Genomic DNA, 288,358 nt, shown 5'->3' with positions numbered 1-288,358 from the left:
CTCACACCCAGTCAACAGATCTGGGTTTGATCCATCACCGTTCTTTAGCCCACTCTGCCACCCCAGTTCAGACATGGCCATATGCAAATCAGTCTGACCCTGTGCCTCATGGGAACAGTCCAGCCCGAACTGCCAAGCCATGCCTTCCCTGGACCGGAAACAAGCTTCCTAGGACCGGTTTCTGGCATTTCAGCCGTCTTCAGCCAGGCTTGCTTGAATCCAGTGGCAAAGTGAGCAAGGGACTCACGTCTGAGCATACCCTGCTTGGCAGGCAGTTCGGGCTGGACTGTTCCCATGAGGCACAGGGTCAGACTGATTTGCATATGGCCATGTCTGAACTGGGGTGGCAGAGTGGGCTAAAGAACGGTGATGGATTAAACCCAGATCAGTTGACTGGGGGTGAGTGCTTGCAATGTTCAACACTCCGTCCATCATTTCCTTTGGTTTTGCTTTGTTCGCCATAAGTTGGCAGGGTATGCTCAGACGTGAGTCCCTTGCTCACTTTGCCACTGGATTCAAGCAAGCCTGGCTGAAGACGGCTGAAATGCCAGAAACCGGTCCTAGGAAGCTTGTTTCCGGTCCAGGGAAGACATGGCTTGGCAGTTCGGGCTGGACTGTTCCCATGAGGCACAGGGTCAGACTGATTTGCATATGGCCATGTCTGAACTGGGGTGGCAGAGTGGGCTAAAGAACGGTGATGGATTAAACCCAGATCAGTTGACTGGGGGTGAGTGCTTGCAATGTTCAACACTCCGTCCATCATTTCCTTTGGTTTTGCTTTGTTCGCCATAAGTTGGCAGGGTATGCTCAGACGTGAGTCCCTTGCTCACTTTGCCACTGGATTCAAGCAAGCCTGGCTGAAGACGGCTGAAATGCCAGAAACCGGTCCTAGGAAGCTTGTTTCCGGTCCAGGGAAGACATGGCTTGGCAGTTCGGGCTGGACTGTTCCCATGAGGCACAGGGTCAGACTGATTTGCATATGGCCATGTCTGAACTGGGGTGGCAGAGTGGGCTAAAGAACGGTGATGGATTAAACCCAGATCAGTTGACTGGGGGTGAGTGCTTGCAATGTTCAACACTCCGTCCATCATTTCCTTTGGTTTTGCTTTGTTCGCCATAAGTTGGCAGGGTATGCTCAGACGTGAGTCCCTTGCTCACTTTGCCACTGGATTCAAGCAAGCCTGGCTGAAGACGGCTGAAATGCCAGAAACCGGTCCTAGGAAGCTTGTTTCCGGTCCAGGGAAGACATGGCTTGGCAGTTCGGGCTGGACTGTTCCCATGAGGCACAGGGTCAGACTGATTTGCATATGGCCATGTCTGAACTGGGGTGGCAGAGTGGGCTAAAGAACGGTGATGGATTAAACCCAGATCAGTTGACTGGGGGTGAGTGCTTGCAATGTTCAACACTCCGTCCATCATTTCCTTTGGTTTTGCTTTGTTCGCCATAAGTTGGCAGGGTATGCTCAGACGTGAGTCCCTTGCTCACTTTGCCACTGGATTCAAGCAAGCCTGGCTGAAGACGGCTGAAATGCCAGAAACCGGTCCTAGGAAGCTTGTTTCCGGTCCAGGGAAGACATGGCTTGGCAGTTCGGGCTGGACTGTTCCCATGAGGCACAGGGTCAGACTGATTTGCATATGGCCATGTCTGAACTGGGGTGGCAGAGTGGGCTAAAGAACGGTGATGGATTAAACCCAGATCAGTTGACTGGGGGTGAGTGCTTGCAATGTTCAACACTCCGTCCATCATTTCCTTTGGTTTTGCTTTGTTCGCCATAAGTTGGCAGGGTATGCTCAGACGTGAGTCCCTTGCTCACTTTGCCACTGGATTCAAGCAAGCCTGGCTGAAGACGGCTGAAATGCCAGAAACCGGTCCTAGGAAGCTTGTTTCCGGTCCAGGGAAGACATGGCTTGGCAGTTCGGGCTGGACTGTTCCCATGAGGCACAGGGTCAGACTGATTTGCATATGGCCATGTCTGAACTGGGGTGGCAGAGTGGGCTAAAGAACGGTGATGGATTAAACCCAGATCAGTTGACTGGGGGTGAGTGCTTTCAATGTTCAACACTCCGTCCATCATTTCCTTTGGTTTTGCTTTGTTCGCCATAAGTTGGCAGGGTATGCTCAGACGTGAGTCCCTTGCTCACTTTGCCACTGGATTCAAGCAAGCCTGGCTGAAGACGGCTGAAATGCCAGAAACCGGTCCTAGGAAGCTTGTTTCCGGTCCAGGGAAGACATGGCTTGGCAGTTCGGGCTGGACTGTTCCCATGAGGCACAGGGTCAGACTGATTTGCATATGGCCATGTCTGAACTGGGGTGGCAGAGTGGGCTAAAGAACGGTGATGGATTAAACCCAGATCAGTTGACTGGGGGTGAGTGCTTGCAATGTTCAACACTCCGTCCATCATTTCCTTTGGTTTTGCTTTGTTCGCCATAAGTTGGCAGGGTATGCTCAGACGTGAGTCCCTTGCTCACTTTGCCACTGGATTCAAGCAAGCCTGGCTGAAGACGGCTGAAATGCCAGAAACCGGTCCTAGGAAGCTTGTTTCCGGTCCAGGGAAGACATGGCTTGGCAGTTCGGGCTGGACTGTTCCCATGAGGCACAGGGTCAGACTGATTTGCATATGGCCATGTCTGAACTGGGGTGGCAGAGTGGGCTAAAGAACGGTGATGGATTAAACCCAGATCAGTTGACTGGGGGTGAGTGCTTGCAATGTTCAACACTCCGTCCATCATTTCCTTTGGTTTTGCTTTGTTCGCCATAAGTTGGCAGGGTATGCTCAGACGTGAGTCCCTTGCTCACTTTGCCACTGGATTCAAGCAAGCCTGGCTGAAGACGGCTGAAATGCCAGAAACCGGTCCTAGGAAGCTTGTTTCCGGTCCAGGGAAGACATGGCTTGGCAGTTCGGGCTGGACTGTTCCCATGAGGCACAGGGTCAGACTGATTTGCATATGGCCATGTCTGAACTGGGGTGGCAGAGTGGGCTAAAGAACGGTGATGGATTAAACCCAGATCAGTTGACTGGGGGTGAGTGCTTGCAATGTTCAACACTCCGTCCATCATTTCCTTTGGTTTTGCTTTGTTCGCCATAAGTTGGCAGGGTATGCTCAGACGTGAGTCCCTTGCTCACTTTGCCACTGGATTCAAGCAAGCCTGGCTGAAGACGGCTGAAATGCCAGAAACCGGTCCTAGGAAGCTTGTTTCCGGTCCAGGGAAGACATGGCTTGGCAGTTCGGGCTGGACTGTTCCCATGAGGCACAGGGTCAGACTGATTTGCATATGGCCATGTCTGAACTGGGGTGGCAGAGTGGGCTAAAGAACGGTGATGGATTAAACCCAGATCAGTTGACTGGGGGTGAGTGCTTGCAATGTTCAACACTCCGTCCATCATTTCCTTTGGTTTTGCTTTGTTCGCCATAAGTTGGCAGGGTATGCTCAGACGTGAGTCCCTTGCTCACTTTGCCACTGGATTCAAGCAAGCCTGGCTGAAGACGGCTGAAATGCCAGAAACCGGTCCTAGGAAGCTTGTTTCCGGTCCAGGGAAGACATGGCTTGGCAGTTCGGGCTGGACTGTTCCCATGAGGCACAGGGTCAGACTGATTTGCATATGGCCATGTCTGAACTGGGGTGGCAGAGTGGGCTAAAGAACGGTGATGGATTAAACCCAGATCAGTTGACTGGGGGTGAGTGCTTGCAATGTTCAACACTCCGTCCATCATTTCCTTTGGTTTTGACTATCTGTGAAGGCCATGCATGCTTGTGAGCCCCGCCACAGGAATGTCTTGATAGTGCTGTCCAGCACACAGACCCACATTTGAGGTAAGTGGATCGGCAGGTTTTGAAAGACGTAGAGAAAGCGCGGGAGGATCATCATCTTAAAGAGGGCGATGCAACCCAAAACACTGAGGGGGGAGGGTCCGCCCCTTGGTGAGGTCCGGCCTCGGTTTTTGGACCAAAGGGAGGAGGTTAAGGGCCCAGGTGAGCTCCGGGTGCAGAGCGACCCATATGCCTAGGTATTTAAAACTGAGACGGCAAAGGGTAATGGTCGTCTTGCCAGTCGCAGCAGTCTCTGTATTGCACCAAGGGGACCAACACTGACTTAAAAGGGTTCATCTGTAGGCATAACGCTTCCCTGAAGCATTCCAACAGTTTAAGCCATCTGGGTCCAATCACCGTCAGCCGTGTGAGGTAAAGCTGAACGTCGCCTGTGCAGAGCGCGATACAGACCTCATGCCACCTGTCCCAGGCCCAGCCCTCGTATTGGGGGTCTTCACTTATAAGTTGGGCCAGAAGTTCTATTGCCAAAGTGAAGTGAAGAGAAGGGGAGACAGGGGGTATCCCTGTCTGGCCCCTCACTCTATGGTTAATGTACCAGAGAGGACCCCAAAGCCCCCAATGTTTCTGTCTGGGTCTGTCAAGAGGAGCTTGGCTGCTTGAGAGAGTGTACTCTGATGGCTTCACAGACCAGACTTAACTGCTGAGTGATCTTTGCCTGAGCGCCGGACTCCAGTTGTTGCTCAAGGAGCAATGCCTTGGCTTCTAGTCAGGTGATAAGAGAAGAGCGATTGCGTTCCCGGGCTTTGACATAACTCCTGGGGGCACTGGGTAGGGTCGCTTTACTTTTGGCCCACAGGCTGGCGATTTGTGTAACCCAGCCTTCATTGTTGTGAAAGTAGCCCTGGAGTTCAGACCTGAAGAAGTGGACAAATTCCTTGTCCCCGAGTAGCCAAGCATTTAAACGCCACATGGGGCACTGCCCCAGAGGCGGGTGCCCAAGTTGCAGATGCAAAGGTGAGTGGTCTGAAATTCCACGGTGTAGAATATGGATCTGGGTCAATAATTGCCAGTCCAAGCCAGGAAGAAAAGCAAGGTGTATCTGGGGAATGGTTATGGTGGGCCGCTGATGTATATATGTAGTGTTGCTGCCGGGGATGCCATGATCTCCACGCATCACAGACCCAGAGTCCTGGTCCACTCAGTGAGATGGTGGGCGTTGGACCACCAAGACGCTGATGTAACCCCGGTGCTATCTAAATCTGGGTCTGGCACCATGTTGAAGTCACCCCGTTATGTTCCCGATTTAGGCTCATGTAGCAAAGCAGCTTATTTCTTACATTTTCCTATTTTTCAGCAGTAACCTTTTGCACATATTGGCATGCGGGACAACGTTCGATTAGTTTTCCTGAAACTAAACGTGTTTACACATCTAGCTTCGCACATTATCACAATGCCCTGAACTTCCTGTACAAGGTCTCTTCGCATTATGTACAAATGTTATCTCTATCTTCATCCACGGGGCGACAGGGCTATCTATATATCCATAACATCCCTACTCTATATGCACATCACAAGGCTGTTTTCCATTATATAAGATGAGCATCCCGATAGATTAGCAGAGGAGGCACTCCAGCCTACACCAGAGGTCCTTGCATGCTGAGAATTCACCACGCAGCGGTCTGACATCTCGTGAGGGGTGCCCAGTTCTTGACCAAAACAGGGTCTTTCATTCTTTCCCACCAGGTAATGGGGTTGGAAACGTCCCTTGGGGGGATTATTTGCTCTACACCTACACTCACTCTATGTATACTTAGAGTATGGTATGCATAGTAGGAGTATCTTTTGATTACTGCCTTGTTTTATATGCCAGCCTATATACATTGTCTTATCACCGTGGTAGAATTAGATCTACTATTCATGCTTTTGGTGCTTGTAATCACGTTTATTTGCTTATGTCTATTAATCATTGCAGCACATGTATTCTATACAAGAATAACGGTTCAGTAAATATGTTAAATGTCCCACTGTGTATTTACTGTATATTTCTCTGAGAATAAGTGAGCACGAGTGACTGAGTGAAAGGTTTTGCACTGTTTCCACGATCCCTGTGGGGTCAGTTTTCATTTTCAGTCTTTGCCGGGAAACCATTTGCTTCCTGGTAGGTTAAGGGGGCTTATGGTGGCACTGTGGTCTATAGGCCAACATATCCTACAGGGTGTCTGGAATTAGTCTTGGCACCAAGCCCCTAGTTTGTTGTCCAAACAATGCACAGATCCTACGGATTAGTAGGAACTACACAACACTCCTATGATTGGAAGGCCCTATGGAAGGCCCGAAAGAAGGGACAAGAGGTCCCTAAGTCCAGCATGCAGGGAGATGAGGGGTACATAAGTGCATACCAGGGAGACCACCTGCCCCTCCAGGGCGATTAAGCATCGGTGCAGATCGCACATAACCCACACAACTACCAGGGGAAAAGAGCTGCGCAATAGGATGGCGACTCCCCTCGCCCCCGAGAGTACCTCGACTGAAAGTCGTAGCCTTTATGTGCTAGGAAGGGGCAGTGCTCCCTGAGGAGATGGGTCTCCTGCAGTAACAGAACCTCAGGATGGTGTCGCTGTGGAAAGGTAAAGACCTTGCTTCACTCAGTCCTGCAGGCTGTAACATTCCAAGACAAAATCCGAAAGGTCATGTGTGCAGGAAGTGAATACTAATGTGATGTGCGGGCAAGGAGCCTACCAAGGATGCCCGCTGGGTCCAGTGAGTCAGCGAGTGGTGGTGTATGGGAGAATGCCCCTCCGAAACTGTGCAAAGAACCCCCCCCACTCCCAACCCTCCCCACACTTCTACCTCAGAAGCATCTATTACCCTATCAGAAGAACTTTTGGAAAGAACTGAAGAGCAAAACTTCGAAGTCATCATGTATACGGCAAAGAACAAGAGAGAAGGAGAGAAATGGAAGCAAACCCCATTATTACTGGAGAAATAGATGAATCCTGATAAAATCTAACCTGAGCCGCTGTCATCACGGCTAGTGCAATGCCCCTGGATTGGAACTAACTCAGGAGGTGGAGTGGTGGGCAAGTAAGCCATCGTAAGGAGACAGCAAACAATCCTGCATTATGAATGGAGTTATTAAAGTAGAGCCATGGTCAGTGACGGAGCTGCAGTCATAGGTCCTGCCTCACTCAGATGGCGGGACTGTGGGACAAGTCAGCGTCTGAGTGAGGAATAGACTGACTAGGCAGTGTGGCCAGCTGGCTGTCCCATCCCCGCTGCAGTCCACCTCAGAAGCAGGGTGTGATGACTCTTTGAAGGGGGACTGTGACCACACTCGGACAGACTCTGTGGGCGAGAGTGACCGGTCCAGTCCATGCCCCCTTTGCGACAAGGTGCAACACCGGTGAGGCTTTGGCTGTGTCTGCAACCCCTGAGCCCTAGGTGCCCTATGGTGCTGAGAGGTGATGGAGGCGGGTCCATGGAGCGAATGTTCTTCTGTCAGCCACTGCCAGGCGGAGTCCAGAGTCTCAAAGAAATAAAACTTGTTGAGGTGGATGACACGAAATTGAGCAGGGAATAGCATGCGGTACTCTAGTCCCACTGCCCGCAGCTTTTGTTTAAATTCTGCGTAGGAGTGCCTGAGTAGTTGTAGTCCGGGAAAAGAAGGACTTTGGTGTCTCTGCACCGAAGGTCAGCATACTGCTGGGCCTCGGTGAGAACGGTGTCCCTGTCTCGGTAGTTGGGAATACGAGCTATGATGGTCCGAGGCCCAGGCTGGAGGCCTTGGGGTCAGGGCCTGGTGCGCTCTTTCAATAGCAAACCACAAGGATAGGCGATCGGCTGGCATCCAGGACTTGATCCAGCGCGCCACATACTCTCCCATCTACTGCAGATCAGCCCCCTCTGCTCGCTCCGGGACTCCAATCAGGTGGATGTTGTTGCACTGGGAGCGGTTCTCTGCATCCTCTGTGTGCCTGTGGAGGTCTGCCATTTGATTAAGCAGGGTGGAGACATGGTTTTTAGGTTCGAGATATTATCACGGCTGAGAAGATAAGCCAACATCCATTCTCACCTTGGTCTCTACAGCCACTTGCAAAGCCTGGATGGCCTGCAGAATCACCGTAAAGTCAGTGGTGGAGGAAGCGGACCTAGGCCCACGATACCACCAGACAAGCCAGTTGTATACTGGTCCATTTTCATCTGGGTGTGCATGGTGGGAACAGCTCTATCCTTCCCCCTCCTGACAAAGTAGCGGCAGCAAAGCCGAGAGCACACGGGGGGGATGACCAGCTCGGGCAGGCGGTGACAGAGATGGGACACAAGCAACTGGTGGAGTGTCTAGCTAGGACTGAGGAGGCGCCGACTGGGGGATCACCCCCTGGCCAGACGTGTTGAACTACGGGGCTCAGGTTTAGGTGAGGGATTGCTGCAGCAGGATAACAGCCTGCAGAGCCCCATAGATGCGCCCCCTGGGACCAGTTGAAGCGTGGCCAGCGAGGGTCCCCCTTGAGCCCTGTCGTGACAACACAGCGCGCAACACGTTTCCGGCAGCAAGGCCGCACCGGATACAGGTGTCTTGAAGAGGTGAGGACGCGGCTCCCGCTAATCGCGTGGAAGAGTATAGTTGGTCCGCCGTGTTGCGCCCCGACCCCCAGCGGGGCAGGTAGGGCAGCCGGAGAGGCGTCGCTGTGGTGTCAGCTCCTGTCTCAGTGCCGCCCGGATAAGTTGGAGCCCTCTCCCAGCAGGAATTAATGCTGGAAACGCAGGGGACTACGCCGTGTTGGTCACCATGTCCAAACTAGAGTTGCACTCTAACGGCTGGGCTGGAGCCTTAGGCCACAGATGCGAGACCTCTAGCGGGAAGGTCCCCCCGCAAACAGTGTATGGTGGCAGCACGGTAGGTTCCTTACCTCTCACGGCAGGCGCGCTCCTGGATTGCAGGTGAAGAGGGGGCGGGGTAGAACCCCAGCGGGTGACCAAGCCCCTCTGATTGCGGGCACCCTCGAAGGCTCCTAAAGGCCCGGCTCCTCCTCGAATCCTATGTATGTGGGCCGGGGTGGCGCAACCCGCCCCTTGCGGCGGTGTCAAGGTGGTACGTTCCGCCAGCCCCAAAGTCCACCCAGTCTTTCTCCACAGCTGCCGGGCTGGCGGGACGGTACTGGGGTGCATGGCCGCGGGTGCCCGCAATGCCCGCCAGTAGATGGCGCGAGGCTCTTACTGCCGAAGGCTCGCGGCCGCAGTGCCCAGCGTTGTTGCCGAGTTTTCCTCTCGCCCTCAAGTCTTCTGACTTTTCGATTCGGGCGCCACTCCTGGACACCAACTACTGCATCAGGAGCCGGGGGGGGGGTGGGGGGTGGGGGGGGCCGGGATTGAAGCCCTTTACGCGACGGCAGGGGGCCTGCCCAAGGCCACACGGTGCCACTCGTCCCCGAGACTCACCGAGGCCCCAGAGAAAGCAGGAAAGTAGGCGGTGCAGTGGGAGGTGTCAGATGACTACCGCTAACTCAGGTATGTAACGGATTAAGGGGTTAGCGGCACTAAGGCTCCGACCACCACGTGTACCCGCTTGGCCATGCCCTGGCACTTTGTGATTAATTATCGTGGCGAATGCTGTAAGCACCTCTTTTCACTGGGGTTGAATTACTTTGCATTTGCATTGCATGATTACACCAGGTGGGGGAAATCTGCTCCTACTTGACTGCATTTGGTACAACTTCCAGAGACCAAATCTGCGCATTGTCAGAGAAGTATAGTCTGTGTGCTGTAGGCTCTTGTAATTAATTATGAGGCGTCTACTACAGGAGGAGACCTGGCCCGCCTAGATCGCACAGTGTTCCCCTGTACTAAGGTGACCTCCAAGGTGGAGCAGTATAGGATGGAAATTAGCTGCTTTGTGGATATAGCCATGAGAAGAGTCTTCAATGACCGATAGACTATCCACTGTGCCGCAAAATCAGGAGTGATTGCTCGGAGGGCGTGCCTTAGTCAATAAATGAAAACATGTCCTGGGGGTATGTGGTACAACTCCTGTTAAGTCATCTAACAAAGGGTATTTCCTATTAAAGTATAATTCCTCCTATTTTTCTAGCCCTCTTTGAGATAGTTGAGCTAATGTCTTTGGTTCCTGTGCAGCTGGTATTAGTGGGTGCTGGTGAAGGGGGATGAAGGGGAAATATGGAAGCGCAAGACCTGCTGGTCTATCTAGCTCAGTCAGTGCCCTGAAAGTGCTCATGGCTGTCACCATGTTCAAGGTGTAACATGGAACTGGTGCCACAATCCGTGCTGTCAGTGGCAATGGGACCACCTCTTCTCTTTCGATTGCCATGTGTGGAATATAAGGGCTGAGTGAAACTAGAAGTACGCTTGGACACAGAGAGAATAGGGTTCGGGCCTCAAACCCTCTGAGATGAAATGGCAGCATTAGGTTACTTGTTAACTCAAGCCAATTTTTTTTAACTGAGTGCGAATGTGGGGAAAAAAGTGATTGGGTGAGTGGCAGGCGAATGTTAATAAACAAGTAGAGGTGGTTGGAGAAACATAATGCCCATAGAGCAAGTTAATTTCGTCAGTATAACATAAATCGCAATGACATTCGTAATTCAAGTTCTTGTGAACATCATCATGGTTTAACATGTTATTAATAATCTGCAATGTAACATTGTCACAAAAAGGTTTTTTTGTTAAGGGGTATGGACAAATTATTAGTTATAGGGAGTCTTGTTTACGGTGGAAGCACAATGAGTTATGGGAGATGTAGTTTGTGAAGTGGGAGTAGGCTTAGAAAGGTCAAGTAGCGTTGGGTGGTTAATTAGCACGCATTGAGGGGGAGTGGTTAAGTTTTCATTTTCCTGTTTAAAAGGGAGGAGGTCACATGGGAGAAGGTAACGGAACACTGTCATGGAGGTGATTGAGAACGACGTAGTTGGTTGTTGCGGCGAAAACGGGTTGGAGTTTGTGCAGGTATTGTGAAGATTTGTGGCTGGAGTATGTTGAGCGTGGGTGATGTGAAGTGAATAGTGTGTGGATGCAGGGGGGAATTGGAGAGGTCGGAGGAGTTAGTGGTTTGATTTGGGAAATGTATCATTTGTGGTTGGGGTGGTTTGAAGTACGTTGCGAGTTTGATTTAAAGTGGACAGAGTGAGGCTGCGGGAGAATGGAGTATTTGGATGGGGGAGTGGTTTGATTGGGGGAGCTTGAAATAAGGGTGTGGTGTGTATGTGTAGACAGTTATACGGGATGGATAAATGATCTTGGGGCACAGGAGAGGTGTATATAGATTAGTTAGATATTGAGGGGATGGGTTTTGAGTTTATTAGAAATGGTGGTTGCTTTAAATGATAGAGCACGGACAGGGAATGGGTTTGGTTTGTTTAGCATGGTATTAAGGGTTAATCAGAGTAATAAAGGGAGTGCAGATTATGTAACATGATCATGGAGAACAAATCTGTAATGGTGGTTTTTAATTTACAGTTACCCCTGAAGAAGGGCTTTGAAAGCCCGAAATGCATTGGTTTGGAATGAAACAACCTACTGCCTAGGACGAATGATGCATTTTTCAGCGTGCTCTAGAAAGAGGCCTGGATGGGCACATCTATAGCATTAGAAGATTTGGGAAAGCATTCAACCTTATATGTGGACTAAGAATGAAAAAGCATTAAATGTTTGGAATAAAGTGTCATGAAATGGTTAACAAAGTGGATGATCTTCTTGAACTGGAGCATGGTACATGTGCGACTTTGCTGTGCAACTGGGATTGAGGCGCAATGAAGCCCCACACTGAACGGATTTTCACTGGCGTGCCATTGGGGAAAGGCACACGCCCAGTAAGCACGCATACGTGAATGACGATTTAAGGACAAAGATTTGATTCATCATAAAAATAGGTGTGCATTCCATCATTCTTATTGGACAACCCCTGTTAAGTCATCTAACAACAGGTATTTCTTATTAAAGTATGATTCCCCCTATTTTACTAGCCCTCTTTGAGATAGTTGAGGTATTGTCTTTGGTTTCTGTGCAGCTGGTATCAGTGGGTGCTGGTGAAGGGGGATGGATGGGGAATAGGGCAGCTCTAGACCTGCTTGTCTATCCAGCTCACTCGGTGCCCTGAAAGTGCTCATGGCTGTCACCATGTTCAAGGTGTAACATGGGACTGGTGCCACAATCCGTGCTCTCAGTGGCAATGGGGCCACCTCTTCTCTTTCGATTGCCACGTGTGGAATATAAGGGCTGAGTGAAACTAGAAGTACGCTTGGACACTTAGAGAATTGAAATGGCAGCATTAGGTTACATGTTAGCCCAAGCCAATTTTTTTTACCGGAGTGTGAATGTGGGGAAAAAAGGGATTGGATGAGTGGCAGGCGAATGTTAATAAACAAGTAGAGGTGGTTGGGGAGTAATATCCTCTTTATAAGGCCTATTTTATCTGCCAGTGAGAGCGGGAGAAATATCCAGCTCGATATCTGGTCTGCCATTTTACATATTGTCTGTCCATAGTTTTCTCTCCTTACTGTATTCTTTTCACTGTTCACTCAGATCCCCAAGTATTTCACGGAACCCTCACACCACTCAAGAGGGAAATCCGGGGTACAATAACTTGTGCTTGGTGTCCGAGGTAATATCTGCAACTGGTTCCAGTTGAGTGATTCCCCCACAATGTTCCAAACCACAGATGTTCCCAGAGAGCTTCATTGAAATATACGCTAGGGTTTCTGAGGTAAAGGGTCATATCATCTGCCTAGAGTGATAAAAGTATATGCTGGGTAGTATATATGAGAGTATAGTCTTTGTAGTTTAGCCTGTAGGGGTTCTAGAGCAATGGATAACAAAATTGGGCTAGGGCGCAGCCCTGCCTTGTCCCTCTGGAAATAGCAAGGGGGAAGCCGGCGAGCTGTCATTTGATGCGTCGTCTGGTGGTCGGGTATAGGATACCAACCTAAACCAGTCTAGCAAAGTGCGTGGGATGCCCATCGTAACTAGAATGGTGAATAAATAACCTCATTCTAGGGAGATGAATATCTCGGAGGTATCCAACAAGACTGCCACCGATTCAAGTTCTGGATCTAGGTCTTGTACTAAGGCAAACAGCGTGCGCCGGTTATGAGCTGTAGAACAGTCTGGGACAAACCCAGATTGATCCGGTCATAACAGTTTAGGCAATAGGAGGTTCAGCCGGTTTGCAATTAATTTGACCAGGATTTTATTGTCAGAATTTGAGAAACAATGGACAAAACTTGTTGCAGCATTGTGCCTGTTGTCTCTGTTTTAGTAAAGTCAATGGTTTGACTTCGCTCAGGGTTGGGGGGAGTTTGTGAGAATAGAGATGGGGAGGTACTATATCTTGATATCGCTTTTAAACTTCTGCAGGAAATCCATTTGACCCTAGAGTTTTATGGGTGGGGAGGCTATATAGCACATCTTTAATTTCATCTATAGTGAATGGTTGATCAAAAAACTGGCACTGTGCATCACTTAACCAGCCGAGGACTGTATCCCTTAGGCATTCAGCTATAGCTGTATACAGTTTTATGTAGAGTAGTAAGAGGGAAATGTGTCCAAGTGCTGCGGCATGCCCTGATGTAATGTAGCTTTTTCATCCATAACGCGAGTGTGTTGTTGGCCGACCAAGGACCTTGATCATGTTTGCCAGAATACTTTTAGGGCACTCCCCCCTCCCCATATTGCCGGGCACGTGCATGTTTGCCTCGATATTTGGATTCCCTTTCCGCTATCTCTGAGTATTCAGTAAGTTTATCTATTCATGCACGCTTGCACCTCCAGTTGGATTAGTGGCATGCAGGGACCACTCCAGCGCCTTCAACTCATATTCCAGGCTGGACAGATGCACCCGCAGTGTTTTCAAAATCCCATTGTGTTTAGCAATATATACATTGAGAAAGTATTGGGGAGCTCAAAAGACGACTCCCAGTGTTACTGTGTATCATTTCTATGTTTATGGAAAATCTGTACAAGAATGTAACAGTATTGAACATTTAGATTTTTTTTCTTGATTTTTTTTTTTTTGTGTGTGTATATATGTATATATATATATATATATATATATATACACTGAAAAACCATAGGTTTCACACATGTTATAGTTAGCGGAAATTTTACTGATAAAAAACCAATGAAATTCCCCCGTTATAGTTAGTGCAGGCAACTATAACTCACGCGACCGCAATCCTCTGCTGATGCTAATACTGTATTTAGACACTTATTTGCCCATGTCTTCTTCCATACATTTTTAGCTATACATATATTACAAATATTTTTTTTTCATAAAGACACATATGTCATCAGCAGAAGATTGCGGTCGCGTGAGTTATAGTTGCCTGTACTAACTATAACGGGGGAATTTCATTGGTTTTTTATCAGTAAAATTTCCGCTAACTATAACATGTGTGAAACCTATGGTTTTTTCAGTGAATTTGCAAGGTTTTTTAAATGCTAATTCCTAACTATAACGTGTGTGAAACCTATGGTTTTTTCAGTGAATTTGTACGGTTTTTTAAATGCTAAGTTACTTTACGCCATTCGTGGCGTGCGCGCCCACTTAACGCAGTTCGTTCCGTGCGCGCACGGTGCGCTTCGCGCACCGTGCGCGCACAGTGAGCACGCGGTGCGCTTTGCGCACCGCGCGCCCACTTTACGCAGTTAGTGCCATGCACGCATGGTGGGCACGCGGTGCGATGACAAAGCACGTCAACAAATCTGTTTCTGCTTTCCTCCGTGACTATGGTATGGGTGCCATTTACCACAACAACTTGCGTTATGACATGCAAGACATTTATAGAGGAGATGGTGTGCACTTCAATGATGAAGGGAACAGAGTCTTCCTCTTGAACCTTAGACTCTGCATCGGTACTTACTTGTAGGTACCACTAAAAAATCATTTCATAAACACAACGGCTCTTTTTAGAGCCCCCTAATATCTAAACACTTAAATCTGATTTTCATTTTTTTTTTTTTTTTTTCTACCGTACGCTTACCGTAAGCTTACCGTACGCGTACCCCGTGATTTTTTTTAAAATCAATAAATGTTTTCTTTGTACTTTACAGTCCTTCTTTGACCCCCTCACAAATGTAAGGGGGTCTGTAACTCTCCTCATTGCCCCCTTTTCTTGTTTTCACTCTTTTTTTTCTGAGTGAAATACACAAAATGGCGGCCGCCGCTTCCTGGTTTCTGCCGATTCGAATGTTTACTAAGATCTAAGAGCCAATCAGAATCGCGCTCGCGCACGCCACCGTACGCTTACGGTAAGCGTACGGTAAGCGTACCGTAAGCGGGCTCAGATATATATATTGATTTAAAGGCTATTTTCTCAGAATCTACTGAACAGATTTACACCAAACCTACAAAAGGCACTTCCTTGACCTAGGGACTACCTCTCTGCCAAATTTCGAGTAATTCTGTTCAGCCGTTCGGGCTGTAGCTCGTTCTAAAGGTCCTATGGAAAAATGCATGGGGAAAACGCGTTTTGGGACCCCCCTTTTATCTCAGCCCCCGCTTGACGGATCCCCCCGAGACTTTCAGGGTAGGAGCGGAGCGTAGCGCCCCACCTATTTTGAGAAATTCGCGAGGATTCATCGACCGGCGCCAAAGTTATTCAAAATAGAATGTTGAGGTTTTCCTATGGAAAAGGGGTCCTAACTATAACTACCTACTGGCGACCGCCAGTAGGTAATGTGTGTGTATGTATATGTATATATATATATATATATGTATGTATATATATATATATATATATATATATATATATATATATATACACACACACGTGGGAAAAATATTACTGTTCTTTGGATACTGTGTATGATCACCCTAAACTACAATGTATATCGGTTTTGGTCTTGGTTCTACTCTTGATGTTTTAAATTGCACTTGATTGATGATTTGCACTCACGAATGAGGTATGATCGAGATATATTTGGGGGTTGTCTACATTTTAGTATGCTTAGGGTGGAATCACCTCGAGATAGAAAATCTCCTTTATATACTGTTGATTCTTATTTGTTGTGCTATCAAATCATATATTTAAATAATATGTATATGTGAAGTTTAAAACTAAAATGTGCTAAAAAAGAGACAGAAAATGGAATACATGTTTTCCTGATAAATGTACCTAGTTGATTGGGTTATTGATTGTGATGGCTCAAGTACGATATTTCATACAATGTAAATGTATGGGATGTATACCATTGTAAAATAACAGAGTAGTTGGGTTATTTGTTTTGCTTAGCTTATTTCCCCTGCTTCTGCCGCTCTGTGTTCTATTAGTCAGGGGCCCTCTTATGTTTCTAAGAATATTCCCAGCACATTGCTGTGAGGTATCCCGTATTGGACAGTACAACAGACTGAGGGAGTCCGTATAGGAGTGGCTTGCTTCCTAAGTGTGGTTAACCAATAGATAGGTATTTTCGAAAACAAATACACATGTAACGAGGTAGGTCCGTTCTGTGAGAATATTCAACATTGCTCTAGATAAATAGATGATATTCTCTTTGTTTGGAGTGGAGAAGAACAACTCCATGAGTTTTGCTTATGGGTCAACCTTTGTGAACATAACCTTAAGTTTACTCCAAACTTAAGTAGAGAACAAGTGGCATTCTTCAATGTATAGATACAAGATCAACAACTATAGGTATTGCACTATTCGAAACCTACGTCTAGAAAAACGTTTCTTCATTTCAACAGTTTCCATCCCCATTGTCGGAAGCAAGAGATCCACTTTAGCCAGTTTCTGCAATTACGCAGAACTGTATGAATATTCATGATTTCTTGGAGAATACAGATAACCTCAGTTCAAGAGTTTTTCTTTAAGGATATCCTAGGCACCTTGTGCACAACTCCCTAGACAGAGCAAGATACTATAATTGGGAGAGTATGTTTCAAAACAGAAGGAAAGCGAATGAGGAAAAACGTGTGTGCATTGTATGATACTCGAATCTTGACCAGAAAGTCAGACAAATAGTCAACTTCCAATGGAGTATACTTAATAGCGATACAGAGGAGGGCACGTTATCTAAACCTACTTTTGCGTTTAGGAGAAACTGTAAACTTAGCAACATGCTTGTATGGTCCAACCTGGACAGCAAACTTAATTTCTGTCAGAAATCCATCAAACTACAGAATCCGATAAGTGGCAACCACAGATAGTGGGTCATGCCACGCTGGCGAAAGAGCTGATCACATTTGGGGGAAGGAGAATTACCCTGATGGATATGACTAACTGTAGATCATCTACTATAGTATACCTTATCCTGTGCCCTTGTGGACTGGAGTATATAGGTGAGACAAGTTGTGAATTCAGAGTGAGGTGCAGTGAGCATAAATCTGTCATATGTAACAACAAGAGTTAAGCGCCCCTGGTCCAACATTGGACGCAATTTGGTCATAACAGAAAAAGATCTCACATGGACGATCATTGAGAAAATAAGGTCTATTGAGGAGAAGGATGATAATGAACAGCGTAAAAAGAGATAAGTGTATTAGATTTTTACGTTGAGTACACACAGTAGAGACTTGAACGAAGTTGTCCCTTGGGAGAATGCCATAAACCAACCCCCAGATTCTCTTTGTTTGGATATCAAGCTTTTGCAATAGGTAGTTGTTGGCTGTTTAGAGTATTTGATCCTATGATCTAGACCACAGGTTATTTTTGCCCATGAAAGTCATTTTACTTTGTATTCTTTTAGCCATATGTTGGGTGGTGTTTTTGTCTTGTACCAACGCTATCCCTCTATCTTTTAATAACCATTTAGACCGAGTGAACTTTAGCCGACCTCTCCCGGTAAATTACTAGATCAGATAGCTTACGGTCTGTAATTCCCGAAGTATTTATGGGGCCCCTTACCCTATGATACTTCACATGGGTGCTCATCAGGGGACTGTGTTCTTGTGGCTGCTACATGTTCACCTTGGAGGCTTTATTCTCAGCATTCCTAATAAACCCCCCTAATCTTATAATAATACAGGATTCCTTGAACTTCAAAAAATATTTTGGTTCTTACTACTTTCGTATTTATCCTTAGTTTATTGGGTCAGTGTAGGAGGCTGGCTCTGTATATACTATACCAAAGTAAGGTATAGTGTGCAGAGTCCAGTGGATCCCCAAAGCAAGGCAGAGGTAAAAGTAGATAATACCTTACACTCTATTTGTGGTAGAGTGGGCGAGCAGTAAGGCTTTATCAGAGGGTAGTGCTAAGCATTTATTGTACACACTAAGGCAAGATATGATGTCACACACTCAAAGACTAAACTCGAGCCAATTTGGTTGAATACAAATACTATTTTAGTTATATTTTATTTTCTAGAACCAAGCCAGGCCTGGTACAGGTAAGTTGTAGTACTTTGCAAGAATAATGCAGTTTGAACACAGTTGAAATGCAGTAGAATGCAATGGTTTGGGTACAGAATAATTACTTTGTACTCGTAAATAGTCGTAATTACTTTTCAGTTACTTTTCTAACACAGCCACGTATCTCTGGATACTAGGCTGGTGCATTTCTTAGGAGACGGAAAAAGGAGCAAATGTGTTTTACAATATCAGTACAGTTTTGCAGTAATACTCACGATACACATTTAGTCCTGGGAAAACAGGACTGGGTTTACGGGTCCGTGGGTAGGATTTGGTCAGATGGGCACTCAAGTATCAATCAAGAACAAACCGACTGCCTGCAAGTAATTTATATGTGTGAGTTAGTGAGTATATTTCTGTTGATAGTATGTGTTGGTTATTTGTATGTTTGTTGCGCCTGGGCACCACTTACATGTGCAATCGTTTGTTGATGTGGCATTGTATTCATTGAAGTGTTTATTAAATGAGTATTTTATATTTTGATATATCGAGAATGGGTAAAATAAATTTGAGATGTATGCCCCAAAAACAATGGTTTCATGGCATTAGCTGTGTAGCATTTTATCACCTTTGCTGTTGCACACTGGTTTTTTGCCTCTTGGGGACAGGATTATGTAGTTCCCTTTTTCCTTATCCTAGACATATAGCTTATTTATAAATTTCTTGCAGGCAGTGGGTTTGTTCTTGATTAATACTTGTGTTTTTGCCCTGTTTCCCTGCCTAGGTATCTTTTCAGGGGCCCCCTCTAGTGTGATTGTTCAGATGGGCACTCAAATTGCACCTCCAGCAGCACAGAAGCGACCGGGTGCAGAGTGCAAGGACCACACGTTAGCCAGCGGGCTAATCACATTCGTGGGCTTGGGGACTGCGGCGAGCAGGGCACCAGGTTGGGAAAACAAAAGTTCCTGGGCTCGAGGTCAGCACTGTAGGGCCCAATGGCCAACACAAGAACTACACCACCAGCGGCACAGAGGCGACCGGGTGTAGAATGTTGTCTTGGCTGGTGCTACAGATTTGGTCAAGGATCCGTTGAAGCCGGTCAGCTTCCGGTGAGGCGAATGGGGTCTTTGAGAGTCGTTGTCTTGTGACCGCAAGTGTTTGCAGACGGAGTCGGTTGGACGGTCGACGTTGGTCTTTCTGGACCGCTTCGGTTACAGAGTCGGTCAGGGTGTCGCCTTCGGTCCTGGTTTGGGGGACCTTCACGTTGTTGGCTGCAGGTTTGGTTTAGGAGCTTATGGAGGTTCAGGGGTCAATGGGATCCAGGCTAGGATCGCCGGGAGTACCTCCTTAGGGTATTGTCACTGGGCTCGGGCTCCTAGAGCGAAGTGGTGGAGATTTGCAGAACCGACCAGAGTCAGAGTTGATTGGTTTTGAGGAAGTCCGGTGCTCACCGGGGACAGAGTCTGTTTGGTTGCGAAGGCAGTGCAGGTTCTCAGGGTTTTTGAGGGCTGCTGGTTGCAGGACACACCAAGATTCTGCAGGAGTAGTCTGAGGCCGGGACAGGCTGGTAGGGCTGGGGCCAAGTCAGTGGTTGTCCTCTTCCTTTCTCTGCGTGGCTGTCCTGTCCTCCTTCTTCTGGTTTCTTCTTGTCAGCTCTGGTCTGAGGAGGCAAGGTTCAAGGGTGTCCCATATTAAATTTAGGGGCTTTACAGGTCGGGACCAATGGATCCCTTCCTTGGGGTGGGTACATCCCCTATTATGCCACCATCCAGTGGGAGGGGGCATAAGCCTCACTGTGGCTGGCTTGGTCCACCCATCCGCAAGATGGCGGGGACTGAGAGTTGTGCTTCACCCGCCTCCCTCACCTGAAGGGTGCGGTTGGCAAAGGTGGGCATACCTCTCCTCCTGACTTTGGTTTTCCTGCCGATTCTCCCGCCCCAATTGGGGGGTCGGAGCTAGTGGGGGGCGAATTGCTAGGAGCAGCAAAAGGCTGGTGTAGATCACAAAGGCGGCCCTTCATGGACCTTGCCCATCCTGGGAGAGTAGCCTTGGCACCTCGTCTCAGGATGTGCTTTGTTTCAGGACCCAGAGAGTAGCAGGCTCTCGACCCAGGGGTCCAGAAACCTGTCTGGTGCTGGCAGCTGGCAAGCAGTCACTCGGCCAGGCCACTGAAGTTTGGTTGTTCAGGGGGATCTCTAAGATACCCTCTAAGTGTATTTTTTTCATTAAATCCCACACTGGCATCAATGTGAGTTTAATGTGCTGAGAAGTTTGATACCAAACTTCCCAGTTTTCAGTAAGGCCATTATAGCGCTGTGGAGTTCGTAATGACCAACTCCCATATCATATACTCTTAATGGCATTACTGCACTTATAAAGTCTAAGAATTGACTTAGACATTGCAGTGGTATAGAGCTCATGCACCTATACCCTCACCACTGGTATAGTGCACCCAGCTTAAAGGGGTGCCTTACCTATGCCAGGGCAGTTGGTTGTAGGCATGGCGCACAGGGATGTGTGCCATGTTGACTCTACACTTTGTTCTGCACCAACACACGCTGAGAGAGTGTGTGTGTGTGTGTATATGTGTGTGTGTGTATATATATATATATATCTCCTCTAAGGGAGGCACAATAAGGGCTGCAGCCCTTAGAGGCCTTCCCTGGTCACAGTGCTTGTGGTACCTTTTACAAGGGGCTTACATGTGGCCAGAGAGTTGTCAATTGGGTTTTGCAGCTGTACAGTTTAGGGAAAGAACATAGGCCCTGGGTACCTGGTTGGCAGGTACCCAGGGCACACTCACTGAAAGTACATCAGCATTTGGCAAAAAGTGTGTGTGGGGGGGACCATGCAAAAAGGGGCACTTTCTTACAGTCAGTATGGAATACTTGTTTACATCAACTTCTATCCTGACATATTTTGTGATTAGACACTTTGGTTGCCTAACTTTTCAGTTCTGACTATGTACGTTTCTGTTCTAAAATAGCAGCCGAGTTTGGATATTCTACAGGGAGATTCTTAGTCCTCTGTTTATGGTCGGCGTCTTGTATTTAACCAGGCTCAGGTTTGCCCGACTTGTTCTAGCTGTACTGTGGATTCAAGACTGCTACCGGACGTATTGCCGCTACTTGTCGATCTTTTGAACTTGGGACTGGAGGAGTACTTTGATTCCCACTATTGTTTTTGTTCATGAATTATGACTCCCTCCAAGTCTTAACGTGCCAGTCTACGTACTACCTAGAGAAATCGCCCTGTTTGCATTTTAGCGTTTGTTGCGCCCACGGAATTAGTTTGTATTCTTTACGCATCGGGCTCTTCAGCGTGCTGTCATCTGGGAATTTAGCATGTTGTCATTAAGCAGACCTGTATCTTATTGGCAGTGATGTTGGCGTGCATTTCCTCCAAGCCACGTACCTCTTATACAGCATTGATGGCAGCGTACTTGGTCTGTCTTAAGTGTGGTTTTGTGTCATTGCACTGAATGTTTCTGTTCTTTTCTACTGGGGCACAGGGATAACATTCTAACGGTGTGCACGCACCAGAGAACACTTAGGTGCCTAACGTTAAGCGGTCTTGATTCATACTAAGTCTTTAGGCGTTTAGCTCCCTGTGGCCCTTCTGTTTATGTGCCATACTCGGCACCTGGACTATTTTGTATATGTCAAGGGTAGCTGATCGGCCCAGTAGGATGTTGGGCTTCTAAAACTGGCTACCATATAGGTTTCAGGTTGTCACCTTGATGGACATTTTTTTTTTCTCTTGTAACCTAATCTTTCTGAGAACTGCATTGAGCCCTAACTTTGGAAGGTCTATCTTGTTACCTTTTAATGCTTGCAGCTTCAAACTGCGCATGCCATACATACTGCTAATTTGGTTTTTCATCTGTCCTAGCAGTCCCTCCCTGGATCCAGGGAACCATTTGGTTCACCTGTCCTTTCTTGGACAGCTTGTTAGTTCACCTTTGGTGTTCTATGTTAAGTAGAGCAGGCTGGCTATAGCATGGTTTGGAGATCTGACGCACACTTATCTGTTTTAATGTGACTCTGTTGTCACCTTCTAGTATGACTGATCTGTGTTCACATTGACTTTTATCTTGCACGTCTTAAGTGGATTCTCCTAAATGAGATATACGCTCTTTGTGGTTGACATCTATGGCACATTTATATACCTATGATTAGGGTATGTTGGAAATAATTTTGGTATTAAATGCACATTTATTTCTTGATTGTTTATCTTTTTTCTTCTTCCTGGTCTGAGTAAACCATTCCTATTCAATATTGGTTTATGTCTGTTTTTGCAGTTTGTGCCTTAAAGTCACATTTATTCACCATACAGGAGACTTTTCTCTTGGTGTTCCCCTACCCTTTTTAAGTCTCGCCTAGGCAGCGCATGTGCTGTCTCTTGAGAGATTCTGTATCGACTGTATGGACTTGTAGCACGCCCATACGTTTTCGTTTGTTCCTTCGTGTGCTTTTTGAAATTCCTTAGTTTTTGTCGGTGAATAGTTTAAATTAGTCTCTCCCTTTGCTGTTTTGTTCACACCCCGGAGACTCAGCCTGTTACATGGAGCTTTTCACTATCAGCCATATGTTAGCTGTGGCACACCACTTTTTCTTTTCCCTCAGCTTGTTTGGCTTTCCGAACGTGCTCAGACAAGGAATGTAAATCATGTCCCTATGTTTTCCACTGTATTTGGTTTAACAAGCAATTTTTCAGCCGGAGGCTATGTTGATTTTCATCCTATGACATTTTTGTTTTCATTAGCTTAAGTGTCCAAACCTTAAATAATATACTTACTTAATAAAAGTGTAGTTTAAGAAGACGTCAGACAGTAGGATCAACCAATTTACATTGTGCTTTTGAGAACGTGATTGTTTGGCTGCAATTAAAGACGTAAGCATGCTGGGATTTCTCCGTTTTGTGAAAATGGAAGCAGCTTTAAGTTGGACGCTTTCAACTTTTTATGCCTTTTAGGTTTCAATAGTCGGTGAAATAAAGCCAATATCAATGGATGCCTTCTTGTGCTCTACAAACGTGGCATGTGAGGTTATTCAAAAATATATCCAGCAAGTACAGTACAACACGATCTCAGCACTACTTCAGCACCAGTCATCATCACTTAGTAGCAGCACTGTCGCTTCACCTGAGCACCACCTCAGCATCAGTGCAGCAGCAGCACTATAGCATCACCTGAGCACCACCTCAGCATCCGCGTCGCACCAGTGCAGCACCACCTCGGCACCACCTCGGCACCACCAGTGCAGCACCACCTCGGCACCACCAGTGCAGCACCACCTCGGCACCACCTCGGCACAACCAGTGCAGTACCACCTCGGCACCACCAGTGCGGCACCACCAGTGCAGCACCACCAGTGCAGCACCACCTCGGCACCACCAGTGCAGCACCACCTCGGCACCACCAGTGCAGCACCACCTCGGCATCAGGGCACCAGCGCAGCACAGCATCAATTTAACACGGCACCAGCGCAGCACAACCACCTCCGCATTACTGAGTACCACCACAGCATAACTCGGCAGCACCTCAGCACAGCACCATCTCAACATCAACCACATCAACCACAGCACCACCTCTTCATCAGTGTACCACCAACAGTGCAGCACCGACTCAGCATCAGTGCAGCACCACCAGCGCAACTCAACCAGCACAGCCCCACCACCGCTTCCGCGCAGCACCACCTCCACATCAGCACAGCACCACCTTCTCATCAATGCAATACCAGCTCAGCATCAGGACAGCACCACCACCTCATCAGCGCAGAACCAGAGCAGCAACACCTCAACACCACCTTAACATCAGCACAATGCCATGTCCGCATCAGGACAGCACCACCTCCACATCAGTGCACCACCCCCAGAGCAGCGCCACTTCAGCACAGCACCACCTTAGCATCAGCGCAGCACCATCTCAGCATGAGTGCAGCACTGCGTCAGCACAGCACCACCTCAATATCCGCACACCATCTCCGCATTAGCACCACCACCAGCGCAGGGCCACCTCCGCACCAGCGCAGGGCCACCTTAGGAGCAATCCTGCACCAATGCAGCACCTCTTTAGCACCAACGTAGTACCACTTCAGCATCAGTGGAGCACCACCTCAGCACAGCTCCAACTCAGCATCATCTAAGCTCCACCGCAAGATCACTCACCATCTCAGCATCACTCAGCACCACCGCAGGGTCACTCAGCCCCACCTCAGTCTGCGAACGGAATCTGGCATCTGTTGATTCTCCCCTACTGTCCCCTCCCCACCCCCGCCACCAATAGCAAAAATAAGCTATAGTAAATAAGCATTAGAACAGGCAGGAAGAAGTTGCCAGCATTGCAAGGACAAAAAAAACTAGAAGAAATATATATTTTTTTAATTCTTTTTTTTTAATAGGGTCGTTCAGCTGTATATAATGTCTTCTTAGTTATATATAGGGTAACAAAAATGCTTATAACACTTTTTTATTGTAATTTTTCGACATGCTGCACAGTAGCCACACTGCTCAACAACATAGCTTAAAGACATTGGCAAAGCCAATAGCTATAGTTAAACACTTATAAGGTCCCACAGGCGAGACCTATTGGCTTTGCCAGTGCTTGTTGTTTATTCATTCTCTCTGCACCCTGAAGAAAGTGGTAGACCGTATTTTGGGTTTCACACCTAACTGAATGTGAATAACTTACAGAGATTTGGAGTCTATCCAGGAAGGGCAACACTTGTCTCTTTTTCTGGGGGTTGCTCTAGCCCCTCATACGTTCCATGACAGGCTAACCATTATTGCATTATGTACATCATCCGGTGTGGGCACACCAGGGGAACAAAATAAAGATAATTGCCCATGTTTCATGGTTGTGTAGTATTACTGACTGTGCCACCATTTGGTTGCCTACGTATCAGGTTTGTGTCTACTAAGTTTTCACTCCCATCCTCTTCCCCATATAAATATGAAACCTCTTAATCAACTGACAAAGAGTACTACAAATAAGTTGGGGGATCTGCTAGAACAAGTAGGATAATATCCTTGTGGGGTCGCCACATTAGTAAGCGGGGGTCCCCTGCACACTAAAGTCATGGGTGTCACAAGAGAACTGTCTGTTGCATCTATGACATATCTGACTAAACAACATGTAGAGGGGCAATGCAAGCCCATCCACCACAAGCATATATCTTAAGAGATAACTTAATCCAGCTGGGAGTGAGAACAAACAATCCTATGAGAGTATATGGAGCACTTTTTAACAACCATAGGCGGAACACATGATGGCCATTTTGTTAATCTGAGTCAATCTGCCGTAGTGGTGAGTTGCCACAGTCCTGACTTGCTTGGTCCTGACAAGACCATCAAGGGAGGTTTTTGAGGAAGTTGCCTGTCAGGGAATCTGGAAAAGGTTCTGTCTGCCTTTGTGGGTGACGCTCAAGGGGGCTGAATACAGCATAGCGTACTGCATGTTCGCTTTAAGAAATTGCTGCTTGATGGATAGACATTTCCTTCTGGCCTCTTGTGCCACTATCTTGAAGTCTGGGTGTATATATAGAGATATTATAGTCATCAACAATCACTTCCACTTTTCTCTGGCCAATTGGAGCGTAGTGTCCATGTCACAGAAGTTCAGCAGGTGGGCGATAAAAGGGCGGACAGGGATGCCTGGGCGAGGCCTAGCCGCCAGAGTTCTGTGTGCCCTCTCCAACAAGTTACTTACCTGTACACTGTGGCTCTCCAGTATTGATCTCTTTCATAGATTCACATTCTTGAATCTTCCTCGTGGTCACGGTGGGAGCCCCACGGTATTTAAAACAAGCAGTACCATGTGAGTACATTAAGACATAAAGAAAGCAATTGGCGTTGTTAACCAATTCACATATGTTTTAATAAACCCAAACTTCTGCCTATCAGACAAAAGACCCTGAACGACTCTTTCCCTGCAGAGCCACCATACCTCAGATTTCATGTAGGAGTGTAATGAAATATATCAATGAGGAATAAAAGTGGTGAGCCTAAATGGGGAGGTGGGTGGGTCGCATGTGAATCTATGAAATATATCAATACTGGAGAGCCATAATCTACATGTAAGTAACTTGTTTTTTCTCCAGTAGTGAAACTTTCATAGATTTGCATACTTGAATCAGAGTAGCTAACAGTAAGTAAATAAGCCATGGTGGAGGGTTAGGCGGTACTTAGGGAGTAAGACATGAACCACTGGGAATTAGATCCAATCGGTGGAAAGAGTGATGATACAAGCAATAACAATTCATCCTTATAAATGTATTGTAATGAATGTGTACCTTAAGGAAAGAGGTGACAATAAAATTGCCTGTCCAACAGTGGAGTCTGCTTTTCATGTTGAATCAAAACAGTAGTGATTAGCGAAAGTATGTGCATTTATCCACGTTGGTGCTCTGCAAATGTCTGGAAGTGAAACTCCGGCAAACAAGGCCATGGATGTAGCCATCTTTCTGGTTGAATATGCAGGTACTGTTGTGGACAGTGGTCTTACTGCTTTGTCGTGACTAAATGCAATTGACCCCAAACCCAATGGGCTGTACTACTTCTTGAAAGTGCGTAAACCTTCCTTGGAGGTGCAAAAGAGATGAGAAGCTGATCCAATTTCCTGAAAGATTTTGTTCTGTGAATATAGAATTTCAAGCAAAGTTTGACGTCTAGAGAATGGAGAACCCTCTTCGCAGCATAAGAAGGGTTCTTAAAAGAGGTTGAGAAAACGATAGGTTCATTGAAGTGAAAAGCAGTCGGAACCTTCGGGATGAACTTGGGGTTGGTTCTTAACAACACCTTATCCCCTCTTCGAATTGTAGAAAAGTCTCACTGACTTTAAAGGCTTGAATTCCGCTGACCGTTCTGGCTAACATGAGGGCCAATAGAAGGGCTCTCTTCCATGAGACATACTTCATATCTGCATTATGGATCGGGTCAAACGCCGTTTTCATGATTTGGAAAAGAACCGTATTCAACTGCCAGAATATTGCAGGAGGTTTTATTGGTGGGAAGGCCCTGAATAAGCCCTTCAAGATTTCTTTCACAAGTCTAGTGGATCACAGCGAAATTTCACCTGATTATCTCTAAAATCTGGAAATAGCTGCCAAATGCATTTTTATTGACGAGTGCACCAAGCCTGACTTTCTCAGGTTAAGGAGTTATGGCAATAGCTGTTCTGGTGAAGAATGAAAAGGGCGCTGATCATTTTGATACACCAGTAGCAGAATATCTTCCATTTTGCCACAGAAGACTTATTTGTAGAAAAAGCATGTGACTGTTCAAGGATAGACTTGCATTTTGTTGGTTTACTCCGAGATCCAAACTCATTGTGTGATGTGCCATGCCAACAAATTGAGAAATTTTATTTGAGGATGCAATATCTGGGCGTTGCTCATGGAAACCAGGTACTCTATCGTCTAGAACTGGACGGGTGAACACACAGATAAGACGTGGAGCTCCGTGTACCAATACTGTCTCTGGCATGCAGGAGCTATGAGAATGAGATAGCATGATTTCCTCTTCATCTTGCGTATCACCCAGGGAATGAGAGGAAACGCATAGGTGAACATTCTTGTCCACCGTATCTGAAGAGCATTCCCCAAGACCCTCTCTGAAGGAGCCTGCTTGCAATCATTCAGCATTTTCTGTTAAGCAGAATTGCAAAGAGATCCAGATTTGGGGTACCCCATTTTTTTGAAGATCTGGGACAACTGTTTCTGTTCCATTTCCCATTTTTGGTATTGACTTGTTGTTCTGCATAGAGAGTCCGCCCATTTGTTGACTGTGCCTGGGACATGTTCAACTTTCAGAGATGCTGTGCATCAGTAACCACTTAGATATTTGTTGGGCTTGAGAAGAGAGGCTTTATGATCTCGTTCCCCCTTGCTTGGTGAAATGGAACATGGTGATATTGTCCATTCTGACCGGGACCGAACAATTGCAAATTCGAGACGGGATCAATTGCAGACCCAGGAATAGAACCATCAGTTCTAGAACATTGATGTGCACTTGTGCAGATAATTTTACGTGGATATCCAGCTCCTAACAACAGATTAGAGTTAGGCCTCGGCGGTAAATTCCGTTCCGCTCGCCGAGTGTGGGTAATTTTGCATTCCGCGGAGAGCGCGGATTGCCAAAAATTCCACAGCTTCGCGGATTTTTTTGCTTGTTTGCGCTGTCAAAATGTGTGTTCGCGAGATATTTCCCCCCAAGCACGCAAACAGCATTCGTGAATAGGAAAAAAGCATCGCGAACGGGTAGAACAAGCAATTCCGCGTGTTTGCGGAACTCTGCGTGCTTGCGGAGAATTTTTACCGTTTCGCGGAGTTTTGCGTAGCGCTACTATGCAAATTCCGCCCACCCCTAATTAGAATTTATGAAATGCATGAAGATTGCATCTCCAACATTGAGTTGAACATTCTTTTTCAAGGGAAGAAGCTGTTTCGGAACCCTCTCTGCAGTCAGGTAAGCCTATGAGACTGTGGTGTCCAGAATGGCCCCTAGAAACTCCAACGATTGGGATGGAATCAGGGCAATTTTTCAGCGTTCAATTTCAGCCCCAGAGTCTTGAACAGCTACCGGCAGGTCAAGGTGGATCTTTCTGCAGAGAGGAACTTGGGGCCCCTTGACCAGCCAGTCGTGCGGGTACGGAAATACCTGGTGCATATTAATTTTAAAAAAAGCCACTGGTACAATGCACTTTGTAAAGATCCTAGGAGCCGATCGTAAGCCAAAAGAAAGAACCTTGAACTGGTATTAGCACCCTGCCACCTCGAACCTCAGGAGCCGTTGATGTTCCAAATGAATGTGAAAATATGCATCTAACATATCGAGAGATGTCATGAAAACACCTTTGTTTTTTAAATTTTATTTATTCATTTTTTATAATAACCACAGGATAGTACATACCCCAACATATCACTTTGCATAATAGTACAATTTATATTATCACAAGACCCTTGCAGACATTTCCCAAGAGAATACAATAAATAACAGATATATAACGATATAGGGGTAACGTGGAGCCGTGATCTTATAGATGACTGGTGGGCATGGTCTTTGACGGCAGCATTTTATGTACCGTGGGGGTCCGGCAGCACAATGGGGGTGATCGTGCTTGTGTGCACAGGAGTAGGTGGTCTGGATGTGATCGTGCCTTCTGCTAGAGTGCATAGGTAATCGCGCAGGGGTTGCCAGAAGTCAATGGGACGTGAAGTCGGGGGTTGAAGAGTGGTGTAATCTGCACTGGTGGAGTCACAGTAGGACATGTGTTTTAGCCAAGAGGAGGGTGTTGGAGGTGCCGTCTTTCCCCAATTTACTGCAGTCTCACGTTTAGCCAATAGGAAGGACATGGAGGCTGGTCTGCGCGCTGATCTAGGGAGCTGGGCATTATAGCCTAGGAGTGCCACCGCTGGGTCAGACTGTATATCCACTCTGAGCTTAGTATTAACATGTAAATACACCACAGTCCAGTATGAGGAGATGGAGGTCCATGTGAGGTGTACAAAATCTGCTGCAGGGGCGTGGCATTTGGGGCATTGGTCTGACCTGGTTGCATCATATTTAGCAATGTCTGTCAGTGCAAGTTATGCTTGGTGAAGAAACTTAAAATGAAGTATTTTGTTTATGGCTGAGAGAGACTTTCTGGATTTGTGCACAATAGGCCCACATTGTGTCTGGGATTGGCTTGCCAAGGTCCTGTGCCCAAGCCTTGCGTACCCCGGTAGTGGTGTCGAGTTTTAGCAATAAGCTAGCGCGATACAGTTTGGAAGTCAGATGTGCGCTGTCTGAGCAGTAGATCACCTGCGTGAGCGGGGGAATTCCACCGGGGAAATAGGGTAACAGGGTAATCGGGCACGCTGCATGGCGTTGAGATGCTAGAATAGGAAGCAGTGCTTACGGGACATGTTGAGAAATCGGGGATCCTCCGCAATCTGCAGTACATGGCCATCTAGGAAATGTCGCTGACCGCGGTCCCCGCAGGGGGCCACTCGGCGGTCGGCGCCTTAGTGGCCCCGGGGCCCCGGTCACCCCTCCCCACCCCCTCCCTCCGGGGGGGGGCGGGGACACAGACTGGAGCCCCCCTCCGTTGTCAGGGCCGGAAGTGACGCGCAATGCGTGTCACTTCCTGGCCCAGGTGTGAGGGGGAGGCTATTTAGCCTTCCCCCACCCTCACTGGCGACCTCTTTTGTCGCCCACCTCGCCTTTTCCCTCCCTACCGCTTACCCGGCGTAGGCGTGGTTGGGGGGGGGGGGGGGTTTCTGAGCGTTGTAATGTTTTCCTTTTCGTTGCAGTCGGAGTTACAGGGCGATCTGGAAGCAGGCCGGTACAAAGAGTACCTCTGCGCGGCACCAAGGGGGTGCCTGAGCCAAAACGAGGAGCCTCCAGAGAGGTCCCGGAAGCCGTGTCGGCGCCCCGCTAGTCCTGCGGGCGGTTGTGGGCCTGAACAACCGGGGGCTTGCTATGCGGCGCTCCGCCCCGAGAGGGGGGGCGTGAGTAGGACTACCAACGGCACGTGATCGTAGAAAGAATCACCTGGAGGGCAGCACTTGCGGGCATCGCTCCCGCGCTGCCCGGCTCATCAGGCGGGCAGGCGACCCAGATGGTTGCCTGCCCTTGGATCGCCCGTAAGATAACCCACCGATTACATATCTTGGAATTATGTAATAAACCTGCAGCATTTGTTACCCACTTACAACTGTTTCTTGTGTCATTGGGTAACCTAATTTGGGGGAGGGGGTAAGCGGGGTGCCCCTGGGGGTACTAAGGTCTCCAACAGTGCGAATGTTAGTGTTGCAGCATGCGCTTTATCAAGAGTTCGCTGGTTAATGGCAGTCACGGGTTATCCTGCAAGGGAAGCAGTGGAGAATAAAGATTGCCACTCCCAAGTTTGGGCCGCAATGCACGCCACGCCCAGCATGTCGTCGCAACAGTCATATCAGTGGAATCCAGGGAAATGCCCCTGGACAACAAGGCCGAGTGTGGAGTGTCCTGTAGCGGATCTAGTTCCGACTTTAGATAGCGAATGCAAGCGTCGGGGTGATACCATCTATGTGCATATTGGCACTGAGCTGCCAGGCAATATAACTGGAGGTCTGGCACGGCTAGGCCTCCTCTATCATACTGTATCCCACCTCACTTAAGGCTTGCGACCCGCCCAAATGAGTTGCAGCAGGTAGCTGCGCAACGTTTGGAAAAAGGAGTTTTGGGTGCGGTATTGGGATGTTAAGGAAAAGGTATAAGAACCGAGGGAGTACTATCATTTAAATAATGGCAACTCGGCCAGCCATTGAGTGGCAACTTAATCCACCTCTCAACCGGGATTGCCAGGTTCGCTATTGCCGGGCCGTAGTTCAACTGCAGCACTTGGTGCGTATCCTTGTGCAGCTGTACGCCCAAATATTTAGCATGGCCATCTGTCCATTGGACTGTGTATCCTGTCTGTACTGGATGGGTGGCATCCTGTGAGCGGAAACAAATCAGATTTGGACCAGTTAATCTGCACCCCGACAGCGCACCAACACGCGTTATTTCTTCCACTAAAGGGGAGCGATTGTCTGCAGGGTCTCTGATAATAATAAGTATATCATCTGCCCATAGGGGGAGAAGTAGTGGTCCCTGGTTAAGTTGAAGTCCGCGTTGGCGGTTTCGTGCCTGCATGTGGCGAACCATAGGCTCCATAGCTATAATAAACAATAAGGGGGATAGTTGGCACCCTTGCCTACTTGCCGTAGCAATGGGGAAGACTTCGGATAACGTTCCGTTAATACGTATACAGGCTACTGGCTCAGCATATAGCAGCTGAATCAGGGATATGAAGGGGAGAGGGATCCCAAATTTCCACAATACTGCTGTAAGGAAGGGCCATTCGAGAGAATCAAATGCCTTCTTGGCGTCCTATAGACCCGCAGGCACAGTTGGGAACACCCTAATAAGTACTGCACATATTGTTTGGAGATTAATTGAGGTTGACCTATGAGGGACAAACCCGGACTGCACTGGAGATATAATTCGCTCCATAAGGCGGGCCTGCCTGGTGGGCAAAGCTTTCGTTATTATTTTATCATCTAAGTTGAGCAGCGGAAGGGGTCTGTATGAAGTGCATAAGGTAGGGTCTTTGCCTGGTTTTAGTTATAACGTAAGCACTGCTTCTCCGGAGTAGGTGGCAGCCGGCCAGCGGTTAAAGTCTTGTTGTACAATGTAAGAAGTTGCAGGGCAAGAATCCCTAAATGCCTTGTAGAAGGCACTGGTGAGACCGTCCAGTCCAGGGGCCTTCGAGCCGTCGAGTGAGTCAATGGCTTCTTTAATTTCATGTAGTGTGAGGGGTTCTTGGAGAAATTATTGATGGCTGTCTTCTAGCCAGCATAGGCGCGTTGTGCACGGTTCATATTCATCACACGAGAACGAGGTGAAAAAGAGGGGGAAGGCAGTATGCTTTAGTAAGGTGATTGATTTTGGAGGAAACATTGTGAGAATATAGCGGTTTTAGAACAGAAGTGGGTCAGAGGTTAAAGGTGAGGGATGTGATCAAAGGCAAGTCTAACTTGAATGCGAGTTTACCGGCCGAGCATCGTGTATTTTACAGGCACATTTGAATGTGAGCCATCGTTAGAGTAACGTGCTTGTTTCTAGAATGTCAGCAGGATTAGAATGGTTGTTGGAAGACAATGGTTGTTGCATTTTGAAATAATTGGGGGGCTGTTTGATTTAATTTGAAGTTAGGGAATAGATTCCTTCTAATGTGGCAGTCACATAATTGGGGTGGAGTTAATTGCACTTTCATAAAACATTATGTACATATTTTGAGCTTATACAATAGTTAAATAACAAGTTTGTGTTTTCACTGTTATTTGTAGTGACCCCTGACGAAGGGCTCCGGTAGCCCGAAATGCATTGGGTTTTAATAAACGCTGCTTCTGGATGAACATAAGTGTTTGTACGTGTTTTTGATCTAAGGTCCGGATGGATACATCAATAACATGAGAAACTTTGGAAAATGGCATTACACCGTGCCCGTGGAATTAAATGGATGATGATGATAAGATGGAATAAGTGAATGATTACTTGGTGAAAAATTGAAGAAAATGGTTCGAAATATGCAAGCAATAGCAATGCTGTGCCTTTGAATTGGGGCAAATGTTGCCCCAAAATAACAGTACCGTGTCTTCTAGCCACACCATCGTAATCTCCTCAAAGAAAGCGGAAAGCTCTGGAGTGGCTTCCGGTCTTCGGAAGTGTCCAGGTTTTTAATAGTACTCCAAGAAAGCCTCACCTCTTCAGTGCCAAACGCATGTGCACCATAGGCGGTTTGGACTTCGACAATGTAGTTGGACGCTCGGTTAGGGCGCAGCATCCTGGTCAGCGTTTGGCCCAGTCGCTCACCCTCTTCATATCTACATGCAGTGGCATATTTCCCTAGATATGCAGTTTCCCGGTCGGCCAATGTGTGAACTCGGACAACAAGCACGCCAGAGTATGGAGTCACAGATCACCATACAATATTGCTGCTGCATCGACGGTTTGCAGGTCGGACTTGCTAAACCCCTGAATATAAGCCTTGAAGCCTTCCCTCAGAGCAGCTTGCGTGGCAACTGAACCCATATTTATCAAAAAGTATTCAGTTACAGCCGCTAGCATCTGACTCCATTACACTTGGTCGTGTAGGGTGTCTTGAGGAAAACGCAAACGTCTTTCAGCTTTGCAGCCGTGTGGTATGGCTGAATGAAGGATTACTGGGCTGTGATCAGAGAGGGTGCGTAGGAGGACATGGACTTTTTACTCAATGCAGGATGTTGGCTGAAAGAAACAAGTAGTCCAGTGTAGTCCAGACTGTATGTGGGGGAAGAATAAAAGGTGAAGCCAGGTTCGAGGGGGTCATGAGACAGGCGTCCTTAAGCACGTATGTGTCAATTATGTGATGGAGCAGGGCTCTGGCCCTAGGCTCATCACTAGGGTGTCCACTAGAGAAGTCCAGTCTGGGGGCATTGGATTAGGTTAAAGTCACCTCCCATTATTTGGTCTAAATCTGTTCGGCTCATGAGATTATAGATATCCTGAAAAAGAAATTGTCCTAGGCTGTGGGGCCATATATATATGCACCAGTAAAACCTGTTTGTTGGCATGAAGGATTATGTACCGCCCTGCGGGGTCAGTATGAGATGTATATAAGTCAAACGGAACACTCTTATGAATAGGTATGCAAACACCTCTTGGGTATGTGCTGTAGGAGGAAAAATATTGATGGACTCCCCAGGACTTGGCAAATGTGGGGGCTGAGCTAGGGTATAGAAGTGTTTCCTACAGGTAAGCGATTTTGACACTATACCTGCTTAGGTATGCCAGGATCTGTTTAGCTTTACGCGGATTACTGATGCCACAAATATTCCATGTTACACAGGTTACCCCTAGGGACTTGGCGCCATCATATGTCAGTATACTAGCAAAGCAGGTAATAGCGGGTTCGTTGTCCGTCATACAAACTGGAAGTGGTTGGCTTTGTGGGATAGCATAGCGTGTACGTTAACCAACATTTAAACACCAATTCTCCTGGAACATGGAGAGGTTTCCCTCCTCCCCACCCCCCCATACTAGATTAAAAACCATCCAGCGAGACGCATTTATCAAATACCCTCCCTCCAACATTCAATAAACAATAAAAGGAAGGGAAAATAAAAGGGGAAACCCAAATTTATAGCACTGGTATACACAATGGGGCGGCCCAGCGGCAGCGGCCATATCGTGAAGAAAATAGCTTGTGGATACTGATGGCCAGTGCCGCCCAAAAGTTTAAGAGTGAAAGGTCTGTTAGAGGTCTAGGCAATCTGGTTCCGTCCCAACATCCGAGTCACCTTTGTATGCATGCGTAGCGGAGTCACTGATCAATTAGTGCATGCTGGCAGCCACAGTGGGGCTATCAATCATCCCGCACGGTGGAACTCAGGGGGCAGGGAGAGGAGCTCCTGGATAGAGTATTACAGAAGGTACCAGCCTCTGCAAGATTTTGGACGTCTCATTATGGTCAGTTTTCAGACATGCAGGATACAGCATTGCGTAGCGAATGTTCCGTTTGCAAAGGGTGTTCTTTGCATCGGCGAATTTACGTCTGGCCTCTTGGACCCTGGGGTTAAAAGTCTGGATATATGGTTGTGACGACCCCTGATATTGCAATGCGCCACGCTCGTGGGCCAGGCAGAGAACAGTGTCCCTGTCTCTGTAGTTTAGAAGACGTACTATTAGAAATCGTTGCGGGGTGGCAGTAGGGGGTCGTGGGCCAAGGGTGTGATGAGCTCTCTCCACCGAAAAGGTTGAGGAGAAACTGGATCAATCAAACAGAGCAAGCAGTAACTACTCGATGAATTCATCTGGCTGGCCCATGTTTGTGGATTCCTCAACACTGGAAATGTGAATATTGTTGCGCCTCGATCTTGCCTCCACATCTTCCTTTTTGATAGCTACTTGCTTAAATATGTACTCCGCCTTCTCTAGACATTTTTGGACAGTAGATGCTGTGTCCTCTAAGCTCGATATACGTTCCTCGGCACCATCCAGACGTATCCACTGGCGCTCTGTGCAGTCTCTCATTTTATCCATGCAAGAAGCCAATGCATCAAATCGGGCGTCCATGGCCCGAAAGCATGCCCTGAGTTCCTGCATGATGGCTGCAGTGTCAGTGGTAGGGACTGTCTCGGAGGGGGCCCCAGCCGCATCCTCCATGTCTGAGGCCTGCCCGCTGCCTCTAGTCGGGTCGGCCTGGTCGAACTGTAGTTTGCGCTGCTTTGGGTCTGTCCGACACATATTTATATGTGGTATATCGGTATTCTGCGGAGTACCTTTGTAGCGTTTCGGTTTGCTCCTCTGTCCACTATAAATGTTGCTCCTCTAGTTCATGCAACGGATCACACAGTGTGGCCAAATACGATGTGGGCCCGTCTATCAACTGGGACGGCCCAGTGCACCCCAGGGGGTCTGCCCACGATTAGGAAGAGTAAATGGAGGTCAGGCCAGCTGCCGCAACAGGCATCCAGTGTGAACCCTCGCAGGCCGGTCCACCACAGCTGCCGGCAATGCAATTCCTCAGCAAGGCACGGACAGGGCCACCGCCTCCCCGGCCTCCGCATTGAAGTACCTTGGGCCCGAAATGGGGTGCGCCAGGGAGCGCCGGGCAGAGCCGTGTCCACGTGCAGCAGCCGCGGCCCAGCTGCCTGCACCTGTGACAGTGAGCAGGCCCCCACGGTCTGTCCAGGCGTCTGATAGCCCCTCACAGCGTGCAGTGGCGTCCCGGGGTTGGGAAGACGTCTTCCGGACCGCCCCAAGACGGCACCAACATGACAGAATGGTCTAGGCCTCAGGCTCACCTGCGGCCCCTGTTGCTGCGGGGCCTCCGAGGCAGGCTGGGACGCAACCAAGGCTGACCCGCACACAGGTCCTGGGAGTTCAGCCCGGCCACCGCTCATACGGCTCGAGGCACGGATGATTTCGGGCGTAGAGTTTCCGACCTCATAGCAGAGGATTAGCGGTGGCAACGCCGATTGTAGGTGCGCTGCCGCCAGAGCTCTACCAAGTTGCAGTCATCTTGTTGGCAGTCGCGGCCACGCCCCATAAAAACCCCTTTGTTGACCACCAATAACATTTTTTGCAGAAACAGCATTATGAAAAGTTGTTTCTTTATATACTTGTTCAATTGTCTGAGATCCATGACCTGTCTCTATTTCTCAGACTTTTTCTTGATGCGGAAGAAGTTTGAATAGAAACCATTTCTGTGCTGCTGGAAAAGAACTTCAACAGCTCCCTTTGAGAGAAGCAGAAATATCACTTGTTTTAAGAGAGAGAGGATGATGTGTTTTCTCGGTAGGGGGATGATTTGGGGGGGCGTTTGAACATATTACAGGATGTGATCATGATGTCTAACACCCATTTGTCTGAAGAGATGCTCTCCCAATGATTGTAAAAGGCAGAGAGACAGTGGTTCAAATGTTGATCTTGGGGTTGTGAGGTGACTAGTGCCTGAAAAATGTCACTGTCTTATTCTAGCATCTTAGGATTTTCCCCAAGCCTGGATACGTCTTGGCGCTGGCTGCCTTGAGTACGTAGTGGAGTCCTGTTTGATTGTTGTCCAGTGTATTGGGAATGATACCCTTGGTGTGTATACGGCTGACATCTGTAGGGCTGATAGGAGGGCCTTTGACCAAATTGTCCTCTTACTCTACAAGAGGACTGAAAGTGCCTTTGCTGTACCATTCCTAGTGAATACACCGTTTCAGTATCAGGCTTGATGGCCTGAAGAGCATCATCTGCATGTTTACCAAACAAGTTTTTCCCATCAAAGGGCATATCCAGAATCTTGGCTTGAACCTCAGGATGGAAACAGATGGCTTTTAACCAGCCCTGTCGGCACAGTACTCCTGCACCTGCCTAAAAGCTGTGGAGGGGATGTACATGGCGGTTACTATAATTTCGGAGGATGCCTTAGCACCTTCTGGTTAGATTGTTCTCTCCTCCTTTTTCTTATCTGGAAGAAATCTAAGAAAGCTGCTAGATCTGACAACATTGGGCCGTCATAGCGACTCAGAATGGCCAAAGCATTTGAGACCATGATGAAAGTAGCTGCCAGTGCTGCGAAACACTTGCTGATGTTATCTAGCCTCCTGTGTTGCTTATCTGGTGGTGCTGAACAGGAGGCAGAAGGATTTCTGGAGTGTTGCTGTGCAGCTTGCATAACTACTGGATCTGGGTGAGGATGCCCTATTAAACAGACCGGTGGAGAATATGGTGCCCTATGTTTTTTGTCTATTCAGAAACAACAGCAGTGACCGAAGCTGGCTTCCTCATCAGTTTAAGGCCTTCTTCCCAAATATAGTTGACAAAGGGGGTAGATCTGATGGATTTTCTTGCCAAGTCCTTAAAATAATACATGAAAGCATTCCGTTTGTTTCAGTGGGAGTGGCAGATTAAGACTCTAGGAAGCACGTTCCAGTAATGAAACCCACCTATGTCCTCCTTAGTAGAATTTGCTTGTGAAGGTTATGGTGACGAAGGGGTAAAGTAGTCATCTCACACCTGACCCGATGAAGCTGGGTCTTGAAGTAGTTCCCCTTCCTAAGGTTGATCGTCCGGATTGCTCTAGATGTAATCATCCCTGATGGTGATGGGAGGTAATACTGTCCTGTCCTCTTGTGTATGAACAGGTGCCAGAATCTTAGGCAAAGCTGTTATGCAGGGTGCCTCATGAGGGACCCGAGTGAGAGGTATTGGCACATTTGTTTCTGGAAAGCGCTTGTTGTAGCCATTAAGCCTGTTCCTCAAGTGTGTGACCAAAGAGAGAAGCACTGAGATGGTATGCTCCCTTGAACATTGGTGTTCCTCATAGGTCTGTTCCTAAGAGTAGTACTCTTGGAAAGAGGCATAATGATGGGACACGGCCGAATGGCGAGAAGTGAAAGAATAGTCTCCCTACAGGTAGGTGAAAGCATCTCTGTTAGGGTTTTCTTCTTCATCTGTCTCCTGGCACTTTACCCTTAGTTGAGAAGGGCTGTATACTGAACCGAAAAGTCCTTCCTCTCCTGATTCCTCCATGTCAAGGAGATGAGCTGAAGGCAACGGGAGACCTTACTCTGTGATGTCTTGTCTGGTTGCAGTTGTATGTAAGCCCCTTCAGCAGAGCATGCGGCTTTTTTCAGCCTGGTTGACGGACTCCTCGATGATGGCGCAGATGACGAAGAGGTGATTTTCTTTCAAATGGTCATAGCCAGCAATGTTGGTTTCGATGACGGAGATTTAAAAACCACTGTCGACGAGGTGGTTGTCGTCACCGATTTTGTTGATTTAAGTTTGTCGACTGTGCTAGTGACCGTCATCACTGTGGTGACTGGAGGTGACCAGGAAACTACTGTTGGTAAAGCTCTCGATGACTCAGCTGCCATCCAAGACCAGTTTGTCGACAATCTAATTTTTGTCAATAACTTTTTCTGAGGAATGACAGTCACAGAGGAAGAGGTAGAAGATCTCTTCTGAGTAGAACCTGAAGAAGGGTCCTTAGTGACTGATCTTCCAGACCCAGAGGCTTTATCAGTAACTTTCAGTCTTATTGTGTCTTTGACAAGTGAGGTAGAGCCTCACTTGTCTAAGAACCAGATTTTGACTGGGACTAATACTTCTGGAGCCATACAAATTGGTACACTGGTAGTGATGGTTTTGACAGTCGCACATCAAAATCTAAACATTTCTCAAAAAATTAAGCTATAAATTGACGGTGCCCATCGGGGTGAAAAGGACATCCCACTACCTAAGATGTAGAATGAACAGGGCCTTCAGAAGGAGAGCCTGTTGCCAAACACGTTTTTATTATTAAGAACTACCCCGGCACTCTAACGTTAAAGTTGCAATGTCAACCAGTGTTCTGAAACCATGAATAAACACAACCATAAGTAACTTTCCATATGATTGAAACTGTCCCCTCAATGAGATACCATATGTCATAAGAAGCTTCCTTGAAAAAGCCGAGAAGAACATCAATAAGCAAACATGATTTATGTAATTAATATCCGCACAGTTTAATGTAGTATGAATGGTTATAAGACACAAAAAGTGCAGACAATCAGGTGATAATAAAGGTATTTACAATAAGGTTTCTTATAAATACAGCACACTCTATGTGGTTTCAAACTGATTCTTCAAACACTGTACAAAATTCAGAGACACAATTTCAATATTCAACTGTCTCATTTGTAAAACACAGTATACAGTGTAATGACCCAATGTGGAGAACTGGTCTGAAGTTTTCTCGAGAGAGATTTTTGAGAGAAGACAAGAGAACACAAAAACCTCGGAAGGGGAAAACAATCCAAAGTTGCCACCCCGCCGGGGAAACAATCCAGGACAGCCAAACAATCCAGGACAGCCGACACGTGTTTCGTTACAGTATGTAACTTTATCAAGGCTGTGAATACAACTTCAAAAAAGGAAAAACACAAATTAACAATCATTGAGCATATGGGTCTATGTACAGGTAATTGTGCATCAGGGCAGCATAAATAGTGCCTTAAGTTCCACAAAAAGTAAGTGCTAAGATGTTAGTCAGTGTTACTGTTTCTTTTGAATACCCAGTGAAAGAAGGCAAGAGCTTAGTTATAAAATTACCCAAGAGAGTTCATACGGAAGTGCAAGAGAGGTCCCGGAAATAGTGTGGAGAGACGTAAGACTTGCAGCAGATCATTGAAAACGCAACAAGCGAAAGTGGATAGGATTCCATGTGAAGAAAAGTTATAACATTCTCGATTTAAGTGAGTGTATCAGCCACCAAAATCCCAAAAAGGTAATGAATACCTTAAGTTCCAGATGAAGCGAATTGTAAATATCACATAGTCCAATTAGTTATCCGTCGCCCATAGGTAGACACCAAGTACTTAAACAATCCTGTATATATAAAAGTAAAAACAGACACAAGGTCTGTTTGTGAGAATATTAATCACTGGTGGATCATATTTATCCGTAACATGTGACATCTCATACGTGGTAGTCATAAAGTGTCATAACTTAGCTATTTCACGAAAGGTGACTGGTGAGATTGTATTCCAGTTTAAAAAGTCATCAGCAAAATGTCTGTATGAGACAAAGAAAGACATAGCGGCTGAGGTTAATCTAATGAATGCCCAAGTACTCCATAAACGCTACAGTTCGTTAACGGCATGAAGTAAGTTGGGGGTCCCCCTAGTCAAAGTAGAAGAACCCAGAGTGACAGAATCATTGAAAGATTCTCGATAGATCCGTCATGTGTTGTGTCGACGGTATGAGTACAGGAAAAAGGCGTCAGAACTGAGATTAATCTTATAATTGCCCAAATCCTCAATAAACGCTAGACTATGTTAGATACAAGAGGTGGGTTAGGCATCCTCCTAGTCATGATAAAAGACTCAGGGTAACGAATCATTAACAAGTTATGGAGAAACACGTAATGAGTTGTAACCGCGGTGTAGGTATGGGCAACGCTATAACAATCCAAAGCAAGCACGTGTTGTTCCAGGCAATTCTCCCCTGTGGGAGATTCCCATGAGGATCTAAATCCTCGAGTGAAGTAAACCCAGAAATATATGTAGTAAACGAACTTCCACAATACCTACAAGCAACAGATAATAGAATTCAAGGCGCTGGGAGGGCTATGATAGGTCCCTGTAAGGAAGCAAACAATCAATTACGGAGTCCCTCCCCAGTATGTGCTTCTCCGGTCTGGTGCTATAAACGGTCATTCTAAAAGGTACAATCTAAAACTTACTTCTGAGCCATGAGTGTGGGCAACAATTCGGGCGTCAATCTGTGGGAGCGGCCACGGTCGGCAACTGCAAGTCTTTATACGGTACGGCCATGAACATAGTAAAAGGCCAAAGCACCACGGTGCTCTTCCTGCCACTAAAAGTGAGAAGGAAACTGCAAGCAATCATGTAGTATACATGTCCGCCATGTTGGCGCGGGAGAGGAGAAAACATATTCACTTTGGCAAAACCTTTAGAAAAGCAGATAATCTGAGATGAGATGGGAAAAATGTCTACGTTTTAGAAGAAAACTTCCAAATTAGAATTAAACTCAAATGTATATAACTCCATGTTCTAGTTCGTGATAGGATACATCGCAATTATCACTACCAAATATGTACCTCACTCCGGAAATGTTTACACGAAACCAGTGGTGGTGCCATTAGGAATATATACGAGTCAGGCAATAAAAATGGAGGGTGAGGTTTTCTAGACATTACTCATGGAAAAACCACCTGGGGGAAATACATCGCCCAAAAAAATGTGAGAAGCTAAAAGGGTGCCGTTAGTATCATGAGCCCTATAGTGAATACAGCAAAGTTTGTTAGTATGGTGGAGGATATTGGTTATTGCTTAATAATAAGACAGAGTAGACAGACTTGATGAACCTCCTAGGATACATGTAGAGAAATATGAGTCCCATATTCTATGCACATGTACAAACATCATTCATTTTCTAATGTGGAATAAAGAAAAAAACTTTCAAAAATAAGTATAGATTTCAATGAAGTTGATATAGTACATTTAAGTTTGTCATTTAAACAAAATCTGTCGGCCATCTACCCTATTGGAACTGTTCACTGATATTCAAGCATGATCAGAAAGCTTATCAAGGAGGTAATGGCATCAATCTTTAAGGAACACATGTAGTTCTTTGTCATAATGAATCCCCTGTTCTACCGCCCGAGGGCGTATGATCCATTGGGCTTCCAACTTCCTAAGAGTGGAGATTCGATCCCCACCCCTAGGATCGTTGTATGCTTGGGCTATTCTGTGAAACTTGATATTTAGGAGGGAGCTGTTAGGATGAGCTGTGTTAAAATTGACAGCCAAAGGGTAACTGCTGTCATTTTTATGAATGGCCATTACGTGTTCCTGAATTCTTTCTTTTAGGGCTCGGATGGTACTGCCAATATATATCAAGTCGCAGGAGCATTTTATGCAATACACAATGAATTTGGAGTCACAATTCATAAAATCCCTGATGGTATGTGTGGTTGGAGTGTTATAGCAGAACTCTTTGATACCATTGCTGGCCAGAGGACTCATATTGCAATGGGTACATTTGTAGAATCCTTTGGGTTTAGTTTGTAACCAGGATATAGTCTTAGGTTTATCTGGTAAGTAACTTGTGCAAAGAATGTCCCTTAGGGTTTTGTTTCTCCTGTGTATGATCTTGGTTTTTTATGTCAGATGTTTATCCAATGACTTATCCAATAACAGAAGATGCCAATGTTTAGACATAATTTTGTAGATGACATTACTTTCCACATGATAATCCGTGATAAGACCTAATTTATTAGGACTCTCTTTTTTGCTACTTTCTTTGCACTTATTCTTTAGTAGTGAGTGTCTGGGTATGCGTAAGGTTCGTTTTTTAGCAGGTTCTAACAAGTCAGAGGAATAACCCCTGTTTTTGAAGCGTTCCTGTAGATTATCAAGTTCTACGATGAAAACCTCCTCCTCACTACAGTTTCTGCGTAAACGAGTCATTTCACCCAAAGGAATTGCTCTAATCTGGGCTTTTGGATGGGCACTGGTGGCGTGTAGTACAGCATTACATGCTGTTTCCTTTCTGAAAACTTTGGAGCCATAGTAGTAGTTTGGCTTACCTGTCCTTCAGTGTTTTGGCAGAAAAGGTTCTGCACTGTTTATATTAGTTAAGTTTGTGATGAGTATGTAAACAGTATAGACACTACTTATGGGGATCTTCTGAGAAAAGTATTGGCTTTCCACAAGACTTGCATGGCCTAAAATGCGTTTTCTTAGATGCTTCTGACATGATGATGTAAAAAATACTGAGAAAAACAGTACCTCAGAGCAGTAGCAGTCCAATGTTTCCTTGTTTGAGGGGAGAGTAAGGTCAAAAGTTGACAAATGTGTAACAACTGAGCAGAGCTCAGGGAGACTCCCTCACACATGACGTGCGGTTAGAAATCTGAGGTATGGGTGCTCTGCAGGGGAAGAGTGGTTCAGGGTCTTGTCTCTGATTTTCTGAAGTTGGGGTCTATTAAAACAATGTGAATTGGTTAACAATGTCAATTGTTTTCTCTGTCTTACATGGTACTGCTTGTTTTAAATACCTTGGGGCTCCCAACATGATGATTCAAGCATTTGAATCTATGAAAGATTCAATACAGGAGAAGCATTTGAATCGAAGGACTCCTAGAGCAGTTGCTCTACTTTTTATCCCATCTGGCCCATATTGGCTAATTCCGGGATGCAATGGATGCGGGTGTTACTTTGACGAGACATAGCCTCTGAATCTAAATTTTTGGCAGCTATGATGTTAGAGAACCTTTTCCATGTTTTGTAGTGTCTCCCTTTAATGTGAGTAAGTCCTCCGTCGTCGAGATTCGCCGTTCAAATTCTGGAATATGGTTGTTGTGTTTAGAAAGTTTCCCTCTAATTTAATCAATGCGGGAAGTGAGCACATCCATTTTGGAATCGATGGAGACGAAGCTGCATTGCATTGCTTTTAACTGTGACTTCATGTCCTCCCCAGCTTCCACTGGATTGGTAAGCGCCTCGGGTGCCTCTGCTGCTTGGGACTCCTAAGACGCCAGTGTTGTGCCTCACTTGGGCTGAAAGGCCAGTTTAGACTGCCAATTGTCCACCTTTCCCATTGTAATTAAAGGTCTTTGCTCAGCTTCACGGCTGAAGCCCTGTTATAAGCGCAGCTGCATAGGCCGAAACACCCCATCAGCAGCTGGTGCAGAGCTCACTGAGTGCTCCGGCACTTACACCTGTTGACCAGTGTGGCACCGATCCGCCCCGCCCCCCCCCCCCCCCCAGCTTAATATGAATAAACCCAGCCTAGCAGATGCTGCAATCAGAGGGTTATTAGCCTGGATATAGTCAGTATTCAAACGTCTCTGGGGTAAGGTCGGGGAGAAACTAGGCCAGGTGTCCAGGGCCCTGTATGGGCCTCCTGTTACAGATTCTGTCTTCACCCCCACCATTCCTAAGTCATACTGGGGGAGGATTTGGGCTGTGGGGAGTTAGGCACAAGCAGATCTGGACCACATTTCAATCCACTCGTAGGAGCAGGAAACTCGTGTGTGCAAAATGGAGAAGTGTCAGTTAAGGAGAACCCAACTCACAGTGACTCCGTACAGCTCTTTAGGAGTCTCATAGTTAGGCACTGGTGACCCCCATGCTGTTCCCCATGCGGACCCATCATATTTTGGTCCAAGCCACCATACAACCTCTCTAGGCGATGCATAATAATCCCTGAGCTGCCCCACTGGGCTGGAGAGCTCTGCATTTGTGTCCCCACCTGCACCAAGGCCGCTCCTCTCCAAGTACAGGCAACCACAATCAAATTCACAGCCTCCCAGTTCTCCTGCTGCTGTCCAACATCTTTTCAAGGCTGTATCTCGCTTTACAGAGTCTACAGCAGTGGTGTCCTCCCTTGCTGCAGATTTCTGCCTCTCTCGACTTGCCAGCATGCAGTATGGGTTTCTCACCAAATTGCAGCCACAGTTAGGCCTAATGGTGATACAAATAAGCAGATACTGTTGAATTATGCTACTCGACAGCTGAAGTCTCAAAAGAGAGCAGTCCTCTTGTGCGCCGGCTTCCTGGCACCCCACTGATTTCGTTTTTGACAGGTGGAGTATTGTACATCGGGATGGAGGAGAAAAATGATTTCCACCATTCGGACAGTACACAGTCAGACAAAAGTATAGATGACCGCTGGTCCTACAGTTATCTCGGTACATGAAATGGAACCATCATGATGGTTCCTTCCAATGTACTTAAGGCTTGGTGGACGGCCACTACTGCTTTTGACAGATATTTTATTTTCCTGTCACTCACTATCTGTTTTTTCCTGGCAGTGACGGCCCGAATTTTTTTTAGGTCTCGCCTGACCCAGCGCATGCGCTGGTCTGGCGAGACTTATTGAGAGGGCTCCAAAAAGTGCTACCAGGCCAGCCTAGAGCTACAGTGCATGTGCGCCGGCGCGCGCGCCGCGTTTTACCGCGATTACTTTCACTTTCGGCCACACGCCGCTTTGATGTTTGATCGCGATCACTCTCGCGGCCACATGGCCGCTTTGCATAGCCAATAGGTCTTGCTTTTGGGACCTTTATAAGTATTTAGTTACGCAACTGTTGCATGGCTAAACACTTATAAGGTCCCAAAGGCGAGACCTATTGGCTATGCCAATGCTTGTTTAAAAAAGACATTACAGCACCCACCCTGATAGGATGGTAGATGTAATGTCTTTCCTCTGACTGCCTCTACTCTGTCGGAGGAAGTATTCCAGAGCCAGCGTTGGTCATTTGGCTGAATACCTAAGGCCCGCCATCTCTAAACGAAGTGGGCAGACCGAGGTTTTGCCAGGCAGGCTATTTGTTGTGTTTGCGACCAAGTACCTTGTCTGTCAAACTCTGAATCGGACCTTTAGTCCCTTGACTAAAAAGATACCATGGTAAGAATCATGTTATCTGCTGTACTTGTTGTGGTTGCTCTCTGTTTGTCTATGCAGGCCTCATTGGGGTATGGAAAAAGTCAAGGAACTGATGTCAGGACTCTGTTTGGCTCCTAGTATACTCTGCTATTATCATGTCCAGAGGCCGAGTAGCCATAAGAGTTACCCAGTGTTACTTCCATGGAGAAACTTTGCTGGGAAAATCTTTCTAGGACATTCTGATACCTACAAGGATAATTCTTATGGTGAAGAATCTTGGAGGTTATATACACACACACCAAACAATTGTAACCAAAGGTAAGTTACCTGTTCAGACACGTTTTCTAAGCAGACTTTAACCAGTGGGAAGTCATTGAATGAAAACTGTTTACTGATGGCAACCAGAACCCAACAAATTGGTTAGTAGTTTGGTACAAGCCAAGGTCAGTTTTTTGTCCCTTTCCTGATCACTGTTTACTGTGAATGTTGATAGCCAGGTGCTGAAAGGTCACACCTTTTGTGTTTCTGATCTGGTCTCCAAACGGGAGATGGCCCTACTCTAACGAGTATCAATCTACACAAAGGCAGCATCTGGAAACAGCCAGGAGAGGACACATGCAAGAAAAACCACCGCAGACTGGTTCTGACAGTGAATCGACATCCCCCTCGTTCTTTGACCATATAAAAGTGGGAAACACAAAGATGCTTCCAAACTAACATTTTTCCACTCATCCATTGTAACAAAGCTAAGCGTTATTGTTGAGACTAATGGACAGTATGGACGTAAAATGGTGTCTTGCTTTACACTTCCAAATAAAAGAAATTCAGCACTCCCAAGGAGAGGAGCTCCGTAAAACCAGAAGAAAGCACCTGGAAAGGAGGCTCAACAGTCATAAAATGAGGCACATCAAAAGACGGTTTCAAAATAAAGCGTGGGGTTTTATTAATGGAACACTCTCTAGCAGAAAGACTTTCCCAGATGCCAAATGGTAAAACAACATACAAATGTATGGATATATGTGCACAAGCAAGTTATAATAAAACTCACAAGTATAATAATGCATTATTTACAAGTCAAATAATAATAATGGAGCAAAACATGAAAATAATGGAAGCAGATAATAATGGAGGTCCAATGCAAGAAACAAGCACTGTCAAATGTCAAGAATAAACTCTGTCAAACATAAGACTCAATTATAAAGAGCACACAGTTATAAAGAGCACATCATGAACACATCACTTAGCAATGAAACTCATAGCTCACGCATCACCTTTGAGTTCAGCATTCTGGTCAGCTCGACTGGGAAGCCCTTTCAGTCAGTCACCAAGAAGTCTCATGGGAGCAAAACTTTCTTGTGACGATGCGTTCATCTCACGAGTGAGGTACAGTGTGACCGCCAAACCTTCTGGTCTTTAATACTCTTTCACTAACGGAGAGAGACTACTAGAAACTCATCTGCCCTTCATCTAATGCAAAACCACATCTGACTGCCCGGTATGTTCCAATGTCAAGACGGAAGCCAGCTGAACCTCTGTGTTTTGACTCCGAGACAGAGAAGTACATTCTATACATTTCTCTCTCATGCTTTCAAACTCATATCCCACAAATTCTGTTCCAGGCAAGGCTGTTTTGCTCTGTGCTGAGAAGAAAGTAAACAATCCACTCTGAAGCTGCAAGAAGACACAAAATAAAATTGTGCAAGAACACATAAAATTATGTTGTACATTTAAAATGAAGTAAATTAAAACCCCTTGTCAAAGGTCACCATATTCGCCCAATATATATATATGAGTGCATATAGCACTACAAAGGAGATTAGTTAAAACAGAAGAAGGAAAACCTGGAAGCTCAAGTTGGCTAGCAATATATGCCGCCTTTTAATTTCATGCAGTAGCCAAAATAGATTGTTTATATCTAATTGGAAAAAAAGACGCCGAAACACACAGTAATGGACAATACAAACAAATAAGAAATGGGAATAATGCACAAACAAGGAGTGAGTTAAAAAAAAAAAAAAAGACGTCTGGGGGGCATCGCCGAACAAGATGGTCGAACAGGCATGATCCGTGTAGGCTTTGCTGCAAGGAAAACAAAAATACAAGAGATCCCCATGCATGGTGCCGGAATCTGCCCATTGATACACTGCGCCTGACTTCACAAAGGGATAAAAGTAATGAAGAAGTGGAATCCATACCGTAAAGCTGAAATCTGCAGGCAAAATTACCCCTGAACTGGTATCATGCAACCAAGGTGCACTTAGGCCAATGTCGACAGTGGGGATCGGAGTAAACTTACCTACTGTGAACCCTGTAGGTAAACCTCAAGACGAGAGGAGCACCCCTACGCAACTGGGTACTGGCGAAGCCCGGCAGACACAGATAAATGGGTCTGGGATAAATCGACCTAGGCCGCCAGCTTGGCTGAAACCCGCGGAGCTGAGCAGTGGCCGAGAGGAGACTGGAACACTGCCCCAAACGCAGACCCCCAGCTCCGGCACCAGAGGACAGGCACAGCAGGATGCCTGGTGCAGTAAGGAGGCTGGTGTTGGGAAGCAACTCGTAGCAGAGGGTGGGCCTGGAGGAGCAAACCGGAGTGCCTGACCTTAAAATGGCAGCCTCCTTGGACAATGCCTGGCCTCAATAGTGCAGTGTAAGAGAAGAATAGGCCACATGTTGTGAGGTCTGAGTAGAAGGAGAGGCAATCCATGCACATCTGCTTATGCTGAGTGCCGAGGCGCCTGCGGCAGGCTTAAGTGAATCGACCGAGTGCCAGGCCCTGAAGCAAGGATCTCTTGTGAAAAAGCCTGGCTTTGCTGTTTCTACCCTGTGGGGCCCACCGGGAAAGCTGTAACTAAGAGGAGTGAAGATGGTGACTGGGAGCCCCTCCTTACCTAAACCTTCTGAGATCTACCGCATCAGATGACCCACAGCATGTGACACCCATACCCTCGGGGGGAACTTAGAGAACCCATAGAGGGAGAGTGGCGGCTGCCCCACTCCCAACAGTAGTGCACACTCTGTGGAGGGGCCACTGCCCTTGCTGCCTGCACAGGGAAAAAAGGACACTACCATCTAGGTAGATTAATGGCCACTACCAACTAGAACAACTGAAGGAGGCCAAACAAAACAATATCGACCCTAGCCGCCACCAGGGTAGAAGGCCTCCGTGTCATAGGAGGAGCGAATCTACCAGGAGCACCGGACAAACTACGACACGGAGTGGGAAGCCCCTAGATACCAAACACACGACGATGCCCTAAAGCGGCGGGACAGCGGGTGGGACGGTGGAGGGCACCTTGCTGGCAGCTTGAGGGGACTACTTGCAGCATCTGCATTGGCCGGCTGCCAGCTTTATGCCGCCTAAGAAAACCAGAGCCCCTCAGGAGAGGCGGAGCGCTCCATGGCATTAATTAAAGAAGACCTCTTGACTTCCCTAAAGGACTTCAAAAAACAATAAGGACCGAACTTAAAGCTAGTCTCTAGACATCACTAGAAGCACTCCGCACCGACATACAAGTTAAACTCCCCTCCCTCCAACAGGACGTAGACTCCGTGGGCACCCATGCACTGGACCTAGAAACAAAAATGCAGGAAACTGACCACCGCGCTAATCAGACAGAGGAATCAAGAGACACCGTCAAACTCTACTTCAGAACTCCCTCTTAAAATGAGAGGACCTAGAAAACAGATCTCGGAGAGAGAACATATGGCTGAGGGAGCTGAGGAGTTCGACCTAGAGGCATTTGTGATGGGTCTCTTTGCGGAATTACTAGGTCCAAGGGGAACAAAAGTCAAGATAGACCGGGACAGAACGCCAAAGGGTGGTCAAGAGAAGTCCTGGCCAAACTCCACTCCTTCAAGGAGTCAATACTGCAGGCGGCCCGCAAGGCGGGGGAGGTCGCTTTCCAAGGATTTACATGCAACTTCTACCAGGATATTGCTCCCACCACCCTGGCACGCCGCCAATAGTTCAGACCTATCACCGAGAAACTTCAAAGAGACAACTTCAAATAAAGGTGGACATATCCTTTTGGCTTGGCATTCACCCTCCAAAATAAAAACCACCATGTATCTGAACTCAGCGAAGCAGCAAGGGCAGTGGGCCTGGAAATCCCCAGCCGGAGACCGGCAGAGGAAGATGAGCAAAGCAACCGGGACCACATCAGAGCAGAGAGGAGGGAGAGCATTGGAAAACACAAGCTAGAAATCGCCAACGCCACAAGTAAAGCGAATAGACCAAGGAAGAGCTGACTCTTCCGTGCTGGACCCCGACGACCAAAGATCTATGTACAGGGAACCACGTCACAGAACAGGTGAACCAGAGGCAAGGGACATCTACATGCTACAAGGGCATGCTCTAGAGAGACCCTGACCATCTCCAGGATTTCTGAAGTAGGGGTAAGCAGACCTCTTACATTTTGGGTTCCACCGAAGGATAGTAAGAACGATGGACAGTTCAGGCTATAGTCAGACTCTTTTCTTAAACTAGGTAAATATATCCACCCTGCACTAGTGGACATTGACGTAGATGCCCCCTGCAAAACTTTCTTGTGGCCATAACAAGCTTTTCTGGGGAATCTCTCCCCATTTGTTTATATTTGGGAATTTTTGCTGGGGTATGTGTTTTATGGGGTTTTGGTCCACGGGATGGGATTTATGCTCCGGAGTTCGAGGGAGGTGCGGTGCCCAAAGAATACATCTAGGGAGGCATACATGGAGATGGGGAAACTGGACAATGGCTATGGGCGGACAGTGAAGAAAATGAGAACCAGCTAAGTAACCCCCAATGGTAATCCCTACACTCACATGGAACATTAAGGGGCTCAACTCTCCAGCAGAGCTCCAAAAGCTATGGAAATATCTCTTAAATGCCAGACATGATGTGGTGGCACTTCAAGAGACCTACTTCAAAAGGATGGAAGAACACAGGCTCCGGCACAGAGCATACCCAGTCCTATAAAAGTCTTCGTCCCCTAGCAAGCACAATGAGGTGGCACTTCTCTTTTATTCCTCTCTGGAGTTCCAGCCAGAGGGTAGCAAGATGGACAGAGATGGTTGGTTCGTTATGGTTATGGGAAATCTCCAGGGGCATCAGTACACCTTTGCGTCTATATTCTCTCCCAACATGAACCAGGGTCCATTTCTCTACTCTGTATTAGCGACGCTGTGAGGGTTTGCTGAGGGAGACATCTTCTTGATGGTAGATTTTAATCTCACCTGAGAGGTGGGTCTGGACAGCTTATTCATCCACAGAGCGACCACGTGTTCCTTCACTAAAGCCAGGAAAAAAAGAATTTGGTGCGCTAGGGCTCTTTGATGCATGGCGGGCTCTTCACCCCATTGACCGCGACTACGCTTTCTTTTCGCACTCCCAATGGTTTTATTCTAGAATTGAAAACGTATTTCTTAGCCAGGGCCTAGCACCCGCTCTACAGGCTGCCACGACCCACTAGATTACCATCTCTGATCATGTGCCAGTCTTGCTGACCCTTAGATGGTAACAAGGACCCTCAAGGAGCAGGCGCTGGTTTTTCCCTCATTCATTGATACGAGATAGTAAGATGAGAGATGAACTCAGGATAGCTATGAGGGAGTACTTCTCGGGGCGTGGTCTGCAGGGGCAGCATGGCAGACGCACATTAACATCGCACCGCCATCCATCCCCTTGATCGGACTCCTTTATCCTGCATAGCTACAATCTCTTGGCACAGGGCGATACCTGACGCCCCTGTGACACACCAGGGGGCCGGCGGAGATCGAAATTGTGCCTGGACAACCGGTTTCACAGCCTCGTAGCGGAGCGGGATGGATTAGGTGAAGCGCCTGCGACTGGGCCCCGGTTCCCGGGCTCTGACTCCTCCGAGAGCCGTTCAGGCGGAACAGTAGTCTGTGGACCGATAGGCGAGGGGGGGGCAGGGGGGTTCCCCACCCCGGGATGCCGACAGAGGTGGAGAGCACTGAATGCAAGGCCCAGGTGAGCGCTGTGGGTGTTGGCGGTGCCTGAGATGGGCCTAGCTCACATCGTGCGGAGCAGCGACGGCAGTGAGGCAGCGCCTGATGGCAGAACGGAAGCTGTACACGTAGCAGGAAGGCCCCCGTCGGCCTAAGATAGGCTGCAACAGAGATGACGGAGCGGGGCTGAGACCGTCTGTGACCTGATGAGGCAGGTGGCTGAGGACCGGAATGGTGAGCAATACCTGGCTGCACAGGTACAGGCTGAATCGGTGCACCTAGCTCGCAACGGTATAACTCAGGAAGCATTGTGCGGACTGCAAATTGTCTGAGGCAAGGTGCAGCTAAGGGGGGGGGGGGGGAGTCACGGCTGGGTGCAGTCCTAAGGTGTTGATGCGCAGGAGTGAACTATGCAGAGTCAGCGAAGTGGTGCAGCACTCTGGTACGCCTACAGCTGCAGAGAAGAGTGTGGTTGCTGGACTGCTGAAGACAATGCAAGGCCCAGGAGTGAGGCCTGGTGAGGAGCACCCCTGGGGCAAGTCGGGAGGCCTGGAAAGCTGAGTGGGGGCCCCTCGATACTAGAACTAACACTCGCCCAGCGGATAGCGGAGGGTATACGCTGTATAATTGGCACAGTGTGGACGTTAAGAGGACTCCTTTGTGAGGAAGGGCCACACTTGCTGACTGCTGAGGTGCTCAGCTTACATACAGAGCTGCCTATTGAGAGGAGGAATTTGACGCCAATAGCAGGGCACTGGCCATGCCACTGCATGCCTGTGACACGACAACGGCGGGGATGGCCTCTGGTGCGTCCCAACCCTTCACAAGCCAATGTCGACCTAAACACTTGAGGTGGTGCACTGACCTGCTCCCTTTGCGAATTTGAGGCCCGGGAGGTTCACTCGGTGAAGCCGGGTGGGAGGAGAAGAATGGGGCGCACCAGGGGAGCCGGATCGAGAGCCTCCTCCCAAGCTGCAGGCACTAGTGATGTGGACCTTCCACAACAGGCGGTGAAGCAGAGGGCCTCGGATGACCGTCTGGACACTATCCAGAAAGCTATTGAACGCTCATGTAAGTCAATGGAAGCTAAGTTAGATAAAGTGGCTCTAGACCTTAACTTGCTGAACGCCGACCACCAGAACCTGAAAGATCGGGTCACTACGATAGAGCAGGAGGTAGCCGAATGGAAGCTAGCCATGGAATTTCAAGAAAAACAGCAGAATGCTCATGAGGTCCGGATCAGATACCTGGAGGAGTGGGTGGAGGACGCGGAAGGCCACTCTCAGAGGAACAATATCCAGCTGATTGGGCTGTCGGAAGGACAAGACGCTGTCACCTTCCTATAACATTGGCTTAAGACATTCTTGCCTAATACAGAATTCTCTCCGTTCCTTACCATAGAAAGGGCTTATCGCGTCCCAGGCAGGAAACCAGCTCCGGGGATAGAGCAAGACCGCTCATTTTAAAAATGTTACACTTCAGAGATAGGGATGTGATTCTTCGTGAGATGAGGAAGCTAGACTAAGTTCAATTTGAGAACATCAAGGTGGTGTTTTTTCCGGATTACACAATGAAAGCCCAACGTCAGCGGGGGTCCTTCCTGCCTGTCGAGCATAAACTCCGGCAGTTAAACATCTCTTATTCGCTACTCTTCCCGGCTAGACTCCAAATAGTCTGATGGAAAGTCAAGGTTTTTCGACACTCCTCAGGATGCTTGGGACTGGTTGGAGACATCGGAGCAATACACTGGTCCGCGGCCTACGGGCACTGCTACGGCATGGTCTAAGGTGACCGGAGGAAGGGGGCCACGGAGACTGTAGCTGGGACGACGATTCCCTGAGTTGTCGGCGGCTCCTGGCCCACACCAGATCCGTAGGGAGTGACAGGCGGTGGTCCGCATAACAGAACAGATGGCAGACACAGCAGTCCAAGAGGACAAAGTTGACGTCTTAGTCCATTCCTCAGGGGTGGGGAGGTTCCTCGCTTTTGGACTTGTTGGACAAAACTTCGCTAAGAATGCCAGCCGTTACACCTCAGACGGCGGATGGTATTGTATGCTACGTGGCTGAGCCGGACATTTATTAATAATACTATCTGAACTGCTGTGGGTGATATCACTAAAGATAGTTAATTCCATAAGATTAGGTTAGGAACGGGCTAACGTATTGGGAGTCCCTGGGGGGGGCTGTTTCATGATATACCTTATTGCGATGTGTCATTGGATGATTCTGGGGGATGTAGGATGGGATACTCTGCATGGTTGCACAACTCCATGTTTTCCCTTCTACCGGGTACCAGTAGTACACATGATTGTGCTGCTGTATTTCATGTTTGGGCGACACCTCAAGGTTATGAGGGTTGCTCCTATAAAGGTTTTCCCCTTTATTACAGAAAAATCTCTCGGGGGTGGGGGGGGGCGTTATTGGAGACGTTGCTATGCATGCCCGACCGCTATTTAATAGGACCTGGGAGGGTTGGGCCACTATCATCCTTTTCTGTTAACTTACCTTAGCTCTAGGATGGGTCACGTGATATTTTACTTGGAATGTGCGGGGTCTCCGAACGCCTTCCCGCAGGTATGCTGTATACTCCTATCTTAAACGTCATAATGTGCACATATCACTTTTACAGGAGATACACTTAAATACTGGGAAGATCGCCAAGTTACAACCTAGGTGGAGGGGGAAAATATACGCCACAGACTGCTCCCTATTTGCCGGGGGGGGTCCTCATTTGGATATGTCCTGGGACAGCTTTGGATGAGGTCCTTGTGGATGGGGAGGGCAGATATGTACTCGTAAACGGTAGGCTAGATGGACTGCACATATTGCTGGGAAACGTAAACGCCCCGAATGTGGAGCAGGGTCAATTCTTCAGCCAGTTGTTCATTGTAATGAGTAAATGGTGTGAGATCCCGTGGTTGTTGGGCGGGGACTTCAACAGCGTACTGGACGGATAGATCCTTCCCCCCCCACTTCGGGGTACAGTCGCCACGACTAACTCCGTGGTGCTGAACATATGGGCAGATGGATGGGGTGTAGTGGCTGTCTGAAGACATCGTAACCCCGGGGAGAGGGTCTATTCTTTCTTTTCAGTACCCCATAATCTGCATGTCCGAATAGATTGATTTTCGGATCCCCCTCCCTACTTCCATACGTTTCAGATTCGGAATATTGGGGACGTACGCACTCCGACCACAACCCCCACTATATTACACAGGCCTGGGAAGGTGGCATTCCAGGGGTACCTACCTGGAGGCTGCAGCCGTGATGCTGGAGGATTCTATGTTCCTGGAGGCTATTGGGGAGGCTATAGGGGAGTACCTTGAGCTCAATGCGGGGTAAATTTCCCCAGGCTGTGTGCTGCGTAGGCAGGTGACATCGGACTTGCTAGATATAGAAAAACAGCTGTTGCCTTTGGAGTCCAGAGCGGTTGAAAACAATGAAGAAATGACTTCCCACACATTCAGTATCTGCACATACCAAGGCGGACCGGTCGGGGCCTCTTCCCGCCTGGTTAATCAAACAGGAACAGTCGGGTGGACCCATCACTGCACTCCGATCCCCGGATGGGAGACTCAAATACACGCAGTTAGAAATGCACAGTGAGATATCCACCCATTTTACATGACTTTATAGATCTGCTATAAAGACGCCGAAGGGGACGATACAGGATTTTCCTGACAGACTATCCTTTCTGGCCCTGTCATTGGACCAACAAACACATCTGAATGTCCCGCTTGCACTTGAGGAAGTTAGAGGTACGATGATGGCCCTGCCATCCGGGAAGGTTCCAAGCCCAGATAGATTTCCTCATGAATTCTACAAGTCATATGCCGACCCCTTAAGTCTGCAATTGCTTAAAGTATACACAGAAGCCCTTGACAACCTCTCCCTTCCGACCTCAATGGCCGAGGCTACTTTGATTACACTTCCCAAGCTGGGTAGGGACCCTACTTCTACGGGTGCCTACCGTCCTTTGGCCCTACTGAATAGCGACTATAAGATCCTTATGGTTATCTTGGCAAACAGATTAGCACCTGTGATTCCACAACTGGTCTACCACGACCAGAATGGATTTGTGCCGGCCTGCAATACATCACTTAACATACGACGCTTGTCCCGGGTCATGCTCTGTGCTGCAGTCGACTGGCCCACAGCCGGTTGTGTTGTGTTGGACCTGGAGAAGGCATTTGACACGGCTGAGTGGCCCTTCATGTTTGCGGTACTTCATCGTTTTGGGTTTGGACCATACATCCTAAGTCTTATTAAATTACTATATGGTGCTCCAACGGTCCGGGTGCGGCTGGGGACTCTTTTCTGACCCTATTTCGATATAAAGAGGAACTCGCCAGGGCTGCCCCCTCTCTCCACTGATATTTGCTCTAGTGATAGAACCACTGGCGATGGTACTGTGGAGTGCAGCACCGGAGGGGAGGATACAACTCGGAGATGGCTTACATGCAGTTTCGCTCAATGTGGACGATATCCTATTATACATCAGGGATCTCGAGGCGATCCCCCGAGCCATTCCCGATACACTGAGGACCTTTGCATCCTTATCCGGATTGGGTGTGCACTGGGGTAAACCTTGTTTATTTCCCTTTACCCCTGGTATGGAGGATCCCTGTTGGGACGTGGACGGGACAGTGGTATATTGGCAACTGATAGCGTTCAGATACCTGGGAATACACATTTATCATAATGATCAGGACCTTATGGATAGCAACATTACCAGGGCAGTTACGACGCTGAAATCCCAAGTTGGATTTTGGAAGAGGCTCAATCTCTTGGTCATAGGTAGGGTGGAGTTAATAAAAATGATCATGCTGCCTCATCTTCTTTATTATTTCTCTAACCTCCCACTTTATCTACCTGTGTCCTTCTTTCGCTCTTTGGAAGCGTTATTAGAGATTGTATTTGGAATAATACGCGATGTAGGGTAGCCCTGCCAAAGTTATACCTACGTCGGTCGCAGGGAGGACTGGCCCTCCTCAACCTAGAACACTACTTTCTGGTGTCCCAAATACTGTGAGTTGTAAAATGGGTGGAGGAACTACATCTGTCAGACTGTGGAACATGGCCCTCTGTATTCCCTGGACAGAATCCTCTCCTTATTCCATCCTTGTAACAAATCACACAAAGTGCTCCCCTTATTGCTACAGATTGCGCAGAAATGTTTGTGCAAGGCACTGCGTCTTACTAGGCACATTAAACCGTACGTGCCCTTGCTGGGTATGCCGACAGTGAGCAGATGAGTCCAGAGTACGGACCTTACCGATTGTACGAGAGCAGGCTTAACCACCCTGGGTGATTTGTATGTAGAGGGCACATTACAGCTGTTCCTCACCATCACGGAAGAGGAAGGGATTCTCCTGGGCCTGTTCCTGAATCACGCTTCCTGGATGGCCTTGGTGCGGCGCTGGTGGGGTGACATTACACTGGAACCCCCAACACATCTCCTTCTGCAATATGTACATGTAATGGTCCCGGGGTGTCACCTAGTGAAGTGGTTTGCGGAGTCGAGTCGAGAACACACCCTGGCGGACTTAACGCCGATCTGGAGAGACCATACTCAGGAAAAGAGTGGCCCATAGTCTTAGAGAGCCCCAAGCAGATTCTGAGAAATGCATGGTTTCGATTGATTCAATTCTATATTGTCCACAGGTAATATCTCTCCCCAGATAAGATAAGTACTATCACAGGCTAGACGCATGCAGTCCTCGCTGCAAATTGTTGTCCCTGGATTTATTACATATGCTCTGGTCCTGCCTGACCTACATTTGTACTGGGACGGGGTGATTCGTGCGCTAGCCACCAGCACTGATATGGAGGTGCCTAGTACATGGGAGGCATGCATTACAGGAGTATTCCCAAGAAGCAAAAAACTTTAAGCATCCTCTAGATTTTTGGATTCGGGCCTTGTTGTGGCCAAATGGCTTATAACACGCCGGTGGAAGGCGGAAGAACCCCCTTTGATCAAGGCATGGTTCCACTCAATGTTGAACTGGGTGAAGGCAGAGGTGGTCTCCTTGGTACAAGAAGATGCAGTGGTCCTTCGTAAATTCGCCATCTCCACTGCCTGGAATGCAATATTGTGCATGCTAGAGGGGCTGCTGGAGTCGGATGAATCTCCGGACATTCCTATTATTGATTAATTACTATGTAAAGTGTGCTGAACTAAGGTCCGAACTATAGGCTATTGTACAGATCGTTCCTTGTACCCAGAGTTTCTATGTATATTTTCCAAATAGCCGGGATATACAACTGTATGCTTGTGGGCACTTTATCTTCTCATTCTGATAGAAAGTCACATCCTTACCTACTTACATGGGTCTCCTGCTTCCCTCCGTGTCCCCCTCCCTCCTCCTCCCATTTTCTCTTGATTGTAATGTTTTTGTTAGATGTTATTAAATAAGATTGTTTGATTGAATAAGTACATTAATGTGATATGGTGGAGTGAAGTCATCCGTGAGGTATATATGCAATCAATATATATATGCATAGTGGAGTCATACTAAATAATAACATGGTTAAACAGCCACGATGGAGGAGGTTAGAGTACATTTTTAGACAGGGTATGCCATTTATTACTGATCAGGTACTATTAATGACGAAGATGTTTTTCAAACTGATAGAATGTGATTTATTTATTTTGCCTGGTAGATTGCATACTGGTTCCTTAAGATAAGCTTTATGACTGTCAAATATTTTACTTTCTATACAAACATTTTTCATAAACAGATCAAACAAAAAAAGAGGGTGTACTTCCTGTTTAATGATCCACAACACACAAATCAGACCAATGACTCAGACTTTCAAGGCCACATTACGGGGCAAATGCATCGCACTGATGTCAACAAAGAACCAACTAAAGATAGAATTGCCCTAGAGACTGAACTTCTTCAGGCAGAGCAGGCGCATAAGGCTCACCTGACACTACCTTTGCAGAAAAAGGTCACAGCTCTTCGAAGCAGGCTCTCGGCTATCTACGCTAATAGAGCGGAGTTCACACTTTAAAAACTCAAGCGCACCACATATGAACATGGCAATAAAGTGGAAGCCCACTTGGCCAGGCAACTGCGTGTCAAGAGGGAGAAAGAATACTGTGGCTCTATAAAACTGGATTCATGGAGATTGGTCGCAGAGGACAGGGAGACGGCGCAAGCCTTCGGGGCGTTTTACAAAACGCTATATGCAGCGGAACCTTGCAGCAAGACCGACCAGAGAGCATACTTGGAACGAGTTTCCCTTACACAAGTATCAGCGACCCAAAACAAACTGTTACAACAACCAATTGACAAAGAGGAAGTCCAAGCTGCTAGCACAGCACTTGAAGCTTCATAAGTCCCCAGGGCCGGATCCCCTAACGGCTCATTTCTATAAAACCTAGGGATTGGAACTTATCCCAAACCTAGTCAACCTTTTTAATGTCATCGCAGACTCCGGGGCAGTTAACCTTTCAATGAGTGAGGCATAAATATTGGTAATCCATAAGCAAGGTAAAGACCCACAACAATGTGGCTCTTATAGACCAATAGCTTTACTTCACCTAGACGCCAAACTATGTACGAAAATATTAGCCACTAGAATGGAAACCATCTTGCCGGAATAGATCCACCCAGATCAATCGGATTTTATACCCGGTAGGCAGACCCATGACCATCTCTGCAGAGTTATACACTTAATTGTAAAACCGGTCAAGAAGTCGGTCCCCTCGGTCCTACTCGCGATAGATGCAGAAAAGGCATTTGACTGAGTGGACTGGCAAATCCTCTTCTCTATGTTGCATTGCTTTGGAATTAGCCAGAAATTCATCACTATGCTCAAAGCCAACTATGCGCAACCTTGTGCTCGGGTCCTTATAAACAGCACGAGTTCAGAACTTGTCCGCCTGGAGAGGGGGACACGCCAAGGGTGCCCCCTCTCGCCCTTACTATTTGCTCTTAGCATTGAGCCCTTCCATGAGAATCCTGAGATTCAGGGCATCCCCTTTGGAGCGGATGATCACAAACTCTCACTATTTGCTGACAATGTCCTAATGACACTGATAGCCCCCAGGATCTCCCTAGCCGCAGTACAGTCAGATTTACAGGCTTTTGAGCGAGTATCCGGTTTTTGTACGCCCAGATTTTAACCTCTACTACCAAGCCTCCAAAGTGAGTCATTACAGAATGGTTCGCTCTAGAGTCCGATAAACATTGGCTTCACATGGACCGAGCGATAGAAGGCAGATAAATTTGGGACTTACTCTGTATTAACGTAGTCCTTAGTACACCCACTAGAACTACGGTATGGGATGGAATCCCTACACGATCGGGTTGGACGACCTTTCCCTCCCCCTACACCCTAATATATTTCAAGCCAGCATTTCCCCCTGGCTCTACAGACAGGCCCTTTCGATGCATGGCGACAGGGAGGATGTCTCACGCTCTGACCACTTCCATATTTGGGATCTCAGAACATTTGAGAACGGTCAGACTTTCGCCTGTCGGCAACGGAACGCTACCATTATACCCAACTCCAACACTGGGCCCTTCAATCGAAAATACGAGAGGCTGCGACTAGAAGCTTTCGGCCCATAAAACAATTTGTCCACAAGGGATGCATTTCCTTTCGGTTCTCTCTCCTGCCAACTTTTACCACCCTCACGCACTCATGCTACAAAGCCTTCTGGGAGAATATCATAGAATCCCCAATCACTGACAAACAGCGGGGGGGGGACTCTGGAAAGATATCACGGTTCAAACACTCTATGGGGTTTAGAGAAGCGCACTACAAGATAGCATATGACTGGTATCTTTACCCCACCAAGTTGCAGACGATATTTCCAGAAACTTCAGACTTGTGCTGGCGGGGCTCTGGACTGCAGATAGATTTCAGGCACATTTGGTGGGAATGTCCAGTGACACGCCCGTTCTGGGAGGACATACCCGGTTATCCCTTACTGATCACAATACGGTTCACATTAGTGGGCATCAGGGATGACTCTCTTAAATACCAAAGTCCTGGAGATCAATCTATACTATGGCTCTGTCTTGGGGCGGCAAAAATGGCAATAGTGCAGGCCTGGAAAAAGAAAGATGCCCCATCAGTACTTCAATGGCTTGCTAGATTGTGGCAGGCATTCACAATGGAGAGAATGGCAAGCATTTTTATAGATAACTATATGAATTTCGAAAATACTTGGGGGCCACTAGTGGCCTACCTCTCCAAAGGCCTGTGTTATAAAGATGAAATAATGTACAGACTTCAAAGCTGGTGAGTCCACGTATCTTTATTCCTGATCATCCACTCTCCATCTCACAGGATGATACACCAACATTCTAACGTGAGCTCCCTGGGAGGGACTAACAACAGGGGACTGGCAGGGGGAGCGGGGCGAACCATTACCTAGATAATACATATGACATTCTAACCACATGCCTGTAACTTAAACAATTATTATTAATTACAACACATCTCCCTATGTAGGGGAGGAATGCCTGAGCCCTTTACCATGAGTAACCTTACTGCAAAAGTGGTCACATAGCTTCATACCCTTCCAGATCAGGTCGCGTTTACCACTCTATCTTTACTCCATGTCTGCCCATTTTACAGACGAACTACATTCTTACCCGACTTGTCCACAGGTGTGGAAGCCCCATACTTGCTCGCCCCTGGTGGGACATGTGTTGGTTTCTTGACCCTTACCAGCGTGCCTTGCTCAAACTCCACATTCTTAACCCTGTGTTTAACATCATACCAGGCTTTGTACTTCTGTTGATGACTCTCCACTTTCTTTCTGCTCTGGTCTAGATCATGACAGACACTTTTCCCACTTCCCAACCACCTGGGATACATCTTGGTACCGGGCTCTCTCCCCCTTAGGAACACAAAAGGAGACACTCCTGTAACAACATTGGGAGTGGTGTGGTATGCCCACATCCACTCTCTTAACGAGTCTTCCACATTGAACCCATTGGTGATTGCCAGTTGAATGTGTTCCTTCACTATTCTATTCACCCTCTCAACTAAGCCATTGGCTTTCGGACAATAGAGTGCAGTCTTCTCATGCCTTATATTAAGTTCCTCCAAAAACTCCTTCATTGTCTCAGAGACAAACTGCACCCCATTGTCTGTGACAAGGGTGCTCGGAATACCTTCATATACGAAGATGTTTTTCAAAAACGAGATGAGACTGTTGGTCGTTGTAGATGCTGTAAACTTGAAATTGACCCAATGGGAGGTGTAATCCACCAGCACAAACATGAAGCGCTTCTGTGGGCCTAACATCTCCATGAGCCCTATGATATCCATGGCCAACTTTGTCCACGGGGTCATAGGAACACTGACTGGAGCCAACGGAGTTCTGTGAGGGATCTTGCTTTTATCACTCCTGGCACAGCTGACACACTCCTTGACTTTTACCTCAATCATGGAATCCATTCTAGGAAACCAATAACCGCTCCTAACCTTGTTCTTCGTGAGACTTCTGCCCAGATGCCCCTCATTGGCTAAATCAATTATATTACTCCTCATACCAATGGGCGGAATGATTTTCTCCCCACGGTGTATGCGACCCACAAGGAGAAATAACTCCAGTCTTACTTCCCAGAAGTCTCTGATAATATCAGGAACTTCCGAGATTTTTTCTGGCCATCCTTTGATGATGAATTCCTTTAATGTCTCCATGGCTATATCCTCCTTCATTCCCTTCTTCCACTCAACATTGGTTATCGACGTGAGATGGATGGGAAATATGGGCACATCTAGCCCCTCTTCACTGTGACTGCCACTTAAGGGTGACCTAGATAGATAGTCCGCTATTACATTTTCTGGACCTGGTAAATACTCCACCTTAAAACAGTAATTTTCCAACCCTAGAACCCATTTATTTATCCGTGGAGACACGCTTTGAGCTTGTTTGGGTGAAAACATGAAGGTGAGAGGTTTGTGGTCTGTGTGTATTACAAACTTTGTACCCCACAGAAAAAATTTAAAGTGGTGCACCGCCCAAAAACACGCCAATGCCTCCCTCTCAATGACTGAGTAATTGCGCTCAGAAGAGGTCAACGTGCGGGATGCAAACGCAATGACCGTTTCTTCTCCGTCACCTTTCTGAGACAACATGGCCCCCAACCCTTTGTTGGATGCATCCGTAGTAAGTATGGTTTTCTTTTGTGGGTCAAAAGTGCCAAGGGCCAGAGACCCAACAATTTGTCGTTTTATCCTTTCAAACATCTCCTCATGCCTTTCCTCCCACACAAACACTGCATTCTTCTTGAGGAGCTCTTGTAAACCCTCACACAGATCAGAAAAATTCCTCACAAACTTTGACATATACTCCACTAACCCCAAGAACGATTTGAGCTCGTCTTTGTTCGATGGGTGTGGAGCATCCTCCACCGCTTGAATTAGGCTGTATTTAGGTCTAAAACCCTCTTTGGATATAGTATGGCCTAAATAGTCAACCGAAGTGACCTTAATCTTGCACTTATCCAATCGCACTGTTAACCCTGCTTCTGAGAGTTTGACACACCATGTTGAGTGTCTTATCATGCTCTTCCTCAGTAGCCCCATACATCAGTATGTCATCCTGGAAACAGAGTGTATTATTGACCCCATGCAGTACTTGTTGCATTATTCTTTTTTAAATGGAGGCCGCCGAGGCGAGCCCAAACGGCATTCTCCTGAACATATATGCCCCAAACGGAGAACTGAAAGCAGTTAGAGGTCTTAATTCAGGGTGCAGTTCAACCTGGTGATAGGCCATGGACAAATCAATAACTGAGAAGTAACAGGCCTTCCCCATCGTACTCAACACCTCGTTTATATTGGGAAGGGCAAACCTCTCCACCCATATATTGGCATTGAGTGAGCGGAGATCCACCCACAGGCGGATGCCTTGCCCATTTTCTTTGGATGCAAGAACCAAAGGTGCAAGCCATTCTGTGGCCTCTATGGGTTGGATGACCCCCATCTCACTAAGTTTGTCCAATTCCGCTTTGAGCATCTCTCTAAGGCGGATGGGGACCGGACGTGTTTTGTGCACCACGGGTTTAGCCCCTTGCCTGACCTTAATCTTGTGTTGAAAATCCCGTAACTTGCCTAGGCTCTCTCCGTGAACAACTTTGGGAATGCCTCTTAAAGGTGCTCATTGCTGACAGGAACGTTGACTAGCAGTACTTGATTCTTGTCATTTGGATCCAGAATGATCCCTAGTTCATTCTGATGTTGCCATCCTAACAAGTTGGCCCCACACTCTACCACATACACCTTGCCCACCGTGGACCTCCCCTTAAAATTTATGTGGCTGTTTGCCATACCCACCAAAGGAATGGGCTCTTTCGTGTAACCTTCCGGCGATATGTCCGGCGTACTAAACATCGTTTTACAACCTCTTAGAGACCCCTCAAAATCTTTGACATTTATCAACGTGAAAGGTGAGCATGAATCAGCATACATTTCCAGAGGTTTGTTATCAAATAGTACAACACATTTGGGATAGTTAGGCTTAGCCTCTGTATCACGATCTGTCACCTGGAACACAAATTTTGCCTGCGGTTCTTTTTGAGAACTAATTACACTAACCGTGTTACTCACACCCTCTCTGCACACCCGTGCCAAATGCCCCCTCCTGTTGCACTTCTTGCACAAGACACTGCGTGCAGTACACACTGGATTGTTTGCAAGGTGGTTGCTGCTACCACATCTAAAACATTTCAAGGCATGCCCCTCCGTACTATGCTTTACCGTAGCATTTTCTTTATTGCCCCGCTTGTCCAAGATCTTATGTACAGTATTGTCACAGGCCTCCGCTTGTACTACGGAGACTACCTCCTCCTTAACTTTCATCTCCCTTACACATTTAGCAGTGTGTTCGATAGATTGTGCAATCGATATAGCCTCCCTAAGCATGGGATTTTTTGCTAGTAGTTTCTCCTGAACCCTGCTATTGTTCGTGCACCTGACAAGCTGATCACGAATTAGCGAGTCACTTAAATCCCCAAACTCACATAACTGGGTGAGACCCCTCAAGGCTGCAATATAATTGTTGATGGACTCATTTTTCCCTTGCACTCTGCTAAAGAATTTATTTCGTTCTAGGACCACATTAACCTTGTCCCCAAAGTGTGTCTCTAATTTTAGTAATGTAACATCGTAAATATCATAATCATCCTCACTATCCACATCCGGTTCTGGTAGAGTTTCGTACACCTTCCGTCCATGCACCCCCAAATTATGCAATAACGTGTTGTTTCCGGAGTGCCGAGAATTTCTCCCCACCCATTGCAATCAGGTAGGATTCAAATAATTTTGTCCAATCCTTCCAATGGATCTCAGGATCCCCACATTCATTAAGAAAAGACGGTGGCTGGTTGATACCTGGAGTGCCCATGATGGGTATGGTACTGCTCCCACCACTGTAACTATGGGAAAGATGGACCCCCCTTTATGGGTACCCCCCACCTTTGAACCTGGCTGCCTGACCTCACACGGAGGTTATGTACGTAATAGGTAGGAAGGATAGAGTTCACCAGCAGTCCTACTCGATATAAGCAGGTTCCTTATAAAGTGCCACACTGACACAGCTGACTTCCGTTCCTCACTTACTCCACGCTCCCAAAACCTTCATGCACTGGGGCCTTCGAATAGTTATACACTTCCCAGTCATTCCCTGCAGTGGGTAAACGCACGAGCGCTAAAATCTCCGGCTGACACCCACTCTGCGCTCCTCCCACTCAGTCTTACTTGTGAGGATTACCATAGCAACCACGTTTGGACAATGTGCGAGGGCAGCACCTCCCCCTGCACCACGTGGATATCTTGGCCAGTAACAAGATGCGCCTTTTTCCCTTGTCGCCGAACCGCTGCTGACACGAATAAATGCCTATTTCCTCAGCACAGCTCTCGAGTGGTTGGGGCGCCGGAGCTTTGAAGACCTAGGAAGCACTCTGCGGTGTGAGGCACTCCCCCTCAGAACTGTGGCGCGCTGATGAAACTCTGCGTCTCACGGCCCTCTAGTGGCTGAGGTGCCGGACGGAAACTGACAGGAAAACACCCCCGGCCCTCAGGGGGTGGAGCGCAACCACTGAGGAGAGCTTCCTTTCCTTTCCGCCGCTCGCCGCACTCTGAGGGTACGAGAGGCAACCAGCACAGCCGCTCTTGGGCGAGCACCTGAAGGAATTACTGTGGAGACAGTCGTCGCACACCCTCCTCAGCAACGGCAATCGGACGACACCCCTGAGCCAATGCAACGCTGCCTCAGGGACCGGACGTCCTCAAACGCGCTCCGGCACTGCTTGACACCCAGGCAACCAGTACAGCGGCTCTTGGACGAGCACCTAAAGGAATTAATGTGGAGACAGTCGTCGCACAACCTCCTCAGCAACGGCAATCGGACGACACCCCTGAGCCAATGCAGCGCTGCCTCAGGAACCAGACGCCCTCAAATGCGCTCCGGCACTGCTTGACACCCAGCTCCCATAAGCAGGCAAAGGCCACGATACTGATGTCGACCCACGGAACAGACGCCTCAGATGGGACCACGACCCAGAAGCTTATCCAGCTGAGCCAACACGTCGTTCCGTTCCACCTGACGGTTCCTCGGGGCACTCTCCGCTTCACTGGCCCCACTGGACCAGCCGTAGCACACACCCAACAGCATGGGACCGGGTAAATACTTGTGAGCTATTTTCTCCCCCGAAGTCCCGGTCGGATGATTACTGTGCACCCAGACCAGCAGTCATCGCCTTGTACTTAAGCCAAGCAGCATCAAAATTGCGTTGATGGAGAGAACACAAAGGGGAGATGATCAGCTGCCCCCTCCGCAGCTCGTCGCCAGTGTTCTAAAGAAGAAATAATGTACAGACTTCAAAGCTGGTGAGTCCACGTATCTTTATTCCTGATCATCCACTCTCCATCTCACAGGATGGTACACCAACATTCTAACGCGAGCTCCCTGGGAGGGACTAACAACAGGGGACTGGCAGGGGGAGCGGGGCGAACCATTACCTAGATAATACATATGACATTCTAACCACATGCCTGTAACTTAAACAATTATTATTAATTACAACAGCCTGCCTCTCATGGCATTCCCCACTCGCACAAGAGCGCTCCACCTCTTCCAATACCCAAGAGCTTTCCCATAGAGACACCCTAGGCCTCGTGAAGCTGGTAGTCTTTACACTATATGACCCCGCCTAGCCTAGGTCCCCACACCGCACCACTTTAACTTGATACGTGCAACTTGTCCATCCCGCACACCAACTGGTTAGGGTTTTGTTTGATGTTTTTTTGGGAAGAGGGTAGGGGGAGGGAAATTAGACGACATACAGATGTATAGATCACAGTTGCAACATTGTGAAATACAGGAATGGCCACCGAAACCCGTAGAACCTGTATCTGAAAAATTTCTGATTGTACCATATGAAGGGGGTGATATTTGACTGTGACAATATATCTATGAAAAACTAATAAAAACAAGTGTGACAAAAAAAAAGATGTCTGCCATCTAGACCGTAATCTCCTACTGCAACTAGCTAACAATATTACACAAATGGGAGTGGTCAGATGCTATAGTTCTACTAAGAATTGTCAACATTTTGGTCTCTCAAAACTGTATGTTCTTGGGACCATACTCCGGACAAAAGGACATTCTTATTCAGTATTCCATTAAATATCTAATTTGGAAAGTTCACTAGGTCTAGCCAGCCAACCTGTATGCAAAAAATAGGCCAAAATTCTGTGCCCTGAGGTCCACCACATAATATCGGTGTCCACAAATTGGAATAGTGTCCCACGTCATCCAATTTAGAACATCAAAGCACAAAATTGCAAAAACATAATAAACACTTTCAGAGAAAGCACAAAAGTTCACTAGTTCAGAGGTTAACATCAGCATTTGTGTTGACCACGCTGTATATTAAAGAAAGGCAAGCCGATTAGACCATTGCATGGAGGTAAGAGACACTATATTGAAGGCACGCTTACGTTAGAAAAACACCAGTCGTACTAATTGGCCAGTCCGTGCAGTCAGACAACCGGCTCCTTGACACATGTTCTTCCATGTTGTCCATTAGTCTCAACAATAGCATATGGTTTTGTTGCAATGTATGTGTGGGAAAATTTTCTTTTGTAAGCATGTTTGTCTTTTCTTGATACTTTGCCCCAGTTTTCCTGGTATAATTGGTCTGCACCTTTGTTAAACAAACTGGACTATTAAGAGTAGCTCAGTTCGCAAACTCTAGACAGGAAGTGGGGAGGAGTAGCATTGCACTTGTGTCTGATACCTACACCTGCCCTCTAACAAACATGAAACCAGGAATAGGGGAGATAGTAGGTAGAAGAGGGCAAGGGGGAAATTATCAAGTGAAATGCTTGTATCCATGTGTTCTAGTCAGGTGTAGTATTACGTTTTCTACGTGTAGTCCACTACTTTCTTTTTTAACAAAGACAATCTCTGGGTTGGACATCCACATTATTGCACTGCTGGATGACTGTTGAGTCCTGAGCTTGAAACACTCCCACACTACCTCCCTGAGAAGCCTGTGACTGCTCACCATCACTACCACTGAGAGTCAAGTACTGAAGGGGTTGTACTTGGCTCAGGATGTAAAGCTATAGTAGGGCAGATTGTGGGACCATGCATGGACACTGAAGGTTACCAACCTCCTAAGGGATGAGTCCAGTTCACTCACTACCATACCCAACTTTTCATGCCAATAGCTACAAAATCAGCTTAAATTTAACGCCTTCTGATTCTTCTGTGTTGACTGTCCTTTTGACACTCCGCTCTGGGAATTTCTGTTTAGTGCAGAAGACTGACTTGTTTGCATGTAATACAGCAATAATCATAAAACCACTAATATGGAAGACAAAAAGGACGTCTCATATGGAGTCCTTTCATGGTATTGATGCAAACACTCTTTGGGGCAATAAACCACAACATATCTAGAGGAACAGGACTTCTCTGACAGTCCTTTAATTTTTTTGTTTACCTAAACACGGTTACGAAAGTGTACACAGAAGCTCCACTATAGAAGGAAGAGCCTATATCTGCTAGGCCTACAGTGTCTGATGTCATTAGGCTCTTCATTTAATTTGATATGGCTTCAAAAGCTTCATACTTCCCAATATTTAACATTTAACTGAGCTGGATTTTGTTTAATTACATTAGTAACACACAGACAAGTGATAGGAAAAAGACATAGAGGGCTGCACAGCAAGATTCAGAGGATGTAAAGGATATTCAGAACCTCATTCTGTGATAGAGACTACTGCATAAAAAATATCCTGAAACCAGATATTTCCACTGTTTGTACATGAGGGCTAGAGCCATGCCGTATTTCCAGGAGATTTGTATGGGATAAATGCATGTAGAGTGAAGAGAATGAAACATTTTCTAGCTATCGTAATGGAAAGTTTCAGTTCTATTAATGACACGAAGGTAAGGAATCTGCTATAGTTTCTTCAATTTATTCTCCATTACAGCCATTTTAAACAATAACAATAATAACTAAATTTCCAATGAACCATTGGGAAAAGAAAAGGTTCAGTCCAGCCAATCAGCTGTCCAGATCCTTCCTCATATTTCTCTGTGTACTCTCCTGCCTCCTCTTTCTTCCTGCGATAAAAGCTGGAAATTATGTGGCTTAATCCTGTGTAGACAACCCTGCCCCTACAAGATAACAGATCTCAGTTTATGATCGCGAATATTCGAAGAAACAAAATGCGTAGAAGAAGCAATTCTCATAAGATGAAAATAGCTCAACTACCAATGTCTGAGCATTACAGGTAACACAGCATGGGTCACTGAAAAAGTATAATCATCAAATACCTATTTTGAACAATCTAAAGTCCTGTCTTGTCCCGTGTGTGGTAAATGATACGTAAGCTTTGGGTGGGCTAATCCTCGCCTCCGTGTCCTTAAGAAAAATTGAAACTTTCTGTTACGATAACTAGGGCATTTTTCATTCTATGTCAGGACCGGAGGTGAGGATTATGTTAGTTCAAAGCTTGTCAACCACCAGAGCAGCAATTGAGGAGACTGGTTTGAAATAGAATTTATTAAAAGTCGAGTCTGATGACCAGTCTGTGGCGTGAATAATATCTTCTAGGCGCACCCCAAGGGCGAATGCCTTGGAGGCCATGGCCCCTCTGGTTTAATGTACCCCCAAGGTCTTGGTATCGATGCCAGCTTCCTGCATGGCCCATCTCATCCATCTTGCAATTGTAGGAGAAGATCCCAACTTATGTGGCTTTGTGATGGTGATGAGTAACTATTGTTCGCCTGGCGACCGGACGTCCTCTGTCTTAGCTTCCTATACCTTAATGCAATGGACCACACATAACATGGGGGAATCTGAGAAAGCAGGATATAAAATGATGCGTGAGTTGCACTTGGTGCACCAGGATATGTGGAAGGTAACCCAATCAGGAGCAAAAGTTCTCCCCTTTATGTCCAAGGGCCGATGTCAGAAACCTGCCTGCAAGACACCAGACATAACGGAGTAGCCATTTTTGCTGATATCTTCCCTAGAGAGATAACAATTACTAGGTCAAAATAAGAAGAGATTTAACACCTTATTACATCCCAAAGAATTGAGTACCTCGGCCTGGGGTAAGGGACAGCCTCTGAGCAATTTTGCTCCCACACCAGTTGACCATCAATGTGTGAATCCACCGACTATATTGCAGAATGGAATGTACTGACCGATCTGTAGGCCATGCCTTCTGAGGCAAGGGAGACAAATAAATTCAGGATACGGACAACAACGGTCCCCACGGGATCCAGACGTCTCTGCTGACCCCAACCCAGCCAACGAGACCATGCCGACCGATATCGTTTGATTGTGTTATCAGCCCAGGATCTGTGGATGAGGTCCGCAGCATTTTTGTGAAAGGCCCAGGACCTGCCATCATGCCCTGCAGTATTCTACGCCATAAATTGTAGAGTTCCCTCAAGAACCAGATGGTCAGAGTTCCCGCAGGGAGCTCTAGGGAGACCTGGAAAACAGGGGTAGATGGTTTGGAAAAAGTCCAAGAAAGTTCCATCAGAACTGGAAGCCAAATTTGAGACCTTCAAATCAGGGTCATCACCACTAGGTTCCCCAGTTGTCTTCAAACGAAGGCTGCGAGCCTAGTTATCATAGAAAAGGGGGAAGAGGCATAGTCTTTCTCCGCTATCCACTCTTGTAGGATGGCATTGGTACCTGGGAAGGTGGTGATCTAGACAAGACGCAGAGACCCACAGGAATATGCCCTTTTGGCTCAATATGGTCTGAAACACTGTTGGATCCAGTTTCCAAAGACTTGCATCTCTCGGGTAGAGTGACTGCCAGTCGACCACTTGCTTGGCCTTGCTCGGAAGATGTTCTGCCACCACCGGGATGTGGTTTTTGAGGCACTACTCCCTGAAGTTCTGGGCTAAACCCGAGCGGGCTCTGGATTTGGTGCCATCCAGATAATTGATATACCACACTTCCGCTACGTTGTCCATCTTTAAAAGGACACAACATTGTGCCTTGTCCTTAGTTCAACATCTCATCACGTAGGAGCCTAGCATCAAATTGAGGCAACTGATGTGTAATGATTGTTCTGCAGCGGACCATCTGCCTCAGGTGAAAAAATACCTATATCGTGCTCCAGAGCTGGTGCCGCTGGCATCTAACTCTATCATTATTTATCTGGGTGAGAGCTCAAAATAGCACGTCCATTCCAGGCTTCCATGTTGGTAAGCCACCAAAGAAGTTCACCTTTAGCTTCGTCTGAGAGGAACCCTCTGAGAGTATGCAAGGCCTTTGCAGAGATGAGACACCTTCAGCCATTGGAGGGCCCAATAATGTTGGGGGCAAGGAAATATGGCCTGTATGGAGGAGGACAGAAGACCCATAATCCCAGTGATCTGCCTGACAGATGAGGACAGTTTGGGGAGAGTTCTGCGGAGTTTGTTTTTGATTTTGGAGATCTTGTTGGAAGGAAGGATCAGGGTAGACTCGACAGAGTCCACCACAAAACCCAGGAATGTGAAGGACTGAGTCACAGTTAGGATGGATTCTACCTTGGTAATTACAAACCCCAAGATAGACTTCTGTTTGCATGTGGATCGACAATGTCCTCTGGCATTGATCCATGAGCAGAATGTCATCTAGATATACGATCATGCAGACATCTTTGCCCCTGAGGTGTTCCACCACCAGTTTCAGCACCTTGGCGAAACATCAAAGTGTGAAGGATAGACCAAACAAGAGGGTTGTGAATTTGAAAGTTTGGAGTCTCCATCAGAACGGGAAGAACCTACGATGAGGCGATCTTGGGATCGTGAAGTAAGCATCCTTGAAATCCAGACTTACCATTGATTTGTTGGGTCTCAGGAGGTCATGTAATAGATTGATCCCCTCCATTTTTAAGTGACTGAAGACCAACCACTCATTAAACTCCTGTAGGTTGATTACTGGGCATTGGCCCAGTTCTGCTTTTCCACCAGGAATAAATTGCTGAGGAACCCCATGGGATGGACCGTCGTGGGGATAATGGCCCCTTTTGAGGGAAGGTTTCCTACCTTCAAAACGATGAGGGCAGCTTCTGTGTCGGAGAAGAATAGTGGGACTTCAGATTCAGAAGTAATGGTCACTTACATAATGTAACCGTGTCCCTACAAGCAGTAAATAGATGAGAGTGCTGGGCATCTCAAAAAATGTTAAGGACTGTCCTCGCACACCACCAGGTTTCATAGGCAGTCCTCGCTGTCTAAAAACCAGGTTTGATAAGAGAGCGTGCCTACACCTGAAAACAGGTAGGCACTTCTAAATATATAAGTGGAGGCCCGTGCAGAATGTGATTTAAAAACAAATGTATTACCCCAAATAAATTTAATCATAGGGTATTACTTGGCATTAAAAACAGGAATGTGGGGATTAGGGGAACTATTACCCCATCACCACTCTTATCGTCAACATGATTCTGCTGTTGGCTCAAGTAAGTTCATGGCATTTATCAGGATGAGACTCTGGCTCCTATTTTACCAATTTTGATACAGAGGTTGCCACTATGTTAGGGTGACCTATGTCGACCTCTAACCTAAAACTGGTGTTCTCAGACACCTGTAAAATAAAAAATACTTTCATTCAGATTGATGTGCTTTTTCAAAAGGTAAGGAATTGGTAACATCAAACACACCATGCATATGCAAAATTGCATGTGTGTGGGATCATGTGACACTGCAAACGTGAAAACATCATATAAAAAACATTAATTTTTATTAAGTTGTGAGACCAGCTCATAATCTTACCCCAGTGTAGGATCCTAAATGCCCTATGGGAGAAGGGTATAGGGACCCCTGTAGTCACACTCTGAGGGAAAAAAAAAGATGTAATATTTTGCTAGACATGATAAAGAACTATTTTTAAAAACGTTTTGAAAAGGATGAATCATAAAATGTGCATTTAATGACAGAAGCGACGTTTTTTATGCATACTCCCACTCATACTCTTACTGCCTCAAGGTGCTAAATGCTAAAATACTCAACATTGCACAATGTAGGGCTTGCCTCTCTTTCTAATTGCTAGTGCTGTTATTACTCCTGGATAAGCCCCTATGCATCATATAGAGCATGTGCCTGAAGGATTGTGAATAGGATGGTGGATTGACTAAAATAGAATTTGCACAAGAACAGATGGATAGGGAACCGCATCATGGCCAGTGAAATATAAAACAAAGTTACTGAAACGATCTCATTAAGTGGATATACAAATAATATAAAAATGTGTACTACACCAATAAGAACCTGATCATAAGGAATCTATATAAAATACAAAAATTAGGGGGTGATCTGGAAGCTAAAAAAGGTCCAGTGTCCATGCTCCCTAAACTGAATATGTATCACCAGGAGGAAAAAGTTCCTACGGGCAGGTGCAAAAAGTCACCCGAGCCCTAAAAAAGAAAAATAGAGAGTGAAAGGAATCCTAGTTTGAAGACCCACTCAGGTAAATGGAAGACCACTCTATGTCCTCTGTTGCCCTCACACACCCCGAAGATCTTTTAAGAACCGCCGGATGGTGCATGTGGGGAGTGGGTTCTATGTAAAGGGTAAAAAGGGTGCTTGTAAGTTAGTAAAAGCATGGAGGGTCATCATGCAGCAAATTATATAGATGTACCCTGAGCAGAATTAGACTGCTAAAAAAATGGTAACCCTGAAGGCACTCTATGCCCAGGGATCATTAATCAAAGGCCAACATGTTTCGTGCCTCTTTCGCCTAAAAGGTCGGTGGCGCTTCGTCAGGACCAAATTCTAATCTAATTCTGCTCAGGGTACATCTATATAATTTGCTGCATGATGACCCTCCATGCTTTTACTAACTTGCACCCTTTTTACCCTCTACATAGAACCCACTCCCCACACACCCACATGCACTATCCGGCGGTTCTTAAAAGATCTCCGTCAAAGTGACCCCTCGGGGGACCGTAGGGAATTGCAGCGCTGGCCCTACGAGGAGCAACCGCCCAATGATGAAGCATGACACCCTTTGGGGTGTGTGAGGACAACAGAGGACATAGAGTGGTCTTCCATTTACCTGAGTGGGTCTTCAAACTAAAATTCCTTTCACTCTCTAATTTTCTTTTTTAGGGCTCGGGTGACTTTTTGCACCTGCCCGTAGGAACTTTGTCCTCCTGCTGATACATAAGGAATCTATCACTGAAGGCAGAGACTTGTACACACATAAACACGCGTGCACGCGCACACTCTCTCTACTCTCTAGCTCTCATTCTCTTTGCCAAACTTGAGGATCTAACCTAAGTATTGTAGCAAACTCTTCAGTTTCTTGGACTCTTTTAATATGAGCTTTGAAACACTGAAAAGAAAGGAGAAACTGCTCTTTTGAATAAAAGTTTATTTGACAAATAGACATTATAATTGTAGTAAATTTGCTTTATTAGATATATTTTTGAACCAGTAATAAAGGATTTTTTCATATACCTGTGAGTCAAAGTTTAGTATGAACTTGTCCTAAACGCACACATATATATAATATCTCCCAGTAGTGCTTGCCACTTTGTAGTTCTAGTAAGGAATAAATGTTTGTAGTAAAAGCTTTTATTGTTTTCCAAATACCTTTGGCACTCTGACAAATCTTCACAAAACTTCCCCCCAAAAAAGGTTCTTCCTCCTCAGCTCCTTCCTGCAAAGATTAGGGGCGGTCTGTCGAGCATGGCCCAGGGAAACAGGGGTGGGGAGGTATCCCAAAACGCATTTTCCCCATTCAATTTTCTAAAGGAACTTTACTCACAGCTACACCGTTGAACGGATTCACACCAATTTTGACAGAAAAATAGCTCTTGATCCTGAAAGAATATTTTTTGTGATTTAAAGTAAATCCATTCAGTTTTTTTTAGCAATTATTGCTCAAATACTTTCTATATATCACACCGCAGAGGATGTGCTGACCCGAAAAATCTCAAGATGAGATCTCATGGGCTGCCGCCACATCAACAGCGTTGTGGCTGCAGCCATCTAATGATATGAGACTCAGCCCCTAGTCCTAAGAAAAATAAAAAAAATAAAAGCCCTTAGGGGCCTTGACCTCCTAGGCCCTGGTGGTGGGGTCCACAATAAAATGAAAAATCTCGTCAGATTAAAAAAAGAAGACCTCCAAGCTGGACCAAAGTCTCGGGGGAGGTGCGTTGCCCTAAGGTAACTAACTCATGCCCTGCATGCACCGCTAATTATCACACATACTACATCACTAATGACATCTTCTGTGACATCATTAATAATATCACTACAACATTTGCCATTAAATTATTGATAAGAAAACCGCATAGCGGGGGCACGTTATAGTTACCTTAGGGACCAGTTATAGTTACCAGAGAGGACTATAACAGTTACATTTCAGTGTTTTTTTTTACATTTAAAACGTATGTTGTCACTGAAATTCTCACCTAACAATGTTATTTTAACCTTTGTTTTTTATATACATACACACACACTCTCATCCTAGTCGCACCTCTGTAATTAAGGATGAGACCTTACTTCATAGACAATACCATTCTTTCACCCTTAATTCCTTTGTGAACCCCAACTTATCTGCGGCAGAGGACAAATAGTTCAGTAGGGCTTCTGAGGACATGCAAAATGGGATTTCCCATATTTGATATTTCTGTGCAATTAACTCGAAGACACACTTTTATGCCACAGCAGCCTTTGTCATACGGTACCTTTCTTGCTTTCGTGAAAATCCGTTCAGATGTTCTGAAGATGTAGGCGAAATTGGAAGTGCGCAGGGCACACATCAAAGTGTGCATGTTTTTCCAGTAGTTCAGAAACTAACAGATCGTGGCCAAACCGGAACACAATGGCCCTGTACAAAACACTCTGCCAATGCACACTAGACACAGAGAGGACGTTTTCACTCTTAATGTTCGCAAGCAGTGAGTGGAAAAAGGAAAAAAAGAAGGTAAGGGAAACAACAAATCAGCATGGCAAGACGATCAACACATAGTCGAAGTCTTTTTTTTCTTTTTACTAAATGTATTTTTTTAATGTTTCATACACAGTGGCCATCATGAGGCTGGTAACATCATTGTGGCAAGGGAGACACACAATGGTCTTGATGCAGGAATTGGGCCACATTAAGTAGCTCCAATGGGCATCAGCACATCAGACCTTGTGCCTTGCCACGATTTGCAGGTAGGAATCTCCAACAGTTGTGCTTCTGCATGGGAAAGAGAAAATACACCCTTCCAATGCTTCTACTGAACATAATCAAATTCTGTAGCGCTTTGATGTTTAAATTACTTTAATATACATAAATGTCTAATTTCCTCATATCTTGCATTATGATAACCAAACAAGAAGTTGCCCACGATCAAAGGAACATTATGATTAGATGTATGCTGAGATGTCCTACTCAGTCATATTTCTCTATTTATACTGTGGTGAGAGCGGTGGCACCAGGTGAGCAGCACATACACTCAGCATCTTGTCAATGTCAACCTGGGTCGACTTGTCCAGCTCCGGCTTCACCTGCCTTCCAAAGGACAGGCTCTTCATCATTTTCAGATTGTCTTCCTTTACCCCTGTTGGTTGAACATTGCATATTATTATCACATAAAACATGTATTAAATGTCTGAATGCTTTCATTGCATTAAATGTACTGGCATAAAAATCCATATTTCAAAGTGAAGTGTGAAAACTAGACAATGTTTCTCGGGTACTGGAGAAATATGGGTTTTTCATCATCATGACGACCCAACCACTCTGCAACCTTTATGTACAAAGAAATATCACATTCTGAAGCACTGTGAACTAGACACAATATTTCTTGCTGAATTCTGCAACAAATTATGCGAAAATCACGTGGCAGGTGCACTAAATCCATACTTATGCAGTAAACACCACAGATATACAATAGACAATTCCACCACCCTTAACCATTGTCCATTGATTTACCAGCCATCTATTAATATAAAGGAAAATAAAATCTATACATTCTAATACCACGCAATGAGCATTGTTAGCGTAATATGGTTGCCTGTGGCCATCTTGCGGTTGTGGTGATCTATGAAGGCCTAAGGCCTTATGTTTTATGATGTTCCCAGAACTTCTCAATGACAATACTGGACCATATCACCTGGTTACCCTTTCAGGATTTTCTAGATATATTTGTGTGTTTCATAATTTCACAGAAAAATTAATCACTCTGGGGTTTGATATAAGATTAAAGAGATCTTTAACATTCCACTTTAGTTTGTGTCAGTAAAATTAGAAATAAGTTAGAATTACCTGCAAAATTTGATCAGTGGGAATGGCTTTGCATTTTGGATACCTCAAGTTTTATTAATCTCCCCCGGATAACAGTGAGACCTTCGCAAAGGAACTAGAACTAGTAGGCAATCCAAGGGTGCAGAAAGAAAGGCAGAGGGTTGCTACCTGTGAGCTGGTTATAAATGTTGTTGCGTCTTTGGTTGTTTAGTTTGGCTGTTGGCACAGTCTGCCAATTTTGGTTACACAGATGAAGAAGATTGCTTAGATTGTTTTGACTTTGTACTTGAATTATTGTTGTAGGAGGAACATCATTATGTTCCGTCGAGTGCCAGGTCCCGTTCCCCTTTCGAGCTCCATCATCCTTACAAGCTGATCCAACACCTTTCAACAGGGTGTTTGTTTTGAGCTGGTCGGATGGGAGGAATCCAATGCCAGAATGGGTATGCGGGACTATTGTGTTATCATATTGATGGGGCCTGATGCAGCATCAGTGAAAGGGTTCACAGGCTTTCACTTGGAGGTTGAAGATAAAGGACATAATGCATCCCTGAAGTACGTTGCAAGGGGACAGGAAGTTTCTGGGAAGCTCCCATCTGGATGAGCACATGTGTGTTTCTAAGGTGTGGATCAGTGATTTGTGGTCAAATGTATCAAATAATAGCAAAATACATTTTACAGAGATTGGTCTTGCCCAAGTGATTCACGGCTTTGCATTGGAAAACCAATAAAGTGTCTGAACACTTAATGTGGGTTAGACATTTGGGGCTTCATTACGAGACTGGAGGTCCGAGTACTGCAAGACTTGTGGTGGCGGATCCAGCTACTGCTGCACCGGCGGTCCGACTGCCTGATTATGACTCGGGCAGTCGGACCACACTAGGACCTCCGGCGTAGGAGTGGCAGTCAAATGCCGTAACATGTTTGGCGGGACCGCCACGGTCCTGCAAAGCATATTACAAGTTTCCTTTCAGCCAGCCTTTTCAGGGCGGGTCCACCGCCATGAAAAGCCTGGCGGAGAGGAAACCAGGGGGGCCCTACAGGGCCCACCTGTGCCTCAGATATGTGGATGCACACAGGGGTGTAACATGTGCTCCCCTGTATGCATGCACATAGGTTCCTGCACGGCATGGATTTTCAAGTCCATGCCATGCAGGTACCTTGTGAGGCGTTTCCATTGCAGCGCCTTTTTAAAAAGCACAACCACTTTTTAAAGGACACCGCAGAGGGGAATCGCCATGCGGCCTGCCCGCCAGACCACTGAAAAGTAGTAATTCGGCAGAGCAGTGGGGCGGAAGTTTGCACCGCCGCGCCACAGCTCTGCTGAAAGGCCGTAACTTGGCCCTTGGTGTCTTGGAAAATAAGCTGGTGGAAAAGGATGGTGAAAGAGGCTAGGGCAAAGCCTGAGTAGTTTGGGTTGCTTTTCTGAACGGATACTCAAACCTTGTTGATCACTTAATTCTAGTCTAATAGAATGAATGGAAGAATATTATACAAGTCCAATTGTAGGCTTAGATCTTTTGCCGTGATTTTATGACTTGGTTACCATATTATTTCTAGTTAGCTGTGTATGCTATTGCAATCTATGTTAAATTATCATTTTATATTGTCACATTGTATGAGGTTAATAAACAGATAAAAAACATTTTTTGCAGATATTCTACAAGTGTAATCTGCCAGATCTGTACAGACTCCATAATGATCTGTTGTATTTAGTTAGTGAAGTTTGGGCAAAGGCTGTTGTTTAAGTGGTCATATTAGAAACCAATACCTTTCCACATGCTTCATGGTGTGCACTCTTCTGCTTACAGTGTGTTGTTAAAGATGAAGAAGAGGGATTGCATCATCACTAAATCTGTAAATGTATTGTTTCTTCTGACAACCTGTATTTGGTTGACCATGCCAAAATATTTTTCATAACCAACAGAGATCCTTACATGCATGTAGGCATCACTGCATAACAGGGACGATAAGCGTATAATCTATGATGTTATTCACTCACTGGGAAGACTCTTAGTTGCACCGAATATGGTGAGGATGAAGAGCGGATTGTTTTTTTTTGCCAGTAATGCTATCTCTCCTTCAGGGGAATCTTCATTGAAATAGATAAGCACCGGGTAATCTTGTCCACACATATGATCACAGAGCACTTTCTTTATATAAAAATATTCAAATGCATACGCTTTTCAGGGGAAACTGGGGGGTGTCAATGTCTGGGAGATCTGTACTGTGATTCAGAAATGCTCCCCTTTGAGGACTTCCGGGCCGCGTATGATCTGCTCCAGGGCCACTTTCTGCTACATAGGGCACTTACCATGAACATGCAAAACATTGGTGGACTGGAACTGTAGAGCCCCAGGCACTGGACGGGTGCAGATATGTTTCCATGTCGGCGTGGAGGATAAAAACAGTCTCTTGCCTATAAAGAGACATGAGCCAGATATCTAGCAACCTATGGAGCGATTGCGAGTGCAGTGGGAAGAGGACTTGGGAATCCCGCTTCCAGAAGAGGCCTGGGAGGTTATAGTTGAGAGAACGCTAAAGGCATACAGGAACGCAGGATTTAAACTAATCAACTACTATATCCTGCAAAGGGCCTACCTCACGCCAACTTGTATTAGGAAACATATTTGGGTAGAGGAGGCGGCTTGTCCTAGATGTGGGTTTGGGGAGGCACACATTCTGCACATGTTTTGGGACTGCCCCACACTGACTCCATTCTGGAACGAGGTCCTCCATGTGTTGGGGACGGTAGTAGAAAAGAAAATCCCACGCACCCTGGGGCACTGCATCCTGGGCTGGTTCCTGCACATAACCAAGGCTAAAATGACCGCAAAATTCCAGGACCTAGCCCTGCCAGCCAAACGGGAGATCACAAGGAACTGGAAATCAGCAAGGAGACTGGGAATAGGGGCATGGAGACGCAAACTAGAAAAATGGGCAAGTGCGGAAGGAAGATTATTACTGGCAGAGGCGAAGCGAGGCATAGGCACCATTGACAGAGCCAGAGCATGGGGACAGCTAGTAGATGCCCTGATGGCACCTGAGCAAGAGAAGGAACAACCAACTCCAGATGGCACCCCTCCGCGAACCCAAGCGGCAGATGAGATGCAGGGCAGTTAGAGAAGAGACAGGGCCCCGCTGGGAAGGTCCTCCCTTTTCCCACTATATTGGGCAAAACACAGGTGAAACACATGCTCAATAGATCCAACCTCAGGGAGGTACCAGTCACTAATCATCATCAGAGGAAAGAGAGTCACTAATCGACGCAACTCAAGAGAGAGGGAGGGAAGGGGGCACCGGTTGGGGAATTTGAATTTAATGCAGCAGCAATACACCGAGAATACTGTAAGCAATGTATAGACTGAACAGTATGTAATGTGTTGATATACTAAATGCCAATAAAATCTGGTTTAAAAAAAAAAATGCATACGCTTTTCTTTACTAAAGTAAATTTTAAACATACACTTTTGTAAGCCTATACATTGGATTTAGGAGCCAATTTAAACTAAAAACAAATCACAAGAATACAAGAAGTGGCCCGAAAAACACTTTCACAAACCTTTTTAAAAGAAAAATTACAGAAATCATGGATAAGGTAACAAGAGATTGCAGCATTAAACAGTGCGAAAAAATACACTCTTCTAACGGAGATACCAATCCTCAAGTGCCGCATCATGCCCTGTTAGCGGAATTTGCTTAATTTGTTTTTTGTACAGGTGCAAGATTCTGTTCAAAATGTCATACCGTTCCTTATTCTTTCACTATAAATGATAGTGTTGCAAGTGATTTCAATATAGATCTGCAAGACAGAAAACTAGGGTAGGATTTTAGATAAGTAACATTTTCTTCTCTTTCAGGGACTCTTGTTAATAACCATAAGCAAATGGCTAGTACGGCAAGCCAATCCATGGAAATGGATTTGGAAGGAAAATGAATAAAGTGTACTTTTAACCCAGGAGGTTCCTCGGAGAGACCTGACAATTTTGAGAATCCGCCCTGGACTCTGAAACAAGACAGTGTTTTCTGAAGGTATGTAAAGAACTCGAGATGGCTCATTTGTATATTTCAGCACTGGCAATGTTCCCAAACAGAGAACTTGTAGTAGCTTTGCCTCTAGCCTAATGCTAGCTAAGGACTTGTTAACTTTTCAATAACATAAAGCAATGATAAGTATTATCTATCTTGAAAGTGATCATGGCAAATGTAAAGCTGTTTTGTTCAGAAAGGAGTATACCTGTGAAAATAAACAGATCTATAAAAAAAAGTATTATCCATCTAGAAATTGGTTGCTTAGAATTGGCCAAACGCATATGAACGGGTCCATAGTTGACAATCGGATGTTCAGAAGTTATGCTCCTTTGTCTTATCCAGTAGGAATTTCAATTCTCTCCTAAAGTCTACTGTATGGAGACACCTTTCTGCTGAGAAAACAGTTTTGACAAAAATGCCTGTAATTAAATAGACTGATTAAAGTGAAAGGGATACTAGGGAAGCCTTCTATGCAAAGAGATGGGTGGGCATTTTGCAGTGGGCATAGACTCATGATGCAAATACATTTTGGTACTTCGTCTCAAAGGTGGAACAAGGATCAATCGTATGTAGAATTAATAACATTCAGGCCGATGACTGAGTTAGATATAAGTTCCTTTTATTTTGCATTGAATAAATTAAAGTGGGTACCAGTAGAATACCCACCGCTCAATCTAGTGTTTAATCAAAGGGTGATCAAATTAATAAGCCTCAGTGCAAGTTCATCGGATGTCCCAGGACCAAAAGACCTTCCAATTAACACCATTAAGGACGGCTGTAATTTTTGGATTCAACCCTTAACTGTTCTCTTTACAGCAATCAATGCTCGAGTTGCAAGTGATTACCACTCTTGGTGGGGATAAATCCTCAGTCCCATATACAAGAAAAGAGATTTAAATAATCCTCAGAATTACTGACAATCACACTGTCTGACAGTGGGGCCAAAGTCATTGCCAACATTTTATTAGAGGAGCTGGAGGCTTGGGCAGAAGAATTAAGGCCCAGATTTATCAAGCCATTGTGTTGTCCTTGCATTGTGCAAGGAGATGCAAGGACAACACAAAGTCTTCAGTAATATTTACAAAGACATGAAAGGGGTAATTTGTTCCACCTTGCGTGGTTTTGTAAAGAAATGTTACACAATGCGGTGGCTTGTGCTGTTTTACATTACATTTCAAGCTGGGAGGAGTTTGGGTGGAGCATGGGCATTCACAGGCATACACGCATGGATTTTGGCGCAGTCCCAGACTTACTGAAGCTAGTCAATCTGTGAATGCTTTAAATTGCTACTCCTTCCCCAGTGAGGCGTAATGAGGAGAACTATTTTTATTTCTACTTGTTACATCCTCTTTCTATGCATGATGCATTCCGCATCACACATAGAAACAGGAAGATTGCTGTATGGATTGCTTTTGAGCAGAAAGGTGTATCTGCCTGCACATAAACAATTCTGCCTGTAACAGGCACCCTTGCACTATGCTGCAATGTTGCATGCATTGGTGCTAGGCAGGCCGCAGTGCGCCGGTGCAAGCAGGGAGAGAAATGATCGATTTCTTTGTAAATATGGAGCATTTCTGATCTCTTCCTTTCACGCAACACAGCACTGCAACTGTGTTTGCTGCTCTTCGTTACATGAAAGATTAGTAAATATGCCCTCAATCTTTTAGAGCAACATCAGGATGGCTTTTATCCCGTTCCCTGCTCATGACGGAACCACTCAGTCATGAGCCACGGGCGCCGTGTGCTCATGACGGAGTGGTTCCGTCATGCTGCGGCCGTTGGCGGCCGCTCCGCCCACGCTGCACTAATTCCCCGCCTGTGCGGGCGATCAATGCAAGTGGGCAGAGTTGTGACGGAACCACGCCGTCATGAGCACAGCTCGCCCGTGACTCATGACGGTGTGGTTCCGTCATGAGCATGGCAGCGCCGCGCTCACCCCGCACCCCCCCAGCGCCGCGGCGGAATTCGTGCCGTGGCGAAGGGGTTAAAGGGCTTCGAGACTTTAGATAATATACTGCCATTAACATTATGGCTAAGAAAACTGCAAAGTGTCAATGAGGAAAATTATTTGCCTGCTGTCTTGAATATTTCTCGGCTTGATAGGGTAAACCGGGCCATTCTTTGGAATAAGCTCAAATAGTGGGGTATCTCAAATTCTAAGCTTAGAGCAGTGTGTTACACTGAACAAACTGGGCGTAGGTAGAGATTGACAATGGCTCCCGTGTAAGCAAAAGAATACCAACAATTCGGGACTGAAATAGAGATGAGTGCTGTCCCCCTGCTATTTTGCGTATAGACCGCTGATAGGAGAATGTGTCAGATGGGAGTTAGACATTTTCCAGGCAAAGTCACACTCACTTGCTTCAGTATGCGAATGATAGTTATTTTCAATGTCGCTATTCTAGTTTATAACAATGCTAATAATCTGAATGTTAATGTAGCTAATACCAAAATCTTATTTTATAAAAAGTATTCCAGCAGTTAGCTCAGAACGAAAGACTCCTTGGGGCCTACTTATCAAAAAGTCACGCAGCGCAGCAAGCTACCTTGCTGCGCTGCATGACAAGGAAAGGGCAGGAATGCGCTGTACTTATTATAGAGTGCATGCCAGTCCTTTCCCAGCGCTGGTGCACAGTGTGCTGCCTAGCACCAATGTAGGCACCCTTATACCGTAGTACAAGGGTGCCTGCGTTGTAAGCATGATTTTTTTTGTGCAGGAAGGATCACCTTCCTGCACAAAAAAAATTACTTGAAGCATTTTCCTCTGCAGACTGCAGCACACATAGAAAGACGAAAAAGCGAGGATAAATTAACATATTTCTCCTCATTACGCCTCACCTGGGAAAACGTAGCAGTTTTGGTGCATTCGCAGGTCTTCCACTTATGGTAAATCTGGGAATGCGTCAAAATTCATGGGTGTTGCATGGAAACACTCCACCCATGGAACGCCTCACTGGTGCAGAGTAACGCAACGCAGTGATTCGCACTGCATTGCATTACTCTGGATTTATGAAGTCACACAGGGCCACGCAAGGTGGCCTTGCGTGGCTTGCTAAATCTCACTTAGTAGCTGCGTTGTGCAAGCACCCCATTGCGTGGTGCAAGTGTGACGAACTGCATGATAAATATGTCCCCTTCTATTTTCCTTAAGACTCATATAAAGGAGAACGTAAGTCATCTATCATGCTCTAGCGTTGACCCAAAATGTAGTTCACAGGTTGTTAGCCAATTTCGAGAGATACTGTGGTAACAAAGGTCTCCAAATTAACTCTGCAAAGACAAAGATTATGGCATTGTAACCTTCTTCCACACTCAAAAGGCAGCCAGGGTTGGCGGGCAAATCCTCAAGAGTATATCGTCTTACAATTATTTGGGTATGCGCTTTAACCACAAAATGTTGATAAGGAGTATGTCACCCTTAAGTGTTCAACAAATGCTATACTGCGTCTCAAAAATAAAATTTGCTGTCATTTCTTGAGTCATACTGCAGAAGGCAGTTGCATCTTCAATTTATGGAACTGGACCCGAACCCTGGAAATTACAGAAATTTTGAAGAACTCCAAATAACAGAGAATAACTTTTTAAGGGTGCAGTTAAGGCTGGGCCATGGAACACCACTTGTTCCTCGAGCATGACATCAGATCCATATCTGCCTCATAGCTTTTACCCTTGTATTGTACGGATTTCGTTTGAATAATTATCGATATGAAGGAGTCTATCTAAGATCCATAGCGAATTATCTCGGCACACTATTCTCATTAGTAACACATGGACACTTTATGTTGACACCTACTGTCAGATCCTGCAACAATTACCCCAGTAAGTTACATCTCATTTTTTTGTTTGATCTGTTTATTGAAGATTTTATTGGTTTATACATGAATATAGGAACAATATACTGTCAAAAGAAAACGCCATTCCGAGCCAGTAGGGAAATAGAAAATTCAGGTCATGAGTCAACAGCTCCACGGCAAGGCTACAGCAGCGAGCAGAAGCAAAACTGCAAGAGGCAAATGGCATATCCCATCAATCATATAACCTCCTCCCTGCTTCATTAATGCAGTTTAGTCGCGATATGGTACATTATAGTTCCAACTATACAATAATCATCAAGTATATAGGTATGTTTCTTATGGACCCAGTAAGCTACTTTTCATGGTTGTGGAAAGTACTCAGCTGACTGCCAGTTACCTGAATGTGAAGCACTTGGTTAGGACGGAGAGCTACATCGATTGCAATTTACTTGAGGCATGCCACACTTCATATCTTAAATTCAGATTTGGTGTTTTTCCTAGTAGACTGTATATATCAAAGCCTAATTCCAATCAGACATCCACTTGACTTTGTGACTTAAAAGTCCTGCTTAAAAGACTAGAAGAATGGGCTTGGGACTGCTCAATACTTTCACCTGCCCAGTTTGGTTTTAGGAAAGGCCTAGGGACCATGAGCAATGTGTGAATCTTGATCTGCTTATAGGCAAGTATACCCGTGCTAAAGGTGGAAGATTATATCTTTGTTTCGCTGACTTGAGCAACGCTTTTGATCGAGTAGATCATTCCATTCTTTGGACCACTTTGCTCGATATGGGAGCACCCAGGCCAATTATCTGTTTCCTGGCTAGACTGTCTGAGAACTTGGCGAGCAAAGTACGTTCCGGACCCCGTGGGGAATGTACCAATAATTTTGCACGCAAACGCGGCATTCGGCAAGGCTGTGTATTAGCCCTTCTTTTATTCTGTTTATTAATGGGGTCGATCAAATCTTACAAACAGGCTACGCTGATGTTCCCCAAGTGGCTGGGCGCCCCACCCAGGTACTATTGTACGCAGATGATTCGGCCCTGCTGGCTAGGACCCCTGTGGGGTTGCAACGTATAATGGATGCCTTTGGGGACTTAATTGGTTATTAATAAAAGTAAAACCTATACAATGGTATGCGGGCCCAGGGTTAAAAAATGCAGAACCTTTTTTATGGACAAGTCACCTGACTTCTGTCGATTCATTCTGCTACTGTGAGGGGGTGGGGCCGGGGGCGCGACGCCAAACTCCTTTCTCACCTGTGGTACGGGGAGTGAGAACGCCGGATAGAAAGCAGAGACCCCGGAATGAAACTCCGGAACATCCGTCAACCACACCCCCCTCTCCTCTCTTCCCACAGATGGGCAAGAAGACGGAAGAGGGAGGGGCTAACCCCGGAAGCGATACGTATCCACCATTCAAAGGAGGCCTGGCCCAGGAAGTGTTCTCCCGGAGCGGAGAAGGGCCAGGAAGCCGAAGGACGACGGAAGCAAAGCAGAGAGACGAGGAGCGGAACGACAGCGAACCGGACCAGGTCGGGAACGAAGGCGGAACCGAATCGGAGGATCCGGAGGAGTTCTGGAGCGAAGACTGGTGGTGTCCCCCGGAGGAGGCTGTGGAGCGGCCGCAGCTCAGGAGAGTTGCGGCGAGGCCAGTGAGTGACGAAACTCCAGGGGAAAGACCGGCAGGGAGCAGGGAGGAGGGAGGAGACTGAGCAGAGGGAGGGGGAATCGGGTACGGGCGGGACCCCGGGCACTAATTAGTTCGTTTGCCAGTGCACCCTTAGTCTTGCAACCCCTCATAAGTTATTCCTGAGCACAGTGTGAGTTTCCGGCATTCTTCGTATTTCTTCTACCCCTAAACCTCATGCAACCTTCCTCACCACGCGGGCTTTTTCTGACACAACCCTTTCACCCCCCCTTATATGGTTATCCGGGTATTATTTAGAAAAGACGACCATTGGGTTCTAAAACCCATCGCTCTCTAACCCTATCATCCGCGACACAGCTGAGGGGACAGTTGTTCCGGAAAGCAGATGACCCAGACTAAGAAACACGGGTGAGGTGACGGGTAGATTAACGCCTATAACTGTTGAATGACCCTGACACTGACGGCCCACTGTTTCTTCTTTTCATGAGCCTTCGGGAAGATCCAACCACGGCCGAAGAAGCGAGGCAGACGCCCTTGAGATCAAGCTCCGAGGAAGACGACGACGAACATCGTTACCCCAGTACCTCTTTGCGGATAGGACCCGATACCTTCCCAACCGCCACAACAAAGAGTGACCTACCTGAAAATAAAATATTCTCACTTGGAAAATATATTCAGCCTCCGCGTCTGTATATCCGACCCGCCCTCCCACAGCTACCTGGGCATTACTTTCTCTGGTAATGTTCATGGACTCGTGAAATTACCAATGTCAGGATCAAAATGGACAGAAGTGCCCATGGTATTTTTAGAATTTAAGACAAGCTGGGTTCTAGGCCTGTCAAGGAGATGCCTGCTATTTATAGGGCAAGAGTTTTATCTATCGCAACATATGGGGCTGATGTGTGGGGCCACTACGGTAGTAAAGCATTGCGGACTAAGGAAAATGGTTTTCTCAAACGTCTTCTTAGGCTGCCCATTTTGGCTTCATGTGAGATTACTCCTAGAGAAGTAGGGCTCCAGGACCTCACAGATATAGTCGGATAACGCCTCATATTGCTATACTCTATATGGACCAAGGTAGAAACTAGTTTTACAAAAGCATTATACAAGACTGCTTTTCCTTGGATAATGCCATGAAGATCCCCTGGCTAAGTTATATTAATTCTGTGTATAGTAAATTGTTAAATATGTCAGTCCGGACTAAACCCCTACAATTTCTATCACTTAGTAAGCTGTCGATCAAAGAAACTTTTATGAATAATAGGAGAGAAATCCGGCTAGCTAGTGAAAGCAGGAAACCAACGGTCATGTTTTATTTAACACTTTCCTTAGCAGCCGGATGTCAGGATTATCTGACCTATATACCCAGCCTTATGCATCGTTTTGTCCTAGTCAGATTCCAGTTGGGAATTGTCCATCATTTAGTTGCCTTTCCCACAATGAATACCTGTCCTTCGGACGGGTTCCCTTGCCCATGCGATGGACGTAGTAAAAAGAGCACTGTGCACTTTATGCTGTTTTGTGACTTTTATTCTGGTTTGAGAAGTTATTACTTAAAACCACTTTTGCTTGCATACGGCAATGGATCGCATCTTTTATTTTTTTGTAAACAAACTTTATTGATTATTTGAAAAATGAGGCATCGTGCAAAATATGTGCTGGCTCCACTGGCCTAACCAGTGAAAATACATATCTAATACACATACAGTTCGAAAATGGGTCGCACCTTGCTGCAGTAAAATATTAGTCTGAACTTAATGATGCCAGGGTCTGTCTCGACGTGGCACTTTTTAATATAAATGCACTTAATATACTTAAAAGTATAATTGTCCCGTTATAGCGCTGAGCCCATGGTGATTTGATGAAACTGAATTGCTTTTTTTAAATTGACATTTTGTGTTCTTATGATGTGATTAACTTTGACCCCATGTTGTCTAACAAGCGCCATTGGATCTGTTTTTATTTGATATTAATCATTTGTAACATATTTGTTATTATGCATACGTTTGTGGTTGTTTCATACACACTGAATAAAGTTTATTGAATTGAATTTGACTTTGTGACTGAGACTTTTGGGGGTTGTGATAAAATATTGCACTTTTTATTGTTTTGCACCAAGTCCAAAGCCCTAGGTTTTAAGTGGCCAGTGCTTGTATTTAAGTTGTTTGCAGTATCAACCTGTAATAATGCTTTTCACTTTGTTATTGAACTGGTATTCCCCCCTTTATTTATATGCCTGCATCACATTACCTTTGAGCTGCAAGGATTATGATGAGAAGACACATTTTGGTCTCTTATTCGGGGCTATGAATGTGGGGGAGAGGGTGGAGGTGCGAGGGGGGCACGTGTGGAGGTGCCACTAAAATGTTATCTCTTTGCCTGGCTGCAAGAATGATAGCTTCCACTTCAGATGGCAAATCAGAAGAGTTCAACTGTTGCCGCTCAATCTCTTTCCATCCATGGCGGTGTAGCAGTGGCGTAACGAAAGTTTAAGCGGCCCCCCTGCAATGTACATGGAGGGGCCCCCTCTCCTGTATTTAAAACTGTGTGCTCAGGTTTAAGTACTGTGCTGAGGGGGCCCCCTGCAGCTCGGGGGCCCCCCCGCACCGCGGGGGATGCGGGGCCTGTGTTACGCCCCTGCGGTGTAGATAGTGGGGATTCAAGTGTATGTAGGACCTCCCTGTTGCTGATACCAGAGTTTCTCCTAAGGGAGTAGTTGGATCAGGGGGTAGATGCTCAGTAGGTATGGGTACCATACTCTCCTGGCCCAATCTGGCACTATTATGATTACATGAGCCTAGTCTGTCCTGACCTTCCTCAGAATTTGAGGCAGGAGAGATAGTAACTGGAAGGCATACATAGACTCATGTCCCATCACAGATGGAATGCATCGCCAATGACCTTTATGGAGGAAACTCCAGTGCGCCGAATCTTTGACACTGTGTGTTCTTGACAGTGGCAAACAGATCAAGTCAGAGCATGCTCCATTGAAGATAGCTTGTCCCACTTCGGGATGGAAACAACACTCAGGGTACACCAACTGACTTATATCAGCTCATCTGCTCTGGTCTTCAGAGTCCTATTAGATGGCTGGCTACCAGAAAGATCTTTTGTTGGTTCAGCCACCTTCGAAGATGTAGAACCTCCTGACACAGGATCCAGCAGCACACCCCTCCTTGCTTGTTGTAGTACCATATGGCGATCGTGTTGTTCTTGAGGACATGTACCAGCTTTCCCTTGAAGGTCGGTAGGAAGGCTTTTAGGGCCAGGTTGATCACCCCAAGTTCCAAAGGTTTGATGTGGAGCTGGCTCTCCGCTGGATATTAGACGTTAATGAACTCTACCTTCCTCAGGTGGCCTCCCCAATCCAGTAATGACACATCTGCTACAATTATGACATCCTGGTCAGGAAGGGAGGGTGACCGGCAAATTGTCAGTTTGGCACTTATCTGCCAGCACATGAGGTCCTGACCTGTCTCCTGCAAGATCTTGACAGAGTTAGAGAAACAACCCCAGTTCTAAGCCCACTGAAACCTTAGCTTCCATCACAGAGTCCGCATGTGCTCTCTGGCATACAGGACAAAGAGAATTGCCAAGTATCCTTACAGAGACCCATGATTGAGTCAGAAACATCAGGATCATATCCTAGACAGGCTGCGACAGTGGAAAAGACTTGAATCCTACTGTGTCCAGGATAGTCCCTAGCAAGGGAACCTTCAGCTTAGGTGGGACTTTTGCTCGTTAGTAGAAAACCCCCAAGAAGATCAAGAATTTGCTGTTGTACAGGGGTGATCTGTGACTGACTGCAACGATTCAGCCATGAGCAGCCAGTTATTAAGGAATAGAATATATATGTCCCCACCTCCGAAGGTGAGCTGCAACCAAAAGCCCTCACTTTTATCTACACGGGTGGGAGCAAGGTAAGGACGAACAGCAGCATAGCGTATTGGAAATGTTGCAAATGCACTGTGATCCACATCTTTCAAATCGAAGGACATCATCCAGTTTTCTTCTTCCAGAGCAGAGAGGGTTCTGAGCCACAATGAGCATCTTGAATTTGCCCTTCTTCGGAAAGGAATCCAAAGACAGGAGGTACATTTATGGTCTGATGCCTGTCTTTCTGTGGCACAAGGTAGTAGCGTGAATAGCACGCCTCACCCCTCTCCAAGTCTGGCACCCACTTGATGGCATGATTGGCCAACAGGAGGTTGACTTCTTTCATCAAGATTGAGAACTAAACAGTGTAAAACATATTTCGAGGGTTACAAACTTTCTGCTAGCTCAGCTGAAGTTGGAAAAAGCTATCTCTAAAGAAGATATTCTACAGGGATATTTCAGGCCTGCGACCCTCCAAGGCCAAGAGACATGATGGGCTAACATCCTTTTTTACATAACCACATTGATCCTAAGCCAGGTAATCTGCCTGAAAACTGTGTCTCTTTCATTACCATTTTGATACTCAATTTAGATGTGACAATTTTTTACTAAAATTGTAATTGTGATGACCCAGTTGCAATATATTATTGAGGAAGGAATACACAACAATAGGTTTGGATTAATAGCTGGAAGACAGGCTAGTGACAACTCCAAAACAAGCCTCCACCTCATTGATATTGGTAGCAAAGGGGGTAGAAATATGAGGCCTTTATCTCCCCGGACACCAAGAAGATATTTAACAGGGTAAATTGAGACTTAGTTGATGACACCCTACGTGTGATTTGCCTGGGTGGCTATTGATGGGGAACCATGCCCCTAGGTCTAGATTTAGAGTTAATGGGAAACTCTCAAACTGGATACATATAGACCAGTGCACTCGCAGGGTTGCTCCCTCACCTCCTCTGTTTTGCTCTCATGCTAAATCCCCTAGCCCAAAAAATCGTAAGCAGCAGACATATTTGGGGTGTGAGGTTGACCACTGATGAGTTCCAACTTACCATTTTCGCAGACGATAAATTAGTGTCACTAGAGGATCCTTCCAAATCACTCCCGCCACTTATGGAGGAACTTGCATAGTTTCATAGTGTCAAGGTTTAAGATCAACAGGACTAAATCTGAGGTCCCTAACCCCATCCATCCCCCACACCTTCCCCACTTCCCTGATGACTGTTTCAGTAATCCAAGAGGGGGAGACATTAAGATGGTCCAACTCCACAATCAGATATCTGATCTTGGCCTGTGAAAAAATCTACGGGTGACCAGGGAGCCTAATCTGCGTCACTTGAAGATCACAGTATAATTTGATATTAACAGTTGCAGAACTAAAACTCTGTCCTTGGTAGGTTGCGCCGCAGCCATTAGGAGCACTTTGCTTCCCAAGATACATTATAACTTTCAGACCCTGCCGCTACATATATAGAAGGAATTGATCACTGAGGTCCAGCTTCTGTGCTTGGAACTAGTTTGGTCGAGTAAAAAAGCAGATGGCAATGTATGATTGGTGTCAAACAAGCAGGTACAGCAGTTGCTAATTTTCTATACGGTTATAATACAGGTTACCTTTGCTTCGTTGTAGACTTGACTAAGGGGGCATCAGTAAAAGGTGGTTCATTATTTACCATACACTGAGTGGAGGTTATCTTTACAAATACCCAAAACTGACTGAAAAACTAATCAATAAATGTAACAGATCACAGCATCTGCCCTAAGGGTCTGAGTTAGAATAAGAGGCCTAACTACATATCCATTCCCATCTAAGCCCTTATGGGGTAGTAAACCATTTTCTCTCGTACAAGATTGGCAAGATGTCCTTGGGGGATTTGAGGGGGGTGTAGAACATTGAAGGACCTGTTTGAGAGAGGACAACAAAAATATTTTAAGCAGCTGTAAGCTTAAAGAGGTGTATAGGTTACAGGCAAATAAACAATTTTGTAACGATGAAGTGCGACATTGGGTCTTACAGCTATACATGAAGATGGCTTCCACTAGAGACTTTACTCCTTTTGAAAACGTTCTCCTCAACCGTGATAGCGAGAGTCAGGTAGTTTTCAGGCTATACCAGCTCCTCAACAAGCTTGTTCCAGGTGAAAGACTTTCAGTTCTAGGATGCTTGGGAGCGAGAACTCACCATCAACTTTCATAATGACGGATGGAAAGACATGTTGTGGTTAGAGCAGGCTGAGTAGACAATCATGCGAGTGGGGGGGTTGCACAAACATTCCTGAAGACATCTAGGGGGCGCGCACACACCCACTTACAGAGAGATTGCAGCGATGTAGGGTATTTGACCCACAGTATCTGGTCATGGCTGCAGCTACGATCCTTTTAGCAACTAAGATTGAAGACATAACTGGCTCCCAGCTGGCGAATTGTCCAGAGGTGAATGGGTCAACGTCGGAAGACATTTACCCCATGCATGTTAAGAATGGAAAACTCATCTCTCATCTCCTCCTGATAGTGAAACAAACCATCCTTTTTTTTTTTTTAATGTATTTTTATTGATTTTCAAATAACAGTTGGCAAATACGACAGCTTGGCGACTTTCCATTCCATGAACCCACTGCGCCCCCTGTCCATTCTCCCGTTTCCGGCCTCACAATAATAAAAAAAAACTACATTGACATCCATCGTTTAGGAACAGCTGTCCCTAGCTTGATTTGTGCTTTGACATTTAGCTTAGCTATGGGTTCAGTTCCAGTGAGCAATCATGAACCAACTCTGTTATAATAATTGAGTAACATCTTATAAGATCTCAAACCATTCAATCCCTCACTCCCTCCCTCACCCCTCCCCCCGGTGTGCCTAAACTACTTGTAACGCAAACAGATAGGAGCATCTGACCCTCCTGGGACTGTCTAGTCAACAACAGTAGTACAGTACAGGTTAACATACTAGTATTAAAGCCCAAATATCGTTCCGTAGAGTACAGCCAGGGTTACTCAACCCTTCCTGTAGAGCCAGGTGAACCTGCCGGACCTTCCAGAGTCGAGCCCTCCTCCGAGGCCATCTCGGGCGCCTGTAGTGCAACATCCAAGGCTTCCCACGCCCTCGCTGCTTCCAGCGCCTTCTCATTATTAGTTCGCATGGCCTGTTGTAACCTGAGTGTACCTTCACTCCGCGCCCATTTGAGTAATTCCGCCCTCTACCTCCCCTTGCTGGGCCCTCTTGCTGATTTCCAGTGCGCAGTGACCTCTCTTAGTTAATAACAGGCCTAAATCTATAAATTTGCTCGTCACTTTTGTTTTAGAGGTATGCGGGAACCAGTGCAATAAAGAGGGCCCTGAACAGGTTCCACGTTACGATCTGTGATTGCACATAGCAAATCGGTCACTTCCTCCCAATATGTTCCCAATTGTGGACACCCCCACATCATATGTTGAAAAATCGCCCCCTCCAGACTACATTGCGGGCACTGAGCAGTGTCCGTTACAAAGTATTGGCTAATCTTAGCAGGTGTTAAGTATGTCCTATGCAGGATATAAAATTGTACCAATTGAAATCTGGCGTTCCTCGTGCATTTCCAAGCCCTTCGAACTAACTGGGCCCATGTCTTCTCAGGAAAATCCTTCCCTAGGTCTGCCTCCCACTTCCCCTGCAGCACCCACAGCGGCTCCAGTCCCTCAGTCAGCATGCGCCTATAAAGACACGTAATAGCCTTGAAGGTGCCCGCGGCCATCACCACATACTGGCATGCCATTGATGTCTGTGGTTCCGACAATCCTGCCTTCCAGTGGCGTTGCATCGGCGAAACTAGTGCTGAATGCAGTAAGTAATCCCCCCCGAGGAAGGCCATATCTATCTTGTAGAGCCTGAAATGGTATTAGGGCTCCATCTTCATACAGATCTCCCAGCACCTGCACACCCAGAACCTCCCAGTCGGCCAAAGCCTTCCAGTCCCCACCATGTGGGAGGCCGGTACACATACCCAGTGGGATCTCCGGGGCATACGGGTGGGTGAATCCTGCTCTGCGCTGGCTCCGGTTCCAACATAATCTCAGTGTCCGCTCTTCACTAGTGAGCAGCTCAAGGCGCAGTCGCTGTTGTAGCACTGTAAAAGACCAGATATGGCGCGGAACCCATCGTCCCTCAGGCCCGTCCGGGTCCCGGAACTCCCGTGCTACCGCTTGAGTGAGCCACTGTAGTTGAGCTGCTAAATAGTACCACTCAAAGTCCGGCACTGCCATACCCCTGTTGGCTCTCGGACGCATCTTTTTAGTCAGCCCGCCCTGCTGTCTACTAGTCCCCCCCCCCCCCCCCCCCTAAAAATCCCCCAACCATGGAGCGGAGCTGCCTAAATGTGGAACCCGGCACCCAGACTGGCAATGTCCGGAAATAATACAATAATTGAGGGAGCGCCACCATCTTCAAGAGCGCAATCCGGCCCGCCACCCGTTGAGCGGCAATGTACTCCAAAACGCGAAACTGCTCCTAAGTGCTCGTATGGCTCTACCCACATTCCCCTCCAACAAGTCCTCAGAGGTATGATAAATGTTAGTACCAAGGTAAGGCAAACATCGGGGCTCCCAGCGAATGCCCGCAACCTGGGAGGGGCCCGCCTCGGACGGGACCACCGGAAACGAACAAGTCTTCGCCCAACTCACACCCAGCCCCGAGATCCTGCCAAAGTCATAGAGTAACTGCTTCACTCCTTCTAAGGCCGTTTCCGTATTTGCCTGAAAGATTAACAAATCGTCAGCGTATAAGGAGATAAACTGTGTATCCCCACGGAGATCTAACCCGGGGTAATGCCTCCCCAGTCTGGCATGGGCAGCCAAAGGCTCAATGGCTAAGGCAAACAACAACGGAGAGAGCGGGCATCCCTGTCGCATTCCCCGCCCTACTAAACAAGATGGGGAGATCGTCATTCCAATCCGCACTCAAGCCGTCGCAGATCCGTGAAGGATCTCCGTCCACCCCACAAAGGAGTCACCCAGCCCGAACGCACGCAGGACCCGGAACAAATAAGGCCACTCCAGGCTGTTGAAGGCCTTCTCAATATCCACCGAGAGAACCGCTGCAGTGGGGGTCGTGCTGCGATCTTCCCCCAAGATACGGAGGAGTTGTCACACATTAGTTGCCGTAGTGCGTTTCGGGATAAAGCCAGCCTGGTCACTATGGACCAACTGCACCATATAGAGTAGAAGCCGGGCCGCCAGAATCCTACTTAGTATTTTATAATCGGATGTTAACATTGATAACGGACGGTAAGCCGCCCTATGCAGGGGGTCTTATTCCGGCTTCAACAGCAGGATAATGGTAGCTTACCGAGTGGAGGCAGGCAACCTCCCCAGGCCCCGGGCCTCTTGGTAAACTGCCAGCAGTCCAGGGTCCAAGATAGCCGCGTGCGTCGAATAAAATTCGATTGGCAGCCCGTCAGTACCTGGCGTTTTCTTGCGCGCCATGTTTTATTGCACCACGTATTCCTCCTACGGTGATCTCCCGTCCCAGTGAGTCCGCCTGGTCATCCTCGAGGCGCGGCAGTCTTACCTCAGCTAAAAATTCCTCCAGCCCATCGCCCGTGTCCTGAAGCTTACTCCCGTAGAGGTCTGCATAGTATGCTAAGAACATCCCATTGATTCCCTGCTGGGTATACTCGGTTGCTCCCGTGGGTGAGGTCAAGGCCAGCAGCGTGCTCACCTTCTCCCTTTCCGCATGCGCCCGCACTAAGTACGCCTTATAGTTGAAGCAGCGCAATCTCTCTACGTGTGTCACCACTCCCTCCCTCGCTGCCAGGACCTCGGCTTGCTCGCCCGGGGTCTCAGGGCGGGCCTTCTCCGCCCGACACAGCCGTAGTTCCTCCTCCTCTATATTTTGCAAAAGTGTTTTCCGCACTCCCACCATTTTAGTTATACACAAGCCCTGTACCACCACTTTAAAAGCATCTCACTCCAGTGCCAGGGACGATGCTGTACCCTCATTCTCGAGGAAATAGTGCTCTGTGCCCTCCTGCACCTCTGCACGGAATACGGGGTCCTCCAAGGCCTCCGGGCGTAAGCGCCAGCTAGGAATGGCAGGCATCTCCAGAGTCCAACGCAACGCCAGCAACAAAGGATTATGGTCCGACACCATGCACGCTAAATATTCACTATGTCGTGCCATCGCGTGAACGTCCGGGGTGCATAGTATAGCGTCCAATCGCACATGCAGGTCATGCAGAGCGGAAAAATAAGATTAGTCCCGCTCCCCCAAGTGTTGCACACGCCATGTGTCTATTTACCCCCACTTATCTTGCCAGTCCTGTCGGAGTTTCCAGAGCCTATGTATAGGCGCCTCAGGCAACGGGGGGTGAGACCTATCCATCTCGGTACCTGTGATAGAGTTGAAGTCACCTCCCAATATCATTGAACCAGTCAAATAGGGTGCCAACTTCCCTGATAGTCGGGCAAAAAAAATTAGCCTGGTCCACGTTAGGGGCATACACACAAAATGTCACCTCTTTCCCGTCCAAACGCACTAATACAGCCACATACCTCCCTTCTGGGTCCACTATCCGCCGAATCTGTTGGAAGGGGACCTCCACCCTAACCCATATCAGTGTATCCCTAGCAAAAGCAGAGTACGTCATATAAAAAAGCTGCCCCCTCCATCGGCGCTGTAATGCCTGGCCTTCAGTGCGGTCAACATGGGTTTCCTGGAGGAAAGCAATCTGCACTCCCCAAAGCACCAAATAAGCATGAACCTTGTGGTGTCTCAACATCGTATGCATCCCCCACACATTTCACGTAATGCATTTTAACTCGGGTGTTGTACCCATAGTGTTGACCTTTCCTCATCTGTAACTGCCCCCCCCTCCATTGGCACACCGGTGGTTCTAACTACCCCAAACAAAACCCACAAACATTCCCAACATCCCCTCCCCAGAGCAGGTTCTAAACAGCTAGCACCCATCCAAACTATCAGCTAACAGTCCCTCTGGTATCCACCAGGGATCCACTCGAAGAGCTAAAGTTAGGGGGGAGCCCTAGTGCTGAGAAGATCAAGACCACAAGCCCATTGAGTCCTAACACCGTACCCCACTATGAGAGAATCTTCATCACCTTCAGAAGGGCCCTAGTTGGGAACATCTGCACACAATACCAATACCCCTGGTCCCAGCCGTCCCAACTGTGCCCCCCCAGGAGAAACATAGCCAGCACCATACAACCCCTCTTACTGGTCTCTGGATTCAACTGCACAAGTTCAGGCATCAACAAGCTCATCTGCAGTCCCTGGTGTGACATGGGGCAGTGGAACACTCCCCGCATCAGTCCCTTCGGAATCCGTCCCAGCCGACCCTTTTTCTGAGTCCGTCGCCCCCATCGACACTGCTCCTCTCGCTTGGGATATCTCCGTCACAGCCTGCAGTTCTGCCGATCTCTCCTTCTCCGTCTGAGTCTTGGAGCGTTTCTGCGCTCCAGGGCGACGTCGTCTGGTGCGCCTCGCGTGGCGCGGTTGTGGCACCTCCGTCCGCCTTCCCTGGCTGCCTCCTGCCTCGCCCAATCCTGCCTGATAAGATTCCAACCAACTCCACGCCTCCCCAGGGTCACTGTGAAAAAAACGTTTTACCGTCCATTGTCACTCTCAAGCGTGCCGGGAACATCAGTGAATATTGGATGCCCTCGTCCTGGAGAGCCTTCTTCAGAAACGAGGCTCGGTGGCGCTGCACGTCAAAAGTGTATCCGGGAACAGCGACACATTACTGTTGTCCACTCTGTAGGGACCGGCAGTACGAACCTTATTCAGAAGCAGGTCCCTGTCCTTATAGTGGAGTAGGCGGGCCACCACCGGTCTGGGCAGTCTCCCAGGCACCAATGGTCTGGCCGGCACCCTGTGCGCTCTTTCCAATGTGTAGAAAGGTGTCAGGCCCTCCGGATCAACCTCCCTCCGCAGCCACTCTTCCAGATAGTCTACCATATTGTTCCCCTCCATCCCTTCCGGCAGGCCCACCACTCGTACGTTGTTCTGTCTTTTGCGCCCTTCGGCATCTTCGGCCCTCTTCTCCAATACCTGCAACCTGCAAGTGACTTTCCCCATCTGCGTTTCCAGTGCTTTCTGGGAGGGTTCTAGGACCTCCAACGTGGTCTCAGTCTGCTTCACCCGGTCAACCAACTTCGCATGATCCGCCCGTAGGAGGCCCAACCCCAGTGACACCTGGGCAATGTCCTGCTGCAGGGCGTCCCTCGTATCCGCAATAGCTTTGAGTATCTGGGCTACCTGTTGTTGCATCAGCCCCTCCGGGTGCGATTCAGCCGCGTCCTGCTTCCGCTGCTTTCGACTCATGCTCCAGTGGAGCCCCCTTTGCCGGCCTCGTGGTTTCCCCATGAGTGTCAGTCCGCCAGGACCCCAGCCGCTGTCCGATCACACAGCTCCTCCCTCACCTCAGCGGTCAAGGTCGCCTCTCCCAATTGATCGAAGGGGGGGTTGGTTTTTCCACTCTCTAGTGGCCTCACCAGGCCACCGGCCACGTTCTACTGCGCGCCCTGGAGCTCCTAGTCACCCTCTTGCCCCCGGTGGTGTGCTTAATGGCCCAGTCCACTACGGAGCAGGTCGGCCATCTGCCATGTGAAAGGCGGTCCAAATCATCCAGGCCGAACTCCACCACAGATGCCCCTCGACCGTCCCCCGCACCAGGCGCGGCCCAGCAGGCTCTTTCAGTTCAAGGCCCCCAAAGGCCCCCGCTTATCGTGAGAAGGGCCCAGCAAACAGACGCGGAGCGAGGACTCCCAGCCAGAACACGCTGCCGGCCCCAGGCAACGGAGAGTCCACTCTGCTCCGCCTGTCTTACTTCCTACCAGGGCACCGCAAGGCACCGAATCGCCGCACCTCCAATGCCTGATCTCCGCCGGCACCCTGTCCCAATCAAGGGCCGCTGCAGCACTCTCTTCCCGTAATCCGGGCTAAGCACGGCCCCGCAGCCGCAGCCTGTGTCCGTTCCGCCCGTCGGGCAGTGGCTCCACACCAAGCTCCCACAGCCGGGCTGTGGGGCCGATTCCAGGCCCAGAGCCAGCACCACTCTGAAGTTCACTGATGTAGGGACCGCGGCGGCAGGAACGCCCGCCAGCCCTTCCCGCTGTCCCGCTGATCCAGGCTGCATGTACCGCCGGCTCACTTCCGCCGCTGGCCGTCTGTTTCCTTGCGGCCGGGTACTCCCGGGGCCGCTCGTAGCGTCAGCAAATCCTCTGTCCCCCTCACCAGACTCAGCTGCAGATCTGGACCATACAGCGGGCGTGCAGCGTCCGTTTCACACCAGGGAGGGCCACCCGCCCTACCAAGCCGCAGTCCGACTCCGTCCCCCCGGCTCAATCAGAGAGCCATTCGGTCACCACAGCCGCCATCTTAGATGTACAGGGATCGAACTCTGCACTTCTCAAGGTCGTCGGGTAGCGCCGAAGGACCAGGGAGCGCCCAAACTAGTTCTCTGTAGGTCCCAACCCCTGCGGGCACCTTCCCCGGCTCACGAGGACGTTATGCCGGCCCTCCTGCCAGGATAAACGGTGGGGTCGGCGCGGAGCTCGCAGCTCACGCGACCGACCTCATCGGCTCAGAAGCCACGCCCCCCGTGAAACAAACCATTCTGTTGATGTGGGATACTGCAGTGACACCTGGGGAGGCGTATGGATGGAGAATGTCTGGTGGATCCTGGCAATGGAAAAATAAATCTTGAAACCGTCCAAAGGAGGGAATGGGAGTTCAGAAAGCAATGAGGTCTGTTGCTAAATTATTTGGCAAAGGACTTTCAAGAGTGACAATGTCCCAGGAGACAGAGTGCTAAACTTACTGGAAGAATACACGTTGGAGTGTTACTACTCCTACAAAAAAGACACTGGGGATTGAAAATACTCTACACTGGTTCATTTGAAAGCACATTTGAATCACTTGGTCTGATAGAAAATGTAGAATTACTGGACGCCACTCTCTCTGACACCCCAGAGACCCCATAGGAATTACTGCCGGTGCTTATTTAGCAGATAATACCTTGCCTACAGTAGCTCTGGGCATACTAGCTGTTCAAATTCTCTAGATGGTCCGAGGGCCTGTTTGTAATATGGCTTTGCCCAAACCCACTTTGAACAATATTTCTTGAAACCCAGCAGGATCAAAGGCCAAGCTGAATAGCCAAGAAAAGTTAAAGTTTGTACTTACGTTTTCTACTTTGTGTTATCAAAGGATCTGGGCTACCAGCAGTTTTTTGCATGAATTGTTATACAACCTATGAGACTTTGAGAATGCCAGCTAGGACAGGGAGAGACAAGGGTGGGCTAACTATCTCGGTTTCCACCGTGATTCCATACAGAGTGATTTTTAATCAGCTAGACTCCTCCTTCTACTAAATATTAGGTTTAGTAATGACCACCAGATGTGTCCTTATTGTTGTGAATTTTTAGATTAACATCTTTGACTCAGGAATAATAAATGTGACATCCATGCTTGACAAGGATCGGGATACCGTCCGTCGTATGAGGAGTAACACGATTTACATCATATGGGCAGGTGGTTTTAATGCCCCCCTATATATCTTCGCCATGAAAAACCACATATGGGATTAGGGATTTGTCTGATGAGTGTCGGGAGCATTTTGCACATGATAATTATGGAGAGGCACTCAATAACTACTTTATTAAGGATAACTTTGCTTTTGCTACCAAGGCTTATGATGTATTCAACTTCTTTGACCATACCTTTACAGGGATGGGTACAGGGAGTACGATTGATTATAGACTTCTAAATGAGAATTTGTTTATCACCAGCTTCAGCACTCATAACCTTTTGTATTTGTCACCCCAAGTGGGACTGGTATGCCTAGACGTGGGTCCCGTGCTCTCCGTGCCACTGGAGTCAAGCTATCCTGCCTGATGAGGGCTGAAAGTTCGAAACCGGTCCTAGGATGCTTGTTTCCAGTCCAGGGAGGACCTGGCCTGTTCCCATTGGGCGCAGGGTCAAGACTGAGTTGCATATGGCTGGGTCCAAACTGGAATGGCATGGTGAGCAAAAAAATGATGGATTTAGGCCCAGATCTCTGTACTGGGGTGAATGTATGACATTGTTCTGCATTCTGTCCATCAATTGTTCTTTTTGAATTTGTCACCCCGAGTGGGACGGGCATGCCCAGACGTGGGTCCTGTGCTCTCCATGCCACTAGAATCAAGCTTTCCTGGCTGATGAGGGCTGAAAGCCCGAAACCGGTCCTAGGATGCTTGTTTCCAGTCCAGGGAGGACCTGGCCTGTTCCCATTGGGCGCAGGGTCAAGACTGAGTTGCATATGGCTGGGTCCAAACTGGAATGGCATGGTGAGCAAAAAAATGATGGATTTAGGCCCAGATCTCTGTACTGGGGTGAATGTATGACATTGTTCTGCATTCTGTCCATTAATTGTTCTTTTTGCTCATAACAACTGTGCCAGTGGCCACAATCCACTTAGTGCGGAGATAAGTTTGGGTAGTGGGAGGAGTAAAGGTTTTGAAACCTTGCAGGATATTGAGGCAGTGGGGATTAACAGTACCTCAATTAGATGGAACGAGGTGAATCCAGAGGGATTCTTGACCAAAATAAGTAGCAATACTAAGAAACATTTCAAGGTGTGTTTTGATGAATCTGCAGGAGACTTTGGTTTAAGAACGCCCTTGTTGAAATATCTAGAAGAATCAAAACAGAGTAATTAACAGCAAATCCAGCAAGGGGGATCTAGAATGTCCAGATGGTTTGATACGAGCTGCTCGAGGGCCCATAAAGATTTCCGTGTGTCGCTTAGCAGATCTCACAGGATCCAAGACAAAGTTGTATCCTATTGATGAATGTATAAATCATTATTCACAGAAAGAAAGAAAATTTATAAAAGGGAAAGCAAAGACAGCCCTTGTGTCTGCGAGCGAGACGTAGGACAACATAGCCTTCTGAAAGATGATTAATCAAATGTATTTCAGAGATTCAAGTGTTCCAGCCATAGAAGTCTTATTTCAATCACAAGAATGGATTGCCCATTTTGGGATGACTTATGCCAATCCACTAAGTGAAGGAGAGTCGGGATAGAGAAGTAAAATGATAAGATTAATTTGTTACTCAATGCATGCAGCAATTCTCCCCTTCATTTTGAGCTCCATGAGGTCATATATGCGACCGAAAAGTGTCCGAGCAAGAAAGCAAACAGCCCGGATGGGAGTCAAATAAATCTTTTTAAGGCCAACATAGTCTTCGAATCCCCTTTTAACAAATTTCTTGAAAGTGGTAACTAATTCTGGGAAGTTGATACATTATTGCAATCCTTGATGGTAACAATCTTCAAAAAAAGGTAAAAGAGGCGATACCAAATGCTATTGCCTGATTTCATTGGTATACACTCCGGTTACGGGGGCAAGAAGAATTGTGTGAGAAAGGCTGGAATCTTGCAGGCAGAAGCATTCGTTTTTGCTGGATTACAATAAGGTTTCCGTAAAGGGATAGGGACAGTTGAGCTGAGGTTAAATCTCAATCTGCTAATTAGTAAATATACTTTGGCCAAAAAAGGGGTAATTTATTTGGCATTTATGGGCCTGTTGAGCGTGTTCGACTGTGTAAATTATGTCCAATTTGGTCCTTAATTATGGAGAATGGGGTGTTAGGCAACTCGATGCAGGAATTATGTAATTAATGGACAATGTTCTGACTCTTTTTATACAGCGTGAGGGTTGAGGCAGGGTTGTGTCTTTGCACCCTTCCTTTTTACCCTATATATTAACATCTCGGAGAGTTTCTTAGGAGAGAAAAGCAAGGACATGCCACAGATTGACCAGCGTCCCATTCCGGCACTTTTGTATACCGGCGACGCAGTGTTTTTGGCCGAACAGCATATGAACTTCAGGCTCTGTTGAATACCTTGGTAAGTTTTATTGACAAGCTAAGTTTTGAAAGTTTTTAGTATAACTTTTATATGGCTACATATGGTGCAGTTGTTTGAGGTCACCTCAACGTGGAAAATATGCATACATCTGAGAACGCCTGTCTGAAGAAAATGTTGGCTGTTCCATCTAGTTGTACTAACTATCTGCCTTAGGGACTTTGGCGTGAACTACTTGGAAGGTCATATAAGTTTGCACTCACCTCTTTGGTGCAACAGGATATTGACATCAGGGTAACAGGAAGGTAGTATGTGACTGTCTATCCCTGGATTTAGGTGCAAACATCCCTTGGTTAAGCTATATTAAAAAGCTAAGTTTTAGGCTTGTCAGATCAGATTATTGTAGGGGCCCAGAGTCTCTGAAGGTTAGCCATAAAGGTGATTTGGTAGCCCTATTTTTAAATTTGTTCGATCAGGAAAGATTAAACAGGAAGCATCAATAATCTAGCATTGCATATCACTGCCGTGTGGATATTAGGCAAGGTATGCAACTGTATCCTGAATGGGTAACGAACGTCAGTGATAGTATTGTGCTTCCAAGATTCAGGTACTACATGATTCATCACCTTGAGGCATTCCCAAAGCAGAATCACTGGACTAGTGTTCTATCTAGTTGCTCATGTGAAGGGCCCTTTACACAATGTTCCCTTCATCTAATGTTTTTCTGTGAGTTTGATCGCGAGCTGAGAGTCCGATTAATTAAAACTGCTGCTAAAGAAATGTAATTCCAGACAGTGTAGACCTTCGTTAGTCTTTTTGCAACAGTTGCATTCTTCAGAGGTGTGTTTAGCAGTGGCCACTTTTTTCCTGGCAGTTATTTGACATACTCAGACGGATTGGGGCCTTTTAAACCATATATGTTGTGTTTATGAATTTACTATTTACCTCAGATATATTTATTGGTGTTTTTTAATTGTTATAGGTATTATTGTCAATTTATTGTAGGATTTGTATTGTATAAGGACATTTACTTTTAATTTTTTTAACTACATCGAATAAAGATTTTAAAGAAAGAAAACACAATCAATTCATAGAACTAGATAAAGGTAGATGTGGTTAATGGTGGGAGTTCCTGGTAGGGGTAAGATTGGAAGGATAGGTTAAAGGAAATGTTTTCCTTTCTCAGTTCTGTTTAAATGCATGTTTGGGGACTCTGATGGAATCAATTCGGATACATTGTACCAAATATATAGTGATAAATGCTGATAAATGTACTGTCTTGCAGGTTATAGATGATGGGACCCTTTTGGTTCCTGGCGGACTCTGTAGGAAAGTGACAAATGCGTGGATGTGGGGATAGAATTCATGATGTAGAATGTTCAGTTAATGGTTACGTGCTGATAAATAGAGACGTGTAATACCAAGCTCTGTGTGTGCTGTGGTAGTTTACATGTACCTGGGCAAGGGAGGATGCTACAACTGGTTACAAGATAGGTGATTACTTAAACCCCACGACCCAAAGAACAGAGAGTGCTCCCTTGGAGGGTTTACCGTGATCCAGGAAACTTCTTGTATGTACCTCAGTTGAAGTGAAAATTGACGGTTGGCATATGTGGAGTCAAAACGCCACTCAGGTCAATGCAAGGCCTGTGAAGAAAGTGAAAGCCTTACAGCCAGTCTGTTTGTTGTTGGTTTGAAATTTGCTGCTTAAGTTGAGACAAGAGATACTGCGCCACAGCGTAACATAGAGATGTCCTTCATACAGAACGACAACGCTAAAGGCAGCTACAACCAGGCATAAAGAATATTGTGGTGCTTACCAAAATCTGAGTAGAGCGAGTCATCTTACCATAGCATTTGGGCAAAGCAACCCACGGAGAAGCCTAGGGGTTGTGAATACGTAGCCATTGATACCTAAACCAGACACCACAGGTGGTGTTGGGTGCGTTCCGCACAACTCAAAAGTCCTTCATAAGTTGAAAGGCTCCAATGGCAACGCGAAAATCTCAGATGGGCCATAACGACCCTGAAGCAAGCACATGGCAAGGACTTAAAGATTGTATGAATGATGCAGGTTGAGGTGACAGCATATACTCTCGGTTATGATGCTGCTGCATTCCTGAAACCACCGCCTCCCTCTGATACCACCAAAAGGCAGCATATTAGTGACAGATGGACTGCCTGGATTCAAACTTTAGATAATTTTATTGATGCCCTGGAAGAAGTAAATGACAAATAAGTAAATATCTGGAGAATTTTGTGGATGAAGGAGTAAAATAAGTGATTAAGAAAATACTACACGGTGATGAAGTAATATACCGTCAAATCAAAGAGGCACTAAACACCAAGTTCAATCCGCTGCCAACTGTGGACTATGAAAAGTAAATTTTCAACCAAGAAAGATAGTAAGCTAGTGAAACGATGGATAAGTTTGTAGAAACACTTGATTCGCCTATCAAGCATTGTAAGTTCAGTGAGTTCACCGATAAAAAGGCCATGCGTCTCTGAGTTGAATATGAGAAGTAATCCGAAACACAAGGGAGAAGGCCACAAAGAAATATCTCCAAAGAAAAAGGTTGTGTTTTCGATGTGGATTTTCTTTTCCACATGAAGGTTAAATGTCCCGCCATTGGATGGATATCCAAAGGCTGCAGGAAAGAGAAACATTTTGTAACAGTTTGCAAAGCAAATGAAAGATTGAGTGCGTCACATCGACAAAAAACAAAATGGATGCCAGAAAGTTCCAGAGACGTTCTGAACACGCCCACAAAGCCAAGCGACAACATCAGTTGAGGGAAGTAGAAACTGAACAACGAGAATCGTCCTCAAATTCCTTGTCTAAAAGTTTGTCATTGTCAAGCAATGGTGAGAAAGTTGTGTGTGTGATGTCAATGTTGATCTATTGGCAACGTGCGTTTGTAGGATTAGCTTCTTGCAAGTAAGAATGCCAGTAGAAACAAGATTGACAAATGAAAGTGCAAAATTTATTTGGACATTGTTCCAAAATCACACTGAAGGTGAATGGGTGCTTCATACCATTTGTCATAGACAATGGTACGTCGAGAAACAATATGGCCGTGGAAAAGTACAATGAACTGTCTCCAGTGCCCCGTTTAACCCAGTTTGAAACCAAAGCGTATACGTGGGCTGCTTTGACACCACTGCAAAGTCGAGGTTCATTTACAGCAACTGTGAAGCATAGAAAGAGGAAGCCATCTGAAGTGTAGAAAGTGGTTGTAAAAACCCTACTTCTTATTTTGTAGCTACTTTGTTTACCCACTCCTTTACATAAGTCAAGGATTGTCAAGTATACCGATTGCCAAGGAGAAGTCAAGGATAACACAGTTCTTGACATAAGTCTCTACTGTCCTTCATAAATTAGGACACCAGAATGTTCTTGCTACCATTTCTTGAGTCCATTTAACTGTAAGGCAACCAACCTAAGAGGATTTATGACTCGAGAACTATCCTGGTTTGAAGTTCTTCTGGAAAAACAAGTCTGTTTTTTTTTTTACTAGAAGTTTGTGATCTTATCCTCAAACTATCATTTTTCTTTAAACAGTGCTCTTGCTGCACTTCAGTTTTTGTTTTATCTGTTCAAGTAGGTTGGTTTCTTCAACTGTAAGGCTAGAAGGTCGGTGCCTTCCTCAATACCTTGTTGTGAGAGAGTGTCCTCTTATCCTTGCTATGAACTAGGCCTGTACTTGATGTTATAACAGAACCAGGGAAAGAAGAGGGGCCACTAGGCAAGTCTGGCATTAGTGCATTTCATGCTTTTTAAGGAACTTAATTTTGTTTATCAGTGCAGACACTGATGGCTTGTGCTGAAAACCTCTGTCTCCAATGTGTAAATGCCTCTTTAATTGCTAACAGTTCAGTCATAGACATAAGGTGTGGGAAAATACTCAACTAAGTGAATGTCTTGATGATTCAGAGACAATAAAGGAGGCGGCATCAGTCTCCAAAACAAAAGCTGGTTGCAATCTAGATGACTCAGAATGGGTGCTTTACTGCACAGGCTTTAAATTCTGAAAGCCTTTTTCACGTTCCTCAACCCATAGAAATGGATGATTTTTCTTTGTAAGGTCAGTTCTTGGTTTGATAGGTTGTGAGAAATTTTCAATTAAGTGTTGATAGAAATTAGCAAAGCCCAAGAATGTATACATCTGTTTACAGAGAGCATTCTGAGTCCTGCTGAACTTCTCTGAGATGTTTGCTGTGTTTTTCATGGTTGTAAGAAAACTCAAATATTTCATCAAGATATATTACCCCAAACGTAACCAGGGTATCCCTAAACACATCATTGAGAAATTTTTGATAAGGAGCAGAAGTGTTGCAGAGACCAAGGGCCTGATTTCGAGTATGTGGGACAGGGTACTCTGTTGCAAACGTGATGGAGTACCCTGCCACCTACCTCTTTGTCCATCTGCCTCATTTAGAGATAGCTAGACCTTAGGTCTCCATTAACAGAGACCCCACAGACTCTGCCAACGAAATACTTCCTCTGATTGCCCGGAGAAGTAGGGGCCCTCAGTGGAAGGAAGAATATTCCACTATCTGCCCTACTTAGGGTGGATGGTGTAATGCCTTCTTTTTCCTGACTGTCACTCCCAGGAAAAACCTGGCAGTGAGGGACAGGGAAAAAAATCAATAATGACATCCCACACCATGGGAGAAAACTCACAGGTTGTAGGGGTTTTTAGTTTTGTAGTTTTTCACAAACTCCTGTCGGTCAAACTTTTTCTACATTGACTGGAACCACCATTACAGCAGTCCTTTTCAGCTTAGAAAGATGTTCATGGGGCCAGCGGACATATCTAAATTTGGTGGATGGGATATTCATCAGGGTGACAGAGAAAAGTACTGCATCACCCAGGCGGACATTAGCCCATCCGCCAAGCACTAAATCAGGCCCCAAAACGCATTCCCACGTATTCATTGAGACAATATGTGGGCTTTCTTTCTCTTACCTCCCACTCTAATAGACACCAAATTATACGCCCCTCTTAAGAACTAATTTGGAGAAGACCATAGCTATTTTCACTTGGCCTAGACATGCTGAGAAGAGGACAGTATGCCTACTGCAAATGGTAATTTCATTAAGTTCCCTGTAATCAATTCAAGGCTTGTATGCACCATTTGGTTTCAGGGTGAGAGAGACTGGTGTCTTTTCTGGAGACACAGAATGTCGCATGAACCCCTTGAGTGAATTCTCCTCTAAGTACTCCTTCAGTATCCGGTCTTCCTTCAGAGTTAATTGAAAGATTGAATTGTGATGGATCTGAGCTCCTGGTTGGAGGTCTATAGTATAACCATTCTGCTAATGAGCCTTTCTCTTGACCTGCTACCTCATGTTATTCAAACACTGCATGGAAGATATTTCTTTGCTGGGTCACCATGCAGTCTTGGGTCTGTCCTGCATCCCCTTCTGTGATTCAAGCTGTGCAGATCTTGTGATTCTTCTGTGCTAGTACCTATAAAAAGCTCTGCAATTTTATTTTTCTTAACCTGCCAACACATGCTATTCAAACACTATATTTCAGAACTGCTCTGCCCATGGGACTCATCCTTTACAAATACACAAAATCATGCAAAGCACTTGTAATGCACTGCATTAGAGACCAATGTAATTCCTGATCTTTTAGTTGCGTCAGACACAGAAGTTAGTTTGGCTATTGCACTATAGACCTGATCTATGGCATGTTCTACTATAATACCTTTGTACCTCAAACAAAGCATTGCCATTACGTTTCAATATTCACCTTCAGCACCAACAATTATTGAAATAACATGGCCCATGCACTGGTACTTTGCTGTGCCAGACAGTGTACTGAAACACTGACTTTCAGCTCCTTAGTTACTCTTCAAGCAGTGGTACATCATCTGCATACACAAACACATATGCATTGTCGATGGTCCTCAGTAGTTCGCCACAGTGCACACTACTATTGAAGTACTGAAAGAGGTGCACGCTCTTCTCTGTCAATCAGCCACGTAGTTGACTTGCAGTACATATTTTATCTGACAAAGCAGAACATTGGGTACCTGCTGATGGAAATGGCTTTGGTAGCTGGGTGCCTATGGTTGGCTTCTCTTCTTGCAAAGCTTTTGCTGGTGGTTCCATCTCCTCAGTGTCTGTCTCTCCATCAGATTTCCTGTTCATCTCAGGGTTGTTGTAGTTGATATACTGATATAATGTCCTCACACGGGGAGGTTTCTCTGTGAGCATACAAAGTATGTGAATTTGCTGTCACTAACATGGCGGGACAAAAATCAAAACCAAGGTAACTTTCAAGTTACGAGAAAACATGCTTTAACACTTTACTTTTACAGTCTATGCTCAAGTCTTACCTCCAAACAAAAATGTTTATTTCTATTATTATATAAAATACAAGAACATAGCTGTTAGATGTCAATAACAGGAAACTAACCAAAGATCATTAACTATATGTCTATATCGCTGAGCATGGTATTTTTTGGAGGCCCGGTGTTTGCCTCAAAGATAATTTAATAATAATACATCACTACTTCAAATAATCAAGATCTCAAGATACCCCAGTAGATGATGAGGAAGCCACAAAGGAAACTTGAAATAACCACCATCGGAAGCCAGAGGTTGCCTAGTCACAGAATGTAAATCAAAAAGCATTAGACCCTTTATTTGCCAGAAAGCACTGCTAGTAGCTGTGATTGGCCACTGTGAGCGTAATCGTTGTGGCCGGAAGGCATACTAACAGTCTGAAGATTTTATTTATTTTTATTTATTTATAAAGTTTTATATAGTGGGGACCGGCGAGGGTTTCAGAGTGCTTTACAGGTGGGCGAAGTAAGACACAAGTAGGAGGCAAGAGAACAGTCACATATACAAGAGAGGTGCAATCAGAGAACATTAACAAGTTGAGGAACTAAACCTCAGAGGAAATCATCAAGATACTAGTCATGATCAACAAATGACAGTCAGGGGACAGCTCAAGAGACAAAGGTGAGATCTAAGGCAAAAAGTTGTTAATCAGAAGAGTTTTTACTTCTTTTTTTAAGGTGGCCGTAGATGGGATCAGACAGATTTCTGAAGGGCAAAAGGTTCCACAAAAGGCTACGTTGCAAGATTTATTTTTCTGGAAAATCTGTGGTTTCAGCAGCAGGGTGTTTTGCGAAGATCTGCATCCACTGGATAATTCTAGTTTTTGTACCAAATGCCTAGGGGTATTGAAATGTAGGGCTTTATGAGTCATACATGCAATTTTTAGATGTATTGTTGCTTCACGAGGTAGCCAGTTCAAGGATTTTAGATCCTTGTTTTTTTCCGGTGATGAGTCTGGCAGCAGCGTTCACAGAGGCCCTTTGAGGGGCCAGTTTGGATCTAGGCAGGCCACAAAGTGTAGCATTTCTGTAATCCAGCCTGGGAATGAGTAGAGCTTTGACCGCAACTTTAAGGCCATCCTGGATTTTAATTTCTTTAAAATGCTCATCTGATAATTTGCTCCTTTGGTTGCGGTACTGATGTGATCCTGCTTGTTCAGGGGTTTGCTGAGTGCGATTCCCAAAGATCTCACTGATGTGAGGTGAACAGTTGAGGGCAGTTATGTGGAAATGTAAGAAACTGAATTCTCTCGTTTTTCAATTAAGCTGTGCCTCATCCATTTTCACCCCTGCCCTGTTTTCAGCCTGGCTCTATCCTTGACACCGCAACTGCATAAACATTGGTAAAGAATCTAAATTAAGACATTGTAGGCTGTGTAAACATGTAAAGTCAGCACAAAAGAACAGCTGATGTCTGCACTGGGTTTTATAAATAATGGTAAAGCCTCAGATAAAGTTTGTTCAGATAGCCTATCTTGTTGTGCAGCTTCAGGACGCGACAGTTACACAAGACACCAAGGTTGTTGCTTCTTACAGATTGTCTCATTTGTGTGTTCTTCCCAAAGCTCTATTTACCTCTGGGCGTCCTTTGTCTGTGATCTTTGCTATAAAAACCCATGTAACCATCGTTCAAGGTGCTCTCTCCTTGAGTATCTCTATGGTGCTTGTCGGATGGAGCCCCATTCATGAATGCTTAATAAATGACCTATGGTTTGAACTTCGCTCCAGTGTTGATTCCTCCTTACTTGTTAAGAACCCGTGGACGAAGTGGTGACCCTGCACCAGCAGATTAAAAATATTCTGCTCCACAAATTGGCCCCCAACGTGGGGCCCCATCAAGGGCTTGCAGTCGGATCAGGGGAGGAGATTGGGACGGTAAGACTAACTTCGCTGAGGGCCGCCCACCTGAGGAGACTAGTGTTGCTCGTGGTCTAATGTGATTTTTCAGCTCTCCGACTCTGATCTTCTGGCGGATGCTGGCCTTGACCGGGGCCTTCGGACGGTCAATTTTGGATCAGAGAGGTTTGACAGGTGGGAGTTGAAGACTACACATAAGGTAAATCTGTATTGAACCGGTTCATTTGGTTAGGATTTGCTTGGCTTGGTATTTGTCTGGTATCTGCTTGGAATTTTGAAACTTAGACACTGTTTTGAAACTTGCTATTTGTTTTGACTAACATTTTTTCTTACAGGTAATGTGAGAATATATTTTTATTTCTCTCTGATTATAAGTCTTTTTTTATCTTGTATAACATGCCTGTGATTAGCACTCTTTGGAAGTTTTGTTGCTGCTGCTGCGATAAGCAGAGCATTTTGGAAGCAAGTCAACCGGCGCCACCAGAAGGTACACCGAATTTTGAGATGTATATCAAATATGGTATTTGTCCCATTATGTATAATACATTGTGGAACAAATATACAAAAGGGGATCCCCAGTTGCAATGGCCATTAGAGGGAACAATGGACCCTCACAAACTTGAGTATTTAGAGAAACAATTGCTTTTAAAGAAAGTTAGACCAGCTATGTTTGATAGTTTGCGTATGTGGAGGAAAGAAGTGAAGGAGCGGCAGCTCAAGGCAGAGATGGTACAAAGGAAACAGGAAAGGAAGACAGAGTATCAGAAGTATAAGGAATTGAAGGATAAGGAAGTTCAGGAGAAAAAGGAATGTTTAGATAGAGAGCATAGATTATTAACATCTAAAGAATATAGACAGTAGCAGTTGAGGTCCACCAAGAAGATGTGGATTCAGATCTTGATGGATTATTGATTGAAAGACTCCCGCCCCCATATGTACCCTTAACACCTCTTCCCCCTGGACCACCAAATGTCGCCCCCCTTGCACGCCCGGCTTCCCCTCCTTTGCCCGCGGTTGTCCAGCTCCCTATTTTCCAACCAGTACCGGTACTTTCCTTACCCCCTCTAACCCAGGCCACTGCGGCCTCCAACCCAGGCCTCTGCGCCTCCACCTCAGGCCACTGCACCTGAAATGACTGATGAGCCTGAACTTTCTGTATCTGTCTCCACCCCTCGAGTTCTTCGTTCTACTGTACCTCAGTTTCGTAGGGATGCAGAAAGGTTGATGGTATTAAATTGGTTAAGTAATCTAGAAATGGAAGTATGAGAAATGATAGATCATATACAGGATTTCTCAGAGGGCGAGCTTCTTTGTCTCATAAATAAGCTTTCTCATCAACTTATGATTCAATGGGAGATGACTACAGGACAAAATGGCCCAGATGATGATAGTTATTAATCGACAGTGTCAGATAGGAGCCTTCCCTGTAAATAGAGTGAACACTGCCATAGCATCGATAACTGGATACTGTAATGAACTCGCTTCCTCTCCTCGAATAAGACCTATGAGGGGAAGCTGCGCCACAGTTCATTCCTGGAAGAGGGAATGCAGACAATGATGACCCAAAACCTCCTTACCAGACATAAGGAAAAATCCTGGAGGATTACAGGCAGCCATTGATTCTTGTATCATGACCTTCGCAGATATTAATTTGTTTTTTGGTATGATCCTGCCACCAGATATGTGGCGACTTACCCGGAAACCGGATCATGCTGTTGATTTGGGAGGAGATTGGACTGCCATAATAGCAGATGAAACCTGGTCAGAAACCTAGTCCGCTCATACTGGATCTTCCTGGTAACATACATACTTATATAAAAACGATGGTTCCAGCTAGGAAAATAGACTGGGCACTCCTTACTGCTTGTTAACAAAAACAGGGAGAGGCCGTCCCTGATTTCTTTACTTGCTTTGAGGAAGTGTTCCACGATTTTAGTGGGCAAGATACATCTACACCTACGGGTGCACATTTATTTGTAGATCGATTTGTGGGAAATTTACTTACTGAGATATCGGTTCGCTTAAAGAATTCTGAGAGTACATGGGCTTCGGTGACTCCGAAAGCTATATTAGATATGGCTCAGTATTATCAGAATCAGGTGACCACTGAGCAAGAATGAAAAGAAGGAAAACTAAAAGAACTGAAAACTAAGGTAATGATGGTCCAGGCCTATAGACCTCACGGTTGAGGCCGTGGTCAAAATTATGGTCAGAATTATAGACAAGCACCTCCAGTAGGCCCACCGCATAGACAAACTCCACTAGGGCTGGATCAATGTGCTTATTGCAAGGAGAAAGGACATTGGCGTTCTGAATGTCCTGTTTTAGCTGCTGGTGGGAGAGGAAGGAGACAAGTGAATAGTAATCGAGGGACTCCAGCTCCCCGATAGCAGCCACAGCAGGTTCAAGCTCCAGAGAGAAATAGGTCAGGAAATTATTTTGATCAACAAAAGGATCAATATTTTATGGAGGATTGGGAATCAGAGGAAACTGTGGGAACCCATGTTGCCTAGGACAGCGTAGGACGAGGAGAACCAGTTGAGATACCTGTAGATCAGTCAGGTCCCTATACTTGGCAGGACCAGAAATTTTTAGTGGATACAGGAGTGAAACGTAGTGCGATATCTCAGAAACTGGTCCCTGGGACACCTTGGGACACCTTGTCTGGCCAAGTGATCACATCAATAGGGTTTGATGGAACACCAACTCCTAGCCCTGTGTCCCAAAAACTACCTTTGAGAATTTCATCACTACAGCCCCCTTTTTACTTCCCCCACATGCTCCAGATAATCTGATGGGACTTGATCTTTTGAAAGATTTCCATTCTACAATATATTGTTCCCCATCTGGAGTACGTGTCGTTTTTTGGAAAAAGACATTGCCTAAACAATATAATTTACCTTCATGTTCGGATCTTGATTCTGCCCCTGCATATGTTTGGGCTACTGCTGACACAGATGTGGAAAGAATGGACATTTCCTCAGTACACATACAGGTTCGGGAGGATGCTTCCTTACCAAGGGTCCCGCAATATAAAATATCAAAAGAAGGTGAGGATGCATTGATATCCATCATTGACGACATGATAACGTACAGGAGTTGTTGAGGATGTTTCCTCTAATGTATGCAATAGCCCCATTCTCCCCATTGTAAAACGGGGCGATGGAACAGGGGATAAGATTTACAGATTTGTGATTGATTTAAGAGAAGTTAACAAAATAGTGATCCCTCAATATCCTGTTGTCTCTAATATTACAACTTTGTTGACATTAATCCCACCTACAGCCACTGTATTTTCCGTTATTGACCTTAAGAATGCTTTTTTCTCTATTCCTTTACATGAAAACAGTAGATATCTTTTGGGGTTTTCATTACGAGGCCGCTCATTTAGATTTTGTAGGGCTGCACAAGGCTTTACAGAAAGTCCTAGCATTTACATTCAGGCACTTAACGACAGTTGGATGAACTTCTTTTACCACCAGGAGTTACACTTGTGCAATATGTCGATGACATTTTGCTAGCCGCAGACACAGTTGAGCATTGTAAAGAGGCCACTCTCTCGCTTGCATCACCTTGCTGTTAAGGGACATAAAGTCTCTTAAGAATAAGCTGCAATATTGCCAGTCTGAGGTCACTTATTTGGGCCATCTCTTGTCTAAGGAAGGCCGTACTCTGACTAAAGATAGGATTCAAACTATCCTAAAAATTCCTATTCCAAGTACTCAAAAAGAAGTCGGGGCACTTATTGGTATTACTTCCTACTGTAGACTCTGGATCCCGAACTTCTCACTTATCATCAAACCTCTTTTGTCCCTTGTTACTAAAGACACTCCCTCTCCTCTACCATGGACATCTGAATGTCAGGAAGCATATCAGCAGCTTCGTGCATTCCTTTGTTCTACTCCAGTGTTAGGCACTCCAGACTATGCAAAACTTTTCATACTATATGTACATGAGAGAGGATGTGCATTCAGTTTTGACACAACCATATGGTAATAACATCGTCCATGTGCTTATTTCTCAGCTGTATTAGACCCAGTGGCCAGAGTGGTTGCCGCCACAGCGATTTCTATACGACAATCTGAGGGAATAGTGTTGAGTAACAAGCTTATGGTCATGGTACCACATTCTGTGGATGCACTCCTGAATCAGACTAAGACACAACACTTGACTAGCGCTAGACTCACAGGATACGAACTTACGCTTTTGACACCTCATATCACACTCAAGAGATGCTTGACATTAAACCCAGCTACATTGTTACCATTGCCAGCTGAACAAACTCAAGATTTACACAACTGTATTTTCCTAACAGAAAAACAAACTAAGGGAAGAATAGATTTAAAGGATACACCTTTGTTAGACCCTGAGGGAGAACTATGGGTGGATGGCTCTTGTTCAAGACTACCTGATGGCACCACCTCTGCATCCTATGCCATAACTACATTACAGACTGTGGTTGAAACAGCCCGTATCCCACAAAAATCTGCGCAAGCAGCTGAATTCATTGCGCTTTTGAGGGCTTGCGAACTCAGTCAGAGATTAAGTAGTAAATATTTATACGGACAGCCAGTATGCATTTGGTGTGGCACACAACTTTGGCAAGCTCTGGAAGGTACCGGGATTCCTAACCTCCCATGGTTCTAAAATACTACATGGCGAATTGGTAAATAGTCTTCTTACTGCCTTGACATTACCAAAGAGTGTAGCCATTATCAAATGTAGTGCCCACAAGACAGTTACAGATAAGGTGGGACAAGGAAATGCTTTTGTTGACGAAGTTGCACGAGATACTGCAAGTGCACTTACAAGTAAGATGTAAGTACTACGATCTCAAGCTGAAAGATGGGAAAACATGTATACAGAGATTAAGGACATACAGCAGTCCGCCACTGAACAAGAAAGGGCAGAATGGCAAAAGGAAGGAGACTTAGATGATGAGGGAAGTTGGAGGTCAAAAGATATGTCAAAATGGAAATTGCCCTATGCTTATGTATTGCTTTTTGTGACTATGACTCATGGTCCTGCTCATGTTAGTGCCAAAAACATAATTTCCTAATTAGATCAAGTCTGGGATAGTACGCTCATTCAGAAAACGGCTGAGCATTTGGTCAAAAATTGTATGATCTGTTTACAGCACAATCCCCTACTGGTGGATTTTCCCCACCTCAGGTTCCTTTCGAAGCACTCCAAATGGGCTACATCCAGTTAGAGCGCTGTAACAATTTAAAGTATGTACTAGTTGTGGTTTGTTCCTTTAGTAAGTGGGTAGAAGCCTGTCCCACCAAAGAAAACACAGTCTTGACAACAGCCAAAATTTTGTTAAAGGAGTTCTTCCCCCGTTTTGGAATTTGTAGAGTCCTATGGAGCGACAACGGCCCCCACTTTACTGGCCAGATAATAGAGTACCTAATGAAGGTTTTAGGGGTAAAGAAAAAGTTTCATGCTGCTAATTATCCTCAGGCCGGATCTGGTAGAAAGGTACAATGCCACCTTGAAGTTAAAGCTAGCAAGATACAAGCAACAACGGACCTTAATTGGCCAGATGCCTTACCTCTAGCATTGTTATCTGTTCGTTACATCCCAGATAGTACGATTGGACTTTCTCCCTATATGAGAGTTTTTGGTAGGCCTATGAATGTATAGGGACCTCCAAGACTAAATATAATCTAAGAAATACAGTACCCTGTTTTGAGTGATTATCTTAAAAACTTGACTGAAAAACTGTCTCTGATTCATCAGCAGGTGCATGAAGCTATTCCAGACAAGTCAGAGGGTCCGGCTCATGGCCTTCAACCTGGACACTACGTCCTTGTGAAAAACCTGCAGCATTCTAAGAATTTGGAGCCTCACTGGAAGAATCCGGAGCAAGTACTGCTTGTGACTCGAACTGCTGTCCGTGTCACCAACAGACGCCATTAGATTAATGCGGGACACTACAAGCGAATCCCAGCAACTGTTCTCCAGCCAGAAGGCAGAAACGATCTGAAAGATATCTTACAGACTCAGAAAAGTGTTGCTCCTCTGAATGAAGATACTTTGTTTCCTGATCAAACTACGCCTTCAGCAACAAGGTACGATCTACGACCAAGGAAGGGAAGGAGCAGATAGAGATACCGGAGAACCGGTTTCAATTAGTGGAACGGTTCGGCTGTGACACGGTAGGATCACAGAATCGGCTGAACTAGGTTCAGAGGGGATTGTGATACGTATTCAGTGCTGCCTGGATCTCTCTCCGACCTGTGATTGTATCGATACAGAGAAGGAGAGATGCAGAAATTGGGATCTAAGTTGCAGTTGCGAAGCAATGACAAGACTTTGTGTATGGTGACTCTGATCATACTATTGATAATATTGGCAGCAGTTTTTTGGACAATAGAGAAATTGATTCCGGCTCGAACCCTATTGTTCCTGTCCCCACGGAACATTTCTACCTTACTCTTCCCTATCGTGAACAGAAACACCAAATGTCTTACCTTAATAACACTTTAATTCAAATGCTACATCATTCCCACAATGCTACAAACACTACCAACTGCTGGGTATGTGGAATGATGCCAGCCCATCAGAAGAATGGAGGAACGCCTTTTATTCCCCTTGCCATTTTCACATAATTGCTCCTGTAGAGCCTGGTTTGCATTGTTATGGGCCTCTGAAATAAGTCAAAAGGTTTTCGCTGATGTAGGAAGACTCAATGCTCAATTAAACAAGGTTTGTTACCCCGATGAGGAAGGAGATCCCCAAGCCAAAGGAACTGTATGGGAAATGGAGGAGTATTGCAGAGGGAATTCCTCCACCAGATATGTCTTCCCCAACACCCAAACAGCCATTGGTAATGAACTTTGTGTGAGCAGTATTGGCAGTATTCACATGGGAAAAAGAGACTGTACCACTGTTTTAAATATTACTGGAAAGAACAATAGCACCTTTTTATCTTCCCTTTTACTTCATTTGTGGAAACAAGGGTTATTATCATCTACCAGTCAGTTGGTCCGACTTCTGTTATGTGTCCTTTTTGCTTCCCCCTGTGTTTTTAGCACCTGCCTCTTATCACAAATACCAAAAATTGTTTAATGACATCTCTTTAAATAGATACAAAAGGACCATAAATAGTGATGAAGTAGATCAGACTGATACAGCCTTGCAGCAATATGTTGATTTTAATTTGGGACTCTTCTTTTTTGTTGGTGCAGCCCTAAACAGTAGAAAGATTAGACGCCTAGCCCGAGTGGTAGAAGCAGTGATTGATCAGACAGCAATGGCTCTAGGAAATATTACAGAAGAGCTCCAAATTACAAGGATTGTAACTCTTCAAAATAGAATGGTGCTTGTTGTAGTGCTCGCCGATCGTGGTGGAGCATGTCGCATCATCGGTAGTAGCTGTTGCATGTTCATACCTGACCATGCCCCTTCTGTCTATAACGCCATTTCTAACTTGCATAAAATAGCTGCAGAAATAAATCAAGACCAAGGAACATGGTCCTGGTCTGAATGGTTACAGGGACTTATCTCCACTTGGGGTTGGAAATTATTAATGGGAATAGTAATTATAGGAGCCATCCTTCTAACTTGCTGCTGCTGCATTTAATGTGCCCCTATGATATGCACCACTTGTATAAATGTTTGCAGTAGTATTAAACCTTCCCCAGTTAATGTTCATGAATTTAATCAAGAAATGATGATGCACACTGAAATTCACGAACTCATGAATATTAATATATAAGATTCATACATATACCTTTTAGAATAGATTCAGCACAGCTGAAAAGGAAGGACAGTGGAAATGTAAAAACTGAATTCTCTCGTTTTACAACTAAGCTGTGCCTCATCCATTTTCACCCCTGCCCTGTTTTCAGCCTGGCTCTATCCTTGACACCGCACCTGCATAAACATTGGTAAAGAATCTAAATTGAGATATTGTAGGCTGTGTAAACATGCAACGTCGGCACAAACGAACAGCTGATCTCTGCACTGGGTTTTTTAAACAATGGTAAAGCCTTAGATAAAGTTTGTTCAGCTAGCCTATCTTGTTGTGCAGCTTCAGGACGCAACAGTTACACAAGACACCACAGTTGTTGATTCTTACCGATTGTCTAATTTGTGTGTTCTTCCCAAAGCTCTTTTTACCTCTGGGCGTCCCTTGTCTGTGGTCTTTGCTATAAAACCCATGTAACCATCGTTCAGAGTGCTCTCTCCTTGAGTATCTCTATGGTGCTTGTCGGACGGAGCCGCATTCATGAATGCTTAATAAATTAACTATGGTTTGAACTTCGCTCCAGTGTCGATTCCTCCTTACTTGTTAAGAACCCATGGACGAAGTGGTGACCCTGCACCAGCAGATTAAAAATAATCTGCTCCGCAGTTAGGTGATTCATATATAGGTCGAACTTGGGAATCTGGTTGGGTGGGAAAATGAGGCAGAATTCTGTTTTGACAGCGGTTAGTTTGAGATGATTGCGAGTTAGCCATTTCTGAGTATCTTATAGAGTTGTGTTGAGGGACATGTCTCCTGGGGAGTAGATTTTTGTGTACAATTCAGTGTCATCGGCATACATGTGATAATAAATCTTAGAGGATTTCAAGGAATCTGCTAGTGGTTCCATGAATAAGTTGAAGAGAATGGGTCAGATGACGGACCCCTGTGGGACCCCTAGGGTGATTGCTGTGGACTTGGACAGGGATTGATTAACCTTGACTCTTTGGGTTCTGTTATTGAGGAATGAGGTAAATCACTGAAGGACGGTCCCAGATAATCTCATCCTCCTTTCAAGTAAGTTTAGAAGACTGCCTTATTTGATTGTATCGAATGCAGACTCTAGGTCAAGGAGGATAAGAAGGCACAATTCATTCTGATTCAGCATTTTTAATACAACATCCACTATGTGTGTGAGCGCCGATTCTGTGATGTGACCTTGACGGAAGCCGGATTGACATTGGTCAAGGAATTGGAAATGATCTGTGTTTGCAGAGTTGAATCTGGACACATTTTTCAAGAAGATTCGCCAGAGTGTGAATGTTGGAAATTTGGTGGAAATTGTTACGGTCTGCTGTTGTTTTTTTCAGGATGCTGGTTACCTACCATACTCTTATGCAATCAGGAATAGTGCCTTGAAGGAAGGCATTTACGACCCTGGTCCGAGAAGGGAGAAAAGAGGATTTGATTTCCTTAAAGATTTGGAGGTAAAGGGTCGGTGAAGGGATTTGAGAGTTTCAACGCTATAAGCATGTTGTGAATGTCGTTCATTGAGGGATGTGTAGGTATGCCAAGAGGCTCTGTTTTGGGGGGAATGCCTAGAGAGATAGACAGGGTCAGCAGTCTGGGAAGGATGCAGAATGTTGTGTGGAATAGCCGGCCAGAGCTTCCTCGCTGCCTGCAAGTCATTTTCAATATTTTCTATTTTTTCCCAAGAAGAAGTCCTTGCAGTTTGGGAGTATATTGGACCAAGAATAGGGAGGGTTAGGTGGGTTATTTGATTCTTGCTTGACAAGTTTAAAAATAATTTGGATCAATTTCTAGCTTGGTCTAGCTGGTTTCTAAAGAAGCTGGCTTTCAACATTTTTGATTTGTTTGTTGTATGTCTTGCTCCCTGATCTTAAGCGTTTTAGGAACTTCATGGAAGGCGACGATCTACAGGCTCTTTCTGCTAGTCTCAAATTGCGTCTTTTAGTATTAAGGCTGTCCTTGAACCAAGTTTTATAGACTGTGGTGGGTATGCTTTTTAGTTGTAGTAGGGCAGTTGAGTTGAAAATGTTCAAGATGTAAGTGTTGTAGCGCTTTGCGAGGCCATGAACATCCACTATGTCCACCAGGGGAGTCGGGGAGTTGCTACTTAGGGCAGATAGTTTGTTAAGGTTTATGTTCCGCAAACTTCTTTTCTATTGTTTAGGTTTCTTTATTTGAGCTCTTTTAGAGATCACAACCACATTGATTGGGAAGGTGACAGGGTGGTGGTCTGTTCAGTTGCATGGTACAATAGATTCCAGTTTGATGTCTGTTTCTGCAATAATTATTAACTCTAAGTTCTCGACCTTGTTGTGCGTAGGGCGGTTGCAAATTTGGGTCAACTCGAGGTCTGACAGAAAGGATTTGAAGCTTTTAACTGCATGGTATTAAAGTAATTCCAGTGAAGGTTGAAGTCCCCAAGGAAGATCTGGGTAACTTAATCAGCATTGGTTGAGATTACTTCCATGACTTGTTCAATGGAAGGTAGATTTTCTCCCAAAGTTGCAGTTTGCAAATGAGCCTTTCATTGCTAGCAATACTGATGTACAGATATTTGCATGCGGGGAAAGCAGTAGCTTCAGACTGTTTCACAGAGAGGGCGTTACAGTAGATGCAAGATACTCCCCCACCATATCTGTTGGTTCTGTCTAGTCTAATGATACCATGACAAGGGGAAACTAGTAGATCTAGAAGAGGGGCTGAAGAATCATAAAGCCAGGTTTCTCTAAGGATAACAAGATCGAACTTGTGTGTGAGGATGAGGTCCTAAATATCGTGTGCATGCATAGCAGCCGATCTGCAATTAAGGAGCATGCATTTCTGGTGGGTGTTATTGTTGACAGTGGCAGATCGTGTGAGGTTAATATGCTTGAGTTTGCCATTATTTACCACTCTGGGGTTGTAACTAGATTCTCTGTAAGGATTAGCCTGAATGGTTTGGATTTGGCCCAGACAAACCTTGTTGATATCTTTAGTGGGAATGTAAGTGAGGAGGAGGGCGTGGATGTCACTGTCATTTAGACGCTCGATCAGTCTCCTGGGTGAGAGGGGGCATTGGGGGCATTAGGGGCGGGTATAGTTTTCCAACTAAGATGAGGAGAGTGATGGATGTGGCAGGCCACGTGACGATTTGGGAACCAATCCGACTCATCAGGGATCTGTTGGACCTTTGATTGAGCAAAAACTCTGCGGTGATGGTTGTAAGTCTCTGTAGTTCATTCTTGAGATGAGTCATGTTAAGTAAAATCTCCTCTAGGCGCGATTCCAAAGAGGTGTGAAGACGGGAGGTCATGGTTTGAGGGGTGAGGACAGGTCGAGAGGGGAAGCAAAGAATTGTGGTATGGAGGGATTGTATGTCAGTAAGGTCTCGCCGAGGGAGTGTCTGTGTAGGGGCAGAGATAGATGGGAAGGGCGAAAGGGGTTGTATGCTGCGTGAGAAACCTATGAGGCATGCGATTAGTCCTGTTAGGGGATATGGATTCCGATATGGATGACGGTTGGGTAGAGTGGGACGATGTAGAAGTACAAGAAGACCCCGAAAGGGTGAGTTAGTGAGATGTGGGTAAGGTCTTCAGGGAGGAGATAGGTCCTGGGGCGAGAGATTCTCTGCTTGCAGTTAAAGAGGGGTAGAGGAGTGCATGTGGTCTGGTTCAGTGACTCAAAGGGTGAGGTTCGGACATGCAGGAGGTGCAGAATCTAAGGTTAGAGTGGCGGGTGAAAAGGTGGGGGAGCAAGGACTAGCGAGGGGGCATGGTTTGGGTGATGCTGGGTACGAATGGGCATTGCTAGGGGTGCAGGAACTATGTCAAGGGAACTAGGGTGATATTGGGTGGGGTTTGAGTTTTTATTGTTAACAACCTTTTTGATAGGAAAGATTTTGTCCAATATTACTAGATTATCATTCGAAGATTGAATGAGAATGATCTCGTTGTTATATAGAGATATGGTAGCGTCTGCTCTGAAGCTACCGATAACCTAAGACCATGAGGTGTTTTCCTGGAGTTGGTTATCCGGAGCATGGCATAAAGGACATTCCTCCATTGTACACGTCTTTGTTTAGAAGATGAGGTCACTAGTTACCATTCCCTAGCTAGAGTAGAAGTATGAGTCCGATATACGGGTTTCAGGGTCATCTTTGAGGAGTCTGTCTTTGAAACTCTTTGTTGCATTTTTAAAGAAATTAGGAGGGTACTAAATTGTGTAGGCATTAAAACCTATAGGTTCTAATTGCATGTCAAATGCTCTTGGGGAAATGCCCATGATGACTGAGTGGGGAACTCCCGAGGGAGAAATGAGATAATGTCCGGGAGGAGGGTTCCAGTTCACCCCCCTTATAACATAAGGCGAGGGAAGAGTTTGTAAGACAGAGAAAAAAACCACTTGGGGACTTGGGGGGACGATTAAAATGGCGTCATATGGTCCTATGTTAAAATCCTATCGTAAGATCAGACCACCAGCCCTCTTCTGTGTCAAGTCCAACAGGCAATCATAAGAATATAGAATTATTGTAAGACCAGATAGACAGTACTCAGTCTGTATCTTGGCTTTCTGTGTCAACAAAGTTAATTAATGTGGAGCATTAGAGATGATAGGAATCAGCATCTTCAATATAGGAGAGAGTTCAATCCATTTACTCTGAGTGTAAATTGACGGTATCTCAGTAATAGCTCATCAGGAGCACAAGATGACAGGGTGCTCAGCCCCCTGAGAGAAGAGTCCAAATGATCACTTGTGAAACCTTACACATGGAACGTAAGACATAACACCTAGAACACTTACCACATCATCATCATGCCTCAGACATATAGACCTGCATAAACACACAGAACAGGGCAGCATACTATTCCTGTCTTTACCTGCAGGGCGGCCTTGGCTCATTTATTCAGTACTCCAGTAGGCAGGGTAATTCTTGTCTCTGCAAGAAAGCTTTCAATGTCATACTCCTTCAAACCCCACCACCCTCTGAACTGTGGATTCTCCAGAACCCAAACACCCTCGATTTGCTTTCCTATACAAGGAACAATGCACAGATATACAACAGTAAATGGGGAGGAAAAAGATGTTTCGGCAGCACCCCCAGCTACCTTGTGTCCTGCTATCCTGGATACAAGCCCCACAGGTGCACCAGGCTAGCCCAACAACAGTGCCATCTAGACCATGTCTCATTAATGCAAATGAAACTACAACAAAGCAATGCATTCCTAGCCCAGCAAGGGTCCAGCACCTATCGCAAAAAATAAAGAAAAATCACACAATGACTTGGACCTCCTTTAAAGCCTTCTACAAGACCGAGATGAGCCCGAGTTGACAGGAGAGGGGGTGACAGACTCAGGACAATTTAGAAACAAGGTGTCTGTCTTGTTAAGCCAGCCCACTTCCGTCAAGTAGGAGTGGGATAGACCAGGAAATGAAGAGGTTATGGAAACTAAGCATTGCTTGAGACAGTCGCGTGCTGCTTGACCGTCTCACACTGATGATCTCAATATAACTGGTAGCTCTGTACTCACTTTCTGGGCCCTTCTGCTCTGAAAGCTGAGATGGGGCACTTGTCACCGGCGGCACAAGTATTTCCACTGCACTCTCCTTCTTGCGCTTCTTGGACTTTTTGGGATGCTTAGTGATGTTGGCTGGTGCTTCTGCTTTAAAGATGTCACTCTCCTCTGGCTTAACCAGGGCCTTCTTGAATTCTAAGTGCTGAAACATGTGCACTTCGGCATCAGCCCTATGGGTCATATTACCAAACATGAGTGAGTGATGCGATATGTACTGAGCAATTTGTATTCACTTTCTCCCAATAAAGACAAGGCATCAACAAATGTAAGAAAAGGTGCACAGCATAAATCGCGAGGCCGGCCTCACCCAGCCACATCCTGTAGTGCATTCATTATCCTTGCAATACCTTAGTCCATTCTATCACCCCAGATTTTCTCAAGTTTCTACGGGCATCCACTCAAATGACAGATAGGTACTTCCAGTGTCATGCAGTTTTCCACTCCTTTTTTTTTGTTGCCATATTTTATTGGTTTTTAGAACATAGACATCATTGAGCAATCGTACTCAGCACAGCATGTAGTGCATCTATTACATGCACACTTCTTCTGGCATGTTTAACGTAACATTCCCAAATACCTGACCGTCCCCCTTCCCTCCTCGATTTGCATTTGTGTACGTATTGATGATCTCCGCGTGTCTTCAGGATTCTGTGATTCAGGCGTTCTACTTCAGCGTGTGCCACAGCGCTAATCAAGGTCCCACCAATCGGTCTCTTTCTCCTCCCCCTTTTTCTAGTGCTGCTGGTTGTGGAGTGCTTGCCCTGCTATCGGGTCTTGTCTGTTGGCAATCAACTCACTTACTAGTCCTTCCCAGGCTCTGGCCCTGTCTAGCTTACTAATCCCCCTGCTGGCTTCCCAGAGCAATATCCTGCCTTCTGCACCTGCCCATTTCTCCAGCTCTTTGGTCCAAGTAACAATACTTGGCCCTCCTGGTGCATTCCAGTTTCTGGCTATCTCTCTTTTGGCCAACACGTAAGCCAAGTCTTGGAACTTTCCAGTCGTCCTATTCTTGGCCGTATGCGGGAACCACCCTAGCAGGAAGTGTTCTGGGGCGCGCGGGAGCTCCTTATCTATAAGTTCGCCTATTGCGTGTCCTATCTCTTCCCAAAAGGGTTGTATCACTGGGCAGCTCCAGAACATATGAAGTATATGAGCCTCCCTCTCCCCGCATCGTGTACACGCTGCTGTGACCGTGCCAAAGTATCTCCTGATGTGAGATGGGGTGAGATACGCTCTATGCAATACATAAAAGTTGATCAGCTTAAAACCCGCATTTCTGGAGACCTTCAGGGTGCACTCTTAAATCCTGTCCCACTCTATCTCCGGTATCTGTTTACCCAAGTCCTCCTCCCATTTTAATTGCAAGCGCTCTAGTGGTGCTGCATGTCCTGTCTCATTGCCTTGTATAAGCAAGACACTGTCTTAGTTCTACCAGCAGAGAACGCCACATATCTGAACCCTGCTAGTGCCCTTGGCTGTACCTCCCACTCCCCAGTGGCGGCCAATCCCTCTAGTTAGGGCCCCATACCACAGGAAGTGGCCTTCTGAAGGTCGTATGCAGCCTGCAGCTCGGCAAATGGTAGTAGGATGGAATCCAAGTACAGGTCTCCCATCACTTTCAGTCTGCCTCCACCCAGTCCTCTAGCCCTGCACAGTACCCCCACCTGTGGCAGTGAGCGCAGTGGCGTGATGAGTATATCTGGGGAATAAGGGGTCCTAGCTCCTATTCGTCGCAGATACCTAGCCCAGCACCGTACGACCACCTTGGTCTCCGTTGAGTCGCCCAACGAGTCCCGCCGGACTCGTAGCAGGATTCTCCCAAGAGTTTCAGTGCTCGCCGCAGACAGGCACCGTTCCTGTCCCGGGTTTTGCTCCTCTGCCAAGCACTGAATCAGCCAGTACAGTTGGGCAGCAATGTAGTATCCCTCAAAGTCAGGTACTGCCAGACCCCCTTCTGCTGTGGGGCGCCACAAAGAAGTCAAAGCTACGCTCCTACATGCAGTTGTCCATTGCTTATGCCCAACTTTCAAAAGTAGGTGGGGCAGGATGGTGGCACAATTGTCCAATATTACTTTTCGCAATTACCAGACCAAGATGTATGAACGCTAATTTATATTTTTTTTGTGCCAAGAGCAAGTGAAATGTGCAAGAGTAGCAATTTCAGGTCATCCTCGATCTGCCAGTTAGTAATCTCTGCTAGAGTATTCCACACCCGCTCCCAGAAGAGTCTCACCTCAGGGCATCATATTACTATGTGTGCAAGTTTCCCAGTGGGATCCTCAGACCTCATTCATTGAGGTGAGTGGATTTTCCCAAAATGTTCACAATTTCTGATGTATGACAAATGTTCTGTCTAGGAACTTCATAGGTATCATCCGATATTGGTTGACCAATTCACCTCCGGTGGGGCATCCTTGCTGATGTCCATTCTTCATCAGGCCACTATCTCTCTCCTATGTCTTTCAGATGGTGTTAAATGTGTCAGGGATGTAGGTCACCAGTGAACGGTACATCTTAGCTCTCTTGTGGTCTTTCATAAGGAACTTCACTTTAAGCGGGTTAAAGTTAGGGAGGTCAGTCAAGTCTTTGACACAAGGAAGTAAGGCTTGGTCTCAATTGTAAGTATTTATAAAATGTGTGCTTATGCATGCCATACATAGTTTAAAGGTGGTCATCGGAGCATATAGTACTTCCATTCATTACATCCCCCAATTTAGAGGTACCAATAGTGTCCCTCGCTTGCAATCCCGTTAAAGTGCTGACATCTCCCAGTATGGTTCTTTCCCAAAGTGATGTTTGCAAGTTTGTTATGCCACTGTATGCTTCTTAGTGTCCCGTACCATAATCTAATGACAGTGGTTGTGGCCAGTTGCAGGTGTGATGTCCCCCCTATACAATAAATAATATGCATTAGGTGGACATTCCTTATTATCCATTTCTCTATTGCAAAAACAGGATCATTCTGCAGATCCCCGAACCAGTCATTCACAGTAATCAAATAGTTGGGTGCAAAATCTATGAGACCTATCCCATCGTCATTAGGCGATTCACAGCACATGGCCATGGGGTAACGGGGCCAACCCTGCTCACAAAAAGGGTCAGATTATTGCATTGAGGTGGCTCAAGACTGCATACGGTAAGCTGTGTGGATCATTTTGCAGCTGGTATGGCAGCTGTGTCAGTGAGGCCATCTTGAAGATGGCTGCTCCCGCTCTATAGGATAGCAGGAGGGTCACCTAAACGGCTAGGTAATTCTGCCATCTTAGTAGCTGTGAGGTGACACTGCACTCCCAAGCTGGTGATTTCTGTCTAGCTATGTAGACCTCAAGGTACTGAAACCATTCACTAGCTATCGTTAGGCCGTCACCCACTGGAGATTTCTTCTCTCTAGGTTCACTCGGTAGACCATCGTTTTTTGCTAGGTCTGGTTGCAGACCTATGTATTTCACACACCACACCTGGTGCCCATTTAAACCCTTTTAGGAGAGCATCAATTCTGATTCATTCCACCAGAGGCTCTTTTGCACTGATGAAGAGCAGTGATGAGAATGAACATCCCTACCTAGACCCACCTGCCCACAGGGAAGTTCCACAACATCGCTGCACCATTGCAGACTCTCGCCCTTAGATTGGTGTAAAGAAGACTTAAATAAGCCAGAAACTTGGATCCAAAGTTGAGCCCTTTGAGCATCCCAAAAAGGCTGTCCCACGACACCAAACCAAACAACTTTTCGAGGTCAACCATTAGTATTGCCGACTGGCCCATCAGGAAATGCGAGAGGGTTAGGTCGTCATTTACGAAACAGATGTTATGCCATGGGGATCGCATAAAACCAATCTGATCTGGGTGTACCAGGAAACCAATAACCTTAAGTAGACGGATAGCTTATACCTTGGAGATAATCTTGACCATGGTGTTGATCACTGAAATTGGGCATTATGAGGAGCAAAGAATCTGCGGTTGGCAGGGTTTATAAATCATCACTATACCTGCAGTTTGTAGGTCGAGGGGAAGCATTGCAGCTCTCATGGAAGCTGTCAACATCATCGCGAGCGCTGGCATCGTGAGTGAATAAAGTATTTAAAGAACTCTGCAGGGATACCATTAAGTCTCGGTCTCTTGCTCCACACCCCTGCAGCACTTTTAGCTCCATGGTGAATTGTTCCTCTCTTATTTGCCCTTCCAGAAGAGCCCTTTCAGAAATTGATAACCGTTTCATGGGCAGATTCCACTGGAATGCCTCTAGTTTGGCTGCGTATGGGGCTTCATCACTAGTGTACTGACTCTGATAATATTCTGTGCATATTTGTGTAATTGAGTGTTTGCCAGTTACCAGCTGGCTCTCTGAGTGTTGGATTTGGCCAACCTGCATTGGGGCGACTTTCAGTTAACAAAGCCAATGTAACAGCTTGCCCGCCTTATTAACCCGTTGATACATTCTACACTGGGATGCAATCTAGGCAGCCCTTGCTTCGCTCAATAGAATCTGCCTCGGTCTGGTCTTGTGATGTTCAATATTTCCAAGTATTTCTGTGTTTTGAGAGGTGATAAACTCAGCTTCTAGTTCTAGCAGAGTTGTCTCCAATGCGACCACCTCTTCTTTTTGTTGTTGGTCCTATCCTGTTAAGTTGCTGATAATTCTGTCAATGATGAAGGCTTTGAAGCCTACCCAGGGAGTAGTCCGGGAGCCAATATAGTCTTTATTTAGTGTGAAGTACATATCCATTTCTTGTGTAATATTATTTTTTTAAAAAGGATCAATCATTCACCAAGCGATAAGACGCTAGCTCCCCTTATGTCTTTTCTGTTGGCTACCTAGTACAAGTTCTACTGGCGAGTGGTCTGAAAGGCCACAGGCCAGGATGTGTACCTGCAGGGTGTCAACTGAAATAGCTTCAAGCGTGTGGAAAAAATAGAATCTCAAGAATGTTCTATTAAGCCCAGAAAAGAAAGTGTTCTCCCTGCTGGACAGGTGTAGGCAGGGTCAAGGGTCGTTCAGTGCAATGACAAAGTACGAATTTGGCCCGAGGAATCAAATCTTTGTAATTATGCGATTGTCTTGTTCTGCCCATGCGGGCGTCTAGGACTTCATTAAAGTTTCTCCTCATTACCAGTTTCCTAGCTGGGAGTTGTGCCATAAGCTTACCTCAAAGTGCTTGTCAGGGAGCAGGCATATACTCACCCACAGAACAATGGCCGTTCCCACAATCTACCAGCCACTGCAATGTAACACCTCCACACCCCACCAGGTCCCTGAAAATGTGAGTTTGTATGAATAGGAGAGATGTTTTCAGCAGTAGCGCGACCTCACATGAACCCCTTATGAATCCCACATGTAGAAATGGTAGAGAAGCCCTGTTGGGTTACAAAGTGGCACTTCGTCCCCAACAAATGAGTTTCCTGCAGAACAGTATATCAGACAGTTATATCGTTTTAGGTACCGCCCCTCTTTTAACCTTATTTAAAAGGCCACAGTTCCTTGTAACAATGCGCAGTGCATCGGGCTCGGACACCTCTATTCTGTTAGCCATGACACCTGTTTATGTGGACTGGACATGTTCTGTGTAAGCATCTGTGATGCGATGTGAAGCATGCTGAAGATAAGCAAGAAAGACCCCGAGCACAAACCCATGTATTCCCCCACACGCTTCTAGAACATGAAGCATCTACTGTGTAAGGCATGGACCCAGAGAGCCAATGTGGTGGTCTCAATGCCCCACTGTACCACATCCATATTACCTGACTTATAACACAAAAACAGCGTCAACACTAACCTATATGAATTCAGATGGGATCCCTAGACACACACAACAATTCTTCCTCTGCCCCGCGCGGCTCGAAATGCAAGTCTTCTGCTTCTGACATTTCAGTCTTTCTCACCACTACGGTGCCAGTGACAGATGCGAGAAAAACTTAGCTTGTATTACCAGTGTCGGAACACCAGATCTGCAGTGCTGTCTCAATGCTCGCTAGATGTCACCTCTCACCAAGGTCCCAGTTTCCACTATCTCCTCTCCCACACCCACATCTGACCACCACGATCAGGTAAAGTCCATCAGCGAACATGAAGAATCCTACTCGAGCCAATGTCTTTTGTCACCCTGCTTTTGTTGCCATAAATTCCGCTGCAATTTCAACAGCTCCTCATCCTCACGCCGCTCTAGCCCTCTCAGCATCTCCTGTTTTGTTGTGTTCGTTCTGGTGAGTTCCCTTCATATCCTTTCTTTCTGCTGCCCAGTTGCAGGCCGCTGCAGGAGTATCAAAGAAGTAGGATTCAGACCGCCATACCACTTTGAACTTGGCCGGGTAAAGGGGTGATAATCCAGCTGCATGGCCCTCAGCTTTTGTTTCACTCCCTTGAATGACCTCATTTGTTGCTGAACATGTTTAGTGTAATCCAGAAACAAGAGGATCTTGCTGGCTTCATACATAATGGGACTATGTTTCTGTGGTCCCCAAAGACCAACATTATCGCCAAAATCCAGGACTCTAATAATAAGTGGCCGCGGAGGAGCCCGAGGCTTCTGCACCAGCACCCAATGGACGCTCTTCACGATGAAGAGGACAGTTAGCCACAGGGATCCAGGACTGGAATCACACATCTAATATGCGCTCCGATTTAGCTCCTTCCACTCCCTCTGGAAATCCCACACTGTAGCCAGAAGATCTACCCTCTCTATCTTTCGCTCTTGCCACAAGCCTCTTGGAGGAGGATTTCAGTAGGTGGATCTCACTTTCCAACTCCATAATCATGTCCTCAAACTCAGAAATGAGACCCTCCCCTTCAGTGACCCTACATACATAATTCTGCAGGTCGTGCAGATGAATCAATCAATCAGTACATTTGTAGAGTGCACAACACACCCGTGATGGTCCCAAGGCGCTGGGTGGCGGGGTTGGGGGTGCTGCTACTGCTCGAACAGCCAGGTCTTGAAGTCTCCTGAAGGTCAGCAGGTCCTGGGTCTGTCGCATGCGGATGGGGAGGGTGTTCCAGGTCTTAGCAGCGAGGTGGAGAATGATCTGCCACCGGCGGTCGCTCGTCGGATGCGGGGGACGGTGGCTAGGGCGAGTTCGGCGGAGCGAAGCTGTCGGATTGGGGTGTAGAAGGTGAGTCGTTCGTTGAGGTACACTGGTCCGGTGTTGTGGAGTGCTTTGTGAGCGTGGGTGAGGAGCTTGAAGGTGATACTCTTGTTGACGGGGAGACAGTGCAGGTCTTTCAGGTGGGCTGTGATGTGGCTGTGGCGGGGGTCTGTCGAGGATGAGGCGTGCAGAGGCGTTCTGTATGCGTTGTAGTTGTTTCTGGAGTTTGGTAGAGGTTCCCGCGTAGAGAGCATAGCCGTAGTCCAGCCTGCTGCTGACGAGGGCCTGTGTGACCGTCCTTGTGGCTCCGGTAGGGATCCATCTGTAGAATTTGCGGAGGGTGTTGAAGCAAGAGGGGACGGCATTTACTTGCTGTGTCATTGACAACGCTGAGTCCAGGATGACCCCCAGGTTGCGTGCGTGGTCAGTGGGCATCAGTGCAACTCCCATTGTGGCCGACTACCATGAGTCGGCGGAGGGGGTGGATCTGATGATTAGGAAGGATGACATTTGATCTGACTTTGCCAATAACTATCTCTAGTATTTGACGGGACCACTTGATTGCCTGCTCTATGGCCGCCGAACCGAGCTCAGCACAGCTTCTGTTTTGGACCCCAGCACAGTGCTGTCACGTGCAGGATTTGGTGTTTTGTCAATCGTGGCCTTCTGTGGACTCAGGATGGGTTTGACCTTCACTACAATGCGATTCAGTTTATGTAGTCAGGTGTCGTGTATGGCGGAGTTGTGCTAATAGAGTCAACGCCTGCCCATGGTACAAAGGACTGCTTAATCCAATGTGTCTATACTCTCTGTTGTAGTCAGGGTATGCCTCTCAACCCTAAGGATTGTGTAGGGTAACTGAACATACTGCAGGGGTGTGTAGCATCAAGCTGCAACAGTCACAGTGAAAGGGGTCCATAAATCCAGTAGTCTTGGTATGCTTCATGTGGGCTGCCCAAGATGCCACAGGTACCTTCTTCCCACCAAGCGTTGTTCCATGATCTGTGTTAAATCTCACCAGTTCCTCTAATTCTCAATGCACCCACCTCACCTTGATCATGAGGCTCCTTGCCTCAACGTCTCAACATTGTCCGGCACCTCAGGCCCTACTTGGCCATCTAGGTGGCTCCATCACCCAGGTCTCCGCAAATCAGAACTCTTCTAGGAGGGAGAAGTGGCATCCAGGCCTCAGCTGCACCACTTGCTATCCCAATACTATGCTTTCTTCAGGGTCCAACTCCAAAGGGGAGAGGGTGAACAGCAAGCAATCTGCAACCTTGCTCTCTCTGGCCGTGTCCAGGAAAGCACACAGTGGATCGGATTAAAGGCCTGTTCTCTCTCGGGGCCCATGCCACGCCGCACCCTCCAACCATGGCACAGTGCAGCGTCCCAGCTCTATCCAGCACAGCTATTCAATGGTCACTTCACCACATATCTCCTTCACGTCGCTTATCTTGGTGTAGGAAAACATCCTGGCTTCCCTTGTGAAGCAAGATTATATAGGGGCTGGCGGGAGCTGCCTCTATGCTGGCTGACAAGCCACGCTTTCCAATAAACTGCACTAATTTTCCCTTTACTTTACCACTGGGAGATCTTCACCCCGGTGGTGGTGATCTCCACCTACATTGAGTTCCCAGTAGTAACTTTACACTTGTAAATTCAATCTTAGATTGTTTTCGCCACCGGTTTCAGGGGTAGAGACAGTTAAGTATATACTTAGTTGTAAATCTACATTCAGAAATGGAAGTGTAGATTTGCATGACAAAATCTACGCACGAATAGGGTCAATTTTCTCTACCATCAACAGCATAGTTAAGTTGTACTTAAGTGCAGAATGCACTCAAGTGTGGAAGGTCACCAAAGACTGCTGCGTTTTTGTTCCTTTGCATAACATGTATGAGAAGGATATTTGGATCTATTAATGTGATTATGTCAAAACCTATCATGTTTGGCTGATATTTAGGAGTTACACACCAAACTGTTTATGAATGCGGCGAAATGCGAGTGAAGGCAGTCACGGAATTATATATATATATATATATATATATTTCCACACTTCTCCCCTCTCAGACAGACGAAGTCGCACTCGCAACACTGCTGTTTTGATGTTTAATGACAACCAGCAACAAGGCAGTCCTGACGCGTTTTGTTCAAACATGAACTTTTTCAAAGGTAAGACTTGACAACACATTCAATCACTGACCACGAAGAAACAATTGCATATTATAGGGTTTCTGGCCCCCTAGTGGACACCCCGATGGGTGTGTGGTTGTTGCATGCTGGGACTCGTGGTTCGTGATTGGTTAAAATAATGACCCTCCAGTGGGTTGTGTCAAGGTTTGTTGCTGTATCAAGGGCAGGTCCCATTTTGCTTCCAGTGTTGCTCCCAAAACAGTCCTACTGTCGAGGCTGCAAAGGAACCATGCCGCATTCAGTATGCGGCGGCGTCCGCCACCCTAAATCATTTCCACTAAGCACACAAAACTGGTTCAAGGTCGGGTGGTTATGGCGCTCTTGCTGGCAGTGCGCTACTTTGCGGCAGAACCAAGCCGCTACATATTTCTAAACTTCTCCCCTCTCGGACAGACGAAGTCGCACTCGCAACACTGCTGTTTTGATGTTTAATGACAACCAGCAACAAGGCAGTCCTGACGCGTTTCGTTCAAACATGAACTTTTTCAAAGGTAAGACTTGACAACAAATTCAATCACTGACCACGAAGAAACAATTGCTATATATATATAGATATATATATATATATATATATATATATATATATGAAGATATATATATATATATATATGAAGATAAGCGTTCCTGGCTTGCTCCTTATCAGCAAAGAAAACAGGTACAGACCACGGCGTGCATTTTCAGTGCAGGTTTATTGCATCCTTATTCAGCTAAAATCGTACAGCAAGTGCCCGGCATGACGCGTTTCGACAGCAGAACGCTGTCTTGATCACATGACGCCCCTGGGGCCAATCCTCATTAAATACGTTTTTTTAGATGTTTAAAAAAACTGGCAAAACATTTTTTTCCTCATTCAGATGACATAGAAAAAATACTATGATATGTATGAAATATACTGACATAGTAAAACATGTAACAAAAAATTGTAAGTAATGCAAATACTTCATGAGAAAAATGTCAACTCATTACATCATGGTTATGTTAACCACATAAATGACCAGTTTTAGAATAATAACGCTGAAGAATTGTAACGCCCTGAACGTCTCAGGATCGTTTAACAGACACGACAATGAGGACGCAACCACTTGTGAAGGGTTAGTTCTTTTAATGAAGGCAAATAAAATACAAAGAACAAACAAAAGTTATAGTCACTGGAATCCTCCAGGCTAAGTACGTTACCAGCCCACAGCACGGATGGTCCTAACCGTCCTCTGCATATACGCCGATCCCGGCGTATGCCAACAGAGGGCAGAAATGAAATGGCCGACAATGCCAATCGGTAGGCTGTGAGGGGCACGAAGAGTGTTGGGGAGAATCGAGGAGTCAGGGAAACACCCAGCCGGGGTCTCTACCTGAAGGGAGCAGCCGCTCAACCTCTTCCTCAGACTGCACCGGGACGCGGAGTCACCTCCTGGTGATGCGTCACCGATACCCCAATCACAAGCAAGAAGACTGAACCGAGAGCAGCCGCTCGATCAATCCTGTGGACTTCCGAGTCTGTAACGCGGCAAACACCTCCTGGTGTGCGTTACAGCTGGCAGTCCCTGTGTCTCTGGTCGGGCTGGGAGTTACGACTCCAACCAGCAAAAGCGCCACTGCGCTTGGACTCAGCCGAGTCAAAAAGCGAAGCTCAATGGTTGACCGGTAGAGCTTCCGGGTCCTTCACATGTGACGATGGGGCAAGACACGGCCCAGGGAGTAACGACTCGACCTACCTCCGTTCTTGCCTTACTGGAGCACCACTCCGGAACACTGCTCTTCACGAAGCAGGTACGTCGGTGTAAACACAATATCCGACAGCCTTGTACCTCCCGGTTCCTCCCTTTATAGGGCGTGTTTTCCTTGAGTTATGTAACAGCTCTCCTGTTTACATAAGGGCATGTTTCCCTTGAGTTATGTAACAGCTCTCCTGTTTACATAAGGGCGTGTTTCCCTTGAGTTATGTAACAGCTCTCCTGTTTACATAAGGGCGTGTTTCCCTTGTATGACAGGAATTCTTGACAGTACATCCTCCCTCTCAGCGGCTCCCCACGGGTCCAGCGCTGGCAGGAAAACGCCGATGGAACAAGGAGACCAAGCGCGGAGCATGAACCCCTTCAGCCGGTTCCCATGAATGCTCCTCCGGGCCATAGCCTTTCCACGCAACCAGGTACCACAGCTTCCCCCTGCGCCATTTGGACGCCCGTATGCCCGACACTTCATACTCCACCTCCGACTCCACGCATACCGGCCTAGGTGTCCCAGACGGCTTGGAGGGTGCTGGTTTGAGCAATGATACATGAAAGACAGGGTGTATCCGCAATGACTGGGGCAAGCACACCTTCACGTTCACGGGACCCATACACTTGGTAATTCGATAGGGGCCCATGTACTTGGGATGGAACACACTGTTCTTTCGAAACCTCATGTTTCTTGTGGATATCCAGACGTAGTCTCCAGTGCGGTACAGTGGCCCGGGCCTTCTCTTCCTATCTGCCGCAGCCTTGTATCTTCTCTTGGCCTCTATTAGGACAGCCCTTGAGCGCATCAACGTGTCTTTTATGTGTGCCACCCTGTCCGCTGTGGCGGGAATCCTGTCCTCTCTGAACGGATGTAGAAATGGCAAGAACCTGGGATGTTGGCCATAGTTGCTATAGAACGGAGATGACTGTGTGGAGCTGTGAGTGGCGTTGTTATAGGCTATCTCTGCAACCCATAGCAAGTCGACCCATTCTTCCCTGCCCTGGTCCACAAAACATCGCAGATACTGTTTGAGCGTTTGGTTCAGGCGCTCGGTTTGGCCGTCCGTTTGAGGGTGGTAGCTGGTGGACAGGGCGGTCTTAACATGCAGCGCAGTGCACCAAGTCTTCCAGAATTGCGCAATAAACTGCGACCACCGGTCCGACACGATCACCCCAGGTAATCCATGCAGTCGTACCACATTCTTTAGGAGTAGTGACGCCAATTCCCCGGCCGTAGGGACTCTCTTGCAGGGGATGAAGTGCCCCATTTTCGTCAAGTAATCCACCACCACCAGTATTGCCGTCATCCCCTGGTCCACCGGTAGGCCCACCACGAAGTCCAGTGATATGCTATCCCATGGTCTATCCGGGGTCGGAAGTGGATGTAAGAGCCCTTGGGTTCGGCCATGGTCGGCCTTCATGGTAGCACACGTAGGACACTCCTGTCCCCACCTCCTGACATCCACTCTCATGGTTGGCCACCAGAAATGCCGTCCCATGCTAGCCACCGTTTATTCAAAGCCCAAATGACCTGCGCATGGAGAGTCATGGCACCAGATGAATGCTTGTTTCCTTAGCCTAGGTGTGGGTATCAATAGGCACCTGCCCTTCAGGGGTATCCCGTCCTTCAGCTGCCATTCTCTGTGACTGAGGAGCCACCTCCGCCATGCGAATGACCTGATCCCTCTCTTTATTCCCCTCAGGAAAGTATCCGGTTGGATAACCCCCAATACCATCCTCGGGGAAATGATGGAACGCTCGGTCGCAGGCAATGGTTCCTTAACTGCAGATTGACGGGACAGGGCGTCCGCCTTCCGGTTTTCCGTCCCCGGCCGATATGTGATGCGGAAGTTGAACCCCGCAAAGAAGATCATCCACCGCAGCTGCCTGGGAGAAAGGTGTCTAGTGGCCGTCATGAACTGTAGGTTCCGATGGTCCGTGTACACCGATACCACATGTCTTGCCCCCATCAACCAATGCCTCCATTCGGTGAAGGCGTCCTTGATTGCGAGAAGCTCCTTCTCCGCAATATGGTAGTTGCGTTCGGCGTCGTTGAGTTTGCGGGACATGTACGCAACGGGATGAAGCACCCCTGTGTCGTGGTTGCGTTGGGACAAGATAGCCCCCAGCGCCACATCCGACGCGTCCGCTTCCACCACGTAGGGGAGATCCGGATCGGGGTGAGCCAACACCGGCGCCTTACCAAAGGCGCTTTTCAGGGCCTCAAAGGCTTTGTTCGCTTCAGGGGACCAGACAAACTCCTTGGACTTCCTCAGTAGCTGTGTGATTGGGGCCACCACTCCTGAAAATCCATCTATAAACCGCCTGTAAAAGTTGGCGAAGCCAATGAAACTTTGGACGTCCTTCACGCTTTGGGGCACCGGCCATTCTTTCACCGCCTTGATCTTTCGTTCTGCCATCTCCTGTCCCTCTGGACTCAGCATCACTCCGAGGAATTCCACGGATGTGACGTGGAAGTCACACTTGCTGAGTTTACAAAACAGCATGTTTTCCCTCAGCTTTTGGAGCACAGCTTTGACGTGGTGTACGTGCTCCTCCACACTGGACGAATAGATGAGGATGTCGTCGATATATACGACCACGTAGATATCCAACTCCTCTCTGAATACCTCATTCAAAAAGTACTGAAAGGCTGCCGGGGCGTTGCACAGACCGAACGGCATGACGAGGTACTCAAAAAGGCCGAACCTGGTCTTAAAGGCGGTCTTCCACTCGTCTCCGTCCCTCATGCGCACCAGATGGTATGCCCCTTTCAAATCCAACTTGGTGTAGATACGAGCTTTCTTGACCTGTTCCAGAAGTACACTGATGAGAGGCAAGGGGTACCGATTTTTTATGGTTATCGCATTCAATGCCCTAAAGTCCACACAGGCTCTCAGCTCCCCATTAGCCTTCGGGATGAAGAAGAGTGGCGAGGCGGCCGGAGACTTGGACGGGCGGATGAATCCTAGCCTGAGGAGTTTATCCAGGTACCCCCGGAGATGCACGTTTTCAGGCTCCGTCAGGGCATACAGCCTGCCGCTGGGAACGCTGGCCCCTGGCACCAGGTCGATCTGGCAGTCAAACTGTCTATGTGGTGGTAGCACTTCCGCCTTCACCTCATCAAATACATCCTCAAAACTGTGATAAGCCTGGGGGAGAGCCACATCTTTTTCTGCCGCTGTAGCCACCGTCTGACTCCCGCTCTCATCTGCGTCAAGGGATTCCGTTCTTATTCCACAATGCAGGATGCAATACGGTGACGTCATTTCGATGCGATGTGTTGGCCAATCCACAAAGGGGTTGTGTTTCTGTAGCCACGGCAATCCCAATATGACGCCATATTGGGGCGCTCGGATGATGTTAAAATCGATTTGTTCCAAATGGTTCCTCCCATATCTCATCGGAAGGACCCCCGTGTGCTGTCCGATGGGCCCCGTCACCAATCGCCTTCCGTCTACCGCATAGACGTCTTCGGGTACTGCTTTGGGAAGAAGCACTAGCCCTAGCCTGCATGCCTCGTTGTGGTCCATAAACATGCCAGTGGCCCCTGAATCCACCATGGCCACAACGGGTATCCACTGGTCATGCACTCCCACGTGCACCGTGATAAACAGGTGTCGTTGTCCCTTAGTGACCGAGTTGGAAAGTGAAGGGATGGATGAGTGACTCCGAGATGCCCCTTCTCTGGTCTTGGAGTCCTCTAGTTTTCCGCCGGTATGTCCACCACGGCTGTTACCGACTGGTTGGCCCGATAACGTGACGTCTTCGGTTTGGCAGGGCATTCACGTACGTAGTGGCCTTTTTTGCCACAATATAGGCACAATCCTTGTTTACGGCGTGACTCTTTCTCCGTGGCTGTGAGGCTCGCTCGTATTGCGCTGATGTCCATGGGTTCTCCCTTGGATGCGGTGGAAGTTTCAGGACTTCCCACCGTCACATAGGATGGAAGGGATTTTCCTTTTCTCCCATGATCCCCCTTTCTTTCACTTAGCCTATGTTCCAGCCGTAATACCAGGTTGATAAGGCCCTCACATGTCTTGGGTTGAGGGTCAATATGAGCCACGGCGTCCTTGAGCTCATCGCACAGCCCTTGATGGAAGAGCGCCGTCTGTTTAGCAACAGGCCACTTGGTTTCCGCAACCAGCCTTCGGAACGCGTTGAGATACTGCACCAGGTCGTTGGATCCCTGTCTCAACTCAAGCATTTCACGGTCCGCCGTGTACGAGTCAGCCCTTCTGTCGAATACCTTCAGGAATTCCTCGCGAAAAGCACCCCAATCACATAAGAGGGGGTCGTCCCTGCTCACCAGAGGTACGGCCCATTGTGCCGCGTTTCCAGCCAAATAGGATATAAGGAAAGCCACACGAGCCTGACTCGTGGGGAACGCCTTTGGTTTGCACGATAAATGTAGCGCCACTTGTGTGAGGAATACCTGCACTGTGTTAGGATCCCCACTGTACCTCTCTGGTGTTGCCAAGGGGATGGCTACCGGCATTTCCACTACTACCGCAGGGGTCTGGTTCGTGAGGGAGGTGCTGGGCGTGAGCGGGTCCAATTGGATAGCATCCAGTCTGGCTTTTACATCGGCTGTTTCTTGCCTAGAGGCAGCCACTTCAACTTGCATGGCCGCTAAAGCAGCCAGCACATCATCAAGTGTTGCCATGTCTGTTATCGACCGGGAGACAGTTAGTGTTATTAAGGTCGGATATTTTGTAACGCCCTGAACGTCTCAGGATCGTTTAACAGACACGACAATGAGGACGCAACCACTTGTGAAGGGTTAGTTCTTTTAATGAAGGCAAATAAAATACAAAGAACAAACAAAAGTTATAGTCACTGGAATCCTCCAGGCTAAGTACGTTACCAGCCCACAGCACGGATGGTCCTAACCGTCCTCTGCATATACGCCGATCCCGGCGTATGCCAACAGAGGGCAGAAATGAAATGGCCGACAATGCCAATCGGTAGGCTGTGAGGGGCACGAAGAGTGTTGGGGAGAATCGAGGAGTCAGGGAAACACCCAGCCGGGGTCTCTACCTGAAGGGAGCAGCCGCTCAACCTCTTCCTCAGACTGCACCGGGACGCGGAGTCACCTCCTGGTGATGCGTCACCGATACCCCAATCACAAGCAAGAAGACTGAACCGAGAGCAGCCGCTCGATCGATCCTGTGGACTTCCGAGTCTGTAACGCGGCAAACACCTCCTGGTGTGCGTTACAGCTGGCAGTCCCTGTGTCTCTGGTCGGGCTGGGAGTTACGACTCCAACCAGCAAAAGCGCCACTGCGCTTGGACTCAGCCGAGTCAAAAAGCGAAGCTCAATGGTTGACCGGTAGAGCTTCCGGGTCCTTCACATGTGACGATGGGGCAAGACACGGCCCAGGGAGTAACGACTCGACCTACCTCCGTTCTTGCCTTACTGGAGCACCACTCCGGAACACTGCTCTTCACGAAGCAGGTACGTCGGTGTAAACACAATATCCGACAGCCTTGTACCTCCCGGTTCCTCCCTTTATAGGGCGTGTTTTCCTTGAGTTATGTAACAGCTCTCCTGTTTACATAAGGGCGTGTTTCCCTTGAGTTATGTAACAGCTCTCCTGTTTACATAAGGGCGTGTTTCCCTTGAGTTATGTAACAGCTCTCCTGTTTACATAAGGGCGTGTTTCCCTTGTATGACAGGAATTCTTGACAAGAATAAATCATTTTTCATAAAAAAAGAGAGAAAAAAATAAAAAAATAATGTCGTAGAGATGCTTCCACATTTCTACATAATATGCATAAATGCATAAAATTAACTAGCTAGCATAAAGTGCAAAGAGTGTTTTAAAGTGCAAACCATAGCCAATCATCATAGAATGAAATATGTTAAATATCAAACTGTAAACAATGACTAAAGATAATAGACATAAAGTGCAAGTGCATCCCGCTAATAGTGCAAATACTTCACTAAAGTGCATATCATTCATAATCATACAGTAAATTGTCTTAATAATAATGACATAATTGTATGATGATTATGTAAGAATGTTATATATATATAATCGGTCGCCAGTTTATAGTTAGGACCGAGTTTCCATAGGAAATCTGAAAATTCTATTTTGAATAACTTTGGCACCGGTTGACGAATCCTCGCGAAATTTTCAAAACTAATGGGGCGCTCCGTTCAGCTCCTACCCTGAATGTCTTGGGGTGATTCGTCAAGCGGGGGCCGAGAAAAAAGGGGGGTCCCAAAACGCGTTTTCCCCATGCATTTTTCCATAGGACCTTTAGTCGAAGGTACAGCCTGAACGGCTGAACAGAATTACATGAAATTTGGCAGAGAGGTAGTCCTCAGGTCAGGGAAGTGCCTTTTGCAGGTCGGGTGTCAATCTGTTCAGTAGTTCCTGAGAAAACCATAACGTGCGCGAGCGTAATTCTGATTGGTGGTTACATGTTAGTCAACGTTCGAATCGGTCGAAATCAGGAAGTGTCGGCCGCCATTTTGTTTGTTTTCAGTGCGAGAGTGAAAAAGGAAGGTGGCGAACGTGAAAAGGGGGCAGGGTAGAGAGTTCCTGACCCTCTAGCCTGTGTCAGGGGGGTCCCTGAAGGACCCCGAAGGCAGAAATTTAAAAAAAAAGAAAAAATTTAAATCGCGGGGGTGCGCGCACCGTGTGTGCACGGTGAAAAACAAACAAAAAACTTAAAAAAAAATTTAATACGTAGTTTATTGTAAAATAAATATATAAAAAAAATAATAATACATAAATAAATTAGCATTTAAAAAACCGTACAAATTCACTGAAAAAACCATAGGTTTCACACACGTTATAGTTGGGAATTAGCATTTAAACAACCTTGCAAATTCACTTAAAAAACCATAGGTTTCACACATGTTATAGTTAGGTGGATATTTCACTCGTAAAAAAACAATGAAATTCCCCCGTTATAGTTAGTTCAGATAACTATAACTCGCGCGACCGCCACTCTATCACAAGGATGATGTCATCAGTGATGTCATGAGTGATGCCACTGACCATGTCATGAGTGATGTAATATGTGACGTCATGAGCAGTGGATTGCGGGCGCGCGAGTTATAGTTATCTGAACTAACTATAACGGGGGAATTTCATTGGTTTTTTACGAGTGAAATATCCACCTAACTATAACGTGTGAAACCTATGGTTTTTTAAGTGAATATATATATATATATAGGAAGCTCGCCTTGCAACTCCGCTGTACTGGAACAGAACGAGAATGGACCCAGTTAAGTGCTTAACTTGTCTTTATTGCAAGCAACACTCCGCCATGACGCGTTTCGGCAGCTCCTCTGCCTTGATCCCATGACGGCGCTCACATGGAGGATCACCCTTTTTAAAATGCAAGTGCCGGGTCACATGTTTCAATAGACATAGAAAAAATATGTATATATATATACACAGATGCATGCCTGACACAAAGAAAATTAATTGCTTAAATGCATATTACATTTCAATGTCCGGAGTTCTGTAGCTACTCTATATATGTGTTTTATATATAATCTAATCAGTGTCAATCCTAACAACATAACTGCATAAATGTGGGAGACATTATGTTTTGAATTGATGTCTGTTAAATAGATTTAGACCCTGTGCCAACCATAAAATATAACAGTGTACCCAATATAAATATAAAAAGTTAAAGAACCGGTGCTAAAAATACTAAAGTGCCTGTGCAAAAGAAGTATATGAAAAATATGCTTCGAAAATAATGTATATATATATATATATATATATATATATACACAAATGACTTTAAAGCTAATTCTTATGTCACAGACCTAATTTATCTGAGCTATAAGTCATAACAAATAAATTTCGCGAATAAGATGGAAGGATGTTCTCATCTGTATGGCTAACAAGACTATTAGAAAATTTCTGAACATAGATTGATTATTCCTGGGAAGGTAGAACTGTGTGAGGCAATTACATCCTCATACCATGTTGATATAGTCAATACAATAAATATTGAATAATAAATATTAAATATATAAATACAGTATCAAAATTACAGTTTCATTCCTAAAATTACCCCTAAACCAATCATAAAATCAGATCTTTTCATAAAATTATGTCCTGTGCAAATAGATCAATTAAATATTTCAAAAGCATGATGTTAAAAAAACCTTTTGTCAAAAAGATAAGAATGGTGATATTTTTAGCAAATAATGAGGAATATGAAGTATGAGTATGCATAAATATAAATACAAATATGAATAAACCCATACACAAATATCTGTAAATACATACATGTATGCATAATCCTATCCATGTGTAAGTGTATTAGTTTCTGAAAAGAAAAATGGTGTGGGTAGTCTGATGTGTCTCTCTCTAGTCAAGATAAGTATGTAAATCCTCGCTAGTATTGAGACCCCCTGGTTGTTTCGTGTCTAGCTCTAGAATGTACCGTGTTTCAAGGCGCCTTAGTTTTAATTCTCGATCACCACCTCTGCCTTGTGGTGGTATCGCATCAATGACATTGTATTGTACGTGTTGCAAGCTATTGTCATGCTGTATCTTAAAATGCCTTGCGACGGGATAACTGGGGTCATTATTGGTAATGGCCCTGATATGTTGTAATATGCGCTTGTGGACATGTAATTTGGTACTGCCTATGTATAATAGGTCACAAGAGCATTGTAAAACATATACAGCGTAATCAGTTCGACAAGTCAAATGTTGTTTTATATTGCATCGCCTATCACTGAAGGCTGTCCGATATGTAGTTCTATTTGAGGCATATTTACATGCTTTACAAGTAGAGCATTTAAAGAAACCCTTTCTAGCTGCTAGACATCCTACTTTCTCATATTCTTCAGGGTTTTTCTTAACCAGAGCATTAGCCATGGTGGCTGCTCTTCTGTAGGTGATGGCTGGTTGTTTGGGCAAAAGAGTGCCAATTACTGGATCATCGTGTACTATTGGCCAATTTCTTATTATTATAGCTCTACGCTGTTGTTCTTGTCTCGAATAGGTGAGAATAAGTCTTGTGGGCTCTGCTATTATATCCCTCATGTCCGTCTCTAATTTAGGAGATTTTTTGTTATCCTGCATAATTTCTTGTCCCAAACGGCTTCTAGATTTGACCATTGCAGCTTCAATGGTTGCATTAGTATAACCTCTGTCCAGAAACCGCTGCTTACACTCTTCCTGTTTTATATTAAAATCATACTCCTCACTGCAGATTCTTTGAATACGAAGCATCTCCCCGTAGGGAATGCTATGTATTAGATGCGGAGGGTGTGCACTTGATGCGTGTAATAAAGTATTGCCTGCTGTTTCCTTACGATGTAGGGAAGTGGTCATTTTATTATTGATTATGTTGACCTGTACATCTAAAAAGGCTATACTAGTGTCACTAATGTTAGAAGTGAAATGCAGGTTTACATCATTGTCATTCAACTGATCGACAAAATCATGGGCCTCCTATTGTGTTCCTTGCCACACAATGAATAGATCGTCTATATATCTTAGCCAGCATACAACATTGTTCTTATATACCTGCTCATATGTTCTTATGAGGACCAGCTCCTCCCACCAGCCCATAAAAAGACAGGCGTAGCTGGGGGAGAAGCTGGCCCCCATAGCAACACCTTGAATTTGCTGGAACATTTGGTGTTTGAACATAAACATATTGTTCTCCAAACAGAATATTAACATGCCCATTATCATCTTGTTGTGTTGTGCGTATTTCAGTGGCGTATTTGCTAAGAAGTAATCAACAGCTTTTAATCCATCCTGATTCTTGATACACGTATAAAGTGAGGATACATCTAGGGCCAAGAGATGGTATCCATCATGCCACTCAATATCAGCAATTTTTCTAATGAAATCCCCAGTATCCTGCACGAATGAATTCAGTTTTTTGACGTGTTCTTGAAGGAAAAAATCAATGTAGCGCGACATATTCTCTAGTGGTCCATTGTTGGCCGCTATTATAGGTCTTCCAGGGGGTTTACCAATGTTTTTATGGACCTTAGGAATAAAGTACATAGATGGCGTTGTCGGATGTTCTGTCTTTAAATATTTGTACTCTTCCATATTGAGGAGGCCCATACTTTTCCATGCCAGTAGTTTTGAATAAAATTGATTCTGCATGGCTTTATATTTCAAAAGGGTACTTCTATGATAGCATTGAACATCATTTAATTGTGAATAAGCTTCCTCTAAGTACTCCTTTATTGGCCATAGCACAATATTTCCCCCTTTGTCAGAGTTTCTGATCACTACATTGTTCTCTTTTTTTAGTTTCGTAATCAGCTGGTTGTACTTCCTTTCATGATTTGTCATTTTCCTTTTTTGTCTGTTGATAGTTGTATTCAATTTCTTTATTTGTGCCACAACCTGTTCATTAAAAACATCAATAGAATCACGAGGCATGATGGGAGTAAATTTAGATTTTTTCTTGAAAGGAGTGATAGGTTTGGTATTGATATTGAGTTCAAATAGCTGATCAATGTTGGCCAGTTGTGAAAGGGGGCCATGGCTGGGTTCTCTTGTTGATATATCTGACTCCTTTGCCAGTTCCTGCAGGTTTTGTAAGGCCTCAAGATCTGCCACCAAGACCTCACAGGTTTCACCTGTGCTTGTTGCCATACCTCCATTTTCCCCTTTAGATGATCGGGATTTTAATTCATGGAACTTTTTTAATTTCAGTTTACGGATAAATTTGTAAATATCCGCCCGAGTCGTGGGATAATCAAAATTTGACTCGGGACAGTATGACAATCCTAAAGATAATAACTGCTCCTCGGCCTGTGTCAGATTTATGTCAGCCAGATTGATTATAGTTTTGGCCTTGGGTATTATGGATGAATTATTGCTTTCTATCTGTTCCTCCATCCCCCCCCGTCGGCCTCTTCCCTTGTTTGGACGTTTGTTGTAGCCGGCGGCCCCTTGCTGCTTTTCTCCTTTGTCTTCGGGACGCTGTTTGTCGTTTTTTGCCGGTTGGTTACGAGGCCTCAATGTTTCCCTTCTGCTTCTTCTCATATAATCTAACTCCTCACCAAGAATAGGTTTGATGGCATTGAATTGTATCCGCTCCGCTCTTCCTTCTGCTTCCGATTCGCTCTCAACCGCCGAGCTCAAATCGGACGCTGTGGGTGTTAAATGACGACTGTATGATGCGGAGGCGGATTTATGTACTTGCCCATATTGACTTGCCGCGGCTGATCTATATGCATCAAATTTACGTGCAAAAGTGAAAATCTGCCCACTTGCATAATCGTCTTTGTCTCTTTGAAATTTAAAAGATTTTCGTTGTTTAATCTTTTCTTCTTCTTTGCCAAGTCTAATCACCATGTCCTCATGTAATTTGGATTTCTGATGGGAATCCCCTATCGCTTTTATTTCCAATTCTAGGGCATCTATTTTTGTTTGTAAAACCCCACGGTCGATCATGCCATATTTGACCAGAATTTGGACCAGTTTTCTTGATTCCAAATTTGTTTCTGCCCATTCAGCCATCATTAGGGGGTTTGGGGTGTCGTAGCTTGGGGCAATCATAATACGCAATCCCCTCGGTATTCTGCCCACGTCCAAATACCCCTGCAAAGATTTTGATTCCCACCACTTTGCTTGTTCTTGCCGCATAAGTTTTTCCAAAATGCGGTATTTTTCTTTTAAGCCTTGTTCGCTACTTATTTCATTGTTAGTCCCACTGATGTTTGGGGACTGTGATGTTGAAGGTGAGTCCGAAAACATCCCCTCTGCAGCCGATTCCCTACTGCTTAGCGCTGCGGCGGACATGTTGTGCTTGCGCTGCTAATGACACAATTTGACCCGGATTGATGCCTACGCCTCTTGTTTGAATGTTCCTAGAGGCAGGCTCCCCGGGTGCACATCTCCCCACCTGTGGCTTGTATCAACGCGATTCTGTACCTGGTTCTCGGGCTGCCGGTAGCGCTGCCGTCTCCTCGCTGGACACAACTCCTCCGAGTCCACTCCACTCGAGACGTTCGGGTCGACGCTATCCTCGCTCGTCCCAGGAAACTTCTCAACCGCTGTTTTCCACAGGGGGCTCCGTGTTTCCGTTGCCGGACTCACATCGGTTCACTTCCGGGTTGCTGGCGTCCTCGAAGCCTTGGGGATAGTCAGCTGACCCAGGAGTAGCGACTTTGCCGTCCACGGAACCAACTCGAGGGGAGGGGGTCCACTGCACCGGGAAAAGTCAAAGCCGGTGAATATATGAAGGAAGCTCGCCTTGCAACTCCGCTGTACTGGAACAGAACGAGAATGGACCCAGTTAAGTGCTTAACTTGTTTTTATTGCAAGCAACACTCCGCCATGACGCGTTTCGGCAGCTCCTCTGCCTTGATCACATGACAGCGCTCACATGGAGGATCACCATTTTTAAAGTGCAAGTGCCGGGTCACATGTTTCAATAGACATAGAAAAAATATGTATATATATATACACAGATGCATGCCTGACACAAAGAAAATTAATTGCTTAAATGCATATTACATTTCAATGTCCGGAGTTCTGTAGCTACTCTATATATGTGTTTTATATATAATCTAATCAGTGTCGATCCTAACAACATAACAGCATAAATGCGGGAGACATTATGTTTTGAATTGATGTCTATTAAATGGATTTAGACCCTGTGTGCCAATATATATTCGAGGCCTATGAGCTGCAGATTACACACTGTGCATAGGTCGCCATCTGGTGTTGGGCCCGGATGTTGCAATTGTTTTTCTCTTGGAAAGTCTTTGGAAGTCACGAGGTATGTGACTCCTCCTTTGGATGATATTGCGCATGGGCTTCGGCTCCATCCTCAGATTTATTTTTCCGCCATCGGGCTCGGATGTGTTCTTCGCGCTCCAGTTCGGAACCGTTCCAGTTTTCCTGTTCGGCGCGCAATTCTACCCCCTTCGACTGTATTGTCTCGATCGCGTTCTCCATACTCGACGCGACTCTACAATCGAAGTCTTCGATTCCGGTCGTCGACGAAGGCCTTCGGGCCTACCTAGGCTGCTGTCCTGGCTCATGGAAAGGACGCCATTTAAAAAGTGTCCTCGATGTGGGTCGAAGTTTCCCCACACCGATCTACATGAGGTGTGCAACCTCTGCCTCTCTCCAGAACACGAGGCAAGGGACTGTCCAGCTTGCGCCTCCTTCTGATCGAAGAAGACGATCCGGGACCGACGAGCAAGGAGAACTATGTCTCACTCGTCGACTTCAATCCCCGACGACATCTTCGAAGAAGGCGTCGATGTTCTGGAACAACAGCACACCGAAGAAGACCTAGTCAGCGCCTCCGAAGCTGCGACTCCTACGTCGAGGACATCACTCCGACACAGAGGGGCGTGAGTACAAACGTCGACCCCGACCCCAAACCCCCCTCCACGCCATTAAAAAAGGCTTCGGTCACACCTTCGGGCCTAGGTATACACCAAAAAGACTGCTTCCCATACCTCGCTTCCGGGCCCGGTTAAGAAGCCCATCAAGCTTTCAGGCAGCTCGGGCTCGAGCCAGCCTACCCTCGGTGCCGAAAAACTCTCATCGACACCGGCACCGAAAAAGAAAACACCCCTTTCCTCGTCCGTGCCGAGCTCGACACCGAAGCACTCGGCGCCGAAGACTGGCACCGGCTCCTCGGCACCAATAACATCCTCGGAGCTGAACAAAAAGCTGAAAAGCCTCGACTTCCAAACCTCAAAACCGAAACCCACCTCGGAACCGAGGAAGTCAAAAGACACTTCTAAACCCCACGGTTCCAAAACGAGAACCAGTGCCGAATTGACGCCTAAAAAACCCACGGCTCCGACACCATCGGCACCGAAGGATCTGCCCCTTACAGAGCAATTGTTTCGACCCTATCCTTACCAAAAAACCCTCGTAAAGGATCCAAAGTCTGGACATTTGACGCTTAGCACCAGAAAAAGATCACTGGACAAGCCTGCACCAGCTCCACCACCAAAAAGGAGTGACTTTGCCACGTCCCCTTTGAGGATTCCTTCTCCACCTCCTCCTCCCCCACCCCATCATTCTCCCACACCATCTCCAGATGAGGATGATGATGAGGACATCATCTATGACACAGGGGACGGGGCGGACAACCAACCAACAGGGGACTCTACTCCTTCAGGCTCCCCAGACCCATGGGACGACTACAACATCCCCGATGTCCCTAACGTCCCGCAGGACGACCTTTACCCTTCCAGACCCCCCCCCCCCCCCCAGAGGGCACAATGGGCTTTAACCAGCTACTCCATAGGGCTGCCCACTACAACGGGGTTGATCTCCACACAGACCCCGTCGAGGACGATTTCCTCTTGGATACATTTGACACTGCAAAGAGGTCCACCTCAATTCTGCCCATGCTTAAGGGAGTTATTAAGCACGCACCAGAGGTCTTTAAAGACCCGGTTAGGGCCAGGGTCATCAACCCTCGCATTGAGAAAAAATATAAGGCCACCCCAACAGATCCAACCTACATTAGAGGCCCGCACCACTAGACTCCCTGGTAGTCTCCAACGCGAGGAAACGTGCCAATTCCCTGGCGTCAGGTGAGGCTCCACCGCCAGATAAGGAGTCTAAACTCCTGGACGCCTCTGGCAAGCGGACATCGGCCCAAGCGGCCAACATATGGCGCATTGCTAACACCCAAGTGCTCCTAGCCAGATATGACAGGGCACATTATGATGAGCTGAAGTCAATAATGCAACACCTCCCTGACAAATATAAACATAGGGCCAACTAACTAATTCAGGAGGGTAAAACTATCACTAATACCTCCATCCGTTGTGCCCTCGATGCCGCTGACACCGCCTCCAGGGCAATAAATACTAGCGTCCTTCTGCGTAGGCATGCCTGGCTACGCATTTCAGGGTTCAAACCTGAGGTTCAGAGTTCCATCCTCAAACACCCCTTTCATTAGAAACACCTGTTTGGCCCTAATGTCGACGTAGCTCTTGAAAAAATGAAAAAGGACAAAGACACGGCAAAATCTATGGGAGCCTTGCAGTCGCAAACTCCCAGGCGTTCCTTTCGCCGTTCCTCCTTTAGAATCACCACCAGAGGCTACTCCTCCGACAGCGCCTACACTTCCAACAAGGCCCCTACCCAATCCACCTTCACTAGGGGTTACCAAAGAGGCAGTTACAGGGGTAACAACAACAAAGGCAGATGCAAAACTAACACCTCCCGCTCTGCCTCCACCCCCACCCAGTGACTTCCCTCCACTCCCCCCAGACTATTCCACTCCAGTCGGGGGCAGACTCTACAATTTCCTTCCTGTCTGGGCTACCATCACCTCTGACAGATGGGTGCAACAGATAATTCAATCAGGCTACTGTTTAGAACTAACATCCACCCCCCCAACCATTCCACCCAAACAGCGCCCAATGTCACAGGAACATTTGTCACTTTAAAGCAGGAGGTGATCTCCCTCCTACAAAAAAGTTCAATAGAACCAGTTCCTACCCACCAACAAAACAAGGGAGTTTACTCCCTATATTTTCTCATACCAAAAAAGGACGGCTCTCTAAGACCCATTCTGGACCTCAGACCCCTAAACCAATACATACACTCAGACCACTTTCACATGGTCACACTCCAGCAAGTACTTCCTCTGCTCTCCCAGAACGACTTCCTTGCCACCATAGAACTCAAGTACGCCTATTTCCACATTCCTGTTCACAACGCTCACAGGAGGTTTCTCAGATTCATAGTGGACGGTCAGCACTACCAATTCAAAGTACTCCCATTCGGAGTCACCACAGCACCACGATTGTTTACCAAGTGCCTAGCGGTAGTGGCAGCACACCTGAGAAGACAACACATCCACTTCTTCCCATACCTAGATGACTGGCTCATAAAAGCCAGCTCTTACAACCAGTGTGTACAACACACTCACGCCACTATCCAACTACTTCATGACCTGGGCTTCACAGTAAACTACGCCAAGTCCCATCTGCATCCGTCCCACGTACAACAATACCTCGGTGCCACCATAGACACCTCAAGAGCGTTAGCCTACCCCAGTCCCGCCAGGATAGCAAGCATACAGGCTCTTCGTGCCAAATTTCAACCACAACACTCTCTTCCAGCCCGAGTGTTTATGCAACTTATAGGGATGATGGCCTCTTGCATATTCATAGTACCTTATACAAGACTCCAGATGCGTCCTCTCCAAGAGTGCTTAGCACGCCAATGGAACCAGGCTCAAGGTCAGTTATCAGATCTGGTGTTGGTAGACGGTCGTGCCCATCGCTCTCTGCAGTGATGGACCACCAAAAACCTTTCCAAAGGACGACCGTTCCTAGAGCCGGTTCCTCAAATAGTTCTAACAGCGGACGCATCGCTCTCCGGCTGGGGAGCTCACCAACTAAATCACACCACACAGGGCAGGTGGACACCTCAACAAAAGTTCCTCCACATCAACCATCTGGTGTTACTGGCCATATTCCTAGCCCTAAAAGCCTTTCAAACACACGTCTCAGGCAAGGCCGTCTTAGTCCGCACAGACAACATGACAGCCATGTACTACATCCAAAAACGGGGCGGCACACACTCGCTGCAGATCTCTCAGCTAGCACAGAGCATATGGAGGTGGGCCATACCTCAAAACATTTTTCTCCTAGCCCAACATGTCCCAGGAGTTCAAAACACCATTGCAGATCTGTTGAGCCATCAAACACAACAGATCCACAAGTGGGAACTTCATCCACAAGTTCTACAACCATACTTTCAAATGTGGGGGCAACCACAGATAGACCTCTTCGCCACCCACGAAAATGCCAAATGCCCAAGCTTCGCCGCCAGATATCCACACCCATTGTCCAAAGGCAATGCAATATGGATGAACTGGTCAGGCAGATTTGCGTACGCTTTTCCGCCTCTCCCACTCATTCCATTAGTGGTGCGCAAACTACAGCAACATTCCCTAACCCTCATCCTAGTTGCTCCGACTTGGGCCAGACAACCGTGGTACACCACATTGCTGGAACTCTCCGTAGTTCCGCACCAAAAGTTACACCTCTCTCCACGCCTCTTAACCCAGAACCATGGAGAGATCAGACACCCGGACCCAGCTCAGTCCAACCTTGCGATCTGGCTCCTGAAATCCTAGAATTTGGTTACCTTAATCTTCCCCCTGACTGTATGAACGTCATTAGAGAAGCTAGACGACCTACCACTAGAGCTTGCTACGCAGCCAAGTGGAAACGTTTCGTGATCTATTGTCACAACAATAACGTCAATCCCTTAGATGTGTCTATCCAACACATCATAGGCTACTTACTACACCTACAAAGATGCAACCTAGCCTACACGTCTATCAGACTACACCTTGCTGCCATAGCAGCGTGTCTACAAAATAGACAGCATCTATCACTCTTCAGAGTACCAGCCATTAAAGCCTTCATGGAAGGCCTTAAGAGAATAATTCCCCCAGAGCAGTGGCGTCACTAGGGTTGGTGTCACCCGGTGCGGGTAACTCATGGTGTCACCCCATCACGACTTACCGCATGGACCTCCTCCGCTCCGAGTCCACTAGTGGACACAGTTGGCAAATAACGGAACCATACAGAATCCTTAGTAACGTTTGTAAATTTAGGTCCTCTATTTACAAAGGCCATAGAAGGGTTTTGGACCGCCTACCTGCACCTGGTGGAATCACCTGAGAATAACCCCATGAACCACAGTGAGTACCGAGGGATGGGAAGAGGGCCCACATGTATGTATTGAGCCATATAAAAAACTTTGTGCCTTCTGCTGAAGGTTTTTTCTTCATGTTGTTTAGGTCATCAGGAGGAAGGTCTTACCTTGGGGCACCAAAAAACTCCCAGAGGCAATGTCTGCTCAATAACATGTTGCTTTATTGTGGAGGCACGTGCAGACATGCAGCATTATATGCTTGGCATCCGTCATGTTCTAAAGCTGAACGTCCCAATGCACACGGACTCATAAAATGCTTCCTTGTTGTGGCCTTATGTCACCAAACCACACTGTGCCCACTGCACTCAGTGAGATGTCACAAAACCCCATTCTTATTGTTTGTTTTCTTTGGGTGTCATTTTAGTTTGCCCATTGAAATGGCCACTAAATTTGCACAGACATTCAGTTTTACTGATAAAACTATATTGGTGACAAATGATGATGTGTGGAGCTTGGGTTTCTGTGACCATTCATCATTTGTGCATCAATGAGTTGCGTGTTCTGATTTGTTTTAACCCTATTTAAATCTGTGTTTCCATAACTCTTCAGAACTAAATGGGCTTTGTGCTTGGTTTTCTCACAGGTGAATGTGTACATTTAATTTACAGGTATCTACATTTTGTTGTGGGTTACAAAAAATGATAGCCTTCCCTTTCGCACTCCCTGTGCCTGGCAATTATGTCATATAATTCACTTTACTTTCTCTGACCACAACATGAGAGAAGTTTGTAAGTACCAATCCTTCACGTTGATAAAAACATAAGAAGCAATTTGTCAGAAGTCAAATGTCAGGTCATGTCCTCTATCTTTGAAGCATAGGAAATGTGACAAGATAAATACAGAATTTACAAGCATCTTTGTATATTGCTCGGACTAACTTTCAAGACCCACCAAAAGTAAGCTCGACCCTCCAGTGGGTCCTGAGCCACAGTTTGGGAAACGCTTTGCTGCTAAGGCATGCAACCACAGGTAGGGAAACACAAATGCAGACAGACTATTTGTGCGGTGCCTCTGTGTAACCTGTCACTTTCTGTTTGTATTTTTGTCTGTGGCCTGGATTTTTTGTCCTAAACATCTGGTGCTGCTTTTCTTTTTGTTCCCCAGTTTACAGTGCAAGTGCCTTGCCACATGATGGGGTTGGGGTGAATACCTAGTGGAACTGAGCTGCTGGCCTAGGGAGCAGGGGTTGAATCCTTGTCTAGGCTTAGCAGTTTTTGTGGGCAAATCACTTAATCTTTTGCTGCTTAAAAAATGAAAAAATGTGTACGTAGTATGGTTTTGTTGTTAAGTGCACTAATGCCCTTGCGACAGTTTCACGCTATAAAAAAACTGCATAAAAAAATGTCCAGTCTGGGGTGACCTAGAAAGAATCATGCTCCACTGAGAGACCACATACATTGTCTGTGTTCGTTTATGCATGCCTCTGTTTACATACGTTAGCAAGTTCTAGTCAGACTTGCTGACTTTGTCAACGCTCGTTTTAATAGGTCCAGCAAAAGTAAATAAACTGACTTGAAATTTGCTGGAAAATCCTTATATGCATGTGGTTACTCACGCCATAAACCCCTTAGGTATGCGGTGTTTACGTTTAAAAGGCATACGTTTCATGACGTTTTTACAGTGGGTAGTTTAATAACAAGAGGTGCATGGCACAGTGGCGCAACCGCCCTGACCTTTCTCAGTACCTATCAGCACGTGATGCAGGTGTACTTGTGAGTGGGTGGATGCAGGGGTACTCGTGAGTGGGTGACATTGCCTTTGTCAGACAGCAGCCCTCATGCATGCATCTCTTCCCAGGGGCATCCAAGCTGACTCCAGGTGAATCACTGTAATGTTACATGAACTGTAACTGCAGTGTGTGTGGTCTTCCGGGTACTACGAGCAGCCTGATTGGATTACACGAAACATCTTACCTTTTAAGACTTCACTGTGGTGGTGGCTGGGCCCCTACCGTATGGGTTCTGCTTCTGCAAATCGCCCAGCAGCCCTCCCCTGCCGAGACTGTCTCTGTCTTCACGCAGTCTAAGCGCGTGGTGATGGTGCGCGTCAGACGAGCACAGCGCGGGGGCTGGCCCAGGGCCGTCATTGGTAGCGCTATAAGATTGACGGCCCTGGGACCCACAAACTGGGTACGCCACCGCCGCGCATCGCACCATCACCACTATGCTAGTAGGTGTTGAGTGCGTGGCGCTGGCGTGCACTGCAGTATTTGTTCCTCTGAGTCCTGATTATAAAGCAGTCAGAGGCAAGGCTGCAGAGCTGTGTTACACTTACACAGCGTAACCAGATTGGTGTCACCCAGGGCCGGCTTTAGGGCTGGTGGCGCCCTGTGCGACAATGTTTGTTGGCGCCCCCCCAATGACCACCTCGGATTCTCTCACTAGCACCCTTTAACAGTGACCAAGTCTCCATAACCACACCCTCTCAGATGCATTGAATTAGTTATACAGCACCACTCATACCAGTGTAGGGTGTCCGAGCACTTTGCATCACACACACATTACACAGAGACAATCAATCATACGTGTGTAAATCAGTGTATAGGCAATGTTACATAAGCCAAAGGACTAAAAGTGTAGGAGTCACATGTCATCCATACTGGTAGGCAGTATAGTTTAAGAGTGCTTGGTGTGGAGAAGCACAAACTCAGAGTCGAAAAAGAAACAGCCTAGTTGGGAGTTTTCTTTAAAAATAAGAATCGATTTCTAGCCAAATGAACCCTTTTTGCAACATTAATCAATGCTCTAATAATGTATATTTTGCGGTGTGTATGCAGTTCTAGGATGAAAGTTAATAGCTCACTATCCTATATTAGGACTTTAAGTTATAAATTGCAAGTAACAAAAGGATGTCTCTTTGGAAAGCAGTAACCTGCAGATCTGTTTACATCATACGCACTCTGTAATCTACTTGGTACACGTTCTTTGCAGCAGGCACATTAACCCGCTGCACTAACTTCACATAAAAGTCAAAACCTCATCTATACAAAATGCTGATCTCTCTCCAGGAAGATAATTAATCACACGAGTTATCTTGACATTTATGTGAGGCCTGGTAATTGACGGGGGAAAGAAACGCTGCAGCAGGTGCTTCAAAAGCATAATAAACTTGCAAACACGGTGTCTAAAGCCGGCCCTGGTGTCACCCCATACGATGGTGTCACCCAGTGCGGTCCGCACCCCCCGCACCCCCCTAGTGACGCCACTGCCCCAGAGTGCCACCCTCACCTGTGTGGAACCTAAACATCATTCTCACAAGACTAATGGGGCCTCCATTTGAACCTCTACATAAATGTGAGCTTCAATTTTTAACATGGAAAACTGCTTTCTTTGTAGCCATTACTTCGCTCAGAAGGGTCAGTGAGATACAAGCACTCACCATTCAAGAACCCTTTCTGCAAATGCATCATAATAAGGTTGTTCTCCGCACTAATCCAAAATTCCTTCCTAAAGTCATTTCTCCCTTTCACCTCAATCAATCTGTGGAACTGCCCGCATTCTTCTCGCAGCCACAAACCATTGCAGAAAGAGCTCTAGACACCCTAGATGTCAAAAGAGCTTTACTCTACTACATCCAGAGAACACAACCTTTTCGTAAGACCAAACAACTATTCGTGTCTTTCTCACCACCACACAAAGGAAACCCCATCTCCAAATCTGGGATAGCTAGGTGGATTGTTAAATGCATACAGATTTGCTACCACAAAGCAATACAAACGCTATCTATTCCCCCTAAAGCCCACTCTACACGTAAGATAGGGGCTTCCATGGCATTTTTAGGGAACATCCCCTTAGATGATATCTGCAAAGCAGCTACATGGTCTACACCGCACACTTTCACTAAACACTATTGTGTAGATGTGGAAACTAAGCAACAAGCTAGTGTGGGCCAGGCTGTCCTCAAAACATTGTTTCAAACAACTGCAGTAGATACTGGTGGTCGCCGCTAGGAGCGAGTACTGCTATATAATCTATGCACAGTGTGTAATCTGCAGCTCATATGCCTCAAACGGAATATGCTACTTACCAGTATGCATCTGTTCTTGGCATGTAGAGCTGCAGATCTACACACGCCCACCCGGCTACCTTTATCTGTTCCAGTTTTATCTTATTTAGCTACAGCACACATGGGCATCTTTCCTGTTTCTAACAAAGCTCCATCATTTCCCCGCTGGCGAAAAACAATCTGAGGATGGAGCCGAAGCTCATGCGCAATATCATCCAAAGGAGTAGTCACATACCTTGTGACTTCCAAAGACTTTCCAAGAGAAAAACAACTGCAACATCCGGACCCAACACCAGATGGTGATCTATGCACAGTGTGTAGATCTGCAGCTCTACATGCCAAGAACAGATGCATACTGGTAAGTAGCATATTCCATATATATATATTTGGACACCCCAGGAGCGTGATGTAATAAGCAGCTGTCCTGCCGCTGAGCCGCACCACCCCGGAAGAGAAGAAGGGGGGACACAGGACTCTGAGAGAAGTGGGGTCCTGAAGGTGTAACGTCCGTGATGGATTGAGGGGAGCTGCCGCATTCGAGGCTCATGTGAGAGCTTGTGTACTGAGCAAAAATCTTGGGGTGCATCCATAAAGGACTGAATAAAAGACTCAGTTTCCCAAAATGCAATGTGTTGAGTCATATGACCTGCCCATCCAGGGCGCACTATATCGCTTTAAGGAAAGGTAACGAGTCACTTTCATGCACTCCTTCTGACGGCCGCTGAAGAAGCTAATTGCGAAACACGTCAGGCCAATCAGATGCTTTTAAAGGATCGAATCAACGGCTCTCCCCATACCAGATGAAATGCTTTGGGGAAGGCACACGCACGTAGAGTGCGGCTCGAATTTTGGACACCCCAGGAGCGTGATGTAATAAGCGGCTGTCCTACCGCTGAGCCGCACCACCCCGGAAGAGAAGAAGGGGGACACGGGACTCTGAGAGAAGTGGGGTCCTGAAGGTGTAACGTCCGTGATGGATTGAGGGGAGCTGCCGCATTCGAGGCTCATGTGAGAGCTTGTGTACTGAGCAAAAATCTTGGGGTGCATCCATACAGGACTGAATAAAAGACTCAGTTTCCCAAAATGCAATGTGTTGAGTCATATGACCTGCCCATCCAGGGCGCACTATATCGCTTTAAGGAAAGGTAACGAGTCTCTTTCATGTACTCCTTCTGACGGCCGCTGAAGAAGCTAATTGCGAAACGCGTCAGGCCAATCAGATGCTTTTAAAGGATCGAATCAACGGCTCTCCCCATACCAGATTAAATGCTTTGGGGAAGGCACACGCACGTAGAGTGCGGCTCGAATTTTGGACACCCCAGGAGCGTGATGTAATAAGCGGCTGTCCTGCCGCTGAGCCGCACCACCCCGGAAGAGAAGAAGGGGGGACACGGGACTCTGAGAGAAGTGGGGTCCTGAAGGTGTAACGTCCGTGATGGATTGAGGGGAGCTGCCGCATTCGAGGCGCATGTGAGAGCTTGTGTACTGAGCAAAAATCTTGGGGTGCATCCATACAGGACTGAATAAAAGACTCAGTTTCCCAAAATGCAATGTGATGAGTCATATGACCTGCCCATCCAGGGCGCACTATATCGCTTTAAGGAAAGGTAACGAGTCACTTTCATGCACTCCTTCTGACGGCCGCTGAAGAAGCTAATTGCGAAACGCGTCAGGCCAATCAGATGCTTTTAAAGGATCGAATCAACGGCTCTCCCCATACCAGATGAAATGCTTTGGGGAAGGCACACGCACGTAGAGTGCGGCTCGAATTTTGGACACCCCAGGAGCGTGATGTAATAAGCGGCTGTCCTGCCGCTGAGCCGCACCACCCCGCAAGAGAAGAAGGGGGGACACGGGACTCTGAGAGAAGTGGGGTCCTGAAGGTGTAACGTCCGTGATGGATTGAGGGGAGCTGCCGCATTGACGAAAGGTGCATGCTTGCGCTATGTGCTGCTAGCTAGTTAAGCGTGGTGCGCTTACAATTCCTATTTTAGATAGCGTTTTTCATCTCTATGCTGTAAATCGTTTTTTTGGTTTTAATATTGTTATAATATCGCCCACATTCTTGCACTATAAATTGTGCCCTCACCGCATTTTGCGGAGTCTGTTGTCCTTGCTGGAAGCCCTTGTGCTCCTTCGCGTGGCGCTTGGCCGCCATCTTGGGGGTGGTGTTTTGTTAACTGTGCCATCTGCTCGAGCGCTCTAGCGCTTGCCAGGACTCCAGGTGAGCCGGTATTTAATGCTCACACGGGCCGCGCAGCGGTGACGCGCAGCGGTAGCGCCTGACTCTCGCCTGAGTCAAGCAAGAGTCTGCCCGTCTGCGCCCGTCAGCGCTAAGGAAGTGCGGGGTGCGGCAGACCTTTTCATCTTCATTATGGCTGCTTCCATCCTCAGGTATGGTAGAGCAGACTTATTGGCCTTACGTGAACAATTTACTATCTGTCCACTTCCGCCTGTAGCACCTCTAAGGGGCCCTTATCGGTGCACCTGTTGCTGTTGGCGCCTGCCTCCCCCTTCTCGCGTCCGCTCCTTGCAAATTTCATCCCGGCAGATTAACGTGTCGGGGGTGAATACTGCCAGTATATATAGCCTAAATGTCAGATCTCTGGTCAAACATCAGGCGGAGATCTTTGATATTGTCACCAATGACTCCCCTGATGTGTTTTTTATGACCGAGACATGGCTACAAGATGCTGACACTGCGATTTTAAACCTTGCCTTCCCCCCTGACTATACCGTGGCAACTCTCAACCGCGGTTCGAGAGGTGGTGGAATTGCAATGGCGGTGAAACGCTGCTTTCCTTGTGAATGGAAAGAACTAAAACTTCCAGGTTGCGAATGTGCTCGCTTTAGAATCTCTCTGTCCCATTGCTATAGCTTTTCAGGTCTTCTAATATATCGGCCTCCGGGCTGCGATGCTGCCTTTAGGGCCGCTCTCCCGGACGTCATTAGCATAGAAGCTCTTGGTTGTGCAAATTTCAATGTGGTAGGTGACCTCAACCTGCACTTTGACTGTCCATCTCAATCCTCCATTAAGAGCTGCCTAGCAGATCTAGAAGCCTTGCAGCTCCTACAGAGAGTGATGTCCCCCTCCCACTCTGGCGGACACATACTGGACCCGTTCTTTACCTCCTTAGAGGACATTACTTTATGCCAACCTGTTCAGTTGTCATGGACAGACCATATGCTGGTGAAGGCAGTTATCCCTGTGGTAGATTCTCTTTTTGTGGCACAGAATAAAACATCTCTCTCCCGCCAGTGGAGTAAATTAAAACTTGAAGACTTTTACCTTTTATTAGGAAAAACACCCCTACCTCTTCTCTCCGATGCTGACTGTGGGTATGATTCATTCTGTACTTGGATTGGCACGGCCTTGGACTCTCTTATTCCCCTTGTACGTTCCAAGTGCCGGACCAAGGCCCATAGCCCGTGGTATGATGAGACCTTGTCGTCTCTCAAGAGAGAGTGTAGGCAAGCAGAAAGGCGATGGAGGAAAGCCTATGATCCCGCGCTCAAAACCTGCTACCTTACTCTATCCAAGGCATATCACAGAGCGGTGTGTCGAACACGTGCCGCATTTTATGCGCAGGAGTTCCGGAACAGCCCTAATCCCTCCAAACTAATCTTTAAGGTCCTAAAGGACCTTACAACTAAGAGGGCCTCCGCGGCAGAAATCTGCACTGACTCTCACTGCGAGAGTCTGGCCTTGTTCTTTGTTCAAAAGGTGCAAGTAATCTACCACACCTTTCCAACTATTGTGCACCGCTCGGATTCATCTGATTGTCCTAAGATCAATGATAGGATCCTGGATTTTTTGGCCCCCCTATCTGAGGAGGGTTTTGATTTACTGAGCCAAAAAATTAAATCTGGCTCCCCTGCAGACCCCCTCAAACCGGCCCTATTTAAAAACATGCAGGCCACATGTCGCGCACCCTTGCTTGCCCTTATTAATATGTCACTGGGTTCAGGGATTGTACCCACCAAGTGGAAGCAAGCGGTAGTTACCCCCATCCTAAAAAAGCCTACCCTAGATCCTACAAAACCTGAGAACTATCGCCCCATCTCTCTGCTGCCGTGGGCTGCTAAAGTCACCGAAGCCCACGTGAATGGGATCCTGGCCGACCATCTTGCCAAAACTAACATCTTGGATCCCACGCAAAATGGTTTTCGTACAGGCCACAGCACGGAGACTGCCTTGTTATACATGGTTGAACATCTGCGCTCCGTGCTGGACACCGGACAAACAGCGGCACTCCTGTTGTTAGATCTGAGCGCCGCCTTTGATACGGTGTCCCACGAAATCCTGTTGCGGCGGTTAGAGGAAGCTGGGGTTAGGGGGCTGGCACTAGGCTGGTTCCGCTCCTTCCTTTCCAATAGATCTTTTCAGGTTGCGATACCACCCGGTAAATCCACCTCTCACCCGCTCACCTTGGGGGTCCCACAGGGATCATCTCTGAGCCCCACTCTCTTCAATCTTTATGTGAGGCCGCTGGCTGCGGTAGTCAAAGGCTGGGGCATGACAATGGTGTCCTATGCGGATGATACGCAGCTGGCGGTCACACTAAGTGGGGACTCAGCCATGGACGCCCTCAACTTCTGTGAGGGGCTACGCTCGGTGGCCAATTGGATGAACCAGAATTGTCTCCAATTGAACACAAAGAAGACAGAGGTGATGGTGTTTGGGAAGCAACCTGGATGTTGGAATGACAGCTGGTGGCCCCCCGAGTTAGGAATGATCCCCTCTCCTGCTATGGAGTTAAAAAACCTCGGGGTCTGGCTGGACCCTTTACTTAGCTTCACTTGCCAGACTAAGAGGGTGGCTGCCTCTTGTTTTGGCATTATTAGGGGCATCAGGCCGGTGCTTAAATTCTTCGATGCCCCCACTAGACAGCTTGTGGTCCAGGCCTCGGTACTATCCAGGATAGATTATGCCAGTGCTCTGCTAGCAGGCACGAACAAGGCTGAACTTCTGCGGCTACAACGAGTGCAGAATGCCGCCGCAAGAGCGATATTTGGGCTGCCCAAACGTTGCTCAGTGTCCATAGCATTGCAAACACTCCATTGGTTGCCTGTTGCTCGGCGGATTGAGTTTAAGGTGCTCTGCCTGGCATTTAAAATTTTGAAAGGCATGGCTCCACCTATTCTCATGAACCTTCTGACTCCATATGTCCCCTCTCGCTCTTTGAGATCGATGGGCCAGAATTTGGCTGTTGTTCCTCGCTTTTTGCTGAGCAGGATTGGAGGCCGCTCCTTCCGAGTAGTAGCCGCTAAGCTTTGGAACGCTCTCCCTAATGACATCCGTGCTTTGGAAGATTTAACCAGGTTCAGACGTGTCATCAAAACTTTTCTTTTTAATAAAATCAACTGACTCTGCTGCATTTTGTGATGTTGTGTTTACCTTTCTTGGCGCCAGGACGCCCCTTTGCTGGGGCAGCTGTGCGCGGTATAAAAACCATTAACATAACATAACATAACATTCGAGGCTCATGTGAGAGCTTGTGTACTGAGCAAAAATCTTGGGGTGCATCCATACAGGACTGAATAAAAGACTCAGTTTCCCAAAATGCAATGTGTTGAGTCATATGACCTGCCCATCCAGGGCGCACTATATCGCTTTAAGGAAAGGTAACGAGTCACTTTCATGCACTCCTTCTGACGGCCGCTGAAGAAGCTAATTGCGAAACGCGTCAGGCCAATCAGATGCTTTTAAAGGATCGAATCAACGGCTCTCCCCATACCAGATGAAATGCTTTGGGGAAGGCACACGCACGTAGAGTGCGGCTCGAATTTTGGACACCCCAGGAGCGTGATATATATATATATATATATACACACACACACACACAATATGTTTGCACAGTGGCTCAAGAACAGCCCCCACTCCAGGTGTTTTTTAAAAACACATTTATTGCATTTTTAAACACCACCAGATTGTGTGTTTACATGGGGTCCTGTGCCCCGTTCCCCTGCACCAACCTCGTCTGGTGGAAGTGACCGGGGGAACACAGGAATCCAGTGTGTATGTGTGTGTGTGTATATATATATATATATATATATATATATATATATATATATATATATATATATATATATATATATATATATATATATATATATATATTCACTTAAAAAACCATAGGTTTCACACATGTTATAGTTAGCTGGGCATTTCACTCGTGAAAAACCAATGAAATTCCCCCGTTATAGTTAGGTCAGATAACTATAACTTGCGCGACCGCCACTCTATCACAAGGATGATGTCATCGGTGATGTCATGAGTAATGCCACTGACCATGTCATGAGTGATGTAATATGTTACGTCATGAGCACTGGATTGCGGGCGCGCGAGTTATAGTTATCTGACCTAACTATAACGGGGGAATTTCATTGGTTTTTCACGAGTGAAATGCCCAGCTAACTATAACGTGTGAAACCTATGGTTTTTTAAAGTGAATTTGCAAGGTTTTTTAAATGCTAATTCCTAACTATAACGTGTGTGAAACCTATGGTTTTTTCAGTGAATTTGTACGGTTTTTTAAATGCTAATTTATGTATTTATTTATTTTTTAAAAGTTTTTTCACCGTGCGCGTACCGGGCGCGCACGGTGCGCTTCGCGCACCGTGCGCCCACGTTACGTAGTTCGTGGAATTTTTCCGTTTCTACCGTGCGCGTACGCTACGCGCACTCCGCGATTTTTCGTAAAAAATTTAAAATACATTTTTGCCCTTGGGGGTCCTTCTGGGACCCCCTGACCAAGGCTAGGGGGTCAGGAACTGTCCAGCCTGCCCCCTTTTCATGTTATCCACCTTTGTTTTTCACCCCCTCAGACTGCGAGAGACAAAATGGCGGCCGACACTTCCTGGTTTCGACCGATTCAAATTTTTACTAAGATCTAACAACCAATCAGAATCGCGCTCGCGCACGGCAGCGTGCGCGTACGGTAAGCTTACGGTACGCGCTCGGAGCGCGCCTATAGATATATATATTGATTTAAATGCTATTTTCTCAGGAAATACTGAACTGATTTACACCAGACCTGCAAAAGGCACATCCCTGACCTGAGGACTACCTCTCTGCCAAATTTCAAGTAATTCTGTTCAGCCGTTCGGGCTGCAGCTTGGACTAAAGGTCCTATGGAAAAATGCATGGGGAAAACGCGTTTTGGGACCCCCCCTTTTTCTCAGCCCCCGCTTGACGAATCCCCCCGAGACTTTCAGGGAAGGAGCGGAGCGGAGCGCCCCACCTATTTTGAAAATTTCGCGAGGATTCGTCAATCGGCGCCAAAGTTATTCAAAATAGAATGTTGCGGATTTCCTATGGAAACACGGTCCTAATTATAACTATCTACTGGCGACCGCCAGTAGATAATATATATATATATATATCATAGGGCATATCATTTTTGTATTGCCAAAGTGAGGGTCAAAGGTCAATGACCGGCGTATTAGATTTTCCATGACTTTAGATTGAGGTTCAACTAATGCTCTCAGCTGAATGTGCAAGTAACATTATGCAACATGGTTTTATTACACTCGCATTTTATGTCTCAGATACGAGGGCATTTCCTTTTGAGTGATTGGCGCCATGTGTTTATTTTGTGCTATGCTCCCACAATAGGCTGTTAATGTCCTATTACTTACCGGTAATCTTCATTACTCCTGGTCCCGTAGTCCTCGTCCCATTCCTCACAAGTGGAGATTACTATCTCCGCGACAGAAAAAAAAGAACAGGAGCATGCTGGGATACCTAACCCACTCCCTCCCGCCGGGAGTACATAAGCGGTACCAGCCCAGCATGCATCCTGAAAATACCAAGCCAACAACCGGAAGGCCGGCCGCCAGGGAGGGAGGGAAGTAAGGAATGGGACGAGGACTACGGGAAGATTACCGGTAAGTAATAGGACATCCCTCCGTCCTCGTCCCATTCCTCACAAGTGGAGAATACCAAAGCAGAGCACCCGGCCTTCCGGAACCCCACCAAAGCCAGGGTCACCAGACCGAGAAAAACGGCACCCAACAGAAGCAGAAGGGAGCCCACAAAAAAACGCAGGCAGGAGCACACAACCAGCCACGCCCCCAACCAAGCCGACAGAGCCGAGACCCCAAAACAAGCAGGGGACGAGAAAGAAAGGACCGCAAACGAACACAAGACCCCCCAGGCAAGCCCGGAGGAGGCCCCGTACCCAGAAGCAAGACCCAAGGGAACCCCCAGAGGGGCAGAAACCACCCCCCGAACCACCAGGGAAAAGGAGCCCCGGAGAAGCCGAAGCGCCCCAATGGAGCAACCCAGCCAGGAAGGGCAAACAACCCGGGAGGAAAACCACCAAGGGAGAAGCCCACAACCCCAGGCACCACCAAGCAGCCGCCCCAACAGGGACAAAACAGCACAGTCCGGCCCAACGCTCAAGAGCGCACGAGAGCAGGCTGCACAGGGAGACAGGCCAAAGGCCCAGAAGGAATACAGCAGGCCAAGACAGAGAGCAAACCCCCCAGAACAGGGAAGAAGGTGACCCACAGCCAGACCAACCCAAAAAAACCACACCAAGAGGCGAGGGGAAGGAAGAGGAGAACGAAGTGGCACGCCAAACTCAGAGAAACACCGAACGCGACCAACCACAGGACCAACCCCAACACACCAGGGGAAGCCACCCGCAGAGCTGCAAAGACTGAAGAGGAAGGAACCAGACAAGAAAACGGGCACCGACCCAGAGCAACAGCCAGGAAGAAAGGGGCCAAGTCAGCCAGACAGGCCCCCCCCCCCCCCCTCCCACCGACCAACAGCCGACAACCGCGGCAAAAGGAACCGGAGGCACAGAAACCCACAGAAGGCCCAGGCCAAAAGGCAGGAAAGACAAGCCGTCAACCCCAGCAGAGACACCGGACGGCCGCAGCCAAGGCCGCCACACCGGGATAAGAAAACCCGGGCACAAGAACCAGCCAGAAGCCAGGACCGAGGCAACCACAAGCAGGAGACACAGGGACACGAACCCAGGAACCCACCCAAACAAGGCCAGGGAGAGCAACAAGCGCCACCCAAAGCAGACTCCACACACGGCCAGCGAACAGCCAGGAGAGAACAACCAAGGGCCGAACACAGAACCGGGGAAACAACCCCAGAGCCGGGAAGGAGGTACCACCACCAACCAAGAGCCGACCCACAGGTCAGGAGGACACCAAGGAACGACCCAAGGCAAACCCCAAGAAGGGCAAAACAGGAAGTGAACAGGGAGGCCAACAGCCCAACAACGCACGCAGCCCAGAAGACTCAAGAAGCCAACCGGACAACGCACAAGCCAGCCAGCCCGGCGGACCCCAAAACGGAGCACCAGAACCCGAAAGGATAGGCAAAGGGCCAACCGACCCAACCCCAAAAACCCCAACCAAGAAGGGGCCCAGGGACCGGCACCAAAGCAAGTCAAGCAACCCAGAGAGGAGAAGCAGCCGGGGAACAGGGAGGGAGACCGGCAAGCCACAACCGGCAACCAACACAAAGGGCACAGCTCACCAGCCAGGCGCAAAGGAGCAGCACAGGAAAGTACACAGGACCAACCCGGCACCCAGACCAACAGGGCCAGAACCACCGGCCAGCAAGAGGCCAAAAAGAGGCCTAAAAGCACCAGAGAACGAGCGGCCAGGGAAGAACCCAGGCAGGGACCCAGGAAGGGACCCCGCAAAGGAAGGCCAAAAACAAGGACCGTAAGGGCAAACGCCACAGAGGCAGAGCGGAGGCCCCAGCAGCACCCCGGAACACCCCAGGCACCCCCAAACCAAAGGAGAGGAGCCCAGAGAAACCAAAGGTGCACGACCCCCGGGGGGAGCGGGAACAAACCCAAAAAGGGAAGAACAAACCACGCAGAGCCAGCAAGAGCAATGGCCAGAGACACCACAGGCCGAAGCAGGCCGCACGGGAGCGGGAAATGCACAAGCCCAAGGACAGGCCCACAGGGGGAAACCCACAGCCCCAGGGCCCTGGCAAAGCCAACCACCAGCACAAGGCCGAAAAAGGGGAGCGGGGACGCAGCAACGCGGCCCACACACCAGGGGAGGCTGACACCAGACCACAACCGGCAGCCGCACCAACAAAACCACCGGCCAAGCCCCAGAGAAGGCACGGCGAGGAGGACACCGGGAGCGGCACCCACAAGCAGGGAAGAAGGGCACAGGGCATCCCGAACTCACAAACAGGAAGGGGCACAGAAGCAGCGCACCCAAGAAACCAAGGATCCACCCAGGCAGAAGCCAAGGAAGACCCACCACACCCAGCCACCACAGGATGCAAAAGGAGCCGCAGCTAGAGGCAAACGACCCCAAGCCACAAAGAAGAGACAGGAGGGGAAAAGGAAACCACAACAGGAAACCCAACCCCACCAGCCAACCCAGCGCAACACAACACAGCACCAGGCAAGAGGCAAGCAGCAACACCAGTCAGAAAGCCCACCAGGGGCCCCACCAGGACAGCCCCGGAGCCAACAGCCAACCAAGACCAAGACCTACCGGGTCAGAGGGAGGGCACAACAGCCCCCCCCCCCCCCCCCGGATCCCAAGAAACAGGGAGGCCGGAAGCACCAAGGACCAGGACGCAGGACGCAAGAAGCAACCCAGCCAAACACAAGCAGGGGCTAAGTGCAAGAGCAGAGGGGCCACAGACGGGGGAACACCCCGGGGGGCCGCAGGCCCACCTCCCCGACCCACAACCAGCACGAACCTCACCCATAGTGAACCCGCCGGAGAAGGAGCCCACCAACCCAGGCAGGAGGGCACGCCGGAGGGCAGGAGAGGAGCGAACGCAAGGGCACCGGCGCACCCAGCCGCAACAACAAGACAAGACCAGGCGCCAGCAGGGAGGAAAGGCCACAGGCCCGGAAACCCCACACAGCGAAGCTCAGAGCACCGGCCAGGCACAGGGGGGCAGAAAGAAACAAGGCACCCCGAGCACGGGCCATACCAACACCCCCGGAAGGACGCAGAAGCGCCCAGCACCAGGAGCCACCTGCAGGCACCCAGATAGGCACACACCAGGCCTGAATCCACAAGAACAGGCAGAAACCACCAGGGCGGACAGGCAGCAGGCGGAAGAAGCCGGGCAACAGGCAACCAAGGCAGACATCCAACCAGGCACCAACCAGGGGGAACAGAAGCACGCAGGGCAGGAAGGCCGGAAGCCCACAGGCCAGAGGAACGAACCAGGCCGAACCCCACCCAAAAACGTAAAAGCCCAGGAGAGCAGAAGCGCGCACCAGGGAACGGGCGGACGGCCACAGCACCCGCCAGCCCCGGCACACCCCCAGCAGTGGAAAACAGGGAGCCAAGGCCACAGGCCAGTACAGCAGAAGAGCGCAGCACAGGGAAGAAGAAATGCGGCACCCACCAGGGGACAGGCCAACACCACCAAATAGAGACCGTCCCCCAACCCCCGCCCAGACGCCATCCAGCAACAAGCGCCGAGCAAGCGGAAAACTAGTAGGACAGGGAACCCACAACCGGAGGCGGAAGGCCCCCCCCCCCCCCCCCCCCCGCAGCACCGGGAAGCAAGGAAAAGACACAGCGCAGAAAGCCACGCAACGCCCCCAGCCCAGCAAGCAGGAACAGGGAGCGCCACAAGCCAGCACGGACAAACCCCAACAGGAATCAACCAGCAGACGGAGAGACCAGAGGATGCCAGGTCCCAGAGTAGAAAGCGCCAGCAGCAAGCAAGGTGAGCACACCACCGAAGCAGCCAAGCAGGTCCCCCAGCGAAGACCGCCGAAGCAGCCCACCGCGCACAGCCAGACCCAGCAGGCAAAGCACAGACCACAGAGGAACATGGAGCGAAGAAAAGCAGAACCCCTATGCGGTATTCACCACAGGGGCAGGAAGAGCACACCAAAAGTGCCCTGCCCCCAAGACCCAGCCCAGGCGCCCTCCAAGACACCAGCGCCGGGCGAGGAAGAGAGCTGCAGCCACCGGTCAGACACCGATCCCCATCAAGTACCGCCCCTGCACCAACATCAGGAACAGCAGGGGCAACAGGAACGAAAGGAGGCGAGCAGCACACCAAGGGAGACCAGGAGCACCGCCTGGCGCAGCCCCTGGACTCCCATATCAGCCACAGCAGCGTGTCCTCCAGCCAGGCCAAGCCGTAGGAAGACGCGCGCTGGAACCCGGAAGAAATCCGGACATCCGGCGCCCCAGCCGCAAAGGGCCGGGCGCCAATCAACGTGACTCCCAGCAAGCCCGGCAGGCCAGGAGACGCGGAAGAGGACGTCGAGGACAGCCCAGCAGCCCCACGAGACATCCATCGAAGAAATCACAGGTAAGTCAGCAACACGTCCTATTCTGTCAGAAGACAGAAAAAAAGAACAGGCTGCATGCTGGGCTGGTACCGCTTATGTACTCCCGGCGGGAGGGAGTGGGTTAGGTATCCCAGCATACTCCTGTTCTTTTTTTTCTGTCGCGGAGATAGTAATCTCCACTTGTGAGGAATGGGACGAGGACGGAGGGACCTGGGGGTAATGCATCTTTAAGCGCAAGCTGGGATTGCACTGGGCGGTGATTTCACTGCTTTGTGCTGCGTCATGTATATTTCATGAATTATGTGATTAGCCATTTTTACTATTGCTGTTTTTACATCTTGATATTGCTTTAACAGTATGTATTATAAGTACATTGCCTTAACAATATTTATTATAAGTGTATTGCTTTGATATAGGAGTATTTTCTTTGTTTACTATTGCCTTTAGTGGGAGGTACTATAAATGCTTACATGTTGATGGCGCTAATCAGATTGACAAAGGCTTCTTTGGAGCCGAAACGCGTCTCTTTGGTCGCGGGGTCGAGGGAGACCCGAGAAAATAAAGGTGCCATATTCCTACAGCCTTGTGAGCGTGCCTTCTTCTTGGTTGGAGCAGGATTGTTTTTGCATATATATCCGCCATGGACTTTGGGGAGAAATTGAGGCGGTTTTGAGGTTATTAACCTCATGCTGGTGACGTGTTTTGTCACTGCTGCCCCTGCCGGATGGTTCCCCGGTTGTCCGAGGCTGTAGCGGTTTGGGGACCCGAGGAGGCGCTTTCGTTTCTTTTACAAGCAGGAAATTGGGTGCAACTCGTGAACTGTGACGGGAAGGCGCTGTGGGCAGGAATCACTGCGCTGGGACTTGTGTGGAAAGTGCCTTGTAATTGATCCCTACTTCACCGCCGTGGACCCGAGTGGGGGTGCACCAAGATCGTCTGTGGAAGCACCGCCGGCGGCCCGGGAGACTCGGGAGGCCATTGCCTGCTCTGCTGACGTCACCCATGTGCCGCGCTGTCATTGGCCCGAGACTCCGAGGATACCCTGCTTGTCACTGGCGGGCCGCGGGCCGCGGGCCGCTGTGAAGTACTCTACAGCCGCGCTGGGATTGGTGGCTGCCTCGAGGGCTTCCCCAGCTTTGGCCGGGACAGGAAGAGCGGCACCGGAGGTCGGAGGCCGAGGAGTGTTCGGGAGAGGGAGCCTGCTCGCAAGGAAGCACCCGAGCCAGCACCCGCCCAGGTACAGTCAGCAGTGCGAGGGGAACTGCCGGGTTGTAGCGGGTTGCGGGGGCACAGCGTTAATAAACACGGAACTGCCCCGGTTTGGAAGTGGACTGCTGGGGGACTGTAAGTGAGAGATTACGGGCCAGAGATTGGGGGAACCCTGAAGTGGAAACCAGCCTCTGCTCTGCATAGCAATTGAGGCCCCTTCACTGCACATTTGGTTACCCCCATGGGATTAATAACACGCTGCTGCCCATATGATCAGGGTGGAAGGGACTGATATTCTTTACTCTTTGATCTGGGCGCATCACTGCTTGTGCCTGGGGATTGTTCTCACCCTAACGTGTTACCACTGAGAGACAGCCGATTACCGGGACCTCTGTAACAGCCGCCCCCAAGACATTTGACTGATCCCTTTGACAAACTGCATTGCGCACCTTCTTGTTAGCCTGTAGCTGGGGGTGCATTCTTTGAGCCAGCAACCTTTTGCCCGCCGGTCCCGCTGTCATTGCCACTGCCCGCACTTTAACACCTGGTCTCCCCCTGCCGCCGAAGCTCGTTTTCAGCAGAGCACGGCCGCAGTTAGGGAGGGGACCACAAGTGCCAAGAGCCTTTGCGGCCGGAAGCCGCCTACGAGGGATCCGCGCCATTTGGTGCATAAATCACAACGCGTCGTGGGATCGCGCGCGGGACTCGCCTGGCGAAGCCCGGACCAAGGGCGGGCCCGTCTAAGCCCGTCTGAGACTGGACTGGGCCCCCCCCTTTATGTTTTCAATTCTAGTTAGCCTTTATTCATATATGTTTAATATCTCATTTTAATTCATTTGTCTGATACTTTATATTTAGCTACCCGATTCTGGTTAAACAAACGGGCATCACAAACATGGCATCGAATACCAAAACGTCTATTACGGGTGTTGGAGGTGGACTAGTTGGTACCATAGATGCTTTCTTTACTAAGGCAGTCACCGCTCTGGAGAAGGAGATAGCCTCAACTGAACGGCGATTATCCCTTGATCCTGTTTTTATGAGGAAATCATCATTGGGAAAAATTGCCACAGTACCGTCCCCTGAACAAATACTGACCCAGAATGTTCAAATACCATGTCAACAACGCGAACTCTCAACTATACTTGATATAAGTGGCATTGACGCAAGCCTAGACTCCTATATGGCCTATCCAATAGCGGAGCCGGGCCGGCGCCAAAGCCTCCTGTTAACTAGTAGCGAGCCACTATTAGATCATATCCATTCTGAGTTAGCAGAGGGTAATGCCCTTACTTTAAAACGCAAACGTGGTGGAAAGCAGCATAAAGGCTCGCGTACTAAGAAGAGTAAAAGTGCTTTCCCTATGCGTCAAGATAAGGGGGTCACGTACAGGAACAAAACACCAACACAGGTAGAAAATACTGGCTCGAAACACACAAGCCCTATCGTTGACATAACGGATAGCCCGCCTACACATGGTAGAAGCACCGTATGCTCATTGGATAATATTGAGCACTTAGTTAAGTCCTTAATTTTTCCATTGTTGGAACGTACAAGAAGGATAGGCATACAGCTAGAAACACTGGAGAAAATTACACGGGATAATTCAGCCCTGTTGAAAAAACTGGGGGTCATAAAACCTACAATAAACAACTCACTTGCATCACCTAAAAATAGACAAAAGCCATTAGCTAGTGCTAAACTGGGACAAGGCAGTAAAAATCCGTCAATCCAAGAAGGTGGAAAGATAAAAGCTAATGATTCTCAGCAGGATGGTAAGGCTGGTAAAGAAACCAAATTGGATAGCCTCAAAACAAGCACAACCAAGATCCCAGATAACATGGCACTAGAATCAGATAAAATAGTGGAATCCAGAAGCAAAGGATACAGAAAGAGAGTTGATCTACCCCCGGACTCCTATCCCTATGTAATTGTGCTCGCGGGGGTCCCGGAGTGGAAAAACAACAGGGATGAAACTTTGCACGAATTAAAGAACAAGGTCATGTACTGGCTAGGGAAAAATAGACCCCTTAGACCTGACTTGTGTGGGGAAATTATTAACGTTCGTAGAGCGAACTGGCTTGGACCTAAAGCAAAAGATATTAATGGTGACTGTATCATCGTAAATTTTAGAGATCCAAGAGTAGTGCAATTTATTAGCGGTTTTCCAAACTACGATAACTCTGGCGGAATTTTCTCTCTGGACTTAAGCTATTTCTATCGACCGGCCCCATTTGTTGTTGTTGGTAGCCAGAGGTCACATAATAAACGATACGAAGAAAGGCACCCACATACCGGAAGCCGACTTAACGCCCTTAGGGCACCCATGATGCATGGAGGCTTCATGCCGTTTAACCCTCATGATTACCGACAGACAGGGAACCTATTTAATGTTCCAACCTATAATAGATTTGACTCTTTGTCAGGATTGGGGGGGGGTGGATTGACCAGCACGGGAACAGGCATTTGATACCTGTGTAGAAAATATCAACTCCCCTCTAGTAAAGGCCAGTTTAGTAAAGGTGGATTCCCAAGATGGAGAAGGACAGATCCTGGCCAGGATAGAACATATACATATAGAAAGGTTGGAAGTTGCACAAATGGGGGACCAAAATGTGAGAAAGGGAAAAACAGATAATAAAATAGTAAAGACCATTAATTCAAGACACGCCATATATGATAGGATTAAGGATAACTGGACTATCACTTTTTGGAATATTGCCGGACTTAGGGCCAAGCAGGATAACCCGCTTTGGTTTAAATTACTTGAAGGTCATGATGTCATATGCCTGCAAGAAACGTGGGCAAAAGATGTGTACCATTTGAATGGTTTTAAAACGCTTTTTACCCCGGCAATTGGCTCATTACATGGTAGAGCCAAGGGCGGGGTCTGCACATATGTTTCTAATTGTTTTAAATGCAAAAGTATTGAGGTTTTTTGTAATAACTGCTACTACCACATTGTCGGTCTACATATGAACAATACTCTCTGCATTCTGATTATTAATTTATTCAGCAATGTTCCCTCGGCTGACTTAGCTTCAGTATTTGAAAAGCTAAGCTCTGAAATTAACTCTATAATTTGCAATGAACGAAAGGAGTTCGTTGCCATATGGGGGGGTGATTTTAATTGCGCAATCTGCAATAGAGTTGGAAAAGGAAACTGCGGATTAACCTTGGACAGGGAGTCCATATCGACACACTTCGAACATAGTGGGAAGGGCGACGCCCTGAATGAGATCCTCTTTATGAATGACTTGGGGTTTGCAAACAAATTATGCCAACCAGAGGTCCCGTTCTCTGCAACTTTTTGTGGTAGAGGGTTCTCGTCTGTAATCGACTACGTTTTGATTTCCTCGTGTTTTAGGGGAAGTGTTGGTAATTATCGTGTATTAGAAATATCCCTTAGCGAACATTTTCCCATCAGGGTGGAAATCATAGACCCTCGTGCCATCTCTGATAGCATTCCCAGGTTGCAGTCAAGAGATATTACTATCTCTAGGCAGAACGGATACGCCCTAAAGTGGTCTAAAATTGTACCTGACGATTTTCTTTGCAATCTAATTAAGGCCTGTAATACATGTTTTAATACTTGTCTGGACATGGTGTCTAAGGACATCGAAGTATTTAATAACTTCAAATCAATTATAACATGTATAAAGGAAAGTTTGTGGATCAGTCTGAAAAAACATAATAAATAGTAAAAAGAAGGGATGGTTTGATCAAGAGTGTACTAAGGCACACTCTAAACTCAAACAGGCATTGAACGGGCATGTTAAAGACCAGAAACAGATCAGGGAGCTTCGGAAATCCTATAAATTGGCCATCAAGAATAGGAGGGCTAAAATAAAGAAGGAAGCATGGGAGGATCTATTAGGAGCTTCTGAACGGAGGGACATGACAGCATTTTGGAGGGCAGTCAACGCACCATACTTTAAGGATGATACTAAGGCACGGGTTGAGATTGCCTTTGCCGAGGATGAATGGGTGAGTCATTTTGAGTCCCTTTATAGTCCTGTAGACTCCCTGAGGGACCCGATCGAGCAGGATACGCCCAAAGTACCTACAAATACTAAAGGTTTGAACCTCTCATTTACATTGGGTGAGGTGACGAAGGGCATTAGTTCGAGTCAGGGGGGCAAGGCACCGGGCCCAGATGGTGTACCAGTAGATGTTTTCAAAAATAACGTAACATTATTAACAAGATTCCTTAATGCAGCTTGCACGGTGGGCCTTCCTAACACTTGGTACGAATCAATTATAGTACCCATTTTTAAAAAGGGCGATAGGGCAAGCTGCAAGTGCTATCGCCCTATATCCCTGCTCGATTCAACTGTTAAAATTGTGGGTAGGGTTTTCTTAGACAGGCTGCAGTCATGGGCAGATGAGCATAAGATCATTAGCGACCTCCAATATGGTTTTAGAGAAGGGGTAGGGACAGTAGACGAAGGACTTAATTTATTCATATTACTGGAAAAGTATACCAAGGCAAAGGGTGGGAGTTTGTTTTTAGGTCTCGCCTAGGCAGCGTATGCGCTGTCTCGACGAGAGATGCTGTATACACTATAGTGGGGGAAGCTCCGCCCACTTTCCGCCCATCTTTGTCATTGGCTTAGGTCAGTAAATGCTGGCTTCCGATTGGTTTGAGGCTTGTTAGTCCCTCCTCATGACGATTATATCGTCATTTGTATCCTTCCAAGGCCATTGGCCCCTTTACTCCCCGCACTTTCTTCTGATGCGCAGCCTAATCACAACGGCAGGCACGCGATGAGTGCTCTCTTCCTGGCCGGTGTTCCATCGTTTCCAGCTCCCCGTCTGTAAGTGCTTCCCCGGCGTGTGTGCGCGGTGCGTGGAGGTCGGTGTGCGGTAACCTCATACCACTGCGTGGAGGTCGGTGTGTGGTAAGAGACGTTGCGGGTAGGCCGGTGTGCGTAGGTAAAGCAGCATGCTAAACTTCAGACGCACCTCACACGCATCCCCAGGCAGCTGCAGAGACCCTTCCGCCCGCAGACCTTCCCCTCTCCCGCCGGCTGCCTTTCCTGGTAACAGCACCGGGCCCTCTCCTGCACACATGGCCAATCATGACAGCGCGGGCCTGGCAGACGCGAAATCCATTTTCCCCACGCCGTTTTATCTCCGGGCGCTGTGGCGGGAAATGATGATGAGCTAAATTTAAACTGGGAGTGGATCGATGCACCGTGCGCCCCGCCCGCATCCGCTGCTGAAATAAATGCACCAGCTGTACACGGGTCTCGCTGGCACCAAGGGAGCTTGTAGTAAAAGGCTGTTCAACGAAGCATAGCTGAAACTTGCACTTTTTTGTTATTGATATGGTGCCTAATGCTGCGCATTCAGTCTGTTTGCAACTTCTACGGGAGCCGAGACTTGGGAAAATAAGTACGTTTGTGCCCAAGCAGCTCTCGTGATGTGGCGGGCAGTAAATCCTGTGGAGCTTTTAATATTGTGGACATACTTTAGCAGCGCTGCGCCCGTTTTTACGAGCGCCGCGCTGGTTTTAATTTCATTCTTGTGTCTCTTCCCCGCTCCTCCACCCCATTTGAAGCTCCCAGCGGCGGCGGTACCAGTGATCGTGGAGAGTTGAAGGGGAATCACTGGCCCGTTCGTTGGCTGCGTTGCATATTCAAAATGAGCAAGTCATGGCAGCTGCGGAGAGGTAGCCTGGCAGAGCACGAGAGGTCTGGGGCGGGGACACGCCCATCCTGCTGTTCTAAGGTGGTTGGTTAACTTTGCTTTATTATTGTAGTTTTAGGGGAGGAGGGGGCGTATACAGAAACTTTGGAAGAGGAAGTCACGGACACCCCATCGGCTGATCCACACCGCACTTATCGCGGAACTCCTCGTGTTGCTGTCCCAGTTATTAGTCCATCCCAGTGCTTTAAATGGGAAAAAATAAGTGCAGGTACTCATTAATATGAGCTAGAGGCGTGGTGAGTGGGCGGGGATAGGGGCGGGGCTTAGGGCAACATATGACGATACATAATGACTTCTATATCAGTTGCAGCAACTATGAAAAACACATGAGAAATGTGTTTATGTAACCAAAACAGGTTAACTCATTACACAAAATGAAACCCAAAAAGGATGATATGTTAACAGTTTATCGTTCTGTAATATTTGCTGCTTCTTAATGCCATGCTGTTATGTGGCACAATACTATATGCTCTCAAGCGTGCACACACACGCACACGCTCTATCTCTTCACATTCCCTCTAAAATCTGAGTGTCCTGATTCTCTCCCTTTTATCTCCACTTGCCTCTAATCTTCACCCAGCCTATAAACTTCTCACTAGTTATGCTCCTCTTTTGCTTACTCTCCACAGGTCTTACATTTTCTCCCTGGTTTTTCCGTACTTGTCTCCTGTTCACCCCTCCATGCTGCACTCATCCCCTAAATTTGCCGTCTGGAAAGGAATATGCTACTTACCAGTATGCATTTGTTCTTGGCATGTAGAGCTGCAGATCTATACACTTTTTCAAAGATCGCCATCTGGTGTTGGGCCCGGATGTTTGCAGTTTGTTTTTCTTCTTTGACAGTCTTTGGAAGTCACGAGTTCGGTGACTCCTCCTTCGGTCCGTACTGCGCATGGGCTTCGGCTCCATCGTCAGATTGTTTTTCGCCAGCAGGGAAAAGATGGAGCGTAGTGATAACAGTAAGAAACCCATGTGTGTTGTATCTAAATAAGATAGACTGGAACGGATACAGGAGGCGGGTGGTCGTGTATAGATCTGCAGCTCTACATGCCAAGAACAGATGCATACTGGTAAGTAGCATATTCCGTTCGAGGCATATGAGCTGCAGATTATACACTTTTGCATAGATTATATAGCAGTACCCAGCCTTAGCGGCAACCACCGGTATCCGTTGCAGTGGTTTGAAATAGTGTCTTTAGTACAGCCTGGCCCACACTAGCTTGTTGTTTAGAGTGCACGTCTACACAGTAATGTTTTGTGAAGGTGTGCGGTGTTGACCATGTGGCTGCTTTGCAGATGTCATCTAAGGGTATGTTCCCTAGAAACGCCATAGAAGCCCCTATCTTTCTTGTAGAGTGGGCTTTAGGTGGAACAGATAATGTTCTTTTTGCTTTTTTTTTTTTTTTTTTTTAAAACCTTTATTCATCAAAAAACTGGGACACAGCTATTCAGCCGACAACCCGGAGGTTCGGCAGCTTCAAGAGGGCAGTACAAAGAAGCGTCCACAGTGCATAAAAGGAGAAGCAAAAAGGTTCTATTTTAAATAAACACAAACACACACCAAACCCAAGCAAGGCGAAAAACACTGAGTACAACTGGTGAATGCCCCTCAGGGGAGACCGGACCCCCCTCGTCTATCAGTCACAGTGCTGTGATAAGAGGAAAAAGGGGGAAAAGCAGAGACCCAAGAAGTCAATTAACAATCAAATATATGTACAGAGCTGGAAAGAATGCTAAGGAGAGAGCTGCTCCTCGGGAGGATCCAGATCAGGGGCAAGACATATGCCCCCCCCTATATTGGTTCCACCGCCCCCAAATGGCATGCCACTTCCGAGGGCGCCCTCTAGCGCAATATACCGTCTTTTCCCTGAGCATACTCCAGTCCATGTTTTCCTTCCACGCAGCCACTGTGGGGGGTCCCGCGGAGCCCCACAGGCGCGCTATGTCTCGCTTAGCCACCATGTTACCCAGTGTCACCCACTGGGTCTGTGCCTCATCGTGATCAGTAGGCCCCCAAACATTCAGGAGACAACACCGCACCTCCGGCTGCATAACAATGCCCGTCACCTCCCCCATTACCGCATGGACTCTCCTCCAAAATTCCATGATGACGCCACATTCCCAAATGATATGCAGGAAGGTACCCACCATACCACAGCCCCTCCTACATAAGCCCTCCTCAGAAAATCCCATATGAACCAGCCTTGGCCCCGTAACATAGACTCTGTGGAGTATTTTGAGCTGCACCAGCCGCAGACGCGACGGGATCGCGACCTCCTTAGGAGAGGAAACCGCAGACTGCCAGTCCTCGTCGTCCAGCTCAAGTCCGTCCCTAGTCCATTGGTCCTGCAGCCCCAATAGCAGGTCCGCCCGAACATTAATCAATTTCTTATAGATAAGAGAGACCGTACTCTCTGGCATATGGCCATCGAGGATCCGGTCCTCCAATGGAGAGGACTCAGGCACCTTCTCTCCTTCTACGAGGACTGACCGCAGGGCATGACGCACCTGAACATAGCGGAAAAACTCGGATTTCCCCAACTCATACTCCTTCTGCAGCTCTTCAAAGGACTTCACCCTCCCCTTAATCAGCAAATCTCCAACCCTGGAGATACCGATCAAGTCCCATTTCTCAAAACCTTTCGTATGCCAAAGCTTCCCCAATTTTTCAGAGTCAAACTACGGGGTAGCAAGGGTGAGCCTATCCTTCCAGCCCAGCGAGTCAGTCGCCAACTTCCACACCCGCACCGCCACCCCAGTGGGCCCTGTGAGGGACGAGTCCAGCGACCGCGAGTACAACGCTCTGTGATAATTACCGCCGCGCAACAACCATCGGTCCATGGCGTAGCCGGGGCTTAGAGCCGGACCATAGAAACCATGATTAATCGCGCTCAACTGGGTGGCCCAGTAATAGCGTCGAATGTCCGAAAGCGCAATACCCCCGTCGTACCACGGAAGCGTCAACTTAGCAATCGCTATGCGCGGCCGCCCATCCCACAACAACGATCGTTGGAGGCTTTCGACCTCCCAAAAGTAACTGGCCGGTACCCAATCAAGAGTATTCTGCAAGGCGTAGAGGAACCGGGGAAGAGACATCATTTTGAACAAGGCGGCGCGCCCGAGGAGGGAGAGCGGCATCCTCCGCCAGCCCGCAACATCCCGCCGCAAACGCGCCAGGGGAGGGAGCAGGTTCTTCTCATACCGCAAAGTGGAGTCAGTGGAGATAAAAATCCCCAGGTACACGAAGCCCTGCTGGGCGATCTGGATCGAACAAGTTCGCGGGACAGGTGGAACATCGCCGCTCAGAACATACAGATATGATTTACTCCAATTGATGACGAGACCCGAGTTCTTACCAAAAGATGTCAGAACGTCACAAACCACTATTAGCGAGTTCTTGGGCGAGGCGAGATATAACAGGATGTCATCGGCATAGAGCGAAATACGGTCCTCGTGATCGGGCGACCATCTAAGTCCACGTATATCCGGGTGCCAGCGTATCCACACCGCCAGCGGCTCGAGGGCGAGGGCGAACAACAAAGGCGACAGGGGGCAACCCTGCCGGGTGCCCCTCCCAAGCTGGAACGGAGTCGACGCCCGCCCGTTTACCACAACACTCGCAAGGGGACCCTCATAAAGCAACCTCACCCAGCTCACAAAACCAGGGCCAAAGCCGAACTTGGCAAGCACAGCCCACAGATATGCCCATTCCACCGTATCAAAAGCCATCGTGGCATCAAGAGACGCCACAATAGCTGGTTCTCGCAGCGTGCTCGCCCTGGCAATCACTCCATGAAGACGCCTAAGGTTTAACGCAGTGTTACGGTGCGGGATAAAACCCGATTGATCCGGGTGGATCAAGTCTCCAAGCACCCTGACCAAGCGGCCCGCCAGAATTTTAGCCAGAATTTTCGGCTCAGCATTAAGGAGTGATATTGGCCGATAGGAGGCACACTTGTCCCAGGGTTTACCATCCTTATGTATCACAACAATCGTCGCCAGTCGCTGGTCCAACGGAAGGGACCCACTCCCCCGCGCCTCCACGAACATGGCGCGCAGGTGAGGGGCAACCCTATCCGGGAACAGCTTATACAAGTCAATCGGCAAACCATTTGGGCCTGAGGCCTTGCCCGAGTTCAGCGCGCGGATAGCACCCGCCACCTCATCAACCGTTATATCTCCATCGAGGTCATCTCTATCTACGTCAGAAAGGCAGGGCAGAGCGATGTCACGCAGGAGGTCACGCGAATCCTCAGTTGGCCTATCCGAAACCGAGGCGTAAACCATACGGAAATAATCCGAAAAACACTGTACTATACCCTCGGGATCAACAACCACCTCTCCCCCCTCTCTCGTCAGCTCTGGCACCACTCTATTAACACGTTCTTTTTTGTCCAGCCACGCTAGGAGTTTCCCGGCCTTATCGCCAACATCGTACAAGCGACCCTGCTGTTCCCTACTGAGGGTCTTGGCGGCATTCACCACCAGGTCCCTATATTCCGCTTGCTTCAAGCTCAGATTATGCAGTGAGGCCGCTGTAACCTCCCCCTCCAGGGCCACCTCTAAAGCCGCGATCTCATCCTCAACCTGTATAACCTCGCCATCTCTCCGTCGCTTGGCGGCCACTACCAAGGAGAGGGCCTCCCCTCTCAACACGGTCTTAAATGCTTCCCACAACGACACAGCCGAATCAACGGAACCCTGATTGTCCTTAAAATAGTGATCAACTGTCTTCAACAGCGCACTGCGCATCTTGGGATTACGAAAGTACCAGGGGTTAATAGGAGCAACCCTGCCCCCTCCCTCGCGGCCGACATCCAGCCGGACCCACACTGGCGAATGATGAGATATGCCCCGCGCCATATGCCTAGCCTCAGACACCAATGAGGCGTGCGCAGCCAGAGTGAGCAGGTAATCAATCCGAGAGAGACTACCATGCGCCCCGGAGTGGAAGGTATATTGGCTCTGTGTGGGGTGCCGGAGCCTCCAGCAGTCTACCAAGCCGAGTGTATCTATAAAGTCTGGAAGCCACTTCTGAGCCCCCCCGGTGTCCCTGGGCGGGTACTTATCCAGCAACCCAGAGCCGACAGCATTAAAGTCTCCCCCCACCACTAGCATACCCTCCGGGAGGTCCAGCAAGGCCCTACCCAGATCTGCAAACGTGGAGGCCTGCAGGGCAGGAGGGACATAAACCGAAACCAAAACCAACGTTCTTCCCTCCCACCTCCCTGTCACCGCCACAAACCTCCCCCTATCATCAACAATGGTGGAGTCCACCTCGAAAGGGAGTTAAGCTCTAACAAGGATGCCCACACCCCTGGAGCCTGAGGAGAATCCAGAGTGAGCGATGAATTTGTAACCTTTTCTATTAAGAGCATAGCAAGTATTACCTATAAGGTGTGTCTCCTGCAGTAGGGCCACATCCGGCAAAGACCGTTTCAAGAACTGCAAGACTATCCCCCGCTTAATACGATCTCCCAAGCCATTAACATTCCAGCTAATAATATTTAAGCCCCTACCCCCCATCCCCACACACAGAGGCCCACCCCACACCCGAAGAGCCACCATTGAACAATCCTGACAACCATTACTACGCCTTGCAAAAACAAACCCCCCAACAACAACCCCAAAATCCCAACTCTCCCCCCCCCACCCTGCACCCCTGCTGCAGCTTACAAAGCCCCCCCAACTTGCAGTGTGCCTGTCGCCCCACCATAACACAAAACTACAAAAAGTACCCTGAGGGAGGAAAGAGCTCCCATCTTCCTCCCCCAACCCTCCGTATTACTGCAATCAGCTCAAGTCAGTGTCCGGAACCAAAGCAAGTCAGTCCGGCTCCAGAGGCATCAACCCTGCCCATCCCGGTCACCCTCCACATCTGTGGCAGCATCCCCGCCAGTCCGTCGTCGGGGCAGAGCGTCCAACCAGTCTCCGGCCATAGCAGGCGACTCAAAGAAGAAAGTCCGGTCCTCATACACCACACGTAATCTGGCAGGGAAAAGCATAGCATACTGCAGGTCCCTCTCCCGAAGACGTCTCTTCACCCCCAGGAAACTCTGCCTTTGCTTTTGCACCAGCTGGGTGAAGTCAGGATAGAAACTCACTGATGCGTTCTGAAAAGGGACCGGGCCCGTCACCCGCGATGCTTGCAGGATAGCGTCCCGATCTCGGAAGTGAAAGAGCCGGGCGACAATCGGTGTCGGAGGGGCTCCCGCCCTGGGCCTCCCGCCAGGAACTCTGTGAGCCCGCTCGACTGCAAAAAACTTTCCAAGGCCCTTAGGCTTCAGATGGTTAAGCACCAAGTCCTCCACGAGCAGATCTGTGGAGATCTCATCCGAGGATTCCGGGACCCCAATAATGCGCACGTTGTTGCGCCTGGCCCGGCCCTCAAAGTCCTCCAGCCGGCGGGCGGAGAGGTCGTTCTCGGCCCGCAGCTTACGAACTTCGGTCTGAAGTTCCGAGACATCATCAGCGAGGCCTGTGGTCTTGAGATCAAGGGATTTAACCCGCTCATTAGTTTTGCCCAAATCCGCGCGGATCAGGTTGACATCCACCAAGATAGTATCCACTTTATGCGCCAGGGCATCAAACTGTCTCCCAATCGAGGCCTGCATCCCCTCGAGCGCACCCATGACCTCCTGCAACGAGAGCTCCGAGGTCGGGGATGAGGCAGCCTTCTGTACGTCCAGCAACTGGCCCGATCCACCAGGCGATCCCTTCTGCTGGGCATAGCAATCCATATTATTGGATTGGGTATAGGCTCCCCGCCTGGTAGCCTTGGGTTTCAGCCTATCCACCTCTGCTTTACCCGACATGTCTGGCACCGAGCAATCCGGTGCAAAGAGACGACCCTGATCTGCAATAACCAGTCAGAGTAGGGCGCAAGGCGTCCAGAGGATAGTAAAGCATCAGAAGGCACTCCCGGGCCAAGGCAAACAAAGGGCGAGAAAGTGAAAGTGAAAGTACGGCGTTCTCCGTCCGCCAGTTCACACCTCGCCAGGCCGCTGTTGTTCAATTAGAGGCCGGGCATCCTGCCAACGCCAGCCCCTGGCACCCCTCGGAGATAGGCCTCAATCTTCCGCCGTGGACAACTCCGGTTCCCGGTGGGCGATCCGAGCCCGGGCAGCATCAATCGCCTCAGCAATGAGTCATCTGCAAGATGCCGTGCATATAAAACAGGATTTAAGACAGGATAATCGACGGAGGGCGCGTGGGTCCCGGGAGCTCAAAGCTCACGCGGCCATCTTGGTCAGGCGCTAGGCTCCTCCTGTTCTTTTTGCTTTTTGATAGCAAATTTGTATGCACTTTACAATCCACCTAGCTATCCCTGATTTAGAGATGGGGTTGCCCTTATGCGGTGGAGAGAAGGAGACAAACAACTGTTTAGTCTTTCTGAAAGGTTGCTTTCTTTGTATGTAGTACAGTAAAGCCCTTTTAACATCAAGTGTATGTAGAGCCCGTTCCGCAACAGATTGAGGTTGCGAGAAAAAAAAACGGTAATTCCACCGATTGATTAAGATGGAAGGGGGAAATGACCTTGGGCAAAAATTTGGGATTTGTGCGAAGTATCACCTTGCTGTGATGTATTTGTAAGAAGGGTTCTTGTATAGTGAACGCTTGTATCTCACTAACCCTTCTAAGGGAAGTGATAGCTACGAGGAAAGCTGTTTTCCAAGTCAGGAACTGTAGCTCACATTTATGCATTGGTTCAAAAGGCGGGCCCATGAGCCTTGTAAGAACTACGTTTAGATTCCATACAGGGGAAGGTGGTGCCCTGGGTGGGATTACTCTTTTAAGGCCTTCCATAAAGGCTTTAATAGCAGGCACTCTGAACAGTGATAAATGCTGTCTGTTTTGCAGGTAAGCAGCAATTGCTGCTAGGTGTAGACGTATGGATGAATATGCCAGGTTACACCTGTGAAGATGGAGCAGATAGCATATGATGTGCTGTATGGATGCATCTAAGGGGTCGATTGTATTGTTACGGCAGTAAACAACAAATCTCTTCCACTTTGCGGCATAGCATGCTCGAGTGGTAGGACGTCTGGCTTCCCTGATAATGTTTATGCAATCAGGGGGAAGGTTAAGGTATCCAAATTCTAAGATATCAGGAGCCAGATCGCAAGGTTGAGCTGAGCTGGGTCCGGGTGCCTGATTTCTCCATGGTTCTGGGTTAGGAGGCATGGGGACAGGTGCAGCTTTTGGTGTGGTACCACTGAGAGCTGTAGTAGTGTGGTGTACCACGGCTGCCTGGCCCATGTTGGAGCTACCAGAATGAGTCTGAGGGAGTGCTGTTGTAGCTTCCTTACCACAAATGGAATTAGTGGGAGAGGTGGAAAGGCGTATGCAAATTTGCCTGACCAGTTCATCCATATCGCATTGCCTTTGGACAATGGGTGTGGGTATCTGGCGGCGAAGCTTGGGCATTTTTTGTTTTCGTGGGTGGCGAAGAGGTCTATCTGGGGATGCCCCCACTTGTGGAAGAATGGGTGAAGAACTTGTGGATGCAGTTCCCATTCGTGCATTTGCTGCGTTTGTCTGCTGAGCAGATCTGCCATGGTGTTTTGTATGCCTGGGACGTGTTGTGCCAGGAGAAAGATTTTTTGTGGAATCGCCCATCTCCATATGCTCTGTGCTAAGCGGGAGAGCTGGGGAGAGTGTGTCCCCCCCTGTTTTTGAATATAATACATTGCAGTCATATTGTCTGTGCGAATTAGGACTGCTTTGGCTGAAATTTGTTTCTGAAACAATTTCAGGGCTAGAAAGATCTCCAGATGATTGATGTGGAGTAACCTTTGTTGTGGTGTCCATACACCTTGCACTGTGAGGTGTAATAGGTGCACTCCCCAGCCGGAGAGCGATGCGTCCGTTGTTAGAATCACCTGAGGAACCGGGTCCAGGAACGGTCGCCCTTTGGAAAGGTTTGTGGTGTTCCACCACTGCAGAGAGCGATGGGTGCGACCGTCCACCAACACCAGATCCGTCAGCTGTCCCTGGGCCTGGTTCCACTGGCGTGCTAGGCACTCTTGGAGTGGACGCATGTGAAGTCTTGCATGAGGCACTATGAAAATGCAAGACGCCATCATCCCTATTAGTTTCATGAACACTCTTGCTGGGAGAGAGTGCTGAAGAAGGAACTTTTGGCGCAGGGCTTGCATGCTTGCGATCCTGGCTGAGTTGGGATAGGCTATAGCTTTTGAGGTGTCTATAGTGGCACCAAGGTATTGCTTTGTGTGAGAGGGTATCAAGTGGGACTTTTGGTGATTCACCGTAAAGCCTAGCTGGTGAAGTAGTTGTATGGTAGTGTGTGTATTTTGTACGCACTGGTGGTAGGACGCGGCTTTTATGAGCCAGTCGTCCAGGTAGGGGAAGAAGTGAATGTTTTGTCTTCGGAGGTGTGCTGCCACTACTGCCAGGCATTTGGTAAACACCCGTGGTGCGGTTGTGACCCCGAAGGGGAGAACCTTGAACTGATAATGTTGGTTGTCCACCACAAATCGGAGGTACTTTCTGTGAGCCGGGTGGATTGGGATATGAAAGTATGCGTCTTTCAAATCCAGTGTAGTGAGAAAGTCGCCCTGACGGAGGAGTGGGAGAACTTGTTGAAGAGTTACCATATGAAAATGGTCTGAATGGATGTATGCATTTAGAGGCCGGAGGTCTAGAATTGGCCGTAGGGTCTCGTCTTTCTTCGGTATGAGAAAGTACAGAGAGTAGACCCCTAGATTTTGCTGATCGACGGGTACCTGCTCTATCGCGTGTTTTTGCAGGAGGGAGAGTACCTCTTGTTTCAGAAGCGTGGTATGTTCTTGTGACATCGCACGGTGTCTGGGTGGAATATTGGGGGGGGGGTAGAAGTTAGTTCGAGACAGTACCCTGACCGAATAATTTGGGTTACCCATTTGTCTGATGTTATGGCTTCCCAGGTGTGAAGGAAGTCCTGTAGTCTGCCCCCGACCGGAGTGGAATGGTCTAGGGGGAGCGGGGGAAAGTCATTGTGTGGGCGGTGTGGCAGAACGGGCGGTGTTGGTTTTGCCCCTGCCTTTATTATTGTTTCCTCGATATCCACCTCTTTAGTAGCTCTTTGAGAAGGTATTTTGAGGAGGGGACTTGTAGGAAGTGGAGGTGTTTTCGGAAGGATAACCTCTGCCAGAGCCTCGAAAGGAGGAACGGCGAAAGGAGCGTCTAGGGGTTTGTGATTGCAGGGCTCCCATAGACTTCGCCGTATCTGTATCCTTCATTTTTTTCAGGGCTTCGTCTACTTTTGGGCCAAATAAGTGTTGTTGGTCAAAAGGGTGGTTTAAGATAGATGCTTGGACCTCTGGTTTAAAGCCTAAATTCTGAGCCAGGCGTGACGGCGAAGCAGGACACTGGTGTTTATAGCCCTGGACGCCGTGTCTGCTGCGTCAAGTGCACATTTGATAGAGGTGTTTGTAATAATCTTCCCCTCTTGTATTAGCTCATGAGCCTTATTTTTATATTTGTCCAGGAGATGCTGCATGAGAGCCTCCAGCTCTTCATAATGCGCTCTATCGTACCTTGCCAGCAGCGCCTGTGTGTTGGCAATGCGCCACATATTGGCAGCTTGCGAGGCAGTGCGTTTGCCTGACGCATCTAAAAGCTTGGACTCCTTATCAGGTGGTGGAGCCTCACCAGAGGACTGAGAGTTGGAGCGCTTCCTAGCTGTGGAGACCACTAGTGAGTCTAGGGGCGCAGGTCCTTTAATATAGACAGGATCTGTGGGGGCTGCCTTGTACTTGTTTTCTATTCTGGGGTTTAAGACCCTAGCTCTAACTGGGTCTTTGAAAACCTCTGTGGCATGCTTGGTCACCCCTTTAAGCATGGGTAATATAGCGGTGGATTTATCTGCTATGTCAAATGTGTCAAGTAGGAAGTCTTCCTCAACTGGATCACTGTGTAATTCCACCCCATGGTAATGTGCCGCCCGCTGTAAGAGGTGGTGGAACCCCAGGGAGTCCTCTGGTGGAGACGGTCTGGATGGATAGAGATCATCTTGAGGCACATCTGGGACATCGGGGTTGTGATAATCCTCCCATGGGTCAGGTGTTCCCGGAGGAGTGGGGTCCTGCGGGGCCTCTGTGGGATCATAGAATGGATCTCCGTGGTCATCAGGGTCTGGAGACGGGGTTGGAGACCGATGAGGCAAGGGTGGAGATGGAGGGGGTGGAGGAGGTGGAGGTGGAGGAGGTGGGGAGGGTACTCTGAACGGGGATGTGGCAGAGCCCTTCCGTTTTGGTGGTGGAGGAGGAGTTGGTTTATCCAAAAGTCTTTTCTTGACAGACAACATTAAATGTCCAGTCCTCGGATCCTTAGTTAAAGTCTTTTGAAGAGGATCCGGTGCGAAAAGCTCCTCCGGCACCGATTCGTCCATCGGTGCCGACGTTTTCGGAACCGAAGGCTTCGTCGGTTTATCCGCGCCATGCTTTCTCTGGATGTGCGATTTTTTGGTCGGCGCCGAGGCAAGCTTCGACACGGAAGCGTCGGTGCAGAGGGATTTGTGTTTGGTCGGCACTGAGAGGCCAGGTTTCGCCACCGATGGCTTCGGAACGGAACTTGTTTTCTTCGGCGCCGAAGAGTGTTTGTCAGCGCCGATAGGGGGCTGGCTCGAGCCCGAGCCGCCAGGAGACTTGTGATGCTTTTTCACTGGGCCCGAAGGTGGGGTGATGGAAGCAGTATGCTTGGCTTTCCCTAGGCCCGGAGGCGAAGGGGTAACCGGAGTCTCTTTCGGTATGGGCGCGGGAGGGGGAGGGGGTAGAGTACTCACGACCCTCTGCGCCGGTGTGATCTCCTCCACGACGGAGTCGTCGGCCTCGGAAGCGCTGACGATATCTTCCTCCTGCTCGGTGTGCTGCTGTCCCAAAGCTCCGGTGTCTTCTCCGAAGATGTCAGGTGGAGCCGAGGTCGATGAGTGCGCCATGGTGCGTCGAGCACGTCGATCCCGAATAGTCTTTTTCGATCAAAAAGACTTGCAGGCGGGGCAGTCTCGGGCCTCGTGTTCGGGAGAGAGGCAGAGGTTGCACACCTGATGGAGGTCGGTGTGGGGAAATTTAGACCCACATTTCGGGCACTTCTTGAAAGGAGTCCTTTCCATCGGCCGAGACCGGAGTCGAGATAGGCCCGAAGGCCGCCGCCGATGTCTGGAATCGAGGAAGTGCCGAAGAGAGAGATGAAGAAGTCGATTCCGTCTAAAGAATCTCGATGGACGAGGATTTTTCGTCGAAGGTCGAACTGGGAAGGTTCGAAGCCGGAGCACGAAGTATTACATCCGAGCCCGATGGCGGAAAAAAACAATCTGACGATGGAGCCGGAGCCCATGCGCAGTACGGACCGAAGGAGGAGTCACCGAACTCGTGACTTCCAAAGACTGTCCAAGAAGAAAAACAAACTGCAAACATCCGGGCCCAACACCAGATGGCGATCTATGCAAAAGTGTATAATCTGCAGCTCATATGCCTCGAACATTAAAGTTAAGAAATGCACCAGATTTGACTTTACAGAAATGTGTGTTAAAATACAATTTCTGAGACGATTCATGATTTCAAAACTCAACTACCTCACGTCTTTACATTCATCCCTACTCCTTCCGTCCACAAAGAGAAGCAGCTCCTGTCCTGAACAAAAAGATGAAAAAAAAAACGGCTTTGGCGAAGGCAGAGGATTTTGTTGGGCTGTCACTGCTTTAGAATGGCCAGTGCAATCAATATCCTAACTGACTGCCCGTCCCAACCCATTTACAAACCTGATGGAGAGGGGCGGGGTGAGGCTAAAGCACTTTCAGCGGAATAGTCCTCGGGCACATGATCGACAGTGAAGGGTCTGTCTAGACCCTGCACTGTTAGTCACAGCGTGACGCACGGTAAGCCCTCTGCCCCCTGCAGGCTCAGGCCATTCACATGGGCGCTGCTGGAATCTCCAGCAGGGACTCAGCATGAGGCTTGGCGCTCTTACAAGCTCCTGAGAAGCAGAGCGGCATCTGCCCTGTGCTAGAGGAGATAAATAACCGGAGCCTGCAGTGCCATCTACTAGGGTACCGGTACTCTCCCTGGCGAATGACAAGTGCCGGTACTGAGGGCCAGAAAATTCAGAAGTGCCGGTAATCAGTACCGGTGAGTACCGGCCCATTTAAAGCACTGGTCCATCCCGAGGCCGGGTTCGCTGAGGACGGAGCTGCGCTGGAGTGGAGCCGGAGGGTCGCCTAGCAACCAGGACTCCTGCGCCCACGTCACCACTATACAGAGCGCAGGTCCCCCTTCCCCGAAGGAAATCTTGTGGTGTTGCCTAACATTTATCATACTAAAATGGCACTCACGCCCTTTTTCGGAGGCACCCCTTCTCTAGGTTAGTCCTTTTGTTTGTATGCTTAAAGTGCCTCTACCACAGTGACACGGCTAATATAAGAATTGCAACTTCCCAAAAGGCCAATATCGTGCCTTCCAGCCGCTTGCCAGCGCTTGAACTTCCATGTCTTCCTTGTAGCGCATGTGGCCCTTGCACCTTCCTTGCAGGCTGGCGGGAAAATCTTTGTTACTGCTGGTAATGTTTGTGTCCCCTCTTGCTGACCCCGACCCCCACCGCTGCGGTTGGCACCAGCTACATGTTATTTTACCATCGCCCGCTCTTAACTCACGTCACTGCTGCTGTTAAAGTAAATGCAGTTTTGAAACTGAAATGAGAAATTTTCCACAAGCCCATGGTAAAAATAATTGCCAGATCCAAATTTTTTCTTTAAACTCTACATTTCGCGTGTTCTGATCACTAAATTCCTGAATACTTCTGAAAGGACTCGTAAAAGCTCTGTAATATAAGCTTGTGGAATATAACTGGTCCTCATGTAAAGTCCTCCAAAACCTTTAGGTCCAATTTGCGGTATAGAAAACTGCAAAAACAGGCTGCTTAACTTTGTCTTTAGCGAGGTTAAAGACGGCACGTGCAAGTGTGCAACCAGGATCGATACCCAATCTCACTTATTTGAGCATTAAGACTGGCAGAACATTTTATTAAGACCAGTGTAATGTCTTATTAAGACTACCGGAATATCTTTTTAAAACACGCAGACCCCGCAGCACATCATTAGACAGCAAACTTTAAACAGAATAGCAAACCGTGCCACCGGTTTGTTTTCAAATATCACTATCAGTCATTTTTAAATTCAGGTGCATAGAATTAACAACAATTAGGACACATCTAAGTATTGTTTTCCCCTCTCTTTTTGTAATATGTTATAGATTGCGTTGCTAAATGCTTGTTTTTATTCGTTTCAAATTATACTGGTTCTACCTATACGGCCTCTGGGCGTGTAGCACAGGCAGAAGCAGGTGGTGTACTATTGCAACCCAAACAGGAAAGTAAATGAAACTCACGAGGGGCTCTGAATGCTTTGCATTCCACCGTGAAGTGAATGTAGTCAGGTGCCATGGTGTGTGCACATTGTTACAGCATGGCACACATCTGTACATGCAATGCACACAGATGACATAGCAATTCATTCACCCAATAGATACAACTGAGCGGTATTTCATTATTTATTTTCTTTTGAAATAAATTGCATTTCCGCTTTTTAGTGTTATGTCATCTGTGCGCATTGCATCTACAGATGCGTGCCATGCTGAAAATATGTGCACACACCATGGCACCTGACTACATGCACTTGACGCGTGGAATGCAAAGCATTTCAAGCAGCAGGTGCGTTTCATTTACTTTTTTCCAACAGTACACCGCCTGCAACTCTTGTCTTTATTTAAGTTGCCATCTAACCACAACGGGAACTAGTATTAAATGTAATCCTTGTGAATAATACCATCAGGTAAATATCAAGCAAAACAGCCTCAGCTGTCAGTGAACCTGATTCTAAAATCCATCACTATGTTTTGTGGTTCAGAAAACTTTGCATTATTTTCACTTGTTTCTCCTATCTTTCTTTAGACAACAGAATTCATTCTCAGTGTCTCTCAGTGCTTGTATCCATGATTTATTCTTTAACTTTCTCTACTGTCCACTTAATGTAATAATCCACTACCAAAATAATATATTTGCTTACACACTAATCTAGCATTTATCATATTAATTCACTTCATATCTTTCGGCACACTTTCAACACGATAACTTTTCAAAAAACAACAACAAACACGCATTTGCCTCCTTTTCTTTCACTATGTTCTACATACACAACCACAGCCTCTTTAAACGTCTATAATATTCTCTCCCCTTCTATCTCTTTCTCACACACTGTTTATACTACTTTATCTGCACTTCATTCACCACTTCATACACAAACTATGTATCCCTCTCATTCTTACTTTCAATTTATTCTATAGCTCTCCCCCCTATCTATTCACCATACAACATATTTACAATACACAAATACACTACACAATTCATTCCCACACAATTCAGCAACTAACAATCCAAGTTTAAACCACATAATTCCACTACAAACATACATCCACTGCACTACAAACAACTAAACATATATAAAAAACAATATCATTTACAATGCCAACAACTGAAACTTTCAAATGCGAGACCGATTGCATTGCAAATGCTTGTTAACCTTTGTGGACTTAACTTCCGCCTTTGACTGTGTTAACCACAGTAAATTATGGTCAATTTTAATACGTTTGGGAGTAGAGGATAATATCATTTGTTTTTTAAGGGAGCTGTACAATGGTGGGGCTAGGGCAACAATCAGATACGGCTTGAATGGAGAGTGCACTAGAATGTTTAACATTGCGAGGGGAGTAAGACAAGGATGTGTCCTTGCCCCGTTTTTATTCTTAATCTATATCAACGAGTTAGAGGATATCTTGTTGATGGATTGTATAGATATGCCTACGGCATCACAACGTCATATACCGGCACTAATCTACGCTGATGATGCCGTTCTGATGGCAAGGACCCCCGTAGCAATGCAATCCATGATTACTTCCTTTTCCACCTTCATGACCGGTTTGGATCTGAAGGTGAATTGTACCAAAACCTTTGCTATGAACTGTGGCACTAAAACAAAACAGAGGAAAAAAAATCATGTTTATAGATTCTAATCCATTAGATCACATCTCTACCTTTCCTTATTTAGGAATCCTGTTTGACTGCACAGGCCAGTGGAATACTGCAGTCAAGGGGAGAAATATGTTGTTCACCAAGTCTATAATGGCCCTTAAACTTTTTAGCAAAAAGATGGGAAAGAAACCAGTTAATGAGCTTTTGCGCATCTACAAAACTAGTTGTGTGGCAGTGGCAACCTATGGTGCGGGAATTTGGGGCATTTCAAATGTAACTAGTTTACAGTTGACAGAGAATAGCTTTCTGAAATATCTCCTAACCACGCCTGAGAGTACATCCACCCATAACTGCCACGCTGAACTTGGTATGTTATATATTGAGGATATCATTAGAATCCAGCCGGTTCTTTTGTGGCACTGGGTTTGGACCACAAATGAGTGTCATTTGAACCGTCTCATACTGGGGGACGCCCTAAAATTGGAGGGTGCTCATCGAATGAAATGGTTGAGATACATCAAAATCTTTTGTGGTTATATTAATTACCCCGAATTTTATGATGATCCTGAGTCAATGGTGAAAATCCCGAGAAAGGAATTGAAAAGGCTATGTATCATGTATCTTGTGAATTTAAGTGATCAAACTGAGTTGACTAAAAAAACAGTGATGTCTCATCAACTGACCTTAACCTCGCAGGCTATACAACCATACCTAACCCTGCGGTTGACGGAACATGAAAGTTTTTTGCTGGTACGTTTTAGATTTGGGATTCTTTTTAGAACACTGAGTTTTCCTGTTAACAATGACTGGTCAGCCGGAATAAGCAAATGCCCCTGTGACGATATATCCACCCAATCGGATATTCATATTTTATTATTTTGTAAATATTATTCAGCACCCAGGGAAAGGTGGATCAAGCCAATTTTAAAGTATATGAATTTTAGACAGTGCCGCCCTGCCTTTCTGGCAAATCGGAAACTTGAAGACATTTTCACTGTAGCATCTGTCTCTGTATTTCTTAGAAACGTCTTTTATTCAAGGAAATCGATAATGTTTTAAAGGTATTGAGTCTATGAGTTTTTAATAACCTATATATACCTCACCTGTTTTTACATTGTGTAAATTATGTCTAATATGTGTCTTATGTACTTCTATGGTTATCATTGTTTTATAACCGAATAAAGTCTTTTGAACTTGAACTTGAACTGTACTGCCATCCTCGCATGACCAATTGGTGACATACACCCCCTGCAACACCTACCTGGGCTCAACATCATGCATTCTGGGTATTGTGGTCCATACGCACTTTATGAATTGACAACAGGTGAGCTGACAACGCAAGGGGGCGCAGCGGGCCCTCTGCCAATAAGAGGGCTGCAAGATTTACACTCGTGATGTTGGAAGCCTCCTGGATACTTGGGCGCTGATGAAGGCTGACAAATTGCCGAAATGCATTCGCCAAATTAGAAATAAAGTTTGCTTCCAAGGTCTTCCCCTGTGCGGTCTCTGCACTCTCGAAAGAAGGAGTTCTGTTTGGTATAATTCCGTGTCCGCCAGAGACACGGTACAGAGACCCCCGCTACGCAAGTTGTCCCTGACGTCACTGGCTTTGCTGCTTCGGCGGTTTTCGTGTGTATCCAAGGTATTGGATGGTCTGGGCCCGCCATGGACTTTGGGGAGAAATTGAGACGGTTTTGAGGTTATTAACCTCATGCTGGGCGGCGTGTATTGTCACTGCTGCCCCTGCCGGATGGTTCCCCGGTTGTCCGAGGCAGTAGCGGTTTGGGGACCCGAGGAGGTGCTTTCGTTTCTTTTACAAGCAGGAAATTGGCTGCAACTCATGAACTGTACTGTCATACCGCATGACCAATTGGTGACATACTCCCCCTGCAACACCTACCTGGGCTCAACATCCTGCATTCTGGGTGTTGTGGTCCATACGCACTTTGTGAATTGACAGCAGGTGAGCTGACAACGCAGGGGGGGGGGGAGCGGGCCCTCTGCCAATAAGAGGGCGGCAAGATTTACACTAGTGATGTTGGAAGCCTCCTGGATACTTGGGCGCTGATGAAGGCTGACAAATTGCCGAAATGAATTTGCCAAATTAGAAATAAAGTTTGCTTCCAAGGTCTTCCCCTGTGCGGTCTCTGCTCTCTTGAAAGGAGGAGTTCTGTTGGATATATATATATATATATATTCACTGAAAAAACCATAGGTTTCAGGCACGTTATAGTTAGGAATTAGCATTTAAAAAACCTTAGAAATTCACTGAAAAAACCATAGGTTTCAGGGGCTAATAAATAGCTGGACTTTTCACTCGTACAAAACCATTGAAATTCCCCGGTTGTAGTTAGTTCAGCTAACTATAACTTGCGCGCCCGCAATGCACTGCTGATGACGTCACATATTACATCACTCATGACATGGTTAGTGACATCACTCATGACATCACTGATGACATCTCAAATGACATCACTGATGACATCATCCAGTGAATGTGTGTTTTTCTGAAAATTAGATATGTTTTATATATGTATATCTCAAGGCCGAATGAAGAATAAATGGGTATATAAGTGTCTAAATGGATGATTTGTTTTTGAAAAATTGATTGTACAACTGACTGATTAAGTGTATCTTAGTGAATACATGGCTTAGTGAGTAATGTTTAAATATGTAAATATCTGTATCAGTCTCTCATCCACCCATACAGTCCTGCCAACATGCTGTCTTCAATACATACAAACAGTGAGTCACTCATTCATGCACCTATGCACTACGTAATACCCCCCACCGAACCATGCAGACACTCAGACTGATACTCAAAAAACCAACTAATAACCTATATAGACACCCATGTAGCTACTCACCAACCCATGCAGCCACTTATACACAAAGTGAGAGACTGATACAGATATTTACATATTTAAACATTACTCACTAAGCCATGTATTCACTAAGATACACTTAATCAGTCAGTTGTACAATCAATTTTTCAAAAACAAATCATCCATTTAGACACTTATATACCCATTTATTCTTCATTCGGCCTTGAGATATACATATATAAAACATATCTAATTTTCAGAAAAACACACATTCACTGGATGATGTCATCAGTGATGTCATTTGAGATGTCATCAGTGATGTCATGAGTGATGTCACTGACCATGTCATGAGTGATGTAATATGTGATGTCATCAGCAGTGCATTGCGGGCGCGCGAGTTATAGTTAGCTGAACTAACTATAACGGGGGAATTTCAATGGTTTTGTACGAGTGAAAAGTCCAGCTATTTATTAGCCCCTGAAACCTATGTTTTTTTCAGTGAATTTCTAAGGTTTTTTAAATGCTAATTCCTAACTATAACGTGCCTGAAACCTATGTTTTTTTCAGTGAATATATATATATATATATATATATATATATATATATATATATATATATATATTCACCTGCAAAAGGCACTTCCCTGACCTGAGGACTACCTCTCTGCCAAATTTCAAGTAATTCTGTTCAGCCGTTCGGGCTGTACCTTCGACTAAAGGTCCTACGGGAAAATGCATGGGGAAAACGCGTTTTGGGACCCCCCTTTTTTCTCGGCCCCCACTTGACGAATCGCCCCGAGACTTTCAGGGTAGGAGCTGAGCGGAGCGCCTCATTAGTTTTGAAAATTTCGCGAGGATTCGTCAACCGGCGCCAAAGTTATTCAAAATAGAATTTTCAGATTTCCTATGGAAACACGGTCCTAACTGTAACTATCTACTGGCGACCGCCAGTAGATAATATATATATATATATATATATATATATATATATATATATATATATATATATATATATCTCGTCCCAGTGGCAATGTAATATTACTTTTGTGTTTCCATTGGAAAGGCATTTTTTGTTTTCCTAAAAACTTTGGCTTTGTTTTACAAACCCTCACAAAACTTTTGAGAAATAAAAATCTCATCCACCTCAGCACCTTTGTGGAACGTTTTGGGGTGATATGTCAAGCGGGGGCCGATTAAAAAGGGTGGGAGGAGGGGGTGTCCCAAAATGTGTTCGTTTTTTAATAGGAAAATTGAACAGCAATTCCACAAAAACTGCTAAACGGAATTTAATCAAATTTGGCAGAAAGCTGAATCTTGGTCCAGAAAGTGTGATTTTTGTGTTTTGGTGTAAATCTATTCAGTAGTTTTTGAGCAATTGCTACATGATATGAGACTAATGGCCAATTTCCTTTTTCTGTTTTATTGTGCAAAGCAGCTGTTTTTCCTTTGATGTATGCAAGCATGACGGAGGTAGTCAGGGAAGTGCTTTTGCTCCTGAATCAAATAAATCTCTACCATTCTTCCTCCCACTTACCTACCAACAAAGCGGCTCAGTAATTTAGTTTCTTCCCACAGGCATCTCCAGAGATCTGAATGTCACAAGTTGGAATCTTAAGAAGGTTGACATTTTTCAATCTTTCAAGCCATTACATTGTTACCACTAATTATTATAGAATGGTAACATTGGTTAGTTCGGGCTGGACTGTTCCCATGAGGCACAGGGTCAGACTGATTTGCATATGGCCATGTCTGAACCGGGGTGGCAGAGTGGGCTAAAGAACGGTGATGGATTAAACCCAGATCAGTTGACTGGGGGTGAGTGCTTGCAATGTTCAACACTCCGTCCATCATTTCCTTTGGTTTTGCTTTAACATTGGTTATTTACAATATTTACACATGGCAGAGCTCACCTCTTTCTGACTGTTTCGCTCTATGTCTACTTCTTTACCTGTATGCTTCTTTCCCTGACTATATCTCTCCACCTGTACACATCTTTCTCAGATTAAATCTCTCTACATCTCTTTAATTGTATACCTCTTTCTCTGACTATATCTCTCAAAGTCTACATCCCTCCACCTGCACACCTCTTTTACTAATTCAGTTTCTCTACATCTCCCTTCCTGTACGCCACACATCACTCTACATATACCAGACAGCACCTTTTCATCTACTTGTTGCTCTCCTTTTATCACAACCTATCTTTCTCTGTGTTTCTAGCTCTCTCTACTTCACCCCTCTCTGCCTCTATATTTCTCTTTATCTCTTCCTTTTCCTTCACTAACTTCTCTCCCTCTCAACTCTCTGTCTTCCTGGTTCAAGTCTCTAATTCACACCTTAACACCTTTCGCACACACCTCAACCTCACTTCCTCCTCCCATCTATCACTCTACTTCAGGAGTACTTCCTTTTATTAATTTTCAAAAGGGCATCCAAGTGTATTTTAAAATGTGTTCTAAGCTTATTGGGCTATTGTTACAGCTTATTAGTTCGCACAGTGGTGGCACAGTGTCCTTTATAATCTTATTAAGACCATTAATACATCTACTATCCTCATCAAATCATCTGGTCTTAATCAAAAAGCAAAGCAACTTAAACTACTAATTTTTGTTTTTTTAAATCCATCTATCTTGAATGCTAGCAAGGTATGTACCGAAGCCGCCTTCTCTTATCCTCCTTGTGCTGCTTCACAATTGAACTAATTCCAGCTAGTTAGATCCTACCTCTACTCCTGCTTTCAAAACTGCTTTAAAAGTTCACCTACTTATGTTTAAAAGTGGTGATGACTAATTCTTACCAACTCATACTGACTCTTCTATGCCCTCCCACTACCCTCTATTGAAAATATGTGAGTATAAGTATTTACTAAACATTCTGGCCTGTCTCTTGTTAAATGTTCACGGATTGTATGTTTTAAATACTAATCAGCACCTACCATGCACATACCAAACAAAATCATTACACCATCCAACTGTATATGACATTTTGTTCAAGTGGGTCTGTTGCTTATCTCTTGAATAAAATAATAATACTGTTAGGCCCCATTCAGATGGCCACAGGGCAAGTAGGAGCTTCTGGGCCACAACTATTGTGGTTGAGGTCTTTTACCTCCTGCATTATTGGGTCCATCCTCTGCAAATTTGGCCAAGTACACCCTCTCTGCACTTGGATCTCAAGGCAGCAAGCAGTCAAAAGCTTATCAGGGAGGTAGTGTGTATGGGGGGGGGGGGGGGGGGGACCTGTGAAGCTCAAAACTAAACAATGAACCAGCAGACACAATAATGTAATCTCCACCTCAGGGCTTAGTTGTATGGCATTACCACACAGCCATTTATAACACATGACTTCACCATGCATCCATTACAATGCAATGCCTTTGCCACGCATAAACATTACCACATATGGCTTTACAAAGCAAGGTAAGTATATATGAGGTTAGTGAAACCCATATAGATTTTTCTTATTACTTAACCCCCTCCATTTTATTTTTGAGGGGGACCACCCAAACCTCCACTTTTTTGTAACCTTATCCCAATTCCCTTACCCATTTCTAAACCCTAAGAACACCTTTACCACCCTATTCCCTTACCCACCCCATAACCCTAAAATCATCCTTAAAACCAATTCAATTACCCACCCCTAAACCCTATAAACACCCTTACTACCACCCTATACCCATACCCACCTCTTAACCCTAAAAACCTTGCTATCATATTGCCTTACCCACCCCTAAACCCTAAAATTACCTTTCACACGCAATTCCCCCTAAACCTTAAAAACACCCTTACCGTACTATTGCCTTAGCGACCATTTAACCCGAAACATCCATACCACCAATTCCCTTAGCCACCCTTTAGCCCTAAAAACACCCATACCACCCAATTCCCTTACCCATTCCTAAACCATACAAACATTTATTTATTTATAAAGTTTTATATAGCGCGAACATGACCACCGAGGGTATCAGAGCGCTTTACAGATTATGCAGCAAGGAGGGTATAGGTAAACATACTGAGTCAATAAAGCGAAAAGTACAACATTTTTAGAAAAATGTCCAGAAATCACGCCAGCAAGGCCTTTGGGCTACAAACAGCAGCTATGGACCCCAGGTCAAGGGGAGGTGGATTGAGGCAGATATTTCTTCATCAAGAGTCTTTTAACTTCTATTTTGAAGCGGACAGTGGAAGTGATCACCCTGACTTCGCGGGGGGGGGGGGGGGGGGGGAGTTCCATATCCTCGGCGCCATGCCTGAGAAGGTTTGACTGTAAGCCTTTTTTTCTTGAATTTTTGTGGTTTGAGTAAAAGGGTGCTGGCATTTCTGGAGGCTCTTGTACCACATGAGAGCTCCAGTTTCTGGGCGAGGTACAGCGGGGTCATTTAATGGATGGCTTTGTGTGCCATGCATGCAATTTTCAACTGTATCCGAGCTTCATATAGGAGCCACTTCAGGGCCAGCATGTCCGGAGAGATGTTGTATTTTTTAGTTCCACACAGCGTTGCTCTGCCATAGTACAGCTTTGCGATCACTAATGCTTGCACTGCAACCTTTAGGTCTTGGGCAGGGAGAAAGGGTTTGAGCTTCCTTAAGATGCTGAGTTGGAAATTCGCTCCTTTGGTGAGGGAGCTGATGTGCTTTTGCATGTTCAGACTATTGTCTAATATAATACCAAGCGAGGATGCCGAGTCCACAATGTGAGGTCTACAACTGAGAGCAGTAAGCTGATTCAGCCATTGTTCCATGACCGGGGATTGCATGTCGGGTGAGATTGGGAGGAATTTTGTTTTTTGAGCATTTAGCTTCAGGTGGTTCAGTGTCAGCCAGCTTTGTGTTTCCAGCAGGACTGAATTGAGGGACTGAATGTCCTCAGGGGAGGCGATCTTCAAACAAAGTTGGGTGTCATCAGCATACATATGATAGTGAATGCTGGATGATTTCAGAATTTCTGTTAGAGGCTCCATGAACAAGTTAAAGAGTGTGGGAGAGAGTGCTGAACCTTGTGGAACCCCCAGCGTAACCGGTGCAGGATGGGACAAGGATTCGTTCACCTTGAAGGTTTGAGATCTATTCAGGAGGAACGAAGAGAACCAGTTAAGCACCGCCCCAGACAACCCCATCCTGTGTTCCTGGAGGTCAATTAGGTTATTGTGTTTGACAGTATCAAATGCTGACGAGAGGTCGAGAAGGATCAGTAGGCATGACTCATTGTGGTCTAGCATTCTTAGCGCATCTTCGACAATATGCGTTAGAGTCGACTCTGTGCTATGGCCCGGGCGGAAACCAGATTGGCATTGGTCCAGAAGTTGGAAATGGTCGATGTGGTTGCAGAGTTGGGCCAGCACACATTTCTCCAGGAGCTTTGCCAGGTTGAGGATGTTGGAGATTGGGCGAAAGTTATGCCGGTCCGTGGGATCAGCTGTTGGTTTCTTTAAGATCGGGGTAACTTGCCCCGATTTTAGGCAGTCCGGAATATCCCCTTGCTGAAGTGATGCATTGACGATCTTAGCCCACAATGTTAGTAAGGAGGATCTCACTTCCGGGAAGAAGTTCGATGGCAGAGGGTCAATGCAATGATTGGAAGGTTTCAGAGTCGACAGTGTTTTGCGTATAGTGCACTCATCCAGGGTTTGGAACAGACTCCAGGATGCATTGTTTTTAGGGGGGTTGGGATGCCCAGGGTCAGAGATAGCCACGCCTAGTGAACAGAAGGAGGTCCGTGGCCTGATCGACAGGTGGTCCTGGGCAGATCGTAATTCAGTTTCGATCTTACTGGACTTAGCAGTGAAGAAGTCTGCAAATTCTTCACAATTAAGCAGTGTCCCTTGACCAATGACTATTGGCTTGGGACTTGACGAGTTCGAACAGTTTTTTGGGACGGTTTTTTGCTTGGTCTAGTTGAGTTCTGAAAAAGGTGGCCTTCGAGCATCTGATGCGTTTATTATAAATGCTCCTCAAGGATCTCAGGTGGTAGAGATGCTCAAGGGAGGGATAGGACTGCCATTGCCTTTCAGCAAGCCTTAAGTTTCTTCTTTCGGAATTAAGACTATCTGTAAACCAAGGTTTGGAGTGTTTAGAGGACATTCTTTTAAGCTGTAGTGGTGCAACGAGTCTAGTACGTTCAGCATTGCGTGGTTATAGTGGGCCGTAAGGTCGTGAACATCAGACATGCTCGGAGGGGGGGCAGGATGTTCTCGCAGAGAGCAGTCAGATCTTGCAGGTTGATGTTCCGTAGGCATCTTTTCAGCTGTTTTGGGTTCTTAGGCTCGGCTTTACATGTTCTTACCGAATCAAGAATGCGGAAGGAAATGCAGTAATGGTCTGTCCAATCACATGGGAGGATCGAGTCCAGGAGGATGGAGTTGGGCTTACCAATAATAAGATCTAAGGTAGCTCCTTTGATGTGAGTGGGACTGTCACATATTTGGAATAGATTGAGGTCCAGAAGAAAGGATTTAAGGCTATTGACCACAACATAATTTACATAGTTCCAGGGGAGGTTGAAATCTCCCAGGAAGATCTCAGTGCCATGGAAGTCTGCATTGGCCGAGATGATGACCATGATCCGTTCTGAGAAGGGAAGGTTGTTGCGGGGGTGGGTGGTAAAACGTGCAGTTTGCAGGAGTGATTATTGCCACCAGACACTTCAATGCATAGGTATTCACAGGACCGCAGGGGGTCAGTCTGTAGTACTTTCATCCTTACCACCTTATACCCTTACCCACCCCTAAAAAACCCTTACCACCCCTAAACCCTAAAATAAATTACAATCTATCTATCTATCTATCTATCTATCTATCTATCTATCTATCTATCTATCTATCTATCTATCTCTCGGACTCCAGCTCCTGGCCTGTCGATCCTCAGGAGGACACACAGACCTCAACACGCTCCAGAATTACTTCAAAACAGCTCGAGTATTGTGCAAATGCAGTGAAGAGTTTATTTTTCCAAAATATCCACAAATTGATCAGGGATAGTGCCTGATAGATATATATATATATATATCTATCTATCTCCAGCTCCTCGTTATCAACCCACAATATCCAACCAGTTCACGGGCTCAAGAGGCTCAACTCGTCCGGTTTGAAAGCTTCTTTCCATTTTTACCATTTTTTTTCTCAAACAAAATGCATTGTGCAGAAAATTGATAGCCTACGCATTTAGGCTGGAACCTTCTACTGGGCCATAGAGTAGAGAAAACGTAGGGCCAGATGTACGACCCGCCAATTAGCGAGTCGCGAGTCTGTGACTGCTTTTTTAAATAAAGCACTTTTCTTTTTTTAAATGCAGCCCGTTTTCCTTAAAGGAAAACGGGCTGCGACCACTGCCTCCTCTTAAAAAATATCTTCCCACATACTCACAAAGGGCAAGTGGTTTACCACCTACTTGAAGTAGGTGGTAAACTGCGAGTGTTTTGCGGCCGCAAAACATTAGTACATAGCATGTGGACTCGCTATTAGGAAAGGACACCCCTTCCTTATAGCGAGAGTCGCAAATGCTATTTTGTGAGTCAGTGACTCGCAAAATAGCATTTGTACCTGCTATTACCCTTTTTTGCGGCAGCAAACGGGAGGATCTCCCATTTGCGGACGCAAAAAAGGGTTGTACATCTGGCCCAAAGTGTCTATTTAAAGGGACCAGCTATCAGAACCACCACCCATTTAAAAACAACTCTAGACCGCTAACAACAAATCCTTTTGACACAATTTGTAACCATCCTGAAACTTCGTTTCTTCCAATGTCTGGAAGATCCAAAGGCAGATAAACATTTCATGTATCACTATTTGGCTCAAAACACAATTTCTTTCTGATAACAATTCACTTGGTAAAGTACCCAATATTACATTCATATTTCATGTAGACCATAATGTGATATAAACAATTAATTCCTTTATCTATATGCTTTCAAGCATTGAGATTATTTTGTCGTATCTCATATAGATCAACATTAGTCACTATTTGAGAAACGTTTGAAAAACATTTTGCATTGACAATCTGTATATTCATTTTGGTAATGTTTTATATGTGCAGTATAGATACAGTAAGATATGTTAGCCCATTTTCTGTCATTCATAATTTCAGCCTTCTGCAGAAATCTTTTAGACTTGTAAGATCCAAAATATCATTAACTATTGGGACATCATGATCTAAGATTTCAAAGTGCATTTGTGTCAGAACCCCTGCGGATCTCAATCCAAAAGCCATTCTTCACTTTTTGCAGAAGATCCCTTCAAAGCTTTCAGAATACAAAGTATCATTGCTTATAACCCCCTTTCCCCAAATGAAAAACTCAGTTCTACTATATATAGAGTTGTACCTGAGTGTAGTTGATAAAAATACACCTAATTCCATAAAGTACAATTACCTTCTAGGGATATTTAATTATTCCTGAGTATTACTGAAAAAAGTGCATATTTAACATAAAGTGCAATCACTCAAAATCCTTCTAGGGATATTGTTGGAAATCTTGCTCCTCATTTTACTCATTTCCAAAGATTGAAGGGCTAAATATTATAATGTCCTTCAGGTATTTCAGCTCATTGAGGTAAATGACTGTTCTTAAGTGCAGTTCAATAAAATACAGATTTTAACTATCCAGTTTTGCTCGAACTAATCACCCTAGTTTGTTTCCAAAGAATAAGAAGACAAATGTTATGATATTACTCAAGTATTTTATCTTACTGTGGTGAATAGCTGTTCCAAAGTGCAGTTTAATTAAGTGCTCGTTATCAACATTTAAGTTTTACTCATGCTAATTTCCTAGAATCTAAAGTGTCATAAGTTATCATCTCCTTCTGATGGTTCATATTTCCTGGGTAAATTAGTTGTTGTAAAATGCAGTACCAAGAGTGCATGTTTTCACAATCTGGTTTTACGTTACTTTACTTCGAAGAACCCTGAAGAATATAAAGTGCTGTGTGCTATGATGTACTCACTTCATCTATTATACCAAGCCTGAATGTTTGTACCAATTTACAGGCACTAGTTATTCCAAAGTTCAGTAAAGAAAAAAAAAAATTCAAAAGTGACTGTGCATGATTAAAAATAAATCCAATCTGTACCTTTAAGATAATTGATAAACCCCTGAGATCTAAGGTTGATTCTCATAATTCTTAATAACCAACCTATCTTGGCATATTGCAAAGATAAGGGAAAGAGGCGACACGGAGAAAATTAGAAAACTACTTATCCTCTAACATCTTCAAGAAAAATGTAATTAATTTTCTCTAAAACTCATGGTAAAGGAAATTCAGTAAAATCTTACAAATACCCATAAGGTTCAGCATCGGTATTGTAGCTCCAGGGAATTTCAGTTCCCATTACGATAATCCACTTGGATTCAGATTTCCTTAAAATTAATTCACCACCTTATTACCTTACCCACCCCTACATTCTAAAAACACGCTTACTAACCTATACCCACCCATACAAAACAAGCATTTGCAATGCAATTGGCCTCGCCTTTGAGACCTTAAAAGTATTTAGCAATGCAGCACATTATTGCACATTACTGCAACATAGTTTAATCACAGAAGCTTCTCGTTATGACAAATTTTTCTGGGAATCACCCGCCCTTTCACTTCTGTTCTTAGATTAAAGATGGTATCACTATACAGTCAGCAATATGTTTGTCTTTAGAATTAATCATGGAACAGGATCCTAGTAGCAGGTGGATTAGACACAGCAGCCAAGAATCTAAAAATCAGGGATTGTGTAAATAGCAAGTCTAACTGGATTGAAGAAATGGCACATTACTGGGTGAATTACGTGCTAACATCTGGCTCTCCTCTATGACATGCCGGGCAGGCCATTATGACTGGGCAAAAACAAGTTCCCCACTGAACATACAGTAAACTTATCTGTAACTTTCTTTTGAACTGCACAACCTGGCCAATCTTACGAGTGGCGCTGTAATAAAAATAGTGAAGAGCGATAGTAGTTACCTTTTCTGTTAGTTATTCCTCGCCTGCAGTTGAGCGGCCTGTGTGCATTTAACCAAAAAATGCAAAATGCGCAAAAACCTTGCGTTGACCCATGTTGCTAAACCCTTGTTAAAGCACAAAGCTTAAAACATTTGACTAAAGTAGAATGCTCCCTCAAGCGCCATTGGAAGGTAAAGCCTCATTTACAGCCGTTTGCTAAATATGGGGAAGCCAATAGTACCTTTTGTTTGAAGGTCACAAGAGCACCCACTCCCACGCGAGAACCTCTCGTTGAATCAGCACAGCCATAGGAATTTTGTGATTGGTAGTTAATAGGCTTCTTTGTAAGAAGACTTGATTTGCAGCTTCGAACTGGGTAATAAGCTTCATGGAGGATGCAAAGTATCTTTATCTAGAAATGCCCCTCCTGGCATGCAACATACTACTACTTTTAAAGCACTAAAAACACCGGATGGAAACGAACCAGCTCTAACTAGCCTGGGCTTAAGAGGAGCAATTGGGCCCATAGCTCAGCACGATATTAGTCAGCCAGGGTTAAAAATATCCTATCATCCAGAAAAGGGCAGATGTTGTAAACTTAATGCACATCAAATTAGCAGGAAGATAACTGTAGCTGGCTATCTGCAGCCTTAACAAAGAATAATACAAGCTGAAATAGGGAGGAAAACGCATTGCCCCATTAAACCTTAGTGTTTGCTCATGAAAAGTGAAGGGGTATGTCCTGGGTAGCGTATGATGCAGACATCCAAAAATGTTGGCAGAAGTTTGACATCCTGTCCCTCCAAGAAACGACTTTCCCCAATAGTTTATATAGAGTACCAACTGCCTGCCAGACGTGCATTTAATAAGGGCGTCCAATATGTAGTCTTTCAAAATACATTGCCTGAAAAATCTCCACGGAAGAAGTTAGGTTGGAATTAAAAAGCACCATGGTGATTAGGACTAATCCCCTGGTATCATCAGGACCAGATCATTTGCTTTAACCATTAAACATCTAGATAAATCCTCACGCCACTCTAAAAAAAATCATCAATCAAAAAAATTAGAGGGAACCATAAGGGATCTGACAATAACATACCGTACTGCCCAATGGTTAATTACCTTTTTGAATATCCCCATACCTCTCACTGCCCGTTTCTTTCGTAAACTTCGTTCCTTGATCATTTCTTTGGTCTGGGCTGGCAAACAGCCCAGGATTGCATATGACATCCTCACTCTCCCTATGTCGGTAGGCGGTATGGGAGCTCCTGATTTTAAGCTTTATACCTTAAGTGCCCAGGCCAGCTTTTTACATTTCTGGATTCACCCCTCTCCTTATCAGCCGCATGTTGCGGTTGAAGCCGACCTCGCAACTCCCTCGCCGTTGACCACCACCCTGTTTGCCCTGGCGAGTCGCCCACGTGCTGAGGTGGACACGGTCGAGACCCCGCGCTGGGCCTGGTCGGCACTGCGCCGTCTCTCCAATGCTCCGACGTTTTCAGCTAATACCATGCCGATTGAACGTCATCCTGCTTTCCCTCCTCTCCAACCAACGGGCATGTCTAAACATGCAACCCGCTTGGGTTGACGACCTTGTCGGATCTTTACCCAGGAAACACGTTTTATTCTCTTCCTGCTTCTTCTGGTCCGATGGACACATTACTTTTTTACCAGCTGCGATCTATCTGTAAGGAGCTGCATCCAACGTTCCCCCAACCTCCACCTTCGATGCCTGCGCTTGACTTTATATATACATCCCCCACTCCCCGCAAGTGGTTTACTAAAATATACGCCCTTACTCTGTCGACCACCTCCATCTCCACTGATCGTGCACGCGCGGCGTGGGCTGAAGATCTAGGCGTGGACAATGCTCAAGCTGATTGGCTTTATTGCCGCAACTAGACGAAGAAACTATCTCCCAACTATTGGCTTCATCTCATACATTTCAAATATCTGCACAGGCTATACCGCACCCCTGTTCAGCTACATAAACTGGGACTCATACCTAGTTGCATGCGTTGCGCTGCCCCTGCCGCGGATTTTACTCATCTCGCGTGGTTGTGCCATAAGGTGTCGAATTCTGGCTGGCGGTTTGTATCGCCATCTCTGAGATTACCTCCGCACAGGTTCAGCCCGACCCGCCATTGTGCCTGCTGGGCTTTGTCATATTTTGCCCAGACTCTTCTCGCTGCCTGATCGCCATGCTGCTCGTCCTTGCTCGGCATAGGGTGGCCATGTGTTGGGGTCGCAGACCGGCTCCCAAGTTCGCTCACTGGCTTGAAGATGCTTCGAGATGCCAGACTTTGCAATCTGAATTCTGGGACCTTCTGCCTGCGAGATCCCGCCCACCTGTCATATGGGGTCCCCTAGTGACATACCTCCATTCCCGAACACATCTGAGCCGTGCTGCCTCTCTCGCGCTCCCCGCCGGCACTTCGCTCGCGTTGGCCGCCGGCGCTGGTCAGTAGCTGCCTCCCTCCCTGTCCCCGTCTCCCCCTCTGGCCATGCCTGCTTCTATCCCTTCAGTGCTATTATCGCCTCCTTTAGCTCTGTGTTGTTTATGGTGCCATAGTCGTGTTGAACTGAATAATGCTTTTATCTGTTTGCATTTTCATTATGTCTAAGATATTCCGCAAATAGCCTACTGGAGTATGATGCTCTGATCTGATGCAAAAGTGTAATTTGATTATGCTGAATTTGTCAATAAATGTTTTGAAAACTTAAAAAAAAAATCACTAGTGAATCAGCATAAATGACACTGTTATATTTTTCGTAGAAGGTTCATAATTCAAAGCAATACCCCCGAAAAAGAATTTCCATACGTGCTGTGGCTTTAGGAATGTAGAGACTTAAAGTTTAGTACAAGGGGAGAGGTTGACAAAAAAGGTTAAATCCTGCAGGTTTTGTCAGCAAGTGACAGGGAAAGATAACATTACCCAACCAGTTTGTAACATATAGATGTTTCAGTCCACACTACTATGTTTGGTATCGTATGGAACTGAAATACAGTAGCTCAAATATGTGACTAGAGTATTTTGTCCCAAATATCGTTCACAAAAATTCCCCACCATTGCAATTAATAATAGGATTGACGGCATTCTGACACACTGGGCACTTGGTAACGAGTGGCTTTTGTTACCTGAAACCGGTCCAGTGTCTGCTGCTTCGCTCCACCCGGAGCTACAAATAGAAGAAACAAACAAAAGACTACAGAAGGAAGAGCCCCACGTCTGCGCCCTGAACAAAAGTAATGGAGAAATGAATCTCCCAGCGCGAACGTGATCAGAAGGTATCAGATTGCCTTGACTCGCTCCTGGTGCCTGCCCCAGTTCCAAAGTAGGCAGCTTTGCCAGTTGGACATCTGCAAACAATTACGTACTGATCCAGCCAGCGTCCCCTGATGGACAACCATAATCTTTGACGACACCCCTGAACTACTTGTTGACAAAATAATCCTTTCATGGTTATGGATTTCAATGTAACAAAACTGGCTTATAGTGTACCATATGGTCTAAAACACCTGAAAACAAGAAGTTGTAAAATGAAAGCCTGGGACTGCAAAACTGTTATTAACTGGTCTGCAGATACTGCATGGCTGGAGCACGGCACTTCAAAGCCCGACATTCAAAGAATTACCTCTACTAATGCACCGTGCATGGATGTTGTGAAGGGCTGGCAGGGAGGGGCTCTGGAAGAGAGCTCTGAGGCTGTGCATTTAAAGTGATAGCGCTTGTACACTTCCCTTGCACTTACAGGGGAGCTCAGGGAAAGCGAGAGGGAGGAAGGGGTTAAGGGTGGGTGCATGGTGGGAGGGTGACTCGGGGAGGGAAACAAAGATAAACCCCTTTAAGGGGCTTGTCTTGAAGCGAGGAGGTGGCTTAAAATATAAAGCTGCCCACTTTGGAGCTGGAGAGCAGGATTTGAGCCTCCGCGTGGGCTATATCACCTAATTATCAATAAATAAACAGCGATCTCAGAGGGGGGTGGGGAGAGATTAAAAAAACAACACATTTGGAGGGGCGAGACAGATAAAATAAATAAAAAAACACAGTCAAATGTGGCATCTGAAACCAACTGAAACAAATTGCGCAGAGAATTGAAGGGAAGAGGTGGCTCAACATATAACGCTGCCGACGTTGGAGCTGGAGAACAGGGTTCGAGCCTCGGCGTGGGCTGTATTAATCATAAATAAATAAACGGAGATCTCAGATGGGGGTTGGGAGAGACAAATAAAACAAGCATTGGCAATGCAATGGGGGCGAGGCACAGGAAGAAAGTAGTCTGTGCAGTAAAGGGGCCAGTAGCCGTGGAAGGACACAAATAAAAACATGTCCATCATAGGGAGGGACTAACAAACCTACAACCGATCGGAAGGCAGCATTTAAGACACAAGCCAATGAAAATGATGGGCGGAGAGTGGGCGGAGCTTCCACAAAGCTTCCACGCTATAGTGTATACTGCATGTCTCAACGAGACAGCGCAAGCGCTGCCTAGGCGAGACCTCAAAAAAACAACCGTACCCTCCTTATTCGCTTACCCACCCCTAAACCCTAAAATTACCCTTACCCTAATTCCCAATATATGTGTGTGTGTGTATGTGTTCACTTAAAAAAATCTAAGGTTACAGGGACGTTATAGTTAGGAAATAGAATTTAAAAAACTTTAGAAATTTACTGAAAAAACCAAAGGTTAGAGGGACGTTCTACTTAGGCTCAGATGTCACTCGTGCAAAACCAGTGAAATTCAGCAGTTAGTTACCTGAGCTAACTATAACTTACGCCTCAGCAATGCACTGCTTATGACCTCATGATTACATCACTCATGACTTAGTCAGTGACATCACTGATGACATCTCAAATGACATCACTGATGACACTGATTTCTTTTAATAACTTTTCTGGACCAACAGCTACCTTTCTGCCATATTTGGTGTAATTCCGCTTAGCGGTTCACGCTGTAGTCGTGTCTAAAATTCCTATGGGAATTAAGATGGGAAATGCAATTTTTTTACCCCCCTTTTTCTCGGACCCCACTTGATGGATCACCCCGAAACTTTCCATGCACAACAAGAATCAATGGAGCACTTTTTTTTGGGGTGGGGGGGCAACATTTCTCGAAGATTCATCAAAGGGCGCCAAAGATATGGGCAAGTGAAAAAATGCTTTTTCTATGGAAACATGGTCCTAACTATAACTACCTACTGGCGACCACCAGTAAGAGATATATTATCACTAAAAAAACAAGGTTACAGGGACATTATAGGTAGGCCCAGATTTCTCTTGTACAAAACAATAGAAATTCAGAGGTTATAGTTACGTGAGCTAACTATACCTTAATACCCCGCAATGCACTGCTTAGGACCTCACATATTACATCACTCATGACATGCTCAGTGATATCACTGATGACATCATCCAGTGTGCAGGTGGAACCTCCTTGCAACCTCCTTCTCCTGTTAGCATGGGGGGGATTTCGTTCCCATAGCACATTTCCCCCTTCCTGTAAGGTCAGGCCTGTATATTTTACATGGGAGTGGGGAGCAAGATGAAAGCGGGAACACCTCTTTGGCCAGTGGTTGGTGGATAGGACTTAGCCTGGGAATCAAGGAGTTTTATGAACAAAGACATAGGACTCATTCTGGTTGTAGAATGACCTTCAAAACATCTGCTGATCAGGCTCACAGGCTGCCAACTAGAGTGGCAGGCAGTCTCCAAAACACAAAGCCCAATCCTTTTTCCAATATGTATCAGATTGTATACTGCATTATAAAAGCACTTTGTAACCATTCACTTCCCAGTCATCCCAGGAGGTGCCATAGAGGATTCTTATATCAAGCAGGTAATTTTTGAATGAAGTTGGCCACAAAGATTTGTGAAAGCGTCTCATTGCCATCACCCCCTTTTTGTTTTTTCCCCTGGTTGCTGTCCATCTGTTTTTGGCATCTAATTCTTTTTCATACTGTTGCTTGCTATGAGTTCAGATAAGAGGCAAGGTAGTGATTGGGGAAGGTTGCCCTTCTGAATTAAGATAGTTGAAAAGGAGGGCTTACCAAAGGCTAAAATATCCCCAATGATATACGAATGTGTAACTAAAGAAATACTGGTTCGATTATCTGAGATCTTTTGTCTTGTTCTAGTTGCATGAAAGAGCTATTGGTGATATCATTTGTGAGGACATCTGTGGCATCATGTTTGAAATTATGAGAACTGAATTGGGTGAGATATGATTACAATGCTTAGCATAACTGGCAAATTTCAATAGTTTTTAGACTTTGCTCCATAACCATGACTTCCTGACTCCTTAATTCAATGTATTAGCACATATGACCAGCCTGCAGTGAAACCTCGACTAATCGGAATCAGTGAGAGGTATTCCCTGGGACAAATATCTGTAGACAAGCACCATCAGAAAACCTCTTGGCAAACATCTGAGGATGACACTGTCTAGTAGTGCAATGAACATTAATGACAAAACAACTGTAGTTCTGCCCAAAGTGAAGACTGCATCTATTCTACGTAACTTAATAATTCTTACTGCTGATGCTTTTTATTTGACAAGTTTTCTATAGCGCGGACTAGACCCTGGAAGGGTATCGGAGTGCTTTACAAAGGTTACAACACATAGAAGTTTAATACAATAGGTACAAAATGAGAATAGAGTGTAGGGAGGGCAAATTTGATGTCAAACATTCGTAGTGGGTCCAGGGGTACTCAGGAGCGTAATGGTCCTGAAGATCAAGTGTAAGTTCTGTTTGGAGAGCAAGTTAAGTGAGGGGTTAGGTAGTAATTTGTTCATTAAAAGCAGTTTGACTTCATTTTTGAAGGAAGTGCTAGAAGGGTTAATTCTAATTTACGGGGCAGGGCATTCCAGATTCTAGGTGCTAGACTGGAGCACCTAGAATCTGTATGTATTTTCCCGGAATTTTTGTGGTCTCAGTAGCCAGGTGCTGGTGCTTCTCGATGCTCTGCCACCACCTGATAGTTCCAGTTTATCTGCTAGATAATTCGGTGTGCTGAAGTGCAGGGCTTTGTGTGTCATACAGGCGATTTTTAGCTGTGATATTGCCTTGAAAGGGAGCCAGTTCAGTGCCTTTAGATCAGGGGTGATATGGTTGTTCCTTTTGGAGCCGGTGACCAGTCTTGCGACTGCGTTGAGTGAGGCTTTTAGTAGAGCCAGACTGGATCTCGGCAGACCACATAAGGTTGTATTCCCATAATCTAGTCTGGGTATCACTAGGTATTGCACTGCTGATTTGAGGTCGTCGATGGGAATGAAGGGTTTTAGATTTCTGATATTGTTCATGTGATAGTTTGCTCCTCTGGTGGCTGCACTGATGTGTTCCTGCATGTTGAGATTTTTGTTGATTGTTATTCCTAGAGGTTTTGTGGAGTCTATGATGTGGGGTTTGCAGTTGAAGGCTGTTAAATGTTTCATCCAGTCTTCAATGTTAACGTGTCCTCGCGGAGGGGTAATTAGGAGGAATTCGGTTTTGAGCACGTTGAGTTTGAGGTGGTTTCTGGTTAGCCAGTTGTGTGTTTTTTGCAGAGTTGTATTGAGTGAGCGGATATCATCAGGTGATACTTTTAGGTAAAGTTGGGTGTCCTCCGCATATATGTGGTAGTGAACATTGGAGAGTTTCCGAATTTCGGTTACGGGCTCCATGAATAGGTTGAAGAGGGTAGGTGAGAAGGAGTAACCTTGAGTTACTCCTAAGGTGACCACCGTGGTGGTCGACATCGATTGGTTGAGCTTGATTTTTTGTGTTCGGCTGTCTAAGAAGGAGACAAACCATTTTAGGACATTCCCAGATATCCCCATTCTGTGTTCAAGTAAGTCTAGGAGACTATCTTGTTTGACCGTATCAAAGGCTGAGGATAGGTCTAGGAGGATTAGGAGGCAGGATTCATTTTGGTCTAGTATTCGGAGTGTGTCGTCCACAATGTGTGTCAAGGCAGTTTCCGTGCTATGGTCCTGCCGGAAGCCAGATTGGAACTGGTCAATGAGGTGAAATTGAGCTATGTGGCTACATAGTTGGGAATGGATGCGTTTCTCTAGTAGTTTTGCTAGGGTAGGAATAGTGGGAATTGGACGGTAGTTATCTGGGATTGTGTGGTCAGCGGTGTTTTTTTTTTTTTTAGAATGGTTGTTACCTGGTCTGTATTTAGGCAGCTCAGAAGGGTTCCTTGCAGTGGGGAGGAATTCACTATCTTTGTCCAGAGGGGGATTAGCGAGGTTTTGATCTCATTGAAGATATTGGCTGGAATGGTTAGATGGTTTAAGTGATGTTAAGATCTTGAGAATGTCATTTTTGTTAAGAGATTTGAAAGTGTTCCAGGTCGCTTTGTTTTTGAGGGAGAGTGCGTTTTGGTTAGGGGTGTGTACAGCTGTGGGTGAGTGGGGGGTAGGGGGAGGTATTTTTTGAGGTGATCTTTAGCTGTTCGGAGTTTATTCTCTATATTTTTAGATTTTTCAAGGAAGTGGAAGGCAAATATGTTGCAGTTTAGTTGGGAGTTTGTTCCTAATAACATGTGTATTTGTAAAGTTCACAATTACTCGTAGATGTCTTGGCACTGAATAACAGTTGTTTATTGTTACCCAACTCAATGATACTAATTTTATCGACCTCAGATGGATGAAAGGCTGATTGGACCCGCCGGGATTTGAACCTGTGACCATGAGGTCGAACACAGGACCCTGCAGTGGCTGCTTTAGACCACTGAGCCACCAGACCTGGCATGTGGAAGCGTTGGCTTGTTGAGCAGATTGTTGCTTGATAATTTCGAAGAGTTTCCTTGGTCAATTTCTAGCCTTGTTTAGCTGAGCTTTGAAGAAATTTGCTTCTGAGAGACTGATGTGTTTGTTGTAGGTGCTTCTTTGAGATCTCAGTTGCTTAAGGTGCTCTAGCGATGGTGAGGATCTCCATGTCCGTTCAGCTAGTCTCAGGTTGCGTCTTTTGTCATTTGGGCATCCATTGAACCATGGTTTGGAGTCTTTAGCGGAAGTTCTTTTTTAGCTGAAAGAGTTCAACTGCATCAAGAATGCTAGTCATCGAGTTGTTGTAGTGGTTAGTGAGGTCAAGCACCTGTGACATGTTTACTGGCGGCAGTAGTATGTTGTTGCTGAGGCAGGTTAGATCATGGAGGTTAATGTCACAGGTGTTACTTTTCTATTGTTTGGGTTTCTTAAGTTGGGGTTTGTATATAGGCCAGAGGTCTCACCAAAGATCTGCATAATGCGGAGAAGACACGGGCAGGTCCAGTCGAGATCGGTGAGGAAGAACAGTACATGGTCCGCATATAGTGCTATACGGTCGGAGAGGCCAGGCGCCCATTCAAAACCGCGCAATTATATGTACCCAGGCCGCCAGCGGCGCCAGAGCAAAAAGATAAGGGGAGAGCAGGCAGCCCTGGTGCGTTCCCTGACTAACAGCAAAGCAGTTGGAAATTGAGTCAGCCACACAGACTGAGGCAGTTATATCTGTGTATAGTAGGCGAATAAGGCCTAGCAGGCGGGGGCCGATGTTTAGGCAAGCCAGCAAGGCAAAGAGGTACGTACAGCTAAGAGAATCAAAGGCCTTATTCATGTCCCCCAGTAGGAGCGCAGCAGGAGTGCCAAGCCTATCGACTGCGATAGCATTGTTGGCACTTCGAATATTGTGCCGTGTGGCGCGATTAGGCATAAATCCTGTCTGATCTGGATAAATTAACTCTGTGATATACAGGACGAGATGGTTGGCTATTACCTTGGCCAAAAGCTTGGCTTCCTCGTTAAGTAAGGAGATCTGGCGATTGGACGAGAAGTGCTTCGGCGGTCGACCTGGCTTAAAAAATACAATGATCTCAGCATGTCGCCCGTCTGGCGGAAGGCTGCCATGGTCACAGGAAGCCGCCAGGGTGGCTAAATAGGGTTTTAAGACTAGCGGGTGGAATTTTTGAAAGAACTCGCAGGGATAGCCGTTTGGGCCTGGGGCCTTACCCACTCGCATATCCAGCAGTGCAGGCAGAAGTTAATCTACTGACAAGGGAGCGTCTAGCGCGTCTCTCGCCGTGTCTGACAGAGCGCGAGGAGGAAAGTCATCTATAAACTTCTGTATGAGGTCAGCAGACAATACCTCCCGGGGGGCATAGAGGTCTGTGGAGAATGAAGCAAAGCTATTGGAGATGGCGATCGGGTCTGTAAGTGTATTCCCATCAGGTCTACATATTCTCGGGAGACGCTGGGGCCGCAGTGTTTGCTGACACAGGCGGTGCAATAAAGCACTGGACTTGTCTTCCCACCGGGAGATCCAACTTCAAATGACAAGCAAATAAAGACGGGCCTCATTGAGAAACTCGCTAGCATACATCTGCAGCATTGTCAACAGTTGTCTATGTGCGGCCTCTCCCGCTGTGTCTCTGCTAACGCGCTCTAAATCAAGGAGTTGGGCCTCAATTCTGAGCAGCTTATCACGTCGCTGCCTGCGTAGGGCAGTACAGAAAGCAAAATCTGCTCCCTGAAGAGTAGGTTTCATAGCCTCCCACAAGGTGACCAGCGAGTCCACTGATCCCGTATTCAGTAATTGGTAGTCTGCTAAAGATGTACACATATGTGTCCTATATTGCTCGTCCCTAAGTAGCCATGGCGACAGCCTCCACCGAAACCGAGACATTCTGGGGTCCAGGGAAAGAAGGATAGACACCGGGGAATGGTCGGAAAGCCCCCTGGGAAGGATTGTAACCTCGGCCAGTCTATGAGCGTGTGTCGCCGTGAGGAAAATGTAATCTAGCGTGGAGAAGGAATCATGCGGCCTAGAGAAATAGGTGTAAGCATGCGTGTCAGGATGTAATGTCCTCCATGTGTCGACCCACCCCAAGCCCTGAACCAAGGGGAATAATTTGGAGTCCGGGGCCTCTGCAACACAGGCCATGGCACGCCATCTATCATGTAACGGGGACATAACATCGTTCCAGTCTCCTCCAATTACAATCAACACTGATGGAAGGTCCGACCAGAGCGTCGTCAGTTTTTCTACCAGGGACCACGAGAGAGGAGGAGGGGCATAGACACTGCCTAAGACGATGGGCTCTCCATAGAGCGTCCCATAAATCACAATAAATCTACCCTGCGGGTCTAGCCATGTGCGGCTATAAACAAATGGGACGCTGCGATGTATTTGAATCGCAACTCCCCGGGAGCCCCTAGTAAAGCCAGCATGGTAGGTGTGCACGAATCCGAAGCGTCCCAAGCTAGGCGTCTTAGTGCCCACTAAATGGGTCTCTTGCAGGAAAAGGACACTCACCTTGTAGCGCTTTGCCTGGCGCAGCACAGCCCCCCGTTTAATTTTGCCCAGCAGACCATTAACATTCCAGCTAAGGATTCGGAGCTCTCTACTCTGGACCCGGGCTCGATCCTGCGAAATAGACGATAGTGACATGTATTAAGGCATCTGAGATGATAGCTAACATTGGCAATCTCGAGGTAAATAGAAGGAAAGACTCTGTGGCAATAAAAAAGAACAGCAATCAAAACAAGATCACTAGTTATGGTTCTTTTAGATGTGCAGAAGTATGGGTCCAATATGAGTGTTTCTGGATGCGATTTGAGAAGACGATGTTTGAGTGTTTTGGCAGCCTTTTTAGTTAGATTAGGTGTGTATTTGATTATGAATGCGTTGTGGCTATCTGGTACTAAGGAGATGTCCAGTGAGGTAGGTGCTTTGGGGTCCAGTCCTGAAGTGAGCGAATAGTGATCCTCCGAGGGTTATGTCTGTCGTGTATTGGGAGGGCTATGATTGAGTCTAGTGATAGCTGGAGGACTGTTGTGTAGTTGGGTGTTTGGGGGAAGATGACATGAACAGAGCTTCTGTAAGGCAGGTGGGTGTTTGGGAGTCAGAGCAGGCAGCAGAGGTAGTACGTCCTAAGCTATAGTCTGTAATTCTGGTGTGAGTCCTCCGATGTTAGAAGGGCGGTGTAAGCTTGCGGGTGGTGTCAGCCATTGTCGTTCCCCGATGGTTGATAATTTAGAATAGGATGTGGTTGCTCTTTGTGGCGATCCTTTGTTCCTTCCTTGATAGTGTGAGGGTATTATTGTTGATTGAGGAGGTGGGCCTCCATGACAGCAGTATCTTTGCTAGATTGGGCCAGGTAAGTTAGATAGGGTTAATCTAAATGTTGTTGTTTTCAGTCTCCATTTTATGGTCAGGCAAAGTCAGAGACACTGCTAGGGCTAAGGCAGGTTTAAAGTAGTCGGGTAGTGTTGGGTGTAATATATGAAATAAATTGTCAATCAATTTTAAAAGCAATAGGAGGTGGTGGTAGGTTGTCTGTGCAGAGGTCACAGGTCAGGGTCATATTTGCAAGTATCAATGGCTGGCCGCCATTTTGTGTCCAAGCATATTCTTGTGCAAAGTGCAAATTCAGTGATAGTGTAGGCAGTTTTGGCAGGGTATATAGAAGTGAGAAAAGCGGTCAATCATTGCGGCGGTAGCACAAAAGGGCTTTAAGTGTGTAGAATGCATGTTGGGGTTAAAGATGCAGGGGTTGAGTGCCGGCTGCCATCTTAAGTCCAGGCATTAATTAATGAGCTTTGATAGAATTGGGAGGAATAAATAGTTAAGGCAGGATAGTTAGAGGTTAGAGTGCCCAATCCTTGCAGCGGCAATACGAGGGGCTGAGAATTTACATGTGCAGGATACCCGTTGTGGTTATAGATGCAGGGGTTGAGCGCCGGCTGCCATCTTTGGTCCAGGTGACGCTCGGAGAGGTACTGATTTAGTTAAGAACCAGGGCAAAATCAAGGCAGGGCAGGTATCGGCGCCGTCCAAGCACTTACCGCACACAAGATGGGCTTGTTGGCCTTCGGTGTGGCGATCGTTAATTGTCATCCTCTATCTTGCACCTAGACTCGAGACTGATTCTCATATGCGTGGGAACTTTTTGGGTAGCCAGGACGTCGACTACTTGGTGCCCGAAGTAAACAAAGTCTCCAAGGACCATCCTTTTGTGGATCCCACTCCAAGGAAGCTGTGTGAGTTGGAGGCTGGTCCTTCCAATGTTCGCAGCACCCGCATCACGGCATCAGGTCGAACCGTGCCTGAGGTCCGAGACAGTGACCGGAGCGGCACCAGGTAGGCTGTCCAATTGTTTTTCAAGTCGTCTAGTTTCAATCAACGTTTGTTGATGTCTGGTATGGGACGCATCGCAGGATTATGTTGCAGGGGTAAAAAGACGGGCTATTTACCGATAGGCGATTACAAACCCCCGGAGCTGCAGCTGTGAGCTCCTACTCTGCGGCCATCTTTTTTTACAAGAAGAAATTAGGAACACAAACTGTATGTTTCCAGCTTAAAGACTGAAAATGTTTATTGTGCTACCCTAATATGTTTGGAGCTAAACTGCCTGAACCTAACCCCTTACTCTAATAATAACATGACCGTAAACTGATTTCCTAGTATTGTTTTAAACTGACCACTATCCACTTAGGACCCGATTCCAAACTGAAATTACACAAATCGAATGCACAATGATTTTCCCTCCAGACATTAAACTGCAAAGTACGGAGAAAATGTGCATTTCCATGGGAACTGTGTGCAGAAAGAATTTTCCATTTTTCATGTGCAATTTGGAATACCACTGATTACGCACATCTCAGAGGAGGTGTGGCCTTACAGCTCCAACTGCCGACTTTGGCAATGGAGAACAAGTTACTTACCTTTGGTAATGCTCTTTCTGGTGGATACTCTATCTACTCTCCAGACTCTTCACCTTTAGAATAGCCCCAGGTGCCAGATTGGATCCAGAAGATTTTTCAGCATAGCTCCTGCGTTACAGTAGGTGCTGTTGTGTAGCCCCATGTTGACTCTGTTACGCCTCAGAAAACGGGTAAACAGGAAGGCAGTGAGGAATCTGGGGTTAGATAGAGTACTCTGATGGATACTTTTAACCACAGATTGCTCACCAATAGATACCAAAGCAGGACCTCCACAGATGGAGGCAGTGCTTAATTTTCAAAAGAATGAGTGCCAGTGCCGAAAGCTCTGCTTAGAAACCCGTGGCCAGTGAAATTAGATGTTGATGCGCTGAATACCAAGGCTGCATAGTCTTGAATTCACTTCAGTTCTCTTTAATCCACTGCCACACACCTCAAGCCCCTTTTCTCTTTCTTTCAGGTTCCTGCTTTCTCCTTTTAGGACACTTTCTTCGTCTTTCCCCTGTGTGCATTTGTTTCCTCTCTTGCTCTCTGTAAATGTCTTATGAAGAAAAATAAGTGCTGGTCCCCAAAAAGGGGTACCAGTGGGCCACACCGGCTACTACCGGCTCAAATTAAGCACTGGGTGGAGGGTCTGTGGAATGACTCAGACCAAAATGTCCTGCAGACTGTACTGCCAAAATTCTCTCACAGATGGACCTGGCTAACTAGGCAATAATGCTTGGTGAATCGGTGCACTGAGGCCCACATTTATGGCTGACAGATATCCAGGACAGGCACTCTGCATGCCAGCGCAGTGGTAGCAGCCTTAGGCCTGGTTAAATAGGTCCTTAGTTTTCCGACGGCTGATGCTTGACCAGTGTGTAGCAGTTTTTAATGTAGAGGACAACCAATCTGGAAAAAGTTATTTTTTTGCACTGCCTTGCCTTTCTTTGATCCAGAGAATTCCCACAAAGGGCTGATCATCCATCTGGTGGTCTTCAGTACGATATATGTAAAAGGTCAGCCCTCTTTTTGGGTATAAACGATTGCATCTCTCCTCCACTTTCAAGTGGTGAGATGGAGCAAAGAATGTCAGAACTGTGGTGGACTGCAGGCCACGAAAGGGAGTCATAACTTGTGGTAGGAAGGTCGCACTAGTCCTCAGCACCAGTTTGTCCTGAAAGAAGATGGTGTAGGTGGCTTGACTGAAATAGCCTGAGGCTCACTCATTAGACGAGCTGACATTATTTCAATGAGAAAGTCCATCTGTAGAGTCATGAGACGGAGAGGGCAGCCATGCATCTTCTCAAAAGGGATGCACATAAGAAAAGTAAAAACCAAATTAAGATCTCACTATGGCATCACAAAGGGTTTAGTAGGAATCATACAGACAAATCCTTTGAGAAATTAAAACACAACTGATGATTTAAACATGGACAGTTGGTCCGTTAAACACAAAAATGCCAACAAAAAACCCTTTACAGTGCCCTCTACAAGTCCTTGCTGGGCCGAAGACAAAACAAACAGTAATACAGCCAACAGTTTGACCAGCAGCAAGTCAATATTAAGGGTGCCACACCAAGCCACAAATTTGTCCCAATGTCCACAGTAAACAGACTTTGTGGAAGAATGTCTAGCCGAAAGGAAGACATCCACTACTTCAGGAGGAAAATCAAATGCGGTCCACTACTTTTGGCCAAGCTCCACGAATGAAGGTGTAGCCGGATCAGTGCCTGGTGCAAGACCCTGCCCTGCGACAGAGGTTTCTCCCACAGTGGCAGCCTGTTTGAAGAACAGATGCTCATGCCTGGAAGTTCTGTTTTCCAAACACTCCTGGTCCAATCTGGACACACAAATATGAATAGGGCCCTGGTCGTTCTTGATCTTTCTTAGAACTCAGAGCGGGAGAGACAGCAGCAAGAAGACAGGTGTTCAATTCTCCACTGTACTCTGAATGCATTTCTGAGGAAAAGCCTTCTAGAGAACTCCAGCATGCAAGAGCACGTTCTTGGCGGTGGCAAAGGGACTGGGCAGAGGTCTCTCCATTGCTAAAAGACATCCTATGCCACCTCTGGATCCAATACCCATTCATGATCTTCTAGGCATTGCTGGCTGAGTTAGTCTACCCTGGTGTTTAAAGTTTGCACCAGGTGGCGCACGATCAGGGAAATGCCCTGATAATTCTGCCAGTTCCAGAGGCACATACCCCAGGACCCCATCCTGCCAAGTTTACGACAATTCGACATGGCAGTGGTGCTGTCCGTAATAACCTGCCCTGGCTTTCCCATGATGGATGGCAGGAAGGCTTTCAACACCAAATGGATGACACAGAACTCAATAGGTTAATGTTGCAACAGGTCTCCACCAAAGACCACAGTCCTCTGATCTCAACCTCTTCCAGACAGCCTACCCAACGCCGCAGTAATGCATGTGTCCCCACCACCGGCTCTGGGTAGAGTAAGGAGAATGGTCTACTGCTGGTCCATTGCAATTAAGCAGCCCCAACTGCAGATCTTTTGTGGCCTCCTGTGAAACCTGGAATTTGAGAGGCCAATAGGCCAAGAAGCTTCAGAGTTACCCTCACTAAGACCCAGGACCTAAGGTGAAACATAGGATCATAGCGCGGAGGTGCTGGTCTCACTAATCTGAGGGAAGGCCAATAACCCAACGTATCCAGGATCGCTCCAATGGAAGGGAGCCTCTATGAATGAGTGAAGTGCAACTTCGGCACAGCCAGTCATTGAGTTAGGGGAAGACTGGTATCCCTTACCTCCGAAGGCATGCTGAGACCACCACCATCCCCCCCTCATAAATACCCGAGGGACATTGATGAGGCCGAAGAAGAGCCCAGCAAATTGAAAATGCTCCTGGGCAATCCTGAACTGCAAGCAGCTCCTGCAGGCAAGTAAATGGAAACCTGCATCTCACCATCCAGTCTACATAATGGTCACTGCCTAGGGCGTACATGGGGTAAGCTGGAAAATCTCCTAGACGCAGTCTTGTTCCTGGTGATATTCTACAGGTGAGGAATCGGTAGTTGGAAGAATCCATCCAAAGAATCAGGTTTGAATACCAGCCTCAGGTCAACATCCTACGATCCTGGAAAAATCCCTTTATCTACCTGTGCTTAAAAATGTGTAACATATTCTGTTGCTCCTGTAAAGCACTCTTATGCCCCAAGGCTACGCTTTTGCTATATAAAACTGCAAAAAAAATATTTTTTTTAAAGATACACAAATCGTACATACAGACACATATACTGATCTCCGCAGTATTGGCAATTCTGGGTTTGGGAATTCCACATTGGTATTCCCAGAAAGAGAGTCTTAGTCATTGGTTTAGTAGAAATGAGAGGAAGAACACTTTGAAACAGATTCTAGTTGGTGGCACAAATATGTATTGTATTCTTGCTTTGGGCCTGCAAATATAACATGCTAACATACTTAGCAACTTTTTTCTTGAACCCAAAGGTACACAGCAATCCATGCAGCATTGAGATGCTTCTGAAATTCCGTAGCTCAGGAAGGAACTCTCCGAGTAACTCAATCTCTTCTTCATATAACTTGACATTTACCAGAATGGCGTCACCACTTTCATCCCACTATGGAGTAAGAAAAGAAACAGATGGTCACAGTGGGAGGCGACTGAGGACAAGTAGAAGCATAAGCAATGAGGCCCTAGGAGCGGATTGGTCACAGCTCTTTCTAAAAAATACACCTATGTGTTACTAGTCTAAAGGTGTCAAGAGTCAATTGGTGATTAATCAAAAAGAATCTAAACACTAATGGAGGCATAGCATCCTTTTTAAACTGAGCCCTACTTTTCATTGTCACTGTCCTTACATAATGAAGATGATTAATATAGAGGGATTAGACAATTGTCATATATATGTTAGGAAACCTTTATTTATTCTTTCTCACTTTTTATACAAACCAAGCAAACTACACTAACCATCGAAATTCTAAAATTATTGTTATACCATAAATTTACAATTTAAGCACCAACCTCAAATGACTTTATCTTTATTTCTAAACAAACAAAGCTTAAACTACACAAACATTAGAAATACAAGATATACTTATACCTTTAATTTATAATTTAAGCACCACCTTCAAATTACTATAACTCGTGCACCTCCATACACAGTGTTGTCAACCCGCTAGCCACATTACATTAATTATAACTTGCCATTCTACCATGCACGGTGTTTTCATAAATGAGGTGATTTGAGATGTCATAAGTTTTGCCGGGAATGCTATTATTTCACATGGTACAAGCCATGTAATATGAAAGGATATAAGCACTGCATCGTAAAGGCATGAGTTATAGTTAATGTAGTGTGGCTAGCGAGTTGACAAGACTGTGTACAGGGGTGCACGAGTTATACTAATTTGAAGGTGGTGCTTAAATGATAAATTAATAGTATGACTATAACTAGAATTTCTAATGTTTTTGTAGTTTAGGTTTGGTTTATTTAGTAAGAATAAATAAAGTTAGTCGTTTGAAGGTGGTGCATAAATTATAAATTTAAGGTATAACTACAACCATAAAATGTACATTGTACGTGTAGTTTAAGTTTGGTTTGTATAGAAAAAATAAGGAAAATGTTACTTATCCTGTAAAAATCTGTTTGTCGCATGTAGTGCTGTAGATTCACATGTCCGCCTGTATCTAAGCCGGAGGTATACACATCGAGACGCGTCGCGTCTTCTCCGGGTTATACCAGCACGCAGCCACTATTCAGTTGGCGCCCCAGTCAGGACGACAAGATACGCTCCTTCCTTCATTTAATGAAAGCCTAAAAGACCCAGCTCCGACTAAAGAAGCTACGGATTCTGTCACTTATTTACCACTGTGATGATATCAAGAGTCCTCCGTAGAGAAATGTATTCACCCTGATGAAGACCTCCTATTTAAGAAGCGCCACGCAGAAGGTCGAAACGCGTTGGTAAACTTACAGTGGAGGCGAGCCTTAAAGAACCCAGAAAGAACTAACGCCAAATTACTTTTGACGATTTCCTAAAAAAAACCTATTTAAATATAGGGCTCTGGATCTGGTTTCTAGACTACGAGGCGGCCTCCCCCCTCTCCTTTTTTGGCACCAAAAAGAGACTCTTGTACTGTGAAGACCCTATGACAAAGAGTCCCCGGACCTTTACTTAAAGAAAAACGTAGGACCTTTCTTTTCATGTATATAAACCCACTGAGCTTTATTTGTATAAGTGTATCAGCATTGTCCATTTGTTTCTTCACACTGTGTCTAGTTGTCAGTTTGTACAGATGTAAGTGATTGCTTATTTGTTTTCATGCTGTATTTATTGTTACAGATGTATGTCAAACAGTTTGATACATTCACTTAATGTCTGAGTAGGCCTTGCATAGGAAAAACAAGTCTTGATGAAACAGTTTAAACAGTTTTGCTTTGTATTTAAGTGCTGGCCAGGGATAAATAAAAAATCCAATTGGCAATTATAAATACGTTTTATCGATGGTGTCAGAGGTATCCTATTTTTCCACTTTTGTAGATTCACATGCTGTGCATAGTTCTGCCATCTAGTGTTGGGCCCAGATGTGTGCAAGTTGTTTTTATTCGAAGAAGTCTTTTGAGTATAAAGTTTTGTGACTCCTCCTCTTGTTGGTAATGCATATGGGACTCGACTCACTGTAAGATTATTTTTCCGCAAGGCGGGTGAGGAGGAAGGTGGAGTGAAGCAATTTTTAGAAAGATGGCCATGCAAGAGGAGAGAGTATTAAGAAAGAGTGTTTACTGCAACTGCCATAGGCGTCCGGGGAGGAGGGTGGGCGCATGTGAATCTACAGCACTACATGCCACAAACAGATGCTTACAAGGTAAGTAACATTTTCCATTCGAAGCATGTATGTAGATACACATGCTGTGCATTGACTGTAAAGCAGTCCTCCCCATAAAAGCAATGGCTGGCCAGTGGGTGTAGCAGAGAATTAAAACAGCGTACGGAGTACTGCCTGCCAACACTTTTTGTGAAAGTGTGTGCTGTGGACCATGTAGCTACTTTACAGAAAACAGCTATGGGAATGTTTCCAAGGAAGGCCATAGAGGCTCCCTTCTTTCGTGTAGAGTTTGCTCGCAAAGGAGAAGACAAAACTCTTTTGGGTTTTGCTTAGCAAGTTTGGATCCATTTCATTATCCATCTGGCAATGCCTGATTTAGATACAGCCCTCCCTTTATGGGGTTCAAAAATGCAACAAAGAGATTCTGTCCAGTCTGTGTAGTACATGAGGGAACGCTTTACATCTAAGGTATGAAGAGCCCGTTCCACAACCCAGTCAGTTTGTGGAAACAATTAAATGGGCCGCTTTTGGAAGAAATTTTGGGTTGGTGCGGAGGACAACCCTATCCCTGTGTATAGAAAGAAAAGTTTTTCTAGTGTTAATGTATGGAGCTCACTAGCACACCGGAGTGAAGTGATGGCAACAAGAAAAGTCACCTTCCAGGAGAGAAATAGGAGTGGGCAAGAGTAGAGGGACTCAAAAAGTGGGCCCATAAGTCCTGTGAGAACAATGTTGAGATTCCCCTTTGGGGCTGGGGAGACCCGAGGTGAGATGACCCTCTTGAAGCCTTCCATGAAAGCCTTAATGACTGGTATTCTGAAGCGAGAGATGTGTTTATTCTTCTGAAGGTATGCAGCCACTGCAGCCGGGTGAAGGCAAATCAAAGTGAAGTCTAGACCACATGTTTGCAGATAGAGTAGGTAGCATACTATATCCTTGACCCTGGGTGTCAAAGGGTTGATTTGTGTGGAATGACAATAGTGAACAAAGCGTTTCTATTTGGCAGCGTAACAGGCTCGTGTGGTAGGCCTGGTGCTTCTTTCAGGATGCTCATCCATTTGGGTGGTAGATTAAGATACCTGAATTCTAGGACTTGATGAGCCAGGTCGCAAGATTGAGCGACCTGGGAGCCTGATGTCTCCATGGTTCTGTGTGAAAAGGTCCGGCCTGCTGGGGAGCCTGTTGTGCAGAACCACCAAGAGCTCCAGCAAAGTCATGAACCAGGGTTGGCATGCACAGTTGGGGGCCACCAGGATAAGGGTGAGAGACATTTACTGTAGCCTCCGAACCACAAACAGAAAGAGGCAGAAGAGCGTAGGCAAATATCCCTGACTAATTAATCGATAGTTTGTTGCCCATAGACTATGGGTGTAAGAACCTGAATGCTAAGCTTGGGCGTTTGGCGTTTTCTGCGTTGGCAAAGAGGTCTACCTTTGGGAATCCCCATCATTGGAATTATGGGAAGAGTGCTTGAGGGTGGAGTTTCCAACCACTTACTTGCTGCCACATCCTGCTGAGGAGGTTGGCAAAATCATTGTCCACTCCCAGGAGGTCCTCCACCAGCAGGTTAATCGTGTGGCAGAGGGACCACAGACACATTTTCTGGGTGAGAACTGCCCTCTTTCTGAAGGAAGTACATGGCTGTCATGATGTCCGTCTGGATGAGGACAACCTTGCCTCCCCATGGGGCAGGAAAGCCTTCTGCACTAGGTGGACTGCTAACAGCTCCAAGAAGCTGACATGGAGACCCTGATACCTGGGATCCTATTGGTCTTGGACAGTCAGGTCCAGTAAATGGGCCCTCCACCCAGTGAGGGAGGCGTCCATTGTGATGGTCACCGGCGGAACTGGGTCGAGAAAAGTTCGTGCCTGTAAAAGCTTGGTGGTGTTACACAACTGCAGAGCGCAGTGAGTGCGGTGGCCGATCAACACTAGATCGTCCCAGTGACCCTGCACTTAAGACCATTAGTGCGCTAAGCACTCCTGCAACAGACGCATTTGTAATCTGGTGTGGGGGACTACCGCAATACAGGAGGCCATCAAGCTGAATAGATGCAAGACTGTCATAACATAACGTATATTTTTAAAGCGCACGGTCACCCAGGAGTTTCTTGGCGCTGAATAACAGATGTTTATTATTACCCAACTCAGTTGCACTCATTTTATCAACTCAGAAGGATGAATGGCTGAGTGGACCAGCCGGGATTTTAACCTGTGACCATGAGGTCGAACATAGGCCCCTATATTGGTCGCATTAGTCCACTAAGCCTTCAGACCCATGACCTGTCGACCAGGTTGGAAGACAGGAACTAGTGCCTGGAGGGACTGTTTCTGGGCAAGGTTTGGGTAGGCCTTGCCGATTTCAGAACTGAGGATTGCCCCTAGGTAACGTTGGATCTGGAAAAGTTAGACATGGGCTATGGTTACATTGATAGTAAACCCTAGCTCGTGCAAAAGGTTTATTGTGACATGTGTATGTTTGCGACACTTGTGGAGTGGGGCTCTTGATAAGCCAGTCGTCCAGGTAGAGTAACATGTGGACGCCCTGTCTGCGCAGGTGAGCGGCCACCACTGTAAAGCATTTGGTGAACACTTGAGGTGCACTGGTGACCCCAAAGGGAAGCACCTTGAACTGGTAATGTTTTCTACTGACCACAAGCCTGAGATAGAGGTGATACGCTGGGAGAATTGAAAGGTGGAGGTTGAGCTATTAAGTCTTCTTGCTGTAAATGCAGAATAACATCCTGAAAAGTGACCATGTGAAAGTGCTCTGAAAGTATGTATCCTTTGATTGGCTTGAGGTCTAGAATAAGTGGGAGTGAGCCGTCCTTCTTGGGAATCAGAGAGTAGACTCCTGTGCCCTGAGATGATGTGGGACGGGCTCTATGGCCCCTTTGAGGAGGAGGGCTGTGACTTCTTCTCTGAGCTGATGTTCTGTTTTAGGGATTGTCTGTGTTTGTGGGGTGGTATGGTGGGAGGCGTAAAAGAAAGCTCCAGACAGTAACTATGTTGGATAATGTCTAACACCCATTGGCTGCAGGTGACATTCTGCCACAAGGAAAATAATTTTTATAGGCGCCTCCCGACAGGTGTTGTGTGATCGGGGGTTTGGAGAGACAGGCAAGTCAGGGCTTTGTGGTTGTGGTGGTACCTTTGGTGGAGCTGCCTTTGCCTCTACCCTAGCATTATTGCCCCAGTAGGACCCTCTAAAGTAGCCTCTATGGGGAGGGCTTTTGTGTCCGTTTGTGCTGAAAAGCCACAGTCTTTGATGGAGGTGGTCTTTCAGCCTCTACAATATGGTGTGTGATGAAAGGGCCCACGAGCCGCAGGTGTCTGCAGGGTGCCCATAGCCTTTGCTGTCTTTGTATCTTTCTTTACCTTTTCTAGCATTAAGTCAACCTGGGACCAGAACAGGTGTTGTCAGTTGAACAGCACCTTGAGCACGTATTGCAGGACATCGTCTTCAAACCGGAAGTATGGAGCCAAGCGTGCCTACAAACTAGCACACTTGAGTTAACGCCTCTGGCTGCAATGTCAGCGGTGTCAAAAGCACACCCAATGTTTGTGCTTGAGATACGTTTGCCCTTGGATACTATCTCATGTCCTCTTTTTTGTGCTGATCTGGGGGATACCCCTGTAGGCACCAAGGCCTGGGGCATTTTTGAGGCTTAGTAAGTGTATATTGGTGTTAAAGGTGTTGAACCTACAAAGTATTCAGTCAGTCATAATAAGAGTTCAGTGAAACGTGTCTGTGTTCATAAATGCAGGTCTGAGCTTGATAAGCGCGGTAGATGTATGAAAATTGGGACGGTAAGTAGCACACCCGTCCCAAGGGAAATCTATTTTGTTTGTTAAGCCCAGACTTGTATTTACGGACACAGTATCAAGAACCTCTTCTTAAGACTGACCGGATATATTATAGATTCTTTATCTCTGGTGGAGACAGACATGCTAGTAGCTAAAAGATTTTTACGAGAGTAGGGATGCACACCATTTCTTTACTGATCATTTTCAATCTATATGTGTGCGGCTTGGTGGATGCCATGCCCCAGCAGCATCCGGGTCATCAACAATCTGTATTTGGGGGCACCTTCTCCCCCGTCCAATCGCACAGCTTGGGTGACCCACTGGGCCCTTATCTGATCTTGCCAACTTTCACCTGGTAATCCATATTAATCCAGATTTGGAGCATATGCATATATCATAATTTGCACTTCTTCCTTCACACATGGAGTAGTTATGCCAATTTCCACTGTTTCTAGTGTTAAAGTCGGGCCATCCGAACCTCTTACAAAAACACGACTGATGCAAATTCGTCTGAGGCAGTGCTGTTTATTTAAAAAACCCAATGCATTTCGGGCCACTGGTGCCCTTCGTCAGGGGTCACTACAATAACAAATGAAACAGAACAATCATTAGATTTTTCATCAATTGACAGAATCACTATTTTGCAGTTAATTGTACGTTGATTCAAGCAAGGACGTTATTTTTATAAATATACGGTGTGCCATACTTCCTAATCTGGCGCTGTGAAGCCTAAAGATGCCAAAATATTCCACGAACTAGCACTTTATGCTGTTCACTCCCTAATGTTTCCCAAAACCCATAGTTTAACTTCTCCTCGTGTCCCTGTGTGAAAAAGATCTTAATGTGGCGTCTAGTTCGTTCCCAGGTACCTCAAAATATTGTCGTTTGCGCCTGGCATGTTAATCTGCAGCTCGCACTTCCCATGAACCAAATGTGCCCTCACCTCTGTTCTACAAACATCAACACGTACACCCTCCAAACCTTACCGATCATTCCCACTATTTAACTGTTTAATCCATGCTGTACTAGTCCATATGACCGTTTATATTCTTGCTCACATTCACCTAAAAAGCCCCGCTGTTGCGTTTGCTACTCTACAACCTTCGGAAAGCACCAATATTATCCTATCTACGCTGCAGCATTGGTGTTCCATACCTGCCACTGCCATTGTAAAACCGCCGGCTCCATGTTTGTCATTAAGTCGATACAGGAACCCACCCTAGATTCGCCTCTTATTTAAACATCACTTCCCTCCCTTATTGGTCTACAATACTTAACCTTTCCCACCAGAAATACCGCATTCCCAGAAGGCTGTTGCATGAATTGAACTCCATTCCCCACAATCCATTGCTATAGCAAAAAAATGAATATATAACGTCCAAACGGCGGAATCACATATCTCTGTCAAAAACTGTCAATAATTATTCTTCATGTCCACAAGATACGCTGTTATAAAGTACTCTTGAGAGTTTCCAATGTTCTTGTGTATACAGCACTTTTTAAACAGACGAACTACGTTGTATCACCTCTGTGTGAAGTGGAGTGTAGTTCATGAAGATTCGTTTTTTCTTTTTATCATTTTTATTGATGCGGGTGCAATCCCATACAGGAGCATAATTTTCAACATTTTTACGAGAGTAGGGATGCACATATTGGTGCTTTCCGAAGGTTGTAGAGTAGCAAACGCAACAGCGGGGCGGGGCTTTTTAGGTGAATGTGAGCAAGAATATAAACGGTCATATGGACTAGTACAGCATGGATTAAACAGTTAAATAGTGGGAATGATCGGTAAGGTTTGGAGGGTGTACGTGTTGATGTTTGTAGAACAGAGGTGAGGGCACATTTGGTTCATGGGAAGTGCGAGCTGCAGATTAACATGCCAGGCGCAAACAACAATATTTTGAGGTACCTGGGAACGAACTAGACGCCACATTAAGATCTTTTTCACACAGGGACACGAGGAGAAGTTAAACTATGGGTTTTGGGAAACATTAGGGAGTGAACAGCATAAAGTGCTAGTTCGTGGAATATTTTGGCATCTTTAGACTCCACAGCGCCAGATTAGGAAGTATGGCACACCGTATATTTATAAAAATAACGTCCTTGCTTGAATCAACGTACAATTAACTGCAAAATAGTGATTCTGTCAATTGATGAAAAATCTAATGATTGTTCTGTTTCATTTGTTATTGTAGTGACCCCTGACGAAGGGCACCAGTGGCCCGAAATGCATTGGGTTTTTTAAATAAACAGCACTGCCTCAGACAAATTTGTATCAGTCGTGTTTTTGTAAGAGGTTCGGATGGCCCGACTTTAACACTAGAAACAGTGGAAATTGGCATAACTACTCCATGTGTGAAGGAAGAAGTGCAAATTATGATATATGCATATGCTCCAAATCTGGATTAATATGGATTACCAGGTGAAAGTTGGCAAGATCAGATAAGGGCCCAGTGGGTCACCCAAGCTGTGCGATTGGACGGGGGAGAAGGTGCCCCCAAATACCGATAGTAGCTAAAAGAGACACTGCTAAAAAGTGGAAGTCAGAAATCTCATCGTTCTACAAAGCCTGATTGAGGTGCGCAAATTGAAGCTGAAAAAACAAACATTTTTTTGGGTAGAGGTTACCCTAATAAGACAAAAAACCTGGGAGTCTGATGGAATATTTTCAGTTAGACACACCATGGGTAATTAGGTAACCATCTTAGAACCTTAACATTTTCTAGAATTATACAAGAACTACAAACTGCCTAAAGATGATGATTCAGAGTGATGTGGCATAGTTTGATTATGTCACTATTGATTTTATAATGCAATTTTATTTCTCTTTCTCTCAAATGTTCCTTTTTACAATTTTATCTCTGAAAAAACGTAATTTAAAAAAGTAATTAAAAAGAAAATTGCTCTCAAGTACCCCTATTACTAGTTGCTCTACATGAGCTGTATTGTGTAGCTCATTCTCCGGCTGGCAGAATGTCATGGTTGTTCCACTGAGTCAGGCGACATGCTTTGAAGTAGAAATATGAACAAAAAATCGGGGGAGGTAGAGGTTAAAGCTAGGTTTACCCTCGGTACTGTATATAGTTTCACAAAATTCGAGTATATCGAAGAAAAAAAAACTAACCTATGAGGGAACTAGGATTCAACAAAAGTTTGTTGTAATCACCTTGCTAGAAAAAATAGTCTCTTTCTAGAGACCCCTCACCCACCAGGGTTTCTCCTAGGTGGCATACTTCATCATTGGGGTTCCTCTCAATCCTCTACGGATTGAGGCTGGCTGCAACTTGGGAACTACGTAGGAGCACTTAGTTATGGACTATGTGAGGTACAGTGATGTGGAGTGGAAGCAAGATAAGTCTTAAAAATACCTAACTAGTGAGCTACTATTTTATTCCCGCCCCTAGCTGGTATGGTTAAAATCAGGGGTTAATACAAGGGAGAATCCTTACATTTATGAGTTTGGTTCCCCTAGTATTGCGCCTGTGTCAACATGTTTCGAGCTGTCCCCTACAAGCTCTTCATCAGGACTCCACGGGGTCCAACCCCGTGCGTACCACTCCTAACAAATCCTATAATGAGGATACAGTGAAGTGCACACCTAAAGTGTATACACAAAATACATACGGTTACTTAATGATACTCCGTATTTCCATTTAGGCAATACTATTGCCTCATGGTCAACAACAGGGGTAGAGGGGCTTGTAGTCACACCTTCATCAAAGCACTCCTCTCGGTTCGTTACCTACTTCTGTCCCTGGAGACCTCATACTACGTGCGTAAATTCCAGTGGTTAGGAGAGTGAATGAGATTCGGAGCACCTTTCTACTGTCTAAGGGCGTTTTTACTCATGGAGGATAACAATAAACTTGAACATTTTTGCAGTTAACTTTTTCGAGTAAAGTAGTATTGTACCATTTTTGTGGGTGGGGTTATCTAATCATCACCTCTTGCGCCATCATATAGTAACTGCAGCATTATCCTGTAGTTGAAATTCGCAAAGTTTACTCCTCCTGCTTGCCCGTACTTGGGTACAATGCTGTCTCTTGTTCATTTGCTCTATCGAGCACAAAACCTCTTGCCTTCTTCTTGAACCTTTAGCGTCATACAGGTTCCACCTCAGCCACAAAGACCCACTCTCTCTCCGTACTTCGAATGTCCACATCTTCAATTAATATAAAATGTTATTTCAGCTCAACTCTTTTAGGCAACTTCCCTATCAAAACCCCCTACCTCCAATAAAACACCTTTACCCAAACATATCACCTGCTCCTCACTACCATTTCTGCTGATTCTGCTCTTGTAAGGGGCTTATCCTCGCGATCTCTAGTGAATAGGGCCGGACAAGCTGTAGCAGGCACTGGGCATTTTCCTGGTGAGCTGGAAGACAGGGGCGGCTCCTCCGTAATGGCGGAGAAGCGCCGCCCCCCCTGCTAAAAGATGAAAAATTAAATTTTAATAAAAGCATGTTATTATCATTTTATTTTTGCCTAAACAGCTGATGACGCAAATCTTCAGCGGAGAGGCGGGGCCAGGCAATCCTGTTGGATGGGCATGGCAGAGGGAGGTGTGGTGGGCCCCTTTGATTAGTGTTTGGCTGGCCGGCTGTCCTAGGCTGGCCAAACACATGTGTGCACTTCAGTTTCTCCAACCCGGCTGTGTTGCACAGCCAGGTTGGAAAAACACCCCAGGCTCCAATGCACTGCCTGAGCGGCAAACGAAGCTGCTCAGACCAAGGGAAGCGCTGGGATTTTGCATCTAGGAGCCTGCGCAGTTTAGGTTTTGATTGTATTCCTCCCGGCTCCTCACCACTCAGCAAAAGAGCAGCCGCCACTTCTGGAAGGGTGGGGGACGGTTTTGGACCGCTGGGGGCAATTTTCCAACAGCTTCCCCATGCCCCGTGCGGCCCTACAGACTTAATTGCCATGGCCGGTTTGCGTTCCCAGTCCGGCCCTGCTATTGACTTCGCTGTTTTGTTGTTTAGGCGATACATTCACTGCTAAAACCAGGATTCAGATTAGGAGCAGAATCATTCAGCTCTTCAGAAATAGTCTCCGGCCTCGATCACTGAAATATTAATATTTTAATCAATGTTTTTAATGTTTAATATGCTCCATCCACAGATGCATAGAATCCAATACAATGTATGGCAAGTCTGACATTACAAGTACGGCAATTGCTACCGCATGAAGGCAAGACTATTTTTTTTAACGTTAAATATTTAATATCATTTTGTTTATTACATATTCTTTTACAGCTTTATAAAATAAAACCTCTGCTTATCATATGATTAACCAGCACCACAATGGCCTAAACCTGCTTATATTACCGTTGTCAAACCAGATTTTTACAAAACTGATATATATATACATTGAACCTTTTTGAAATGTTTACTTTCATATATTGCGGTACTGAGTTTCACATTAAAAAAGAAGCAAAAGCTGTTGGTGTCTCGTATGACAGTCCAGACCTCATTACAAGTTGCTGTTACTTGGTGCGATGATACCAGAGGGAAGGAGAACTAACGAAAAATTAAAGAACAGTTTCCACCCGGAATGGGGACTAACCTGGGAATATCCGCATAAAATTCCCCCTTCCAAGCCTAATAATGGACCGTATTATACTGATGTTTACTCCCTGCTTTGAACAGGACGTAAATGAAAGCAGGGATGATTATGCGAGGTGAGGAAGCCACTTGAAGCAAGCCAGGTTTTAACCCTGGTGGGAGAGTCCCCATGGTGCTGGAGGGGGGTGGGCAGCTTCCGGCTGCGCGTCTGACCATAGCCCCTGCCCCAATTCTGGCATGGGGAATTTGGGGGGGGGGGGGCAGCCGACCAGCTGGAGGTCTGCCCCTGGGTATTTTGGGGAAGTGGAGCAGTCGGACTGCTCTGAGTTTGGTCCTATTTTGGGCTACTTTTGTAGTCCAAGGGTATATAACTTGATATCTTGTAGGATTGCAACCATTTTGTCAGATGTCATGGTGGCTAGTAGTGTTAGCGGTTTTTCCCCACCCTCCCATTCCTAAGATAGTGTTTTCTTATTTGTTCTTATTTTATTCCATGCAATTTTGGGCAGGGTTTATTGAGTACAGGTGTACAAAGGGTGTTTATGCTGTTAACATGTTTTGTTGCTTGAGGCAGGCGCGTTGGCGGTTGGCAGAGATGTTGCCATGGTTTACCGAAACAGCAGTTCAGGCTGAAAGGGAACAGGTAGGCAAGTTCACGCCTAGATGAAATGGGAAGTTTAAGCTTAAATAGGAAGTTTAGTGGGCTAAGAGGTTAATAGATGTAGGAAAGAGGGAAGGGATTTGAGGTCTCAGTTACATTCAACCAGCCATTGATCAGATAAGTATTGATGTGTTAGGTTGTTATGAAAGGGGGAGGGATACCTTAGGAGTGGGGGTAGATTAAAATAGGCTTTGACTTTGTATAGTGAGTTTGTAGTTATGTAAGGCGAAGGCCTAGGTTAGTTTGTGATGTGCACGTTACAATAATGCGGCCTTTTTCTACACAAACCTGGTATCAGTTTAACTTATTTGCTTAGTTGACTAAAACCTTTTTAATACAATGAATTCACTACAGCAATACAAATAATCGCAATCCTTAAAATTCAGTGTCATTGGTCTGCGCTGCTCCCCTCTTCCCCCAGGTTTTACTGGTTTCCAGACTTAGTAATTTTAGGTCCAGAGCCTCCACGCCACTTTTAGTTGCCCAGAGCGTTATCCCAGAGGAAATAACACTTTGGGCACCTAATAATAGGGACCTCAAAGTAGGGCACAAGTGCAGGTTGCATTGGACTCATGGAATTTCCTCATGAAAAATACCCCCAACTACTATCGGAGTCACACTAGTCCCCTTTTCATTGAGGGCGGTCCATAAAGAGAGATAGTGATCCCATAATGTTTTTTTAAGTGCCCGGTTCCTGGGTCGTGTCAAATAAACTTACCTTATGGAGTAGATAACTGAAGTGCCTGGATCTCTAGGTCTGACATGATTTTTTTTTGTTATTGGGGATGTATTTGGAGGGAGGTGAACGGGGAATGCAAGCCAGAAATGGCGACAGCATGGGTCATTGAAACAACATGCTATCTCCTAATTCTGACGTCCAAAATCAGTATTTGGCATAGTGCCACTCCAAATCCTGTATCTAGAATAGCACTATGCCAGGAACTGATCAGAATACATAAGGAATTATCGTGTCTTTTAGGTAAGAATCAAATGAGGGGTAATGTGGAGTTAACTTGCATGGAAATGTGCAATAGTGAAGGCTTTTATAAAAAAAAAACTAACCTTGACCAGGACAACTTGGGGCATTATCGCCCCGTTTCCCTCCTCCCAAGGCTGAGTAAGATCCTGGAGAGGCACGTCAACTCAGTTCTTGTAGAGTTTTTAGAGTCCAACAATCCACTTCACCCCTCTCAGACTGGCTTCCGTCCCCAACATGGGACGGAAACCGCCCTACTAGCAGTAACTGAGGAGTCCAGGAGTATTCTAGATCAAGGGGGTACAGCAGCGATCATTCTCCTGGACCTCAGCGCTGCATTCAAAACCGTTAACCACGATATACTGATCCTGAGACTTAGGAGTCTGAGAGTGACAGGTGGTGTCATTACTTGGATGCAGTCCTTCCTAGGAGAACGATCCTTCCAGGCCTTTGAAGGAGCCTAACTTGCTGCCCGTCCGTAAACTCCTAAACTTGTTTTTTTCAAAATTGCACTTAATCATGTGCCTTCTCTGTCTGTCCGCGTCCGTTTTCAACGCTGGGATACCTCAGGGTAGCTATCGCGCTATATAAATGCTTTTTTTCATTTCATTTCAACTTACACAAAAACATCTTTTTGAGTTTGTGTCATGAAAATGTATGCTCGTATGAAGCAATAAAAATTGCGAACTAACGGGCAGGTGTGGGGGAAATGGCTGGATCAATTGTCTTAACTAGATGTGGGTTGGTGTCGGGAGTTTCTTTTGTACAGTGGTGGCTCCTCCTAGGTGGGCAATGACTGTTTGGTCAGCCCTCTCGGGACGCCCAGTCATGCGCACTTTCCCCTTCTCCATGCGGGCTGCATTACAGCCTGCATGTGATGGAGCGGGTAAAATGTTTTCTTTTTATATACCCAATCCATTTATATATGTTTGTATTAAAATGACTAATGATTAATCATAATAATTAATAGTGTTGTTTAAGAAACTAATTAACCTTATTAACCGAGAGAATATACGTGGGATTGCTTTGCATGGGTAAAGATAATATGTAAACTAAGTCTGTATGCATATTAATAGGATAAACGTTGCTTATGTTATGTTATCGTGAATTCCGCTTAAATAAACAAGTAATAATGGCTTTGGACGTGGCATATGGCTAGATAAATGCACACACATATGGGTATTAGCAAGGGAAATAACACTGTTTAACCATTTCAATGTATTAATAATGTGTTTGTGTTTCTTTGCTTAAGTTGACCATATGGGCCTGCTATAAAATGGCCGCCGACTAAATCAGACCTTACGAAGTAAAAGCAATGAAGGGAATGGAGAAACGCGCCTGCGCAAACCTCAGCAGCTGCGACCTGCCGGTGAACTGTCATCGCTGTGCCCATCAAGGCTGCACCAGGCGAAAAGCCAACCCTTCAATACAAATTGTTGCGACCTAAACCATGAATTGCCAACGTTCCCATACATTCGTTTTGGAACATTTAGCCTGTGGGAACGACATTGAATGTTTCCTAATGAATTAAGATGTACTTTGATTGACCAATGAGAAGCTCTGGAAAAGAAGAATGTAACCTTTGAATGTAAATTTTTAGTATAAATAATAGTAGACTAGAGAGGGTCGTTCTGAACGCACTTCATCATATCCAGTATCCTGATGTTATGCTGACGGAGAGGACGGTGACTCTGCATGATAGAACAGAACTTTGACGATTTAACTGAGGACCAGATTCTGACTTCGAAAACGACAATTAGCCAGAATAGGTAAATATGACAAAAGCTAAAATTTACTAATTAGGTTTAACCTGCATTTGATTTAGATAAAGAAAAGATTAATTAAATTCATGTGTTGCGTTGTTCTTTCATTGAAATGTATTATTGATTGAGTCAGAGAATTAAGGAGTCATTAAGCTAATTACAACTAAATGATTCATCGATCAAGTTTGTTGTTTCTCCTTGATGGGAGGAGGAGTAGAGGGATTCTGTTAAGTGATGTTAGCGAGTTCCCATCAAGGGAAGCAGTGTAGTTCGGAACCCAAATGTCTTATCCCCTTTTCTGAATAAAAATTATACGGATAGATTGATTAGAATGAATGTTGGTGTTATGGGCCCCACCAGCGTGTGATGTGTACGTGTGTGTGTGACTGAGAAATCACTGTCCGTGGTAGAAAGGGGAAATTGAGGAACTCGAACTGCAGCAGTTTTTCTGGTAGCTAGAGATGGTTTTTATTGTTTTGGTTTAATGATTTTTGGCATATATATAGCTTATCGATTATTGATTGGTATTGATATTTGTACTAACACTATATGTTGAAGTCATATTGTCTTTTATGTTGTCTGCACGGCTTCTGGGATGTAGGAAGTCGGGAATTGGTAACAGTTCCGTAGCAGAGCAGAGGTAAGCGCTGCTCTCGGGAAAGACGGGATTGTGGTTGCCCGTAGGTACACAGGAAAAACGTGTGACAACAGAAGTTGCACGGCGCATTGTCTGGGTTTCGATTCGGTAGCATCGCCGAGTGTTACCATTAGAGACATTTTTCTGTGTGAGAGAAGTGTGAATGATAGCGAAGGGTACCTGTGAAATTTTGGTCTTTAAGTACCAGGAAACCAATTGGCATACCGATAACGCTTATCACTGAAAAGGTAGCAGGTGTTCTCTGAGCTTGTTAGAAGGACAAAGTAGAGGTAAGCGCTGCTTTGTTAACGTATGTCATAATTCTGTATGTAAAAGACAGGATTCTGTGTGAATGAACTACATTTTCTTGTGTGAAAGTGCGTGAATGAAATAGCATTCGGGTTAATTGTGAAACTCTGGTTTTATTTCTCAGGAGCATTGCGTTTCCAACTATGTGTCTTAAATCCGGAGAAACAGTTAATTGATGCTTGGTAGAAGGATAAAGTAGAGGGATGTGCTACTTTATCAACGGAAGTAACAATTCTGTGGTAGGGCAGAGGTAAGCGCTGCTCTCGGGGAAAACAGGATTCTCGTGGGAAAGGTCTATTGCTATTCTGTGGTTAGCGAAGCAGACAATGGAGATGTTTATATGTTGTAACTAACAGTATTGTAAAATTGAAACAAAGTCTACCGAGTAGTTTTGTAAAGGAGGGGTAGACTGGAGACAGGAGTCAGGAGTAGGAGCTGCTGCAGCGACTGCTGACGTCAGGAAGACCGCGCTGGGATTGGACAGCTAGTCGGAGGGGTAAAACGCTCTGAATTGGTACGTCAGTGAAAAGCCGCGCTAGGATTGGAGAAGTACAGGGTGACTTAGACGCTCCAGGATTGGTGCGTTAGTGTGAGTCGCGCAGGGATTTGAGATTGTGACAGTGACGTAGACGCGGCAGGATTTGTGGGTGAGGGAGAGTCGCGTTGCCATTGGACTAAAGATCGTACAGTTGAAGAAAAGACTAAAGGGTTCACGAGAGAAAGGAAGATGTATTATCATTCACCCGAGAAAAAGATAAAATCCTTTTTTAGTAAAATAAAAGGATGGTTTGTGAAAGACAAAGAGATTGTGACTAGGGAAGGACAGTTACTTCCTCTGACGAAAACCCCCGCATCCTTCATGGTTGCGAAATATGGATACCATACTTGCATTTGGTTAGACAATTGGGCAAAGTATACAAAGGAAGACGGAGTTTTAGCGTTTCCAGAAAATGGTTCATTTAATTTGGCAATTTTAAGGAACTTGCGGGAGAGAATGCTGAGCTTAGATCCGCGGCCTAGACCGACGCAGTTCGAGGCTTTGACCGAGTGGGAAGACGAAATGCATGAGCGAGAAAAACAGAGAAATGGCAGTAGATATAGATATATGTTCGGACGGCCAAATGATCGCGAAACTCATTGTGATCGAATGAGAAGGTGGCGAGACGCAAGTATGACTGAAGGACTGTTTCCCGTAAGAACTGCAGGGGAAAGTGAAGGAAGGAAATGTATAGAAAAAAGGCATAATGTAGAACCTAGAAGGTGTGGAGCAAATGAAATAGAGGATGATGTCTTAAATGATATGTTTTACAAAAGCCCACCTCCGTACAGACAGGAATCGGAGACACTGACCTCAGGTACTCCAGTGAGGGAAACCCTGCGAATCATCAAAACAGAAATTACGACTCCAGAGGTAAAGAGAAGGAATTCCCTTAGGGACAGAGAGATGGGAAATAAGACTGAAAGTGAAAATTCGAGGGAATTAGCAAAAACCACGTTAGAATTGACAGAGAAAATAAGAGAATTGACTAAAAATCTAGAAGCAGTTACAGTCCCTGTAACCATAGGTCCAGTTATGCCCATTTTTGAGAAGCAGAAAGAAAGTGAGCATGGTCTAACAGTAAATCCTTGGAGACACACCATGAGTGAAGGGGAATTACATGTGTCAAATAACCCATTTTATAATCCTGATACTGTAGAAAGAAGCAGAATGGTAGGGGGACCGATATTAGAACCACAGAGAATGACAGAACCAGGAAATGTAGAAAAATCAGTAGGTATAACTACAGACGAATTGAGCGAATGGCTGAAGGGTTTGCAAGGTAAAGAGAAAGAATCCCAAACCATTGATGTGGCAAAATTACGCATGGTGTTAGAAGAATTAATAGTAGGGACAATTCCCACAGAAAAGCTGAAAAATTACCAGGATGAGGAGCTGTTGTTCTTATGTAAGAGTGTCACTTGGAGAGCAAAGAATTTACATGACAGACTATAAGAAATAGCAAGTGAAATGGGAATTGACATGGACAAGGTAAAAGCTTTACAGAAGCCTTACCGAGTGGATTTCACCGAAAAGGATATTGAAAATCTGAACACTGCAGGACGAATAGGGCAGATTAAGGACATAATCACATTGTTCAGGAAATGGGGAGATGTGGAAAAATGGAAAAGCAGGTGGTATAGAAAGCGGGATGATACCTCAGACAGAACTTTCTCAGCATTTCCTGTGAGAGAAAAGGAAAAGGTAGTGACGGAGTTTCCCATGAGAGAGATTCCAGGAGGGGGATATGTGCATGTCCCATGGACAAGCCAGGACATGTTGTCATTTACAAATGACTTCCCTCGATTGCGAGAAAAGCCCGTCGAGTGATACAGACAGGTAGACAGATTTTTTAAGTTGTCAAAGGTGCTGTGGATTGATCTAAATAGCCTATTTGATATAATAGTGCCAGCCGACTTATGAGCAGAATGCAAAATAGTCATAGATTGGCCAGCTAAAGAATACTCGAGAGATCCCAAAACAGGAGCACCAGACCCCGAGGTAATGAAGAAATACGAGCAAGTTATGGTGTTTTTGAAAAACAAAGTGCCTCCCAAAGAAACAGATTGGGTTAAAATAGATCGAACGCATCAGGAAGTGAAAGAAGCAGTTCATGCTTACTATGAAAGGCTAATACTAGCTTTCAAACAGTTTAGTGGAGATGAAAATCTGGGAGAAAAGGATCTAAGTCATTTTGTGTACAGATTTTTGTATGGTTTACGTCCCGAAATTGGTGAAATGATCAAGCAGCACACTGTAGATTGGCAAAGCAAGAAGATTGATGAAATCCTGAGACATGCTAAATACTTTAGTGATGAGATTGAGGCAAAGCAGCGAAAACTAAAAGAAAAGGCAATGTGGGCTCAAGTGAAAGTCGCAGAAAGACAGGAAGCTCAGCTAGTCGAACAAGCCAATAACCCAGGAATCAAACCGAGATTTGGCCCAGGAAAGGGTAATATAGAAGAAGCCAAAAAGAAGTTTCCATGCCACAATTGCGAAAGGTTAGGGCATTGGAAATCCGAGTGTAAATATCCACCAAGTACTAATAATGAAAATCCATCATTGAATCCACAGGTGCAGTGTGAGGTGAGTGGCCTACCGCAGCAACAGCAGAAGGCTGTTAATCCACAGAATCAGGTGTCAAAACCGCCATTACCGCAAAGCAGAAATACCCAGAAATATAGCAAAGAAGTTGGACTCTACAATGAAGAACAGGTAAACAAACCACAACGCGCGAGCGCTGTTTCACAATATTGGCTGCGAAATGACGAGAGTGAGTCAGAGGAGAATTATTGACGGTGCCGAAGAGAGGAAGAAGAGTGCGTACTTGGCGCAACTCTAGAAATAGATCAGACAGGACCATTTGTGGATGGGAAAGTTAATGATGAAAACATTACTTTTCTAGTAGACACTGGAGCTACGCGATCTACTGTCAGGTCAGCAGACGTGAAGAATCTTCCTCTCTCGGATGAAACCTTCCAAGTAGTTGGTGTGTCAAACACCCAGATTAGGACCTACCTTACCGAACCGGTAAAGGTTAAAATAGGGAAATTCACAGACATGCACTGATTTGTGGTGTGCGATACCAGTCCTGTGAATTTGTTAGGAAGGGATCTACTGTGCAAAATGAATTGCACTATATTCTGTACCCCAGATGGAATAGCATTTGAGACACCAGATGAGGATGTACTGTATAAAATGACAATAGCTAATCAAGAAAATGGAATTACTGGAACTTATGCAGTATTCAACCCTGATGAATTACCCAAAGAATTGAAGCAGTCAGTGAAGGCAGGAGTCTGTGATTTTACTGGAGGAGATGTAGGCTTTATGAGAAATATAGATCCAGTAAAAATTACACTAAAAGAAGGAGTAATTTATCCAAACATTCCACAATATAGACTGACACCTGAAATAATTGAAGGAGTGACACCTTTAATTGAGAAAATGATTCAACAAGGAGTATTGAGGGAAATAGTGAGCAGTCCATGTAACGCGCCTATAATGGGACTGCAAAAGCCCAATGGGAAGTTAAGGATTGTGCAGGATTTGAGAAAGATTAACAAGATCGTTGTGTCATGTTGTCCCATTGTTCCAAATCCATCAGTGATTTTGTATCAGATTCCCCATGATGCAGAATGGTACACAGTAATTGATTTGTGTCATGCTTTATTTTCCATTCCGTTGCATCATGACAGCCAGCCGATTTTTGCATTTCGGTTTGGAGAGCGTATTTTGGCATGGTGCCGAATCCCACAGGGGTACACAGAGAGCCCCTCAATTTTCAATCAGTTGCTAAAGAAATCTCTGGAAAGTCTAACCATGCATGAAAATTCAGTTCTGGTTCAGTATATTGATGACCTATTGGTGGCGTCAAAAACACGCGAAGCTTGTGAAACGGACACGATAGCTTTGCTGAATCATTTGGCAGATGGAGGACTAAAAGTATCTCCGACAAAATTACAATTCTGTAAAAAAGAAGTACAATATTTAGGACATAACATTGAAAATGGGCTGAGAAAAGTAACCATAGACAGAATCAGAATTATTAGAGGAATGAGAGCCCCAATGACTCAAAGAGAAGTGAGAATGTTCCTAGGGATGGTTGGCTACTGTCGTCAGTGGATAAGTAACTTTTCCCTGATTGCCAAACCATTGGTAAAATTGACAAAAAGTGAGGTTAAAGACCCCCTTGAGTTGAACAAAGAAGAATTGGCAGCATTCAGACAATTAAAAGACCGCCTTTGTGAAGCCCCAGCTCTGGGGATGCCAGACTATGAGAAGGAATTTGAATTGTACTGCAGTGAGAGAAACGGATGTGCACTCTGTGTTAATACAGAAACATGGAAGATTGAGAAGACCAGTTGCATATTTCTCGTCAATGTTAGATCCAGTGGTGGTAGGTTTGCCAGGATGTCTGAAAGCAGTAGCTGCTACCTGCAGAAGTCTAGAGCAGAGTGAGGGAATTGTGATGGGATATCCAGTAAGAGTGTTTGTACCTCATAATGTGGCGATCCTTTTAACAAGGAGCCGAAAACAGTTTGTCACATAGTCGGCTGACTAAGTATGAGAAGGTCATTCTAGGTGCAACCAATGTGAGTCTGGAAAGATGTGTGAATGTGAATCCAGCTACACTATTGCCAGATGCAGAGAGAGTGGAGGTAAGAGATGATGTTGATCATGATTGCTTGGATGTGCTTGATTTTTGCACGAAACCCAGACCAGACATAAAAGATTTACCATTGCCAGAAAGTGATTGTGTTGTTTGTGGATGGATCTTGTTTGAGAACAGATGAAGGATTGTTGAGTGCAGCCTATGCTATATGCACAGTTGCTGCAGTCATACAAGCATCACACTTGAAAGGAGTTAAATCCGCTCAAGTAGCAGAACTAGTGACATTGACAAGGGCATGCAAAATTGGGAAGAATGTGAGAGTGACTGTGATAACTGACAGCCAGTATGGCTTTGGAGTTGTCCACGATTTTGGCCAACTTTGGCTACAGAGAGGTTTCCTGACCTCAAGTGGAACTTCTATAAAGAATGCAGAAGTGGTGGGGAAAATTGCTTGAAGCACTACAGTTGCCAAAAGAACTGTCAGTTGTAAAATGTGCTGCTCATAGTCAAGGTAGTGATTATATCACTACTGGGAACCGATATGCAAATGACATGGCTCAGTACTGTGCCCGAAATCAGTATTCAATCAATAGGGCAAAGGAAAAGGAAATATTTTCTTGCTCCCTAATGTTTACTAACGTTGTGGGAACATGGGAAGAAGTGAGGCAGTTGCAGGATGAAGCAGGAGATGAAGAAATGAAACAGTGGGTAAAAGCAGGTTGTGCACCAAGGGAGAAAGATCATGTGTGGGTCTATCGGGATGGAAGACCAGTAATGCCTGATAGCATGATGTCAACCATGGCACGGATGTATCATGGACAAGGACATCTAGGGAAAGATGCCATGATAAGGGCCTTTAAGCAGACCTGTTATAATGCAAAATTCAGGTTGATAGCAGAGAGTCTCTGTCAAAGATGGAGGACCTTTCACCAGAATGCAAATAGATTTCATTGAAATGCCCCCTTATAACAAGTTGAGGTATGTTCTGGTGGTAGTTTGTCTGTTCTCCAGGTGGGTGGAGGCGTACCCAACAAGAAGAAATGATGGAATCACAGTGGCCAAGCTCTTGTTAAGGGAATTCATCCCAAGATTTGGGTTCCCAGTGACCATTGAATCAGACAGAGGAGGACACTTTTACAATGAGATCATGGGATTGATTTGTGAAGCATTGGGTGTACAACAAAAACTACATTGTGCCTATCGACCAGAGGCTTCTGGTGTGGTTGAACAAATGAATGGTACGATCAAAAACAGAATAGGGAAAATGTGTTTAGCCACAGGAATGAAATGGCCTGATGTCTTGCCTCTAGTCTTGAAGACAATCAGATCTACTCCAGACAGAACTACAGGTTTGAGTCCCCACAAAATTATCATGGGACGAGCCATGATACACGTATTTGTTCCAGTCAACAAATTGATGACAATAACTGATGACATGATTTTGGATTATTGTAAAGGCCTGGCTGACGCAGTCCATTCTGTGTTTCACCAGGTTGGAGCGGATGCCACCACTCTTGAGAGAAAACCAGCTCATGACCTGAGCCCAGGTGACTGGGTGAGAATTAAAGTCCACAGAAGAAGGAATTGCTTGGTTCCAAGGTGGGGAAGGCCAAGGCAAGTTATCCTGACCACAACAACTGCTGTGAAGTGTGCTGGACTGAAAAATTGGATACATGCAAGTCACACTTTGAGAGTTCCAAATCCAGCAGATAGCATTGGAAAAGAATATTTTGATGATTCGGAATCAAGTGCTGATTCAGATAATGAGAATTCAAAGACAAAAGAAAATCCCGAAAAGGGGGAAAAGAAGCCAAGACTAGTTCCAACTCCAAGAGAAGAAATCCTGAGGAAGAGATTGCAGATTTCAGATAGTTCAGATTCTGGAGACGAACAAAACACCAGTGGCGAGCACAGAAAGAGGAAGAGAAAAGAAAAGAAGGTCTCGACAGAAGTAACATTCACACCAGATGAAAGAGTAGGAGAAGTTCCACCTGAGAAAATTCTTGAAAGAGAAGAAGGGACAGAAATAGAGAGAGAGGGACAGATTTCTGCGGAAGACCCCCGAGGAGGTGTAGGGACACCCAACACTGAGTTAGGTGAAGGGACAAACAGCAAGCAGAAAGATCGTGTGTCGGAGACCCGAGGAGGGACAGAAGTACGGTCAACACCAGAGGTGGAGAAAGTAGCTGGTGGAAAAGAAAAGCCAAATGAGTCAGAATCTGAAGACAGTGAACCAGAAGGTCGAGTTCTGAGGAAGAGGACTTGGATCAAGGAAAGAAACCGTAAAGAAGGCAAAACAAGAAGAAATGCTAAAGGAGACCTTTGGCCAAACAAAATAAAGATACTGAGATATCGATTGACACGAGTCAAACCGTCAAAAGCTGAACAAGTGAACGAAGTAACAAGTCAGCACAAAGAAAAAGAGGGAGAGACCGAAGTGTCTGAAGAAAACAAACGATCGAGAAAACCAAACCAGAAGTTTAAGTCACCTGAATGGACGTATGTGGCACTGCCTGAACAAGGAGAAGAGGTAGATAGTCAAGGAAATCCAGAGGAGACTTTACTGAAAGTGGTGGAGGAAGAAGAAACAGCGGAAATCCTGAGAGTTATCTGTGAGAAGTTGGCCTGGCATATGCTGTTCCTAGTTATAGGGACACCTTGCACCAGTCCAATTCGACTCTTATTGATGATAGGTTTAAGACAACCTTTAAAGAAAGCTATCCTAGTGGTAGCTGTGGAGAGCAGCCTTCAGGCTAAGTCTTGAAGGAGTGTTAAGCTTATTGTTTTACCATAATAACCTCTTGAATAACCAAATGAAAGAGTAGCCCACACAGGTATATATATAAAATATATGTATTTATTCTAGACAGAATCCCACAGTCACTTTATGTGGCTAGTGGCAAAGTTACAATTCAAACAAGCATTTCTAAACACAATAAATAGCACAGAAATCAATGGGCCCCAGGGGGGGACCAAACCATATACTAAAATAGTGGTATAAGAACCACGACAATTCTACAGGCAATGCCTAGGGCATTCAGGATCGCTTGCCCCTTCAGAATCCACCCACAGTTAAGAGGAAGGGGACCCACGGGAGTCGCGTGCAGTGCAAAGAGCTGCTATCGGGATCGCAATGATAGCCTATGGAGAATGTCGCGGTTGAATATTTAAAGTTAAAGGACACTTCTAGCAACAGTACAAAGTTAAGGCTTGAGACTTAAGGCTTTGGGGAGCCCACCACCACGGGAGTACCGAAGTACCACTGTTACCTGCCCCAGGGAAGCCGGGTGCATAGGTCGATTCTGGTGTCGGGTCGCGGGCTGATTTCCTATGGAAAAGTAGTCCAAACTGCTGCTAGCTGCGAGTGTCGTGGAAGTCGTGAAGACTGAAGTTGAAGAGAAGATAAAGATGAACCTGAAAGCAGAGGGGACAGAGTCTGGGTCACAGCAAGTGACCAGGGAGCTCACAGCAAGGAGCTCGTGGAAGTCGGGTGCTTCGGGTGTAGGCGGTACAGCTGGGCTCTGCAGTCACGGGCTCCGGGAGGCTTCAAGGAAGGCCAGCTTCTGGAGGGCGACTGTCCCACGTCGGCTGAGGGTCGCTGCGGTGTTAGTGTCCCGATTGGATCCACTAAGCATTGGCAACCGCAACCCACGCAAGATGGACAAAGCAGCTGCTGGTGCAGACCCACGAGGTCTGAGGGTGCTCTCCTTTGCAGGGAGCGTAGAGCAGGCCTGGAGCAACCAGGGGAACTCTTAGAAGCAAAGATTGTCCTCCGTCAGGGCCCACAAGTCGAGGGACAAGGGACCGCGGAAGGCAGCAAAATGGAGTGCGTAAAAGGGCTCCCACGGGCCACCGGAGCGGGCCAGGGAGCTGAGGGTCGGCACAAATGCTGCTGGATGGTTGGCTCAGAAATGGGCCAAAGCACAACTTCCCCACTGGTCGGGGTCGTGTGCTGGACAAGAAGTGGCCGGTGTCTCGGGGTATGCGGGGATCTCGACACCCACGTGGTCCAGGGTACTCAGACTTGCTGGGCACACTCACAGGACGCTGGGATGCACTGGAGACCCACCTCGAGGTTGCTGGAAGGCGTCGAAGGTCGGGAGAGCCACGAAGTTCCAACCGGGTATCTTGTAGTCTTTTAGGTGCCTGCCAAGCAGGGGGATAACTCCTTTATCCCAAGGGAGATTTCTTCAGTCAGCTGGGCAGCAGCTCGTCGAAGGTCAGTTCTGTAAAGTTCTGGACGAATCTAAGGCTCTAGGGCAAAGTTATTCCCATATATCCCCAAGATTAGGGGATGGTCCCAAAGCGAGCCTACCAATCAGAGTAGAGGCGGGAAAGGGTGGCTACACCCACTCCCCTTTGTGTGTTTCCCGCCTGGGCGAGGGGCAGGATGCCCCTGAACCGGTTCCAGGCGGTGTATGCAGAGTTGGGGCTCTGCAGCTGCCTACGTGCAACTCTGAATGGACATTTGGTGCACCCACCCTGTTCCAATCCACATTATCCTGTCTGGGGAGGTGCTGGCACCTCCCTGCCACAGGAACCCTATTGTCCAGCTGGCGAGGCTGGGATTTTCCCCAGCAACAGCCAGCCAGAGTCGTGTAGGTGGCGGACAGTAGCCATTTTGTGGTACATGTGCACTTTTAAATTGGTGTCTAAAATCTACCGCTTTTCCCATATCACCCTCCTAGCAAGGGGGAATCGTGCCCCCATGCCCATGGCTGGACTGGGGGTATGATTCCTTCATGTTTGACACCAAACACGATATGGTTCTGTGTAGCCAGTCCCAAGTTACAGCGATGACGCAATAACTTATAATGCGGTAAGAGTATATGGTATGGCTACACTACAAACAACCCAGTAACGGTTTTACGAAGGCTGCAGGGAGGTCCTACTCATGTAGGGGTCCCCCCTCACACATACCTCAGCACCCAGCCCTGTAGGATTACCAGGGCCTGCCATAGGGGTGACCTATGAGAGTATATGTGTTGTAATTGTATGGGACATAGGGTACCTACATCCCTGTAAGGGGTGCTAGCACCACCTTACCCAGGCTACAGTAGTGGCCTGGTGGTGTCAGTTTGGGTGGCTGTCCCAGGGTGGCACAATAAGTGCTGCAGCCCTGGTAGGCCTACTGGGGGACCCATGCCCTGGGTACCTAGGGTACCATCTACAAGGGACTGGAAGGGCATGCCCAGCATCCAATTATGTTTGTACCTAGAGTACTCACAACAGTTTTAGGGAGAAAGCAGATAGGCTGGGGTCCTGGATAGCAGGATCCCAGCCAGACTAGTCAAAAACCACTTAAATACCAGGCAAAAAGTTGGGGGCAACCATTAGTCAGATTCCACTCTCCTACATTATCCTATCCGATATCGGAGAAGAAGCGGAAGATCAGGAAATTCTGTTTGTGGATGATGAGAAGGAAGTGAAAAACGATGAGATGCCAAACTGAGTAATTTCAAGAAGGTCCTTGTAGAAATATAAAGGATTGAATAAGAAATTGAAGGACTAAGATAACCTGATAAGTGCCTAGCTCTTTCAGGTGAAAGTACGAGGAGTGGAGTAGAAGAGGCTAAGTCAAAAGACATGGTCAAATTAACAAGATGGCTAACATAGATGATAACAAGAGTAGATGTACCTTTATGAGAAGATGGTGTAAAATGTGTTGTTGTTGTACAGGATTATTAATGCTTCTTTGGAGCATACTTGCTCTTTTGATCTCTTTCAAAGTAACTTTAGATACACTAGAAGGGCATACCGAGAATAAGACTAATGTAGTGAAGAATTCACAAAAGGTAGTTCCATTTAAAACAAGCACTGAACATTTACACAAGGATAGGTCTATAACTGATTTTTCTAGCAGTGTATTTTCAAAATTATTGTATGAATATGTAAAAACAATGGACGTAAGGGATTGCTACGTATGTATGCAGTTGCCTGCCTCTGTTTCAGAAGGAGTGACTTATCATCACCTTCCAGCAATTTATGGAATAACATGTAGCGTTTTAACAAGTATATTTTATCAAGTAGGGAAATTAGAATATAACCTGTCTAATGTAGATAACATTCTTGGACAATTACCCATGAATAATGAATTGAATCCAGCTAAAACTGCTATTGTACTAGGTGAGATTTTTATAGAGACTAAAGAACTAACCTTAGAATATATTTTTAGAAACAATTTAACTTGCAGTTTGAAGACAGAAGAGAAAAAAATTCTAGATCTGGTCGAAGAAAGGAGATTGAAGATGCATAAAAAGGCAGAAGGACATGAAGTAGGGGAAAATGTTTGGGACATAGATGGGAAAAAGGAGACAAATGGTGAAGCTAGACCAACAATAGCTATAGATTCACCACAGAAAGGCAAATTATGTATTATGAGGGAAAGATCCCAATATGATTATTATTATTATATAGGGACAAGTGAGTGTCATGATACATATTTTATTGCATCTGAATGGAGATTTAGAGGCGGATAAGATCCAGTTTTCCCTGGATTGTACTATATTTGTGGGAACAAGGCTTATTACAGGTTGCCCGACCATTGGTATGGCACATGTTATGTTGGCCTGGTCTTTCCAAAGATCTTTCACATGGATAGAGTAGAAAATAGTGGACCACATAACCTATTAATGCATAGTAGAAGAGAAACTTGGTTAGAAATTGTAGGTGATATTTTTGGAGCCTTGATACCAGCAGTGGGAATATCTTTGAATGCAAATAATATTCGGAAATTGTCAACTATAGTGGATCGCTTGTCAACAAGCACCGCTGGAGGATTCCTTTTGGTAAACACTGAAATGGTTGCCATGCGTGCTATGATTATGCAAAATCGACTTGCCCTTGATATCTTATTGGCAAAAGAGGGTGGAGTCTGTGGAATGCTGAAAGTTCAACATTGTTGCACTTACATTCCTGATGAAAGCAAAGATCTAAAGGTATATATTAAAAATATTACTGAACTGCATGCTGAAATAGTACCACTGGAGGTTGAAAGTATCTGGACTAAAATTAGTAATAAGATGGCTGCTATTAAGACTTTCTTAGGTAAATTAGGTAGTACTATATTAGGGAAAATATTATTTCCATTAACGTGTGTGATTTTCATATTATTAATACTTAGATTAGGATGTATGTGTTGCAGACATAAAAGAAATAAAAAGGAAATTAGACGAGAAATTATCAAAAATAAGGAAAAGAAACAAGAAAGGGATTTTGAAGAGAAAGAATTGGAAGAATGGAAGGAGAGTATGTATGATAAAACAAAAAGAGAAGATGAAGGAGAAACAGAATTATAATTGAGCAAGAAAACATTTTGAATTTCCATAAAAGGGAAAATAAATTGATTTTTGTGGGATTTGTTTATGGTGATAAAATCACCAAAGGGGGGATTGATGGAGCGGGTAAAATGTTTTCTTTTTATATACCCAATCCATTTATATATGTTTGTATTAAAATGACTAATGATTAATCATAATAATTTATAGAGTGTTGTTTAAGAAACTAATCAACCTTATTAACCGAGAGAATATACGTGGGATTGCTTTGCATGGGTAAAGATAATATGTAAACTAAGTCTGTATGCATATTAATAGGATAAACGTTGCTTATGTTATCATGAATTCCGCTTAAATAAACAAGTAATAATGGCTTTGGACGTGGCATATGGCTAGATAAATGCACACACATATGGGTATTAGCAAGGGAAATGACACTGTTTAACCATTTCAATGTATTAATGAAGTTTTTGTGTTTCTTTGCTTAAGTTGACCATATGGGCCTGCTATAAAATGGCCGCCGACTGAATCAGACCTTACGAAGTAAAAGCAATGAAGGGAATGGAGAAACGCGCCTGCGCAAACCTCAGCAGCTGCGACCTGCCGGTGAACTGTCATCGCTGTGCCCATCAAGGCTGCACCAGGCGAAAAGCCAACCCTTCAATACAAATTGTTGCGACCTAAACCATGAATTGCCAACGTTCCCATACATTCGTTTTGGAACATTTAGCCTGTGGGAACGACATTGAATGTTTCCTAATGAATTAAGATGTACTTTGATTGACCAATGAGAAGCTCTGGAAAAGAAGATTGTAACCTTTGAATGTAAATTTTTAGTATAAATAATAGTAGACTAGAGAGGGTCGTTCTGAACGCACTTCATCATATCCAGTATCCTGATGTTATGCTGACGGAGAGGACGGTGACTCTGCATGATAGAACAGAACTTTGACGATTTAACTGAGGACCAGATTCTGACTTAGAAAACGACAATTAGCCAGAATAGGTAAATATGACAAAAGCTAAAATGTACTAATTAGGTTTAACCTGCATTTGATTTAGATAAAGAAAAGATTAATTAAATTCATGTGTTGCGTTGTTCTTTGATTGAAATGTATTATTGATTGAGTCAGAAAATTAAGGAGTCATTAAGCTAATTACAACTAAATGATTCATCGATCAAGTTTGTTGTTTCTCCTTGATGGGAGGAGGAGTAGAGGGATTCTGTTAAGTGATGTTAGCGAGTTCCCATCAAGGGAAGCAGTGTAGTTCGGAACCCAAATGTCTTATCCCCTTTTCTGAATAAAAATTATACGGATAGATTGATTAGAATGAATGTTGGTGTTATGGGCCCCACCAGCGTGTGATGTGTACGTGTGTGTGTGACTGAGAAATCACTCTGTCCGTGGTAGAAAGGGGAAATTGAGGAACCCGAACTGCAGCACATGTAGAACATGCCCACCCTACAGCCCCTAGCTGAGCGCTGTGTCATTGCAGCGTTGTGATTGGTTTAAGGGAGGGAGCCTGGCTGCCTGCTTCCTGTTCCTGGAGTGGAGACAGGAGAGCAGGAGCAGAGACATGGGACCCGGTGGAAAGGTACGTTTATTTTAATTATTTTATTCGCCCGCCTGCCCCCTTGCGAGCCATGCCAGCTGCCCCTGCTTTTGTAAGGTTGCTGCTCTGTTTACTCGATGCATTGCCCTGTATGGACTGCCTAGCTTTGTCTGTACTCTGTGTGTACCTTGTATTGTGTTCTATGGGCCCGTTCGGACTGAAATGCAATAACGTTTGTTTATAAAAACAAAATTGCGAACCATACGTTGGGCAAGCATGTTTAGACCTTATTCACAATAAATGCGATTATTTATAAGAAGTGCTCCTCACCTACTTTATCAGACATTTTTTTTATTTCGTACACCAGTGAGGGCCGGCTGGAATCCAAATGAGGGTGCACTGTGCCAGTCGATAAGGTGTGATTGCCCATAATCACCTGGGGAAACCACCTAGGGTAACATCGCAGCTTTTCGGTAATGGTACGTCCCACTAAATGTTATACCAGACAAACCTACCAGGAACTTTAGAATGGGAGGCAACAGTTCAGTGTGACATCACATACACTGTCAGGGAATCTCAAAGGGCTTTCCATGTGTGGAGAGAACTTAGGCCACTGTGCTGCTTTAAAGTGACTGACAAACCTGCAACATGTAAACGCAATAATGGCGAATACCTACCAAAGACCAATATATTTTGTAGCATATAAAGCAATATGTAAAAACAATAAAGACGCATAAAATGTAAGGAACTGTTTCGAAAAAAACATTTTTAATTAAGTCTCCTTTCTTTAAATGGAGCGCGCGGAGGTCTTCCCTTTGCATGAACGGCTGTCAGTTTAAAATAGAGACTCGTTGATTTGCTCGGGGTTGTGTTATTTGTCAGTTGAATTTTCCGTTTCCGCCAGACAGGTAATTTAACCTTCACGTGTTGCATTCAAGGGGATTTCATGGCAGGAATACGACACCCAGAAAGACACCTGGCCCGTTTGTTTTCATACAATATTCATTTTCTCATCTTACACCGTAGCACAGTGTCCGTGGAGATGTTACTTGTGCAGCATTTTCACCACCCCGAGCAAACAAACAACTGGTAGGAAGGCACTAGGGGGCTTATTTACAAGCCCCTTTCACCGCCGGAGCATCACTTTTAAAATGGGAAAATATGACGTACTGGCGGCGTAATGGGCTTGTAAATAAGCCCCTTTGTTTGATGTTCCTGTGGAAGGTTATTTTACCAATTGCCGTTAAGGATACTCCATCCTCACAAGACTGTCCTGGGCAGGAAAACGGAAACTGCTAAAATGCAGCTAGAGAATACTTCAACTACCATATGAGGGGGGAGGCTCCCTGGCTCCCGACTTTTAATTATATGTCGTGTAGCAGAGGCCCAATGCATTTTTAGATGTCGCCTGCACAGGGCTTGCATTCTGCTTCAGAAATCTATTGTTTTTAATATAAACTTAGAAGGGACTTATATCCCACCTCCTCTCTTTCCTGGCTTCTCATTGGTTCTTGTGAGTGCCACTTACCATTCCTACATTTCTATTAGCTGTAGCATATTTTCCTGCATTTAGCAATGCTTGTTCCTCCTCTGCTTCTCTTATCAGTTTCCTGCCACCGAAATACTGTTATCATCCGCTTTGGTGGAACTATATTTTTATAAAGCTTTGCCTTTTACTCTTGCAGCATATTTATATAACAATTTATCAATAATATTCAAAAGGGGAGAGAGAGGTACGTAGTGGACCGGGCCTCCTGTACGAGGTGAGTTAATCAAAGAAAATCCACTAGGGTGTAGAGGTTGGAATCACTCCAGATATTCCCTAAGGGAAAAGACTTCTTTTTCTTAAATTAACCCTCACCCACCAAAAGGCCCCTTGTGGCATGCTTCATCATCGGGTTCTTCCCGCCCCGCTGCGGGACAGGGCGTGCGGTGACCAACAGAGACATGGGAGCACTTTTGAGAGGTGGGGACTACATTATAAAAACTAGAGTGGGAGTGAAAAAGGGTCCGTTAATAGTGAAGAGGAAAGGTAAAAATACCTGGCCACTAGGAACCTAAACTTTATTGAATCTAGTGGCTGATATGGTTAAAAAGGGATTGTTGGACGGTGCACAATATAATGTATGTGTAGGCTCCTGGGCTACATGTTTCAATGCCTGCCCCTATTGCTTTTTCGTCAGGACCAAATAGAGTTGATCCCTTCTAATCACTCCTTACAACAGGTATGTGTATTCACACTATACCTATACAGTGATTTCTTAATTAGTTTATACAATACCCAGTCGGTATGTTGCTTTAGTAACCACCTAGTATGGTTGTCTTGTTTTAATTCATATATTTGATGAGATTTTACGATGCCCCATGAGCTCTGTACAGGAGGGGAGGGACGCTTCTAGTCACACTTACACCAAAGCTACTCCCTCTCTCAGCATTCTCTGCCTCCGTCCACGGAGCCACGGGCAGGCAGAGAATGCTGAGAGGGAGTAGCTTGGGTGAGGGTTATTTACAAAAATAAAAAGTCTTTTCCCTCAGGGAATATCTTGAGTGACTCCATCCTCTAAACCCTAGTGGATTTTCTTTGAATAACTTATAAAAATGTATCACCTGGATTTTCATAGAATCACAGGATGCTGTGCGGCGCTGCCGAGACTTGAACCGGGATCCCCAGCTCTTGAGTCAGCAGCTCTGGCCACTGCGCCACATCCTCTCCACTCCCGTGTTATCTTTCAGAGAGCTCTTTCCTTCTCCCATATGATGATTGATGAAAACAGCTCTTTATTCATTACATAGGCGAAACCGATGCATTACCAATGCTTCTTGGGATAAGGGCCCTCCCAAGAGCCTGCCCCAATTGGCTCCTGATGGGGAGGTCGCCGGTCTCCTCTGAGCGTGGCAGTACTCATGTCGACTGGTGCAGTGCACCGTATTTTCCTGAAATTGACTGGCCTGCAAGACACACACACCCCTTTATTCCCGACCTGTTCAAGCTGAGGGTAAACATGGTCCTCTGCGTCTGTAGTTGAGGGGTCCCCACCTCTCAGACAGGTATTTTATGTAAACGATAAAGAAAAAAAGGATGCTGGTCCTCTTTCTCTCACTATTATACCCCGTGAAATACTTCCCCTCCCACCTCCTATTTATTCTCACGTCGAAATAAAATGTCTAGAAGGTGCAAGTAAGGCGGGAAGGGCTGGGGAATGGACTTCGGGCAAGGAGAACTATGATTCAGAAAAATAAAGCTTACTGGTAAGTAATTGTTTTTACTACCCATCACCAATCCTCCTAGTCCCAGTTCTCACACAGTTGAGGATATGACAAGCACAATACTTTGCTACAACACCAGTTAAGATGCTTGAACGGAAAGTCGTTTTAATAACATAACTACAATTACTTAGTTTCAATGTCAATAGCAACTGAACCAGAAAAATTGTCTAGCTGCAGATTCCTTACCTTAGAATATTCCCCAGGAGTCCGACTGGATCTTGAAATTTTCTAGCAGTACCTCTACATGCCAGTAGGCGGCATTGATTGCCTCTGCTGACATCAGTTTCTTTCTGTGACATTTTTGCACCAAAAGAACGGAGCCACAATATTGCTGATGGACAATTGTGCAAATACAAAGGACCTACAGGGGCCATACTAGTTGGAAAAATCAGTAAACAGAAGCGGAGAGGATGGGAGGGTCAGTAAGGAATCTATCGCTACATAGTCGCTACCAGATAAGGCATTACTGAAGTTAAAGAACTTGTTCATTTGATAGAGAATTATAGTTGCAGATTCCTTACATTAGAATAGATACCCAAGCAATACCTTCCCGGAGAAGGGTCTGAGAACAATTTAGACCAGGAAGGCTTGAATAACCGAACAGGCAAAATGCCAGTCCCAGTGGACCTGACTATCCAAGCAGTAGTGCTTGGAAAACCTGTGCAGAGATGCCCACTTCGCAGCCTGACCGTTGTCCAGGATGGGGACTCAACGAGCTAATTCAGTGGTTGCTGCCCTGGTTTTGGTAAAAAGAGCCTGCAAGCCCTCATGGGGGTTGCTTTTTGGCCAGTGGGTAGCAGATATTGATGCAGAGTACAGGCCATCTGGAGATGGTCCGTTTCTGCACTGCTTTTCCCTTCTTCCGTCCTGCGAACCCAATGAAGAGTTGATCATCCACCATGTGTTCTTTGATACGATATATATGTAGACGAAAACTCTTGTTTTGAGTCCAGATGATGGAGCCTCTCCTCCTCTTTGGAAGGCTGAGGCGGAGCAAAGAAGGTCGACTAAGTGATGGTCGGGCCGATGTCGAAGGGCGTCACCACGTTTGGCAGGAAGGAGGCACGTGTTCTCAGAAGCAGTTTGTCTAGAAAAAAGTTGGCGAATGGAGGCTGCACAGAGAGAGCTTGCTAACCCTCCTGGGCGAACTAATAGCCACTAGAAAGACTGCTTTGATGGTCAAGAGAAGAAGTGGACAGCTATACATGGGTTTGAAGGGGGAGCACATTGAAAATGTCAAGACTAAGTTCAGGTCCCATTGGGGCATGATGAAAGTTTTTGGAGGAAACATGGGTTGGAGTTCTTTTAGAAAATCGGTCACAATAGGTAACTTGAATAGGTAGGGCAGATCCAGCAACTGCAATAAAGCTGATATGGCCGAAAGATACTCTTTTACTGTGCCCAAAGAAATGCCTTGCCGGGATAACAATAGAACAAATAACACCTCGGAGAAAGGTGCAGAGAGGGGATCAACATTTTTGGAAGTACACCAAGCCACAAACTTTTCTTAACAGCTGGCGTATACTGTCTTGGTTTAGGGACACCTGGATGCCAGAATGACATTGCAGGCTTCTGAAGGAAGGTCAAAGACTGTCAGTTGCCGCCACTCAATCTTCATGCATGAAGGCAGAGCGTACGAATGTTAGAGTGCAGGACCTTGCCATCTTGCTGTGACAGCAAAATGCGTTTGTGAGTGAGAGCCGCCTTGGAAACTCCAGCATGCAGAAGTGCTGATATTGCGCTTTCTCAGCATATGTATAACCAAGGTTCTCCCCAGTTGCCTAAAAGACCATTCACCACCACCGGGCCATTCGTGATTTGTGAGGCATTGATGGCTAAGTTCGTCTGCCCTGGCGTTCAGATATCCCGCCAGGTGTTGTATGACCAGAAATATATCCTGACATTCCAGACATGTTAAGAGACTTTTGAAACGGTACATAACCCCACCCCATCCTGCTTGTTGCAATACCACATGGCGGTAGTGTTGTCCATATACACCTGAACTAGCCTTCCCTTGATGAAAGGAAGAAAGCCTTTCACTGCCAGGTGTATCGCTCTCAACTCCAACTGGTTGATATGGAGCAGAGATTCCCCTGGAGACCAAAGTCCACTGATCTCCACTTCTTGCAGATGACCACTCCAACCGAGAAGTGATGCATCTCTCACCACAGTCAGCTCTGGGTAGGGAAGGAAGAGAGATCTGCCGCTGACCCAATTGCAGTTCATCAGCCATCACTGGAGATCTTTTTCTGTTCCCTCCGATAACTGAACCAGGTCGGAGAGACCTCTGAAGTTGCGCCCACTGGGACTTCACATCCCACTGCAGAGCCTGCATATGCCAGCAGGTATGCGTTACCAGCAGGATGCTGGAGGCTATGAGGCCCAGCAGCCTCAGAGTCAGTCTCAGTGAGATCCAGAATAGAGGCTGAAATATCAGAATTATAGCCTGAATAACCTGGACTCATCACTCTGGAGGATTGGCCCGAAACTGCACTGTGTCCAGATAGCTCCAATGAAAGGGAGAAACTGAGAGGGAGTCAGGTGTGATTTTGCCACGTTGACAGTGAAGCCCAGTGAATGCAGGAAATCCTCCGTAGTCTGGAGGTGGGAGACGACAGCCTGGGACGAGCCAGACCAACAGCCAGTCGTCGAGGTAGGGGAATACTGGAACCCCCGACCTCTGCAGAGGGGCGGCGACCACCACCATCTCCTTTGTAAACACCTGAGGGGTGCTGGTAAGTCTAAAAGCGGGCACAGCAAACTGAAAGTGCTTGTGGCCTTCCATAAACCGCAGGTAACGCTTGTGGGCAACCACGATGGGTATGTAGGCGTCCTGCAAATCCAACTCTTCCATCCAGTCTCCAGGCTCCATGGCAGACAGGACCTGAGCTAATGTAAACATCCTAAATTTCTCTTTCTTCAGGAAGAAGTTGAGAGGGCCCAGGTCTAGTATAGGGTCTGCTATAGTTTTGGGCACCAGAAAGTAGCAGTAATTACAACCACAACAAACTTCTGATGCCGAGACCTTCTCAATGGCTCCTTTGGCCAAAGAGCTTGCACTTCATGATGGAGCAGGGAGAGGTGGTTATCCATTAGCTTATCTGAGGATGGTAGCATGGGTTTCAGTGAATGGAATGGTGTAATCCCGTACCCGTAGAACAATCTGGAGTACCCATTTGTCTAATGTTAAGAACTGATAGCGGAACAGATGGTGCTTGATCCTGCCACCGACCGGTTGCCCGTGATGGTAAGAGGGCAAACTAAAGGGGTTTGGAGGTTGCAGCTGCTGGGAGAGTGGCAGACTGGGCAGACCTCTGGTCTGGGGTCCCTCAGGGCTTGGAGTCACCCCATGACCACGAAAGAACTGGGAAGTCTGTTGGCCTTGGTGGGTGGAAATGGACATGGTTGGAGGCCCCTACCATAACCACGGAACGAGAGTAAGGCAGAGTGGGGCTGGCGCGGGCTGTGGCGAATCCTAGCGACAGGGCAGCAGCCCTGCTGTCCTTAAAGCGCTTGAGCACTGAATCTGCTCTGCATTATTGCCAAAGAGGCGGCTGAGAGCATGTCCATAAGGGATGCCTGGACACCTCCCGAAAAGCCAGTTGATCTCAGCCTTGCAAGACATGGCATCGGATTGCCAATGACGAAGCAACCACTCTGCCCTGTGAGTCGGTTGCAATGAGGCCGCAGCATATGGTGTACTTTGAGCATCCCTGCTATCGGCAATAGCCTGGGTCAGGATGGCTTGGGCCTCCTCAGAGACCATGGGCAGCACTTGTGCAACAGAATCCCAAACTGTGTGGGAATACCGGTCCTAGAGGCATGCATTGTTCACTAATCGAAGTGCAAGCCTGGCAAAAGAGAACATCCTCTTGTCGAAGGTGTCTAGCCTCTTGAATTCCCTATCCGGTAGTGTGGTAGGGAACGCACTAGGGTTGAGTTTGGATGTGGAGGCCTGCATGACCAGGCTCTCCACTGTGGGGTGGTGGGTGAGGAAAGCTTGGTTCCAGGAGTGTGGTAGTGGTGGCAGCAACTGTCCTGTGCGCAGGAGCCCCTGTGTAAGAGTTGCCCTAAGCCCCATGCAGAACATCTGTGAGGGCTTCATTAAAGGGGAGGAAAGGTTCTGCTGAAACACCGCTGTTAACAGTCTTGTCTTGAATGCCATCGATGGCAGTGTAAGGTCCAGGACCTCAGCCACCCTCCTCACCACCATGACAAATGAAGCCCCTTCTTCTGTATCCGCACTAGGAGGAGAGACTCACTAAGCCAGTGTCTGGGGAGGTGTCCAAACCACTGGCATCCGCCAGTTCTTTGCACCAGTTATCTTCAGGTTCTTCCAAGGGGTTGGGGGTTGCCATAACGATCTTCAGATCCCTCTCAATCGTACTCCCTACAGGACCAATCGAAATAAGTAGGCCTGGCTCAGATTTAGAAGATCGAGTTTCGACTGGTGCTGGTGTCTGTCTGGGAACGCCGGTCTATCTCTGTTTCGGAGTCGTGTATAACAATGAGTTCGGGCCAGCATGGGGCATCGGTGGCACCGGAAACAATGTCACTGGAATAGGATCCAGAGAACGTGGTGGTCTTGTGACTTGAACAGATGCAAGGGGGGTCTGACTGGTTCCGAGGGTTGACCCACCAGTAGGAATCCAGTGGAGGCACCTGCTGAATCCATGGGGCCTGAAGGCGCTCCAGAGGAGTCAGCCCACCCAAATATAAGGTGCATGGCCTTGTACAACTCTTTGGGTAGGGATCACTCCGGCTCTAGGAAATTCTGGGAGGTGTGGAGCAGACCCAAATTCAGGCTCAGTGGCTGATGTGTGGAAGCGGGGCGTAGAGCGGTGGTGTCGTTCCCACACCTTGTTTGAAGACCTGGACGGACATGGTGAAGTTGAAAAGCGCTTCAGCTTATTAGATTACTTACATTTCTAGTGTGACCTACCCGATAATGACTACAAGCTACAAGTGTGATAGGACGAGTGCCAGGAATGGCTCTGTGAATGGGGCCGAGACTTTCCTCATGACCAGGACCTGGAACATTGTGGAATTAACTGGTGCCCGGCAATCGAAGCTTCAAGGAACGCTCTCAATTCGCCCTTGGATTCATGGCGCGGCCGTAGAGACAGACCTTCGAGTCATGGCCTGGCTCCAGTCACCAGAGGCAGACCAAATAGGGTTCTGTCACAACAGAGTTTGAACCACACAGGTTTTAGGGGACTTTCCAACGCACACTGGGAGGGAAAAGCTCAAAAAGGGTTAACAAAATGTCACATCCGGCATCGACAACGTCGTGGCTGCACAAAAGCCAGAGTACCCACTATAAGGTCTCGTCTGCTGCTCGCCCAAGAATGGAAGAATGGCATAAATGCGGCATCACAGCTGGGGCCATTTTATCATCAACCCTTCTCTGCCACCTTTAGTAAGTCTTCTATGGTTGGAAATTTAAACCCTCAGCGAGTTATATCGTGGAAGTCACCTCTTTTCTTAGGAGATTATGATACTCAGTGCACAGCAATCTCATTAAAACGACCTGTAGGTCCAAATGCGTGAAGGTCGATTTTTGGTGCAGTTGAGGCATAAAACAGTCTTTCCATGTTACATATGATCGAGGAATGGACACAGGCCTCCATGAGTAGCTTCTGTTATAGGGGGGCACAATTGTCAACGTAAAGTGTCACTAATGTGTGCACACTCTTGGTAGGAAGGATTGGGTGCAACAATGCAGTTAAAATCTCACTAACTAACATTTTCACATGTTACTCCAGATATGTCGTCATTAAAGTTTGCACAATTCTACAGATGAGGCCCCACTAAAAAGTGTACACAATCATATAGGTGAGGCCCCACTAATGAGGGGGCACACTACTCAGATAGGACTTCAGTAATGAGGTAGAACAGTACTCAGAGAGACTTTAGTAAAGAGGTAGCACAGTACTCAGAGACTAAAGAAATGAGGTAGCACAGCACCCAGATGGGACTTCAGTAATGAAGTAGCACAGTACTCCGAGAGACTTCAGTAATGAAGTAGCACAGTACTCAGATGGGACTTCAGTAATGAGGGAGCACAGTACTCATGAGGAAGCACAGTACTCATGAGGTAGCACAGTACTCAGATGGGACTTCAGTAATGAGGTAGCACAGTGCTCAGATGGGACTTCAGTAGCGAGGTAGCATAGTACTCACTCAGATGGGACTTCAGTAATGAGGTAGCACAGTACTCAGATGGGACTTCAGTAACGAGGTAGCATAGTATTCACTCAGATGAGACTTCAGTAATGAGGTAGCACAGTACTCAGATGGGACTTCAGTAATGATGAGGTAGCACAGTACTCAGATGGGACTTCAGTAATGAGGTAGCACAGTACTCAGATGAGACTTCACTAATGAGGCAGCACAGTACGCAGATGAGACTTCACTAATGAGGCAGCACAGTACTCATAGAGACTTCAGTAATGCGGTAGCTCAATAATGAGGTAGCACAGTACTCAGATGGGACTTCAGTAATGAGGTAGCACAGTACTCAGATGGGACGGAACTTCAGTAATGAGGTAGCACAGTACTCAGATGGGACTTCAGTAACAAGGTAGCATAGTACTCACTCAGATGGGACTTCAGTACTGAGGTAGCACAGTACTCAGATGGGACTTCAGTACTGAGGTAGCACAGTACTCAGATGAGACTTCACTAATGAGGCAGCACAGTACTCAGATGAAACTTCACTATTGAGAGGCACCCAAACTCAGATGAGACTTTGGTAATTAGTGGCAACGGTACTCAGATGAGACTTCAGTAATAAGGTAGCACAGTACTCAGATGAGACATCACTAATGAGTGGAAACAGTACTCAGATGAGACTTCACTAATGAGTTAGCACAGTACTCAGATGAGACTTCACTAATGAGTAGCAAAGGGACTCAGATGAGACTTCATTAATGAGGTAACACAGTGCTCAGATGAGACTTCAGTAATTAGTGGCAACGGTACTCAGATGAGACTTTACTAATTAAGTAGCACAGTACTCAGATAAGGCTTTGGTAATGATGTAGCACAGTACTCAGATGAGACTCCACTAACAAGTGGCAATAGTACTCAGATGAGACTTTACTAATGAGGTAGCACAGTACTCCGATGGGACTTCAGTAATGAGGTAGCACAGTACTCATGAGGTAGCACAGTACTCAGGTGGGACTTCAGTAATGAGGTAGCACAGTACTCAGATGGGACTTCAGTAACGAGGTAGCATAGTACTCATTTAGATGGGACTTCAGTAATGAGGTAGAACAGTACTCAGATGAGACTTCACTAATGAGCGGCAACAGAACTTAGATTAAACTTCAGTAATAAGGTAGCACAGTACTCAGATGGGACTTCAGTAATGAGGTAGCACAGTACTCAGATGGGACTTCAGTAATGAAGTAGCACAGTATTCAGATGGGACTTCAGTAATGAGGTAGCACAGTACTCAGATGGGACTTCAGTAATGAGGCAGCACAGTACTCAGATGGACTTCAGTAATGAGGTAGCACAGTTCTCAGATAACACATATTGGTGCCTTGAATTCATATCTTGCAACCTTTTCAAACTTTTGAACCTCCCTCGATTCTTCCTCCTCCCCACCATGAGTTACTACAGAGAGTTGTACAAAATTTAAACACCATTCCATGTCCATTAACGACCTAGAGAGGAGGATGATTCACATGTAACATCCCAGTGATTCGGTCAGTGGTTGGGTTTATGGAATACATAAATTTGCCATATTACTGTTACTGAGGCCTTTAGCACTAAAGAGTGGCAGAAGCAGGTAACCCTGGGGGTGATTCTACCGGTGACACTGACTCCGGATCTTTGAGGCTATCCACCAGTGCCTCCCAAGCTCAGGCCGCATCTAAGATGCCTATTCCCTGTGAGAAGTTGGCCTGGTATATGCTGTCCACTAATTAAAGTGGCCACCTTGTACCAGTCCAAACAACCCTTATTGATGATTAGGTTAAAGACAACCTTTATTTTTTTTGATAAACAAGTTTTTATTTTTCAAATAGGCATCAAGATCAAAAAGGACATACAGCGAATTGAGCAATTTGGTAGTAGTCAGACCCGTCACATAGTAATGAAAAAACAGCAGCCCAAGCATTCTCCCGCACCCCTCTCCCTCTGTTCCCGCCCCACACATACCGCCCCCTAAACTAGGTCCCCGAGCCATTTCCCCCATACTTTACGGAACTTTTTGGGGCAACCCCTCGCAGCGTACAGTGTCCGTTCCTGTGCAGCGCACCAATCCACCCCTCTTCGCCATTTGTCTCCCCTGGGTGGGTCAACCTGCTTCCAGGTGGCCGCTATATCTCTCTTGGCCACCACCAGGGCCGTGGTTAGGAAATAGTGCTCGTTACGGGAGCCATCCAGCCCATCCGTTATGCCCAGCAGCGCTAATCGAGGGTCATGGGGGACCTCCCATCCCAGAACGTCAGTTAAGTCAGTTTCAATCTCCCTCCAGAAGCCGTCCAGGCGAGGGCAAGACCAGACCATACGAAAGAAATCTGCCGGTTCCACCCCGCACCGCCCGCACGAGGCCCCCTGGCACAGGCCTGCGCGAAACAGACGCTCCGGGGTCAGGTATGCAGTGTGAAGGTAATAAACCTGGACAAGCCGCAATCGAGCCGATGTGGTGATTGTCCTGGGCGCCATAAGGGCGTCCCTCCAATCATTGTCGTCCAGAGGACCCACCCAGGCCTCCCACCGCTGCTTCAGCCCACTCCAGTCCATCGGGGTATTATTAACCAAGGATCGATAAATGCGGGAGATGCCCCCCTTCCCAAGATATCCCAGCATCACCTGGGCTTCAGGCGGGCTATGGTCAGGGAGTTTGGAATCTAGGGGGACGTGAGATTGGAGCGCATGGCGCAACTGGAGATAACGATAAAACTGCGAGGGATGCAGAGGAAACCGACTCCGGAGCTCTTGAAAGGAGCACATGTGGCTTCCCCGCCAGACGTCGCCCAGGCAGGAGATCCCCAGGAGGTCCCAGCTGCGAAAGCCACCGAGCCCCGCCACCTCCCGCATCCAAGTGCCGTGCCATAGCGGTGTTACCCGGGTGGTTAGCACCCTCGACCACCGGGTGTGCCGTAGAGCCGCTCACCACGCCAGAAAGTGGGCCCGCACGACCTCTGGAAGCGATCCAGGGACCGTCGCGCCATAGAGCATACTCTGAATAGAGGAGAACCCGATGAGCCGCACCTCCAGTCTATAAGCCGGATCGTCCCACCCACCCGAAAACCAGTTGTGGACCACCAGCAGCCGCGTAGCGAGGTAGTATAGGTAAAGATTCGTCATGCTCAGGCCGCCGTCATAGGAAGGAACGCAACAACGGTCCAAGGCCAGCCGGGATCTACCTCCGCCCCAAAGAAATTTAGTCGCGGTCTTGTCCAGGTCCCGAAACCAGGAGCGGGGGAAGGAGCAGGGCGTGTTTTGGAGCATATAGAGAAACCGAGGGAGGATCATCATCATCTTATAAAGAGCAATCCTTCCCAATGGATTCAATGGGAGAGATTGCCACTTCACCATATCTGATCTGGCCTTGTTAACCACGGGGGCCACGTTAAGAGCCCAGCACAGTTCCGGGAGAAGGGCAACCCAAATCCCCAGGTATTTAAAGGACAGCCGTCGGAGGGGAATGTCAGACTGCCAATCAATGAACAAACGGGGGTTGTAGGGCGCACACCTTTTTCTTTTAGTTTATTTGAAGGTTTCTTTTTTATCCATAATTGTTCTGGTTTGCGTGCTCGTCGGTAAAGTGCCATACCCAAATGGCACCGGTGATAAACATATGAATGGGGGAGAGGCAACATTTTGCCCCAACCGGCCGCACAGCTGAATTGCGCCAATCTGGCAGACAGTTCATAATCTTAATCCGTCTTTGAACCACTGCTTGACCACGTAAACCATTCTCTGTATGATTTTCCTTTCATACTGCATTTTTATTAATCCACACACGGGATGATATGCCATTTTCAAGTTTCTAATGTGAAAGCTGTGCCCATCCGGACCTCTTGCTCAAACACGACAAATGCAGGAATTCATCCAAAGCAGCGTTTATTATAAAAACCAATGCATTTCAGGCCCCAAGTGCCCTTCATCAGGGTGCGCTGTAAATAACAATTAAAACAGATATTCATTACCATCACAGGAGTTTTTAACATCAGACTTGAACACCATAAATCAATAAAAAATGTTGCATTTATTGTGTGTCCCTTGTTGTTTTCCTACATTACACCCTTTACCGAAAACAATGTGGATATAGCCCATGTCTCAATAAACAGTTAATCTACCTCCCTACTCAATTGCCTGCAATCCCTGCTGTACAAAAACCATTCACCCCTCTTTTAAATATTGTTTACATTTTAGTAATCCATTTTATTTCCTACTTTATTTCCTCAATCTATCCATCTAATGCATCCATCGAACCCCTATCCCAGTCAACACCCCCCCCTCTGCCCATCAAAACACTCGCGTGAAGGGTGGAGCGGAACCAGGACAGACTTCCCAGAGTTCAAACGGAGACCAGATGCCTGCCCAAACCGATGAAGAATTCGGCGCACCCGAGGACCCGAGACAGCCGGATCTGAGAGATAAATAAGAACTTCGTTCGCATACAACGCAATTTTATCAGGGACCATACCCGGCCAGTCCCAACCACGGAGAACAGGATCCGCCCGGATGAGCACAGCCAGGGGCTCCATCCCCAGGGCGAAGAGGAGGGGCGAGAGCGGGCAGCCCTGCCGCGTCCCCCGCCCTATGGAAAACGCGCGGGACAAGGTCCCTTTGACCAGCACCCGAGCTTGTGGGTCCGCGTAAAGAACTCGAACCATGGCGCGAAACTGGGGGCCGAACCCCATTGGCTCTAAGATGTCGCCAAGATATTCCCACCCCACCGAATCAAAGGCCTTCTCGAAGTCCACCAGGAGAAGGGCCAGATACGGAGAAAGGCGCTATCGGTGGGCCAGAGCAAGATGCAGGCGCCGCAGGCAGTGTCTGGTTCCTCGGTTTGGCATAAACCCGCATTGGTCCGGGTGAACCAGCGCGGCCAGAAACGGGCGCAGCCGTTGCGCAAGGACGGTAGCGTAGACTTTGAGCTCGGTGTTGATAAGAGAGATCGGCCGGTAATCGGAGCAGGACTGCGATGGGGGTTGAGTCTTCGGCAAGAATATTATAGTGGCGGTATCTGTTTCTCGCGGGAAGGAACCCTTCTCCACCGCCTCTGCAAAGAGATCCCGAAGCCACAGGGCCAGGGTATCACGGAAATGGGCGTAATACTCCTGTGGAAAACCATCCGGTCCCGGGGTCTTCCCAGGTGCCAAATGGGAGATTGCCATCTCGACCTCCTGCAGGGTAATGGGCAGGTCCAGGGTCTCGCTATCCTCCTGCCCCAACCGCGCCAGGGCCGCCCCACCCCCCCCCATCAATCCCGCAAGGGAGAGCCCCTGCGCCCGCGCCCGGTATAGCTGGGAATAGTAGTCCGCAAAGGTTTGAGCTATTGCCACCAAAACCGTATGTGTCTCCCCCGCGGCGTCCACGATGGCCGGAATCACCCGGCCTGCACGAGGGTAGGTGGCCAGTCGGTGCAGGAGCGTACCATTCTTGTCCCCCCAACCGTAGACCCGGGCCACCGAGGAGCGCCGAAGAGTCTTCGCCGCATCCAGAGAGTGCATGCGTATCTCCTCGCGGAGAAAGGCCAGCCGTCGCGCCTGTGCGGTGTCTCCCAAAGCATCCTGGTCACGCACAAGCTCCAGGACCTGCGCTTCACAAGCTGTAAGTTGCTGGAGTTGACGCCGGCGCTGCTGCTGCAGATGCCCCTTCGCAACCCCTCTAATAGTCGCCTTGCCGGCCTCCCAGAGGACAGCCGCAGAAGAGACAGAGCCCACGTTATGAAAGTAGTAGTCCGCAATCCCTCTTTCCACCACCCCCCGAAAGGCCTTGTCCTGAAGGAACCAGGCATTCAAGCGCCACGTCGGACGGGCAGTAAAGGGAGGTGGGCCGAGAGCCAGAAGCACCGGCGAGTGATCAGAGAGGCCTCGCGGAAGAATGCGGACATCACAAACCCCTGCACAGTCGGTAGAGGGAACAAAAATTAGATCAATACGGGCGTGGGAGTGGTGCGCTTCCGAAGTATGGGTATACTGGTGATCGCGTGGGTGCCAAACCCTCCAGACGTCACATAAGCCCTGGGCCTCAGCCCAACACGATAGCTGTTTCGCGCGAGCGGTCCTAGTAAAGGAGATCGGACCCGTCGAGTCCATATGGGGTGTACAGACCGCGTTGAAGTCTCCACCGAGGACAAGGGATCCCGTTGGGAGCCTGGGGAGGAGGTCCGCTGTGTAGGCAAGAGCGGACTGCAGCAGGGATGGCGCTGCGTAGAGGGACAGCAGTGTAAGCGGCCGTCCCTCCAGGGCGCCACATACCGTAACGGCCATTCCCTGGGGGTCCAAATGCACCTGGGTCATTACAAAGGGAAAGGAACGCTTAAGCAGGATAGCCACCCCCCGTGAGCCTCTAGCGAAGCCCGCGTGCCAGACCCTATCGTAGCCGTAGCGGGCGAGGAAGGGACATTTATTACCCATAAGGTGGGTCTCTTGAAGAAGGAGGACGTCAATCTCCGCGCGCTGCGCATATTTGAGGACCGCCATGCGCTTGAAGCGATCTAGCAGACCATTGACGTTCCAGGACATGACGCGCACTGCAGCTTTAGGCAGGGGTGTGTCCGCCATGGGAGCAAGCGGGGGCATGTAGGACAGGAGGTAGACAAAGTGGCCGCGAAAGGGAGCCGTGGGTGGGTCGGGAAGCGCGCAGGATGCCAAGTCCCCGTGGGCACCGCGCCCACACTGGGGCCAATAAACGCGTGGGCAGGAGAGCTCCCCGGAAGGAGGGACATGAAGAGATCGGACAGGAGAGCAGGTCAAACATTACATGATGCCTTGGAACCATAACAACGAGGATTGCACCCTCTAACAACAAAAACCTCCCTAGGGGGAAGAAACAACCCCAAACCCCACCCTGCACCCCCCACCCTATACTTCGAAAACAGAAGCATCTGTCGCCCTAACAGTGTGTAACCAAAACCAAGCTAAGACGCTCGGGCCTGAGTGCTAGTGGACCCCTTAATAAATCAGATCAGACCCAATTCACCCGCCCTGGCCGAGAGCAACCGATGTGTAGAAGCACCGAGGCCCGACTGCGAGGTCCAGCAACCAGGAAGCAGATCCCCACCTCCCCTCCCCGGCAAAAACATTACATTACAAGCAGTAAGTGGAAGTCAAATGGTAGGGTATTTGAGGAGCAGGCTGGGTCACAGAGCCCGCCCGCTGGGGGGACACGGCCCGCTGCCCGGCGTTGTCAGGACCAGTGGGCGCCACCGAGGAGGCCGACGAGGCCCCGGACGCCCGTCGCAGCCGCCCCCCGGAGCGCACGACACTCACCTCCTCCCCCGCGCGCCTCCGGGGCAGCGAGCGCCGTCGCCGTCTGGATCTGGAAGATCGGGGCGCTCCCCGCCCAGCCCGCCCCTCCACCGGTGATCCCCGACCAGCACACTGCAGGGGACACACCTCCGCGAGCCAGGTCCAGGCCTCCCGCGGCGTGTCAAAGAAGAAAGTCTTTTGCTGGAAGATGACCCGGAGGCGGGCTGGGAACTGCAGCTGATATTGGAGGCCCAGGGATCGCATCTTCTGCTTCACCTCCATGTAGGAGCGCCGGAGCTCCTGGACCTCTCGGGTGTAGTCCGGGAATACCATTATAGTGTGGTTTTGGTAGCGGAGATTCGTGGAGCGTCTGGCCTCCGAGGATCGCATCTCTGTCCCTGAAGTTCAGGATCTTCAGGATAAAGGAATGGGGGGCGCTCCCGGGGGCCTCGGCGCCAGGGAACGATGGGCCCTTTCCACCACGAAGCAGGCCGAGAGGCTGCCCACCGGCATCCAGGATTGAAACCAATGCTCCAGGAATTCATCCGCACGACCCGCCTCCGCTCCCTCCGGGAAACCCACCAGGCGGAGGTTACAGCGGCGGGCACGATTTTCAGCGTCCTCCACTCGGCGGTGCAGTTGTTTAGAGTGGGTGGTAAGCTCACGCACCTGGTCCTGCAGCTGGCGGATATCGTCCTCGGCTGTTGAGATACGAGATTCGGCTTCAGATATGCGGGCAGTGGCGTTACGCAGGTCTTGCCGAAGAAGGGCCACGTCCACCTTCACCTCCCCAACCATGCCCTCCAGGGAGGAGCGGGATGCCGTGATGGCCTGCAAGATGGCAGCAAGGTCCGTGCCAGGGGTCGGGCCCCCGCCCCGGCGGGGCTCGGCCCTTTCTCGGAAGTCGTGAACTTGTCTATCTTGGTCTGGGTAGCCGCGGGCGTCGACCTGGAGGCCCTGTCCTTACCCATGGCGGCGGCACCTGCGACCCCGGGGGGCGCTTCGCCCAGTCCACGGGCAACGGACCCGGCCGCGGCAATTCCAGAAGGACTCTGGAGGAGAACAGCAGGAGGACACCTCGTTAGATCCGGAGGCCACTCGTCACTAGCCCCCCGGTGTATCCCTCCGCCAACCGCCCGATCCGGCAAATGATGAGCCCGGTGGAGCTGCCGTCCGCCTGCAGCCAAGGATCTCGCCCGTAGGGGCACCACTCCTCGTCGCAGCCAAAGTCACCGGGCGCCCGTCCGCCTCGGAGAGTCCAACACGTCCACCGACCGTGTACAGCTCAGGGCCAGGGGCTCCAGGGGGCCTCCGCGGACAGGGCCACCCCCAACACACAGGCCCCCAGAGGCGGATATGGAGGAGGGGGGGGGAAGTTAAAGGAGGAGGAGGAGGCGAGGGATGACCATCCACCTCCCCCCGACCGCCGGCCTGCGGCCCGAACCCCCGACGCGGCGCCACTCCACCAGCTCACCGCTGCAGGCCTCGGGGCACCAGGGCAGTTCAAGCAACGTTGGTGGGGGGAGGGGGGGGGGAAAGCCGGACCCCGACCGTCGACACCCGGCCCGATGGGGAGGGCCCCCGCCACCTCCAGCCCCCACAGCCGCTACGGTCGTCCCACCAGGGAGCGCCCCACTCACCGCCCGGCCGTCCGCCTGGCACCACGGCCCGGGATGGGCCACACAGCACCTCGCCGCCAGCCACAGGATCTCAGGCAGGGGCCCCACCGGGGGGGGGCCGTCACAGCAGCAGCGACGACCTCACCGGGCATCCAGGGCCTCCAGGCCCAGCCGCCTCGTGGGCGCCGCGGGCTCGAGTAGCCGCGCGCCCGCACCCAGCGTCAAGGATCGTAGCCGCTTCCCGCCGGGCGCCGATTACAGGCGGCAAGCACAGCTCCGGGGGGGCGATCCCGCCCCAAACTCGCACCGGTGACAGCCAGGCGGACCCGGGCCCCAAGACAGTCAAAAACAGCCGGCCAGGGCAGGATCAGGCAAAGCGGGAAGGATCGGCGGGGTCCGGCAGCCGGAGCTTCACGGCAGAGCAGCCATGCCGGTCAGGCGCCACCTAGCGCTCCTAAAGACAACCTTTATTGAAAGTTATCCTAGTGGTAGCTATGGAGAGCAGCCTTCAGGCTAAGTCTCGAAGGAATGTAAAGCAGCTTGGTTTACCAGATTATAACCTCTTGAATGACCAAATGAAAGGAGAACCACACAAGGAATATATATATAAAACATGTGTTTTTTACTAAACACTCTCTACTAACCTCTTTATGAGATTAGAGAGCAAGGCACACAATATTACAGTACTAAAACGACTGTAAATAGCACAATACACAGTGGGCCCCGGGGGAGACCAAACCATATATTAAGAAAGTGGTATAAGAACCACGACTTGACTAGACACTTTGCCTAGAACACGTAGAATCGCTGGGACCCCAAGGAACCACCCAAGGTAGTGACCCAGGGGACCCACGGGGGACGTGTGTAGTGTGAGAACACAGCCGCGAGCTCCGTACAATCCTATGGGAAAGTCGCGATTGGAATTTTAAAGATTAAGGACACTTAGGAGAGGACTTTGAGCAAACCCTTTCAAACTTAGAAGGTTCTAAGGCCAGCACCCATGTGAGCACCGGAGTACTCGTGTTACCTAACCCAGGGAAGCCGGGTGCATAGGTGTCAAATGGTGTCGGGAATCTTCGTTGTTTTCAATGGCGAGATGCTGCAGAGTGCTGCTGCCGGGAAAATGAGAAGTGTCCGGGGTGATCCAAGCCTGGATCGAAGATGAGGCGAACCTGAAAGTAGAGGGGACAGAGTCTGAGTCACTTGCCAGTGACCAGGGGCACGATAGATGAATGCCCACCGATGTCAGGTGTTTCAGGTGCGATGAGGTGAAGCTTGACTCTTCAGCCACGGGGACCAGGAGATGTCGACGACAACCAGAGTCCACAGGCGAGCTGTCCTACGAAGGATGTAGAGTGCTGGGGGTCAGTGTCCAGATTAGAGACCAACAAGCCTTGGCAACTGCACCCCACGCGGTCAGAGTAAAGATGCTTCGGTGTGGACCAGCAAGGTCCTGGGGACTCCCCCAGCGATGGAGAGTCAGGGCACGTCTGGAGCAACCAGGTAAGCCCACTTAAAGTTAAAGTTCTCTCCTCAGGGACCCACAGGTCAACGGACCAGGGATCGCAAAGGGACCTCGAGAGAAATCACTAAATACCAGCCCACGGAACACTCCTGGAGTGTAGGCCAGTAATCTTTGGTGGAATCAGTGCTCGGGGTCTGGACTACAAGTAGGCCAAAGCACAGCCTCAGGGATCGCCAAAAAGCATATGCTGCTGCAAATGTGCACGGTGTACAGGGGTTTGGGTTGCACGGTCCCCACGAGGGCTGTGGATCTCCGGTTTGCTGAGAGCACTGGTTGGCCTCGGGGAAGCTTAGGAACCCACCTCCTGTGTTGCAAAATCTTCAGAGTCTGTCGGGAGCTGCATAGATGCAAACCAGTCAGATACGTTTTAGGTGCCTGCCTTGCAGGGGAGTAACTCATTTATTCCAAGAGAGATTCTTCAGTCATCCAGTGTAGTGTAGATAGTTGAAGTACTTGGTTTCTGCAGCAGAGTTTCGTCCAGGTAAATCTGAAGTCCTGTAGCCAGGGGTTCCTACTTTATACCCAAGGAAGGGGTGGGACAAACTCTGGGGACCCACCTATGGGAGGGCCAGGACAGAGGGGTGGCTACACCCATGTCCTTTGTCCAGTTTCGCGCCAGAGCAGGGGCTGGTAGCCTCTGCAACCGGTTTGAGCTGGACTACGCACAGGGACACCAAATGTGCCTCCAGTGCAGACATCAAAGCACTCATGGAGTGCATCCACCCAGCCCCAGTACACTAAAGCCTGTCTGGGAGGTGGTCACACCTCCCTGTGACAGAAAACCTATTGTCCAGCCGTCCCCTGCCGGAGTTTCGTCCAGCAGCAGGGGAGCAGACTCATGTCTGTGGCTGGCAGCATCCGTTTTGTGATGCCAGGATTTGCATATTTCTCCCTCTAGAAGGGTGGAATCGTACCTCCCCCGCCAGTTACTTGCGGGGAGGTATGATTCCAAGGTGTTTGACACCAAGCACGACATGTTTCCATGCAGCCGTTTTAAAGTTAGCATTTACCGCGTGGTTTTAATGCACTTAAGAGTATATGGTATGGCTGCATCACAAACAACCCCGGAATAGAGGTTCTGAAGGCTGCAGAGGGGCTCTGCTCATGCATGGGCACCCTCTCGCATAACCCAGCACCCTGCCTTCAGGATTGATAAGACCTGCCATATGGTTGACTGGTAGGTTTATATGTGCAGTGATATGGATAGATATAGTGAACCTATATCTAAGTAAGGGTGCATGCACCACCTTACACAGGCTGCTGTAGCAGACCTGTTGTGTCATTTTGAATGGTCTCCCAGGGGTGGCATAATACATGTTGCAGCCCCTGAGAGGCCTCAGGGGTACCTATGCCCTGGGTATATTGGATATCATATACTAGGGACTTATAAGGGTACCCCAGAATCCAATCTAGAGCGTACCTAAGGTACAGGTGATCATTTTAGAGAGAAAGCCGATAGACTGGGGTTCTGATTAGCAGGATCCCAGTCAGACTAAGTCGAAAAACAGTGAAACATCAGCAGAAAGTGGGGGTAACTATAAGAAGCAGATCCTACTCTCCTACATTACCCTCCTAGCGTCCCTCAACAACATTCCCCTCTCGTACCCTGCCCATTTCACCAATTCCCTGCCATGTGGTCACCCGGGGACTCCCAGGTGCCTTTCAGTTCCTAGTGATCTCTTTTTGCTAGTATAAAAGCCATATCTTGAAATCTACCCATGACTTTGGTTTTAGAGGTGTGAGGGAACCAGCTCATTGAGCAATTGCCAGGAAAAACCAGGACCTCCTTCTCTATAACTGCAGGGACTATGCCCGAAATCTCTTCCCAAAATTTTGCAGTGATGGGCAAGACCACAACATATGGAGGAGCTCAACTTCTGCTTCCTCACACCTCTGGCTGCATTGGCCACATGAAAGTTCTTCGTGATGCACCCCGGAGTGAGGTACGCTCTGTGAAGGATGTAGTAATTGATCAATTTGAATCCGGCATTCCTTGATACCTAAGGGACTCTATCTAGGATTAATTCCCAGTCACGTTCTGTTATAGGTATGCCTAGATCTCCTTTCCAGTGCACTCATACAGTCTCAAGAGGTCAGAGCATATCCTCTCGTATCACCCTATAGAGGCATGTGACAGCCTTAAAGGTGCCTGAACAGAGGACAATATACTGGCAGCTTTTATGGGGCTGTAGTTCTGATATATCAGTATTCCAATGTTTGCAGAATGCTGCTGTTACCGCTTTATGAAGTAAGAAGTGGCCCCGTGGGAGGTTGAATTCAGCACGGAATTCTTCGAATGAAAAGAGCTCCTCCATTCTGAACAGGTGTGAGACGATCAATGCAGACCTTTGCAAGCTCATTGTTCGAGCCCCCAGAAGTATTGGAGTCATTGTCTGAGTCTCGTGCACCCCATCATCTGTTGGTGACGGAGGGGCCCGTTCCACTGCCACTAATCGAAGCCACTGCCGCCATTGCATTCCGTCGTTCTTGTTGTACTTTGGCCATGGGATCGAGCAGCCGAATTACGAGACCTGGTATGGTGCCGCGATCTGTCCCTACGTGATCTCCTGTTCTGGGATCCCTGTTGTGGATGCTGGTCGATCCAGCTCCAGGTCTCCTGAGGTGTTTGGAAAAAGTGGGCTCCTTCGGGCGTCGCCACTCTGAGCCGAGCCGGGAACATAATTGCGTACTGGATTTCCATCTGCCTATGTTTTTTCTTCCCTTCTAAGAAAACAGACCTTTGTCTCTGCGTCTCCTTGGAGAAGCCAGGAAAATTTTTACTCTGCAGTTTTCCACTGTAATTTCTCTCTTGCACCTAGGATATGATTGCGGTCTTTATAGTACTGCAACCTGGCCACTACTGGACGCGGCGGGCCCCCCGGGAGTGAAGGTCTCGCCGGCACTCTGTGCGCTCGTTCCAGAGCAAAATAAGATGAGGCCCTCTGTTGCCACCTCCTCACGGATCCACTTCTCCTAGTAGGCCATCATGTTGTTCCCTTCAGTCCTCTCAGAGTCCCACCACTTTTATGTTATTGTGGCGTGACCTATTTTCGGCATCTTCCACTCTCAGTTCAAGTGTTTGCACCTTTGCTTCCATAGAGGCGAGTCGCTCATTCGCCGATGTCAGTGCTGGGGCACTTCAGCTAGCTCCCTCGCTGCTGTGGTAACTGGTTCCACTAAGTGGTAGTGGTCATCCCTCAAGAGTACAATTGTATGCACGTTCCTGTGTAGGAGAGTGTCACTCGTGCTGCACTCAGAACTGAAATTAATTCATTGTTTCAATGAGGTAAACAATAAATTTGTTCCAAGGTCAATTGAATTTATTGAGCCTTTTAAATATAGAGATGTCTTGAAATTATATACATTCTGGAATTTGTTCCATTTAACTTTCGCCTGAATGCCCAATGCATTTCGGGCTATCAAAGCCCTTCTTCAGGGGAAGCACTCTGAAAGGAAAAAACTAGGAATCAGCCTAAATTGTAGCGATAAGACACAAGTGTAAATGTATATATATGTGCATAACCGCTTATAAGACGGTACAGAAATGGTGAAAAACGGGTTGAGCTGGTGAAAGAAAAAGTAATTCAACTGTGCCAAGAATGGTGGTTTAACAAACAAAAGGTGTGTCCATACTGTCGGCATTCGTCAGCTATGAAGAGTTATTAAGGGTCAATGTGAAAAGATCAATGTGTCTTCAAAACGAAAACAATAACCGATGAAAACAAATGTGCTACCGAGGTGGTATCGAAGTGTTGAAAGTAGGTAAACAAGACTGCGTGAACGAGGACAGTGTACAAAGACCCCGTGACTCGACGTGGTGCAACGGTGAGGTGATTAATAAAGTTACCGGCATTTTGAAAACCTTAAGGACGTGACATACATGGGGGTTTAGCCAAAGTCTTACGGTTCAGCGTCCAGGATTTAACCTCTTCAAATGCGTGAAACGATAAAGGAAGTGATCGAAAGAGTGAATAATATCCGGCGTGTGACGGCCTGAACCCGTCATACGCGCGGACATTTAAACGGGCGGAAAGGAGTGTAAAACTACAAAGAAGACAGACTCGTAGTTTTTACTCCAAATGTTAGTACCATAGTAAGAAAAAGCGTGAATACAGTAAAAAGATGGGAAGATGTCACGTGGGTGTAAATATCATAAGTGCAAATGGTGTATTGGAAAGCTTACTGTGGTAGAATGTGAGTGATGTAAACAATAAAATAGTAGAACTAAAAAGAAAAAACAATGTGAACGAGCACTCAAGTTGGAAGTGTGAAAATGTATCAAAACCTTCTCAAGCAATCAAATGAAGGCATATAATTGAGAATAACGATGAAGGAACTGAAAAGAGTGGTAAAATGTAACACAGCTGTGGTAGGAATAAATATGAAAGTAAAACAGAACATAATGAAAAATTAATACATTCATGGTAACGGGTATCAAAGAATCAATCGTATTCCAAGCAGGATCAAATTACAGTCAATGTCAAGAATTATGATGCAGATGACTTATTACAAGAAGCAGCCAAGGTCATAACGTTCATTGAGGCCTTTTGGGTGAATAGAATCCAATCTGTTTATCCAAAATATTTCTCTTTGCAATAAAAATTTGGTATTATTCCGTCCCCGCATAATGGGTATTTGTTCGAGGATTAGAAAGCGTAATTGGCAAATGTTATGTTGAAAATGGTGAAAATGATTGGCAATCGGAGATTTCGCCTGTCGAGTTCGGATGTTGCTTTTGTGTTCATTGAGTCTTATACGGATTTTTCTTTCAGTTTTTCCAACATAGACTAAGCCCTCAAGAGTCCCAGATCTGTTCCCAGGGTGTCTACCTTGGTTTCCAATACTTCCTGAGAGGCAGTTATTGCCTGAAGAATGTCCTGCAGAGTGGGGCCTCCAGTGGCATCAGTCTGCTGCTCCTGGGTGCCATTGTCTCTCAAGGATTCCGCACTGAACCACGCCTAAGGCCCGCTCCCCCACCCCGTCTCCTGATCCTTCTTTCAGCAACTCTTCCCATGTTGGCAGAGGATGAAACGATTTCTGCTGCGGCGCTAGATGTAACCCTGTCCCCATGGAGTCCCCTTGGGCAGAGCTTAATTCCGACAATCTACTTCTCCGAATGGGGCGCTGTGCCTGCCCAATGCCTCTGTGGTGCATCTTTAACCACCCACATGGCATGTAATATGACTGTGTACTCTGCTTCTCACTACGCCTGCCTGCCCCCCAGCTCATGAACCCCCTCAGGGTGGCAAGCTTCAGGAGGGGAGAGGAGTGGGGAGGCAGTGTCTTCCAACTTTCCCGTGTCCCAAGTGCCAGCTGTCCGATTTATGGAATTGCAGAGTCCCAGTGTGTCACTGGACCTAGTGTCTGATAAGGGGCCCTTCGCTGGGGTGCTGAGTGCGGTCATCACACCCTGGTGCAGGTCGGCAGATGCACCTGAAGTGCTACCTGGATCTGCGAGAGTCAGGTCCTACCAGGGCCCCCCAGGCTCGACCGCCGGGATCCATGCACAGACACCTGGCTTGTATAATATAATAATTATTCCAGATTTGTAAAGCCTGGTTTATCACCCCTAAGGGTATCCAGGCGCTGGGGGCTGTCCGGGAGATTAAGTGAGCTATTGCCCAGAACCATATGATGCTGAGCTGAGCTGCCTCTGGGGATCGAACCGTGCGCCCCGCACTCTGGAGTCAGCCGCTGTGGCCGCTGCGCCATACATCTGCATTGTACGCTGCCCCCTAGTTCTCCTACACTACGGGGCAGTCGATGACCTTCAGCTCATGCCTCATACCAGTTTAGCAACCTCTGCTAAGGCTTACAGCGTCGCAGAATGTTGTCTCTGAAGGCCCTCCGTCTCCTGCTCACTACTGAACCAAATGTGGGTGGTGTAGTGTTTAGGGGTGGCACACTGCTATATGGGAGGCCTAGGGGCATGGGGGAGATAACGGAAAGCAGGACACAACAGCCAGGGTCACTGTGGTGGGCCAAAGACCACGAGCGGTCTCGCGCCCGTTTATTTATACCTTCGGGCGTGCCCGCCCTCCGGGTGCGTGACCAGCGTGCTGGAACGGGCCGGGTGGCTCCGTTACCACAGGTGGGTCGGGTCTCCGGCAGCCGGATCGGCGCAGCAGCTCCTCAGCCGCTCTGTGATGGGGCTTGCTGGCCCCTCTCACATGGGCTCGCCATGCTCCAACTAGGCCGGAGCCGGGGCGAGGCCGTCGAATGCAGGCGTACTGATAATTGAAGTTAATTTCAGCCTGGGGGTGATTGCAGCTCTTGTTACCGCCCCGGGCGCCCACACACCGAGCAGCTTTGGGCCGATGGCAGGTCCTGCCTTCCTCTTCGCACCAGTCAATGGCCCAGTCCTCCTCTCTCCCACAGTTGTTTATTTATACCTTCGGGCGTGCCCGCCCTCCGGGTGCGTGGGTGCGTGACCAGCGTGCTGGAACGGGCCGGGTGGCTCCGTTACCACATCCCTCCAATCTTTCAGATACAGAGATCATTTCTCGCTGAACAGTTCGGTTCTTGCGCACACCACGCAAAATCTCTGAGTCTCTTACTTGGGGCCGGGTTTGGCCGAAGTCCATACGGCTGACTCCGTGGAACATCTCCTCGGCCTGTTCCTCCTGCCCCTCGGCCACTGGGCGCCTCGGCCTCTGCAGAGGGCCCGCCTTCTCGATCGCCCGCCCCGGGCAGTGGGGGTGCGCTCCGCGATGGGCTCGCCTGCACTCCTGGTGAGCCGCACCCTTCCGGGGCCTCAAACTCTTCCTCCTCCTGGTCAGTCTCAGGGAAGCCAGATGTTACTCGTTTGAACCAAGATGCATTTCGCGTTACCGTCCGCGTCCCTCTCCTGGCGGACACCATGGTGCCCTGCACCCCGGTCACTTCCCACACCTCCGGTTCAAACGGGGTACGATACTTCCAATTCGGGTATCGGTCTTTCAGGATGACCCCGTCTCCCACCTGGAGACTCCTCGCCCGGGCTCTTCTCTTCAGACTGGCCTTCTCGTTGGAGGTCCGCCTTCTCCCTTGCGCCGCCTCTTGGTCTAGCGGCCTAGGCTGCCACACATGACTCACCGGGATATTGTCCCTGGGGGCCTTCTTGAATAGAAGGTGCGCTGGCGCACACCGGGTCGTACAGTGGGGTGTCCGTCGGTAGGCACTTAGGAACTGCGAGAGGCATTGATCCGCGTCTTCTCCTTGCTCGACTCCGATTCTCAGTGCCCGGTTCATCGTGCGCATAAAACGCTCCACCTCACCATTCGCCTGGGGCCACTGCGGGGTAATTTTCCTGTGTCTAACCCCTCGAGCCGCTAGGTAGTCCTGGAACTCTCGCCCTTGGAACGGTGGCCCGTTGTCCGACCGGACTTCCTCAGGTAGGCCCATCATGGCAAATATGCGGTCCAGCGCCGCTCGCACCTGGTTGAACGCCGTTGATGACACCACTTCCACCACCGGGAACTTGGAGTGTGAATCCACCACCACTAAGGTTTGTCGCCCGTCCGGGAACGAACCAAAGTCTACACTCAACTTGGACCAGGGTTCCAGACATGGGTCCTCCGTGATCACTGGGTGAGGTGCCGGCTCCCCCCCGGTGATGTTGCACGAGTGGCAGTTGCGGATGGCTTCCTCAACCAGCGCGTCCATCCGAGGGAACCACACCTTGCTCCGCAGCCTTGCCTTGGTCTTGGAGACGCCTTGATGCCCTTGATGCGCCAACCTAACCACCTCTCCGTGGAGACTCCTCGGAATGACGAGCGTTGCTCCTCACAGGACCACGCCATGCGGCCCCTCGCTGAGTTCACTCCGCGCGTTCCACACCTGCTGTCGATACACTCTCTCCTCTTCCGTGAGGGCTTGCACTCCATCCAGGAAGTTCCGCCAGTGGTGGGTCGCCAGCGTGCGCTTCACTTTCACGAGGCAATCGTCCAGCTCCGTGGCCTTGCCGATGTCTTCCAGCGTGAGTGCCACCGGGCATGCAGCTTGCGACACCAGGCGGACGAACTCCTCTGTTTCCGCCTCATCCGACTGATCAGGGTGCACCGGCTCCGGGTGTCTGGACAGGAAGTCCGCTGGGTTGCTGGCCCCGGGTCGGAACACGACCTCAAATCGGTACGCTTGCAACTGGACCGCCCATCTCTCGATCCTCGGTGGCCCTAGCCTCGCCGTGCCGGCGAAGAGCGGAACAAGGGGCTTGTGGTCGGTGACCACCCGGAAGTCGTGACCATAAAGGTAGAGATGGAAATGTTGACAGGCCCACTTGATGGCCAGCGCCTCCCGCTCAATCTGCGCGTACCTCATCTCCGTGGCCGTCAGAGCCCTGCTGGCATACGCGGTCGGGACCCATTCTTTCGCCTCCGTCTCCTGCATCAGGACCGCGCCCAGCCCCACGGGGCTCGCGTCCACCACCACCTCTGTCCGCCGGTGGGGTCTGAAGTATGCCATCACCTTGTCGTCGATCAGCGTGTCCTTGACCGCTTGGAACGCCATATCTTCTTTAGCCGCCCAGGTCCACGGATGACCACTCTTCGTGAGAAGCCGGAGCGGCTCCGACAGGGACGCCAGATTGGGAATAAACCTCCCACAGTAGGTTGCCATCCCTAGGAAGCTCCTGACCTCGGTGGCGGATGTGGGCCTCGGGGCAGCGCGGATCGCCACCGCTTTCTTCGGATCCACTCTCAGGCCGTCCCTCGAGAAGATGTAGCCGAAGAACTCGACCGACTCCTGGTAGAAGGAGCACTTGGCCTCATGCAGGGTGAGGCCGCTATCCGCTAGCCGCTGCAGCGTGTCTCGCAGATGCCGATGGTGTTCTTCCAGAGTTCGTGAGAACACCAGAATGTCGTCACTTAAATTGATGACTCCCTGGAGACCCGAGAGAGTCTCCCTTATGGCATTTTGGAACACTTCGGCCGCTGACGAGATTCCGAAGCTCAACCGCTTATACCTCCGCAGGCCAACGTGGGTGGAGAAGGTGGTTATGTTGCGGCTATCGGGGTGGAGTTCAAGCTGGTGGTACCCCGCGTTGAGATCCAGTTTCGTGAACCACTGCGCGCCGTTGAGGTCGGCCACAATATCGTCCATGGTGGGCGTGAGGTGCTTTTTGCGCTTGACTGCCTTGTTTGGGAGGCGCATGTCCACGCACAACCGGATGGCGCCGGGCTGCTTGGGTTTGGGTGCCACGACCAGGGGGGACACCCACGGGGTCGGACCCGATACCTTCTCAATCACCCCCAAGTCTTCCAATTTTTGCAACTCCTCCTCTACCCGTGGTCGCAGGAGGAATGGTATTCTCCGGTGACGCAGCGCCATGGGCCGGACCGTCGGGTCCACGTGTAGTTTGAACGGCTTCCCGCGTAGGCATCCTAGACCTTGAAACAACATCGGAAAGTCCTTCAGTATCTCTCTTGCATGCAGGTCGTGCACCTGATTCGCGAAGAATACCAGCGCCAGATCTTCGGCGGTGTGGCAGCTCAGCAGGGTGCCTCTCTTGCCTTCCGCCACGTGGAATGTCGTGGCCAGCTTCCGGCCTTCGCTGACGACTTCAACGTCAATCACCCCTCGCAGGGACAGTGGCCGGTCACTGTCATACGTGAAGATTTGGGCTTTGGAGGGTCTCAGGGGTGGGCGTGGCGACAACCTCTCATACTGGCAGCTGTCCATGACGTTCACCGACGCCCCCGTGTCGATGAGAGCACTCACCGGGGACCCGGCCACCATGATGTCACACATGGGCGGCGGTCTTCTCCTCGTGCCTTCCCGGCCTACGAACGAAACGAAGAATACTTCCTCTTCTTCCCCCTCTTCATCGAACTCTGGCTTGGAGTTTTCGCGCAGGGCGGCGGATTCCTCCACTGTCTGTTGGTGCACGCGCGCCGCAGCCCCACGCGGGCCGGAAGCACCTCCGCGCCCCCTTCGGCCACCTCTGCAGACCTTCGCAAAGTGGTTCGCTCGACCGCACTTCAGACATGTTTGTCCCATTGCGACGCACCGGCCGCCAGGTGGGTGACCTAGGCCGCAGTTGCCACATGTGCTGCCCTGTGGAGCCCTCGCGGCTCCTCGCTGCTGGTTCGGCCGTTTCTGCAGCGCGTCCACTCTCTCTTCCTTGATCGCTGGCGTTTTCAGGGCAGTCGCTGGCCGATTGAGGGCCGCCTCCATCGCATCCGCCCGAGCATTGGATAGCTCGTGAGACCGGCCTAGGACCAGGATGTTATCTAGGGAGATGCCTGGCTCCCGTAGGATGAGACGCCGCAACGGGACCGACCTGCACCCTTGTATGAGCTGAGCCCGAATCTCTGCCCTCTGGTCTGGCAGCTCCCAGGACAGCGAGAGTTTCCGCAGGCGTGCATAGAAGACGTCGATGCTTTCTGTTTCTTCTTGTCGCGCCTGGCGAAGCTTAAACCACTCAAAATCGGGGTTAGTTTGGGGGTCAAAATGGCGGTTCAGGGCCCTTATAGCACCCGCATAGTCGTCGTCGTTCCCCCTGTCCGGTAGAGTTTCGAAGAGGTCGTACAGTTCTTCACCACCGTAGCACATGAGGAGAGATCTCTTGACCGTGTTGTCCGTCTCCCGCACTCCGACAAAGTAGTGCTCCAGCCGTCCGATCCATGAGCGCCACCGCACGGCCGCCGTGGAGGGGTCCGATAATTCGCTGAACGGCGGCAGCGGGGCCACCGCGCTGTGTCCAGGCGCGGCGGCCGCGGGCTGCGCGGCAGCTACCGGCTGAGGCTGTTGCGCCGTGCCACTTCCGCTGGAGGCAGGGGTAGTCATACTCGTCACTCCTCACTGCTCACCTCCCAGACCGTGGCTGCTTGGCTGGTGTCCAGGCGAGACCACCGTCGCCCTTCCTCCCTTGAACGGGCCGCTGCAGGCCACCTGCCTGTCGCTGCGCGCAGGCGAGACCTTTTCTTCTGCTGGTGCTGCGCGTGGGCGAGACCTTTCCTTCTGCTGGTGCTGCGCGTAGGCGAGACCTGCTTTGCCACTTTTTTTTTGTTGATGCTTTATTGTCCACGCTCCCCCGCAGGCACCGCTGAGGACGCCCTCAACCACACGCTGCCTCGGGGCTTCACCGGCAGAGCCAAAGCCAGCTTCGTCCTCCCAGACGCTCACGCAGCACTCGAGGGCCGATTCCCCCCTCCGAACAGAGCGCTCACCTGCAGATCGCCCGCCTCGAGATCCCCAGCGCGAGGACGCGCTCGGCGAGGTCCGCTTCGTTCCGCCTCCGCGGAGAGCGCCGGGCACCACCAGGCAAGTTCGTAGCGCGCCGGAGGGGCGAGGCGCGGGTAGGCTCCGCCCTCGTCGCCAATGTAGTGTTTAGGGGTGGCACACTGCTATATGGGAGGCCTAGGGGCATGGGGGAGATAACGGAAAGCAGGACACAACAGCCAGGGTCACTGTGGTGGGCCAAAGACCACGAGCGGTCTCGCGCCCGTTTATTTATACCTTCGGGCGTGCCCGCCCTCTGGGTGCGTGACCAGCGTGCTGGAACGGGCCGGGTGGCTCCGTTACCACAGGTGGGTCGGGTCTCCGGCAGCCGGATCGGCGCAGCAGCTCCTCAGCCGCTCTGTGATGGGGCTTGCTGGCCCCTCTCACATGGGCTCGCCATGCTCCAACTAGGCCGGAGCCGGGGCGAGGCCGTCGAATGCAGGCGTACTGATAATTGAAGTTAATTTCAGCCTGGGGGTGATTGCAGCTCTTGTTACCGCCCTGGGCGCCCACACACCGAGCAGCTTTGGGCCGATGGCAGGTCCTGCCTTCCTCTTCGCACCAGTCAATGGCCCAGTCCTCCTCTCTCCCACAGTTGGTTTGGGGCGCCCCCGCTGCCCACCTTTGGCTCTAGTTATGGAGGTCCCCGTGCATGACCAGGTCCACAGTCGCTGGTGCAGCCAGCTAGCACCCTGCCAGGGTTTTAAGGGGAGGGTAACTTTGCGCTATGTGAGTGCCCTGCCACTGAGCGCAGCCCATGGCACCGCTGACCCAGTCCGCAGCACCCACTGGGCACTGCCACTCGCTGAGTTTTTAGGGGGGCCTCCTGCCGTTCTGCACTTTCCTGGGCTCTCTGATTCAGGGCAGCTGCAGTTACGGCCTCTGTTGTGTCCTGAGGGTGCGAGCGCTTGCTGCGCTCGGGTACTAACCAGGGGCCTACGCTGGTGAATAATACACGGGGACACACAAGTTATGGTTCTGGTCCGCCGCCGCAGCCGTTCTGCCGTACGTGCGTGACCGGCTTTTATTGCCAAAACTCACATGACCTGACGCGTACGCCTCAGCGTATCGCGTCAGTGTCACGATATCACAGGCCTCCGTCAGTGTGGCTACACTCGCTCTTCCTCCCCGCCTCCACCTCATCCAATGCCGGCTTTAGGGTGGTGCGACTGGTGCAGCTGCACCGGGCTCCAAGTTTGGGTGGGCGTTATATGCTCTCAAACCGAACTGAGCACTGTTGCCATATTTCATTTCCACAACGCCGTAGAAATGAAAGGCAAACAAAGCTGCTGAGCGGTAGCAATGCACAGTTTCTACTCGGCTTTATTCTTAATAGCTCCACAAAGGGGAAAAGGAATGCACTTGTATTGGTAAATAACTGCTAATGTTCCAAAATACAGTTTTGTTTACAGTTGGAGGGCCATGAAGCTGGTGTATCGTCCAGGTGTAGCTCAAAGGCAGTGCCCACAGAGCGGGGCGGGTTAACTACTTTCAATCTTGCAATCAAACGCACTGCTGTTTGAAAAACAGGATTCTTTGGCTTTACATGCGATTTCTTCCTTGATGTGATTGATTGTATTTCTTCCAGATCATTTTCAGTTTTCAAGCTGTCCCATCTCCCTTCATTTCAGCCACCTCTCTGACCTATGACCTTCTAGACTCGATAACGGAGGAGCGATGGAGAGTCATCAGGAACAATTTTGCATCACGACCATTCCTGCCAGGGTACTCAGTAACCCGGACAACCCTCCGCTTGCACTTGAAACATCCACCAGCCCTCTATCGACATTGTGACACCCACAAACCTCCCAGCGCCAGCATCCTCGTGGCCTGGCTAAAGGTGAGCTCCCTTCCTCCTATAACATAGACCGCGCTTGGTATCGTTTCTTGGCACTTTTATTAATAACAGTAATGATTGTCCAACTTCTAGAAGAGTCAACTCTGCCTGGATTGCGGCCCCTTACCAGATTATTTTGTTAGTAGTATTTAATATACCCAGTATACTTAGTTCACCTGAAAACTGTCAGCAAGGAACATTAACCCTCTGAGCTATGTTCATGGGATTGGCACGTGCGAGCTCGTTGTTACACACCTAAGCTCTGTAATTACACGCATAAACTCCGTAGCACGTGTGTGAACCCTCTGAGCTATTGTATTCGGATCGGTGGCCTGCAGGTTACACACATAGCTCTTCAGCAGGTATGTTGCTGCACTTCAGTCACCACAATATGCACATTTCTCTATTAAGGTGTCTATCTCCAAAGTGTTGCCCTTGTTTAAATATGGAGGGATTTTCTCGTTTGTGTTATTGCTGCTGCTGGCATATTAAAGACGAGAGCAAATGAATTTTGGTCTTATTGATAAAAAAAATACTTTTGCACGCGGATATCAAGGAGGGGAAATATTTTGGACCCACTGAGAACTATATGAACTAATTATTGAGTTGAAATATTTTTTTCAGAATAGGGTCGTAGCCCTCGATGTACCTGTTGAAAAATGTTTAATTAAGTGAATTTTGAATTAATTATGTTGCTTTCCAATGAAAAAAAATTGGAAATATGTTTTTGAATTCTTGCACCACGAGTGTATGAGTATTTCACTTAAATAAGTAAAAAGAGCTTTCTTTTCTGTTATTTTGAAGCGGGCCAGGTGCATAGTGATCCTGGCCACTACATGAGGCCCTACGGTCCACTCTTGTGGTTTTGCTGCGTCAATGGGTCTGGCGCGCCAATTTTCTGCTTTTTAAAATTCTAGCACTTTAGGGTGGAATGTGGGAGACTTCACGCCCTCGTGGTCTTAGAACTTGGAGAACATTGTGGGATAGCTAAGCTGTCAGCTGCTAATAATATTGATAATAACATAATTATTATTAATAATAGGTTGATAGCTGACATTGTAAAGCTGCGGCCTGTGTTTAGTTCAGTCATAGTTTTCACTCATCATAAAGGTTTAATGTGCTTGCTGCAAAGCAAAGCTTGTAACATGCCTATTACAGATTTGTATTTATTTGTAGATTGGTCAGTGTGATTTATTTTGTCACAGAGATCTTTTAGTTACCTCCAGTTCATAAGTTAAAATCATTCCACTAGAACACAGCAAGTTATGAACCGTCATCAAAGCGCTGCATGTAAACTGTAAGGGAAGAGTTCAGAAAGTCATTTCTTTTCTCAATCATTCTCATTTTAAGGTTTCTAATAAGAATACATTCCAAACCCACGGACCTTTCACAAACTCTATCACAGACATCATCTCCCCGCAAGCCATCGCATCAACCAACTACACCCTGCTGGGAGACCTCAACTTCCACCTCGACAACCAACTAGACCCCAACACCACATCCCTCCTGGATAACCTCCACAACATTGTACTCCGCCAGATCGTGACTGTTGGACTTGACCCTTTTTGCAGAGTCATCCGTAAACTTTTTGCCTTTCTCCTAGCCTTTTTAGGTCAAGTGTAGCGCAGCGGGCATGCGCTGCTCTAGGAGATGACCTTTTGGAATCGGTCTGCACTTTTCAAACACTCGTGCTTGTGGCGGCATCCACCTTGCGGGAGCGAGCAGCGGCGCGCAGGGGCCATCTGTTTCCAATTAGCGTGGCCACGCGCGCTTGTTGACATTTCTCTACTCTCTCTCCTCTGCCTGTCTCACCCTCGCCCTCCCTTATTTTATTTTATAAGTGAGTGGGTCTCTTCATCTCTATACGCTCCTATTACCTGCAACCCATTTCGTTGCTCCGAATTTAAACACTTTCGGGTTGTTTTCTCAGTTTCACTTTGATTTAGCGCAACTGACGCCATAAACTGGTTTAGCCGCGCACGCGCCCTGTCTTTGGTTGTGATGGGCACCCCTTATTAAATCTCCTCCATAAATACATAATTTCTGACTTCCCTATTCTTATAAAACTCATTTAATCTTAAATTAGTTCTGCTCCCAACTAAAAAAAACATTCGAAAACAAATCAGCGCACTATTCATTCAAGCATCCATTCATTCAGCTACTTCAGGCTGGAGGAGCACTGACGCAGCCACGTCGAAGGGTGTCTTTCTTATTTCAGTTCAATCATTACTAAAAGCTGAAAATA

The 288,358-nt window shown here is 47.0% G+C and overlaps 1 protein-coding gene across 1 annotated transcript; it reads right to left on the bottom strand.

The window, feature by feature from the left end:
- Window positions 1-76,727: 76,727 nt before the first annotated feature.
- On the bottom strand, window positions 76,728-260,846 carry C12H16orf86 (chromosome 12 C16orf86 homolog). Its single transcript, XM_085637048.1, has 5 exons — window positions 260,751-260,846; window positions 223,154-223,311; window positions 125,364-125,578; window positions 109,962-110,135; window positions 76,728-77,025 (listed from the first exon to the last, which is right to left on the bottom strand). The coding sequence occupies exons 1-5, from the start codon at window positions 260,844-260,846 to the stop codon at window positions 76,871-76,873; spliced, it is 798 nt and encodes a 265-aa protein (XP_085493174.1). The 3' UTR covers window positions 76,728-76,870.
- Between the last annotated feature and the right edge of the window lie 27,512 nt (window positions 260,847-288,358).

The sequence above is a fragment of the Triturus cristatus genome, chromosome 12, assembly GCF_964204655.1.
Source record: "Triturus cristatus chromosome 12, aTriCri1.1, whole genome shotgun sequence".
In the NCBI taxonomy this organism is placed as follows: Eukaryota; Metazoa; Chordata; class Amphibia; order Caudata; family Salamandridae; genus Triturus; species Triturus cristatus.
The sequence above is the reverse complement of the archived record's forward strand: the minus strand, read 5'-3'. Positions and strand labels throughout refer to the sequence as shown.

Coding starts and splice junctions, on each gene's coding strand:
- C12H16orf86 (XM_085637048.1), bottom strand. CDS start 260,846: ATGGCAACCCCCAACCCCTTGGAAGAACCTGAAGATAACTGGTGCAAA. Junction 223,312..260,750: donor CCTCCCCAGACACTGGCTTA/GTGAGTCTCTCC, acceptor CTTACTCCATAG/TGGGATGAAAGTGGTGACGC. Junction 77,026..109,961: donor AAAGCCATTTCCATCAGCAG/GTACCCAATGTT, acceptor TTCAACCAACAG/GGGTAAAGGAAGACAATCTG.